Source organism: Microtus pennsylvanicus, chromosome 20 (assembly GCF_037038515.1).
Source record: "Microtus pennsylvanicus isolate mMicPen1 chromosome 20, mMicPen1.hap1, whole genome shotgun sequence".
Classification (NCBI taxonomy): Eukaryota; Metazoa; Chordata; class Mammalia; order Rodentia; family Cricetidae; genus Microtus; species Microtus pennsylvanicus.
The window spans coordinates 34,863,223-35,115,168 of NC_134598.1; the positions used below are offsets into that span (position 1 = coordinate 34,863,223).

The 251,946-nt window shown below is 42.8% G+C and overlaps 5 protein-coding genes and 1 pseudogene across 11 annotated transcripts; 2 read left to right on the plus strand and 4 right to left on the minus strand.

Annotated features, from left to right (window-relative positions):
- Window positions 1–39,228: 39,228 nt before the first annotated feature.
- Washc3 (WASH complex subunit 3) lies at window positions 39,229–74,004 on the minus strand. 2 transcript variants are annotated; one of them, XM_075954441.1, is made up of 7 exons: window positions 73,854–74,004; window positions 73,136–73,234; window positions 66,507–66,572; window positions 63,531–63,638; window positions 60,478–60,585; window positions 45,494–45,558; window positions 39,229–39,508 (listed from the first exon to the last, which is right to left on the minus strand). In XM_075954441.1, the coding sequence occupies exons 1-7, from the start codon at window positions 73,902–73,904 to the stop codon at window positions 39,424–39,426; spliced, it is 582 nt and encodes a 193-aa protein (XP_075810556.1). In that variant the 5' UTR covers window positions 73,905–74,004; the 3' UTR covers window positions 39,229–39,423. The 2 variants fall into 2 exon arrangements, with proteins under 2 accessions (XP_075810556.1, XP_075810555.1); XM_075954440.1 differs by having other exon boundaries at window positions 60,478–60,588; window positions 73,854–73,993.
- A 13,803-nt stretch (window positions 74,005–87,807) lies between these two features.
- On the minus strand, window positions 87,808–119,599 carry Nup37 (nucleoporin 37). Of its 3 annotated transcripts, none has more exons than XM_075954458.1 (10): window positions 119,534–119,599; window positions 118,150–118,355; window positions 112,842–112,966; window positions 110,205–110,277; window positions 107,840–107,934; window positions 96,083–96,173; window positions 91,485–91,666; window positions 91,090–91,140; window positions 88,980–89,073; window positions 87,808–88,064 (listed from the first exon to the last, which is right to left on the minus strand). In XM_075954458.1, exons 2-10 carry the CDS (start codon window positions 118,303–118,305, stop codon window positions 87,951–87,953), a joined length of 981 nt encoding a protein of 326 aa, XP_075810573.1. In that variant the 5' UTR covers window positions 118,306–118,355; window positions 119,534–119,599; the 3' UTR covers window positions 87,808–87,950. The 3 variants fall into 3 exon arrangements, with proteins under 3 accessions (XP_075810573.1, XP_075810575.1, XP_075810574.1); XM_075954460.1 differs by having other exon boundaries at window positions 118,150–118,344; window positions 119,534–119,587; XM_075954459.1 differs by having other exon boundaries at window positions 119,201–119,554.
- A 72-nt stretch (window positions 119,600–119,671) lies between these two features.
- Window positions 119,672–160,580, plus strand: Parpbp (PARP1 binding protein). 4 transcript variants are annotated; one of them, XM_075954412.1, is made up of 12 exons: window positions 119,693–119,751; window positions 122,326–122,470; window positions 123,422–123,559; window positions 127,714–127,944; window positions 132,147–132,251; window positions 140,408–140,578; window positions 141,782–141,936; window positions 151,327–151,507; window positions 154,632–154,810; window positions 156,503–156,584; window positions 159,581–159,713; window positions 160,100–160,580. In XM_075954412.1, the coding sequence occupies exons 3-12, from the start codon at window positions 123,425–123,427 to the stop codon at window positions 160,420–160,422; spliced, it is 1,695 nt and encodes a 564-aa protein (XP_075810527.1). In that variant the 5' UTR covers window positions 119,693–119,751; window positions 122,326–122,470; window positions 123,422–123,424; the 3' UTR covers window positions 160,423–160,580. The 4 variants fall into 4 exon arrangements, with proteins under 4 accessions (XP_075810528.1, XP_075810527.1, XP_075810529.1 ...); XM_075954414.1 differs by having other exon boundaries at window positions 140,489–140,578; XM_075954413.1 differs by lacking the exon at window positions 122,326–122,470 and having other exon boundaries at window positions 119,672–119,751.
- Ccdc201 (coiled-coil domain containing 201) lies at window positions 129,964–130,897 on the plus strand. Its single transcript, XM_075954861.1, has one exon. The coding sequence runs from the start codon at window positions 130,289–130,291 to the stop codon at window positions 130,895–130,897; it is 609 nt and encodes a 202-aa protein (XP_075810976.1). The 5' UTR covers window positions 129,964–130,288.
- A 6-nt stretch (window positions 160,581–160,586) lies between the features above and the next one.
- On the minus strand, window positions 160,587–161,891 carry Pmch (pro-melanin concentrating hormone). Its single transcript, XM_075954416.1, has 3 exons — window positions 161,587–161,891; window positions 161,060–161,258; window positions 160,587–160,817 (listed from the first exon to the last, which is right to left on the minus strand). Exons 1-3 carry the CDS (start codon window positions 161,833–161,835, stop codon window positions 160,768–160,770), a joined length of 498 nt encoding a protein of 165 aa, XP_075810531.1. The 5' UTR covers window positions 161,836–161,891; the 3' UTR covers window positions 160,587–160,767.
- A 30,178-nt stretch (window positions 161,892–192,069) lies between these two features.
- LOC142838706 (tubulin alpha-1B chain-like) lies at window positions 192,070–193,871 on the minus strand (annotated as a pseudogene).
- Between the last annotated feature and the right edge of the window lie 58,075 nt (window positions 193,872–251,946).

Below are 251,946 nucleotides of genomic sequence, written 5' to 3' on the forward strand. Positions count from 1 at the left end.
GAAAACTGTATCAGACTTTAGAGAATAGCCTTCAATCTTGCCTTTGGGGAATCTCTTCATTTATATATTAAATAGCAGCTGTTAAGATAGTCCATATATTCCTAGTCTATTACAGGCTTTGCACATTTTAAGCAGTACATATTTTAGCTCATTTATAACAATCATAGATGGTAACCACGCTGGCTTTAATAGCCCCACTTTACAGAAGGGGAGAAGTGGAGCAAATTTGCCAAAGCTATGGGCTTCCAGGTGGCTGAACCTGGACGACCTAACTCCAGAATGGACACACCGGACTTCGGGCTGGCGACTTATTCCTCTGTGACAGGGCCCAAAGCAGCATGGCTTAACCTCTATGCAAGATCATTTCTTCTTTGTCCAAAGTCCAGGGCTACACAGCTCAAAACTAGGGCCCCTGCTCTACTCTAGGCTCCTCTCCATCCCAGAGCTCTCAATATATGGTCACCCCAACATTGAATGCAGATGAAAGAGCTTCAACCACCATCCTTACAGTCCAAGCAATGAGGAGACAGCAGAGACAAGGACAGAAACATGCTAATTAGCTATTATGGACTACTCCTAAACTTAGCCCTGTGACACCCATGATCCCACTGGTCACAGCAGTAAGGTCAACACAGACATTATTCTGCAGGGTTTTGTGAGCAGTTAAAAATCAGAGGATTTTTATTGCTGAAAGAAGGGAAGGGCAATGAGAGGGCAGGTGGCTGTGCAGAGAGTAACCAGACCTCCCCTGCCTGATAATTTATCAAGAAAAAAAAATACATTGCGTTGAGCTTGCAGGTCATCTCCTAGCCAAGGAAGGTGGGGGCAGGCCTTGAAATCCATCTGTGGTAACAACTGGCAGCCTGGTCACAGGAACTCTGTAGTACAACTTACAAGTGGAGCTTGGTATCAAAAGGTACCCACTGACTCATTAGGTAGACTCTGTTTCATGTCTTCAGGAAACCCAGAAAGAGGAGGTAGATGCCAGGGTCCCATGGCAGATCATAGGCTCGACCCTCAGAACCTCCAGAAGGCATTTGCTATCAACCACTAGAGGGTAATATTGTGGTTTCCAAGGCAATGCCCATGCAAATACATATGACTGTGGTAAGGGTTGCTCTGCCCTAGTTTGGCCATAGAGGAGACAGGAAGTCACCGAGGAGGGCGAGATGATGGGTTAGGGTCTGTCTTTTCTGAGGGTGCTGCTATGTGGGTCTTAGGTTTCAAGGCCAACCTAGAGCTGGGTGCCGGCTTAGAGGTGACAAGCACTTACTGCTCTTGCAGGAGACTCCTCAGGCTCCTGAATGCACATAACACACACATGTGCATTCGAGCACACCCATCCCCGTGCACACTCAATAAATAAACCTTTAAAAAAAAAACCCAAGCTTTGGGTGATGAATCGTGTGGGTGGTCACACTTAGAGCAATGAATCATGAGACCATATCCTTCATAATGACTCAGACATGGCTCTCATTACCGTGCCGTCACTACGGCTGCAGCTCTGAACACGGCACGCTGCATCCATTCAATCAACATTATGGAAGGGATGAATGGAGACGAACTTGGGTATTTCAATTCTTGGGAGACCACTTCTTCAAGCACCATGGAATAATCGGATGCTAAGCACAGGGGGAAGACAAATACAACAGGTTCTCTGCTGTACGGTGGATGACCCGTTGGGTCTGGGTCCTTTGTGAGTCTCGTGACTGATGAATGGGTGGAGAAGCACAGTACGGGAGGTTGGCAACACAAGGACACAAGGCCCAGCCTCACGGTGGCTTTGTTAGCATGAGTGTATGGTAATAGCAGCTCCAGCAGAGAAACCATTGGTGCTCCTTCTCTCCCAGCGTCCTGTTCCCCTAGGATGTAAAAGTAAGCTCATGTATATTTCCATTTTAAGCTTTTTTTTTTTAAAACAAAAGCTCCATTTTACAGATGTAGGCACTGAGGTTAAATGGCTTGCCCCAGACTGTACAGAAAAGCGTTTTAAAACTAAGATCGCACACAGGATCTCACATCTTATACTCTCTTATGTATTCCATGTTGGTAGCGTTGTAGCTTGGAGCCTTCTGGGGAAGACAAAAAGACCTGTTGTAGATGGTCGGTGTAACAGTTACCCGAATCTGTAGATGTGCTTCTGTCAAAGTTCCACTCCACCTCAGAGACGACATGCTTAGACTGACGTGCCAAACCAGGTCTGCAGAGAGGAACATACGTTGACCTCCAACGTTTGCTGTCTTTGCGAGCACACATCTGTTTTCACTCACGGGAGGATGGCAATTAGGGAGCTCTCGGGAGCAGGCATTCCTGACCACGGGCTTCTCCCTCGGTCTGGGAGGTTTCATCATCCTGCAGGCTGCAGAGACAGTCACTGACATGTTGCCTCTTGGAGGCCAGAGGCTTCTGGGCTCTTCTGTTCCATCTAAAGGGACGCTCAGTTCTTCATGACCGAGGCAGAGCCATACGAAGGCCTGGAAGAGCAAAAGGCCTCCAGGTACTCCTGTCTGATCCTGTGTCTAGGTACTCCTATCTGATCCCGTGTCTAGGTACTCCTATCTGATCCCGTGTCTAGGTACTCCTGTCTGATCCCGTGTCTAGGTACTCCTGTCTGATCCTGTGACAAACCAAGTCTTCACCTGGTCTGCTTCGCCAAGGGCCCTGTTGTTAGTCTATTGTTTAGTGTGTGCGCGCACACACACGTGCAGTGGCAGGAGGGCACACTGCCACAGTATCAGAGGACAACTTTCGGGAATCAGTTCCCTTCACTCACCAGGTAGATCCCAGGCACCTAACTAAGGTTATCAGGTTTGCCAGCAAGTGCCTTTATCTTCCGGGTCATAGTGCTGACCCTCCTCCGCCCACCTGTGTAACTTACTTGCAGCACTGGTGGAGCCTGGTGGACTTGGAATAGCTTCCAGATTCTTCTCTGTTGAGTACCCGTGGAGAAGACATCTCACGCCGAGAGCAGGGAACTGGTCAGCAGCCCCCATTCCTCTTCTCACCAGCCCTTCAGTCGGTTTTGATGCAGGCAGCAGGGCCCCTGCCTCATCTGACCAATGCGACTCAGGGCACCTGGGACAGCAGATGGCCAGTCAGTGGGATTTTCAGGACGACTCTGCTGTTTCGCTCTGCTCCCTGACCTGGGTTGGGGACAAGGCTGGTCTCCTTGGGAACAGGCAACTGTAACGGTGGCCTGTAACGTCTCTCCTCTGACGTCCAGTGGAAGTAAAATGTTCTCAAAGATGGCGTCTGAAGAAGTATTGGGGTGAATACAGAGGACCCCTGTGGCATCCTGAGATAGACCATGAAAGTCTTCCGTGGTTGACTTTATACTACGTTTTGTCTTAACCAGACTTGTGATCCCCTGCCCCTGTTGTGAATGTAATCGTGTCCTTGCTATAGCAAGTCCTGCACTGTTGAGATATAGCTCACTCGCTTTTCTTCTTCATTATAAAAGAAATACGCAGAGTCGTGGTTTAACCCTTGGGGATCAGATTTCTTTGTCCTTTGGCCCTCCGATGACCTCAGCTTTTACTTTTGCTTTTTCAGATAAAGTCTCAGGACGTAAACCAGGCTCGCCTTGGATTTATGGTAATTCTCCTGCCTCAGCCTCCTGATTCCTAGGATTATAGATACATACCCTGTATCTGGCCCATGTTACATGTCTAATTGTTAAAACGTGTATCTCTTTGAAATAGTGGTTCATTCATTTGGGAAAAACATGGAGACACAAGTAGTCTCTTATCCTCATTTCCCAAACCATTTCTCCATCCCTTACAGGCCACGCTTAGAATTCCCTAGTTACAACCTTGCCAAGCACAAAGGACTAGAGAGCTACATCTCCCTTTTTATAGGGCTGATGGAAGGTGGTATTGGTTAAACAACAGATAGTTAGAGACTGGAGCAAGGTCTCCAGGGTATAGCGGCTCCCGTGGACGTGTGGAGCTGTGGAAAGCCAGCTTCAAGGCCACGGGAAACAGGTGAAGTTTCTCCTGGCTCAGCATGGAGGGAGATACGGGTATGGAGCTCTCCACTTTCCCTGTTAGCTTGCTATGTATTTCCTTTATAATTTTTAGGTACACTTCTTGTATCTCTGCTCTCTTCAAGACATTTATCATGAAGGAGTGTTGAATTTTGTCAAAGGCCTTTTCAGCATCTAACGAGATGATCATCTGTTTTTTTCTTTCAGTTTGTTTATATGATGGATTACATTAACAGATTTTCATATGTTGAATCATCCCTGCATCTCTGGGATGAAGCCTACTTGGTCATGGTGGATGATTTTTCTGATGTGTTCTTGGATTCAGTTTGCCAGTATTTTATCGAGTATTTTTGCATCAATGTTCAGCTCTTAATATTCTTTCTTTATTCTGTATGTTTAGAGTTTTGATTATTATGTGGTAAGAGGACTTTTTTTTTGTCCAGTCTATTTGATGTTATTTAAGCTTCTTGTGTTTTCATAGGCACGTCTTTTTTTAGGTTGGGAAAGTTTTCTTTTTATGACTTTGTTGAATATATTTTCTGTGCCTTTGAGCTGGACTTCTTCTTCAATTCCTATTATTCTTAGGTTTAGTCTTTTCATGGTATTCCAGATTTCCTGGATATTTTGTGATAAGAATTTGTTGGATTTTCTTTGACAGATGAATTTATTTTCTCTATCATATCATCAGTGCCTGAGATTCTTTTTCCATCTCCTGTATTCTGTTGGTTATGCTTGCTTTTACAATTCCTGATTGTTTACCCAGCTTTTTCATTTCCAGAATTCCCTTGGTTTGTGATTTCTTCATTGCGTCTATTTAGTTTTCAAGTCTTGAACTGTTTCTTTCACCTGTTTGATTGCCTTTTCTTGGTTTTCTTTAAGGGATTAAAAAAAAATCTTCCAATTTTTTTGTTTGTCTCTTCCTCTACTTCTTTAAGGGAATTTTTGATTTCCTCTTCATACAGTTATTTTTAATGTCGTTTTCTTCTGCTTCTCCTGCGTTCGGATGTCCAGGTCTTGCTGTTGTAGAGTCACTAGTTTCTGGCGGTGCTGTGCTCCTCTTTATCTTGTTGAGTGTATTCTTACCCTGTTGCCTACCCATCTCTTCTTCTAATTGGAACAGGTGAAGCCTGTGTTTCAGGGGGTCCCTTTTCCTCCAATTGGTGTAGTTGGGGGCCGTGGCTCCATTGAATGCTCCTTCAGGTGTAAGCAGGGCAGAGCCTTTGGTTATCATTCCTCCAGGTGCCTACAGGTCCAAGGCTCAGGTGGTTGCTCCTGAGGAGCAGGCGTGGCTGAGGCTGAGGCTCCAGTAGCCAGATAATTTCTGGAAGCCACTGCTGTCTCCAAAGCCCTCCGCCATGCATAGGCTTCTCTGGGTGGCCGTGCTGCTGAGGCTTCTGCTGGCTGGGAAGACACACTGGATCTTTGGGGTGAAAAAATAAACCTTTTATCTAGATCTTTTTTTTTAAATATTTATTTATTTATTATGCATACAATATTCTGTCTGTGTGCAGGCCTGAAGAGGGCACCAGACCTCATTACAGATGGTTGTGAGCCACCATGTGGTTGCTGGGAATTGAACTCAGGACCTTTGGAAGAGCAGGCAATGCTCTTAACCGCTGAGCCATCTCTCCAGCCCCTATCTAGATCTTTTGGGGTGGGAAGATCTGCCTTTAATCTGGACCACATCTTCTGTTTGCGATCTATGTAAATGACATGGAAGGAGAAAGATCTCTCTTTGCCCGTGTGCTCTTGTTCTCACTAGTGAGTCCATTACGCCACTGGCTTTAGAGCCCACTTCTTCAGGAGTCCAGTGTGTACTGAAGACCAGCCGAGGCATCCAGCCTCGTGGGCTGAACAACTACTGGATTCTTGAAGCAACTGGACCACAGCAGCCTTTAAGTTATTCCAGTAAGTCTCTCTCTCTCTCTCTCTCTCTCTCTCTCTCTCTCTCTCTCTCTCTCTCTCTTTCTCTCTCTCTGTGTGTGTGTGTGTGTGTGTGTGTGTGTGTGTGTGTGTGTGTGGAGAAAGAGCGCGCGCGCACGAGAGAGAGAGAGAGAGAGAGAGAGAGAGAGAGAGAGAGAGAGAGAGAGAGAGACCCTTGATTAATACCGATAAATTCCTTGGGAATGGGTGGTCTGGGAGGGATGAAGGAGTATTTTTCTGTGTGTGCTAGTTCTCTTTGGGGGAAGGGAAGTAAACAAATTAGATGCCACAAGCTTTTACTCCATTTGGGGTCTTAGGATCAAACACCAGTAAACATCTTTCTCCTGTGGGGTATAACAGGTAGTTCTGGAGAGACCTAGATTTAGAACAATTTGTTTGGCATCGCTTTCTGCTCCTCATCATGGTTTGACCAGAGGGACTTCATGTGCCAAGAAGAACCCAAGAGCCATCCATCTACGGGAAGGTCCAGCTAGACTGCCATGCTGTCTCACATCCGTCATCAGAAGTACGGTAGCTATGGTAACTGCAGGGTGCTTTTATCTAGAGATAAGTTTTGAAGCCATGACTGTATCAAGGGATTAACGATCCAGAGTTAATCACTAGGTAGGTCCCTAGTGAACTCTGAAGACTCGGTTGTTGGGGCCCACAAGACTACACGGTGAATGTACAAGCTGGCAGATCTACAAGCTAATCCATGGGAAGCGGATGCCTCCACATCCGCTGGAGAACCCGTTTTTGCAGAGCTATGGGCACACTTGTCTTTTTGAAAAGTCACTGATGTGGGATTCCCCTCTGCATACCATTGGTTAATAATGAAAATGCTTTCAGCCAATGGTGTAACAGAATATAGCCAGGCTGGAAAAGATATATATAGAGAGAGTAGGCAGAGTCAGAGAGAAGCCTTGTAGCCGCCCGCAGGAGATAGATACACTGTAACCTTGCTGGTAGGCCACAACCACGTGGCAATACACAGATCAATAGAAATGGGTTAATTTAAGATCTAAGAGTTAGCCGGAAATACGCTTAAACTATTGGCCAACCAGTATTGCAATTAATAGAGATTTCTGTGTGGTTGTTTCAAGTCTGGGCAGCTGGGAAATGAACTAGTGGCCTCCGTCAACAAGTCACTGTCAAATCTGTAGAAACCTTGTGAAGCCATGATTCTTCCCTTCAGAATGGGAGTCATTCCCCAAACACCTCAGCAGTGTGACTTCTGCAGGAGCAACAGAGTGACCTTTCCATTCCCCCCACACCGTGAGGACTTAGAGAGACAGCAGTCACTCTTTGTTCTAACAGTCAAATTCACAAAGAGTCAATCCCACAAAATTAACTGCTAACAGACCACGTAGGAAATTCAAAAAGATAGGAAGACCTAACCAGACAAGTAGGTCTGGGTGTGGGTAAGGTCCAAGTTCAGGGACATTGAAGAACCTTCTCTAATGGTTTGGAATGTCAGGTTTTTCCCCTTGGATGCTGACCCTTCCTGGAGCGCTGCTTTGTCAGGTTCTACCTGCCCCTTTGTGTAATTCTAAAATACACGTGATATCATTGTTTTGTTCATGGAATATTTTTTTTACCACGTCTGTAAAAACTAAAACCCTGGTGGAGATCACCCCCCTCCTTCCCCTTCTTCTCACTGCTTCTCTGCACAAAAGAATGAAGAACCTGTGGAGGCAACGCGTAGAGTCCATTCATGCCCTTTTACTCTAGATCCAATTAGCCAGGGTTTTGCCCACTGTGGCGGATCTTAGCTCGACCCTGTGGGGGGGCCGAGGCTGGTACTCAAGGCCCCCAATATCCAGTACCATGGAAAGCTGCAGTTCTGCTGCTCCAGAGACCCACATGGAGCCAAGTGAAGCGTCTTCTGACGCATACCCAGAAGGGGAGGGATGGCAAGTGCCTGCAGACATGGTGTCTGGTGGCAGGCCTCCCGAGGGAGGAGGGGAATTCCAGCTCTGGGGTAAGAGTGTCAGGACTTAGAGTGAGGGCTTCTTGCCACGGGTGATCTGAGCAAGTGAACAGTGTTGGGCTGCTGAGGGTAGACAGGTATAGCCCTGCAGACAGAGCTCGCTTCTGGGCACTGGGCAAACCTGTGCTTTGGACTGAAGAGGCTGTTAGGGCATGGAGAATTTGCCGTCTCCTAGTGGTATTTGGACCCATGAGTTTACTGAGCCAAGGATGAGGAAACAGTCTTTTCTGGGGAAGGTCAGCGTGGCCCATCTACCAGTGTTGCTAACAGACAACAATCAAGCGCTTGCTCAAGCGCTGTGCACAGGTTTTTATTGCTCTCTGAACCTTCCCCATAGCCCTGCGACGTGAGGACAGCTGTCACTGAGGGCTCCGCTGACGAGCAAGGCTGTGTAAATCATCCAAGGCAAAATAAACGGGAGAGGGTAAGCCTGGACCACAACAGGGTGAAGGCAGATTGCGGAGTCCCAAAACGTCACCGTCACTGTTTTGTGTGTGTCTCAAAAGTCTCACCACGGCATTTATTCAGCCGACTTATCTTCCTTCGGTGAGTGCCATGCGGCAGGGATTGTGTTTCTCGCCTTCACCGCTGTGGTCCTGAAGCCTAGCACAGCGCTTGGCTCCACTGCGGGTCTTAGTTCCACGTTTGGGGAGTGGAAACAGGAACGTGTCTGCAGCAGAAAACCAACAGTCTCTTTTCTGAAGTGAACGTGAATCTCTGTCTCCTCAGCAGGTCAAGGCAAGGAGACCATGACCATGCGGCTAAGTAGCTCAGATACCAAGCAAGAATTGTTTTATGATCAAAATGAATGGCAAGGCACGTATCACATCTTATCAGAACCATCTTTATCCAAAATGTTGGTGCTATTACTGAGTTAACTGGAGTAAGCAATAAATTCCATGGGTCTAAAGAGACTGAAGTTGGGTTCCCACTACCAAAATGATTTTGATTATTGAGTTGGCATATACCCTTAAACATTCCGAAATCAGTGGTTGGAAGTGGCAAAATTCTGAGAGAAAAAGAAAAGAATAGTGTGTGTGTGCGTGCGTGTGTGCGTGTGTGTGTGTGTGCACACACATTTCCACCCCCCCCAACCTAGCAGTTTCAAAGTCTTCCGCATTAATGAATTCCTTATGGATTACATGTTTGTGACTGTGGAGTAGGACAAAGAACAAGAAAGAATTTGACTTATATAAACAAATGAATTTTAAAAGACTGCACTTTGAAAAGTCAAACCTTATCAGAGGAAAAAGAACCCTAACATCATGGAAGTCAGGAGGCACAATGGGAAGCTAGAGTGAACACAGCCTAGGCAACCGCACGGAGCCAACCGGAGAGGGATTCGTTTGTACGTAGATAGCACAGGTAGCTGGAGAAATGAGGGGAACAGGCGGTCTAAGAGTAGGGATACCAGACGGCGGTGACGGGGGCTGGTGGAGCGTGATGCAGAATGCCTCTGTGGGGAGAACATTCATAAATTCAAAGCCACAGACTCTTTGGGGCATATTCCTAAAATTTAAATATTGGAACCTGTTTATATTATTCTCAAATAAATTGTTCGATGTTCGAATTTCAGTGCCCTGGCCGGTGACCCACCAAAAATGTCCTTGTTCATTTCTCTCTCTCTCTCTCTCTCTCTCCTTTTTTCTTGGTCTTTTGAATGAATAACGAATGAGCGTGTCCGCTCCGGAAGCTGCTCTGAGATGTCTTATGTCATGAAGGCTGGGAGGTCATCTGGGGACGCGAGCGTAATGGGGGGCTCTGGGCCAGGACCAGGAGGTTTTCGTGATTGTGAGGCAACTTCTCATCCCATTAGCTGATGGTTGACTGACATTTTGGAACACGATTTTGCAAGAGGCCAGGGAAAGAAATAAAGCACATGAGAAGGAGGCACTTAGAGGGTTGAGATGGCGGGACCGGCTGAGTGCTCCCAGATTTGAAGAGGATTTTATTATTGGACACAGATCCGTGGTGGCGCGCTTTCAGGCTGGATCTCAGAGGCCGAGTTTGAGGGGCCTCATTTAGGGTTTTTTTTTCTTTCAGCCAGATTTGCACTGCCCTTCCCGGCACACTGGCTCTTTGAGAAAAGCTAACCTAACTCTCCATTTATATATGTATTTGGGTCATGAGGGGCAGCCGTTCCTGGAGAGCTAAAAGTGAGATTTTAGAGGAAGTTAAAGGAAACACAACTTCACATGTCCGGGGACTGTTTCCAGGAGAGGCGACACAGGGTAAAAATAACTAGTTCTATGAGAGGTTTCTCTCGATTGCTCTGTGCTGCTCTTGCAGAGAAGTCCTCGCTGGAAGTAAGGCGCCGTGGGTGACGTCCTTAGCGTTTCCTCCGCATTCCCGTCCAAGGCAGAATCTTGGTTGAGTGGGAATGAATCTGATTGACTCTGTCATTGACTATGGAAAATAGGAATTGCATACTGCAAACTTTTGGGAGGTCGGTCTGCCCACAGGGTGTTGGGTACAGGGGAAAGAAAGGAAGCAGAGGGGAGGGGTTCGCAGCTAGATAGCCAGGGTTCAAAGCCTGTTTGAGGTGCCTCGGACTGGAAGGCTTTGGTAAACCAATTGTTCTTTCTTTTTTTTTTTTTTTTTTTAATTTTTATTTATTAAGTATATAGTGTTCTGTCTGCATATATACCTACTCGCCAGAAGGGGGCACTAGATCTCATTACAGATGGTTGTGAGCCACCATGTGGTTGCTGGGAATTGAACTCAGGACCTCAGGAAGAGCAGTCAGTGCTCTTAACCTCTGAGCCATCTCTCCAGCCCCCCAATTGTTCTTTCTGAAGCTCAACTCAGTTTTAAAATGGGTACAAGGTTTCTGTGAGAGACAAGTGAGATAATATATGAAAACCTAACTGGAGGCAGGCATGTGGTAAATGCCCAGTAACCGTCACTGCCGCCCGTTTTCTTTCCTGTCCCCACACCGGCCCTCATATACCTTCTCTGAAAATCTCAACCAGTGGCAGAGTATCTCCTTACAGGATTAATAATAATAATAATGATAGTGATAATTCACATAACATGGCGAAAATAAATGACATGCCAGACCTAAGCACTAACCACACAGCGGTTTTAAATTCCATTTGGGCTGGGCATAGCAGCGCACACCTTTAATCCCAGCACTTGGGAAGTTGAGGCAGGTGGATCTCTGTGAGTTTGAGGCCAGCCTGGTCTACAGAGTGTGTTTCAGGACAGTTGGGACTAAACTAATCACAGATGCCATCTGCCAAGTAAGTGAATGACGTCGGTATTAAAGAAGTCAAAGAGACTAGTATTGGCCATGGGTGGTTTCTAGAAATAGAATTTCTTCTGCTCTGAAGTCTGATGAGAATTTTAGTAAGAGAACAAGAGGAAAAAGAAGAAGAGGATATAAGAATAAGATCAAGCAATAGACAGTAACTGGGGAGGGAGGAGGGGACTGGCCACGCCGCAGCGGTTGGGTGATAAGGGCGCTAACTAATAACTGATTTAATGACTGGGGCATGTTGGGTCCTGATGTGTAGTCTGGAGTGGCACCAAAACCGCAGTATAAAGGATGACGGTGGTCACAAAAGCCAGCCCCAGTTGTGTGGCCTCGCTGAGAGGAGTTGCCCAGGGATTGATTGGGTGGGGAGGATGCTTACGGAGGGTGTCTCACGGAGGGTTCAGTAACATCTTCCCCATCTCACCTGGAGAGGCTGGCACGCTCATAGAAAGTCCAGTCCTCCTGACCCCTTGCCTAGGACTCTCTAGGGAGTCGTTAACCCAAATTTCTTATCAACACTCAGGGACTTTTTTTTATAAGTCAGTAAGACAACTGCAGTCTCTTATGAAGCAGCCTCTTCTATTGTCCTAACTTGCAAAATCTTCTCTCTTTGCGTTAAAAAAATGCGTGACTATTGTAATTTTTTTTCATGTAACTTACAAATATTTAGAATCCCTGTCAAGGGAATGAAATGGAAGCAGCTGTTCCCTGTTATGCTGGCCCCCAACATTCCACACTAGAAAACAGAGTATTTGCAAGCCCCACTAAAAGCATTTCAAGAAAATTCACATTTGTCGAACGTAAACAAAAATAAAGGGTGGCTTTTTTTTTTTAAATTAAAAAAAACTCAGGATTTAGTGCTAAGGAGATTGGCCCAGGAATCGAAGGTCACACAGTGAGTTTAAAGCCAGATGAAAATCTGTCCTTGGTCCTGTCAAGCTCCAGCCTACCATATTTTCTATATTCGGTGTGGCGGAATAACTGGGAAGACAGACTTTCTCGGGCCTTCCCATATCCACATCCTTTGCAATATGGCTTTCTGTCGACCCTCATTTCAGGCTAAACTGCTTCCTACTCTTAAATCTGGACGGGTCCTAGGACCCAGTTGACCTTTAGTGATGGAAAAGGAGCCAGTAAAATGGTTCACTGTGTCAAGGCTCTTGCTGGGCAAGCCAGAAGCCGGAAGACGTGCGTTTCATCCCTGGAATCCAAAGCGGAGGGAATCAATTCTCGTGCGTCATCTTCTGACTTCCACATGCCGTGGCATACACACACACACACACACACATGCATACACACACACATACACACACACACATACACACCCATGCATACACACACACATACACACACACACACACACACATGCATACACACACACACACACACACACACACCACCACCACCACCACCACCACCATCATCATCACCACTACCACTATCATAATTTATCTTGGTCTGTTTCTATTGCTGTCACAAAATACCCAAGACTGAGTCATTTTTATTTTATTTTTATTTATTTATTTATTTATTTATTTTTTGGTTTTTCGAGACAGGGTTTCTCTGTGGTTTTGGAGCCTGTCCTGGAACTAGCTCTTGTAGACCAGGTTGGTCTCGAACTCACAGAGATCCGCCTGCCTCTGCCTCCCGAGTGCTGGGATTAAAGGCGTGCACCACCACCGCACGGCTTCATTTTTATTTTTTATTATTTATTTATTTTGGCTTTTGTCGAGACGGGGTTTCTCTGTGTAACAGCCCTAGCTGTCCTGGAACTAGCTCTGTAGACCAGGCTGGCCTCTACCTCCGAGTGCTGGGATTAAAGGCATGTGCCACTACTGCTCAACGAGACTAATGTTTTTTTTTTTTTGAGAAGAGTAATTTTTAAAGATTAGAAACTTACGCCTCAAAGTTCTAGAGGCTGAGACATACCGAAGCTCATCTCCTCTTTCTGAGATGATACTTTGAAGTAGCTACTTCCTCTAGAAGAAATGGATGGTGTGTCCTTCCGTGGTACAAACGACAAAGTATTCCCCCAGGGCAACCATATGATGTAGCTTCACTCAGGACATTGTCATGTCTTAAATGGACCACTTCTTTGCACGGTTACACTGCTACTCAGCTGGTCAGGATTGAAGCCAGAGTGAGAACGGAAAGGCTGCCCAGCTGAATCACGGGTAATAACGCGCATGTGTGGTTTTAAGTAGGACTCCTTTAATTCGGGCGTTCAGGAGGTAGAGGCAGGCGGACCTAAGAGCCTGCAGCCAGCACGGTCTACATAGTGAGTTCCAGACCAGCAAAGGCTACACAGTGAGAACTTGTCTCAAAAAATAAAATTAAGCCGGGCGGTAGTGGTGCACACCTTTAATCCCAGCACTCGGGAGGCAGAGGTAGGTGGATCTCTGTGAGTTCAAGGCTAGCCTGGTCTACAAGAGCTAGTTCCAGTACAGGAACCAAAAGCTACGGAGAAACCCTGCCTTGAAAATTCAAAAAAAAAAAATTAAAAAAAAGCTTACAGAAAGAAATCATCCTTTATTGTTTCCCCCTTGGTTTTGAGTCAGAGTCTCTCTCACTCGCTGAGATAGGCACCCAGCCCACAAGCTTTCTGACCCACAATTTTAAAGTCATTGAGTTTGGAATGATTCATTACAGAAGAACTAGCTGATGTCCATGGATGAAAAGCTCACAGTGAAATCCATTACATGCTTTTTAAAAAAGAGCTAGCTGCTATATGACGTTGAATCGACATCCCAAATGTTGAAATTTAAATTGCCCTTGCAGTGGAATGACGAGGCAGGCTCTTGAAAGGGCGGGCTGGGCTTCTATTTTTTCCCTCTCTCACTCACTTGCTTGTCTTTCTGCCTTATGATGGAAAGGCACGAAGCCCACATTAGATGCAACCTTTGAACTCACACCAAGCAATACTTGCAGGTTTCCCGGTTCTCCAGCTTGCAAGAAGCCCATCACCTCATCTACCTATATCATCTATCTATCTATCTATCTATCTATCTATCTATCTATCTATCTATCAATCATCTAAGTATCCACTCATCCACGCATCCATCCATCTACCCATCCATCAATTCATCCATTCATCCACCCATCCATCCATCCATCCACCTACCCATCCATCAATCCATCCATTCACCCATCCATCCATCCACCCATCCACCCCTCCCTCCCTCCATCCATCCACCCACCCACCTATCTACCCACCCATCCATCCATCTACCTATCCATCTACCCAAACTCTAGTCTCCTCTCCGAAAAGCAGTAAGTGCTCTTAACTTCTGAGTCATCTCTTGACTATTTCCCTGGATCCCTGATAACACGTAATGCTTAATTGAAATTATACATTTTGGTCACAGCCATGGCCTTTGTTCATTCACTGACCCCATTTCTTCTTGCTTGTGTTTTGTTTCATGAGACAGGGTACTGCTGTGTAACCCATATTTTCCTCAAACTCATTATCCTTCAGCCTCAGTTTCCCCAGGGCTGGCGTTACAGGTGCGTACCACCACACCTTGACTCTCCATTTCCTTTTACTTGGCATTTAGTTAGACTGCATTGCAGTTAGGTTATGACCACGCGCCTAAGTTCTTCCCAATAGTAGGTGGGTACAAAGTGATAGACATCTAGCCCTGGCCAATGAAAACCCACTACTTACTATTCCACATTCTCTGCTGTCATCTGGCAGCCTGAATAAAGAGGACCCTGAAGGTCAGAGGAGGCGGGACTATAAGATGGAAGTGACCTAGGTCCGTGAGTTGTGACCTAGGGCACCAAGGGCCGACTAAGACTGTCCACATTGCACAAATGCTGTGAATCAGAAATGGGCTTCAGTTGTGTGAAAACTCTGTAAGTTTGCAACTGCTTATTAGTGTTAGCTTCGCTTGAGTCCAGATGCTAAGCTCAACAGTACCTCTTTATGATCATTTTAATATTCTACTTGTATGAAGACTTCCCAGTAAGAAACATTTTGAGGCTCGTTTTTATGATCAGAAAGGGCAGACTTGTCTGGGGTTGCAGCTCAGGAGCAGAGCGCTTGTCTGACATGCACAGGCCCTGGGCTCAATCTCCAGCAAAACATGCACTTGTACATACACACACACGCACACACACATGTGCACGCACATACCTACACATACATATACACATATACACACAAATAACACACACGCACGCACACACGTACACATACACACATACACACACTCACATATACCAGCACATGCACACACACACACACAAACAACATATATTTACACATAAACACACTTACATATACACACATATGCCAACACATTCACACATAAACATACACAAACAACACACATACACACAAACAACAGACATATATACACAGTAAGAGAGAACAGAAGAAGAAAAACCTTATTTAGTCTCTTACTATTGTAATCTTCAGACTTCAAGAAACTATTAGCAGAAAAGTTAATAATTCCAAAAAGATCAACTTCTCCTAAAATGTACTTTAACAAGCCTAGAGAAAATGGTTTCCTTTAGAGTATAAAAGAGACTTGGGGGTCTCTGTCAGTGGCTGACGTGGGGTTCAGGAACTCCACAGAGTGCGGTCTATAGAGGCTACTGCTTAGATCTGTGAGTACCGGGAAAGGCAGAAGAGGAGTAAGCCTTGACTTCCCAGGTGCCCAAACCACGGATTTTCCTGAATTGTACAGAAGAGAGAGTTCTCTAGCAAGGTGTCCAAAAAATGTACGCACTTAGCGACCATTCCTCTACTATAGAGAGGCAGGTGCACATATATCTACACACCTGGCTAGCTGCCTATTAAAATGGCCAATAACTAGCATAAGAAAGAAAAAATTGGTAAGTAGGAAATCACAGTGGGCTGCAATGGAAAAGGCAGGTCATTGATTTTTCTTAGTCATGCCTTCCTTTTAAAACATTTCTCATTTCAACCTAATAAGGATTCCAGATCCAGACGGTTAACAAACATGTAATCTTCACCACAAGAAGGGGAAACGGAGAGAGGAATTCATCGCTCCAGAAGGCATACTGCTATATTAGGTAAAAACCCAGGGCAGGCATTGACTCCCACGCACGCTGGAGGGTGGACATGTGTATAAAACAGGCCAACATACATGGAGGGTAAATCCTAAAAGCTGTTAAACTCTCAGGGATGGAGACTTGCTATACTTTCCAACTGGCCAAAGATCCAGAGGGTATTGTGCAATTCAAATGATTTTTGTCACAGTGGAAGCAGCAGACCCAAAGAGGTGGAAGGACGTGTTTCGTGGTTGAGAACCAACCCTTCTGAGGGAGTGCTTGAACCAAGACTTAATCTCCATCTCCTGGGTTTCTGGCCCAGTGCTTTTTTCCCCCCCACTAACTCTTTTCTTGCCAAGGTGTTACTGTTTCAGGATTGCCACTGGAAGGGGCCTCTCTGAGGTTTAGTTCCATAATGTGAAGACTTCCCAGCCACACAATGCTATGGACATGGGTCGGGTTTGAAAAATGCTCTGTTAAGAAGTTCCACACAAAAAGTTAAAAATACATTAGCCTTCATTTTTTTTTTTGAACACTTACTGTGTTCCGGGCTTCAGGCTAAACTCTTTGTGGATAGAATTCATCTGATCCATCCGCTTAAATCTTATTGGTGTCTACCGTCAGGCAGGCACCTATGGACTAGCAATCAATCAGAGAGAAGACATCTGATCCTCCACCCTGCGGAACTTACAGCCCAATTGCTCATGGCATTAATTTCACAGATGATGGAAACGACGTCCAGAGAGTGCCAGGGATGCCCGTCTGCACAGGCTAACAGTGTTACAAGCGCTCACAACAGCCCTACACTACTGGAAAAGAAGGCATGGGAAACTTAAAGTTTTTGTTTGTTTTGTTTTGTTTGACAGCTTTATTCGTCAAAGCAACATGAACTTTTACCTAGATAAAGGCACATCAATGTTTGAGCAACTTTTTACACAAGGAAAAACCCCATTGAACAAAATAGCTGTCACGGGTTTCCAGTAACAGGAGGAAGGAGGAAAAATACCACTCAAACCAGTCTTTTTGTTTGTTTTGGTTTTTTGAGACAGGGTTTCTCTGTAGCTTTGAGGCCTGTACTGAAACCAGCTCTTATAGACCAGGCTGGCCTTGAACTCACAGAGATCTGCCTGCCTCTGCCTCCTGAGTGCTGGGATTAAAGGCGTGCACCACCACCGCCCGCCTTAAACCAGTCTTTTAATTAATTATCTGATTTGAGTTGGCGACAATGTCTTTTAAGGCTGTTATAATCTGATACTTAGATCATGGAAATATTCCAACAGAAACTTTGGGCTTGACTGGAATGCTAGCTTGCCCATAATTTTGTATGGATGAGTTTAGGAAATTCTGAGTTTTATGTGTTTTAAGAAAACATATATGCACTCTGTTTTTAAACTTACATTGATAACTGCTTTTGTGTTTTAGGAAGTCGCAGACAATTTCCACAGCAAATGTCTAACTGTATACACGAGAGGCAGGGGCAGAAAAGTCCCCTCTCTAGTGGAGTGGTTGGAGCTCAAGGCTAGACTCTATCTATAGGCAAAGATCAAGAGCAAAGTGCTCCAAGCAAGGCTAGAGGAAAAAGCTGATGACCACAGAAGAACAAGTGATCCAGGAGCAGAGAAACCAAAGAGCATTCAGGTGGAAGAGGTAGGAGTCTCACATGCATGGAAACACTCTTATTTCCATCAACTAGATTTAGCTGGTATTAACATGAATCTAAGACGTGGTTTCTCTGTCTAATAGCCCTGGCTGTCCTGGACATTGTAGAGCAGGCTGGCCTGGAACTCACAAATATCCACCTGCCTCTGCTTCCTGAGTGCTGGGATTAAAGGTGTTAGCCACCACACCTGGCCACATGTCAATCAATACTTTTCAGATCACAGAGGTAATAAGAAGTCGAGCAGAGATGGGAACTAAGGCTCTCCGTGGTTTAAAGCCTGACACGGCAGAGCAGCACAGAGTCCTATGTTATTCTTTTCACTACAAGGTGAGTACCATGTGAAGATTCGGCCAGCAGGAACTGAGGTAAAACACATAGTATAATGTTCACCCTTAGTAGATCCCTAGATAGTAGGAAAATAGTGATCAAGAGGAATAAGGAAGTATGGCTAGAGAGGACCTAGAGCATAGAGGGACAAATAAGTATGGCTAGAGAGGACCTAGAGCATAGAGGGACAAATAAGTATGGCTAGAGAGGACCTAGAGCATACAGGAATAATTAAGTATGGCTAGAGAGGACCTAGAGCATAGAGGAATAATTAAGTATGGCTAGAGAGAACTTGAGTAGAGATTGAACTTGGAATGACAGTGTTGAATTTTTGTTTAGATAAAAATGGTCGAAAGAATGGCTTTGCTTTCCTTAAATACATAAATAGGAAGAATCTACAAAACTTTTACATACTTATTCAGAAGAGGACACTTTCAGTAGCTGTGAGATTGAATCTACCCATCTGTTTAAGCCAGTCTCTTGTAAAGCAGCGGCACACACCTTGAGGGCAGAAAATAGACTTGAGTGATTTATTTCCAGTTTCAAATGAGTTCTCTATTTAAAAAGAAGAACAAGACGGTAAAATTGTCAAACATCTCCATTCTCTTCCTCCACACGAGCCTCTTTGAGGTCTAATGATAAAGAAAGTAGCTTTGAGATTGGGTGAAAAGCACTGAGCATCAATTTAGAAACATCTGGAAGAGGCAAGCACCATGCCCCAGAGTTGCCAGGCTCTCGGCATAATAAGCGGAATAAGAATTCTCTGTTCTATCAGGAAAGCAAAAATTCTGGCTTCACGTTAAGTCAACCCCTTGAACCTGTTGAGAGCACACCAGCTCTCAACTATTAAAATGACCGCTAAATTCCCAGGGAGATAAAAATCAGTTTTCATCCATGGAAGTCTGTATATAAAAGCACTGAGCTTCATTGCAAATATTTTCTCATCCAGGAGTTTGGCGTAAAAAACATCCCTAGTTGATCTGTTATAACAACAAGAATATCTTGAATGACTTCCAGTAACTTTGCTTAGAAAATGTTGATGTCTCTGTGACATTCTAATGAAAGCTCGGGATTAACGTCAATACATTTCACTATTTGGCAAAACAACCCTCGCTGGCAATGGATTCCGACTGCCAGCTTCATGGATTATATTTCCCTTTCGTCGCCGTATCCTGGGTGGTTGTCCTTGCCCTCTTGGCAGGGTGCTTGTTTCTAAGCTTATATTAAAGTTTGTCTTATCTATTAAGGTTTAGAATGAACTAAGTGATTACTGTTTTAATCCCAAATCAGTATGTGCAGTCAGGTCTTTCTTGGCAGGACTCCGATCTCTCTAGCTTTTTTTGTATATTTAATAGGTAAGAATGTGCTGTCATTTCAGGTTCCTTATCCTCAGCTGCCCAAGGCACTAACTGGGGACATCCCCCTGGGCACCTGAAAGCCCCTCTTCAGGTCTCTTGCCCACCCTAAGCTGGATCCCTTAATTAAGATATATGCTTCCCTGCTCCTATATCCATCCTTCCTTTATCCCAACCATCCCAATTCCCCAAGTTCCCCCCATCCTTCCCTTCTCACATTTCTCTCCCCATCTCCCCTTACCCCTATCCCACCCCACCCCCAAGATCCCAATTTTTGCTCGGCAATCTTGTCTACTTCCCATATCCAGGAGGATAACTATATGTTTTTCTTTGGGTTCACCTTCTTATTTAGCTTCTTTAGGATCACAAATTATAGACTCAATGTCATTTATTTATGGCTAGAAACCAATTATGAGTGAATACATCCCATGTTCATCTTTTTGGGTCTGGGACACCTCACTCAGGATAGTGTTTTCTATTTCCATCCATTTGCATGCAAAATTCGAGAAGTCACTGATGAATATCTTGCATATCACCATAGAACCTTCATCAGGCGATGGATGGAGATAGAGACAGAGACCCATATTGAAGCACCGGAATAAGCTCCCAAGGTCCCAATGAGGAGCAGAAGGAGGGAGAACATGAGCAAAGAAGTTGGGACCGTGAGGGGTGCACCCACTCACTGAGACAGAGGGACTGATCTATTGGGGGCTCACCAAGGCCAGCTGGACTGGAACTGAAAAAGCATGGGATAAAACCGGACTCTCTGAACAATGAGGACTGATGAGAAGCCAAAGACAATGGCACTGGGGTTTGATCCTACTTAATGTTCTGGCTTTGTGGGAGCCTAGCCAGTTTGGATGCTCACCTTCCTAGACCTAGATCGAGGGGGGAGGACCTTGGACTTTCCACCTGACTGCTCTTCGGTCTGGAGAGGGAGGGGGAAAGGAGTGGAGGGAGGGGGAGTGGAGTGGGAGGAAGGGGAGGGAAATGGGAGGATGGGAGGAGGCGGAAAATTTTTTTTCCAAGAAAAAATAATAAATAAATAAAAAAAAAAGGATTTCATGATAAAAAAAAAAAGAATGTGCTGTCATTTTTATTGGCGCTTATTCTACATACTCTAAATGTAAAAATTGTTGCCGCTGGTATAAAGACTATTATGCTCATGGTCTGAATAAAAAAATGTGTATAATGTTAATATTCTGGACTATGGAAAACTTGTAAGAAACATACATGTTTTCTATAATTAGACAGAAACAGATGATCCTTTCCCAACCTTGGGCACATTAGGATCTACTGAAAGCTGAGATTCTTTTCAAAGGGTTATACTTTTAATTGTGTGTGTGTGTGTGTGTGTGTGTGTGTGTGTGTGTGTGTGTGTTGGAGTGGGGTCTATAAACATTAGGGCGGTTGCCTACCTGGCCAGAAGTTATTAGATCTCCTGAACCCGACAGACAGTTGTGAGGTGCCCCACACTGGTGCTGAGAACTGAGCTAAGATCATCTGTAAGAACAGAATGCTTTGAATTGCTGAGCCATTTCTGCAGCCCCACAAACCAGAGACTCTTTCCTTCCTTCCTTCCTTCCTTCCTTCCTTCCTTCCTTCCTTCCCTCCCTCCCTCCCTCCCTCCCTCCCTCCCTCCCTCCTTCCCTTCCTCCCTTCTTTATTTCCTTCCTTCTTTCTTCCTTCCTTGACACAAGATCTCACCATGTAGCTCCGGCTGTTTTGGAACTCACAATGTAGGCCAGGCTGTCCTAGAACTCACAGAACTCACCACGGCTACAGCCAGAGATTCTTAATCAAGCAGGTCAGGGCAGGACTTGAGACTTTTTCCAACAAGTTCCCAGACAATGCTGATAGTGTCTGTTCAAGGGCCAATTCTGAGCACCAGAAAAGGTCTTGGGTTCAAATCTTGCTTTGTCAGTCATAGGTTTGTTGATGTGAGGTAGTTTAGTGAATGAGGAGCTGAGCAGGATTTGAACTGCTTAGGTAAACACTTGTATATTCAACAGGAATTCCAAATAAATACCACATTAAAATTTTGTTTGAGTATTGAATAATTTTCACTTAAAAGGCTTTATAGTCCCCTATCTATGGCTCTTATGAATGATTTTCTTTAAAAAAAAAAGGCCATCAGTTTATTTTCAAACTCAAGCCTTTGGAGACTAATATCTTTTCTCTCCATATTTTGCTACTAAGAGGTCTGGTGTTCTGCCAAGGCAACATATTAATAAATTTAAACTCGCAATTTTCCTTGTCATGTGAACATTCAAGTTGGCTCCCAATTACACAGGAGCAGCCAATGCAACAGGATGTGTGTATTGGATTTACAATGAATGTGTCCTTGAACTAATGACTTTAAAATCCCTGATTTCGTGATTTGCTTTTAATTTGTTCAACACGCGTGACCTAACAGTTGCAAAGATCCTAGCCAACTCAGAACAGGTTGACTTACAATTGAGCAACACAAAATTTTCCTTTAGTTGAGCATTAAAATACGAATTCATCTCGAGGTCAAACATGTATTAAGCTGCTCTCTACATTCTGTCTTGCTGGCAGGGCTAGATGCTAGGGCAACACTTGCTTTGCTCCTCTAGCCTCGTGAGGAAGGTGGACAGAACAATTATTAGAAGCTCGTTTAATTAAACAAGCCAGTCAGTCCCCAGTCCTTACAGTTGACAGGCTTGAGGATGCTTTTTCATTCACACTCAATTACCAGGAAATTCGTTAACCACTGCCCAGCATGTATCCATGGCACTAGCTGGGGGACTCCTAGAAGTAGATTCCCCAGAGCTCTTAACCAAAGGAAATATTTACATTTCTTAAGGTTTTGCCTATAAAAATCAACATAGAAGAGGCCAGTCAAGTGAGCATTACAGCTTGTAACTGGCTGTCATGCAAACCCTCCAGCAAAATCAGCGATTAGAGACAGAGATAATCTGTAACTTGACTTTGGGATTTTTTTAAAAAAATATGCATGATTTATATTTATATCATGTTATAGAGAAAAATATTGGTCTTCTCCAAATCTATAGGTTGTAGCTTTAACCTTAATCTGGTGATATTTGGAGATGGGGCTTTTGGGGAGTAGATGAGGTCGTCAGAGAGATGCCATCATGATGGGTCAGCCACCCTCAGAGCGATGCCATCATGATGGTTTAGCAACCTGATAGATAGCTTTACCATCTCCCCAGCAGTTGAGGACACAGAGAAGCTGGCAGTAGTTTCTGTCCTGCCCAGTCCCGCAGCCGTTCAGTCCCAAAGAGACACACAGAGATCTACATTTATCTTAAACTGATTGGCCTATTAGCTCAGGCTTATCTATCTATCTATCTATCTATCTATCTATCTATCTATCTATCTATCTATTATGTATACAATATTCTGTCTGTGTGTATGCCTGCAGGCCAGAAGAGGGCACCAGATCTCATTACAGATGGTTGTGAGCCACCATGTGGTTGTGGGAATTGAACTCAGGACCTTTGGAAGAGCAGGCACTGCTCTTAACCTCTGAGCCATCTCTCCAGCCCTAGCTCAGGGCTTCTTATTAACTAATTCTGACATCTTAAAATTGCTCGTAATTCTTATCTATGTTAGTCACGTGACGTGAAGCGTTCTCATCTTGCTTCCTCTGTGTCTGCTTCCTCTGTGTTGACTGCAGACCGACTCTTCTCAGAATTTCCCTGTTCTCATCGTCCTGCCTCTACTTCCTGCCTGGCTACTGGCCAATCTGTGTTTTATTAAAGCAGAACAATATAAGTGACAGGGTACAAAACCATTGTCCCACAGCACAGAGAGAAGTCTGTTATCTGAAAACCAGGAAGAGAGAACTTGCTAGAAGCAAGTAAGTCAGCCCTTTGACTTTGAATTTGCCAACCCCAGAACCAAGAGAAACAAATGCCTCGTGTTGAAGCCACTCAATGTGTGACTTTTTTCTTTGTGACAGCCTAAGCAGCCTGAGATGTGACCTTAGATAGTTACAGAGGTCTGTAAAAAAAACTGTGAAAACGCCCAAACGTTATCTCTTGAGGTTTCCAAGCGAGGTCCTGCAGCTCTGCCAGGCTGGCTCTCCAGCATCTCTTGAAGAATATTTGCTCTTTCACGCTTCTAGCTTCTCCTCCCCCTGTGCTGTTCTCTTTACCCCAGATGACCTCCACAAATCTCCCACTTCTGGTTGGGAGGCACAGCTCTGAGAACCCCTCTTAATTACTCATGATCCCTTTCCCACACGATGCATCACTGTCTTCCCATCTGCTCCCTTAGGATACAGCTCCTACCTGCTCTAGGGGACTTTCCTTGAGCGCCTGTAGGACAAACCTAAGACTTACATCTTCCGTGTCTTCTATTGGCCCACTGGGGGTGTTTTGCAGATCATATGGGAATAAAACTTACTGAAGAAAATTGAACGAAACGCTCGAGGCCAACACATGTTCTGGGACAAACGAGCCAGCAGTAGAAGGATGTACAATAAAATCCTGGCTTTCCAGGCTGTGGGTGGGGGCGGGGTGGGAGGAGGCATGTTCCGCATAAACGAGTTTAATAGATGGCTGAGGATTTATCCTTTTAAACACCAAAAGTTTTACTTTTAATTGTCTTGGATGGAAACATTTCCAAGATGTTCTTCTGAAATAATGCATTGTAAACACAGCCCAGTCAGAACACTTGCCGTCATTAAATGTAGTGGACTCTAACCCCCAGAAGCCCCTGGGCTCTTCGGAGATATGTAATGAAACTGCTTGTCCCTGTTCTAAATGGCCCCAGGCTGCCGTTTTTATTATTATTACTCTGTGTGATCACACACACACACACACACACACACACACACACACACACACACACACACACACGGGGGTGCTTTTGTAGACTTTTCCTCGATGAGGCTGTTCGTCTTACTGATGTCTATGTAAATGACATCTATTCTGTGCTCCAAATCGGCTGTTTCTCAGCTAAAATAAGTTTGGAAATCAGATGCTGGAGTCCACTGTGGTTGTTGTCATGATGACCATTGTTAGAAACATGTATGAACTGAGAGCAAAAGGCTCTGTGTGTGTGAGGGCTTGCCAAGGTCTCTGTGGCTAAGTGGGGTCAGAGTCAAGGGCCTCTATGTTTGAACTCTTACTGAGATTGCTCTCAGACTTTTCTTGCTATTCCGTTCTGAAAATAAAGACGGTTGGATGTACAGTTTTCAAACAAATGAGAAACTTAGGTATGCCACAAATATTCTCTGAGTACTTGCAGAGTAAGGCACACATGCTAGGGACAATGGAAGAGACACATAACAAATAGTCTACTGGTCTTCTTATATTACACACCATAGATACATAGTTATTGAATGAGAAACTTTATAGCCTCATCATTGAAAAGATGACACCCAAGACACACAAGTAACCTCGCCATGTAACTAGGGTCAAAATAGACCATACAAATAAAGTAGATTTGAGGACTAAAAGATTATTTCCTGCTGGAAAAATCCAGGAAGACTACATAAAAGAAGTTCTAGTTTTGATTGGGACCTGATGGGTGGGACTCACGTTTCAATCAGCAAGAATTCAGGGAACTAAGAAAAAATACAAATGCTACAGACGTGGGGCCCAGAAGCTGGACTGGATAGGATGCTGTTGGGAGTTGACCAGTACGCTTTGGCTGGACTTCATGGAGAGCAGAGGAGGACACATTATGATGCTATTAGGGTCACAGCATGGGTGGGCCTTGGACAGCAGCTAGAAGGAGTTGGGCCGTTATTAGGCAATGGGGAAAAGCGTTAGCTGGAGGTGGCGATGCCCAGAGCTCAGCGTGGGATTACCTTGTCTGGTGCTAGGCTATATAGAAGAACGTGCTATGCATTGAAGTGATGTTCAATCCAGAGCGTACAGAGTTTGAAAGAGCAAGTTTAAGGGGATGAAGAGAGTTTGAGCTAGGGTGGCCTCAAGGGTGAGGACGCACTGATACTTAAACACGGTTGGGGAAGTGCGCTGAGCTACTCAGAGGGTACTGGGTCCTCACAAGATGAGTGCTCGTGTGCACTGGGCTCTCAAGAAGAGGCTCAAAGGTTCCCATCTTAGTTTTGGTTCCTTTTGGACACATCTATATTTAAAAAATAAATCTTACTTTCCAGATAGCTTTCAAGCGAACCTTTATAGGCAAGCTCATCCTAGCCTTTTCCTGTGAGTCCGCCCTCTGTGTGACTACAGGATTGTCACTGACGTAGAGGGCACTTCATGGAAGCTGTACCAGCTCCTTGATTAGAGATAAGGTTGTTTTCAGATTACCAGGAAACTCCCTGTAGAACAAGGGCTGGGGCTGGGATAGATCCCGTATTCCACAGAACGAATGAGTAGGGTTTTGACACAATCCAAGGTGAAACAAGAAGAAAGTGTGTCTTGTCTTGTAAAAGGCGTGTGCAAAAGAAGCTGAATATAAACCTGGATGATATAAAGTTACATACGTGGTCAAAAGACGGCAAGAATTAATTCCCCTGTAGCCAGAGAGCGCGGAAAAAGAGTGTGGGAACGATACCATATGCTTAGGCAACAGATGTCGTCAGAAGCCAGTGATGGTGGGGCAATAAACCTACCAACTAAGCCAGTGCTCCGCCGATAATGGGCACTCGGTCCTGTGTGCTTGATAAATTGTATGGGGGTATATTAGTTCTAAGCTCATCAGAACCTTAAGGGTTTCCTCTTGGGTTCAAATCAGCTTCAGTGGTTGGTAGAGCTCAGGTCTTTAACTGATAAAGATTCTAGAACATTAACATTGGAGCAAAAATAGCAGCAGGTTTTGGTGAGTCTGCTTCTTCTTCCTGGTAACATGAAAAGTCCCTAAGGCATGATCGCTCTGGGCAGGAACATCAAGCCTCCAGGGCCAGGGCAGGGTGTGTTTGAGTGTCTAACTTCTTAACTAAACCAAAGGGAAATTGCAAGGGCTCTCCGTGGAAGGGTCTCTACTCCTCTTCAAAATACAATAAGTGTTTGTCAAACACAATGACCACTAGGCTGCATGTGGTCACTGTAAATGTCAAATGTGGTGACCCAGGTGCTCCAGGGGGCTTGGTAAAGGGCTTGCCTAATGAGAGTGGAGCCCTGGGTTGTAGTCTTACTACCTTATAAAGTTACACTCAGTAGCATACACATATAATTCCAGGACAGGGGAAGCAAAGGCAGGAGAGAGTATAAAAAAATCCTCAGCCATATAGAAAGTTGCAGACCAGCCTGGGATTCAGGAGAACACAGCCAATTTCAAAGACAGTATGAGAAAAATAATGTCAGCTACCCATTAAGACTTCGTTCCTGGGTGTCTGTTGAAATGCTGGTTTAGCTATGTTGGGTTAAATAAGAAGACTTCGTTCCTGGTTGTCTGTTGAAATGCTGGTTTAGCTATGTTGAGTTAAATAAGTTGTTGAAGTAAATTGAAAATATTTCTGTTTACTTTGGTATTTGGATGCTACTTAAATTTCAAATAAAATATGTGGCTTATTTATAAAATTTCCATTTTATTGGGGAGAACTGCAGAAATGCCGTGTTATTTTTGGTTGTGATAACAAACAGCACCACCTCCCTGATTCTTCTCACTTTTTTTTCCCTTATAGGGAACTTGCTAACACGAACACTAGGAAGACATTTGAAGCCTAATAAACAGGTTCATGCATTCTTATCTATTGTCTGGGATTGTTTATCTGCATTTCAGTGTTTCCATGGAGATCCATGTAACTGCAAGCTTGTCTTAATGGTCACGATGTTCGGTACAGTTTGCGTATTATAAAAATTAGTGAGACAAAAACTCTTAAAACGGCTCATTACTTTTGGTCATTAAAAAGCAGAAAGGCAGAGGGAGGGAGCTGACTTATTAATAACTTTCACATCAGGCAAGTTGTTGTCTGACATCCTCAGATGGACGACTCACCCTTTCTGGAGAAGTTATTGCTAAACACTGCTCTCCTGCAAAGCACCCGGAGCCTGCATCTGTTACAACAGCGGCAACGATGACCGTTCTCAAGAGACGGCGCTTGCAGGATCATTTTGATCTCACACTGGTGAACAAAAGAAACTGTCTGAAAGGGATTCCTGAAATCAATCGCAGGGCTTCCAATTTTTCACTTATGGGCTAATGGAAATGTAAGGTTTGATCATCACATTGACTTTTAGCCTAATTTGCCTTGGTTTTATGAACTTTCTTGCTTCCCACCAGCAAACTCCCATGATCCCATGAATTTGGTGTATGCCAGCATTTAAGAGATGTGAAATTGCCTCAAGGATTTGCCACCAAATGGAACTGATTACACAATGAAAATTAGCTGACTGAGAATCCGAGATACCATGTCAAGAATTTACTATGTTCTGTGGGACTCTTTGCGTTTAGGAAGTGACTTTGTTTTTAAGTACAAATGGGATTTGTTTAAAAAGTAAAACCTTATTCAATGTCTCTGAAGTGTTGGCAAGCCAAAAAAAAAAAATCCAGAAGTTAAATTCTGATGATGAAATCCAAAAGGGAGAGTTACAACCTGAGGCGTGCCTGCCACACGGAGGGTCTGCTGTACTTCAAAACAGTCCGGAGCACTCTCTGTGTGGGGACGGCCTGAGAGTCCTCAGCAGACAGCGAACCTTCTGGAAGAACACACAGTTCTTAAATACCTGTCACCAGCATTATACTGCAGAGCAAGAGGAGATGGAAGGAGTCTCATGCTAAGCGTTTCCTACTGATACAGCAGCCATGACTTCATCGTGCAGTTAGCGGACAAGCTGTTCTCTCTCACGCCGTCCCTTCAGGAGGAGAAACTTATTTTGACTTTCTCTCTCTCTCTCTCTTTTTGTCTTCTACACTGAATTTTGTTACTTTGTCAACCGCAACCTCTTTGGCCTAATAATTACAGTCAACATTGCAAAGCTCTGCTCCCCAATTATAAATTATTAGTACAAATAAAAGGAGGGAAAAACAAATTGAACTACCCGCACAGAAAACCCTTCTCTGACTGAACCATCTTCCCGCCCTCACACTGAATTTCTCTTTACTAAATTAATTCTGCAGAATTTGGTGTTGCATCTGCCTGGTTGCTTTGCTGATTTGACTGAACTGTGTATTCCAGCAAGTTGAAAAATAGTTATGAATGTTAATTAAGAATAATAATTCTTTTTAAAATTTTTTATTGATTTTTATTGAGCTCTACATTTTTCTCTGCTCTCCTCCCTGCCTCTCCCCTCCCCTTCAACCCTCTTCCATGGTCCCATGCTCCCAATTTACTCAGGAGATCTTGCCTTTTTCTACTTCCCATGTAGTTTAGCTCCATGTATGTCTCTCTTACGGTTCTCTTTGTTCTCTTGGTTCTCTGGGATTATTAATTGTAGGCTGGTTTTTCTTTGCTTTATGTCTAAAAGCCACTTATGAGTGAGTACATATGATATTTGTCTTTCTGGGTCTTGGTTACCTCACTCAAAATGATGTTTTCTAGATCCATCCAAGAGTAATAATTCTTTTATATAAAGAAAAGAAATCCTATGGAATCTATTTTCTTCCTATTGAGTTTCAACTATCTAAGGAAAAACTGAGAGGAGACGGCACTTAGAGAAACATATGATTCTTCTGTACAGGACTGAAAGAGCCTTCTAGAAGAATATGTTTACATAGTAACATGTCTCAGAGGAAGGAGAATACAGACCATGCGTTTTACCTTTGTCTTGATGGTAAACCAAAACTAAAAAGAAGTTCCCCCAAGCTTTCAGGATTAATTCATCTTGCTAACAATAAACTCCGGGAGTCTAGAGCTGCTCACGTGGTGCCGGCAAAGATGAATTTTTAGGGATGGCCCCTGTTGCGGAAAATTCCTTCACAATGTGTGAAGATATTTCACTGTGATTGGTTTAATAAACAACTCAGTGACCCATAGCTAGGCAGGATTTGGGGGGCAGAGAGAAAGTTGGGAAGAAGGGTGGAGTCTCAAGGAGATGCCAGCACTCAGAGGAAGCAGCCTGGGCAGTACAGAGTAAGGGTAATAAAGCCACGAGGCAGAAAGTAGATTAATAGAAATGGGTTAGTTTAAGTTATAAGAGCTAGTTAGAAACAAGCCTAAGCTATTGGCTGAGCTTGTATAATCAATAATCAGTCTCCGTGTCATTACTGGGGAGCCAGTGGTCCCGATGAAAAAAAAATCAGCCTACATGTCCCATTTTAAACATAGCAGTAACCCCCTCCTGCTGCTATAGATCTGTCTGTCATTCCAGCATTTAGGAAGCCGAGAAAAGAGGTCTCCCATGAGTTCAAGACCAACATGAGCTGTGTAGCATCAAGCCAGTCAGAGATATATAGCAAGACCGCATATAAAGACAATCAGTATCCCAGCCAAGGAAACAAGTAGAATAAACAGAGGTCTCCACTTCCCCTCCCTCCTTGCCTCCAAATTCAATCCCGCATTCTCACATTTGCTGTGCCCCCCCTTCCTGTCGGCCCCATCTCCAGTGGCTCATGTGAATCTTCCCCTCTATCCTTCCTTCCAGGGCTCACCTCTTTATCTCAGCCCCCAACTCCACCAGGCATCCTCCGGGAAACAAGTAGCTCTTCAACAAGAATCAAGAGCATTGGGTCTTCATGCTCACTCCTCTACTCTCAATCTGACACCAGTCTCATCCCCAGATCGGCAGCAGACCTCCCGTGTGACCTTTCCTCTCTCTGCCCCCATTCTCAGCGAACTGAGCAGAGCGTGTTGGGACACCCCGTTCCCCTCTCTCCTGCAGACTCCCTCACCACCCCCATCCCATGCCTATTTCTGAGTGTCAGCTTCTAGTTTATAGAGACACATTTCACCCAGAAACCCCAAGTGGCAGTACCTGGCAGGATCCCAGGAGCATTCCCTGCCAGGCAACACACGGACACCACACCCTCCTACAAATCAGAGAGGGCATCCGAAACCAAGGAACAAAACAGAAGTGATGTAGAAACAGGATCTATCCTTTGCTGCATCCAGGAAGCACACCTTCACATCAAGTATGCAATATTCCAAGCAAATGGAGCTAAGAAACAAACTGGTATGTTTGTAATATCCAACAAAACAGACTTCAACCCCAAACCAATCAGAAGAGATAGGGAAGGACACTACATACTCACCGAAGGAAAAAAAAATCTATCAAGAGGGCATTGCCGTTCTTAACATCTACACACCAAACACGAGGGGGGCCAAGTTTATAAAATAAACACTGCTACAGCGTATCAGTGTATTGACCCTCACACAGCGATAGTGGGAGCCTTAGTGCCCGACTCTTGCCAATAAACAGGTCGTGCAGACAAAACTAAACCGAGAAATGCTGGAGCTAACTAAGGCCATAAACCAAACGGATCCGACACCTTCACAGACCATTTCGCCCAGACATAAAGACTATACCTTCTTGGCACTTTATGGAACCTTCTCCAAGACTGACCACATTCTCAGACACAAAGCCGGTCTCAATAGATACAAGAAAATTGGAATAATAGTTTCTATCCTTTCTGAGCCCCACGAATTAAAGCTGGATGTCAACAACAGAAACAACAGAAAGCCTACAAACTCATGGAAGCTGAGAAACTATCTACTTAATGAAAGATGAGTCAAGAAAGAAATCAAAGACTTCCTAGAATTGATGAAAACGAACACACAACATACCCAAATTTACGGGACACAATGTAGGCAGTTCTAAGAGGCAAGCTCATAGTACTAAATGCCTATATAAACAAATTGGAGCGATCTCACACGAGCAATTTAACAGCACACTGGAAAGCTCTAGAACAAAAAGGATAAATTACACCTAAAAGGAGTAGACATTAAGAAATAATCAAACACAGGGAGAATTCAATAAAATGGAAACAAACAAACAGACACACAAAAATAATACAAAGAATCAATGAAACAGTTTGTTCTTTGGGAAAATCAGTAAGATTGACAAACATTTACCCAAATTAACTAAAAGGAAAAGAAAGAACATCAAAATTAACAAAATTAGAGATGAAAAGGGGGATATAACAATAGAAACCAGAAAACCCAGAGATTCATAGAAGATACTTTAAAAACTGTATTCCCCCAAATTGGAAAATCTAAAATAAAGAGGGTTTTGTTGTTGTTGTTGTTGTTGTTGTTGTTTTTTGTTTTTTTTTTTAAAGAAATATCACTTACCAAGTTAAATCAAGATCAGATAAGCAATATAAACAGACCTGCAACCTCCAGTGAAATCAAGGCAGCCATTAAAAGTCTTCTAACTGAAAAAAGCCCAGGGCCAGATGATTTTAGCATAGAGTTCTACCAGACTTTCAAAGAATAGTTAATGCCAATTCTCCTCAAATTATTTCACAAAATAGAAACAAAAGAAACATTGCCCAATTTGTTTTATGAGGCCACAGTTACTCTGATACCCAAACCACATAAAGACTCAACAAAGAAAGAGAATTACAGACCAATTTCCCTAATAAACAAAAGAGCCAAAAAATCTTAATAAAATACTTGCAAAGTAATTCCAGGAACACATGAAAAAAATTATCCACATGATCAAGCAGGCTTCATCCCAAAGATTCAGGGATGGTTAAACATATGCTAATCAAAAATATAATCCACCATATAAACAGACTGAAAGACAAAAACATCATGATTATCTCATTAGATGCAGAAAAGGCCTTGAGGGAAAAAAAAATCCAACACCCCTTAATGATGAACATTCTGGAGAGGGGGCTGGAGGGGTGGCTCAGCAGTTAAGAGCACTGGCTGACCTTCCAGAGGTCTTGAGTTTAACTCCAAGCACCCACAAGACTGTTTACAGGCGTCTGTACCTGTGGTACCACGGGACTGGAAGCCCTCTTCTTGTGTGCAGACAGACATACATGCAGACACAACATCGATATTCCTAAAATACCTAAATCACTATTTAAAAACTCCTGGAGGTACTAAGAATACAGCTGACGTGCATTAACCTAATAGATGCGGTTTACAGTAAGCTCATAGCCAACATCTACTGAAGTGAAGAGAAACTCAAGTCTGCAAAGATCAGGAACAGGACACAGTTGCCTCACTTTCTCCACACCTCTATTCAACACAGTACTGGGATTGCTAGCTATAGCACTAGCTGCTCGTACAACTAAAGGAGATCAAGGGGATACACAATGGAAGGGAAGAAGTCTAAGTATCTTTATTTGCAGATGATATGATAGTATGCAGAAATGGCCTAAAATTTCCACTGGGAAACTTGTACAGCTGATAAACACTTTCAGCAGAGTAGCTGAATACAAAATCAACACCCCTAAATCAGTAGCCTTTCTCTATACAAGTGGCAAGTGGCCTGAGAAAGAAATCAGAAAAACAACACTTTTCCCACTAGCCTCAAATAATACTAAATATCCTGGAGTAACTCTAACCAAGCAAAGGAAAATTTGCATGAAAAAAAACTTTAAGAGATTGAAAAAGATATGAGAAGATGGAAAGATCTCTCATGCTCATGGACTGATAGAATGGGTATAGGAAAAATGATCCTCCTGCCAGGAGATGGTGGCGCACCCCTTTAATCCCAGCACTCGGGAGGCAGAGGCAGGCGGATCTCTGTGAGTTCCAGACCAGCCTGGTCTACAAGAGCTAGTTCCAGGACCAGTTCCAAAGTTACACAGAGAAACCATGTCTCAAAAACTCAAAATAAATAAATAAAAAAATAAAAAATAAAAAGATGACCTTTCTATCAAAACAATATACAGATTCAATTCAATCCCCATGAAAATTCCAATACAATTCTTCACATATTTTACAAGGATAGTTTTCAGCTTCATATGGAAACACAAAAACCAGGATATCTAAAATAACCCTAAACAACAAAAGGACTCTGGAGGTGTTGCCATCCCTTACCTCAAATTGTACTATACAGTTATAGTAATAACTAGCGTGGTTATGGCATAAAAAAAGACATGTTGGCCTATGGAATCTAACTGAAGACCCAGATGTAAATCCACACACTTATGAACACATGATTTTTGAGGGGAAAAAAGGCCAGACGTACACCCCAGAAAAAAGACAGCATCTTCAACAAATGGTACTGATCAAACTGGATGTCTGCATGTAGAAGAAAGTAAATGGATTCACATAGCATGAATAATAAAAACCCAGAGACAGATATAGGGGTTAAAGATCAGAGAAGCAGTGCAGTAAGCCACTCGAGAGACCTTTTACCTCTACCACTGCTCAGACTGAAGGGCGATCCTCAGACTGCCCAGACTGCACTGTGTGTCTCCACCAAACCTCAGACTCCACACTCTAGTGGATTTCAGTTGTATTTTAATAAATAAAACTTGCCTGAGGATCAGAAAAGTAAAACAGTCACACTGGTCAGCCTTACAGACCAGGAAGTAATGACACACACCTTTTATCCCAGTAGCCACACTAGCTTGCCATAGAAACCAGGCGGTAGTGGTGCACACCTTTAATCCCAGCCCTAGAGAGGATTATAAAACAGGAGGAGACAGCTCTCAGTCTCAGTCTCATTCTGAGATTCCTGGAGGCAGGATCGCCATTTCGGACTGAGGTAGAGGTAAGAGCCAGTGGCTGGCTGTTTTGCTTTTCTGACCTTCAGGTTGACCCCAATTTCTCTCTCTGAGTTTTTATTAATTGTGCTTTACCACATTCCTGTCTTTCCTTTATATTCATCCCTCTGCCCTGCCTTATCGCTCCTGTCTCCACCTCCCTAGAGCTGGGATGAAAGGTGTGTGAGTCCCAAACACTGGGAATAAAGGTGTGAGCCACCACCACCTGGATCTGTTTCTGGATCGATTTCGTGTAGATCAGGGTGACCTTGAACTCACAGAGATCCATCTGCCTCTGCCTGGAATTAAAGATGTGTGCCACCATTTCCTGGCCTGTAGTGGCTGAGCTCTGCACTCTGATGCTCAGGCAAGCTTTATTTATGAACATACAAATAGACTGTCACTACAGATTCATATCTGTCTCCCTGCACAAAACTCAAGTGCAAGCAGAACAAAGACCTAAAACCAGATACGCTGAACCTGAGAGAAGAGAAAGTGTGGGAGAGCTTTGGGCGCCCTGGCCCAGGAGACGACCTCCTGAGGACACTGTTAACACAGGCACTAAGATCAACAATTAATAAATGGAGCCACATGCAAGTGAGAAACTGTAAGGCAATTGGCAACATTATTTGGACAGAGTGGCGGTCGACAGAATGGGGAAATATTTTACAAGCTACACATCTGATAGAAGGTTAATATCTATGTAAAGAACTCAAAAAAAAAACCCTACATATCAAGAGAATAAATAACTCAGTTTAAAAATGGAGTACAGATCTAAACAGAGAATTTTCAAAAGAGGACTCTCAAAATTCTTAGTCATCAAGGAAATGCCAGTCAAACTTTGAGATTCCATCTTACACCTGTTAGAATGGCTAAATCGACAAAACAAATGACCGCTCATGGTAGTGAGGATGTGGAAAAGCGGAACACTCCTCCATTGCTGCTGGGAGTGCAAACTTGAAAATGATATGGCGGTTCCACAGGAAACTGGGAACTGATCCACATCGAGATTAAGCTACAGGATATACGGGAATATATTAACCATGGCGCGATGAATACTAAAGAAGAGTTCGTATTTCGGAAGAGAGAACGAGGATACTGTTCTTGGTGTATGAAATGCTCATGGACAAAAGGGGAGGAAATGGAGCCTCATTAATTCAGTAACTGTTGAACACCTACCACGTACAAATCTCTAGTCTATGTGCCAGCTTAACTGACAAGGCCAAGGTTGCAATTACACTAAAAGTCTAATTAAGCCGCGGCATCGAGAGCTGGAGGGATGGCTCAGTGGTTAAGTGTGCCTGCTGCTCTTCCAGAGGATGGGGTTTCCATCCCCAGCAACAATGTGGCTGCTCCTGTCTGTAACTCCAGTTCCATCCTGTCCAGTGCTTGCTGCCATGACCGAGTAACAGGAACAAAACTCATCTCTTCTTTAAAAGGTGAACTCTCTCTCAGGAGGTGCGCTTTGGACATTGCAAAGTAGGTGGCCCAGGACAGTGATCCCCCCCCACACACACACTGAGCTGATGGTGACTCTTCCAGGACACTGCCCACACAGGGAAGAGGAAGTCAGGACCCTTGGCAATGTCCCTGAGTTGAGCAGAGTTCAGAGTATAAAGATACCAAAGTGGTGGAAGTCAGGGACCAGAGTACCTGGAACTAGAGACCAACAGAGAGTGTCCTTGGGTCTTTAGCTAAATTGTAGTTAGCACGTGGGTGTGAGCAAACTATCAAAGCTAGAAAATAAATCATGAAAGGAGCCATTGGGGCATCCCCAGAGCACATAGGGCAGTATCCTGCATGTTCCCATGGGCTAGAGAAAGCTTTCCTCACACAGGAGCAGCACCCTCAAGAGAAGGAACTAGTCACGCCAAATAATCCCTAAGACGGTTTCAACCACAAAACTTGGAAGTTTCAAAACCAGGCAATTAGGCCCAAGTAACTCAACAGTCATTCCAGTAAAAGACCAAACCAATTAAAATCATATGACCATATAGAACATCCCCCAAACTGCTGGCGTGTCTGTGGGGAAAATGTCTTAATTGCTAATTGACACGAGAGGTCCCAGCCTTCTGTGAGGAGATGCCAGCCCTGGGTGGGCGGGCCTGGGCTGTGTGAGAAAGGCGGTTGAGGGATGAAGGGGAAGGAAGCCAGAAGAAGCTGTGTTCTGTGGTTTGGCTTCAGTTCATGTCTTAGGGTTCCTGCTTGGGGTCCTGTCCTGACTTCCCTCATTGCTGTCCTGTTACTTCAAAGAGTAAGCTACATTAAACCTGAAAATGAATGGAATGTACGCAATGTAGCAATGCTGAAGCAAGTGTGGGCAGTCCGAGTGTGGAGGATCTGTTGAACTTTTCTGTACCGGGCTTCATGGTCTAAGTTGACAAGGATGATTGACAGGTCTCTTCCTCTAGAGGGCGCCAGATCTCATTACAGATGGTTGTGAGCCGCCATGTGGGTGCTGGGAACTGAACTCAGGACTTTTGGAAGAGCAGGCAGTGCTCTTAAGCGCTGAGCCATCTCTTCAGCTTCATTTCATTCAGATTAAACCTGTTCCTCCGCAAGTGGGTTTGGTCAGTGTTTTAGCGTAGCGTCAGAGGGTGCAAACTAGGAAAGTCGGGCATGCACTCGGGAGCGGTACAGCCGGTTCCAATCACTCTTGTTTTTAACTTTTTTGCGGAGCCCCCAGAATGATTTCCATGGTGGCTGCACCAGGTTTACTCCCGCCAGCAAGAGCTGGATTCATCTTTTGCCACGTCTTTGCTGTAGTAGTAGTGGGCCCAGAGGCTCGCGCTTTTGAACACTTGATCCCTGGTTGGTAGCACTGTTTGGGGAGGTTCTGCTGGAGGAAGTACATCACCGCGAGGTGGCTTTGAGTGTTTCTAGTCTCCCCCAACTCTACCCAGCTCCAGTTCTTACTCTGCCTGCCACTTGTTCACAGTTGAGATCCCTTTCCTGCTCCTGCTTCTGGGCCTGCCTGTCACAAGGAGCTGTAGACTGAAATAGATCATTTATAAGTTAGGTTTTGTCAGAGTATTTTATCAAAGAAGCAGAAAAAATTGACTATTTATAATTAAAATTATTGCTTAAAGGATTTCTCGTGTATGTGTAGGGGGGCTATGGTATGGAAGAAAAAAGAATTAAAGGCTCTGCTGATTAGACATAAATTACTGAATTCAACAGAGTAAACAATAGGTTTAGGAGAAATAATAGTTGCAGCTGGGAACTTTGGATGTCCAGGTGAATCTGTTCAGGATCAAAAGAGATCAGCACAGCTGGAGCTTGGGGGAGGGGCCTGTACATGAGATGGAGCTTGGGGGAGGGAATGTAGACTTGAGACAGAGATTTGGAAAAATCAGCTCATAGCAGGTTAAATTATGGACCCGGAGGAGATAATCAAGGACATGCATTCATAGCGTTTCAACTTACAGTAGTTACTTTTCATGATCTTCCAATTTTCCTTGGAAACCTATTCACGTTGTTTATTTTGTCCTTTTGACCCCTGCCTGGCTGGTGTCTAATATTAATAGCTCCCTTGCCTTCTGAAATATTATGCGCTCTCTCTCTCTCTCTCTCTCTCTCTCTCTCTCTCTCTCTCTCTCTCCCTCCTTCCCTCCCTCCCTCCCTCTCCCTCCCTCTCTCTCTCCCCCCTCTCGTTTTCTCTCTCTCTCTCTCTCTCTCTCTCTCTCTCTCTCCCTCCCTCCCTCTCTCTCTCCCCCCTCTCGTTTTCTCTCTCTCTCTCTCTCTCTCCACAAACACACACACACACACACCCCTTAGGCTTAAAGCTATCCATACTTTCCCAAGGCTCAAGACAGGTGCTGGGATGGATGGTCCTGGTTGAGTTTATGCTATTGATCATTGTGTTCTACAATCCTGCTAAACTTGTCTGGGCTTCAGTAGAGTTGTTTGTTTTGTTTTTATTACAATGGACATCCTAAAGGATTAATAACGTCATCTTTCTTCTTCACAGTCTATACATCTCTTCCTTCTCCTGCCTTACTGTGGCAGCCAAAATCTTCAATACATATAAAACTGAATACCAATATTTCTGGGCCTACTGAGCCTTGTATTTCATTGTTTGGCTTATTTGTGCTGGGTACCAGGATGCTAGGCAAGCCCTTGGTCACAGAATGAAGCTCCCAGGGGGGCTGGAGAGATGGCTCAGAGGCTAAGAACACTGACAGCTCTTCCAGAGGTTCCTAGTTCAATTCTCAGCAACCACATGGTGGCTTACAACCATCTGTAATGAGATCTGGTGCCCTCTTCTGGCCTGGAATCATACATGCAGACAGAACACTGTATACATAATAAATAAATCTTAAAAAAAAAAAGAATGAAGCTCCCAGCCAGGTTTGTTAAAATGATAAAGTAAGTATTGGCTGATTTTCAAGCGGAATCTGTTCTTGTATTTGTGGGATAAATGCTACTTGGATGAATTATTAACCAATAGATTTTATTTTAGCACAATCTAAAATGTATAGAGTTAGTATACACAGACCTATAAATTCACCTCACGCCTCGTCACAGCTTCCCATATTTTTAAGATCTTGCTTTAGTGATACATTTGTTAAATTAATAAACCAATATTAATGTATTATTTTTAACTAATCTACAGATATTGAGATCCGCTCTGCTGGACTAGTTCTGCACACAATAGCTTCCGTTTCTTCAGGATCCCCCGTGTTTGGGAGTCGTTCTTCGCCAACGCCTGTCAGCTCGGGTTCAGCTGTGATGACAGGAACTACGGCTTGTCTCACCCATCTTCTCGGGTGGTCTTTCACGGCTCGATATCCTCTTTGAAGTCTTGGAGATGAGAGCAGACAACACGGAATCCGGGCAGATCTGGGCAGTCCAGGGCACCCCGAGTCAAACGTCTTTATCTGCCCCGTGTATCGCATCCCTCCTTTCTACTTCTGGCTCCACTAACACCTGTAGTGAATAGTTCTGAGCTCTTATTTACTCGCAGCAACACGTACCCAGGTATTTCATTCCGGCTACAGTTTCACGATCATCTTCACGGCTTGGGAAGCTCGTTTTCCCATAGAAAAGCGCATCCCAGAAGCGCGGGGGCAGCTACTGTCCTTGCAAGCCACTCTTTCCCCATGGGCTCTAGAAACTGCCTCGGGACCTCAGTTCTAGCCAACCCCCTCTTAGAATGTTTATTAAATCACCTTGTGTTTGTAGCACTCGTAGTGATTTAGGTCGTTCTGGTTTTAATTAGAGCATTTTATTTGGTTAACAAAAAATACTGGAAGCTTATAACGCTTTATTTTTTTTAACAGAAGAAGGCTGGGGTAGGTGCGTGGCCACTGGATGACACAGTCACTAAGCGCAGCGTTCAGATTCTTCCACAGACTATAAACAGTCACACGTTTTTGTGATCCTCATCCACAGTTCAACTCAGTCGCTGAAAGAAGAGTCACTGTCTGAACTTTCTTCTATGGCTTTTTCAGTTGCACCATTGGGCACCGGAGCATCTGGCTTCCTGGGAAAAAAAAAAGGCGGGGGGATTTAAAGATTTTCCCAACCGAAGACAAGCTTACAAACTGAATTAGGTTCATCGTGCAGTACTGTTTGTTGCTAATAAACCTGCCGGGTCTGCGTGTTTACAGGAGCCTCCGGTACTGCGCCCCAGCGCACTGCCTCTGACTTCGGCATGCCAGGCGGGGATGAACTGCGCTAGCTCCGCCGGGGCCACAGCTCTCCCGCCAGCCCCTCCGCGGCTTCTCCTTCTGCGTCGCAGTGTCCCGGAGACAGAGATGCGACGTGGACAGGCTGGCATGCCTGGCGCTGAGTCCCTGCAGCCTCAAGTGCACACTGAGGCACAGATGGGAAAGTGAGGAATGGAAAGACAAACGGAAGCTCTGGAAACCCAGAAGCAGAAAGGAGCTCGAGAACGGCTAAGAAGCAGAGGCCAAGTGGGAGCGCTGTGGGAAGGGGTGCAGAGTTGTGGGGAGGGGGGCAGCATGGTCAGAGCAGGCTCTTAATGTCCATCGGGTGTTTTCACTTAGTTTTTGTTCTTGGGCTTTTCTCTAGAGAACAAGTATAAAAAGTCTAAGTTGGAAAAAAAAAAAAAAAACCTCAAAAAAAAAATCCCAAAGAGAGCGCATCAGGGAACACCAACTGCTTAAGCCCCAAGTTCGTGTGTTATAATAAACAAAAATGAAAAATTATAATACTACTAAAAGTCATGGTGAGGGCTGGACAGATGGCTCAGGTGATAAAGTGTTTGCCTTGCAAGCGAGAGGACCTGAGTTTGGATCCCACACCATGCAGAATACTTATGCAAATTTCCATATGATTCATACATGTCAATTACCACTTTTGAGCATATTACCAGAATAGCAAAATTTAGCTATCTGCAGCTCTGTCTTCACACCCGTGTTTATCACTACCCTACTGACAAGTCGTGGAGCCGGTCTCGCTGGTCATCAGTGGACTGACGAATAAAATGTACAAGGGACTGGAGGCTACTGTGTTAAATGAAATAAGCAGGCCCCTCAAAGGCAGTATCATGCCTTCTCATGTGGAATCTGGGAAGATATGATAATAAACCAGGACTCTTAGCAAGGAGAGGAAAAATGAAAGCAGAATAAGAGAGAGCAACAGGGGTGCGCGCGTGATCGAAATGCATTATTTTTTGCAATTGACATGTTAATAAAAGAGAAAAATGCTGTACTGTATGTGCGGTCATTCACGGATCCACACGATGCTGCACTGTACAGAAGAAGGGAGGAGATGTACTTTCTTCTTCCACATGTGGACGCCCACTTCCCCCATTTATTAAGGAGGATGTTTATTCTCTGCTGCTGCATGGGTTCACACCCGCGAGTCCTCTGCTCTGTTCCTCTGATCTACGCGTCACTACCAAGGCTCTCAGTATAAACTGGAGTCAGGAATGGCGATGCCTCCAGCGTCACTCCCTTCGCTGCTGATTGTTTTCATACCCAGAATCTTTTGTATGAATCTTAAGATGGTTTTCTCCTTCTCTGAAGAACGCTATTGGAACTCTGACTGAGGGAATCACAAATCACATTGAATCTGTAGACTGCGGTGGGAGGTGGACCATTTTCCTAACTGTCATCTCCCCAATCCCATCCACTTTGTATTTCAGTCACATGACGCAGGCCTGGTCCATGACAGCAAGACATTTGTTTTCCTGGGGACTCGAGACGTGTATGTTTCTTTAGAAGTCAGCTTTGAGTTATGGAGCAGAAGCAGCTTGATTTTATTCAGTGGCAAAAACTAAAATCTTCCTGATGGCTCCCTTAGTTGGATTCAGAGGAGAGAGCTCAGCAGTAGGAGGCAGATGGTGTAAGGTGATGGGGAGGAGAGGAGGACGTCCACAGTCACCAGCCCTGAGACTCCGAGTCTCTAGTTCCTGTCCACTGTCTGCACCTCTCAGCTATAGGCCACTAACTTCCCTTTTTGCTCAAGCTAGCTTAAATGGGTTTTATAATTTTGGAGATGAAGACAGTTTAGAACACACATATATTGTTGATTTAATATTTCTTTGTTAAAAGAAGATTTAACTTTGTGTTTAAAACCTTAAGCACTTAAAGGATATAAAAATCAAATAAACATTCTTTGGGGAAATATGCAGGCAGTTTGAAATCACTTTTTTATTTTCTTTACAAATCAGTTCAATTTAATTTAAACTGTATTCCAAAACAGTGTTAGAAAAACTATGGCTGAGCAGGAGGTGATGGAGAGGCTGGACTATTTACCCAAGTGTATATAGACATATTAAAATTATAAAAGAAGTTATAAACTTGAGAGAAAGTTGGTATACATACATATAAAAAAATTATAGAAGATTTCATAAATTTGAGAGGGAGTTTGTGGGTACATAAGTAGAAATGATTAAAGAAAGACACCACTGATCACTAATTAAGAAAATGCCCTATAGCCAGATCTAACGGAGGCATTTTCTCAGTTGAAGCTCCCTCCTCTCTGATGACTCCAGCTTGTGTCAAGTTGACTTAAAACCAGCCAGGACAGGTGGGATGGAGCCCAGGTGAGCAGACCTGACTAGCTAAATCCAGCCAGGACAGGTGGGATGGAGCCTAGGTGAACAGACCTGACTAGCTTGCTCAGCTTCAGATCTGATCCCCAACACAGAGTAAATAAACAGTCTGCTCTCTGCTACATAACTGGAAGTAGAGATTTTCAGTCTGAAAAAGCAGAGCATACTTCTGAGAGGTCGTATTCTGCATATGAAATATGTCCGTTGAAAATATGACGGTATACATAGGCAACTCAGGAGTATGAGAAGTTGTGGCCCCAAAGCTTGGTAGAGCCATGGTTTGGAACATTCACAAACCACAGCAGCATTCATTAACCGCTCACTGCTTGTCCAGAGCTCTACCGAGCACGTGCATCACTGCTGAGGGGCGGGGCCGTTCTAGTTTCCATTTCACAGATCAATCCCTGGTGCAGAGATAGAAAGTGGCAGGGCGGACTGTCACCCTGGCTGCCTCCGGCTGGCTGTCTCTAGTCTAATGTAGCCCGAGTCTCCCTCATCATGAACTTGCTCCTGAGACGCATGGGACCAAAGGCCAATCTGTCTGTCATCCTAGATGAACAGATGTAGTCGTTACTGGGTAATTCTGACATTAGTTCTGAGACACGAGGGGTGAAACTTCTGTTTCCTGGTATGGAAATCTAGGCACTGATTCAAAGTTTTAAAAGTATGATTTACTCATTCTGTATTTCTGGGACAACATTAAAGCAGATGGATCTCTGAATAGAGGTTAATTAAGTTTCAATTTCACCTTAAACTAAGGAAGACAGTGACATCCCCACGTCTTTTTTATGTCAGTAGCACCAAAACTAATCTTGAGAAGCCGGGGATTTAAAAAAAAAGTAATTAAAACAATCAGAAGCATCAAACAAATACTTGTTTGGTAATTAGCAAACATTTTCATCAGTTTTGTAGACATCTCAAATTCAAGGATGGGCATAATTTTGCAGTAAATTGCCAGGCTTCCTCATGCAAACTTTCCTTTGAGACAGTGTGTGTTCTGTCCCCAGCTCTGGACGTACAGCAGCCAGTCTGACATGCTTAGAGACCGGGTTGTTTCTCCCTCAACTCCAGTTCTGCTCTCTGTCCAGATCAGACAGATCTAGACCAGCTTTTCTAACAGTTATACGAGTTTGCCTTACTACCTGGAGCTAATAAAAACAGAAAGTGTGTGTTTATACTCTTAAAGAAAAGACAATCAGGACGCTCTTTACTCAAAGTTCTTGGAAGAGGCTTATTTTGTACCTAAGATTCTAAATAAAATTACGTTCCCCTTGGATGGTACATTTCCTTCTTGAACACCACGTCAAACTTCTCTCCTTGAGTGAAGGTCCCTACCTTGTGTAACTCGGATTCCACAGCCCTAGACTTCCTCTGTGAACAAGGTTGCTGCTACATCACAATAAGCTAATGAAGACTTGTAGCCGTGACTGCATAAGTGAGTCAGTCCACTCCAACCAGTGCCCCTGGTGGCCAGTGGCCTGTACCTATGAGGTAATGGGTCAGAAGGCAGCCTCTGGGCTGTGGTTGAGAAGCAGCCTTTCGGTAAGGCCATGCTGTTACTGGAACCCTACCCTACAACTTGGCACCCACCTCACATCTGAATGTTTTTCAGCATTTACAGACAATGACATACACCGTGCCATTGCTGAGGGTGCTGTAAGAGCACACTGGGTGTGTGTGGGCTTCTCCGCTGGATAACCGCTTACAGATCCCTTAGGGTGACAATATCCAACACTCTTGGGGAATAAGGAGTTACCTAGGCCAATAAGATAGGGGGAAGGGGTTCCAAGGAGAGTTAAAAACGTCAAAAGGGAGTAGAAAGATGATATATTCAGAAAAACACAAGTCATTTGCAACGGCTGCACAAAATGAACATGGACAGAATCAGCAAGTACTTGAGAAGCAACCCAGGACGCGATGGGAAAAGCATCTGCACGCAGCAGTTAGACACTATACGTCGAAGGCAAGAATGAAGTTGTGAACAAATACACGCGGCTTTATTGGGAGTGCTTGAAGGCAAACACAAAAGCCAATCAGGTGCTACTGTGATAGCCAGGTGAGAAATGAAGGGTCACGGGAACAGCAAGAGGTACGCAGGCAGTGGAAGGAGGGAGGCGACACCAAAAACCGAGAAAAACCATAGCAACTGACATCACAGGACAGGGGAGAGGGAGGGAGCAAAGGTGAATGAAAGGACCGTGTACGAGGCTTCATCTGGGAAGGATATGAGCCATCAGTGGCCGAGGACTGGAGACACAGCCAGTGGAGATACTTATAGGACACGGGCTTTCCTGTCTCTCCAGAGTGAAACATCACCATTTTAAAGGTCATTTGTTACTATTTATGACCCATTGTGTATTTCCAGAAGCCAAAAACATCCCAATTGATGGTAAATGTGCTTATACAATCAAGTACCCAAAGGGATTAAATCCAAATGTTCCATTCGTATTAAAATACATGCCACAATTCATCTACTTTTCAAACGTCAGAAACAATTTCCAGAACACATAGTAAACATGCCCAGATACGCTGTGCTCAGTTCACCAAGCCATGCTATTGGAGTCGATCCTTCGGCCCCTTGGAAACACACCAAATGAACATACATGTTGGAAAATCCATTGTTGGCAGCTTTACAGGCATTCTTGAACTTCACATTTTTGAAGATAAAATATGAGAAGATGACTTTTATGATATTTCATTTCCAAAATGCACACCTTTTCCTGAAATGCTGGAGCCAAGAAAAACTCCAGAGCATAGTACTAGCACAGCCTGAATGCCCGGGAACACGGGGTGAAGGAGTGCTCCAGCTAGACAGACTGTTACAAGTATCTGGAGACGTATAAAGCAGACTTGTGAGGAACCCATTAAGATATATAACTTATTGAGATGAACCACATGGCCAGCCTGGCTTGGATAAAATGAATTATTATCAAAGTTCTGAGCCGTGATTTCTTAGCATATCTAAAAAGTATTTTATAATACACACTCAACTGGCACCTATTTCATAATACCCGTTAGTGTACACTGCCTATGTGAGTCGCTGCTCAGCCCTGTGTCACCTAGGCTGCCACAGAATACTCTGCTTATGTATCATGACCTTAAGTGAAAAGAGGTGGACAATATCTTGTCACACCAACCCCCAAAGGAAATGTCAACATGGAAAAAAAAACAACGAAAACCCAAATGCCCATCTACCAAATTCTGACCTGTTTCACTACTGAATTTCCTCTCCTGAGGTGTGCAAGGGCTGATTTAGTAGCCTAGGAAATTTCCTTTTCTTTTCCTTTCTTTCTTTCTAACATAGCAGGGGCATCATGTGGAGGACGATATTCTCAACTAGAAACACTGTGTATAGGAAACAGTAGGGAAAGCTCAAAACATTTTTTGTTGCACTTGACAGATCTGGTACCTTGTCAATAGGATTTTATTAGAAACACTACTTACTCCAGCAGGTCCGGATCCAGCCCTTCGGATATCATTTTGTTTCTGATTGCCATCACTGGAACCCCCTACGCAAAAGTCAAAAGATAAATCCAGTTATAAGAAAGCCTTCTTCGTCATTCCCATGAACGACCTGAAAGAATACACCGAGGTTCCTCGTTATTTAAAGCACGCCCCCTTTGCTTCTACTGCTGCGTGTGCGAAGCATCTCAAAGACCTCTGGGCACATTCACAGCGACCTGTGGAACCAGCACTGTCTAATCCACGCACACCCAAGCCAAGTCACGTGAACCACCTTATTGCCACTCTGCCCTGCAGGATGAGGAGGTTACTTTCTCATCCAAAGAAAGGAAGCAACGACGGCTCGGATGACGAGACATCTGGCTAACCTGATAGGATTTTCAAACAAAAGCAAAGGTCTCAGAGCTTTTCAAAACATAGCGCACACCAATGTAAATGCTTGTGTAATAAGCAAACATCCATATTTCATTTTGACACTTTTGGAATGCAGAATCCAAGTAATATATTATACATTTTCTCAGACCACTATACACATGAAGCAGGGACAATACAGGTGGTAAACTGAAGAACACTGAGAATGCAGGAATATCTGCACTCAGGTTAAGAATATCAAAACAGCAAGGAAAGGATACATCAGAAATGAATACAAATGCAGTTGAAAAAAGAACTCATTTGATGTGAACACACTCCATAACTCCACATCACTGAGTGTGGATGTGCCAAGACCTTTGGCGGCAATAAATGTCCTCTGAAGGCAGCACACTCCAAGATTAATTCAAGCTAAAATGCACGAGGAATTTGAGGTCTCTGTCAGCACTCGCCTGTGCTGTAGCAGGTGGTTCTCCTGAAGCCTGGGTTCTCCACACAGCATGAGGACTGGGTCCCGTGCACACTGCCAAGCAGCACAGCACGCTACCAGAAACACCTCCGCTGTGTTCAACACTAGTGCATGCTAGGAGCTGCAGAGCCTTTGGATGCTCTTGCAGAAACAATGGTTTGATTATGGGAAACAAACGTTAGTCATGATTTCTCGCTGTTGTTCCTTGGGATATAAATGTCAAAACAGCATAATTTGGGTGGCAGTATGTTAAAATGCTTGAATTTAAAAATTGTTGAGTTTCATTAAAGAATAGTTTGGGTTGGATATGGTTCCGTGGTTAAGGGTGCTTGCAGCTCTTCCAGAGGCACCTGGAGTGGGTAACCAAGATGTTAAGACAAGCCCTACTTTTGAGGTATGTTTTCTAAAACTAAGACTTGAATAAAATAGAGTTCAAACCCAAATCTACTATTTAATTTTACACAAGGGATCAGTCTAAGTGATCCCTTAGATCCCTAAGAAGGGATCACCCTTCTCAGAGAAACTTCTTTTTGCAGTGAATGCTGGTCAATAGAACAGCATCAGGCCTAAGCGCCCTGGAGTGCTTGGCTCCAAACGGGATCGCTACATCACACCCGCTGTCACAATGGCCAGGGACCGCCATGGAAGACAGGGCAGAGAGAGACCGCAAGAGGCTGGGGGTGCTGCTTCTGAACAGAGTTTCCTAGATGAGACAAACACCACACAGACGAGCTCTCAGATCCCTTGGCTGCCTGCACAAGACCCATACAAGATCGAACATGGACATCCATCCAAAGGACAGCATGGACGGGGAGGGCCGGAGGAGCTAAGCAAGCACCACAGCTTCTGGCAGTCATTGGTGGCCATGGGAGGGAGATTCAGTTTTCTTCAGGGATGCAACCCCTGATAGGCTGCCACGCTCCAGTGGCTGCCCCTACGGCATGCACACACTGGCAACGCTAACTGGTCTCAGTGCACTAAAAACACTGCGGAGGACATGAGCAGGAGCTTGGAGATGTGGGGTGATGATTCAACTACTCAGGATAACAGAATGAAAAAGTTTAGAGCGTTTCATTTTCCAAAAGTACTGACGTTCTAAGGATAAGAGGGAAAAGAACAGAGTTCATGCCATATTTCCTAAAAGCAGCAACAAAAAGAACCAAACAAGCTCTCAGCTTCCATTAAGCATGATCTGATGTCAGAAGGTCTTTCTACGAGCACAGCTATGTGATTTATTTATCATATGTTAGTGTAAGCCACAGGACATCACTGGAAAGGTCACAAAAATAAATTACAAAACCCAGGAAACAGAAGGGAAGAAAAATGAGGTTTAAAAAAAGCTGAAACAAAACAAAAAGCAAAAACCTGCAGCATCAGCATCTCCTAAAATATAGCACAAAACTGTCCCTGGGGCACAGGGGAGGGAGGCGCCTGGAAGCGCACAGGTGAGAAGCAGAGATGTTGGTAGAATAGATAAACTCCCCATTTTAACAGATCTATGGAACTGATTATGGAGAAAGAGTAACAGACATCTGAGCCTGGAGCTCCGTATTTTAACCTGACGTTTCTGAAACCAGCCACAGGAGGAGAAAACAGAAATACTCCAGGTTCAGTGAGCCTCTTGTCACTTTTGTATATTGGTATAACATACAAAATACACCCATTTTCCCACCGTCTGCCCCTGCAGAGGCTTCTGATCACACCATGATGTAAATCTCATAAAGCTTGATAAACAAATGAAACCAGTGATTGGGCCTGGGTTCCGAGCACGCATCCCCACCGGACCTGCTGCTGTGTGTGTGGCTCAGACATCTCGTTTGCTACATTCCTGGGAGGATGTCACTTGTCAGCCGTCAGAAAGAAGTGTCCAATGTCTGATCGCAAAGAGACAAAGCTACTGGTGGTCTAAGGAGGACACAGGAGACCTCGACATGAAGTCTACGGAGCTGTGGGGTTTTCTTTGGCAAGTCATGAGGGCAGCCCGTCCAACAGAAGCAGTGAAGGGGAGCGGAGGCAGCCATGGGTCTGCATTTGCGTCACTGGAGAAAGTGTGTAAAGAAGCCACGCTAATGAAATTAGGACGGCAGCACCAATGGTTAAATGCTAGTTTCTTATATCACAAAACTGTTTGGAGGTCTCCAGGCCTGCCAAGATTTACACAATAATCTGTTACTGTGTTAATGAGAACCAAGCTACTAAATCTCTCTATCAGCCATGTTTTATATTTGAAGGGGGAAAAAAAGGGACTTTGCTTCTTGAAAAAAAAATAACAAAATCAAATCCTTATATTTTAGGCTTTTTTTCCTATCATTTTATGAACTTGAATCCAAAAATTTAGTTGTAAGAAGTGGAAAATAGGAAGTTCTTTCCTTACACAGAACAGGCTTAACACAAGTCTACTGAGCTGCTGGTTGGAAGGAGAACTTGTTCTTCGTAGGAGTGGTGGTGACACCTTAACCCGAGCATCCAGGCTCAGGCATAACACAAGTCTACCGAGCTGCTGATCGGAAGGAGAACTTGTTCTTCGTAGGAGTGGTGGTGACACCTTAACCCGAGCATCCAGGCTCAGGCATAACACAAGTCTACCGAGCTGCTGATCGGAAGGAGAACTTGTTCTTCGTAGGAGTGGTGGTGATACCTCAACCCGAGCATCCAGGCTCAGGCAGAGGTCCAAGTCTGGGACAGTCTGGGCTACACAGCAGGACTCTGTCTCAAAACCACTTTTCCTTTGCAAAGAAAGAGTCATGCAGAAACTGTGGGAGGCTATGGGCTAAAAAGGGAGCCACTACATGCTAACAAGCTTCTTGACGTGGTAAAATCGACTCAACCGTATCTTCGCCTTTTGATGTTTCAAAAGTCCTGTTTTTATTCATTTATCTGTTTGTTCGGTTGTTTCTTTTGAGACAAGATTTCATGTAGCCAAGGCTTACCTTCAAATAAATTTATACAGCTTGGAGCTAGCCATGAATTTCTAACCCTTCTGCCTTCACCTCCCACACTGTACCTCCACGATTAAGAATGCCAGTTTAAAATTTTACTTATTTTTATTTTATGCGCAATGGTACTTTGCCATGGCTGTCAGGTCCCCTGGAATTGGAGTTACAGAGAGTTGTGAGCTGCCATGCGAGTGCTGGGAATTGAACCCAGGTCCTTTGGAAGAGCACTAAGTGCTCTTAACTGTTGAGCCATCTCCCCAACCCAAGAATGCCATGTAAAGTTTTATATAAAGTGGTATGATCTTATGTTAAGGATAATATTTTCAGATAAATATTACATATACACTCAGATAAAAATATATGCAATGTTTGCTGACCAAATCATAAAACAAAACACATGCTCAATGATTTTCTTCTTCCCCTGGAAGCTTCCAGTAAAGGAATATGAAATTAATTTAAATAAACATCTTCAAGACTTTAACATGAATATGGCTATCTTAAGAAGGAAGCTTTACAAGACTTTACAAGACAAGTTACAAAGACTTGTCCAGATCTAGAAAATGCTGTGGTCTCGTATTAACGCGGAAACTGTTCCTGCTAAGTGTTTCTGTCTTGAACCTGCGCGTGTATGTGGGCCACAAGTCTTCAGTATCAAACAGTCACTTCTGTGAAGAGGAACATGACTGAGTTTTTACAAGCGTTATTTCACGAGATGGGTGTGTGGTCAGAAGCGCCTTTCCATTGGCTGCTCATTACCCATCTTTACAGACACAGGCACAGCTCATGGGAGAAAATGGGTGAGGGCACACCAGACCTTCTCAGGGCCCAGACAGCTGGTAAGGAAATCGTGGTGGCTTTATTCTTAAAGTACACACATCTTTAGCAGTTCTGTCTCTATGTTTTAGGGATAAGAAAGAAATTAAAGTTCACCTGGAGGCATATGAGTTTAAAAATCTTTTAGAAAATCATTTCCAAAAGTTATGAATTTATTGTCGTGAGAACATTGAAAACACAGCTACACCAAATTCCCATATTAACACCATCCCACGCCCCATAAAATATACTTGTAACATAATAAACTTTATGTGTTAATGACCAGAAGATGGCATAAAATGTTTTCTTTATATTTGTAACTCCTCAAGCATTTGCTGATTTAAGAGTAACTTGGTGCCTAGGAAGACCCAGTTTCTTCCCTTTACTATCATGTGTAAGGGGTATGCAGAATTTGTTGTTTGTTGAGACACACAGCCTTGGTTGGCCTGGAGTTCACTGTGTAGATCAGGCTGGTCTTGAACTCACAGAGATCCACCTGCCTCTGCCTCCTGAGTACTGGGATTAAAGGCATGCGGCACTGTGCCTGGCTTGGTATGGAGAATTTTAATGCTTGCTTTGACAGGTTCCTCCATGGTGGAATCATCACCTCATTCAAATCAGATAACTTCTTTCTATAAATGTATTCACTTTCATTTTAAATATTATTATACTTTAACTTTCTAATTTGCAAACAATTTAAAATGTTTAAATTATGCATGTGTGTGTGTGTGTGTGTGTGTGTCTATATGAGGGTTGTGCATGTGCGGACACATACCCTCAGAATCCAGAAGTGGGAACCAGATCCTGGAGTTAAGAGTTATAGGCAGTTGTGAGCGGTGTTGAATGGTGGTGAAACAGAACCCAGGTCCTCTGCAAGGGTAGAATGTTCTTTATACCACTGAGCCTTCTCTCCAGCCCCCAAAATTTATTACAAAATCATACTAGAATTTGCTAACCAAATTACGAGTCTATGAATTTATACGTTAAAAACATGCACATATTATGCATGTAAATTTAAAGTTATTTCTCCAAGTATAGCAATAAAAGAGTAGAGAAGATTCTAGTGACTTAATATACAGAAAGTGTACTTCTGAGTTACTCTTCCAGGTAGGGTACAGTGCTTAGGGAGCCAACTATGACTCCCTCCTTCTTTGACCTTAACAATCTACACACACACAAAGAAAAATGGTTGGGGTTAGGCACCCATGGAGGCTATAGAACCACAGTAAAGGGCCTTGAATCTGGTAATGACATGTCATCAATCTTGATCTAAGCAATTAATCTAAGGTCCTTTGTGAACCCAGGCCAGGGAATGGAAGGTGTTGCTGTGTGCTGGAGACTTCAGGATGGTGCTTAGGTCTGGACCTGCTGATAGGCATTCTCTTGCTCCCAAGGGAGCCTGCTTCCTCTGAGAGCTCATGTGTCTTCTGGTCTTTATTGTTTCTCTCATAAATTAGCCAAAACGCTAGATAAAGAAATTAATAGGAAAGGCAGGAACTATGTATTTCCAAAAAGGAAAAACCAAAAGCAGCTGCTTAAATACCAATGGCTATTTTTCCTCTTAACCCATGTGGAAAATTTTCAGGTGAGATCCCTTATTTCCGGCAGAGGTGGAAGGAATGTAAAGAAAAGGGAACGGCGCAGATGAAGGGTAGCTGGGAACTAAAGGTACAGGCCGGTCGGAGTGAAGGGAGGGCTTGATTTCAGCAGGCACCACTGCCTTTCCGGTCAGTGCCCACGCCCGAGAGCGTCCACAGAAGCCCTGGAGATGCTGTGCTTTCCCTGTAGCCTCTGGGGAGCTAGAGCGGTTGTGTGAACGGAGACAAGAAGTCAACAGTGCCTGCCTACTGGTGCCCTCTCTGACTTTCCATGATGGGGGGGTGGGGGGTAGGTGCTGTGCTACAGAGGTTTAATACACCGAAACCAACTCCATTGGCACTTAAAAAGCTGGGTGAAATGGATATTTGACTTTAAGAAGTTATTTCAGATAATAAATCTTATATATTATTTAAATTGTTTTATTTATAATGCCATCAATACAAATATCTGATGACTTAATGAATAAATACATTCTTATCAAACACACTTTTTTAAAAGATTTATTCATTATGTATACAGTGTTTTGCCTGCATGTCTGTTTGCAGGCCAGAAGAGGGCACCAGATCTCAATACAGATGGTTGTAAGCCACCATGTGGTTGTTGAGAATTGAACTCAGGACCTCTGAAAGATCAGGCAATGCTCTTAACTTCTAATCCATCTCTCCAAGCCTCAACCTTACTTTTGTGCAGGTCCCAGGTCAAGTTGCTAGGCTTGGTGGCAAGTGTCTTCACCTGCAGAGCTGTCCTGCTGGCTCTCAATTACATTTGGAATATTTGCATTCTCTATTTTCTTTTTTCTACTTACCCCTTTAAATTACTTAAAACTTTTATTTTTATGTGTGTGTGTGTGGGGAGGGTGGTGTGTTTGCTGGTGCCTGCAGTAATCAAAAGATTAGGGTATCAGATCCTCTGGAGCCAGAGGGACAGGCAGCTGTGAGTCCCCTAATATGGGTGCTGGGAACCAAACTACAAGAGGAGCAAGAACTCTTAACTGCTGAGCCATCCCCCTACCTCTAAAACTTGTTTTAAATAAAATCAGGTTTTAAAGTATCCAAAACTGCATTAAAACAAAGAGCCAAGGGCCTATCAGCAACTCTAGGAAACTGGCCTCCATGCAAGTACATCAGCTTGCTGATATGTGGCCGTTCTTCATATGTGACTGAGAATTTTTGACCTTCCTAAGCTTCACAACTCAAAATATATTTTTCAAGTACATTAAACACCACACATAGATGCAGTGTGGCAAACAACTAGTTCCTGGAAACAAATGAAAACTCTGAGAAAAGTGCTACAATGAAAAATTTATAACGCGAGCATGAGAATTCACTGAGTAGGAGTAAGCCAACCGTGGACTAGCGAAGGGGAGCAGTTGAGGAAGCAGGGAGGCATAAATAACAGAGCCAAGTAGACACTGACAACCATTGGATACAGCAGCAACCTGCTGTCCACCACACCTCAAGGGGAACATGAATGGGAAAATCCGAATTAGATATACTCTTTGTTGTTAACACCTATATCTATAAAGAAAGAATAAATGAAGCTGGGCCAGGTATCATAGGCCTGTAATTCTAGCTCCCTGGAGGCTAAGGCAGGAAGATAACACATTCAAGAACTGTCTTGACTACAGAGTGAATTCAAGGCCAGCTGGAAACTTAGTGAGACCTTGTCAAAAACAAACAGACAAAAAAACCAAAACCAAAAACAAGAGCCAGGTGGTGGTAGCACACACCATTAATCCCAGCACTAGGGAGGCTGAGGAAGGTGGATCTCTGAGTCTGAGGACAGTCTGTTCTACAGAGTGAGTTCCAGGCCAGCCAGGGCTACACAGAGAAACCCTGTCTTTAAAAACCAAACCAAATTCAAAGTTAAAAAGAAACTCATAGATATAGCTTAGTGGTAGAACTTTATATAGTGTTTGGGAGGTCCTGCGCACAATCCCCTGCACTGAAATAAAAAAACACCTAATACGAAACCCAACGCACACAAAGGCAAATACATAATTCATAAGCACAGTTCTTTCTGTTTTGGAGACAGGGCCTCACTATATAACCCAGGCAGAACTGTATCTCATGGGTAGCCCAGTTGTCCTTAAGTCTGCGACCTTCCTGTTCCCGCCTCTCAAGTCTGGAAGTACAGACTGTCAGGCAGGGAAACGTCTTAACTTTCTGTGTACCATGACTTGCTCTGAGGTCCCCAACTCAAGGCAACATGCAGAGGTTTAGGAGAAAAGCAAAATGATTGAAAACTCAGTCTTTATAGATTTTATAATTGGCATGAAAATATTTCCCAAATAGTATTCTTAGAGTTCAGTTCACTGACATTAGGAAAAAATAGTAATGTTTATATTTCTTAAAAATATGACAGAAAGTTGTCTTTCTGGATTCTCTGATATCAATTCATAGGCAACATTTGGCCACTAAGTTTTCTGTTTCAGGGAGAGCTCTTGTACTTCTACAAGATAGGAGAGAAGAGAGGGGCTATCACAGGTCACCCCAGGCCCATTTATTCCAGCTCATACTTCCTCCTCATGGATCTACTGCTCCTCAGAGGCTGGTGGCTTGCTTGTCATCAAACTGACATAGTAATCATTTAGTGAGCAGAAAACAGGAAGCTTATCAAATCACTGGATGTGTGGTTTCCCTTCTATAAGCAGCAGGAGATTGCCCTTTATTCTGCGAATCTTCCTATGTTAGAATAAACTGTCTGACATTTACTATTATACATATACATAGATATATTTACACACACACACACACACATATATTAAAACCTCAGGTATTACAAAAAGAAACACATATTCACACTTAGAAGTAACACACACTTGGCTGGCATCACCTCGAGCCACAACTCTGTCTTCTGGTCACACTGTTGAGTAATGAAAAGCAACCTATGCTGTAGCTTTCTAGACCACGGGAAGTCACATTGTACTCATATACTAAGGGTCTGGGTGTCAACCAGTCTTGACAATAACTCCACCTTGTTGCTATCTAAAGGGAACACTGCATCAGGCTCGCCTGCTTCCCCCGGTCCACGGGGCAGCACCTCTTTATGAACATCTTTAATCCGCACTTGGAGATGCTCTGCCCTTAGGTAATGGAAGGCCCGCTTCCCTAGGCCAACATTCACTGCTGGCAACGGCTACATCAGAACCACCAGAACCAGAGATTATTCAATTCACATTTTCAGCAAGCCAAAGAAAATAGAGCTTTGAACAGCCTAAGTGTCTGAAGAGGCTGTTTTGGCAAATACGGTTTCAAAAAGTACAAGTCATTAGCTTCCTTCATGTGGAAGCAGGACTTTCCCAATGCACAATTTATGACTGGCACAGGATTCACCAAGCTCTGCCAGTAAAAGGGGGAGAATTGTTGGAAAAGTGATCTATGGCCATGATTCCAGTTAAGTTATAAAAGCAATATGTAACGGAGCACAGCCCGGTGCCACACGGTTATGGTAACAAGCACTAAGTCACAATCAATTATCTGCCACATTTGGAACAAACCAGGATTACTCACTGAAAAATCTTGTATAAAACTTACTTTAAAAGGAAAAGAAAAAAATCAGAAAGTGCCTGCAGGTGTTCCAGGGACCTTTATTAATGTAAGGACCAAATCTGAGGATTAATGAATGAATCATAAATCATAAATCTAGAAGGGAGCTCAGGTCTCAGTTTATATGAGGAAAAGGGCCTTGAGGTGACAGATCTTGAACGTGTCCCACACAACTGAGACACAGCTAAGGAGCTTCGTATTTCAGGGGTTCCCAGGCTTCGAGGCACTCACCCTGTCTCTCAGAACAATTGCTTTCTGCAGTGGAAAGCACCCTATGTCTCCCAGATGAGCAACCAAAAAAGACATGGAGGCCAAAATGCAAGTTACGGCTTCCTGGTCTGCAGTGTGTTCGTGTGAAAGAAACAGAGACCACATTAGCTTCTGTTCAAAGACATTTATATTAATTAATGTAAACTATAAGGTTTAAAGTGGGTTTGCGAAATTTGACAGGTGAGAAAGGGCATCTCAAAGCAAGACATCCCTGAGGACAGTTGGGACTTAGGAACTGAGACAGCTTTCTTGGTACCTTAAGGAGGAAGCCCCAAAAGGTTATAGTGCATCTCAGAGGGAGTCTGAAAACAAGATGATATTTTTGTAATCTATAGGACTTTCCCAGAGTGAAGTGAACGATCACCATATGGGTAGCCTACAAATTCAAGCCTTTTATACTAGAAAAAGACACTAAGGAGGCTTGAAAAGGACTCTGTCTAATTGAGAGGATGAGATGACTCTAAACAATTCGGGAAGGAAGCAGAAGAGATAACACAGCCACCGCAAGTATCAAGATGCCGCTGAGTGTGACTGTCCACTGTGGCTAAAGATAGCTCAGCACAGGAGGAACTGACTTCTGAGTCAACACAATGGCACTTAAGAAGGAAGGAATGTCAGTACTGGGCAGAGGAGGGGAGGCTTGGTGAATCCACCGACTCCCTTTTGAGAGTATAATTTATACTATTGATGTAAACATACAGCTTCACGGCTTCACACTCCTGCATACAGCAGATGGCACACTACTCAAGACCGTATCTACATACAGCTTTACGGCTTACACTCCTGCATACAGCAGATGGCACACTACTCAAGACCATATCTACATACAGCTTCACAGCATAACACTCCCGCGTACAGCAGATGGCACACTACTCAAGACCGTATCTACATACAGCTTTACGGCTTACACTCCTGCATACAGCGGATGGCACACTACTCAAGACCCTATCTACATACAGCTTTACGGCATAACACTCCTGCGTACAGCAGATGGCACACTACTCAAGACCATATCTACATACAGCTTTACGGCATAACACTCCTGCGTACAGCAGATGGCACACTACTCAAGACCGTATCTACATACAGCTTTACGGCTTAACACTCCTGCGTACAGCAGATGGCACACTACTCAAGATGGTATCTACATACAGCTTCACAGCATAACACTCCCGCGTACAGCGGATGGCACACTACTCAAGACCGTATCTACATACAGCTTCACGGCTTACACTCCTGCATACAGCGGATGGCACACTACTCAAGACTGTGTCTACATACACTTTCATGCCTTATAGTACTGCACAGCGGATGGAACATTATTCAAACTGTGTCTATATACAAGTAAAATCCTCTGGATAAGTTTCTCTGCCATTAACAGTCCTAGGAAATCAAAGGAAGCATTAGTGACCCTCTGAAATTGAAAAAAAATCGGGCATTTAATAAAACTGCTGCACTTTTGGGCAAGGTAAAGTACTTTTCACAATGAAGGAACGTTCTAGAATTAGCTAGATTAGGCTGCTTTTGGGGATGGCAGTGAAGTATGTTTATCATCTTAGCTGTAGCCCACTGAACCCTGCTTATTTTCACACCCAAGGAACTGAACCAACTGAAGAGAGTATCCAACTGACCAGAAGGCTAAGACAGAACAGGAAGGCATCTTATCACCCTGGGTGACTAATCTAATCATCTAAACAATTCCTCTCCTGTCAATGAAAGGCTGAATGAGCAGATGATTGGGTCTCTAACGAATCTACTGCCAGGCATGTTCTAAAGCAGATGGTAATGTCACCATGCTCCCCCAGCTCTCACAACAGATTTGAGGAACACCACAAAGTGTTTACATATAGATTAATAATTGGATTCCCAAGATTGGTGCTAACCTTGAGAGACAGCTTCCCTTGTCCTATGAAGCATTTAAAACCAACAACTTGGAGAAATAGGAGCTAACTCTGCACTTGCTCAGAGAACAGACAGGAAGCCTCACAGTGTCACTATGATGAAGACCATGGCACAGAGCACCTTGGGGAGGAAAGGGTTTATTTTAGCTGACAACTCTCAGGTCCCACCCCATCGCTTAGGAAGCTGGGTTTTTTTTGTTTTTTTGTTTTTTTTTTTTTTGGTTTTTCGAGACAGGGTTTCTCTGTAGCTTTGGAGCCTGTCCTGGAACTCGCTTTGTAGACCAGGCTGGCCTCGAACTCACAGAGATCCGCCTGCCTCTGCCTCCCGAGTGCTGAGATTAAAGGCCTGCGCCACCACCGCCTGGCTCGCTTAGGAAGCTGGGTAGGGACTGGAGGAGGGAACCTGAAGGCAGGAACTGAAAGAGCCCATGGGCGAATGCTACTTCTCAGCCTGCTCCCCATGGCTGGCTCGGTCTGCTTTCTTACACTACCTAGGCCCACTTGCCCAGGGGATGGTACCACCCTCCGTGGGCTGGGGCCTTCCATGTCAATCATTAATCAAGAAAATGCCTACCAGACTTGCTTATAGGACACGTTAATGGATGCTTTTATTCAATTGAGAGTTCCTTCCCCAAATGACCCTAGCTTGTATCAAGTTGACAAAAAATTTAGCAAGTACCAGGGATGAAGTGAACACAAAGATTACTCAAGGCTGTTTTTCCTCATACAGTTCCCCCTTTGACTGGTAATATATATATTGTCTGGTGATAATATATTTATTGGTGATGATATATATATATGTATATATATATATTATATATTCTATGAATATATATATTCATAGAAAAAGGCATGAAATAACAAACTCCATAATGGATATAGAAAAAATGGCTGGATAAGTTAAGGAAGATAATGTTTTAGCTTTATGAGCTGGGACATTCAGAATCTGGGATTCGAGACAAGTAGAATTTGAAAGCAGTAATTAAGACAAGCAGACTCTAGGCTCGGCCTGGAAAAGCACTGTGCTTGTGTGAGGAAGGATTGTGGTTTGGTTTGAATGGAGAATGGAATTCAGGACAGGGAGCACTAGGAAATAAAAGTTGGGTAATAAGAGTCTGGGATACAGGTTGGCACAATGAACTAAAAACAATAAAATTAAATTTAACTTGGATGGACTTCTAGTTTGGGATGGCAGGGTAGAGATATTGTTTCTCCCCTTCTTCTTGAAAACCACCCCCAAACAATCAGAAAACCACCTCTAACTTCAGTGACTAAGAGGCATGTAAGAACCACAGTGCCTGAAAATTAAAAGCAGGGACAAGAATGGCTGATGAGTTAGTACGACAGATGAAGGCCAAGCCCACGCGTCCCGAGAGGGAGATACCAGAAGGGAACAGTGCTTCCGGAGCCTATCCAGAATACCTGTACCAGAGGCTCGGGGAAGGCAGGAGCTCAATACAGGGACAAATCAGACTGGTCCCCTGCTACGTTCAGGCACAGAAGCAAAAGAGATGGTACAGAGTTAAGTCAAACACTTCTAGAGAGTTATGTTTGTTTCTTTCTTCCTTAAAAAAAATATTTTTTAAAAAATATTTTAACTAAAAATTTATAATGTCATTAACAAAAAGATTTTAAAATACTTTAAAGACCATTTAAAAAACACATATGGTCTGGCTATAACTTCCACACCTAGAGATTCCAATTCTGTGGGTGGAGCCAAGGACACTGGATGCTATCTAGTACTAAATGAAAAGTTTCAGGAAACCCAAGTCCATGGTCTCATTTCTTGTTCTTTTTGCTTTTTCAAGACAGGGTTTCTCTTTTCTCTACATAACCGACCTGGCTATCCTGGTACTCAGAGATCCTCCTGCTTCTGCCTCCTGAGTGCTAGGATTAAAGGCGTGCACCACCACCATCTAACCATTTTCTCATTTTTATGTTGGTTAGGTGAGAAGACACTGACATAAAGAGCTTTTTTTTTACATGTCATTCTGAAGGCTTTTCCTTCTTGTTCTGAGAGGCATACAGTTTTTAAGAATTTATCTCAAATGTCGTCTTTCCTGTTCATTATTCATGTTTAAGCTGAACTCTTCCTTGCTCTTATTAAAAATTTATAATTCTTTTTTAATCCAGAAAAGTGTCTTACTACAAAGTGTTCTCATACTTATCATTTGCCATTATTGCTATGGTGTTTTTCTAAATTTATTTTACATCTCTATCGCGGCTTCCCCTCCCCACCACGGCCTCCCCTCTGCCTCCCGCCCAATCCACTCCCCGTCTGTGTCTATTCACAAAGGGCAGGCCTCCCGTGGGTGTCAACAGGGCATAACAAGTTGCGTGTATTAAGGCTGGGCAAGGCGACCCAGTATGAGGAGTAGACTCCCCAAAGCCAGCAAGAGCCAGAGCTGGCCCCTGCTCCCACCGTTAGGAGGCTCACGAGAAGAGGAAGTTACACAGCTGTCACTATTATTTTACGTAGCCAAGACAGCTGTGCTCTTTTTTTTATCACTGATAAATGAACATCAAAATGGAATATATTTTGAAAGCATATTTACACTAGCATAAGAGAATCAAACTCAAAGGAACAGCCCTCTTTCATATTTCTGATACAGCCAAGATTTCAAATAAGATAATAACAATAGTGGCACAAATCTACACTGAACTGTTAACCTATGTCAACCTCAAGTGTAATGAATTTTAAACTTTAAACGTATTTCCTTTTATTTTATAAGCATTAGCATGCACATCTGTATGAGAGTGTCGGATCTGCTACAACTGGAGTCAGACAGTTGTGAGCTGTCATATGGGTGCTGGGAATTGAACCGGCGTCCTCTGGAAAAGCAGTCAGTGCTGGTACCCACTGAGCCATCTGTCTGGCCCTGTGTAATCGATTTTAATGAGAAAGACTAGACCTCTGGTTTCTTTCTTATGAGTGCATCATTAAATAGGAAAGAAGCAAGAGACTAGAAAACTTGGTCATTCAGATTAGCAGTTTTCTCAGATTGAAAAAAATAACGGCAAAATCTCCAGGGTTAGACAGAGAAGACAGAGCAAAGCTTACCACTTGAACCATCTTGAGGTATCTGGCATATCGTGGATCCCTGGCTACAGTTACGACATTTTCTGATGGAACTTCACTTTCCTGTGGTCTGGAGTCTTGTGCGCTGTCCTGCTGAAGAGAGTTTATGTAAATCTTTAAACAGTTCACAGAAAGCATCTACCACGTTTCTTAAAAGGGATGTTTATTTTTATAATTATAAGGCAATAAATACTTAAAAATTGTATTCTTATATTTAAATACCAATAATTTAATTATTGATATGTTTCTAAATACCTATACATACTTATAAGCTAAGCTTAATATCAATAATACATTGTTCCTTAAAATGCAGATGTATTCTTGGCATCAGAATTTTAGTTTTCCTTTGTTTACCCTATGAAACAGGATGGGCGGGCATGTCAGCAAGCCAGTGAAGCAGTTTGTCACCTGCTCAACCAATGGACAGTGAACTACTGTTCTGGGTGTCTACCAGCTGTCCTATCGCCCCTCGCTTGTTAAATCACCATATCCTAAATGGACACAGTGGTGCTCGGAGGTTTCTCGGAGAAAACGAGGCTCTCTGGTTTTGCACGTTTCATATGTTCGTGAGCTGTTATTAATGGTGACAAAGTCAACAGCACGGCTAAACTAAACACGAGTCCCAGTGACAAAGACTGAGGACGGTGTTTTTGAACAATGGCAGTCGTGACATGGCACAACTGTGTCACCAGAAGTTCCGGCGCAGTTAAGACTCGCTGCACGCGGCAGCTGGCTTCCCTACCCATCTGAGCACTCAGAGTAAACGTATTTTGTGACGCCCAGCCAGCACCAGCATAGCTGCTACGAGGAACTTCTGCCGCAGGCGTCATTAGCTTTACGTCAATGTATCTGCGCTAAAAGGTGAACAAATTACTATTTTATATATTGTTAGTCTTAGACACATAGAGGTGGCGCACGCCTTTAAAACCAGCACTCAGGAGGCAGAGGCAGGAGGATCACTGTGAGTTTGAGGCCAGCCTGGTCTGTAGAGTGAGTTCCAGGTCAACCAAGACTACATACGGAAACCCTGTCTGGAAAAAATAACAAACAAAACAAAACAAAAATCTTCAGTCTTTAGAAAACTAACCATAAATTATGTTTACAACTGGTGTTTTTTAATATAATTTATTTGTAAGCCAAATCTTTAAAAAGAAAAAAAAAGGAACTCTGAAGTAATAAAATAAATATAAATTCTTTTGGTTTCTTCCACTATGTGATATTGTTAAATGTTACAAAAGCAATTGACAATATGTATGAATATATACATTCCTCTGCAAAACAAACACATAAGTCCAAACAAAAAGACTCCAGCATGTTTTTAAGACTTTAATGCACAGCCCATCGGAAGCCTGCAGGAGCAACGACTTCAGCTGCCCCCTTGTCCCCAACCAGGGCCTCCTGCTTTAATTAGCACTGTCGTGCCCTTACTATATGAATGGCCTATTAAGCCTCATGATCCTTTCTCTCAACTGTCCTTCATTTCATTCTCAAATCGACCTTAATCTGAATAACTGATACCCTGCTGTGACCAGTGATAGGATCTGAGCCTGAAATCAAAGCTGCACAGAAATCAGTATAGAAACCACAGGGTTTTGACTCAGTTTAGAAACAGTAATAAAGGGATGTTTTCGATTCTGTTACTGTTTTGTGCTGAGGCAGGGTCTCAGGTAGCCTAGATTGGCCTTCAATTCACTACAGAGCCAAGAATGACCTTGAACTCCTGATATTCCCCAGCCTCCACCTCTCAGGTACCGGGATAGCCGAGTTGACTACAAAATCCATGGAAATCTGCATAAAGCAATATTTAAAACCCTTTCAAGGCATTTTATATAAAAATATACTAGTAAATGCTAACGAAGACAGAATGAGAAGTTGATCTGAATGCTTGCATGCTTGTGAGTCATGTTGTTAGGTTGACCAGATGTCATCACAGCTTTATAAACGCAGGAAGCCACAGAACTGCCCCGTACTCTAGAAGAATTTATTTACAGCTCAAAAACTGTCAGACACATATCAGGCAATTCTGAGTCTGCAAAGCAAACTAAGAAATTCAGGTTTGATTAACAGTAATAGGTATCTGGGGATCTGTGTAGGGGGCTGGCTGTAGGACCCCAAGATCTTGAAATCTGCGGCTGCTAGAGTATCCTATATAGAGGCGCACTGTGTCCGAATTTAACGCATGCTATAGTGTGTTTTAGGCTATCCTAGATTACTTGTAATACCGCTTACAATGTAAGCAGCCTATTAAGGAATAATGACGAGGAAAGAAGTCCATCTACATTGAGCAGAGATGCAAACATTTTTTCCTGAATATTCTTAATGTGTGTCTAGGCGAATCCCGAGATGAAGATCGGGCACAGATCAACTAACTATACTTGGGTCATAGGGCTCTTCTGGGATTAAATATATTCAGTTATTAAAAAATAGAAGTATATGTGTGCTGACACACAGCAGGCTTCCCTTGTCAGCTGCTAACCTTATTAACAACACCATTATGACCTAAAAACACTGTGAGACTATTTCTAGGCAGAGATGCAAAATTCACTTACACAGGATGCCTACTCCGTTAGTATTACTTTAGTGGGTCACCATTTTGGTGATTGTTTTATTTCATATTTCAGTACCTCTCTGAGATGTGCATATAATGGCGATTTCTAGACTGTAACAAACTTGGAAGGTAGAGAAGCATGAAGGAATGTCAGCCGGAAAGCCAATGCGCAGCAGCTCTTACTATGGGGTGTAAGTGGCTCTCATTAGAATACCAATCAGACAAAACAATTCCAACCACACTTTCTCAGTCCATTGAGATATACAGACTGGGTCTTGTTAACTTTGGTGTGATATTTATATACAATAAAGGTTTAATAACATTAAAAACAGAGTATCTAGCGCCTTTTCCTCAAAAATGTGTTCTATAGCTTCAGGTTTTGTGATCTGACTACTAAGAGTCTCACGCCCACTGACATCTGCTAAGGTCTATGCACAGGGCTCCGGCTCAACCGAGACGTCCCACGTGCCCTGCAAACCCCTCTTACCTGCGGCTGCTCTGAAGGGCTCTCAGAATGTGACCCGCTTGGGACGGCAGTGACACCTGCAGGAGACACCTCAACCGTGACGTCCTCGAGGCCTGGGATAGATGACAGCTGAGAAACGTAAATTAGTGTTGGCACAGGAAGATCATTCCAGGGGCACAAAACATACTTTACCTGCGGGTTCTTACTTAGCTCCCTTAAATCTACAAAATTACATAGGTTCAGAATTTTCATCCTTAATCTCCATGTCATAAACTAAAAGTGAAAGACATTCACAACACTTTTGAATATTTTTTCAAAAGTTTAGTTTAATTAATAGCCCCTTTCCCTATAAATTGTTGTTAAGACGAGAGTAGTTTAGCTGGGAGTCTGACTGACCAAGTGTGCTGCACCACTAATATACTATTTGAGCCTCCGGCCCACCTTCCTTATACCCCATTTTTTATTGTCTGTTAACAAGAATGAAGAGATTTTCCTTATAAAATTATTTTTGAAGCATTTTTATTAAAAATGGCTTGCTAAAGAAAAGTACTCTGCCGTACACAGTGTGTGTGCACACATGGTGTATGCACGTGTGTGTATATGTATACCTGCGTGTGAGTTAGCAAGCGTGTGTGTGCGCGTGCGTGCATGTGCGTGCTTGTGTGTGTGTGTGTGTGTACGCATGTGTGAATGCGTGTACCAGTGCATGTGCTGGAGTCTCCCTCCCTGGCCCTTCACCAGCTTCTCAGAAAGGGTCTCTGGCGGACTCTGGAGCTCCTCCATGGCTGGATTGGCTGGATCCTCCTTTCTCCCATCTGAACTCGGGTCCTCAAGATCGTGAGCAAGCCCTTCATCGAGCCTCCACCCAGTCCTCTAGCGCATCTGAAGACTAGTGATGTGAGATGTGTCTTTACACTTTTAATATATGACACAGCTCGTCTTCTCTCTGTGAACGTTTACCGTCGAATGTTACTAAAGTATGCTTTCTAAATTTACAACAAACGGACATACTGTCAACGTTCCAGACTAGAATGCATTTTAAAATAAAAAAGAATTTGGGGTTAGATTTTACCCTGGTGATAATGATATGTGTCTGTCAAAGCTTGCTGGCTGTGAGGATCATACGATAGCCAGGGACATGCTAAGGTTAACTTGTCCATAAGGAAATGTAACCTGTGTGTTTGGATGGCAGCACCTGAAAATTCGCCAACCATTAAATAGGACATGGTCCTGAGACAGGGTGTAAGAATCACTGCACACAGTAGGACACGGTCCTGAGTCAGGGTGTAAGAATCACTGCACACAGTAGGACACAGTGCTGAGACAGGGTGTAAGAATCACTGCACACAGTAGGACACGGTCCTGAGTCAGGGTGTAAGAATCACTGCACACAGTAGGACACAGTGCTGAGACATGGTGTAAGAATCACTGCACACAGTAGGACACAGTGCTGAGACAGGGTGTAAGAATCACTGCACACAGTAGGACACAGTGCTGAAACATGGTGTAAGAATCACTGCACACAGTAGGACACGGTCCTGAGTCAGGGTGTAAGAATCACTGCACACAGTAGGACACGGTCCTGAGTCAGGGTGTAAGAATCACTGCACACAGTAGGACACGGTCCTGAGTCAGGGTGTAAGAATCACTGCACACAGTAGGACACGGTCCTGAGTCAGGGTGTAAGAATCACTGCACACAGTAGGACACGGTCCTAAGACAGGGTGTAAGAATCACTGCACACAGTAGGACACAGTGCTGAGACAGGGTGTAAGAATCACTGCACACAGTAGGACACAGTGCTGAGACAGGGTGTAAGAATCACTGCACACAGTAGGACACAGTGCTGAGACAGGGTGTAAGAATCACTGCACACAGTATCTCAAGCAGCACAAGTCACTGACAGGTGTTGACAGAAGACAGTGCTTAGCAAAGAGGCTGCTGCCCCACAGTCAGGAGTTGGTGAGTTGGTGTCCTTGTGACTGACAGAATAGCCCCAGCATGCTCAAGGCCACATATTCTAATGTCTAAGCCAGAGAAATGTTCTCAGGCAGCAACACTTGTTGAAGTCCATAGAGGGCAGAGAAAGTACACCCCACACCTTTACTGCCTTATTCTAATGTGAAAGCAAAATTTCCAACTTAAATATTTAGTAAACATTTTGATCAATTAAAAAGTTAAATTCACTTTTGAATTGATCCATAAAAAGACAGACACTGAAGACTTTTATGGAGTGGAAAATAAAATCACAAAAATACAGTAGTTTCTCCCATATTTCATAAACAGGAAAAACATGGAGATCACTACAAATTAAAACAAGTTAAAGCCGAATCTGTCAGTTATTTATCAAATCTGTAGGCTTCAGATAAAAATTATTTTTCGCAGATAACATGGGATCTTTTGTTTGTTGTTTTGTTTATTTCATTTTTTTTTTAAAGAGCCTGCCTGTCTCTGTATAGATCAGGCTGGCATCAAACCCATTATCCTCCTGCATCAGCCTCCTGAGTACTGGGATTATCAGCATGGACTACTGTACCTAGCTTCTTGGCAATTCATGATTTCAAATTGATATTCTTCATTAACTTTCAAGATATTTACATATGAAAATATTAGGCAATGTTTATAAATTTTGCCTGGGAGGCATTTAAGTTTTATTCTATTTTATTATTGTGCTACTATTAAAATGAAAATAATTTTGAGTTTCCATTACGTAATGTGAATCATATAATAGCTTAATTTGATAATATGATGCTTCTATTGTACTTTTACTTGGCATAATAAAGGAACTCTCAATCCACGAGCATTCTGACAAGACTAGGTTAATGTTTATTTAACACCATTCATTGTCTTGCAATTATAATACAGTTTTTTAATGTACTACACTATATCACTTCACAGATAGGGGTCAGGTTGACTCCACTCCCAAACACATTCTAAATATAACTAAGAAAGATGGTGTGCATGTGGAAAGTTCATTCTGTGTTTAGAAATACAAACCTTTGCGTCTAAAATGTTGAGAGTTGTTTCGATTTGTTGAATTCGAAGAGAAAGGTCTGCCAGTTTCTAGAAAAAATCAGAGACATAATAACAATATTTGATGAACATGCTGAAGAGAACAATGAAAGGCAGATCTGAAATTTATAAAACACATGATTTAACTATTTCTCACATACTACTGTTTTCACAAGGGCAGAATGAGAACACTGTATTACTGGAATGTGTCACAGAGTTTCTACATAGTCACTGATAAAAATGTTCGCCTTTCAGCTTTCTTAAATTCATTACCAGAGCACTAAACCAACATACAGACTCCACCCAGGCCAGTCTTCCATTCACTGGACCCAGAACAGAGCCAGAAATGTAACAGTAGCTCAATAACTCCTTGCAAACGAATGGATTTTCCATAGGAAACAAGAGAAAGAATAAAAATGAGTCTAAAGCAGCCTCACGTAGGATCTGCCCATGGAAATTACTTAGGCGAATAAGCAAATACAATTCAGTCCAAATTCAAGCCTCTCAGGTTTGAAAAGCAATAGGGGGAGGGGCTGAAAGGGAAGCTGAACGATTCATTTTAGAATGAATTAAGAGAGAAAAAGGGTTCCAAAGAAGCAAAAAGAAACACCTACTATCAAAACCCAACATAAACCAGAACAAAGCCCAACATGTCCTAACTACTTTATAGAATTAAGTTATCCATATGGCCCTAGGGAGAAGGTTCGGGGGAGAAAGCACTTGCCACTCCAGGGTGCCAACTTCTGTCTGCATGCCAGCACCCAGCACCCACATGAAGGCCAGGCAGGCAGGGTGGCCCACCTGCAATCCCAGCACACGGGAGGTAGGAACTGGATTTCCAGAGCAAGGTGGATAGTAGGAACAACTGAACTAGTGAGCATTGGCTTCGACTGGAGACCCTGCCTCAAGAAATAGAGAGTGACGGAGGAAAAGATCTGATGTCAAACTCTGGACTCCATGTGCTTGCAAACCTGTACACACATGTACCCATACAAAGGCATGCACATACACCACAATACGATTATTCACTACACACATACACTTTCACAAATAAAAGTTAGCATAATGATGTACAACCCAGAAAAGCATTTACTGAACACCTTGGTTCTAGACATTATCATATTTTAGTTACACATCCCAAGAAGGCTAGCCAGTTCACTCCATGGCAGAGAGGCACCATTTTGTTTGCTACCTGGGAGAATATAAAAATCCTTATTAAAAGCAGAGCTTTAATGCCCCGAGGTCATTTTGCCCACAATTAGGAGTAAAACATTGACCACTGATATAGATCACTCAGTGCATTCTGGGGTGCCTGGTTGTTTTAAAGCAGGATCTACCACCGCTGCCTATGCGGGTATCACACTTGGGCTCATAGCAGCCTCCTGCCTCAGCCACTCAAACAGCTGGAATGACAGGATATATTACTGCACCTGAATCTATCATCTGAAATTTAAATAAAAGCTGCTTTCTTTTTATTTTACCTATTACTGTATTTTGTCTCTTTCATCTTTGCAAGCTAGGATGAAGATAGATAATATCCCAGGGAATGACAATGAAAGCCGGTGTGGAGGCTGAAGCAACAACACCAGAGGACATAATGGAAAAAGCTGCTTTTGGATTAGCAATTGCTCTGCTAACCTAGATCCGCAAGCCCGGCACATGAGTGAGAAAATACTTGATTATTATTGAACTCACACCCTTTTCCCATACAGATGCACAACGAACCACTACCAAGTCCTTGCTTTTACTTGTTATTAAGGATAAAATTTACTTTAAATTATGGGTATGTGTCTGTGAGTATGTGAACCTGAGTGCAGGTACCATGGAGACCAGAGGAGGGCGTCAGGTCTCCTGGAGTTGGAGTTACAGGCAGTTGTGAATGACCCAGTATAGGTGCTGGAAACCAACCCTGGGGCCTCTGTAAGAGGAGCACATGCTTTTAACCACTGAGTCATCTGTCCAACCTCAGGACATGATCATTTGGAAATTGCACACACATAAGCCAATTTCTGGTTCTGGTTTCATTGTTTTAGAGAGGGTCTCGCTGTGGAGCTCGGGTCGGCTTCAAACATTCAGTCTAGTCCAAGCCAGCCCCAAACTGTCAGCACTCCTGTCTCGTCTCCCAAGGGCTCAGATTAAAGGCCTGCGATCCTTGGATAAGCTTAACTGCAATGGCATCAGCGCTAAGTGTAACTTTGAGATTTGTTCACAATAAGCTGTTATGTAAACATAAATACAGTTATAAAACATGTCATGCTATCCAAATTATAGGCGCATTCCTGAGAATCATGGAAATTCAATTTTGGCAAATTCAATAAGTCTTTTAATTCACTAGAGAAGAAATCTTACAACAAATTAATTTGTAAAATGATAAATTCCATATGTGAAAAATGAGCATATTGGTTTAAATAAAGTGAACATAAAAAGAAAAATGAGTTCGAAATTTACTACTTTATGCATGTATGTGCACATACATGTTAATGTGTGTGAGAGAGCACGTACATGTGTGTCTATGTGGAGGCCAGAGGTCCACACCGGCATCTTCCTTAACTGATGTCTATGTTTTGGGACAGGGTGTTTCTCTGCACTGGAGCTCTCTCTCAGTTAGATGGGCTGGTGAGCACGTCCCAGGAACCCTCCTGCCTGCCCTCCCAACACCCGTGTTAGACATGCTCCTCCTGCCTCCCGACACCTGTGTTAGACATGCTCCTTCATCCTTGACTCTTACATGGGCTCTGAGACATCAACTCAGGTCTTCATGCTTTCACGAGAAGCATTTTAGTGACTAAGTCATTGCTCCAGTTCCCCAAATTAATTTTTATGTTTTAACCTACCCCCATGAAAACACACCTTTAAATAAATTTAATATTGTAAATGTTGGAGCAGTTGTGTGTGAGATACTACTGTCTGCAACACGTCATTTAAACACTCACACGGAGACTATGACGTAGGAAGGACTTTGCGTGCTTTTAGAGAGAAAAAGAGTGAGACTTCACACAGGTGAAATAACCGGAACCCAAACACTTCAAATCCCAGCTGACAGAGTTTGCTGCCACAGGATGGTAGATCCCGGGCCCACAGCCTGCTTTCATTACCCAGAGTTAGTAAACAGCTGACCGACCAGCTTCTCAGCAAGTTCTGGATTACACAGACTGGAAATCAGTCTGGCTGATTTTCTGACTTGGAACATTTACCAAGGTGGATGGCATTCACCTGCAATTACTATTTTTAAATCAGTATTAAATATCTCATGATCAGACTATACACCTAACTCGTCACTGAGTATGGAGTGGAGATTTACACAGGGCAGACTGAGGATGGGAAGGCGGATCTTAGCAATTAGCCGAGTAGAGCTGTTTGGAAATCTACCTACTGGACAGAGTGAGGTTTTAGGGAAATGATCATTTCAGAGCAATAATTTCCCCATCACTGTATGACAGACTATTTTGGTGCCACCATCCTCTCATTCGGAGCCCATTTGATCTACTCGCACCTCAGAAGGCATAAATGATTTATCTTGCAAGACATGAAAGACACTGAGAAAAACATCAATACCTGTTAGCTTACCATCATTTATCTAGATACCCTAGAGAGTTGTGGGGAACAGTAGTCTTTGCCTTGCTATGGCTACTACCACCTATGGCAAAGCTAGATAAATCAATGCAAACATAATTTCAAGAGAAAAAAAAACTCTACTAGTTTTATACTACATTGGCGTACTTTTTAAAAAGCCCTCCAAATAGTCTAGTCATTAATTTAGAAACTCATGAGGAGCGCTGCATTAAGAAAAAATTCTCACAATCCTACAGAACAGAAAATCTGAAAACACGCAACACCCAAGATTCTCAAGCCAGCTCTAGAGAAGGCTACTTGATACCATTATGAACAATGAGGTGGCATAACTTCATGGCTGTAAAACACCGAGCATCAAAACAAAACAAAAACAAAAATAAAATAAAATACCAAGCATCTCTAGTCACGTCCCTAAAAGAGTGTTTTAAAGTAGTTCTCCATGCGCTCTGCTGTGCTGTGTTCTGGAAGCCAGTGAGGGCATCAATCCTTGTCTTCATTAAGCCGCATAGAACTCTTAAGCCTCCCCACTAGAAGGATGCGGTGAAACCCAAAAAAGGGTTTAAGAAAGACATCACATTTGTTTGAAAGTTAAGTTCAATGTGGGCCTAAATCTTGGATATAAAAGATAAACGTTATAAATTTGTTAGATGAGAATTCTCAACACCTTTGCCTGAATTTAAAGAGTTTTATAAGGAAAAGATTAGAAATGGTTTAAAATCCATTCTTGTGTGTACTGAATCTGAGTCAAGATAAAATACCCACACGTCTTGTTTACACGGGGATGTTGAGCCGTTGATTCTCTGAGGAGTCTGTCCAGGAAGGGAAGCACTGAGAGCTAGAGTTGGCCCTGCCCACTGGGTGGTGGACACCCGGCATTCTGTGGATGGGAGCTGGTACAGTAATGTCTGCTGGGGGTTGTGAAGGAAGGGGAGATGACCCTAAGCGACTTTGTAACTTGGGTCTGATTCAGCCGCTTTTCTTTCTCCTGCCTCTGGTCTAGGCAGGCAAAGAATTATACAAAGTAACCTCATAGACAGGAAGTTTGTAAAAAAGTTCTTTACAAAGTATAAAAAAGAGTTCTATACTGTTCTCTTTATCAGAAAACTCTAAGAAACAAAATAACAGATGACGAAAAAGCTCAATTTGTTTCAAATTTAATCTCAGCTTAAGTTTACCTGGCGGAAAGTGCTACATTTATGGCTGATGTAGATCAGGGTGTGGGGAGCGGGTGCCCTTCTCCCTGCAGTTCACTCCTAGTTAAAAAACAGAGGATGCTCATTTTTTCCTTTAGGGAAACAGTCATTTTGGTTTCTGCTATGACTTGCCAAACAAGGTCAACAGGCTTCCCAGGGCTATTGATAGATTAAATACTATTTCAGAAAGCGATGCTGAGACACATATATACTCTCTCCAGCAATTTGCATAGCTATAAAGATGCTCCATTCAGTAGCTACAGAACAACCAAATGTACGGCACAGAGTAGAGAGATGCTCTAGCCTCTTCACTTAGGCCAGAGCTGGGAGCTCAGTTCTGCTCCTTGGGCTGCTCTCAGCAAGTTAGGGAGCCTCCCTACAAATCCTCCGCATGGTTTCAAATGAGCGTGGAACAAATGGATAAAGAACAAGCCAGTCCAAACTGTCCACATCTTCATTTGTGTATATGCCAAAGAGAGATGTCTGGACCTTAAATGGCAGGGCTGGGATGATAAGTGCATGTTCTTCCATTAGTGAGTAAGCACACAATAAATATTAGTTACATCTCACGGAGCAAACAGCCAACCACTGACAAAAATATAAACGGCCAAAATATCAATTGTAAATAATGAATCGGAGTCAATCACCAAACATAAAACACAGAAGGGCGGGACACGGGAAGATGGAGAGCCAGGCCTTTCCAATACCCATCCGCAAGCAAAAGCATTGATTTAATCAGAGTCCCACACAAAGACACTTTCCCAAGAGCTAAGGAAAGCAGGCGAGCAAGAGGGTGACCTGCTGAATTCAGGGAAGATGCATCAGAAAGAGCAGTGTGCCACGTGACATGTGTGTAGTATGGACAGGTGCACATTCCTGTCACTCAACCCCAAGAAGCACCGCAGAGTAGATACAACTCTGGCTGGGAAAAGGACAGGGAAGTGAGCAGCCTCAGAATGTACACAAAGACCACCCCAGTCCGACCCAGCACTGTGTAAGCCCTGGCGACCCCAGACACCTGGCCAGTACCAAAGACGGAATTTTCAAGCCCAGTCATTCTCTGGTCAGACAAGCCTTGCGGATGTCTGTACTGCCACGGTGCCAAACTAGCCCAGAGACTCAGAACCCATGCCCAACCTAAGCAGGTTCTAATGTTCTCATAATCAAAGGTTCTGAGAAGACCGCTGCAGACCTGACCATCAGATTTGTTAGAGTTGGACCAGGCCTCCTCCCTCAGACTTAGGATTCACACTTATCCCAGCAGACCCAGGGCCCAGAAACGGACAGACCCGCAAAGCTGCGGACTGTGCAAATCCAGGCTCAAGGCCAACCACAATTCTAGTCCCTGTAGCCTAAGTCTCCCCTTGCAGAGCCACACCCAAGGCCCATCTTACACATCAATCAGCAAGTCCAGCTCACTGGATCCAAGGTCTGTGCAGAACATAAGAGTTCTATAGCCGCCGTGTGGCGGCGCACGCCTTTAATCCCAGTACGTAGGAGGCAGAGGCAGGCAGATCTCTGAGTTTGAGGCCAGCTCTGGTCTACAAGAGCTAGTTCCAGGACAGGCTCCAAAGCTACAGAGAAACCCTGTCTCCAAGAAAAAAAAATTTCAACTGAAATTTTGGTTTTTTTTGTGTCATAATCACAACAAACTTGACTGAGCTATCTCACAGAAACTTCTAGAATACTAATTCAGTTGAGGCGGGGTACAGGGCTGACAGTAACCAAATCAAAGAGGTGCTAAGGTGTCTCAAGGCAGCTGAAGAGGGTCACGGCCCTGAGAATCAAGGAAGGCTGTGGAAGGTGACTTTCTCGGCGAGCACCATTCGCCGGTCGCCCAGGACCTACCTCCTCACAGACTGTGGAAAACCGGTTGAGAAACTGCACCGTGTGTACCACAAACTGGTTGAGAAAGGCCACGGTTCTTTTCTGCTGAATAGCTGGCACCTGCGTTGTGTGAAAACAAACAAACAAACAAACATGATTCTTACGGGAGAAACATACACTGTGCCATCCTTTGGGTAACTGGACTTCATAAAGGGCATGGTTTTGCCCTGGGCGGTGAATTTCACGAAGGGATTAAGATAGTCTCTGCTTTGTTTTTTCCCGAAAATTGTGTGTGTCAAAGTGACAGGGGATGCATAAAGTTTGAGAATGTGCTGCTACACACACACACACACACACAGAGAGAGAGAGAGAGAGAGAGAGAGAGAGAGAGAGAGAGAGAGAGAGAGAGAGAGAGAGAGACAGAGAGAGACAGAGAGAGACAGAGACAGAGACAGAGGGGGGGGTAGTGTTGGTGGAAGGGGCACTATCTCTAGACTCTCATCCCTGGGCGTACAGTCACGTGATGTGGGGAGCAAAGGCTGCGCGGCACACCAGACTCTTTAATTAGCTCAGTCAGGATGGACCTCTTTCGAAGTGGACTGCGGGGCTCCCCCTTCCTCAAGTTAGCAAAAGAGAGGCCCGGGTTGGGCCTGGAGGGGTGACGTCTCTCGGGGAACCGGGGCCCCTTGGCCAAACTCCTTCCCCGTCCGCCGGAAGCTGAAGTCCATCTTTTACAAACCTTGGTCAGGTCTATGCCTGAGCCCATGAGAGGAAGCCCATCCTCATCCATCTCCTCAGCGGACGGGGACGCCGGGTCTCAGGAACAAGCCCCTCCCAACCCGGTAGAGAGCCCCGACTCCCTTCCCAAGTTCCTGCCTCCGGGGCCTTTCCGGAAAAAGGCTTCGGAGCTTACCAATCATTAGTCGGTGGCTTCGGAGAGCCCGCCTCTTTGCTCCCGCTCAGCATTCTGGGATTGGTAGTTCATGATACGAACTGTAAGGTTGGCCTAGGGAAGCGAGGTTGAAGAGCAGTTGCTGTTTTACCTGTAAAAATCTGAAAAAAATCTGAGAAAACAGAGAGAGGAGAGAGAGAGAGAGAGAGAGAGAGAGAGAGAGAGAGAGAGAGAGAGAGAGAGAGAGAGAGAGAGAGAGAGAGAGAGAGAGAGAGAGAGAGAGAGATACTGAGCGATGAACGGAAAGACCTCTGCCCTCAAAGAATAATATAGTGAAGACGTGCAAAATTTAGATGGATGTGCCAACAAAATCCTGCGGAAGTTGTGGCATTGCACATTAGCGCATACAAACCCACAGGTACATGCACCCACACGGAGTCAAGGTACTGTAGATAACAGGAGCTCCTAAACTGTCCAAGCAAAAAAGAGGAAACCAACTTTAGCAGCTACTTAACGTGAAGAGGAGCTGAGATGACAATCTGGAACGAAGAGAACGGTATGTGGGGCAAAGGGAAAGATGTCTGCTGGTTAAGCAGAAATGCCCGGAGGTGCAGAATAATGAGAAATAAGGCAGAAGTAGACACAAAGAGCGGATGAAGGGCCCATTATGCCCGAATAAGGGTCATGTTTGTCAAAGCCTGGCAGTGGCGGCGCACACCTTTAATCCCAGCACCAGGGAGGCAGAGACAGGTGGATCTCTGTGAGTTCGTGGCCAGCTTGGTCTACAGAGAGAGTTCCGGGTCAGGCTCCAAAGTTACACAAAGGAACAAACAAAACCACAGAAACCCACAAAAAAATTGTCTCAAAAAACAAAAAAGAAAGAAAGAAGAAAAAAGAAAAGGAAAGAAAGAAAGAAAGAAAGAAAGAAAGAAAGAAAGAAAGAAAGAAAGAAAAGAATATGTTGGGAGTGCTTCTTAAAAGGCCCATTCCGGAGATTAACCTCAGACAGACTAAACCAGGATCCCTTTGGGATAAACCCTGACACCTGCACACCACTCCCTGGAATTGTTCTGAACTGTGCTGTCTTCAGCAGTGGGGTCTTAGTGTCACATTCTAGAGAACCTCAGCAGTCAGTAATTCTAAAAGATGCGACCCATTCCTAATACTAGACTTCTTGTTAGCAGCAGTATCTAGTAGGGGCATTGCTGCCTTATAATAGGGTAATTCCATTTGAATTATGAACTATATACATACTTTCATACAGATATGTGTCCATATATACAGCTTAGGAACCTTCTACAGTAGTAGGTTTCCATATGCCTTTCCCAAGGTCTTTAGCGTTTCTTTAGTGTTAGTCCCCCCAGATTCCCTCCTCTACCCCACCTTTGTATGTTTTCAATATCCAGTCATTAGATGGCAGACATCTAGATGGCTTCCGCTTCCTGACTGTCGTGAATACAGCAGGAGCAAACACGGATGAGCCGTATCTCTAAACGGGATATAGACCTCAGGGTATACACCCGAGAGTGGCGGAGTCAGCATGTGTGGCGCATCTATCTCTAACCTTTGGGGGACGTTCCCAACTGATTTCCAAAACGGTCACAACCGTGTGTGCCCCTCTGTTAGCTCCCCCTTTCCTGTAGATGACATCTGTCGTCATTTGGTTGTTTTAATCTTAGCCATTCTGACCGGGGCTAAGACAAAATCTCCAAGTAGATTCATTTCCATTTCCCTGGTGGACAAGGAGGGTGAACATTTAAAAACTGTTTGTCCGCCATTTGTATTTCATCTCCCGTGAATTCTTCAGTTTCGTTCCGTGCCCCGTTTTCTGAATTTCTTGAAGTAAGTCAGATATGAAGTCTGATGCTCTGGTTAGCTGCTATTCTCATGAATTCTCTGCACGTCTTTGGCAGTATTTTATTCATGCTGGTAATGTATTTCCGACATCGGGACCAGTTCCATCCATTCCTGCTGCTGCTTTACCCACTACGTTTGTGTAATCCTAGATGCTTTCTTCTTTCAGGGGTGTTCGCCGCCTCCCCTTTGAGTGGACTCCATCCTGAGAACCTTCTCACTTTGCTCATCAATTAAACATCCCCCTCTGTTGAAGTGTCTTTCCACGACATTAAAAGTAATTCAGCCACATCTTCAGGCTCTAATCCTAACTCCAGTCCCCTTGCTGTGTCTAGCATCTCTTCAATGATCCCCTCACTGAGATTTGAATTCTCTCAAGCTTTGGAACCTGCTTCTTGCACACTGCCCCCTTCCTCCCTTTTGGGACTGGCTCTCCTGTAGCCCAGCTTAGCCCCAACCTCATGTAAAGGAAATGAACTTTGAACTCTTGAACTCCTGCCTCCCCTTCCTGAGTACTGGAATTACAGCTCAGCTTTTCTTGGCGTTGACGTTTCGACCTCTGCCCATGGATCACAAATGCTCTAATTGGCGTTCAATGAATTCTTTTGGAGATTTTTAGTTTATTTTGCCGAGATCCACAAGAATTGGTGTGTAAGATGCTGTAGCCCCGCTCTCCCCTCTCCCTTCCCTGTCTCCTCATTCCCTCTCTCTCCTCTATTTCTCTCTCACTTCCTCCACTCGCTCGGTTCTTTCTTCTCTCCACTTCATTCTCTGAGATACGGCCTTGTGTATTCCTTCCCGTACCCAAACTCATTAAGTAGCCCAGAATGACATTGGATTTGTGATCTTCCTGACCCTATGTCTTGAGTTCTGGGATTACAGGTGTATGACCCTGATATACAGGAGTATGCCATTTATTTATTCAATAATAAGACTTGAAAGTAAAAATTGTATCCATTGCAGAATGGATTTTCTGTCAACAAACAAAAACATTGTGGAGCTCTTGAGTGAACAGTGAAGCTAATGTCAATTAGCAGTGATTCTTCTAATTGTTTTCTTTCTTTCTTTTTTTTTTTTTTTAATTCCTGGCTAGTATGTCTCAATAATGGGCTTAAAATTGTCTGCAAACCATGTTATAAACAGACATGATATCATCTGGGCTTTGTTCCATTTACAGAATATAGGCAGAATAGATTTAGTGTAAATCTCAAGGGCCCTAGGCTTTTCAGAAGGGTAAATTAGCATTGGCTTCAGTGTAAAACCTCCAGGTTCATTAAGCCCTAGCAAGGAAATCAGTCTGGCTTTTGAAGCTTTGACAACGGTATTGACATCTCTCTGGCTATAAAGTCCGACACAGCATCTCCAGTCGAAGGCTGTGCTCATCTGTGGTGAAAGCTGATTGGCTAGGTTAGCCACCGGCATCCTTTATCTTTGCTAGACCTCAGGGATAACTTGCTGCATCTTCTGCATCAGCGAGTCGCTGTGCCCTTGTATATTATGAAGACAACTTCATTCCGTAAACAGAATGAAACACCCTTGCTAGTCTCAAATTTGCCTTCTGTGGGGCCTTCACCTTTCTCAATTTTCATAGAACTGAGGATAATTAAGACCCTGTTCTGGGGTTAGGCTTTGGCTATGGGGAATAGTGTGCTGTTTTGGCTTCCTATTCAGACCAATAACTTTCTCCATATTAATAACAAAGCTATTTTAGGTTGTTTTGTTATCATCCATGTTAATTCCCCTCAGAAAGTTGTTTTCCAGTGTGTTTTTTATTTGCAAGTTTTAACAATAAAATTAAAAAGTAATCAACATATCTTTTAAAAGTTTTCCTCCGTCTTTACAACCTAAGTGGTAGCTTTTGGTTTGCCTATGCTTTCTGCTTGTCTTTCTCATCAACCTTAACCTTTCTAGCATTTGGTTGAGAGAGAGAGAGAGAGAGAGAGAGAGAGAGAGAGAGAGAGAGAGAGAGGAGATTCATCTTTCATGTGGGAACTTAAGAGACCTCCATGTGTGAGCTTAAGGGTTTAATTTCATTACTGTGTTTTAGGGGCTCTAGGGAGACACGGGGAGATGAACCTGTCAGGACACAGACAATGCTAATGGGTTAGGCCTGCCATCTTATTTGTGGCCCTCAAAAACAATGACAGTAGCAACATCCAGTGCTAACTGATCCCAAACTACTGTACCAGTCATAATGAGGATGCTGGAAAGTGTGTGAGAATTGCTAAGATGTGGCATAGAACCCTGGCATGATCACCCACAGTGGAAAGAGGACCAATAAATAGACTTGCTCCATGCGGTTGCTACAGAGCTTTAGTTTGTCGGGAGATTAAAAAGGAAAAAAAAAAAAGCAATTATCTAGAAAGCCCAGTAAAACCAACCACAATAAAATGAGGTATGCCTAAACTGTACTTGTGCCACGAGTATAAATAACATAAGCGCTGTGACAGTTCTAGGCAACTGGGCTTATGTTTTGTTTTCTCCCCTTGATAAAGTCCATACGACTGGGAATTTTTCCACCGGGCTGTAAATTCCTTGGAGCAAAGGCTCTTCTCTTCTTATGAGTCCTCAATTAGTACAAGCCATGCTGCTTTTCAGTGAAAAGTCATTAATAAATTAAACCCACAGCTCTAAGTGCTTAGCATGATGTGGGCACGGTCCTCGGCGTTAGCCAGCCGTCCTCTCCTTCATCCAGCTACTCAAACGCATCCCACACCATGCACTCAACATGTTATGAACAGACACGAGACGTGAACAGAGGAGAGATGCGGCGTAGGTGCTCGGGACTCTAAACAGATAACAGAGACATGCAGTTGCTGGAATTCTAGACCAGGAGACCGACAAATGAGAGATGAATTGTCTCATAAAGGCTCCACTAAAGTGTGTCCTGAGGAGCAGCATCTAATGGATGGATACATGAAAATGGGCAGAACTTTCTAGAAGACCTGCTGCTTGGCTTTGCGGCTGTGAAAGTTATCATGGTATAAAACAGACATACGGACTCCACGGCATGTCCAGAGAATGGCATCTACACGGATGGCCTTATCCTTCCCAATCCATCCCTTTGCTTTGACACACAGAAGTCAGTTAGGGGTGAAATCTCCATTAGCCTCTCCTGAGCACACTGCTACCTGTGACTCTCTCCTCATCTTCATCCATCCCCTTGTATCGTCAGGGAAGGAGACAGCAGTTTCCCCTGGTCCTAGCTGCTTCTAAGCCATTGTCTTTCCCTTCTCTGTTGGCATGCCACCATGGTTCTGAGCTCACGCTCTAAGGTATGATACCTGTATCTCTTTCTTCATCTTCATCCGCCCCCATGTCGTCGCGGAGGAGACAGCAGTTTCCCCTGGTACTAGTTGCGTCTAAGCCATTGTCTTTCCCTTCTCTGTTGGCATGCCACCATGGTTCTGAGCTCACGCTCTAAGGTATGATACCTGTATCTCTTTCTTCATCTTCATCCGCCCCCATGTCGTCGCGGAGGAGACAGCAATTTCCCCTGGTACTAGTTGCGTCTAAGCCATTGTCTTCCCTTCTCTGTTGGCATGCCACCATGGTTCTGAGCTCACGCTCTAAGGTACGATAGCCTTGTAGTTGGGTTTCTCTCACTCATGCTCCTTGGAATGCTCGGAGGTGATACTGCTACCCTGGTTTCCTGGTCCCTTCAATTACTCTCCAAATATCTTTACTCTTTAGACACGGAGCTCACTGATGCTCAGTCTTCAATCCCTGGGACTTGGCAGTCTCTTTGCCCCTCCATGTTTTTACTGAAACATTCCCACTGATTCAGTCTTTCCAGCTTACTCCTTATCAGCCTACCTTTGATAGTTTATTGAGCTACAAGGAGTCTACTATTTATTGTTCTTGGTTTTTGGCATTTTTGAAATTTCAAAATAATTACATTATTTCTCTCCTTACCCTTCCTCATTAACCTCTCCCATTCTCTCTCATGGAGGCTCCTCCCATGTATATATATATATACATATACATATATATATACACATACATATATATACATATATATATACACACACAATGCATGTTTATATATGCATATACACAAATATGTGTGTGTAAATATGCACAAATATATATACAATTTGGTCAGCCTATTTAGTGTTACTTGTATGTGTACAGCTTCAGGGAAGGCCAGTTGGTACTGGATAATCAATTAGAAGCTTATTCCTAGGGAAGACTATTTTGCCCACTCTACTCTTAGCCTGTCTTAGTTGCCTATAGTTCTTCGATTAGGGGTGTGGTCCTGTGAGGTTAACATGGAAGAGAGGACCAACTATCTGTTGGTGCTGTACTTTTCTGGGTCTTGCTGAGGCAGGACATTGTTGAGGGAGGCTTCCCTGCCATTTCTAGGAGATACAGTCCCACAGATTTCCTAGACGTCTTCGTTTTCATCACTTCTCCCTTCCTCCATGTCCTTCTGTCCTGTCTTACCCATTGGGACCCCGTGCTTTATTATAACAACTTTGTGAGTCCGCTTGTCCCCTTTTGTCACATTTACCTGGCCACATTTAGTACCTTTTCTGTGACTGTTACCATAGTATACAACACTTGTTGGCTGGCCTCTACCAGAATCCTTTTAGATTCGTGTGTCCTGAGGCAATGGTCCCTCTGCCACATCCATTCCTGACTCCTGAGGCTAAACCTTGCAACGGTCTCTCTGCTACATCCATTTCTGATCTACAATAGTCTTTGATCAGAGGGAGCCTTGTCTTCCCTTCAGTCACTTGGATACATTGTTCTTATTCTTAGAAAAAGACCATTCCTCTTTACCTATGCCCTAGATACTCACCCCAGCACATCATTCCAATGGCTGCTTCCTTCCCTCCCTCACCATCAGTATGGTCCTTTCACTGACTCATTTCCAATAAAACATGCTATGACCTCACCTTTTTCTCCTTCCTTCCTTCCTTCCTTCCTTCCTTCCTTCCTTCCTTCCTTCCTTCCTTCCTTTCTTCCTTCTTCCCTCCCTCCCTTCCTTCCTTTTTGAGACAGGGTTTCTCTGCAGCTTTGGAGCCTGTCCTGGAACTGCCATTCTTCTGAATATAAGCTTCCAGCCAGCTCCGCTTAATCTTGTATTAGCGAGTACTATATTTGCTTCTTTGTGCAGATCCATGCTGGATAGCAATCTAGGACAGACTGCCTTAGATTCCAGCCACGTTTGCCGCATAGCAAACCCTTCCTAAGTATTTGCCGAGTATGACAATTAGACCTAACAGCCTTTGTGCTTCCTCACCTCCTTCATCTCCCGTGAACTCTTGACCTAGGCACGATGCACAACTCTGGTGTTCAATCGGCCTTTCTGAGAGGCATCTTTATTCGTTAGCCTGTTCTACCTCTCCAGAGCCAAGCTGGGCTCCTAGTCGGAAGAGGGAAGATTCGAGAGTGGGTGAAGGGGTGAGACAAAGATCACCAGTAGTCACTGCCCATCTATGAGTGAAGTGTTTGTGTGTGCATAAAACAAGACTGTCAATTTGTGAACGTCTCAGTCGTCAGCAGATTGGCTATTTCTGGCTGCCTTCCTGGATCTTTGACGAGGATGGCTCATCAATCATCCGTAGCTCCTGAGAGCAGCGCCATTCTCATTTTGAGAGCAGAATTTCTAGGACTAATAAAAAAACGATCCATAGCTGGAAGTTTTGGCAAACAACCAGGAATCTTCCGACATACATGGTTTTGTGCAGACTTTCTCCCACTGGCAAAAAATAAAATATATTGCCAGATTTCATTTACTGTAGTGAATTTTGGCAGTAAAGAAAGAAGATTATAATGAACACTGACTTTAAGGGTAGAGGTTGTATCTGTCACTCATTTACTCATTCAAAAATAATCTTAAGAATTTTCTGCAGTTCCTTTTGTTTTTCTAGATGATTAAAACTTAATTTTATCGTGGATAAGTTCTTAGGCGGGAGAAAGGATGAGAAATGGGCTCCCATCTTACCTCTATTCCCTGCTTTAAGATGGAAAGGTTAGCAGTGCACAGGACTGGCTCATGGTCCCAGGAAGAATGGAATTCCTTCCTTCTTATCCTCTCCTCGATGCCTCCCTCCTTAAGTGATGCGACCCTCTGCCGAGACTTGGTGAAGGGAGGGAATCTCTGTCTAATTACTCCGGTGTGTCTGTTTTAGACTGCGCCTGCTAAGTCATCTGGCTTTCCCCAGGCTGCTCAGAACGCTGGACTATAAATTGATGTCCTGCTGGTGGGACACTAGATTCTCTCGAGGAAGCCAGTCACCTCAAGAGAAGGGTCTAAAGACATTTTAAAGTCCCCAGTAAAGCAACAGGCAGCCCAATGTTATTCTGAAGGTTATATATACACGTATATATTTATGCATATATACAAACATACATATACATGTATATACATACACACACACACTATATATTTTGAGAGAGCTCTGGAGGAAAAACCTATCTCATTTCTACTCACGGGACTTTTATGTAAGTTGACTAGGTGACAGTACAAAGAAATTAGTGGCATTGAAAGCCTTACCGGTCAGCTGGCTAGGGCCCTTTCACCCTACAAGAATGGTAGATAGGTGGGGAGCCATCTGGTGGTGGCAAATCCAGGTGAGTGCCCAAGGCCTTCAGGCTGGTCTGGGAGACCCAGTGGCTTAGAGGCTTTGGCTCGACGCTGCCAGGGTGAAGGCTCGTAGCTCTGGGGACTAACATCTGGCAGCTCTGGAAATTGTCGTCTTTGGCTTCGGGGAGCAGACAGCAGCAAGCAGAGTGTGGGGGCGGGGCATTCTCTAGTGCTGCTCTCCTAACCTGAATGGCCAGGCGTAAGGCCGAGGTTACCCAGGCCGAGCGTTACAGCTCTTGGCCCAGGGTGTCGGGGTTCTTGGTTCTTAGGCTTGGATATCCCCTGGAACCCTGCTAGTCATCAAAGAGCGCCATCCCCACTCTCCAGTTCCTCCCGTCCCCCGTTTTCTTTGCCTCTGCCCAGCTCATTCTGCATCGCTTCTGCCCTGTCTGTTTCCGGGGAACCTCAGCGGCCTCTGCCGCTGCCCGTTCTTCATGCCACCAGGTCATCCCACCCTGCTACGGGGGAAAATCAGAAGCGGCCAAGAAAAGACTTCTCTAGAAGCCTTCTGAGGGCCTCAGGTTGCATACCACGGGGCAGTCCAAGAGAGGCGATCTTAGGGGCCAGCACAGAAAGTGAGCCCAACAGCGCTGCCACCGCTAGCAAAGGGGGTGCAGGCATCGATCACAGAAATGATGGACCAGGCCGGAACCAATCAGAGGCCTTCTGCTGGGCCATTAAGGGGAATAAATATTCTTCCTCTGCCCTGGGCAGAGAAAAGGAAACGTAGAGTTGCTCAGGAGGTTTTTGATGGCAGAAAGCTCTGTGCCCGATGTTTAAAACAAGCGTGACTGGGGCAGGGCCTTGAGGAGTCTAGCTCTGATTTAATAGCAAGCAGCTGTGGTTCCTGGCTCACTTCCTCAAAGCAGCCGTGTAGTTTTCAAAGCGCCCATTGCTGGCGTGAGGGGAATCCAGCTAGCTGCTGGGCTGCTGGTCCCCTGCTCCAGGCGGCCAAAGCACTAGGGAAGGATCAAACAGCTGTCAATCAGGGAGTCAAACGTCCCTGGCCTCCAATACCTTAACTTATTTAAAGGAGAAATGAATATTAAAAGGGTGATTACCATAGAGACATCATTAGCGATGCTATTATTGCCAACCCCTCCCGCCCCCCAAAAAAACCCAAAAAACAAAGGACTGGGCCAGAAGTTCCCAGTCCACCGGTTCAGAAGAGCGGTTCCTAAGGTTTGCCAGCGCGAGGACCACGCTTCTCTCCTGCTTGGATTTCTACCTTTCTCAGTGTTAGAGGCCACACTTAGGGCCTGCTATGTGCTGGGCAAGTGCTCTACAACTGCGCATACACACACGCACACACACACACACACACACATACACACACACACACACAGATTGTAACGAGACATCTAATTGTCACTGTACAAAGGGATACACACACACTGCTGGGGAAACGGGCATATTAAATCCAAGTGGGTAAACTTTATTTGGAAAGGCCACAGCAGTATCAAGTGTTTCCAATCAAACACAGTGTTTCCCCGTTGTTTTCTAGGCTAGATTTGATGAGTTTCCCTCACCGACCTTGCATTAGAACGCCTTGTCTCCTAGGGAACTGTGAAGTACTCTGGTTTCCATTTCAACACCAGAGGCAAACCCAGAACTGCATACAAGCCACCAAGCAGAAAGACCCACCTGGATGTATGAACAGTCAGAACTGAAGTTTCTCCAGAATTCTAAATAAGGGCTCCAAAGGCCACTGTGCCTGAAGACTAAAGGCCTTGTTGGCAGCTGCACTTCCCTTTCCTATGACGAAATTTTAGGGTAGGAGGTGGCAGATGTCAGGACACATGAACTCAGGCTCTGCTAGAAACATGTAAGCAAACTGGGATTTTGGGGTGTCTGTTATTCCAGGATCCTAAGAAACCGTCACTTCTAAGATTTGATAGTGATGATTTGAAATTATTTCTCTCCAAGGCATATTCTTGAAGTTTGAGGAGGAACAAGTCAAAGCCTTGCTAAGATTATATATGCAGAGAACACCTTTAGAGATTGCGGCATCTGGGCAGTATCATGTAGAAAGAAAGGACTCAGTAACACCCCACAGCTTCAGAAATCTCCTCACACAGGAGAGTAATGTACTTGTCAGGAGAATCAAGGAAGTGCTAAGGCCCTTTAAGCACATGGACATGACTTGCTGAAAATCCACACCAGGGACCTCTTCGTAGACAGAAGAGAGCCCCACGTATCTCAGGTGGGGGTATCTCCACAGGAACAGACAATCGGAGCGCATGCATGTCTAAGCGCCTATCACACGGCTTGAGGCAAGTCTAAGGAGAATAACCTACAAGAAATTGGCAGCGTATCTAAAACTCCTGAGTCTAAATATCACTAAAAAATGATTTTTCTGTATGTTGGATATCAAAATGAGTTATAATACAATAATTGTAATAAAATCCATCTGTTCTATTTTAATGAACAAAGACTTCACTTTCACTAGGGTTAGTGAAAGAAAGACCAAAAAAAAATACGAACAAGAAGTTCATTAAAAAGTAACTTGTTTTGGTCTGATTTAAACTTGATGTGAACTGAGAAAAGTAATTTCTTAAGATGACAGTCTAAACAGAGATGAAGCAAAACGAACTAACTTGGTGACTCTCCATGTCCTTATCACTGTGCTAAAATTCATCATTAGCTGTCTCTGGCTTGCTTTAGAGGCTGTCTGGGGCCTGTTTCCTTTGTACCGTCTCAAAAGCAGAGATTCCCTAAAACAGTATTAGAAAGCTCTTCTTCCTTGAGATGTTTGCAAAGATTACCCTTAATTTTGGCCAGAGTCTAATCTTGTCTGGATTTTGCTCAATGATAGGATGACAGCTGTGTTTATGAGAAAGATCAAAGTTTTGTAGTTAACCACTTTCCTAAGCAAAGAAGCCAGCTGCTTTTGCCTTTTATTACAAAGCAAGAGACTCAACAAAGCATTCTGAATGCAGATGGCAGAAATGCCTACTCCATAAAGAGTAAATCCACTGCACGATGCAGATTGCTCGCAAAGGTCAAGAAACCTGGTGGCCTCATTTTCTTTAGTATTCGACGCTCATATGGAGTTTATAAGCTTGCAGAAGAGTTACGAATTCCAAGGTCTTCTGTCAAAAATTACCATGGAATGCAAATACAGACAAGACAAAGGCATACATGGAAATAAGTCCACCCAAAGAAATTTCCAGACAAAAGGTCACTTGTTTCTACTCAGAGTGGCCGTTGTTTTACCAGGTTAGTTATAGAACAGCTGAAAAGGTCAGAGAAGAGATTAATGCTCTGGTTTCCCATAAAGACCGTGTCCGTGTGTGCAACAGAATGCTCATGCCGAATCTGGCAGTAAAAACACCAGAAAACATCAAGTTTTTATTTTACAAAATGAGATCTTCAAAATGATGGCTCAATGATTTTATTGTATTACTGTGCTTAGGTAATGTCTTAGGGTTTTTATTACTGTAAAGAGACACCCTGACCACAGCAACTTTTATAAAGGAAAAGCATTTAATTGGAGTGACTTACCATTTTCAGAGGTTTAGTCCATTATCATCAGGTGTGACATGGCGGTGGGCAGGCAGACACGGTGCAATTGCATTTAAAGGTAGAGCTCTCTTTGAATCAGCAAGGTGCCCTATGGAAGAGACTGCCTGCTCCTGTCCTGTTCCGGAGGACGCAGGAAGTGTTAAAGACACTGGAGCAGAAAGCTGCTTCTAAGGGCCCGACTGAGCTCCTGTAAGGGAGTCTGAGGATGCAGCAATCAAAACAGCCGCTTCCAGTTTGCAAACATTACTTCTGCTCAGAGCAAAGGCACCACTGGTAGGGTCAAACTGAGCTAACTTTTTAACTATAGAAAATTATGGAAACAGTCTAGAGTAGCTATTTCTCAGAGCCATTAAAAGTAGCCTGGGGCATCACATTGTCTCATTACTCCCTTAGCATTTCTGGGACGTCTGATATTGGACAAACTAGATGCAAGGAAAGCAACAACAAACAAGTCACATATACGCAAGAAAGATTTCAGTATTTCTTTCCGGACACGAGATTTCAAACAGTTATCTGTTTTAAACATATCTGAGTCAGTGTCAATATGCAGGCACAAGTTATCAGAGTAAGCAAACACGAGTGTGATTCTGTTCTGGCAGCAGAGAGACACTGAAATTTCTCAACAGCCAGATCATCAAAAGCATCCTCCTGAAAGCAGAGGATTAGTCCTGACATCCTGCAGGCTCGAGAGATCCTGACTGCTCAACAGTGCTGAGTAACACAAGTTAGAATGTATCAGCATGGCCTTTTCTTTCCATGATGCTTGTGAGGGAAACTGGACTTCAGAGGAAGGAAAACCCTCTCAGAGAGATTTATAAACAAAAACAAGAATACTGAACCCAGGAATACAGTATCAGAACCAAGTTATTTATCATGAACCGGAGCGATGACTAATAACTCCCAGTGGACATTTCCCCCCGTTTTAGTCTGACTTCCCTATCTATCCGTCCACCCACCTACCATCTCTGTCTATCTAATGACAAGGTCTAACGGCACAGGCTGGCCTGGAGCTGACGGCCACTCCTCGGATTAGGGCTTCTGTGCTCGTCTAATGGAAACACATTTCACAGAGCAGGCTTACTAAGGAAAGGTGAGCAGCTGGAAAGCGTCCTGTGGCCTGTCTGTAACCAAGGGCAACAATGAACTTTAATTCTTTCAACTAAAAGATCAAGGAATCCCTCTTATTTCTAGACAATATCTTGTTGTATAGAAATATATAATTTACAGTTGGAAACAGCACTTCCTTCCCTGTTAGGTTAATACCTCCTGTCTATTTTTGGCAAAACTGTATTTAAACATCTATAAGTTATCTTTTCCCAATATAGGCACTTTTAATAAACGGATGGTAGTTATACTGGATAATTTCATTAGACAAGTTTTACATTCTGGATTAATTTACAATTGGCAACTCATGCTTGATCCCAACTTCAGCATGCTCATGTCCCCAAACTGGACCCCTAAATACAACTATGTTTTTACAACACTTCTTAAGTTTAAGATAACAATTTTCAAATATGGTGGCCCAGCTGATTAACTTTGGGTTCTCAATGTTTTTATTTCTGACAATTAGGAAAAGCTTATATGTCCTCAAAATGTAGAGCTGGGATGCTCAGCTTCATATTCCTTAGCAAAATGGAGACCCAGGACGTACAGCTTCAAGGCTCAAAATAGAGCTGGGACGTACAGCTTCATGCTCCTTAGCAAAATCTGTCCTATGTTCCTCGTCCTCTCGTCTCTGGAGCTGAGCTCTTAAGGTCATTACACAGTTCTTACAAGATATTACAGAGTATGTACACACATTTGACAGGCAATAAAGAACAAGAAGTCTTTCAAGAAGTCTTCATCACTTTATTTATCAAAGAAGACAATTGAGGCATTTCTAGACTTACAGTATATTTGATATAAAAATAAGGATTGCTCCAAAATATACACCAAAATACAAAGTATAGGATAAAAAATACAGAGGAACATCATATTTCTGTCACCCAAAACAAGAGTTTGTGGTCTCCTCCAACCGCACACAGTGGGAGAGTTCTATGCCAGGAAAGACCAGATCCGACTGCCACAGAACCAGTGAGGATGGGCTGGAAATATGTGAAGAATTGAAGAAGTACAGTGAATTCTTAAAAAAAGGAAAACCACTGTCTTTCTTCTATTTTTTTTTTTTTAAGAAATGTATTTTACATTTATAACTGCTTGGTAAGTGTTGATGAAATAATTGTCATTTATAGTAAGGGACGTTACTTATTAAGCTACTATCCCCTAGAGTCGGAGATAGCATCACAGAACAGAGCTGAATAGTGCAACATGTGAGCAGGCGTTCAGACGACAGGACAGGTGCTTCTCTGTAAGAATTACGTGGAGAAGGAGAACTGCAAAGCGGTGGGCTCTCTGGCAGCCCCTAAACTACTCTTCTAAGTTCGAAATGGGACTGGAGAAATAGCTCAGTGGCCGAGGGCCCTCTTCGAGCCCCACATGGCTGTTCTCTATCACCCCAACCCCAGTGCTAGGGATCCAACGCCCTTTCTGACCTTCGCAGGCACCAGGCATGCATGTGGCGCACACATGCAGGTAAAATACCCACACACATAAAACAAGGTAAGAAACTATTTTTGTAATAGAAGTATAATAATGATAAAATACAAATTATCTACTTGCTCCTGACTTGAATGAAAACCTACACCACCTATGAATAGTGGTACAGTTCAGAGTCAAATATTTCTATAGTCTACACAAACCAAGCAAACAAAATCATTATACTTAAATGAAAGAGAAAATGCAGATAGAACAGATGAAATATGATTTTTACATTAATTTTGAGGAAAAATAATCTGTTGCTACTGGTGATCAAAACATTCAAAGAAACCTTTCATTTAAGTAGAGAGCAGACATAGTATCTTTAGTTACTAATCGCAAACTTGGGAGCTATGGATAGAAAAGTCAAATATCCAGTTTAAAAAACACCTACCCACAAATGCCATGAAACATTTTGATAGTACCTGAGAGTGTCCTAAGTGGTGAATCTGAAACTGGCTTGTCATTTTGCCAGGATACCCAGTGGTAGCAAATAAGTTTTCGCTGATTGCAGACCACCTAAGAAACAAGAGGGCATAACCATAAGCATTGTCCTGCAGGCAACTAAGTTTGTCTGAAGAAGGCTACATCCGTCTGCGCAGAAGCAGTCATTTCATAACTCCACATCTGTCAATACGGCTTCCAGGTAGACTTCCAGCTTATTTAGATACGAACGCCTCCCTTTTCTGGATATTCGCTGAGTGCTCACTTGGAGCTCAGGACTACGTTCTACTATTACGCACAGTCTCCACAGATGGAGACACAAGGCATCAGCCATGTATGGACATTCTGAAGATCAAAACAGCTATGCTCTGTCATATGGGTGCTGAGATCAAACCTAGATTCTCTGGAAGAATAGTGTTCTTAGCTGCTGAGTCATCTCTCCAGCCCCCTTAGCGGTCATTTCTTTTAAATTCTGTGATACACTTGTGTTTTGGTCATTTGGGATGGCACAACCACTCAGACTATTCAAGTCTTCAAGGTATCAAGGGAAATCTCTCCATTTCTCTAAGTCAGCGAATGCTAGTGGAGACACGATAGATGACTGTCGGTGTCATGAAGAAGGCAGAGGAAAACAATTCTTTGGCTCAGACGTTATTAACTGTTCAACAGTGCCCCTGTCCTCTGTCTATACCAACTAAACCTCAGCACTGCTCTGTGACAGGGTCCCGCTCTAGGAGGTGAGATGTACTTGGTGAAGAACGCCATAGCCATTCCCCACAAATGGGGAAGCACTCCATTTTCTTGTGATCTCAGGCAACGCTGCAGCAGACTACGGTATCAGCCAGAGGAACACATCCAATACCTTCTACTGGTCTCCTTCCTACTGCCTGCAGGCAGGGTCTCTCCCTGGGCCAGAAGCTCACCATTCCTTATAGGTTGGCAGGCCAGTGAGCTAGGATCTACCTGTCTCCGCTCCCCAATGCTGGGGAGGTGGTGGAGATTGGAACTCAGGTCTCAATGCCTGCATAGTAAGGGTCCTTACCCACCGCACAGTCTCCCTAGCAATGTCTGGGTTTTTAATGAGAACATTACCTGCTAACACACTGAGCAGGTGATTCTCACCAATCACACCGAGCAGCTGACTCTCACTCTCCGGAGAAGGGGAACTCTAACATCTTTAGAGTTCTCACAAAGCACACATAGTCACTGAGTTAAAAACATGCCTTTGCTCATATCTCTGAAATTTGGGTTATCTGATAATCAATGGAATTTTAAAAAATATATAATTTATTTTTATGTGCACTGGTATTTTGCCTGCATGTCGTCTGGGTGAGGGATTCAGAAGTCCTGGAACTGGAGTTACAGGCAGGTGTGAGCCACCATGTGGGTGATGAGATTTGAACTTGGATCCTCTGGAAGAGCAGCCTGCACTCTCAACTGCTAAGCCACTTCTCCAGCCCCTAATCTATGGAATTGTAAGACTATAATGAATATATTTCACTTTTAATAATAATGGAGTTTCCATGATCTTATTAGGGTTATTTCAGACTTGATTTAAAACAAACAAACACACACACAAACTCCAGCAAATTTCAAATGTCTCAGTGTTTTCAGTCCGGTTATATGCTTTTTCTATTATTTAAGACTGCTAATGACTATATAATGGAATAAAATGACAAAAAGCAAGACATATTAATTTAAGTGAAAAAACAAAACTAAACTTCAGCACGTTAAAGAGTCATACTAGCTGGCAGGATATTGCTTAAAATCCAGTGATATTCTTATGCAAACATGGGTCTGTGTACACTGTATTTATCAGGACAGAACAGCACTGAGGTAGTACTGGAAGACTGGCTACATGTTCTCTGTGAACGATCATTTTCTAAGTGTTTGAAAAAGTAGATTTCCCACTTGCTTAAAACAAAAAACTAAGCAACTATATAGTAGGGAAAGCAAGATAACCCTGGTAAAGCAAGCAGACAAAGCAAACCAACCCCCAAACGCTAATGCAAAAGGGAGGGCTGAGGAATTCTGGTAGTGGCATACCACCAAATCAAGAATTCACACAACTCCAACAAAAGAGAGCATTACCTAAACAGATGTGCTCGGTCCGTGTGAACAGGTCTCGTCTCTTGAGGGTAACTGCAAAACAAGAGTTTGCATTTTGAAATTATGTGTTAAACTCAAGTAGACAAACTTAAAGGTTTCAAAGGTGTTTTTTTCTTTGGAGCCCAGTAAATTTAAGGTGCAACAAAATTCCAAGTAAGCACTCAATTGGAAATAGATAGAAACCAACAGACACAACTTAGAATCACCCTAGGGCACCACAGGGTCAGCGTTTTTCTTTTCTAACATTCCCAGAACTCCTGCCCTTCTACAGGAGAGACTTGTTTTCAATCTACACGCAGGCCTGTATGTATAATGGCCCACCGGGTCACTTAACAACGTACTTATGTAATGTAACAGCACATATACTAAATATCTACCTGGACCGAGTGATGTCCCAAATTATCCAATCATTTCCTGCGACAGCACCAACTTTGAAGGTGTTTTTCAAGCACCAGTGTGCTGACATTAATGGTGTCTGTTCTGATTGAAGAGATAAAATTGCTTGTTGGGCCATTAGATCATAAAAGCGGATTGTTCCATTCTTCTCGGCAACCATCAGCTGTAACACACAGAGGAAAAAGGGAACTCCATGTCATCTCATTAGCTAAATCTAAGAAGGAGAGGTTCAATGTCATAAAAATAAACATGCACACACAGACACACACACACACAGACACACACACACACACATATCACAAACAGAAGGCAGATGCATAAGAAATGAGAGGCTAGCCAGGCGGTGGTGGAGCACATCTTTAATCCCAGCACTTGGGAGGCAGAGGCAGGTGGATCTCTGTGAGTTCGAGACCAGCCTGGTCTACAAGAGCTAGTTCCAGGACAGGCTCCAAAACCACAGAGAAACCCTGTCTCAAAAAACCAAAAAAAAAAAAAAAAAAGGAGAGAGAGAGAGTCTATATAAAAGTATCAATACAAAAACATTCCAGAGGAAATTGGCAAAACGAAACAAAAAAGTTAAATTTTAGGGCATCAGCTTTGTCACTAGGAGGATCAAGATTAATACTCTAGGAAAAGCTATATTTACACTAGTTATAAAAGGCCATTATGTATCTTTTGACAGGTGATTTCTGTTACACATCTTTATACAGTGTTTACAGATGTATGTATGTAAACATGGCATGGAACAGCCAAAGACAGACAGGTCTGGATAGAAAGATGGCTGCTTCTTCCACTTAAAAATGATTAACTGCTATGTGATTGGCGGCTCTTATCTCTGAAATGGAGATGTGAGGATAAGACTCTAGCCACTGCGGGAACTGTGAGATGGACCAATGCTAGGTACTACTGTGTCCTGAAGTTTACGACCTATGTCCTACCTCTATAATGCCAAAACAAACAACAAAAGCTGAAGTAGATACTGAAGGAAAGAAGGCCAAGCCACAGAAGAGCCACATGCCCATCTGCTAAACTTGCTCCTGCGAAGTCAGGTCCCAAGCTTATCAAGGTCTCTATGAAGTATTGAACGGAAAAAGCTAATCCTGGCGAGGATGGGGGCACCCTCCAGAGTCTGCAGAATCTGGAACAGAAAAGGCCGATGATGCTGGAGATACTTCCAAGCTTGTGTATTGTTGATAATCCTACTTCTGTTGGCTAGAATCGAAAAAAAAAACTAAAATCAAGTTTTATAAAAATGCAATCTTCTCTTTTCCAAGCTATATAGCTAGCACACAGAACCCTTCACTGTTGTGGCAGCGAGAACATGTGTTACTAACTGTGTTTCCAAAGTCAGACTGAAGTATAGGAGGGAGAGCACCTCTCCCTGCTAGTTCCGAGACTTTCTCTTGAATCGTAGGATGGGGTGTTCCCTGACATGTCTACACATGGCTACCTTGTGATAATGCAGGAAAACTCAATTTATTTTGATGTCCTTTCCCCCTTCTACCATCAACTTAGATTCAGTCGTTTAAAGGCAGAGATGATTTGAAAAGGACTCAGGGGCGTCTTCAGATTGATATTTCTGTGATTTTCAATTTCTTAATGTCAGGGTTGGCTTATAAAAAGATGTGATGGTTAATATCACCTGTCAACTTGACAGGTGTAGAATCGCCCAGGAGACATGCGTCCCTCCGAGTGAACACCCACCAAGAGTCAGCCAGTTCAAGTGGTCAAGTGGGAGGATCCCCCACAGGTGCTGGGGTCCTGGACTGCACTAAAAGAAACCGCTGGCAATTATCACACTCCGCTTCCCAAGTGCAGACGCAATGTGACCAGCTGCCTGTGCTGTCACGACTTCCCCAAAACGATGAGCTTCCCCTTGAGCAGTAGCTCAAACCCCTTCTTTCCCACTTTACCAGGCTTTTTTGTTGTAGCAACGAAAAGAAGAACTAATACACAACCCTAATGTGAACTGTCAATCCTCACTTTAAGCTTCCCCATTCAGAACCAAGTATAGACTTTATGCAATCTGATGGCATCTTTCCCATTTTGATAGCTCATGTATGGAGTTTGAAAACTGTTGCATACTGTTAATGACTGTCCATGTCTTGTTTGAAATATTATAATGGCTCATGAAATCTATTTTTAGTAAGCTACATATAAGCTGGCACAGAAAGAGTAGTAATAGGCTCGTTTTGCAAAGCATCTAGTAAATATTGAATTTTTAAATAAAGAATATTACTACCTAAATATTCCCTTATTCTAAGATTCCATTAGTCTTAGATGTTTAATAGACTAGTTTTATCACTATATGAAATATGTAATCAAATGTACTTTTATACAATAACTCCCAATTTTATAAAAATTACATGAAAGTTGTTTCTTCGACTCACAAAAACATGCCATTAGGATATCATCTATGGGAGAAAAGATTGCTGCAACTATATTCGGCATGGCGTTCACAGCTAATGTCCACAGAACACACTTTATCTCCTCTGTAAGGCCTCTTCCTCCTGAGAGTGTCCTTTGATTTGGACTACAGAAAGGTGACGACGTTCCTGGACATGAAGGAACAGCGAGGGAAGAAAGAACAGGGCTGCTGGGAGACCCTCAGCTCTCACACTCAGTGTGTCACAGAGAGGGAACCAGTTCACAATCAGAAAGTAAGAAACGGTGACAGAGGACAAGGGGAAACGCGCGCGCGTCACACACACTTATTTATTTATTTAATGGGATGAGTTTCGAGAAATAAACAATCACACTCGGGAGGCAGAGGCAGGCGGATCTCTGTGAGTTCGAGACCAGCCTGGTCTACAGAGCTAGTTCTAGGACAGGCTCCAAAACCACAGAGAAACCCTGTCTCGAAAAACCAATAAATAAATAAATAAATAAAAAAAAATAAAAAAAAAAGAGAAATAAACAATCAACAATGTGAAAACTGTCTCCATTTAAGCATTTTTTAAAGAAAAAAATCCACTAATGTATTGGAAATACCACAGGTAATTTGAGAAAATCTTGGTAACTCAATGACATTATGGAGTTAGACTAAGAGATGAAATACAACTAAAGTCACAAGAGGGCTGACCTCGACGCCCTAAACCTGCCGCATTTATACACCTACATAAAAGTTACCCTAGGATCCGCATCTGAGAGAAGACATGAGCCTCAGTCAGACTTAGTTACTTAGTATAGGTTTCAACTTCCATCTACTGCCCTGCAGTTGTCGTGACTTCATTCTCGTCCACGACTGAGCACATATACCACATTTCCTTCACTGACCTGCTGATGGACATCTAGGCCACTCCATTTGTTGGCCATGCTGAAAGGCGTAGCACTCATCAGTAGACATGTTTATGAACACACACACAAAGCTGAAAAGGGGTCATGAGAAGTGGAGAAGAAAAGGTATTAAGGAAGGGTAACAGAATCCATGTGACATGAGGAACAGTGGAGGTATCGGGGGACAGGAAGGCAACAGGAAGGTGACCAGGCAAGAGGGCAGGAAGTTGGTGGAAGGGGAGTGAGTCAGTGACCAACAAGAACATACATATGCAATAATGAGATCCACTGATTTGTATTTTAATTTTAAGAAAGCTAAACAAAAGAAAATATACCCAAACATTTAGAAATAAAAGGTACAACAGAGACAGCTTAAAATTTAAGTTGGAATGATTTAATTGCTAAGAGAAAAAGCTTTACCACTGCATATTTGCTAGATTTAATCAACTCTATCTTTTTGTGCGAAATCGAGGACACGGTAGTGAACTGGAGAAAGGCACAAAGCTATTAGAGGTCTAGGAAAAGCAGGTGCCCAAAGAATGAGGGTGCCTACGGGAAATGCTGAAGGATCCACTCTGAGATGAACATGGCCAGTCTATGGAAAAACTGGCAGATGAGAAAACTTGCTGAATGGCTCCTGTCTTCACCATGAATTAAGGGTAAACAGCAGTAGTTAAGAACTCAGTGTAGCTTTAGTATCTTAGGGAGCTTTAATTTGAACAGCCCTGATCTTCCAAAGGTCCCGAGTTTAATCCCCAGCAACCACGTGGTGGCTCACAACCATCTGTAATGAGATCTGGTGCCCTCTAGAGGTAGAGACCTGGTCAGTCTTCCTCATCCACTTAGACCATAAACCCAGTATGCACAAGTTCAACAGAACCGCCATACACGGGCTGTCCATGCATGCTGCAGCATGGGCAGGGCATAGATTTCATTTCAAATTTTTTTTTTTAAATTTGAACAGGAACGGGATGTCACTAATACAGAACAGATGAGCCTTATGCCACTGACACGCTTGTCTGTATGTAACCTCTGATGTTCTGTGTTTGTGAGCTGCACACTGCTAACTGGACTGAGCCTGGGTCTCCAGGCTGCAGCCTCCACAGGCCAGGAAACGCACATTCTGCATATATGAACGATGGTTGCTAAGGCAACGTGAGAGAAACAAAGTGCCGACTTCTGTACTCACTCAAATGCACTTGTGCTCATTGTGTTTGAGGTGGGAAGTCACTGGGTCTCCTTTACAAGTATAGGCGTTATACCTGCATGTTTGGTAAGGGAAAGCTGAGTTACAGATAATAACCTTAAAAGCTTCCTCAGGGTGCCAGCATACACTCATTCCAGGAGAATGAAGAAGAAAATGAGCCGTCTGCTTTCCTTCCAAGTTCCAAATCCTAATAAAAAGAGTTTGAGGTTAAATATTCTTGATACATCACTACCAAAAAAGTAAAACTTTGACAAATGTCATCAAAGCCATTACCTATAGATTATTATGTACACTTATATTTAATAAACATCTTTGAGAAAATGAAAATACTGTTGTTGAACAATGTCAAGCTGACATAAAGAATTTAAGTTTCACCATGCTCAATTATGGAAACAAAGACATATATTTTCTAATTAATCTAACATAATAATATTAATTATTTATGTGTCCACTGCAAGCAAAATCAATGTTTCGAGGCCATTAATCTGGTTGCATGCCTACTTAAGTCATTTCAATTAATAATTATTCCTATCAGTGGTGCTTACACACACACACACACACACACACACACACACACACACACACACGCAATCTCTATACACAAGTCTTTCCATTTTCAAAATAATGAAGTAAATATGAAGTGATAGGAATTTAGCGCATAGTCATTTTCCATGATGCTTATTCCTTCCACCTTTGGGCACGTCTCATCTCACAGCATTTTGGTCTGGCCGATTTTTCTAATGTTTTCTCCCCAAAGCTGGACATGCTTAACAGTTACCAGATTAAAGACAGGTTAAAGAAACAGGCGCTCGGTTCTTTCTACCGTCCATCAATAAGCACCAGCCTACTCAAAAATAAGGCTCTTCTTCTCAGCAGCTTATAGAGACGGGGCTTCTCTGTGTAGCCCTGGCTGCCCTGGAACTCGCTCTGTAGACCAGGCTGGCCTCAAACTCACAGATCCGCCTGCCTCTGCCTCCCAAGTGCTGGGATTAAAGGTGTGCACCACCACACCCCAGGTCTCAGCAATCTCAGGCAGGGCACTGTCCCCAGGACGATGCTCTTTGGCTTGCTCACAATTCTCACCCAGTCACTGTTTCACTGTGCAGAGTGGATTAGCATGGCAGGAGGCAGAAACCCGAGGATCGGGGTGGCAAAGTGCCCCCAGCGTTCTGGTCTTAGTGAGTACATTCACAGCTAAGGGTGCAGCTCAGTGGAGTGTGATGAGCACATGAGGCCCTGGCTCTGCCCTCAGCAACCCTCATCAAAACTGATAATCAAGATTAGGAGTTCTCCCCCGTTTTGTGTAGGTTTTATAGTTCCTACTTGCTTTAGGACTCTGGAGGAGTCTGTAAAAATTGAGGAATGTAAAGTAGGGAAAGTTTACTTGTGAAAAGTATAGGACGTCAAATTGAAATGCCGTAGTAACATACCGGCTAGCACACACATGTTTCAGGATCACCTACTTGATTAAATATTAGAAGCATATCTTTTCTTTTACCAAAAGATACTTTTCATTTCTTTTAACTATATGAAGCAGACAGCTCTGGTTAAACTATTAGAAGAAGCAAATCACCAAGAGTTTAAACTCTTGTCCTTCAATACCTAGGATGAGATTGGACATTAAGGCAACTAAATCTTTCTCCTCTGTTATCATTTCCATAATGAAGTATTCGGCTAGCAAATATTTTATCACTATTGGAATAGCAGAAATCTGTCTTCTCAACTCAATGAGTCTCATTGGGGGTGGGCTAAAACATCATTCTTTTGATTTTATTTTAAAATGAATTTGATTTTTGTTGGCTATTATATAAATTGAGCAAATACATGCCAAAATATTTTCATGGTTCCCCCCCTCTTCAAATAAAGAAGACAAAAGAGGTGAAAAATACAGAGACAGCTATGAAAATAAGTCAATTAACTAAGTATATTGTGGTCTAATGAGCCAAATTTTAGTCTAATTTCAGCAGTATTTTATCCTGATCAGAACCCGATGATCCTTTTAAAAAAAAAGGGGAGCTAGTTCAAGCATGAGGAGGGTCATATGGATTATATTTCAGAGGACTAGGGTACAATGATTTATGGTTTGTAATTATACACTGATTCAATAATTCCCAAATGTTGCATAATCTCAGTACTAAGTATGCAAAATACAACAAATTGGACTAAAATAAGTTATCCTAACTAAATTAGCTGCAGATGGTACAATTTAAGTTGTTATGTCTTATTTCCCTTTTTGATAGATTCCATAATTAAGCCTCTGAGATTCTTTTGTGGAGCTCAACTCATTTTCTATCTTTACCGAATATATTAAGTCCATCTGATCATGCTGCATTTCTTGTGTGAAGTATATCACAGACACAAACGGTAGATCAATCGGAAGCACACAGAACAGAATACACTCAGAGAGCAGCAGCTCAGTCTAGAGCACCCCAAACACCCCCACACAAGGAAGAAAGTCACCATTATGACTTCTAATGAGGTAGCTTACTTTTCAGTAGCATGAAGACAACGCCACCGTGTGCACTTTTGTTCTGGTTCTTTTACCGCTGCCATGTCCTGTGAGAACGCTGTTATATCTCCCCACTTGTTTCAGAGTTCCCAGTTCAGCACACAGCCACACACACACTGCCACAGACGTTCAGACTGTACTCTCCTAGTCCGTGTCCACCCTTGGTGCCTACAGACTTCCACATCCACCCCCAGCCCCTCTGCAGCACACAGCCATTCCCACAGTCCCTACTGTTTGCTCAGTGCATACCTACGCATGGCACTGGTGGGTCAAGTTGACAAATGGGTTTAACTTTGACAAGACAGACATTTGCCAAACAGCTTTCTGGGTGAGCGACACTGCTTTGCTCTTCCTCACTCATGGCTATAATCACCACCGTAAAAAGGTAAAACTCTCATCTTATGTGCTAATAAAAACATCACTGGTCTGAATGTCAAAAGCTGCAGTTTTCCAGATGATCTTCTTTCGTAAGACTGGTTTCATTTCTAAGGTTATGAGTTTTTATTGTAAATTGTGTGTGTGGTGCCTGTAGAAGCTACAAGCATCAGATTTCTCTAAAGCTAGAGTTGTAGGTGGTTTGGAGCGTCCTGGGCGCTAAGAACCAAAGCTGTTCTCCACCAGAACATCCTCTACAAAGCTGTTCTCCACCAGAACTAACCCTCTACAAAGTCATGATGAACCCTTAACCATTCAGTCATCTCTCTAGGCCCTAAGATCGAGTTCTTAAATTATTGTTCTTTCCTGTATTTGATGTCATTTCCCTCATCTATGCATGGATACATTTGGACAAATTTTAAGACGTCTTTATCCTTGTTTTTGTTTTGTTTTTCTTTGTTGTTTGTCAATTTGACACAAGTTAGAGTTATCTGGAAAGAGAAGCCTCAGTTGGGGAAACACATCCACCCAGATTGACTATAGGCAAGTCCGTGGGATGTTTCCTTGATTAATGACTGATGTGGGTGAGCCCAGCTATTCTGAATTGTGTAAGAAAGCAGGCCAAGCAGTCCATAGGGAGTAAGGCAGTACACGCCATTCCTCCAGGCCGAGCAGTCCATAGGGAGTAAGGCAGTACACGCCATTCCTCCAGGCCGAGCAGTCCATAGGGAGTAAGGCAGTACACGCCATTCCTCCAGGCCGAGCAGTCCATAGGGAGTAAGGCAGTACACGCCATTCCTCCATGGCGTCTGCTTTTGTTCTTGACTCAAGGTTCCTGCCTTGAGTTCCTACCATGACTTTCTCAATGAGGTGTAGAACATGAGGGCTCAAGCTTTTCTTCCCAAGTTGCTTCTGGCCATGGTGCTCTATCACCGCAACAGAAACCCTGACCAAGACAGCAGAGGCACAATCTGCAGCAGATCCCTGCTGACAGGTCTTCCTATCCCGCTCCCCCCCCCCCCCCCCGAAATCACAGGAGAAAGCTGTTTCCGAATGTCTTCTAATGCCTAACTGCAGTATGCTCGCCAAGATGGACCGTAAGTGCTCTGCCCAGCAAAGCACTGTTTGCATGTGATTTAAAATCTTATTAGTTTAATTAATTATGTAAACTGACAACACATGAAAATAAAAGAACTATTTCAATGAAATGAACTTGATGGCAATGAATCAATATTAAAAAAATCTAAATTAGGTGTGTGAGACAAGCAAGCACCAAACAAACAAAAAACCATCAAATATTGATGAATTATAAACTTTTTAAAACCATGCTGTTTACACTGTAGATATTTTATTATGGTAGTTGCTCATGAAACAACAAGAGAGAGACAGACAAGATTTCGGGGGGGGGGGGGGCGGGATAGGAAGACCTGTCAGCAGGGATCTGCTGCAGATTGTGCCTCTGCTGTCTTGGTCAGGGTTTCTGTTGTGGTGATAGAGCACCATGGCCAGAAGCAACTTGGCAATCAATGGATTAATAACCTAAGACAAAGGGCTTTGCTCTGCTATCAAATCAATCTTCATACATGTGTTGGATATTAAAATGAGTGGCAGGCATGATTTTAAGATAGTTTCCCAGCTTTCTGCTTTTCTAAAACTCACTGGTATAGCCCATACCAGACAGGAGGGCTTCCCTTAAGAAGACACTGAAATCTGAAAATCCAAATTTATTTGAGTTCAACAAGTATTCATAATGTTTTTCAAAAAAGCTGGCACAGTAGAGAACGAGAAAAGCTTTAGTCAGGGAGCAGGCAGAGCACTTGTCTACCATGTCTAAGGCTTGGGTCGGATCTCTCGCACCTCAAAGGGAAAACAAGCATTCTCAGTACACATAGCCAAACTCACAGAAAGAAACAGACAGTTTATAAAGATATGGTGTAAATGTCGCCATGTTAAATTACTGGGGCCAAACAGCATAAAGCTATACGAAGTGGACAGGTACATAAATGCAAATGCTTGCAATTAAATATCAGAGGTAAAGGGTTTAAGGTCTCAATCAGGAAGCCAATCTCCAATGAATCAAAGGCACTGGAGAGTGGATGATAGAGCACCAACTTTAAAGAGAAAGGCAACAGCAGTCTTCACCCAAAGTGAACTAGAACAAAGAACTTCCCATTCCAATACCATCCTGTAAACAGAAGTTAGATTTAACCGTAACATGGAGGAATCAAAACTTAACTGGGCCAAGTTTATGAATTATACTTACTCTAGTTTTTCTAGTAAAACCACTGCCTTGTTTTAGTCTGAGAGCTTTTTAATGGAATGTAAAATTTCCTTACCATATGGTATGAAAATATAATTGTCATGTAACTAATTAAAAGACCCCACAAATTGTGTGTTGGCACGAGATACCATAGCATTTCCAAGGACCTTTTCAACTGACAACTGGTGGTGGGTAGTCTGAGAACTCGGAGGAACCTCATGCATAACACACTGTTCTTTTATTTGTTTACTCTGTTTCAGTTGGCAGCTCACTGTCTGCTAGAAAGTGTGTCACAGAAGGACATTTCTGCTAGCAAATGTTTTCAAACAACAGACAAAAGAAGGGATGCATGACATTAGGTGACGCATCTGTACCCATTAAAGCCAAAATACAAACCGCAGGATTTCTACAAAAACACCACTAGATCACATGTATCGGTGTTCTGAGTAATTACATAGAAAAGAACAAAAGTAACGGGCAGAGATACAGTCGTAAGGACGAAAGGGACTTTATCTGTCCTTGTGTGCAAGAATGGGACTGCCCGTGTTGACAGGAAATATATTTTGTTCAATTTGTTGTGATAGCAGAATGAAGATTTTCCTTCTTAATTATGAATTATCAAGCAACTCAGGTTAGACGATCAGAGAAAGTGATGGTGAGACAAAAGACTTTAGTGTTTAACAAAGTTCAGAGGTGTGTAGTGACATTTCATTTGTATTTTAATAAATAAAACTTGCCTGAAGATCAGAGAGTAAAACAACCCCACTGGTCAGCCTTATGACTAGGTAATGGTTAACATACACCTTTAATCCCAGTAGCCACACTGGCTGCCATAAGAACCAGGCAGTGTTTGCCTTTAAATCCCAGTGGTGCATTCCTTTAATCCCAGTCCTAGAGGATTATAGAAGGAGCAGACAGCCCTCAGACAGTCTCATTCTGAGATTCCTGGAGGCAGGATCGCCATTTCAGACTGAGGCTGAGGTAAGAGTCAGTGCCCTGTTTTGCTTTTCTGACCTTCAGGTTGAACCTCAATTTCACTCCCTGAGTTTTTATTAATTGTGCTACAGAGGTGGGACTCTAATAATTAAAAGCCCAAATCTAGGATTTAAATCTTTACAACTTTTGTTAGTTAATAGCTTGGACTATAGAAAAGTTTGGCAGCTATGTAAAGCCTTAGAAGTAGAGGTAACCAGCCTGGTCTACAAAGGGAGTCCCCAGGGCAGACCTGTGGTTTGAATGCAGATTGTCCTCTCTGAAACACTAGGAAATGAGACCTGGACTCTTGAGACGCCACCAGCCTGATGACCCAAATTCAACTCCTGAGATTCCCGTGGTGGAAGGAGAAAATACTCCTGTACATTGTCCTCTGACCTCTACACACACCCCCTGGTATATTTGAGCTCATGCATAAGTAAATAAATTCTAATTTAAGAAAAAAAGTAGAGACAACTAAATAGTACAATAATTTGAAGCAAGGATTTTTCAAAGGGTATGTCAATATATGTCATTTCCAAATATATTCTGAAATTAACATTAGAATTGATTTTTACCTTTTTATAATACTGATGTGTACTAAGCAAGCAGCATCAATAACTTTAATATGCATGCAACATTAATGATGAAAGAAATGGATTGCTAGTCACAGAATGAGAATTAAAAGATTAAAAATGAGAACTGCCTATGTTTCTATTTTATCTTTCATTAGCATTAATTCATTCACTGAATTAATAAAGGTATGCAAATGCGATCCAGTCTGTAGTGTATTTATTCCCTGAAACCTCTAGTCATAACATAACAATGAACAATCCTGATTTTGCTCTATGTTGGGAATTATTAGGCATTTCCTATGAGGTCTTCAGTAATGATTACTCTAAAGAAATGTTACATTGGCCTATCTTCAGAAGGCTCAATTTCCCCTTTGCTACTTCCATCAAGGGCATTTTTTTGTTTTGTTTTGTTTTTTGTTTTTCAAGACAGGGTTTCTCTAACAGTCCTAGCTGTCCTGGAACTAGCTCTTGTAGACCAGGCTGGCCTTGAATTCAGACCCGCCTATCTCTGCCTCCCGAGTGCCAGAATTAAAGGCAGGCATGAGTCACCGCTGCCCAGCTAATGGTTATCTTAAAATATTTCACATATTTAATGGTTCCAACTGAAGATAGGTAGTAGAGAAACTCCATATTAGTAATGGATCCTAAGAGATTTTCCACTGGATGTAAACAGACCGCCTATGGCAAGAGCTTGCGAGTGTGTGGCACACGCTTCTCTTGTAACAGCCGTTTGAGAGACTTGCTGACTTAAAAAGTCATTTGAGTTCAAGCTTGCCTGCTCTGCCTGCTCCAGTATCCTTGAGAGCTGTGTGAATGTCCTGACTAAGTCCACAGATAGGAGCATTTTGCCCACGAGTAACAGCACATCATCGAAGCCACAGGCTGGAGAATGCCAGCCAACTGCACATTCAGATAGAGAAAGCAACTGCTTGCGGCTAGCGGGACTCGCATGGTAGACAGCAAGCCTGCGTGCGCTTTCTCCCCAGGACAGCGCAGGGAGGTAGTTCACTGACTGGATGGCGCCTCCTTCTGTCTTCCGCCCTTAATCTGTATAAAAGTTCCGAAATAACTCTGGGCTGTTTGGCGTTGGCAGTAGGCCTCCCAGATCTGTCCCGTGTTCTGTCTCAGTCTCTATCACCTGCCATCTCCTTAGCCTCGCACCGCCCTCCAGGTGCCCAGGCTGACTCACTGGCAGGCTCCTACACCTCCACACCTGAATTTGACAAGTTCTTTTGGGCATAGTTTTGCAAAGTTCAATTTATTTAAAGGACATACTCTGAATTCACATTTATCTTTTAAAAATGTCTTTTCTTCCATAAGATGGTGGTAGTAGAGTGTGAGAGATCTTTAAATTTCTTTATACTTGATAAAAATTTGTTAATTCTCATAATATTGGGAGAATTTAACTAGTCTACAAAAAAAAACAAAACAAAAGAAACTCAAACAAACAAACAAACAAACAAACAAAAATAAGCAGCCTCTCAGTCTACTCTAAGGAAAACACAAGCATCGCACGAGAGAAGGTTGGCACGCCTGTGACAAGGGTGGAGGCCGCTGGGAAGCCTGTGACAAGGGTGGAGGCCGCTGGGAAGCCTGTGACAAGGGTGGAGGCCGCTGGGAAGCCTGTGACAAGGGTGGAGGCCGCTGGGAAGCCTGTGTTAAGGGTGGAGGCCGCTGGGAAGCCTGTGTTAAGGATGGAGGCCGCTGGGAAGCCTGTGTTAAGGGTGGAGGCCGCTGGGAAGCCTGTGACAAGGGTGGAGGCCGCTGGGAAGCCTGTGACAAGGGTGGAGGCCACTGGGAAGCCTGTGACAAGGGTGGAGGCCGCTGGGAAGCCTGTGTTAAGGCTTCACCCCCTACTTTGTGGCATCTGGCCACTGTTTTAGAATCACCAGTAACAGAGGAGATCAAGGTCCAGCTAGATCTCTCTTACCATCAAATAAAACCTTCAGTGCAGGAAAGGGTTACGTTTAATTGAATTGTTGGCCAAACAGGCAAATAGAAGCCACCAAACAACCCAGGATGTTGCCAAGGTTATTGGTTGCTCTCCAAACACTGATGGTAAGGCCCTGTTGCTGGAGACAACACCAACAAGGCTAATCATGTCAGTGGCGACGTGGAGAAGTAGAGCTGATGCCTACAGAGTCATCACCGTCACTAATTCATGGCAGTGTAAGGAACTCTGCATACTACCAGAGAAGCGCAAACACCAACCCAGCTGCACACCGCTGATCTACAATGGTGGTCTGCCTTCAAGACAGGCTGGGGCAATCATGGAAGAAGGCTGTGTGAACAAGCAACCGCTCTGATGGATTTAAGGACCACTCCATGAGATGGAAGCCTCCCAGTACTGCACAGGAAGCCTAGATCCTGAGACTAGATAGTCCATGTACTGGGGGAAACCACATCCTAATGGCCTCCTGCTGTTCTCAAAGATCAGTGTCTTGCTCAGCCATCTTCAGAGACACTGCCTCCTGCAGCAGATGGGAGTACAGGGATCCACAGCTATACAACATGCAGAGAATGAGAGACTTTGAACAGTTTTATGTCTCCATAAAAATCTCTCTCCTCAAGGCTTAGAGAACTCTGTGGAATAAGAGGTGGAAAGATTGTATAGGGGCGGAAGACAGCAAGGAAAAAAGGCTTCCAGACACAACAGGACAGACACACATGAAGAGTCTGGCAGCGTGCACAAGGCTAGTCCCAGAACTGAGGTGAATACAGTCCACACCCTTAAACCAAAAAGTTTTCTCCAGCTGATAGCTACTCACAAAGGAGTCTCACTGTGCATACAAACCACACTTGAGGGCAGGTCCCAGGCCCAACAGCAGATGCTAGAACATAATGAGCCAATCGTGTTTTCTGAGGGTTTCTGGGCTCACCATGCTTTGCTTACATTTTCAGTTGCTCTCTCTCTTTATATATGCATTTTACTGTTTTAATTATATTACTACATATACATAAAATAATGTTCTTATTTATATATCACATATAAAATAAAATGATATATAAATAAGCATAGTGCTACAGTAAATATAATTATAAAATGTAATTAATACACTTTAATGAAAAATTTGTGTACCTTACAGGTTATATAGCAAGGTTTGGGGCTTTGTTGGATTCCTGTGTGCCAACGTACATGTCTCTGTGTCTATGTGTGTATCTTGTTAAAGGAGCTGTCATGGGTCCTCCAGCCAATTGAAAGGAGCGTTTTTGGTCCAAGAGGGGGGTTTGCATTGGGGATGGACCTGACCAGGAGAAAAAGTGAACAGAGGTGAAGATGTCCCTTTCAAGCCATGAGAGTTAGCTGTGGCTTGTGATTCGAATCAGGTTCCCCTTTTGTTCTTTAATATTTGTCCATGAACTTTATTAATAAATGGTAAAGAAATTTTACATCAGTTTCTGTGGGGTTTTTTGGGCTCTTTATTTTTTCCCTGTTCCTTTTTTGTCCCATTCAAATTTTTTTGTTTTTATTTTATCTTTTTAAAATTACTGTTGTTATTTAGATGCCTGTTTGTTTTATAGTGAGAGAGAGCAAGAAAGGGCGTGAATATGGGTGGTAGTGAGGATCTGGGAGGAGTCAGGGGAAAGGGAAACCCTAATAAGAATGTCTGTCTGTCTGTCTGTCTGTCTGTCTGTCTATCTATCTATCTATCTATCTATCTATCTATCTATCTATCTATCTATCTATCGTGTGTGTGTGTGTGTGTATACACATATATTTGCTTTTCAATAACAAAAAGGAAAAGTAAACAAATGACTAAACTAAACCAAACTAAGCAAAGCAGAAGAACAGCCCCGGAGGAACAGCCCCGGAGGAACAGTCCCAGAGGAACAGCCCCGGAGGAACAGCCCCGGAGGAACAGCCCCGGACTGTGGCGTGCGCCTAGCTGCATCTGCTACTCGCAGGCTCCTCCTTGGCTGGCAAAGACATTCATTTCTTCCCCTTTCAGGCTTTATTATTCTATTTTTTAAAAACTCATATTTATTTATTTATTGTGGTGTTTTATATACATGCATGTCTGTGTGAGGGGGTTGGATCCCCTGGAACTGGAGTTACAGGGAGTTTGTTAGCTGCCATGTGGGTGCTGGGAATTGGATCTGGGTCCTCTGGAAGAACAGCCAGTGCTCTGGTAGATTTCATTATTCCAAATGCTTCTGATTAGAAAAATCATTTCATAGAACCAAATTATCAAAATTTGTTTTTATTTTCCTATTATTTTAAATGATCTGTTTATTATTTAGGTCTTATACAAACAGGTTAGTAAATAAAATACTTGGGGACTTAGGTTTTATGCCTACAAACCTTTCGTGTCCCTCACAAGGAAACTTTAGCGGGTAGTACATAGATACAACAGCCTATCACTAACTATGCCTTTGAAAATATAAGCTGCATAAAGACAAACTCTGTAAGAAGCAGCTGGCAGACTGACTTGCAGTGTGAAGCACTACATGTTTAGACGCTGTACAGATCTGTGTGCATTGACAAACATAGTTTGTCAGTTACTCAAGTTTCCTTCTCAGGCAGCATATGAGAGTTATAGCTCACTCATGAACAGCAAGCCTATCTTTTGTGATGTAAAAAATAACTTCACAATATGATAGGAGACTGATATTATCCTTCTGAGCTTGCCCAGTATTGGAGACTTTAATTCAGTGGTATATATAGGCTTATAAATCCATCCATCCATATTTATAGGCTTACAAATATGCAGATCCAAAAGAAGAGGACAAAACTGCTGATGAACCAGCAAGAGGAGGACCCATTAATTGTATGAAAACTACTGAGGAACCAGCAAGAGGAGGACCCATTAATTGTATGAAAACTACTGAGGAACCAGCAAGAGGAGGACCCATTAATTGTATGAAAATTTAATTTATTGCTTTTGGAATATTTGTGCCTTGTCTACAATTTAAATAAAATAGATTTCATTTATGATACTGCATGATATTACAATTTCCTAATTTTTTTTTTTTTTTGGTTTTTCGAGACAGGGTTTCTCTGTGGCTTTGGAGCCTGTCCTGGAACTAGCTTTGTAGACCAGGCTGGTCTCGAACTCACAGAGATCCGCCTGCCTCTGCCTCCCGAGTCAATTTCCTAATTTTTAAAATGTTCATTAAATTACAACGACAATTCACAAATGTGGTTGTAACAAGCACCATACCTGCAGGTGTGGTCGTCGCTCACACTGGCAATCTCATGGCCTTCCTTGGGATGGAACACCAGGTCATTGATGAAATCTGAGTGGCCCTCCAAAACCTGGGAGAGAAAGAGCATTAGGGAAGCATGGCCACAGCCTACAATCTCCCTATATAATGCTTTCACTTTATAATTTTTCCCTCTTTTTTTTTTTTTTTTAAGGTTTTTTGAGACAGGGTTTCTCTGTGTAGTTCCAACTGTCCTTGAACTCGGTAGACCAGGCTGGCCTTGAACTCAAAGAGTTCTATCTGCTTCTGCCCCCAGAGTGCTGGGATTAAAGGCGTGCCCTACCACAGCCCAGAATACTTCTCTATAAATACATTTTAAGAAAGCTGCCATTTTAACAGTATGTTTTATATAGCCACTCTCCTAGAAAGTTGCATTGGAAAGAAGTCATTCAACACACAGTCTTTCTTTGCTAGTATGTATTTCTTATAGAAACATACTAATTTTTTTAACTGCATCTGTTCTCATAGCATCTCTGTGCTCTGTTATTACATAAAGCTCAAATAAAAATTGAAGTTGCAAAACCATTTTGGGCTTTCTGAGACAGAGTCCTTCCAGGCTTCTCGTGGATCTGTTGCTTTACACACTACAATCACCTAGCACATACACACAATGTCAAGTTCACCTCTAATGTGTGCAGTCCAATGGCAACGACAGCACCGGAGACAGCTAACACTACAAGCCTACAGCCACAACCTACACAAAAGTCCTCTTCCGGCCCTTGAGGGAACAACTGGAAACTTGCAATGACCATTATTATTCTATAAGTACAATTTCAATTCATCACGAGAGCCACTTACTATTAATAGAATATATCTATATTTCTTTATATAGACACACACACCATGCAACTTACTATGTATAAAGCATTAGTCTTAAGGTCTTACATAAATTAGCTCACTCAGTATCTATAACCCAGAGGCAGGTGCTAGACCCCAAACTTATCAGCAACAGTAGAGTTGCCAGGAAGAGTAGAGTCCCTGCAGGCAGGACTGAGCTTTGAAGGCAGGGCCTGTGACTCTGGAATCGACTGTCTTTTTTTTTTTTTAAAAAAAAACAACTTTCTTTTTATTTATTCTTTGTGTTTTTTACATCAAGCCTCTTGATCCCACCCATTTCCCCTGAAAATAATATAAAATAAAAACTTAGAGAAAAAAAAGGGGGGAAATGTAGGGAGGGGGTCTCATCATGGAAGCAGTGAGTCACACAGTAAACTTTATCCATACATTTTTACACGCAGGCATTCATTTCCAAGAACCAGGGGTCTGGTTCAAGGCCCCTTTCCTCTGCCGCACTATCAACGCTGGGCCCCCGCTGGGATTCCTCCTGGACATCCCGCTGTACCCGGTGTTGCTGTACCTATTTTCCTAAGGAGATCTGCGTTTAGTTTTCTAAAAATCAACTTAAATCTTTTCCGCTTACATTTATTCAAGGAGTATGCTCATGCTGTAAAGATTATAGCAACAGAGCTGGCCTAGCCACAGCAAGCTGTTAGATATACTTGTCTCGCTTCCCTTATGTGGGGACACCTAGGACCTATGCCCTCAGCGAGTTTTAAGAATGCCATATGCTAGTTTTCATTTTTGTAGTTATCAGTGCATACATCATGCTCATTCTCCTTTCCCCACCACTGTCACCCTGCCTGGCCCACTCTGCACTCAACATTTGTCTCCTGAAGCTATACTTCATTCCACCCTTACTACATCCGCATGTAAACCCCTCTCTCGCTGGCTCTTCCTAGCATCTGTAAGTGTTATGTTTACTAACTAGCTCCTTTTAAAAGTCCAGTTACTAGGGTGTATAATACAGTAAATGAAACCTAAATTGCAGACTTTGGAGAGAGGGCGAATCCTAACCACGAGCTTGACTGGATCTTGAACTAAGACACAGGCCTTTGGACGGAAGGGAGAAGACCTTCCCCCAGAGTGCCTGCACCAGGTGTAAATGGTCCCAGGAAGCAGGGCTGCTTGTCAGCCTGCCTTCACTTCTGGCTGCTGTGCCCTATTCTTTGCTGACATCACACTGCCCATGCACTGAGACACTGGCTCTGCTGAGCTTCTAACTTCACTGACCGAACAGCAGAGTTGCCAGCCCCTTCAGCACGTAGACTGCCACTGCCGGATGACCCAGTTCCTATTAGAAATGCCAGTCAAGCCAATATCCACTTTTATACTATGTATTCATTCTACTGCTTTTGTTCCTCTAAAGAATTCATGATTAATCCAATAGCCATTAAAAGGTCATTTTAAATCATAAGTACAATTTAATAAGCAAAGAAAATGAACATACTTTAACATATCAATTTATTGTAGTTGTCAATATACCTTATATTCATTTTTATCTTGAAGATCTGAAGTAAATAATCTAATCTTCATATCAGCAGCTGAAGTACAAAATCTGAAGAAAAAACACAAACAAACCGATTTTTAGCCTTTGGAAATTAAAGGTTTCTCCCTATGCCACCTTGGCTTCTAAGTGTCATCAAATCTTGTCATAACTCATGACGCTTTCTGGGATCTGTGGTGGTTGGGGGCAGAGTTACTGCAGTTTGCACTAAAAATAGTACAGCCATTAAAGAAAGTAGGAGACAAAGCCAATGTCTGGAACACATAAAATCTTAGTACAGTCTGGATTTATGTCTCCAACTATTAACACAGAATTTCATGTTAAGCTGGCACAGAGCGCCTCGCATTCTCTACCGCTCTCTGAGTTTTTGCTACTTTAGGGCTAACAAGTCATCCTTTAAGAAAAGCAGACAACCTCAGAGACGTGAACCAAGATGAGTAATCTGTTCTCAGCTACTGTGAGTGAAAAACAAGCAGGATCGGAAGGGCAGCGAGTCAGTAGAGGACAACAAACAAACACAGCACACTGCGTTGGTTACCAACGAGAACTTCTTAAATACAAACTAAAACTCGACAGTGATATTCTAAGTCATACCTTAGCCATTTACAGAGCCCACGATGTAGTCACAAAGAAAATTCTATTCATTTCAAAATACTCTTAAAAAACAAAGCAAAAATAGATCATATGACCATAATCATATACAATTATATACGAGTCAGGGTACCAACTTGTGGGCTTCTCTTAGCTCTACTGGACGAAGAACTGTCTTGAGGAAGATATTAAATATATAAATTTTAAGCTAACGAATGAGCAAGTCTGTGTGTAACTGCTGCCACAGAACACCAAAAGGTCTCCACATAGTCACCCTAATTATGAAGCCCTGGCTTGGAGTCTTAAAGCCGTCGGGCAGGCCCAAGTTTGTCACCACTCATGAAGAACACAACATGGTTTTCTTCTTTCCTTACGAGAGCACACGGCGACACTGAACAGACGGGACACCGACATCGTGGCCGAGAAACCACTGCGCCAGTGTTGCCAGGGTTTGGTGTGATGAAGCAGTTACAATTCTCAGTGTATTTTCAAACTGCTTGTCAGACGGTCTGGTCTGAATTTTACTTCTATATTTTTTAAAGTAGTTGCCAACAAACACAGATGCTGCCAAAAAGTGATGACATGAACGGCCGTGAAGCACGGAGTATTTGTCTCCGGAAAGATGGGATTTACAAAGTCTAGTTAAAAACAAAACAAACAAACAGGAAAAAAAAAAACAGGCCGGTAGAGAGACTTGATCAAATTCTTAAGCTGAGTGTCAGATGGCAACTCTGTGTACTCCATGTAAGATCTGGAAGGTAACGTATCGTGTTGATGTCCTCTTTATCATCGGCTGGGCAGAATTTAGAATTATCACTGAAACAAATTCATGGGCGGGCATGACGGAAGGTACTCTAGACCATCAAATAAGCATGGCTCCTTTCCATCGTGACACCAGTGTCCACTGTCTGCACCGTCACAACAGTGCTGGTGACCGTGGCGTTCACTCTCTAAGTCACTCTGAGCACATTCACGTCTGACGCACTAATTCCACTAACGACACCTAAAGCTGAACGCCAGCACCTGTACCCATGCACACACACACTGCACAAAAGGACATGCGCTTACCAAAACTTTATAAGACTGTACTTAAAATATGTTTATCTTAGTTATGTGTGCATGTATGTGTTGGTATGCAGGTGTGGGTTGGTGCCTGTGGAGGCCAGTGGTATCAGATCCCCCTGGAGCAGGAGTTGCAGGTGGCTGTCAGTCCCCTGAGAACTGAACTTGGGTTCTCTGCAAAAGCAGTATATGCTCTCAACTCCTGAGCCATCTCTTTGGCTCATTAAACTACACTACTAAGAGCTCACGGTTTCGTTATATATAAGTTGTCCCTTAATTAAAATTTTAAGTTACTTCAATAATAGCTAACAAACTTATTAAATACTTTTTTCCCCAAAGACAAATTTTTAGGCTTTGTCATTTGTAGGAACCAAAATCAGGGATTTGTAATATGCCTTAAATAATCTATTTTTAAAAAATGCTTTAATCAGTACTGAAGCCCATTGACCAAACTAGTGATTTATGTTCTCCTAAAAATGAGACTATGACCTTGGGTCACACCTGGGGTCAGAAAGGCTATACTACAGTTTCAGAAAATGTTACTTTAACAAAGTAGCACTTTGCTGTTTTTATAATTATTTTGTGTGTGCTTGTACGTACACACATGGCGTATGTGTGGGTCAGCGGACAACTTGAGGGAGTTGATTAGCTTTCCTTCCATCTGATGGCAGGTACGTTTACCTACTGTGCAATCTTGTTGGCTCTTAAATCGTACTTTAATTCAAAAGTGCAGACTCTGTGATGACTTTGAACAATTCTAATGAAACTCAAGTAAAGAGATTCATAGTTTGGACCATACACATGGTCAAGGCAATGGCCACAGTCACAAATCTAAATTGCAAAGATGATATGTAAAATTATTAAATAACAGCAAATATCTAATCACCCAATAGGCAGAGGGCACTTGGGGTCACTGGACGCGAAGGCCATCAGTAATACTGCATGGGAATGTTTGAACTTACTTGATCACGGGAGGCAGGGAATCTAGTTTGGTTTCTGGGCTCCAGGCTATACCATCAACTCGGACTCCATGGTGAAATGTCCGTAGTGTTTTGTATTGAATTCCTTCAATGTCTGCTTCTTCTTCCTAAATGTATACAGTAAATGTTTTAATACAAAGACAAACGATGCTCTGAATTTCATCTCAATCAAAATTTAATGGAGGTATGCATATGCTTCTGAAGCGTGTAGAAAAAAACTAGATATTGAGATCATACTAGTTTATGGGATTAAAAAGAATATTGGGGGCTTGAGATGTAGCTTTAGTGTTTGTCTAACATACAAGGCTCTAGGTTTGATTACTGGGGCTCTAGATGTACCTTTAGTGTTTGATTAATATGTACAAGGCCCTAGGTTTGATTCCTAGCACCCCGGGGGAGGGGCAAAAGAAATGCAAATGAACAAACAAAAACAGTTGTTAAGCCTCAGTTACAAAGAAAGACTCTTTCTTAGGACTTACTCTTAGGTAAAACAAAGCAGTAAATGTTACTTTACCTAGGAGACATTTTATCTTTAGCAGTAAAAACATTGCCTAACAACTTTTTCAAAAATGATATGGTTTATGTAGCTTATCAACTGATGGACAACTGAACATATACTTGAGGTTTTAACTATGTGGAGGACCCTTTGGATGACAGTTCAAGCTTCCACATCAGTGCTAATTTCCAGTGTTAATATGCATAAGACGTTGCGATGCACCTGTCCCATTAGAAGCCATGGACGGTGACTATAAAGGTATAGTGGTTCAGAATTCTGGCACATAATGATAATACTACATAGAAAATAGCGAATGGCCACAAAAAAATCCCAAGCACATTTCCTGGGAGAAAGAAAGGCAATGAGGGAAGACACTTTGGGGTCTTCAAAAATAGCTGCCACTCTCCCAATTCTTAGACTTCCGAGGATCTATTTTATGTATTTCTTTTTTTTTGGGGGGGGGGGGGGGTTGAGACAGGGTTTCTCTGTGGCTTTGGAGCCTGTCCTGGCACTAGCTCTGTAGACCAGGCTGGTCTCGAACTCACAGAGATCCGCCTGCCTCTGCCTCCCGAGTGCTGGGATTAAAGGCGTGCATGTGCCACCACCGCCCCGGCTTTTATGTATTTCTTTACACACTTCAGAGATCACTCTCACTTGTGTACCTGTGCTGAATCCCAGTACATGAACTGGTTTTCCCAGGACGGCTTCTGAGATCCTGGCAAAGCCACTGCTCAGGCATCTTCCCCATGTCTTTTAAATTCAAACACCATTTGCAAGTAAGTTTAAATTTCAGGTAAATGTAACAAAAAGATTTCCCACTAACTGAAGAAATGAGTAGAAATACACTAATTGGGAAAAGGTACCTGACAAGTTTGACTACTTCATAGTTTGTGTGCGTCACAACCGCTCAGCTAACAGGCAGCAGCCACCACGCAGCTGAACTGACTGCAGACTGACTTAGCTCTATTTTTCCATACTTGACAAATCTAAAAATGAATTTTTATATAAAAACACACATTATTTTGCTACTGTAACGAGAGTGATGAAAAGCAGGTCCTGTATTTGTCACTCAAATTAGATATGGAATTACTGAGCGGCCAGAGGGATGGTGAAATCACGGGGCTACACAGACTGAGCTTTATGTATCACCAGCAAGCCTTGCCCTGCCCCGGCAGGACTGTCTCTTACTGAGCAGCTGATGAAAGGCACAGTGTGTGTGGTATAGACAGAGACGAATGAACTTCTGGTTCAGTCCGGGGTGTAGGCAGTATTGTATTGGCAGGAAATTAGAGCCGTTGGAAAACTTGCTGTAATAGAAATGGTTACACAAGGCTCCAGCAATGTGAGGCTGAGGAACAGCCCAGTTGGTAGAAGGTCTATTAAAGGATCTGAAAGTGGTAGGCTTTCTACCACACCCATTTAGAGCCACGCACAGAATTTCAGTAAATTAAGGCTGGTTTATCTAATGCAACTCTTATTTAGTGCTTTCATTTTTATTGAAACATCTGAAAAAGATATTAAAAAAAGAATAGCTCTCTGAACATTTACAATGAGAAAGAAAGGGCTGCTTTGGGAGAAGCAGATTCAGCAGTAGATAGGGCTATTAGAGCTCTTAGCATTAAGCCGACTGTCTCCATGTAAATTCTACTTAATGCCCTAGTCCTGTCTCTGGGAGTGTAGAGAATAAGCTTAGTTTAGTGATGGCAACCCTTGCTGTAGCCATTTCTAATAGGTGAACACATTCAGAGCATAATTGAGCGCCAGTCTTGAAGCAACAGCTGCAAACAAACAGAGGTGATATGTCAAACTCTGCCAGTCCAATACCACTTCCATGAGTTTTAAACAATTCTAATAAGGCTCTGACACTTGTTTTCAAATACACTATCAGAGTACAATGCTGAGAAATAAAGATTATTATATAAAATATTATCAATTTATAGAGAACTGTGCTGTCTGATAAGGTAGCTAGTAGCCACATAGAAGCTAAAACACTTGAAATGCAGCCAGCATGTATACTTACTTTATAAGGTATAAAATATATACAAAGATCTCTATTAACATATCAACTAAAATTATATTATTTTTTATTGACTTATGTTATTATATTGATTACATATGAAGTATTTTAGTTACCTTAGTAGAATGTTGAGAGTTAATCCAACCTTTTATTTTTATTGTCTGGGAATGTGTAGATGCGTACTAGCTGGAGCCAGAGGACAACGTTTAGGAGTTGGTTCTTTTTCCCACCACATGGATTGCAGGGATTGAACTTAGGTCACAAGGCTTGGCAAGAAGTGCCTTCCCCACTGAACTATCTCATGGCCCTACTCTTATGTTATTACCACAACATTAAAACTTATATTTGTGGCTCATGTTATATCCTAACTGGATATAGTATTGAATTCGCTCTGCTTGGCTCCCCATTGTGTTGACTTGGGTTAATATTCAGGTGGCTAAAATTTCTAAGTCCTAATTCTCCCTTCCCAGTTCTAAGTCTATTGTCTTAAGACTTATAGTCTTCTTTATTAAATTTTTGCTTGTTTGACTTGGTCCAATCTGTTAAACAATGTTTGGATCTGAACACAAGAGTTTGGCATACAAGTGGAACTCAATAAATACTTGTTAAATGAAGTTGGTTATCCAAAGGATTAAGGTATCTTTGTTTCATTTTCTCCACAAAAACAATGTACTCGCCTAGATCAACGCTCTCATTCAAGCCCCACTAGAGACATCTTTATTACTCAAGAGTGAACGAGCTGCGAAACTTTATCCTCATTTGGTCATTTACAAACGAGGCTTTTACAAGAGCACTGATTTAAGATCTCTTTGGGGATAAGGTCTTTACAAATTTTTATTTCTGAATTTCCTGGCCCTTAGTACTCACGCATTTGGACAAATGTCTAACAATCAACAAGTCTACCATTTCGACCCGCATTTCTGGATCCTTCTGAGGACGGCATGAGATTCTGCGGAAACTCCAAACTTTCTGGACTTAGCCTTTCCTGACAATCTTATTGTTTCTGACAGGCCTGGGGAAATTGGTTCCATTTATATAAATTTTCTTACAAGATATGAAATTGGGTGATACCACACTTAAAGGCTCTAGGGTGAGAGAATGGGAATGTTGAATAGCATCTGAACAGATACACGAGAACTGTAATTTCTGTTCAGTCTCCAAGGGCAGACTAATGAAAATAAATCCTTCAGAATATTTGAACTGTTGATTTAATTTCAATAGAAACAGAATGGGTTTGATGGAAGGAAAGAACACGGTTTAGAAAGAGATCTGAATCTTGTTCTCATTTCTTAGTTATGTAATCCCCTAAACATCTTTGAGACAGAATGGAGACTATTCTCTTCTGGAATGAAAAGGCCAGTGGTTCTTAGCTCTATCTCTAATGTGTTCATTACGGGTAGGAGAACAGAAAGCCCCATTGCTTTTTCCTTAGATAACTTGGAAGACCTACTTTGTAGCTCTCACAGGTCCGAGGATCAATAAAGACAAGCCTTCTGAACCATACAAATACTTCGTGCATCTCCCTTCTCGTTTTCCTTTCTCCTCGTTACCTATTTTCTTTTTTTCTCCTAATATTTTTTCCTTTCTCTCTTTCTTCCAGCATTTCCTAACTGAATTTAAACTAGAAGAAAATACATTTATCAGTATTTAGAAACACAATTCTGTGTCTGCATCTATTAATTCAGGAAGCACTGACAGTAATTAGGGGAAACACAATCCCACCATATGAATTTTTATCTGCTTTTCTGTAGATCAGTGGCCCACATTAGAGAAAGTTTTTAATAAATCTTCCTTAAGATAATGCTACATTATCACATGACTTGTGATTCTGACAGTCCAGTTGAACTTAGGTCAAGGGTCATAAAAATATAGTTCTGTAAACATTACTTTGTTAAATAAAGAATTGCAGAAATTCCAGAAGGTTGAATCCGCCTTGCTGAGTGTTTCCTATATGTAACCTCGGTTTCCTGTGAGAAAACACGGTATGGGGTCTCTTAGGAGCAATTTTCCTTTGATGATTAAATATGAGAGCACGGCTGTCATTACTGTCCCTCTCGACCACAACTAAAACTCACATACGGGTTACAATGTGTCAAATGTCCTATGGGAAACTTACATGTACTCACTTCCTACCCCTCACAAACCGTCCTGGACATCATATTCCTCACATCTAGAGAAGAGAGGTTCATTATCTAATGAAGGTTTAATAAGTCAATGTCTAGGCAATGTGGCTGCAGAGTTCAGAGCTACGAACGGCTTGCTGTAGACGCAATCACACACTTTGCTATTCTACTTGTACGCTGCAGATATAGAAAGTGTGAAATCAAATCCATAGGAAAGACGAATATTACAAAAGCTATTTTGTAAAAATTTCTTTCAAAGAAATTTTCTTTAGAATTTCAATGTAACCCTGTTTCCTATAACACATTATAATGCAGGGAAAGTGAACTGAACTGGACTGCATTTAATTGGACGTTTTAATACACATAAATACATGTGTGTGTGTTCAGTTACATCATACCCTTTATGAACATATAATATATAAGAATATTCCACTAGTAATCACTGGGTTAAGAAGCGCTTCATACTTTTTATTTTACCATCTACGTAATGTGTACACAAGTCTCAATCACTGCGACTGGGAGAGCCTTTCTCTGTGGATCGTCAAGTCATTTTTTTTTTCAAGCGCAACACAATTCTAAAGTTTCGCCTTGGTTTGTGTATTCTGTTATTGATAAAACATCTTCACCATCGCTCCTTGCAGTCTGTAGACTAACCTGAAACGTGCACAGGCCAATGACCACGTAATTACTGCCACCATACGCAATTAGGTTTCCCGAGTCCCCACTCTCAAAGGGATTAAATTCTACCACATGGACATAGTCTTCACAGTCCACGGTGTAGGCGGCATTTCTTGTCGCATCCTGTTTCATCTTGGATGAAGTTGTGAGGACCAATCAGCCTTCGACTGACTGTCGCGGAACTGTGGGCCAGAAACAAAATGAAACAGTGTTAGTTTTCCAAGGGAGGAATCAAATAAGGCTGGACATTGCAATACCTGGGGCAGCTTAAAAGAGAATTCTGCTTATATTAACAAACACACATGTTCAGCACCTGAAGGTTGAATAATTTTAATAAAAATAGATTCATAAAACTAACTATCATGTAGCAGAAATACAGCACTATTTGTAGTTGGCATGCTTTGCATTTTACTGACATCATCACACTTAAGAGTACCTCAAAAGCTGCAACTACCAATCGTCCCCATTTTGCCTAAGATCTTGCCAAGTGGAGGAACGGGGAAAGAACTGAAAAGACTTAGTATGTATTGGGCCCACACGCTAGAGAAAACACAGATACACACATCTGCCTTTCTTTTAAGACTATGCTACAATATTTGTTTTAATTATATAGCTTTTAATATTCCAATTTGACAGTCTAGCCAAATTCCCATCCAATGTGGGATGAACTGGAAACGCCTACCCCTGCCTAAAGAGACAAGGAGTCGAAGAGCCTAGAAGGATATTATGGTCTAGGAATGTTACGAATCAACGTTAACCCACGCAATAAAATGAGCAGATATGAAACACAGGATCGGAGGTAACGTGAGATATCCATGCTATAACGCTAGCCACAAGGCTCAACGTATCTGTAATGGGACAGGTAGCGGGCACTGAATAGCATCCCCACAAGAGAATAACTTTAATTTGCTGTTGATTAAGACGAGGTGTCATTCTAGGCTCAGAACAAACACATTAAATATCTTTCGAGTATCTACGAAGATGCAGATGAGTCCTCCCCTCAGGGAGCTTATAAATCAATAATAACCTTAATAAATGAGCATTCCAGTCTGGACACGTGTTAGGGTGACCACAGACGTCCATAGAGCAGAGAGGAAATAGGACGTGCAAGAGATTCGCGGGCCGGACTGGAAGGTGACCCCTCACACACCTCCAGGTCTCTAAAGCCTGGGGTCGACATTCTCAGGGCCCGCCTAGGAGATCCAGCCCCCCACGGGTGTTCCCCCCAGACGCCTCTCAGGAGACAACCCACGCCCACCCCGCGGTACACAGGGTAGAGCTCCGGGGAGCAGGGCAGGGTCCCTGGGGGAGCGTCACGGGCTGGCGGCCCCCGACCACGCCATGCTCTCTACCTACGTACCAAAGCCTGGGAGGGCGACCTGGGCACAGCTTCCTGGCTCTGGGCGGGTCCAGCGCTCGCCGGTTCGGCTTCCGGGTCGGAGGGCGAGCTCGACGATTGGTTCCTGAGTCCGGCCGCGAGATTTGAAAGGCACGCCGAGGCCATTCAAAGGTCCGCCCCGTTTGGTGTCCAGGCTGCGCTGCTCCTCCTTTGGCTCTTACCCATCTGGGCTTCCCGAAGTAGGTGAACCTCGCCTTTTCTTTGCCCTTCGGTCTCATTGCGCGTGGTCATTCAGGCTGCTGCTTCGCGAAGGCGATTCGGGTGACCGCGGGATTGCCTCGTCGCCAGGCAGCGGCGGCGTCTGGGCAGTGGCTGCGCTCTGACTCCGCAGGGTCCTGTGCGGAAGGACCCGGGAGGTCGCGAGGGCTTGACTTGTCTGTAGCTGGGCAGCATGAAGGCCGTCCAGATCTGCTGGCAGTCTGGTCACTCGCCCTGTGCAGATGCCCACGTCCAGAGTGTGTGTCAGCTGTTGCATCCTTCAGAGGGACCTTTCAGGACCTGACTAGGAGAGGAACAGTGCCAGCTGTCATCCCTTTTATGCAATATTTTCTAAGTGCTGGCAATAAGAAAGTTGTATATTGTTTTGCTTCACTGATGCCTCGGAATTCTTTTTAAGTAGAAATTCCCGTCTCTGTGGATGTGAAGAAATGTATGCTCATCGCGGTGTTCAGCTAATGCATGGATGTGGTAGCAGGGATGCCGGGCCGTGAGGCGCTCTCATTTTAGCTTCCGGGGACAATTCCCAGTCTCAGAATTTCTGCTTTAGTTCACCCTGAATCCAGATTTTGAAACGAGAGTTTATTACTTCTGCCACCTATCTCCTTCATCCTCCCCTCGCCCCTCTTTGCTCACTCCTCTGTATAGGGCCCCTTTACATTCATTTTCCATAGTCAGTGTCTCGGCCCCTTTACATTCCTTTTCCATAGTCAGTGTCTCCTTGATTCTTCACAATGGCTAGGAGATAAGAGCAGAGGGTGAGGCAGCACCCTGCTTCCCATGTGATAATACCTCTACCCGGGCAGCTAGGTCCAGAACGAATGTAGGCTTAGGCAGCCGGGGGGGAGAGCTGGGGAGACAGTAGAGCTTGGCAGGCCAGCTGCAGCTGCAGGGCCTATTTTTGAATAGCCAGTTCCAGAGCTAAACATTGCTTTTACATGTTTAAATGGTCGGCGAAAAAAATTGAAGGAGAAAATTTGATGACATCTGAAGATTATATGAAACAGGTTTTGGTGTCCAAAAATAAAAGAAATTTTAGTGGGGTCCATCTGTGTTTATTTGTCTATGTATTATTCCTGGCTGCCTTGCTATGACAAGGTCAACGTATGGTTGTGAAACAGATTGTATGGCCTGAATGTCTCACATATTTAGTGTTTCCCTCCTTCCAAAAAGTTGTAGCCTCCTAGATGAGACTTTTGGCTTTCTGACACTGGTTGTAAGGCTCTTTCAATTTTAACTCAAAACAACTTAAAAACCCATGATGCACGATCATAACTAATGTGCTTGGCATTGCTATAAAAGTATTAAATGTAGTTGTGTCTTTTACTTCTCCCAAAACTATGGGAGGTAGGAACTTTTTGTGTTTTCGCTGCAAGGAGGTTGGGGCATAGAGAAGTGGTATAAGTTGCTAAGATCTCATAACTTAGTAGACGATAGAGTCAGGGATTCGATCTAGTTCTGGGTGATTTTGATAGAAAGCTAAACCTTAAAGTAATACCAACAGGTAGTCTTCTACCAAAAATTTACTTCAGGCAAACTAATCATATCACTGATGATAGCTCATGTTTTTATCACGTCTTCATTTTCTGTTTTTTAAGAGATACGTGTGTTATTTTTAAGAGGAGGGAAGCTCCCAGCAATGAAGATTACTGGTTATGGTCATCTGCTGTCTGTTTAAATTGCATCGCAGATTATAATTATTGTTTCACAAGTCGGGCAGGTCTGAGCTACCCACATCTGTATTGCTGCACTAGTCACAGCCAGGTCACGTGATGACGTAGATACCCATTGAGGCATGAATAATGGGGGGGGGTGGCTCAGTAGGTGAAGCCCCTGCTGGACAGTATGGGGACCAGCCTTTAAATCCTGAGGACGGAAAGAAGTACTGGAGTACAGTCCAGTGTGCAGGCAGAGACGAGAGATCCCTGGAGCAAGGTGGCTAGCCAGGCTAGCTAATGTGGCGAGCTCCTGGTTCAGCAAGAGATGGTTCCGTAATGGATGAGGTGGACAGCAGTAGGGGAGAAGCTCCCAGTGTCACTCTTGGGCCTCCGTACACATGTGCTCACATGTAAGTTATATCACACGCACGCACGCACGCGCACACACACGGCATTTAAGAAAGGGTAAGTTCCATCAAGAAGAATGAAAGCAGAAGAGGGACTTTGCTGGTTTGGTATCTAAAATGTTCACACCGCGCCAGATTATTTTGAATGTGGTTTGTGTGCATCCAGGAGAAGTTATGAAATACAGGGATTTAAATGCCAGGTTTTAGGATTACAAATCTTGGATTTATGCGTTTCGGCTATATGCTAGCATTGTGTCGTTGGACATCAGTTTCTTCCTGTGTCAAATGCAGATAATTGTAGACTGACATCATTAGGACACCTGAAAATTGAGCAAAGTAATCAATGTCAAACATTTGAAAAGGATTGGCGTTGGGTAGCTTCACGTGTTAGAGAAAATATTGATTATCCATTTGCTGTGTAACAAAACACCAATACCATGGTCACTGTAAAATAACCAAGCATTTGCTTCAGATTCTGTGGGCCGGCAGTTTGGGCTGGATCGGGCGATTCCTCTGCTTGCCTGGACAGAGATGACTCATGTGGCTGAGGTTCACCTTCCGTGTTGACTGGGGTCTCCCTAGAATATGGTGTCCTCTTTCGTGTCTGTGGAGTTGGGGTAGGTTGTCAGCTCTCTCGCGTGTCCTTTGCAGTTAGCTGGGTTTGGTACAGCAGGCCCAGGACAGCAAGCAGTGAGGGCTCCCCAAGACTGGTGGTTTGCTAGGAGGACCGGGAGCGTCAGCATGTGGGTGTAGCTGTGTATGTGATAGCAAAGATAAGATAGCGTCGGTGATGGGGAAAGGCGCGGGAATGAAGTCCAGGGAGACCAGACATGGGCTTCTGAATGTCCTTTCCATAGAGTCACAAAGTCATCCGTGTCGTCTACACGGAAAGTTATTAGAAACTCTGCCAGACTTTACTGGACTCAGGTAAGCCTGTCCAACGTGCACCAAAAACGCCAGACCCAGAAGGAAATCAGGTGTTCATCACAAACAGAGAGTAGAAAAACAGCTCAGCGCAGTCAAACACTCTTAATCAAAACTCGACTGTTTAAACTCTTGCACAAACCTCTTAAGGTGTGTTCCTTAGAATTCTCCTGATCTCGTCGTCTTCCAGTCACATCAGGTCATAGCTGTTCCAGATTCTGACGGGCAGAAAAGTGAGCCACTCTGGGGACACTGCAGGAATGAGCCCCCCCCCCTCCAGTTCTCCCCTTATAGTGCCATTTTTCTCAGAACAACTATCTTAAAATACAGATGTAATTATTGGTGCCTATGTCTATAATTATAAATTTGCAGAATTTGCATGTCTGTTTTTTTGTGAATTCAAAATTGGAGGTTGGAATTTTGTTATTTCAAAAGATTTGGCTTAAGGAAGCTAGAGGAAAATATGATTGGGCAGGAATTGTATTCTGTTTTCCTAAATTTAATTAAAAGCAATCTTGGTAAATCTGAAATGACCCCTTGTTCACTACTTATTTTTTTTTCTAACCATGCTTTCTTCCACATGTTAAATGTTAATTTCCAATTACAACAAGTCACTTTAACATTGTATTCTGTTCTCCTTTAAGAGCATGTCTGTCTTGGACATGATTAAAGAGTTTAGGAGGAATTGGCGTGCTCTCTGTTCTTCTGAAAGAACGACTTTATGTGGTCCAGACTCCATGCTCCTGGCGCTGCAGCTTTCCATGGCCGAGAACAACAAGCAGGTTAGCAGACTATATTTAGTTCAACTTTTAAAACCTGAATTTTACTCGCTGCCTGTTTTAATAAGCTTGAGCTTAAGCACATCACTTTCTTTGCAGTATTTGCCCTCCTGTAATAGGCTGTTCCAGAAAAATGATTTATTAAATTATTTCATGTGTATAATTTGAACATGGAATGTGTACATTTGATATTTAATGAAAAAGTCATAAAGATTACATTTGCAACTCTTATGCATATATATATATTCCTATTTAATATTGTTCCTTTTTTTCCTAAAAGAAACTCTAGAGGAGCATATATAATTTTATTCAATATATTTTATGTCTAGTCTTAGCACTGTTGTGTGAGTTATGTATTCTTAATCAGTTTATGGCTGAAATAAAAATAGGATGCTTATAGTCTTACACCAACGGATAGTGTGTAAGTTACCTTATTTTCCTGCCACTGTGACAAACAGCTGAGGAAGGAGACGGAGACATGAACTTACCATGGCTCATGGTTTTTCAGGTCCTAATTCAGTCTCTTGTCCTTGGCCTGTTACTTCACGGTACATGGTCTGGAATGGCATCCTGACAGTGAGACCCTGTGACAGCTGCTCCTCAACTTGTGATGGGCAGGAGGCAGAGAGAAAGGGACCTTGGATGGAGTCTAGCCTTCAAATTGTGCCCCCAGTGACTTGCTTCCTCCATCTTGGCCCCGTCTCCTAAAGTTTCTAGCATCTTCCAAAGTAGTGTCCCATATTGGAAGCCAGGTGTTCAGTGCATAAATCTATGGGAAACATTTCCTCTTCAAATTCTAACAGTCTTGAGTTCTCAGTATTCCTCATTGTCCTCTATGTTCAGCTAGTCCGGATTTGTCCCATGTTTTTTCAGACCCAGGCCAGCTGGCCTTGGTGAGTTCCCGATAGAACATCCCCATTGTCTCAGTGAGTGGGTGCACCCCTCGCAGTCCTGAGTTCCTTGCTCGTGCTCCGTCTCCTTCTGCTCCTGACTCAAGAACAATCGCAGTGGGTTTTTGATCCTACTGCACGTACTGGCTTTGGGGGAGCCTAGGCAGTCTGGATGCTCACCTTAGGAGACCTGGATAGAGGTGGGCGGTCCTTGGGCTTCCCACAGGTCAGGGAACCCTTATTGCTCTTAGAGCAGATGAGGGAGGGTGACTTGATTGGGGGAGGGGGAGGGAAATGGGAGGCGGTTGCGGGGAGGAGGCAGAAATCCTTAATAAATAAATAAATAAAAAAGAAAAAAGAAAAAAAAAAGAAAAAAAAAACAAATTCTAACAGTCTTGCCTTTGCATGGAGAGTTGCAAGTTTTCCCTATTTCAACCAGTATATAGATAATTTCAACACTGACATGCCAAGGTGGATGAGATGAAATCCGAAAACCTCTTCCCTAGATTAAGAGCATCAGGCAGTCAAAGACTTTTGAGAGAGGGACCATCAATTTTCTTCAGAGGCGAGCTTCTGCATAGCTTGTTCTATACCAAGTGGCTCTCCCTGAACACATGCACACTCAAACAATACTAAATGGATTTATTAGGCTGTGTTTACATGTGTGTGTTATCTTTGGGTTTCTATTGCTACAATGAAACACCATGGTCAAAAAGCAAGTTGGGGAAGAAAGGGTTTATTTGGCTTATATTTCTATATTGTTACTGATTATTGAAGGAAGTCAGGGCAGGATCCTGGAAGCAGGAGCTGATGCAGAGGCCATGGAGGGTGCTGCTTAGTGACTTGCTTCCCCTGGCTTGCTCAGCCTGCGTTCTTATGGAACCTAAAACCAGAAGCCCAGGTGTGGAATTACCCACAATTGGCTGGGCCCTCTCCCATCAGTCACTAAGTAAGGATATGCCTGTCAACTGGATCTTAGGGAGACATTTTCTCTGTTGAGGTTCCCTCAGATAACTGTAGTTTGTGTGTCAAGTTGACAGTCAACTAGCCAGCTCTTATGTACACAAAACAATAATAAAGATGAGATCATGAATTTGGGGGTGCACTGGAGGAGTTAGGGCAGGCATAATGTACATGTAGTATTTATATATGACATTCTCAAAAAGAGGTGTAATTCTAACACTTCTCATTTCATTCTTGTGAAATATGACCCATGTCCATAAGAGAACTAAAGAACTGGACAGTTTGAACTTGCTTCGTACATTATTCAGCTGGCTGTTTTCATAGCAAGCAAAACATTGTTTGAATCATAGAATATTCTGTCTTGATTGGCACCTAATGAAAAACTAATGTCAGGAATGCATTTTTATTTGGCTTTAAAACAGTTTTTTTTTTTACAGTCCCGGTATGAACACTTTTAATCTAGAAATAGACAAGATCATGAGCTTGCATAATTTTACTTCAAGTATCTCTAGTCAACAGAATGAGAATAAGTTGTATGTTTACTTTAGTGAGGAAAACTTATTTTTTTCTAAGTATAAAGGATTGTCATACTAGTAATAATTTTAGAAATTTCTGAGAAAAAATTTAGTGTTGAAACTCACTGAATTTGTTTTATATTACTTAAAGAGTATTTACGATTATAATCTTTAAGGGAGTAGGAAGTATTAAAATATCTCATTTTTGATATGGTGCTAGGAAGTTATCTGACTTATGTTTGGGTTGTGGTAAACCTTGAGAGTTAATGGTAGGGTAGGGGCCATTGAGTAGTTAGTTTCATATATTACAGTTGACTTCAATATTTGTGATATGGCAGGCCTCTATTCTAAGACAATAGGGCTAATTTATTGTCTCAGTATGAGTAAATAAACAATTAAGTTTTAAAAGACATTTTAATCATGTTTTAAATCTGGATCTCAAATAAATAATAAAAGATAAATAAATAATAAAAGATAAAGATATAGATTTTTAATAATTCAAGTATATATAAGAATGTATGTTTTGAATATATTGATTGCTCTGAATTATTCTTGATTAAGTAAGATTTAGTCCCAGACAACAGTTGCTAACTATGTCGTTACTATCCACCTTCGAAAGGAACTAGAGTAAGTCTTAGTGTGAGCAGAAGCTGGAAGAAACTTCACTGTGGAAGCCCACACATGTTACATTTCACAGACCCACATATGGATACCCAAACATAATTGTTATTCGTGCTGAACTGAAAATGAGAAGTCAGAACTTTTTAATGAGTCAAGGCTGGTGTTTTGGGGAGGCACCATTGTTAATATCTTGCATATTATGTGGAGATTATAATGCATTGAATATAGAGCAAGCCTTTTGCTTGTCCACTGAAAATGTATCACATGGCTGCCCAAGGAGACACTTCAAGGAAAGCGGTATACGAGGTGACTATTGACCTGCACCTGTAGGCAGTGCTGTTGGGTCTCTTGTCAACTGCATGTCAGGGTAGTCAGATCACTATCTTTTGATTTCTTTCATATATATGAAACAGAAGCCAAAAAGTAAAAGAATAAATTTGCATCTGAGTGCTCATAGAAGCATAACTTTATTTTTAGTACTTAGTTATTATAATTTAGTGTGTTTAGGACCAGGGAAAAAAAACCAAAATCTTTCCAGACCCTGAGTTTTGCGCTGATCCCTTTCTTTCTCTGTAATAACAAAACATAGATCATAACAAGGGTGACCTGAACACTGTGGTTGAGTTTTAAAGCCAGCACTTGGAATATATGTTATTGTGTGGGATTCCTCATGGCACTGGGGTATAGACAAGAGATTGAAACACTTTAGCTCAGCGCAGTTGCTTGTGCACCCATCCTTTTACTGTGGGTAAAAGATGCAGTGGAGTTTGAAGGTCGAACCATGGATTATGCACTTAAAAAATTTTTATTTTATTTTTTGTTTTGTCTTTCAAGACAGGATTTCTTCTGTGCTCCTCTGCAACTTGCTCTGTAGACTAGGCTAACTTCGAACCCAGAGCTTCTGCTGTCTCTGCCTTCCAAGTGTCGGGACTAAAGGTGTGCTTCACCATGCCCGACCCCATTCACCATATTTTTTTATTTGCAGACTTGCCTGCTGTATATATTTTATCAACTTCTCAAAACTTTATGCTTACTATAAACACATGCTATTTGTATTTCTCTTATCAGTTATAAGCCACTAGATAAATACGTCTAAGTATTAAGCACTCAAATTTATCATTTTCTTCCTTCCTTCCTTCCTTTCTTTTTCTTTTTGCATCTCCTTCAGCACAGTGGAGAATTTACAGTCTCTCTCAGTGACGTCTTACTGACTTGGAAATACTTCTTACATGAAAAACTGAGCTTGCCCACTGAGAGCATGAAAGCGGTTGACCACTATGAAGACATTAAGAAAACATACGATGATTTCTTGAAGAATAGTAATATGCTAGATCTGATTGATGTCTATAAGAAATGTAGCAACTTGGCCTCCAGTTGTGAGAATACCATGATATCCTCTGTAAGTATTTTAAAAATAATTCTACTCTAATCAAATTAAAGTTCGGCTCTATTACATTTATTTTACAGTATAGAGTTACTAGTTTAAAAAATATGGTGGGCCGGGCGGTGGTGGCGCACGCCTTTAATCCCAGCACTCGGGAGGCAGAGGCAGGCAGATCTCTGTGAGTTCAAGGCCAGCTTGGTCTACAGAGCTAGTTCCAGGACAGGCTCCAAAGCCACAGAGAAACCCTGTCTCGAAAAACCAAAAAAAAAAAAAAAATAGGCAGAGGCTGTAGTCTTTGTTTTCAGTAGTAATGTACTGGGTAGAAGCAAAAGATAGAATAAGTTGATTTATTTTTTTTAGCTTTTTAAATCCTATTAAAAATGGAAAGATACCTGAAGGCTAGTTTTTACTTGAAAGAAATATTTTTGATAAGTTTTGTTGGTCTTGTGATATTGTTATTTAATATAAGAAAAATCTTCTTAATGTATAAAAATTTGACAAAGAAATTAAGTTCCAAATGTCAGGTTTCTATCGAATTAGATCAAAAATTGCCTGTCTACAACTTTTTTCTTCCTTGTTGAATGTACATTTATTTATTTGGTGTGTATTGTATAAAGTGATTGTTTTAATATCTTTTTTTAGACAGACATGTATATATCACTTAGATAATAGAATGATATAATGTCTATGAGGTAATAGGCTTCATTGTGTGAGCATATTTATTTTTAATCGAGTATAAGTTTAGAAGCTATAGTGTCCCTTAGATTCGTTTGTATTAGAATTGATTAACAGTTTTAGAATCTGTTTGTCTATGTGCAGGTTTTATTTTTTGAGTGTTGAAAGTACTTTAATATTTTCTGTGTGCAAATCAAGAAGTAAAGGTTGATAATGGCAGAGTAATTATAGCTGGACTTAGGAACTATTCACTGTATCTCATATGATAATTGGGAATAGTATTTAAGTTCATTGTAATAGAAATCTGTACTATAAAATGTACTTAAAGAAAGTAGTTCATTTCGCTGCCCTATAAATGGCCAGAGGTAGCTGTTGAGGTTCCAACCGCCGCCGTGTTCCTTGTAGGAGGCGGCAGGGCTGGAGGATGGCCATGCTCTTCTTTTAAGGAAAACAGCTCTGTTATTCAGTCTCAATGCTTACAGCTTGGTTGAAGGGCTGTGGTCTTTATTCAGAGAAGAAGGTGCCAAGGTGACAGCTACCATGCTTTAAGCAAGAGTGGACATTGGGCAGCTTGTGGCCTTTTCTCAATTCGTGCATTCTACTAACTTCTGCCCTGTTACAGCTTCTTCAAGCGCACATCTTCTTTGGTGTCTACATGCAACACCTTGGAAGATGACTTTGTAGATTTTCCTGCTTATAAGGCTGATTTTTGATTAGCTCTCCATAGGTAACGTATAGAGCTAGTGATATTAAACACTGAGCTATAGAAATGACAACGGTGGCATGTCTGATACCTTGGTCACGTTATCTCCCCCCCCCCCCTTGCTTTCTCCTCCTTGGTTTCTCTCCCTTAGGTCCACGTTGTGCAGAGACCTGTAACGCTTCTTTGCAGGCTAGCTATATGGGAGATTGTCTGCAAATGTTAATGTGTCTCTGGAGGACACCAAAAATTAGCCAAAGCTGCCAAGAGGTAGCTCATGAAGAAAACTCTGGAATTCTAAAGCTCAGTCTCTGATATTTAGGTTTTCTCTAAGGAACTTTCCCCTAACAACAAAACTATACAGCAAAACATACTTTGGGTTGACTTTTTTAACCAAAGTGTGTTAAATGTAACCCTAATTAATTTGTATTGTGTCTTTAAAGTTACATATCAGAATACTCCAAATGGTCCTGATTTTCATGCTCTTGAATCTTCATAGTCTTCATAAGGTTACTTTGTTTCTTATTTGTTGGAGCTTAAGTAATGCAGAGATTATTGGGAATTAAGATAAAGATGAGATAGTTCTGGGAAGGTGGTAACTTGAACCTTTACTCCCTAGTTTATTTCCTCTCCATCCGGGAGCACAGAAAGCTTTGGATTCTAGCTGGAATATCAAGGAGAGAGAGCTGGGACAGATTGGGTTTTTCATGAAGTTAAAGTATGTGGACCGCCATATCAGAGGCTCTGACCAGCTGAAGTGTAGCTCTCAGAAGAACTTAGGCCCAGAGATCTGTGGATCCTCTGGGCAAGATCAACAGTTGCTATCTGTGGGTGGGCAGGGTGTCTAACAAAGAAGACGTTTGCTGGCAGCATCTTGTGAGTGACGTCAGCAAGGGCCAGCACAAGCTTGCGCACGCTCCAACTGTCGAGGCTGCTTGGAAGGCACTAACGTTGAACTCCGGGTCCAAGAGCTCTTTTATCCTGATGAGGCCACGCTTAAGACAACACAGGACTCCTGAGGAAGCTACCCTTAGCTGTGGCCAGAGACCGGCGGGCGCACTGAACCTTTGTGAACAGAGTGCGGAAGGCGGACTCCTGATGTCTTCATGCCTTTCCCAGGGCACCCGCATCCACGTGGCAGAAGTCAACGCCGCCGCAGCCGCCTCTCGGAAACGGAAGCCGATTTCCAGGGCTTCCAAGCGGCCCTGTGGGTGGTTAAGGCCCTGCCAGGATCTCTCTGCTCCCGCGGAAGAAGCTTCTGTGTCAGCCTCCTCAACCCAGCGTCCTCGGCAGAAGCAACAGTCTCTTGCAGCCATGTCTGAGAGCTCGACATTTCCCAAGGTTTTCCACAAAACCCGCAGCGGGAGACGAGACCCGAGGAAGCTGGCAGCCGCCATGGAGCGGGTGAGGCAGTGGGAATTTCGCCTGCTTCAGAACCTCGAGGAGGCCTCGCAGCACCACCTCACCGTCGAAACCGAGAATAAGAGACCTGTGAGCCAGGGGCTTCAGTTCAGTGCAGAAGACCCGCCAGGGTCCAGCTCCGATCTCCACACAGGGCACGGACTTTTGTCATTCTGGACACATGTCCACTAAATACGAAGCTGGCATTACTCTTATAAATGATTGTACCACTCACTTTACCCAAAACACTTGTTCTTTTATTGTAAAACCGTTAAGCACCCTAACCTGCCGGCCCCATCCTTCCTCTCCTCTTTCCCTCAGCCCCTCTTCAGGGGTGGGGGCAGGGGTGCCGGCTCTTCTCTGAGATGCTAGAGTAGACGCAGAAAACACCGTGACTGGGAGACACTGAATACTTTGTTGGAAGAACAACGTCCACTAGATGCCAAGGGCATACATGGTCTAGGACGTTCCAGGGGCAGGAGAGGTTTATTTTTAAACTTCAGGTAGGGCAGAAAGTTTTACCCCCAGCTCGTATCAGGTTAGAGGCATGTTTTGAAGGGTTACCGACATTGGGACACCCAGGAAATCCACCACCAATGGGCGTGATGCCGGCCGACAGCTGCAGTTACCTGGCTAGAACAGCATTTCCGCTGCTCCAGTCCTGTGTGTGGTGGGAACTCACTGTGTAAGATGCCTCAGCATTTGGGACCTTTATGAACTTCCTCCTGTGTGAACGACTGCTCAGGTTATAAAAGTGATAGAAGTCTTTTAACTTGTCAAATAAAGCATAAAAATATAAAGACACAAAAACTTACTATGTAATGACATAAAGGCAAATACTTCCAAGTAATTCCTTCTTTTATAAAAAATAAACTGTCTTCTTGACAACTCAGAGAAAAATATGAGGAAAAATTTCTCAATACAGAAGACTTATTGACACAAAAATTAACATTCTAACAAACAGTAAACTTAAAGAACTTAGATCTACAGGTCCTGACATGAAGATGCTAGTAGTCCCAGAAGGGAAAACACCTGAGGGTATAACTAAATAAAAATGTATATGTCATAATAAATAGTACTGTTAACTGAAGAGAAATCTTAAGTTCTAGGCTATATTAATGAGATATGAGCTGATAAAATTCTTGTATTCTTAAATATTATAAATTTATTTAGTTATAAGTTATTATTGAATTATAATTTAGTTATGAGCAAAAGATTAAATAGAATGTTCCTTCCCACCCATAGTAATTTTTTTATCATTCATTTAAAGGGGTTTGTGAGAATATGCAAAAGTATGCAGAGGAAAATGTTATGCTTATTTATGATTATCCACAAATGTCAAGCAATACTTTGTCCTGGAGCATCCGTGACACTCACTGAATCTTATATAACATACTGTTCTGATTCCTGTGACCTTCATTATACCGTGTATTGTTTACAGAGCCAATTCCGGGACTTTCTGTCTGGCACACAGTGCGCAGTACACGGTGAGAGTAGCCCTCAGGTACCTGCATCCCCAGTGCAGCGCAGCCAGGACGATGAGCAGGTACCGGTTTGTTGTCAGTTAACCAGGATGTGACTCCCTCAGATCATCCGTCTGTTTAACAGTGCACTTGGTTTTCCTTCCGTGCTTCCTTTTTCCTGTCTTGTTTAGGGTTACCCAAACCCTGTGCCGTGTGTATGCCTGGAACTCTTGTGTGTGAAAATGAAGGATAAGCACATGTCTGGTTTCTCTATGATTTCCTAAAGTAGTTACGTGTCTCTGTGGACTGTTTTAGTCTCAAGGATTCCCTAATTTTATTTTTTTCCTTTGCCTACTTAATGTTCTACTGTCCCTAAATTTGTTGTGTCTCTGATTAAAAGCTGTAAGTTTAATATTTAGTGTTACTATTTTATAAAAAATACTTTGTGACTGATATGAAGTATTTAGTTTTGCGTCACCCTAGGAAACAGAAATTCAGGCTGTCCTGAACTGGCAGATCTCTCTAGTATAAAAATTAGTTCCCACTTTGCTGTCATCACCAAACACCTGTGCGAAGGTCCCCTGCGTTGCAGCAGCAATCCTGTCTCCCAGCAACCGTTTACCTAATGAGTTCTTTTAATACATGCCGTGATGATCCTTGCCTGAATCAACTGTTGCTTTTTTTCCCAGCATTTGTAGAACCCTGAGATTTTTTTTTTGTAATATCTTCATTAGTCCCCTTCAATCACCAGAGCTTTAACCTGTATCCTTAGAGTCTCAGGAAGGGCTGGGACTTCACTGTATCCATAGGGTCTCAGGAAGGGCTGGGACTTCACTGTATCCACAGGGTCTCAGGAAGGGCTGGGACTTCACTGTATCCACAGGGTCTCAGGAAGGGCTGGGATTTCACTGTATCCTTAGAGTCTCAGGAAGGGCTGGGATTTCACTGTATCCACAGGGTCTCAGGAAGGGCTGGGATTTCACTGTATCCACAGGGTCTCAGGAAGGGCTGGGATTTCACTGTATCCATAAGGGTCTCAGGAAGGGCTGGGACTTCACTGTATCCACAGGGTCTCAGGAAGGGCTGGGATTTCACTGTATCCATAGGGTCTCAGGAAGGGCTGGGACTTCACTGTATCAATAGGGTCTCAGGAAGGGCTAGGACTTCACTGTATCCATAGGGTCTCAGGAAGGGCTGGGACTTCACTGTATCCACAGGGTCTCAGGAAGGGCTGGGATTTCACTGTATCCATAAGGGTCTCAGGAAGGGCTGGGACTTCACTGTATCCACAGGGTCTCAGGAAGGGCTGGGACTTCACTGTATCCACAGGGTCTCAGGAAGGGCTGGGACTTCACTGTATCCACAGGGTCTCAGGAAGGGCTGGGACTTCACTGTATCCACAGGGTCTTAGGAAGGGCTGGGATTTCACTGTATCCATAGGGTCTCAGGAAGGGCTGGGACTTCACTGTATCAATAGGGTCTCAGGAAGGGCTGGGATTTCACTGTATCCTTAGAGTCTCAGGAAGGGCTGGGATTTCACTGTATCTATAGGGTCTCAGGAAGGGCTGGGACTTCACTGTATCCACAGGGTCTCAGGAAGGGCTGGGATTTCACTGTATCCATAAGGGTCTCAGGAAGGGCTGGGATTTCACTGTATCCATAGGGTCTCAGGAAGGGCTGGGACTTCACTGTATCCATAGGGTCTCAGGAAGGGCTGGGACTTCACTGTATCCACAGGGTCTCAGGAAGGGCTGGGACTTCACTGTATCCACAGGGTCTCAGGAAGGGCTGGGACTTCACTGTATCCACAGGGTCTCAGGAAGGGCTGGGACTTCACTGTATCCACAGGGTCTCAGGAAGGGCTGGGACTTCACTGTATCCATAAGGGTCTCAGGAAGGGCTGGGACTTCACTGTATCCACAGGGTCTCAGGAAGGGCTGGGACTTCACTGTATCCACAGGGTCTCAGGAAGGGCTGGGACTTCACTGTATCCACAGGGTCTCAGGAAGGGCTGGGACTTCACTGTATCCACAGGGTCTCAGGAAGGGCTGGGACTTCACTGTATCCACAGGGTCTCAGGAAGGGCTGGGACTTCACTGTATCCACAGGGTCTCAGGAAGGGCTGGGACTTCACTGTATCCACAGGGTCTCAGGAAGGGCTGGGACTTCACTGTATCCATAGGGTCTCAGGAAGGGCTGGGACTTCACTGTATCCACAGGGTCTCAGGAAGGGCTGGGACTTCACTGTATCCACGGTCTCAGGAAGGGCTGGGACTTCACTGTATCCACGGTCTCAGGAAGGGCTGGGACTTCACTGTATCCATAGGGTCTCAGGAACGGCTGGGACTTCACTGTATCCACAGGGTCTCAGGAAGGGCTGGGACTTCACTGTATCCACAGGGTCTCAGGAAGGGCTGGGACTTCACTGTATCCACAGGGTCTCAGGAAGGGCTGGGACTTCACTGTATCCACAGGGTCTCAGGAAGGGCTGGGACTTCACTGTATCCACAGGGTCTCAGGAAGGGCTGGGACTTCACTGTATCCACAGGGTCTCAGGAAGGGCTGGGACTTCACTGTATCCACAGGGTCTCAGGAAGGGCTGGGACTTCACTGTATCCACAGGGTCTCAGGAAGGGCTGGGACTTCACTGTATCCATAGGGTCTCAGGAAGGGCTGGGACTTCACTGTATCCACAGGGTCTCAGGAAGGGCTGGGACTTCACTGTATCCACAGGGTCTCAGGAAGGGCTGGGACTTCACTGTATCCACGGTCTCAGGAAGGGCTGGGACTTCACTGTATCCACAGGGTTTCTTTCTTTAGGAAACACTGAGAGTGACTTGAGGTGTAGATAAGTGTAGAACAGTGTTTCACCTGTAACTGGACTCCATCCCAAGCCCGTATGAACCAGTGTGGGCGCACACACACACTCACACACACAAAATAAAAAATGGTGGTTTCTTTCTTGAGTTATATTTTCTTTTTCTATTTTGTTCCAAGCCTTAATAAGTATATTCTACTTATTAAGTATATACTTTCTATAATCATAGGCAGTCATCAACAGCATGCACTTTCAACCATCTTTTAGGGTGACAGAGAGCGAGCTTCTATAACGTCCGATGAAGGCTTCATTTAACACTGTGGACAGGCCAATGTTCCACACTAAGCTTAAGGTTTCAGACTGACCCTGACTTTCAGGAAGTGGATAAAAATGGCAAAACCACCAGTCTGAAGACGATAGTATGGGAAGGACCCACTGTCCTGAGGAGGCACGCCATCTCTGACACTCCTAAAGCCAGTTTCAGGGAATCAGGCCCTAACGGATCTCTGCTCTTAAGGGATTTCTTTGCTGATGCAGGAAGGGGGAAGAAGACACAAAAGTGAATATGCCCACATCCCAAGGAATTTGTGTCAAGTGAGAGTCGAGAGGTTCTCCCGCACATCAGTCAAGTCAACTTTGGAAACATTGTTAGGAACACATGCGCCCTCTGCCACGGCAGCGAAGGGTTATGTGTGCTAAACAGACTACTTTTGATAGAACTTGATGTAAAAAATACTTTCGCATACTGTTCAGCCTCCAAAAGTCACACAGATCACACTGGCGTCTCCAGAACCCTCAGCTGGCTGTGCCTTCTCAGTTTCCACGTGTCCGTGATCTGCAGAGCTGGTTCTGTCCCTGCTGACATCATCTTCCCTCTCTCGAGGATACTTTGTCTCCTTTCTAGGGACCCGTTAGGCTCATGCCTGACTGATAAGGCATTTTTAGAAGTCTGCATACTTAAAATTCTAACGTGACTTTGGGGGGAGGGGGGATATACCTTGGAGAGGTGTGTTCTGATTGTCAAGTACATTTCTTAACGGCACATCAGAATCTTCTCATGGAACTGTAAGATCACTTTAAGAATACTCTTTATTTTCTTATTTTATTTTACTCTATTTTCCCCCTAAGTTGTTAAACTGTTGCTTAAACTGACCATTAAGCAAATAAAAAATTGTGTCAGTGTACTGGTTCTATCCAGTCATTTGCCGTTATTCACAAGCATTTATGTCTTAGCCAGGAAAGATTTTAATGAGGAAATCAGGTAAATTTTTTGTGGTTGTTAGAAACCTTGATTTCAGATTAAGGCTGGATATTTGCATCTTAGGATTGGCAGGAGAGTGGAATGAGTGCGAAGCAGTCACAAGTTAATAAAGCTGTCCAGCCCGCAGAAGCTGCAGGTACTTTGTGGTGTGGATAGAATCGGGTATTAAGCAAATAGATGAGTTCTCTCTTTTTTTGGTGCTGTGCTAAAGCTTTCGTCTTGGGATTCCCTCGGTTTGCGTCTCTGCTTCTGGATGTCGTAATTGCATTTAGGGACTGCTTTTCCAAGGAGCCTTTTAAATACTAACTTGCACATACAAGAGCACAGAAACCATAACTGCCATGTTATCTGACCATAATGAGAGGGAGGCAGGTCCAGCTGCAGCCAGAGTTTCAAGAAGCCCTTCCTCTGTGAGGACTCCAAGATACTTTCCCCAGTCCAGCGGCCTGGATCAGAGAAGCGGGATCTGTGAGCCTTAAAGAGCAAGTAGTAGGTGTGGGTGCTTAAAGGTTGGCTTTATATATATATATGGCTATATATATAATCTTCCTCCCCTTCCCTATTTTTTCTTTCCAACTTTGTGTGTGTGTGTGCGCGCGCATGTATTTAAGTCCACTGAGTCCACATAGTGCCGCCTCTATGAGCACAGTGTAGGAGCATCCACTGGGCATGGGAGCCCTGTGAGGGTTATAGCCCTGAGAATGACTCTTTCCAAGCCCTCAGGTGTCGCCAGTAGCTCCTCAGCTGGGGTGGAACTTGCATGGGAGTAGCTTCTGCGTGCAGCTTCTGCTCTTGATGGAGGCTGTCCTTCTTTATTGTGGTAGGACTCTTGCCAGGCAGGCAGCTTTAGGAGGGACACACGAGGTGTGTGTGTGGGGGAAGGTCCAGCTAGCCAGGGGAGCTGAGGCAGCCCTGTGAGCAGGGCATTAACATCCCTCCCTCTTACCTCCCTCCCAGGCTTGCCTCCCTGGAATTCAGAGATCTACTTGCTCTCTACTTGTAAGTGCTGGGATTAAAGGCGCTTGCTACTGCCTGGCCCTAATTTTGCTAACATTTTATCTAAAGTCTATAATTTCAGTAAGTTTACCTATCCTAGGAAGTTTTTTTTTTATATTTTGTTTTTGTAAGGCATGGTCTCACTGTAGCTCAGGCCGTCCAGGAATTCATTATGTAGTCCAGGCTGCCCTGAAATGCCCAGTAATTCTCCTGCCTCAGCTTCCCAAATGCTGGGAGTTACAGTTGAGCCACCGTGTTGGTTGGGCACTCATTAAGGTGTTTTTTTCTTTTTATTAATTATGAGTGCTTCTTAAGTTTAAAAAATTATTTTACATTTGCATATTTAAATAAACCAAAGCTTATCTTTATATTTTCTTTAAAATGTACATTAATTTAGGATCTGCTTACTTATTATTTACCAGAAGAGTCTTCCTAATGATTTTGTTTTTTATCTATTCAATTTTCTTTTACTGTTCAACATTTTTAATGTGGAAAGACAGAACAGATACAAATTAGTTTAATTAATTTTTATTCCTTCTCTAGCAATTTTATATATGCTCTCTTGATTGCTGTTCTATTGCTGCGAAGACGTTCTATGGTCAAGATAACTTATGGGGACTGAACAGTTTTTTGTTTCAGAGGGTTCGTCCATTACCATCATGGCAGGGAGCATGGCGCTCAGCAGCCACGGCCCGGAGTAGTAGCTGGGGGCTTATGTGTTGAGACAACCACCAGGAGGCAGAGAGACAGCTAAATGGCCATAGTATGAGCTTTGGGAACCTCAGGCCTCCCCCTGCCCCTGTGTCCTCCCCTCCCCACCAGTGGCATACCTCTGCTAACACATAACCCTTCCAAATCATATCCACCAACCAGGGGCCAAGTATTCGAATATATGAGCCTGGGCTGGGGCGGGCTTCTCATCCAAACCCCCAGAAATGCACATGATGCATTTTTATAGTAATCATTTCTACTCCCCTCTCTTAACCTCCTTTCTCAACATATCCCCCTCCTAATTTTATGCATTTAAAAAATAGCCTATTGAGATTAGTTATGGCCGCTTGCCTGGTCATCGGTATATGGTTATTTACCAGGGTTCGTCTGACCCAGCGGCTGGTACCCTGCCGACGGTTCCTCAGTTGGGGCGGGAGTCCTCTGTGTGCCCCCTTCACGGTACTGGAGTGCTGGGACTGTGGAGATAACCACCGTTCCTGTCAGTGCGCGTGCTCCGAAGATCGCTTCACACTCTTGCCTTTTTCTCAGGCTCTTCCAGTCTTCCTGTTCCCTTTCCTCGGATGCTCCCTGAGCTCTGGGAAAGCATGGGGTGGGGGCCAGGCACTCACTCATTCTCGGTGCTTCCACCAGCTGTGAGTCTCTTCATTGACTGTTGCTGTAAAGAGACACTCTGTGACTCTGGCTGGGAGCAGCACTACTGTATGCATATTCAGAGGGTAGTTTGACAACATGACACCCTATGCATTTACTGAAACAGCAGAAATTGTTGTCTCCCCCCCGCTCTTGACCCTAGTCACGGACTTTTGAACAGGTTTACGGTACCAGGCACAAATTCCCTTCTGTAATATGGGTCAGAAAGTGCCTGGTCGCACCCTTGATGTTTAACCCATTCTCGTGCCTCGTGCCTCTGGCACATCTTGCCTAGCTTGTCGGTATTGTAGCATACACATGACCAGCCAGGTAAGACCACTGACAGCCTTCTCCTGGTAGTAGCCTGCATAGCACTTTTTGGAGCTAGGAAACCTAGCAAGTAGGTCAGTTCTAATTTGATTACTCCATGCCCTGCAACCAACGCATGTCTTTAGCAGCAGGCTCCGTTCATCTACTTCTGGTAGGCAACCAGAAACAGTGGTGGTAGCCCGTAAGTTTTGGGAGGTTGGGCCAGCAGTCCACAGGGAGACATTCCACCTTTTACACTGGGCTAAGAAAATTGAAAGGAAATACTTTCTTAGAGTTTGGAGACGATACATTGCAGGGCAAATGTATCTGAATTTCCGGTGTTCCTGAAATACTTATGAATTGAGCTCAGCGCCTAAAAATCTGTTATTTGTGGGAAAAATTGCAGGCGTATGATATGAGAGCGAGGACTAGAAACCAACAAGCCCAGAGCTGTGGGAGGTAGTCATAGTGGAAGGGAAAGGAACACGAAGAGAGTCCATAAAAGGAGTTTGGTTTTGCTGAGATCTAGTTGTTCTTTCTTTCTCCCCTCCCTCCCCCGAGAGTGCTTTGGGTGTCAAATCTAAGTTCTCTGCCCCACTCTAGGATTTAAGGATTTTCTCCTATGTTTTGTTCTAAAAGTTGCCTTACTATATTGTACATTTAAGTCTGTGGTCCATTTGGGGTTAGTTTTCATAAAAGGTGTGAGCTTTTGGCTGAGGTTCATTTGTCTTCCTGTGGAGGTTGGAGATCTGTTGTCCCAGGCCCAGTGATGGCACTGGATTTTGTGTTTCTGTTGCCGTGGCTTTGTTCATCTGCTTCTGGATTCTCTTGAGGTTCTCCCGGGTGGTGTACATGTCTTTGTGGAATGTACTTCCCCGTCTTGCTTACTATAACTTTGTAGTAATTCTTAAGATTTTTTCCATATATTTAATATGTTTTCATATAACTTATGTATTTCTTAATAAATCTGTTAATGCTCTCAAAGGTCAATGTCAACACTAAGTGTTAATGTTTTCTAAACATTTGTTTTATCTTATTCATTTTGATCTTTAGTTATTTGATAATGTCAGTCACTCTCTAGTAGTTCTCCAGACTTAAGCATTTCATTTGAGCTGTGTGTCTGGTGTTGGGATATAGACTTGGGGTCCAGGGACCGGGCGGCTCCCTCTCTAAGGTTCTGGAAACTTTATCTTCAGCCATTATTTCCTGGCAGGCTTATGCAGATGAATAAGATGAAACCTCAGCAGAAAGGCCTCTATGAACTATCTTTTATATCATGTTGAAGAACAATTTTCCATTAATCATTGTTAATATTTTCTTGTTATTAAGTTCATTACTGTAAGAAAATTCAAGTTATCTAACTTGGCTATTCTTTTTGCCTAAAGAATGAGATGCAGAATTGTGATTACAGATTCTGTGTATTCTTCCTGAATATAGAAAAGAGGTTTAGAACAGCTGAAGTAAAGAAAATAACGGAATACTTTACTGTACAGGTACGGATACTGGTGAAGAAAATTTTCTTTTCCTATTTGGGCCTGCTAGTGAATTCAAAGAATGACTTGGCTCTGGCTCAGGTTCTCAACATCCCTGATCGAGGACTGGGGAGAGAGGCCTTCACCACCTTGAAGCATGCTGCTCGAGAGAAACAGCTGTCCATGTTTTTGGTATGGTTGCTTACACTTTCAGGACTGTTTATAACTTCTTGAGCAGTGACCTTTAATGTAGATTTCTTGTAATTATAATGAAACAATTTTTAAGTAGTTAATTTATATTTTACCTCTGCATTTGAAAATCCATTGCTTTTTTTTAATCTTTTCCTGTGTCTTCCAAGTTTAGCAAAGGGGGATTTCTCTTTAGCAGTATTCTCTACATAATTATATATTATAGGCTGTTAGTCCTAATAAATAAATATACAATCTTCCTCTTCTTCCTTCTTTCTTTTCTTCCTTCCTTCCTTCCTTCCTTCCTTCCTTCCTTCCTTCCTTCCTTCCTTTCTTTCTTTCTTTTCTTTTCTTTGTGGTGCTTTACTATGCGGCCCAAGTTGCCCTCAGACTCTTAGTCCCCTTGCCTCTGTCTCATAAGTGGTGATACATGATAAATGTGTATCACCGTGCCTGGCTTTGATAAACTCTTCTTGAGTAAGTGTTTCCAATGGTAGAGTCTTCAGAGATTGGTTACACAATGCATATGTGCATATCAAGGGCCGTGGGAAGTCCTTCACTGAAGTAACGCCCTCATGTCTTACCAACAGCCTTGTTATTTCATCTGTTGCTCTTCCTCAAACCATTGACCCCAGAACTTCCCCACAAATTACTGATATTCCATAATGTGCCTTTCTTAGGATAATTTGGAAGATACTGCTTGAGAACATGGTATCTTTTTGATGGAGATGTTCTTGGCGATAGCTATCAAATATGCATTTTTCTCAGTGTAAAGATAGGACTTTTACCTGCTTATCCTGGATGTAAAAACTTGCTGGAATCCAGTGATTATCCAGTACAAGTCTTGTTTCTCAGCAAAGGTGAAGTGAAGGTTTGGGCCCATGTAAAACAGAGTCATTGGCATTGAATGTGAATTCTTCTAAGTGATGATTTCAATAGCCAATTAGCCGTATAAGTGAATAGTAGTCATCTGCTCTTAAGGTACGACTATTCTTTCATCCTTGCTCCAACATTGCCTTCGCATCTCAGCCTCACCCTGTCTATCTAGCACGAAGTCCACATGGCACTCATTCCTGTGATTATTTGCTCCTCAAAATGTGACATGATCCATAAAATGTTCTTCAATGTAACCATATACCTAGGTTTATATAAATGTTCCTGGCTTCATTAGCTATATTGTAATTTAACTTCCATCTTCATTCACAGATGGCCACCTCGTTTATTAGAACACTAGAGCTTGGGGGGAAGGGATATGCCCCGTCCCCATCCGATCCTCTGCGGGCACATGTAAAAGGGCTTTCTGACTTCATCAATTTCATTGACAAGTTGGATGAAATTCTTGGAGAAATAAGAAATCCAAGGTAATAATTTATAAATTATAAATGTTTGTTGTTAATCTGTTTTTAAAAGTTTATAGAATCAGAGGTAGGAATGAAGGGAATTTTAAATCACCAAATATCAGTATGAAGCATAGGTAAAGAAACAAAATATCAAACTAAATAAATCATAGCTGTATAACTTTCCTCTCCAAATTTCTGCCTTGCTATGATACTATTTTTTTGTGTGTGGAAGCCAAAAGTTGTGCTCAAACTAAATTTGTTTAGTGAAGATGATTATTATTTAACCCTATATATGGAAGAGACAAATTTTTCAGAACTGGAGGTGACCAAGTAATTTCTTTAAAGTGTTTATACTTAGCAGTAAAGGAAACCAATACCAAGAATGAGGAGGGAAATTGGGTTTTTCTATTTTTTTTCTTTTCTTTCTTTTCTTTTTCTTTTTTTTTTTTTTTTGTATTTTTGTATTTTTCAAGACAGTGTTTCTCTGTGTAATAGTCCTGGCTGTCTTGGAACTTGCTTTGTAGACCAGGCTGGCCTCGAGCTCACAGAGATCCGCCTGCCTCTGCCTCCTGAGTACTGGGCTTCAAAATGTGCACCACCACCGCTAGACTATTTTTTAGTTTTTTTTTCCATCTGCAAATCTTTTATCTAGTATTTGTTTTATGTGATATTAGAGGTAAACATTCTTTTTAAATTTCATAGACTTCCATTTATAGTGCAGATATGTTAGCTGTTTGGTTTGTAGTAATTTTAGGGGGACTGGGCTAGACCTGTTAAAAATTGTGAATTGCTATCATTTTGATTGGTGCACCACCATAGCATTGTTCAAATAAAGTAGCTGATACTTACTGAACACTTTTTTTTATTGAACATTGTACTGAACTCTTTTGTGTAGATTATTACGTGATCAGTATAAGGTCTCACTTGGTAGATAACATTACTATCCCTGGTTTAGAGATGAGGTGACCGAAGCATTGGGATCAGTCCATTTACCCTGGATGGCATAGTCAGTTAGCAGCAGAGCTTGGCCTTGGATTAGTCCAGTCACGGATAGACATTTGCAGCAGGCTTTCTTTGACCCCAGCCAGCTCCCGAATCAAGACATGGAGACTTTTTATCAGTCCCCCTAGCTCTTACAACTTAAATTAACCAGTTTCTCTTCATCCACGCTTCGCCTCAGGGATTTTTATCTTTCTTTCATTTTGTATGCTGTACTCCGTGTCTGTCTTTCTGGCAGCTGCCTGGCTGGCTGGCCCCAAGCATCTCCATCATATTCTCTCTCTCTCTCTCTCTCTCTCTCTCTCTCTCTCTCTCTCTCTCTCTCTCTCTCTCTCTCTCACCTAGATTCCTCCTCCAACTTATTCTCTCTGCCTGCCAGCCCCTCCTATCCCTCTACTGCCTCGCTATTGGCCATTCAGCTTTTTATTAAACCAATTGGGTGCCTTAGGGAGTCAACACATCTTTATGTAATTAAACAAAGGCAACAATCTTTACTTAAATAAACAAATGTAACCCACCTTTACATAGTTAAATATTTCTCAGCAGACTTTATCATCCTGAGAAACATCTTCCCAAGAATCAAATTCCATATTTCTTTTCTTTTTTACTTAATGTATGTGTGGATGGAATGAATCACATGTGTGTCATGACATGGGAATAAGAGGACAGAGGACAACTGACAAGAGTTGGTCCTCCAACATGTGGGTCCCAGGGATTGAACTCTGTAGTGATATTTCTTTCACTTTTTAATAAATAAAGCTAACCAATAAATAAATAAATAAATAAAGCTTGCCTGAAGATCAGAAAGTAGAACAGCCACCCTGGTCAGCCTCCTACACAGATCCCAGTAGCCGCCCGGTTCACCATAGAAGCTGGGTGGTGGTGGTGCACGCCTTTAATCCCAGCCCTAGAGAGGATATAAAACAGGAGGAGACAGCTCTCAGCTCAGTCTCATTCTGAGATTCCTGGAGGCAGGGTCGCCATTTTCGGTCTGAGGTAGAAGTAAGAGCCAGTGGCTGGCTGCTTTGCTTTTATGTTCTTCTGGTTGAACCCCAATATCTGGGTTTTTATTATTTGTGCTACAGAACTCAGGTTGTCCAGCTTGGCAGCAAACATCTGTACCCACTGAGCCAACCTCAAATTCCATGCTTTAAAGGATTTTGTTATGAATCGCATTGTATCTCATATGGGTATCTATAATATAAGAGCAGGAATGCGGATGTGAGCATCCGTATTCAGAAGCCAAGAGTAAAAAGGAAGTGAGGCCATAGTGTGAAGCCTCAACACCTGCCTCAGTGAACCTCCTCCTCAGAGAGGTTTGCAGCTTTCCCAAAAAGCTCCACCAGGTGGGAACCAAGTGTTCAAATGTGAACCTAAGAGATATTTCACTTTCAAATTCCCTACTTTTTTCTTTTGATTTGTTTCCTATTTATTATTCATCAATTAGTTATCAAGCTTGACAAATTTTGTGTTAATATTGGTTTCTCTACCAAATCATCCCTTGCCCTTTGAAGACAGAGTCTCTGCCACTGTTTACTCCGCACCTTTGCCTGCCTCAGAGTGGTCGCGGGCACCTTCATCAGTACCTCGCGGGTTTTCCTTGCCCCCTCCCTGTCCTCTGGACCTCATGGCTCTGCTTTCCATTGGTGAGCTCTTCTCGCTCAGACAGCTTTATTCTTAAAAGCCAACACGTGGACAAGGGCGTGGCTCAGCAGAGGAGGGCAGCTGCTGTGAACACCTGGTGAGAGCCGGCGAGAGTCGACTCCTGGAAGGTGTCCTCGGGGTGCCGAGTGCTGCCGCCCCTCCTGTAACAAGAATAAAAGAAGAAGAAAATAAAAGCCAATGGGGAGCAAACACATTTTTTTTTCTCACTTTTGACTTTTTATGGTCTTACCATATTTTGTCATTCTAAGATTGTTAGTCATATTTAACTTCAGCTGGGTGTGGTGACTCACACCCGTTTCAAGCACTTAGGAGGCTGAGAGAATAAAATTGCTTGAGTTCAAGCCAGGGCTCCAGTGTGAGACCTTCCCTCAAGATGAAAAAAAAAAGCAAGAGAAATTTAACATTTGTATTTGCTTTCTAGGAGTTTCTGGTTAGAGTTTTGTTTGGGCCTGTATTCTTGGAAGGTATGGTGATTCCAACTGTCCTTTCCTTTGTAAAGCCGATAAGCAGCCTTGTGTACTGGGCTTAATTACAGCACTATGGTCAGTTGGCCCTTTTGTTAGGGACTGAACTCTGCAGACCTCAGATAACTGCCTCATCTCTTGTGTCTTTCCAAATTATCCAGAAGTCCATGCTTTAATCCCCGCAAGCCTAACTCTGCCCTGTGATGGACGGGCTTGTTGACACCGAGCTGGAGTGTGCAGTGTTATCCCCTGTATGTTCGGGCCTTGCTGGCCCTGGCCCTGGGTCCTCCCTGGCTCGCACTGCGGAGTGATCCTGCCTTCCATACATGGTGGAAGAGGCCCACTAGCTTGACTGCTGAGAATGAGAGAGGGGACCTAGAGTGTAAGCACATGTCCAGTGTTCTACACCCACCCTGGGTTGGAAACAGCCCTGCGATGGGGTCTTCAGTTTCTGAGGATCCTTCCTACCAGGCGTCCTGTATTCTCTCCTCACAGTGACTTGCATTTATCTTTGTTTCTATTCTGGGTAGTTAGTGCTTGTCTACCTGCCCTGTCTTTACTTTGACGGAATTTCTCCGCTATTACCAGTATTTTTCTTTCCTGTGTGGATTAAAAAAAATCTGCTTTGCTCTTTTTTGACTTGAGTAAAGTTTGGGAAGAAAGCTAAGACAAATGCATACATTCAGTTCAATGAATCTGTTAAAATTTCAGCGGACTATATGGTTGGGGAAACTGACTAAATGGTTGGAAATGGAATTGTTTATAGGCACCCAATATGAGAGAGTATATTTCGTCAACTTGAGCAGCCTTTTATTTGAGGTGTTCAGTTTGGTCATAACAAATACTCTATCTTCTGAGGAAGGCACTAAGGAAGTCGGCATCTAAATACTATCTTCAAGTGGGAGCTTAAGGAGTCCACTTTAACAATCTGGTCTTTTTCTTTTTAGCAGCAAGTATATGTTAATTTTGTAATTCAAAATAGTAAAACTATTAAAAGCTAAAAACGCACCCTGTTTATGAGATGCGTGAGAGACAGTGGGTGTACCTAGGCTGTCCTGGTCTCTGGGAGCTTGTGATAAGGTGTAGAAAGATGCCTGGAAAAGTCTTACAGTTGCGCTTAATCTAAAGGGTGAACTTGCAGTGAGCCAGATGTGGAGGTGTGGATAACCTACCAGACTTCTGCCCCATTGGTCCTTTTGTCTTTAATTTTATACTTTTTCTTGACTTCTTTAGCCATAGTCTATAAAGACAGTAAGACAAACCCAGAAAACTGTGTTTTCTGTCCAGTTCTCCATCCTTTTGCTCAGATTCATGAGAATTTAGGGTTTTTTTTGTCTCCTCCTTTCTATCCTGACATGCATGTCTTCGTAGGCAGTAAACGTCATAAGAGCCTACTGTCCTCACTAATGTGCTGGCCATAGCTGTTGATGCAGAGCTGAGGATAATTTGCTTGTTTACTCTCGAGCGGCTCTCACCGCCCCACTCTGCTCCTCTGTGCTCCTGCATCCTTACCATCTGGAATGTTTCCACTCCTCATATTTGACCGCTTCTTAGAACTTCTGTGATGTCATCTCTCATTTTCTACCTCTAACTTCATACGTGGAAATTCTTACGAATCTCTTCCTTGGGGAAACCCAACCAGTGCCGAGTGAGTTCCCAGGACTTCAAATTTAATGTATGCCAAAAATTAATATTCATCTTCCTCTGAAAAACTGCATGCCACCTGAGTGGATTCACCCTTTCCCCTCCAGTGACCCAAGTCTTGTGTCTCTTAAGTCCTTTTCCCTGTCGCGGTCTTAGCTTACTTACTTTTTTTTTTTTTTTTTAACATTTTCACATCTTCTCTTGTCTTGTTCCTGTAACTGCTACCTTATTTCTAGTTTTCGCTGTCCTTTTCTTTTTCACCTGAATTGTTCATTCTGCTCCTTGAGCCTGTGTTGCTCTATCCTGTTGGTTTCTTGATGCTGGTGTGGTCTTCTCAAAATAGCTTTTGATAGTATCATGATTAAAGACCTTCAACGGTTCCATGCTGGGTACAGGATAAAGCCCCGGAGTCGTGGCTGATGTGCACAGTTGTGTACAATTTACCTTCCACCTTTCTCTCCTGTTTCTTTATCCTCTTTGTTTCTTTACTTCACGACTTAAGAGCTAAAGACATGTATCCTCTTGCACCTGGTGAGAAGTTTGTGCTTATCTTATAAAGGAGGCATTGTAATAAACATTGGGTCTAAGGAATATAATGAAAATAGTTGGATAGGAAAGAAGGGGAAAAATGGAAAAATCCAAATTGTCGCTCAGTATCCTTTGCCAGGTCTTCAGGAGGCCTTCTTAGCCAAGCTGGCTGCATTTCTGCACTTTGCCAGTAGGTGCCACCGTAAAACGCATGCCACACCTTTACCTGAGAAGTGTCTCGGAAGCTTCAGCTTTTCCAAAGTAGATTCTATTGTTATAAGAATTTCACATTGCTGTACTTGGGCTTACTACACAGCTTTTTAATGCATACCTGTGTTGTATATGGACTAAATATATGGCTACAGAATATTAATTTGGCTGGAAATTACTTGTCTCATGTATTGTTCATTATTTTTTTGTTTGAAAAGACTTCAGAAGTATTTTGATACTAGTTATGTGTCTTAAATCATAATTTTAAGAATGTTAAAGCAAATAGTTTCCAAATTCTTGAATATATAATGGGAAAGCCTTATATTTTGTTTAGCAAAATGAAGAGTAATCACTTGCTTGAAAGTATTTGTTCCTATTGTTTAGTATTTTCTTCCATCCATTTAACTTGTAGCTGTGCTTTTCATTACCAGCCTCGTTATATTTTCTGCCTAGGGACTCGAGTGTGATGGAGTGGGAGCTACAGTTCAATTCTTTCCTCTAAATTCTCCGTTTAATGTTTATCTAAATTAGCAAAAACTGTATCTTTTGGGAACGACTCATTCTTCCTTCCTCTCTTCCATTCAAGCTCCCTCTGTAGTTTTAGTACCATTCTTTGTGTGGGACAACAGACTGCACCCTGTCACTTGGATTTTAAATAAACACTGATTGGCCAGTAGCCAGGCAGGAAGTAGAGGTGGGGCAATGAGAATTCTGGGAGCAGGGAAGTTTCAGTCTGCAGTCATCACCCAAATGCAAAGGAAGCCATACACAGAGCAAGCAAGATGTGGCTGCCTCGCCGATAAAGGTACCAAGCCACGTGGCCAACACAGACAAGAATTATGGGTTAATATAAGTTATTAATAATAAGAAGCCTGAGCTAATAGGCTAATCAATTTATGATTAATGTAGACCTCTGTGTATTTCTTTGGGACTGAACAACTTTGGGACCTGTTGGGACAGAAACCTCTGGCAACAATACTCCTCCCCTCAAATGTTTTTTTTTTAATCTTAAAAACCAATGCATAGCTGGGTGGTCTGGAGTACTGGGTTAAAACTTGTGGAGCTTCTAGTTCTAAAAGCAACAGGTTGAATTAAGCTACAGTATTGTCAGCTAGACTAGGAAGTCTAGGAAGGCTTAGGTAGGGAGTGTATGAACTCACCATAGTAGCTGTGTTCACGTTTGCTGCTGGCCAGAATTAACCTTGGCGAGTAGTTAAAGCATATAAATATTTTCCTAGATGCAATCTGGCAATGATTTATACCATCTTGAGAATTCAGCAATTTTCTCTTATCGAATTACCCAAATGATAACCTTTTCTTAGTATTATTTGAAATTTTTATTCTTATAATTTGCAACTAAGAAATTCTTTCATATTTTATTATCCTTTGAATCTCTATCAAAAATATTTTTGATAGTTTATTTGTAGTTTCAATAAACCTATGTAATTGACCTAGCTACTTCAATAAAAGGATAAATTTGAAAGCCACTTGAAAGATCATTATTAATAAAAAGGATTTTTATCAGGCTGGTAATCTAACTGAACATTTCCTAGTTGGCAGACGCATTGCTCATATCGGTCTATAAACCTTGACTTCATATTCACGCTGAGTAAAGGATAGAATAGCTTAAGCACATATATAATGTATTGTAAACAATATTTTTGCAAATTAATGAAACTACCAGAGCAGCAGAAAGTACCAGTGTGCTAATTATGGATTAATTTGGGCTATATTTCACCCAATTTGTCTGTTCTTTTAATAGAAATATGTTTAAAGTAACAGCTGAAAAGAAAGTTCTTATATAAGTGAAGGTGTTCCTAGAATCAGCCTAGACTCTAGTTAGGGAAGTACGGCAGACAGATTCCTTGGAATGTCCCTTTCATTGACAAAAATTAATAATAACAGATAACATTTTTAAGTACTTTTTAATGCTTTGAATGAATGGGCAAATGTGATTTAAAAAAAAAAAAGACCAAGGATCAGGTGAAGAAGAAAAGCCAGAGAGACAAGTCAAAGTAGAACAGGCCAAACAGCGTTCTCAGTGAACTGGATTCTATTCCGTGGGAGGGAAGGATGAGTGTGTGGTTGGGGGTTGTGGACATGTGTGGAATCCAGTGATCAACCCCTTAGGAGCGGTCCGTATTGTGGAACCTGTGGTAGCACACCTATGGTGTGGCCCAGGGCTCTGCCTGTCTCCACCTTCCCAGACCTGTGGTACACTCCACTGCATCAGGCTTGTGATGTGTAAGCTGGGGTTCCAAGCCAGGAACTCATGCTTGTGTGGCCAGCAATTTACCCAATGAGCACTCGCTCCAATCCAGAAATTCCCTTTGTAAAGCCACTAACATCTACAGGACAGCTCAAACTGAGGTCTAATAGGAAGACATGATCACCCTCTAGGGATGATCCCCCAGCGTAAAGACAGACAAGGACTGTGTACCCCATGCAAGGGTTCCTATAGAAACCTAGTCGACTTGCAGGGTGGTGATGGCGAACATCTTTAGTTCCAGAACTCAGGAGGCAGAGGCAGGTGGATCTCTGTGTGTTCGAAGCTGAGTGTTTTGTTCTTGGAGTCTTCAGCTAGAACAGGGCTCCTTCGTTCAACGACTTCCGTTCTCTCCCGCGTGTTCAGTGGAGACCGGCAGTGAAGAGTGTAAATGGAATTCCCCTCTCAGAGCTGACGTGCGCACGAAATGCTTCCCACCTAGCTCTCCATGGCAAGTCCTCTGTGCTACAAAAGCAGCTATATTGTACCCTTCCTGGAGAAAGTAATTCAGTACACAATGAAAAGTAGGAGCGGGAGCGAGGGCCGACGGGATATGATTCCTACGATAGGAGATGTGGGAGAGGCCGGACTTTCCGTCCTCTGGCTGCCTCCTGAGTTTCCTTTTCTATTTGGATCAAATATTTACCCCATCAATCACATTTTCACATACCTGCTAGAATACCTGACTAAGATGTATAACCCGGTGATAAGCTATTGAGGACAGAAACTTAAGTTCATAGTTGTCCTTTATGCTACTACAGAAGAGAAGTATAGTAGCATCCCCAAGGTAAAGAGAGGCAGATTTGCCATGACGCCACGTCACACCAGACACGTCTTCCTGGGCACACCCTTTCCCGGGATACCTCATGGCTTCAACAGAGAGGCCTCATACGCCACTGGACACCACTGACTTCTTCAGAGCAGACCGTCCTACTGTGTTTCTCACACTGGGCCTGTGCCAATACCGGGAGCAGCAGCTGCAGCCCAGAGTCAGGCTCATAAGGAAACACTGACTTCAGGTTTAAAAAAAAAAAAAATTGGTCTATTGGCCCTAAGTCTAGTTTTTGGTTTGCTCGGATCATTACTAACTAACTTAATTTTCTCTTCTGTATATACTAATGCTTCTTGCATGGGTGGGTAAGTATTTCTTTCAGATCTGGCTTCTTTCCTCTTCCCGTCCTGGAAGACCATGTGATCTAGGACAAGGTATTTCATCTCTGTGAAAATGAGTTCAGTGGCAGCTTATTGAGTTGGTTTTAAGATTAAGGCAACATTCTAGACATTCACTGAGAGGCGACTGTTTTTCTTGTCTTAGTAGTGTATAAAGTTACATACTTTACATATATCAGATAAATAGAAATTCATCTGATCTGCATCAATTTCATACATAACTAAAATATTTTTTTTCTCAGCTTTCAAATCAAGGAAGATGTAACTTGTGCCATGCTGGGTTTTAGAAAGGCTTTATTTTGTTGCTCATGGTTTTTCTCTTTCCCTCAAATGCTTTGCTATTTGATCTGCAAGGTCAGAGTTATATTCTTTGAAAGGTGTTAACACTGAAAAATACTTTTCCAGCTTATAAGCTTACTGTCATTTACAAAGCTTTCAGAAGCACACACTTCTTTCTGTTCTCAGCCTGGCAGGGGGCCGGATATTGTCGGTGCTAAAGATGCAGCTGATCAAAGGCCACAACAGTGGAGATCCTTTCTACAAAGCTGTAGAGGAAGTTGTTCGGGATTTGGATCTGAGGATTAAAAATATTATCAGTTCTCAAGAAGGTGTAGCCGTCAGCACCACCGGCATCAGTCCTGCAGCGGTAACGGATTTATTCTTCATTGTCCTTCTGTATGAAACATGATCTCTTCTATTCACTGCGGAAATTGTTTGCCGCCGCTACTCAAGTCAGAAGAATGCATTTTCTCTGTTTTAAGATGATGCCATCAAATTTGATTTTCTCAATAGGATTATGTTCAACTTAGGTAAATCAAAACATCTTTAGAGCAAAGGTGTTTGTTGAAATGAGGCGTTGGATAATCTCCAGTCTATCTTTCAGCACTGGATACTTAAGGTGCTTAGGGCTACTTTTCAATAATAATTTTTATAATATCATTATTTTTCTATTTACTTTGATGTGAAATAATAGTCTGGTTTTGACCGCAATGCTCATCTCTCTGCAGGACAGCAGCGGTCCTATTAGAACAGGTTTTTCCTTCAGAAGTTTACTTTCCATTCATAGAGCTATATAATTGTTATTACTAACTACATTTCCAATTGATTACAATTCAGCCTTCCACAAGCTTGGGAATCTTCTAATTATACAACATATACTTCTTCCTTGGCTTTCTTGCATAGTCAGTTTTAATGGATCATTACTACAGAAATGAACTACTATGATTTTAAATGCAGAACGGAATTTTAGACTATTATGTTGGGTCTATCTTTTTCTTTTTTCTCTTTCTTTTGTTTTTATTTGAGATGAAGTCTTTCTGTGTCGTCCAGGTTGGTTTGGAAGTCACGATGTAGCCCAGACTGGTCTCAAACTCCTATCGTAGCATTGTGAATGCTGGAATTACAGTGTGAACCATTGTGCCTATCTACATTGTGGTATTTATTCGGTTAACAAAAGGCCCTTTTCATTAGGTGTCCCCATGGCAGGCCGTGCATGAAGAAATTCTTCTGCTTTTGCTGTTTATTCATTCTTTCATCCACGGGCCTTGGTGGTCATTTTTATCTATTTTACCACAAAAATGCATGTTCTTAGATTTACTTCAAAGGCTTCATGGGGAAGATTCTGGGATGCTACTCCAATTATTTCATGTGCATGCCAACATTTTGAGTAACTAGCTTGGCACAAAACACAAGAAAGCTATCGCTGCAAGTGTAAGCCAGGAACCACTGCCATCTGAGATCACTCGGAGTACCAGTTTCTCATCTGCAGGCAAACAAAATCCTGACGCAAACCACCTGTTCCCAGTCTTACGTTTTCCACTAAATCACGGACTTTGAAAACATCATCAAATAACACTCAGCGAAGGTACTATTAGCCTGTAGCCCTCTCTGATACTGATGTAAACCTGTGGTGAGTACTAGGTCAGCGTAGGCTCTGGGTTTTAGTTTGAGTGCAGCTGTGCGTTACAGTTTGTCTGGTAGCCTTAGCTGGCAGAGACGGAGAGGCCAAAGCCGTGTTGGTAAGTGCTGAGGCAGCTGTGTTACAGTTTGTCTGGTAGCCTTAGCTGGCAGAGACGGAGAGAGGCCAAAGCCGTGTTGGTAAGTGCTGAGGCAGCTGTGTTACAGTTTGTCTGGTAGCCTTAGCTGGCAGAGAGGGAGAGAGGCCAAAGCCGTGTTGGTAAGTGCTGAGGCAGCTGGCACAATCCACCGAAGCCCTGAAAGAGTAGCTCTGATGTGTAGGACAGTGTCCCTCACCTCAGTGGACAAGGCGCTGCCATTGCTCTTTGGCAAGTGAGAACATCTTGGGTGTAGGGAAGCTGAGTATTTCTCAGAGTCCCGTACTACATAATTTGTAGGGTATTTCTAGCCCAAGAATTCCCGGGGGTTGATATCCATGTGTCTCTGTATATGACACGGTACCATGCATTGCCACCTCCTCCTTTATTCTGTAATTACTCCTTTCCCGGCTCTCCCTTTTAATCTGTTTCAGCACTGTTAAGTTCAGACCATTTCATTTCAAAACTAAGTTATTGTAATCTTTTAATTTGCTGTAGCTGTGTCCATATTTGACAAATTTTACCCTAAAATATATTTTACACATTGCTGTTGTTGATTTTTCTAAAGTCTAACTAAATAAGATTATTGTATTTACTTGCTTAATAAAGCAGACTGCCCTATAACTTCCATGCATAGATGCGTAGTTTCTTCACACTCCCTTGAACTCTTCCTTCTGACCAAGGTGCCTGGACCTGTCCTAGCCCCTGGTCTCCACAGCTCCTTCCTCTCTGTGAGCTGTCCTAGTCCCTGGTCTCCACAGCTCCTTCCTCTCTGTGAGCTGTCCTAGCCCCTGGTCTCCGCAGCTCCTTCCTCTCTGTGAGCTGTCCTAGCCCCTGGTCTCCGCAGCTCCTTCCTCTCTGTGAGCTGTCCTAGCCCCTGGTCTCCGCAGCTCCTTCCTCTCTGTGAGCTGTCCTAGCCCCTGGTCTCCGCTGCTCCTTCCTCTCTGTGACTCCTCTTAGCTCCATTCTCTCCACAGCTTTCTCACCATGATGAGTTGGGTGTTTCTACCACACTGTGCGTGTGTGTACTGGAAATATCACTTCACTCTGTAACGTAACTTTTTGCTGACTTATTTGTCTTATCAAGCAGGCCATGATTTCTCTGAAGGTAGTGCTTTTCACCTTAGAAGCCTTAGTTTCTTAAAATAATGCTTAGAACATAGGGTAATCATGACTTTTCATTTGATTAAGCCTTTCGTTTTGCAATTTTGAGATAGGGTCTAATTATAACCAGGCCGATCTTAAACTCATGTAACTGAACTAGTCTCACACTCATGCTCCTGCCACCCCATCCCCGTGCTGGGGAAACAGGCCTGCACCACATCTGACTCTTGATCAGAGCCTAAGTTCATGGAGGTTTGCTTTGGATTGCCAGAGCCCTGCCCTTTTGTACAAGAGAAAAAACACACAGATATTAAAAGATAAGTCGTGGGGTTGAGGCTAACTAGATAGCGATTAGATTTTTCTGTCTTAAGCCTAATGTTATTCACATCAGAAACAAATGTCATCCTTTGACGATATTCTTATATGTCTGAAAATTGGTAAAATTGATTATAGTGTGGGTTAAAGGAGAAATGTCTAGATAGCTTATATCTATAGCTGATTTTCTGTGATTTAAAGCAATAAAGAAAGAAAAATGACATTTGAAATGGAAATTCATGACTGATTCACCTAGATGAGGTGATTATTATAATTTAAAATTAATTTTTGTTCTAGCCAAAATCTTTTGCCATAAACCATGACACTGCATACTGCGGCAGAGATGCTGTGAAAATTTTGCTGGTTCTTTTGGATGAAGACGCGGCCAGTGCTCCAACCAGAAACAGAGCAGAACTTTTATATAACGACGAGAGCGCAGTGCCACACAGCGGGGCTTCTTTTCTCACGCTCTTCAGGTGTGTGGTGTGGCAGCTGTACGTGTGTGTGTGTGTGTGTGTGTGTGTGTGTGTGTGTGTATGCACACATACCTTGCTGATTATCAGGAATTTCTACCTATGATAGACTTGGAAGCAGCTGGACAATATGGAAAAAGCAAACAAAAAATAAAGGAAAATTGGACATTTCACTGTAGCACAGTTATATTTATAATGTAGCACTTAGAGGTGTGGCAGGTGATTTGGGTTCTAAGTGTTTTGCTGTAAAAATACTTGTTTTGGTATGCGTCAGGAACCTTGTTAAACCGCAGTCCTTCAAGCGGTTCCTTTAATAGTGTCCGCACCGTCTAAGTGGAGAATTGAGACTTCAGAGCATGTCATGATATTCCCCAGAGAGCTCAGTTAACAAGTAGCCAAGGTTTCCTCTCCCAGCCTTGAAGTCTTTCTTTGTGGACCACTGTTCTGCATAAGAATAGGACGGACGTGCACACCGTATTCATAGCAGAATCAGCATCTGTTGGGTCCTTGCGCATTGCAAAGGAAAGGATTTGTGTAGTAATAAGGGCGACGCGGCTGCATTCCCAGCACCCCAGCCGCCTGCTCGGCTAGCTTATGCCAGAAATAACAACACACAAACTGTATTCATTTAATCACTGCTTGGCCCATTAGCTTTAGCCCTTACTGGCTAATTCTGATATCCCGATCAACCCATCTCTAATAAACTGTAGCACCGGTCTTACCGGGAAAGATTCTAGCCTATGTCCTTCCTGGGTTGGAGCTTCATCCGTGTGTCTGCCCAGGAGAGCGGAGCATGGCGTCTCTCTGAGGCGTCTGCTCCCGAGAGAAGAGCTGTCGAGTCTGAGCTCACTTCCTCTTCCTCTCAGCACTCCATTCTGTTTACTCCACCTACCTATGTTCTAACCAATAAAATGGGCCAAGGCAGTTCCTTTATTAGCCAATGACCTTCCTCCATCAGATTTGCTAGGTGCGTGTTGGAGTTGTACACAGACCTTGATGCTGCCTTGCTCTTGCTGCAGCAGCTGTAATAAATACCATCCATAGACTGCTACCATTGCTGTTAACCCACAGAAACCTAGTGTAAAGTGAGAAGCGCAGATGCGGCATAGATGGGCTCTGTTAACTCTGACAGTGTTGTTTTCCCTAGATGACCTTTCTGTAGTGTGCGTCCGTTAGTGGTCGCTCGTTGTCCCTTTCCTACCAGGTGTTTGTCCTACATCGTCTCCTGGAATCTTTATCACGATTACAGCTTTTTTTTTCCTTGTAGATGTTTATGGGAGTAGAGAGAACACTAATTTAAAAGCTACTCTGGTTTATGAGTGTCATAGTTCATTTTAGTTACTACCAAAAGATGTCTTAGACTGGGTGATTGATAAATAAATTCATTTCTTATAGTTCTGGAGCCTAAAAATTTAAGATCACAGTGTCAGCAGATTGACTGCTGTTTGTAGGCAGAGGCCTGCCTGTTCCTCATGAGTTGCACCTGCTCATGCTTCTTACTGTGGTAGAAAATTTGAAAGGACAGCAGTGGCCAAACAGGGTCTCAAGCTCTTGTATAAGGACACTAGCCTGAACACCTTCTAAAGGCCTTCCCTCTTAATATTGTTTCATTGGCAATTAAATATCAATATAATTTTGAAAGGACAGAATCATTCAAGCTCTATTAATTCGTGTCTTTTTTTATTTCTTATATAGGTCTCCCACACAAGTAGATGATACATCAATTAAACCCCTCAGAGAGCGAATCCGTAAGTCAGTACAAGCAGAAAAAGTTAAGGTATAATAAAGTTTAATCATAAAATGGTAAATATTGTTTTATTTTGGAAGAAATAAATATGCAGACCTGGGTCGGATATTGTAAATATGCAATTCGTGTAACACAATAAGAAGGAAGTGAAAAATAAGCCATGACAATGACAGTTGGTATAGAAAAGCATTGTTTTCACATAATCTTGACCTATCTGTAGCTTTTTAATTTACTGGAGTAAATGAAAGAAAGGCATACGCAGTCGCAAATGTTACGCCATTGTCTATGGCACGAGTGAGAGGAAAAGTAAGGAAGCTGTAGGATAGAAACCAATAAATAGTAGTTTATTTTTAAAGATTTTTTTTTTATAGGAAGAGAGTAAAGAAACTTGATATGTCACTTACAAATAGAAAACTATCTGAGCTGGGTGTCCTGGGCGTCTCCATGATCCCGGCAGCCTTACACTCTGGTGTCTAAGGCAAGGAGGATCTCAAGTTCTGGGCCAGCCTGGGTGCATGGTGAGATCATGTCTTAAGCAAGCATATAGGCAGAAAACCCCTCAATGTAGTCTACTCCCTCCATTCCAAGATCAGATAGAACTCTTATGCTTTTTGTATTTTGATATGTATTTCGTGGTTAATCATTTTTTTCCTCACCTGTACCTGGCCTTCTTGCTGTAAGAACATGCTACCTTGTAACTGTAGTGTTCTGAGTTGGATCTGTCACCGAGGGCTTTGGAAGTTCTCTCTGTGGTGCCTGAAGAGGGCCTCTAACAGGAGACATGGTCACACTGGTTCTCAACAACATGGAATGGGAATCAAAAGCTTTGCTTACATTGTGTATTAAAAGTAAATGAAGTAATTGTATAAGAAAATTTCTGTTCTTGCTACACATGAAATTGAGAAAGGCATACTATCCTAAACAGCATAGTTACTGTCTTTTTATTGGTGTTTCCTATAGGTGATGCGCTAATGGGTACAGGTGACATGTAGGTGCCACCACCCTCTGACCTACATCGTCTTGCCATACTTTTTATAACTTGTTTGTCTGAGGAAGGGGATCAGAGAGTGTCACTATGTGGCCCAGGCTGGATGGAACGCTATACTACCTCAGTCTACAGAATACTAATTAGAAGCGTACACCATTGCATTTATTCCTCGTTATAACTTTATAAACACGTTTCTAAGTCTTTGTGAGCAGTAGAAAGAGTTGCCGGAAATCTTAAGTGACCGGAAGACTTGTGGTGAGCTGATACAGCCGAAGTTGTGTTCCCAGGGACCACAGGTGCCCAGTGAGAAGGGAGTCTTGCCACGGTCAGCTCCCGGGGACCGCGGGTGCCCAGTGAGGAGGGAGTCTTGCCACCATCAGCTCCCGGGGACCGCGGGTGCCCAGTGAGGAGGGAGTCTTGCCAACGGTCAGCTCCCGGGGACCGCGGGTGCCCAGTGAGGAGGGAGTCTTGCCAACGGTCAGCTCCCGGGAACCGCGGGTGACCAGTGAGGAGGGGCTTGTCACTCTCAGCTCCCGGGACCACAGGTGCCCAGTGAAGGGAGGCTTGTCACTCTTTTCTAGTTTCTGTCAAAAATAGCTTTCCAGCCGTGTGCATTTTTACACCTTTTTTTCTCCCCAGCTTCTCACTTCTTTGTGATTAACAGGCTGTAGTTGTCTAGTTCTTCAGTGAAAAATATGGAACAAAATTTTTCTAATATGGGAATGGCTTTCATTAGTTTTAAAGATAATTTATCGCTCAAAATGAAATTGGCTTTTATGAAGCAGCTGGAAAGGTGGCCATTCCCGTATCTCTCAAGCTACGGTCAGTGATTTTATTGCTGTCACCTTTGCAAACATCTGAGTGAATTAGAACACTAGTCCCTGGTTATATGGCATAAAATGTAATTACTAAATATAATATATAATTACATTTTAATCAGTAAATACTCTTAGTAATATCCAGCATAATGTAAATATAATTTGAAGTGTTAAAAGGCCGTGAGGTGACTTCTAATGGTTTGGGGAATTCTCCGCATCATCATCAATGGTTATGGACTAAGTGCGATTGATGATGTATCCGCATTTTATGTATAGACCAGGCAGGAATCCTGGAATGTGCTCCTGCTCCTGGGATAGCTCAGCAGTCTCACTGCAGAATGCACTTCCAGACTGCGTGTTTTCCCGTCCTAGTTCATAGGCTGACTTTCCTTCTTCCTTCCCCGCCTCGCCCTCCAGTGTCTCCACGCACGTGTAACCCAGGCTGACCTTCAGCTTCCGAGCCTCCTGCTTTAGTCAGAGTTAGGGCTACAGCTGGACGTCGCCATGCCCTCTCATTATCAACTTTATCTGTCTGATAACTTTTCTTCATTTATGAGAAAGTCGGGCTTTCATTTCTTATCTCTGAGGTTAAATGCAAGTGTATAATGTGAAATTTTCACCATTAAGACTCTTTGTTAAGTCTTTCTAGAATGGTACAGTTAAAAACTCTTTCTGGTTTCCCCAAATATTTGTTTTAACTAAGAAATAATGTCTTCCCATGTTGTTTGTGCTCCCCTCGCTTAACATTTGCTATTTCCGTCTCTTTGAACATCTCCATTCCCATTTTTGCCTTAGTATTTCTCCTCCCACCACGGTCTTTAATCACACGCGCTACTTTTCTTTTGGATTTCTTTTTAAAAATACAATATAGAACTCCCATTTTTTATGGTTGTGTGTATGTATTCAGTTATCATAACATTCACTCCAAAGCCGCCCAAAGGAATGTATTACAAGACCTCTAGAATATAAAATTGAATTTTATAACTGTTATAAAATATAAAACATATGGATAAAGCTAGGTATTGCTAACAAGCACTAAGAGACTAGCCGTAGTAACAAGTGAGTTCCAAAACTGTAACAAATCTAGACAGAAGTTCCCAGTGAGTGCTGTTATTTGTAAGAACCGCCTTTATAGTATGTGTCAGTTACTAGGGAGCGTGTCTATAACTAAATGGAAAATAAGACAAAATATAACTGCATTTTTTTCTTTGTGTTACCAGATGAGGCAGACCTTAATTAGATCACAGTTTGCTTGTACGTATAAAGATGACTGCTCGATGGGCAAGAATAAATGGAACGGTAATTCATCATCAGAGCCAGCTCATGCTCTGCGCTTGGAAAATGATGTTTCTGGTAATTAACCTTGTTTGAATAATTAGACAACCAATTATTTTCACAAATACTAGGAAATGTAAAGACTTGTTTTTAAGGCCTGTATTTGTTTAAGAAATTGAATCTAAGTACAAATTTATGGATAGGAATAGGATATGATTTAACCTAACTAACTGGATTTAAAAAATAATTTAAAGTATTTACCTGTTGTATTTTTACATAGATATTCATTGTTTGGGGTGAGATGTGGCATAGTAAAAAGACAATATAGTTATTTCTTGACATTTGATTGGGTGGGATTATTATACATGTCTTTAGATGCTCTAGCCATTTTAATGATTATTTTATATGTCTCGTGATTTGTAATACTAAGTATTATATGATTCCTTTCCCCTTGTCATTTTAAGGTGCCCTTTCTTCTGTTGGAAGAATTGAAACAAGTTCTGAAAGTGTGCATCAGGACAGAAGTAAAGATGGCAAAAAACCTAGAAAACCTACAGAAAATAAAATACCCAAAAGGAAGCAGGTGGATCTAGACAGCGACAGTGTCCCCTGTGATAATGGAAATGAACCGTACCAACATAAACTTGTTAAGTTCCCGAAAGTGCCCAGTGACTCACACAGTAAGGCTGGCGGCAAACCAGCCCACGGAGCAAAAGGCAGTAGGTGCATTGCCAAGGTCAAACTGATTCCTGGCCAGACCAAGTTAACTCAGTTTTTTAGGCTGTGATTTTTGTCATCTGTGTGCTTTAGATTTGTGTACAGAAGACCATTCACCAAAGCCATGAGCTAACTTTTAAATATCGCGATGTAAATTCTGATGCTTTATTATTTTGATAGATGTATGAGAGGCGCACATGTTAACCGCTGTCCAAAAATACCAGCACGTCAGGATTATGCAGGAATTCCATAAAGTTTAATGCACAAGCCAAAGCATGTCATGTAGGTCATTACGTCTTCACTATTTCTAAACAGACATTTAGGATGACACACAGGTCATATCAACACTAAGGGCTTTTCTCTCCCCTTGCAATGAATTGCGTTCTTCTGGAAGGACGGCGTGGACCAGCAGGACTCAGACTTGCCAGCAGGGCCGGTAGACTCTCCCCAGCATACACCTGAGCACTGAGAGGGAACAAATGACAGCGCAGTTACCACACAGAAGGAAGGAAAGTTGTGGAGCTGTTTTAATATGTTCGGAATAAATCAAACCACAATTATGACTTTTAGGAATTTCCCATTTTGACAGGGTCACCTGAACCCGTGTTCCTACTACACTTTGATATGGTCAGATCCAAGTCAGTTAAGCTCAGACCGCTTTTTATAGAATTAAAATGTAGGAATTGAAGTTTTAAAAAGCTACTCACTGTCAAAATCTCTCCTTCCTATGGGAAATTTAGCTGAGTTTTCTTCATCCCCAATTTCTCTCTTTTCTTGTGTTGACTCAGAATTCTGAACTCCATTCTCAGCTGGAAAAGCTACTGATCCTTTCAGAGCAAGATAAGGTTTTACAGCCAGATTCAGTGGTAGACCATGACTTAGGAGATTCTGTTTGGAGCCTGGGTTCTGTAAAGAGAAGGTTGGTTTGTGTTCCAGCTGTCGTCTTGAGCACAGACAAGCTAAAGTACCGTTGCCCAGCCTGCGGATCAGTTCTAAGATGCTCTACACTGTTTTCCACTTCTAAAATATCCTCGATACAAGAAACACAGTTTTTGATAAGATGGGGAGGTACCTGGTATGTGTGAAATGGTACTAGTTATCTGAACGCATACTGTGACTCTGTCGGCAGTATTCCCATTTATAAAATTAAAACACCAAGTTTACCTCTAGGTGATTTATGATATAAAAGTCATTTTCCTTCCTGTGGTAATAAAATCAGACTGCATGGACTTACCTTTGAATTCTTGTTCTCCTCGTCGCTCAAGAAGCCGCTGTCGTCGTTTTTATATTGTTCCAGAGAGGGAGCCACAAGCGATCTTTCTGCGGCGTCTTCCTTCTGGAAGGCTTTCCCCATCCTAAATGTATTAAATACCATGTCGTCTTCTAAATTTCTTATGGACTTGGAAGCTGAAAGTAAAATACCTTGAGAAAACAGAGACACAGTCAGCATTAATATGTAGGAAGAGAGACTCATTTTTGCCATCCTTAGTGTGATGCTTGCATAAAGCGAAGCAATAATGTGTAAAATGAAAAATTCCGCACGCTGACAGTGGCTGATTCCCTGCTTTTATATGTTTTCTGCTTGAATAGAAAACACTTGAAGGACTTATCTTTTAATCATTTGGAAGTGACTCATTGTGGAGGGCCTAGCCTTTTGTAAAGCTGCTAATGCCTGATTGCTTGGGTTTTAGTGCCCTGTTGTTTATATTGTGTGTGAATTTTCTCAGAATCTGATTAAGGCCTTTGGTAGACGGCTTTCTGTTGAGTAGATTATAGGCTCTCGAAAGTGGGTTGTTATTAAGGAAGACCACAGGACACCAGGCTCTTTTAATAAGACTGTTTCCTTCTTTGTGGTTTCCGATTAAGCTATTAAAACACAAGTTACTTCATTCACGGATGATAAGGATAAAGTTTTATGCTCTTTTAATCCTTCTTAAATAGAAGTTATCTCCAGAAAAGAATTTTATTTTATAAATACTTGATATGATCTTTTGTGATCTAAAGTACATACACTTGTCAGTATTAACAAAATAAACAAACCCAAAACCTCTTCACTTCATCCAAAACTCATCTGTCAGGTGTTTCATCTCAGTTCCAAGAGGACAATAAATATTTATTAGTGAATTTAGTAACTAAACGATAAAAAGTCTGTGAAAAAATATTGATGGCTTCCATAGAGCTTAATTTTAGAAGCTTTATGCTTTTGCTTTGTTTCTTATTTATTGAGACTGGATCTTGCATTGTAGCCCTGGCTAGATTTAAATCTATGGCAATCCTCCTGCCTCACCCTACCAAAGTCTGGGATTGCAGGTAGGTGCTATGCTACCACAGTGAGCTTAGAAATTGTTTCTTTTAATCACACGCTTCAGACTTAATTTGTAAGATTTTAGTACATTCTCATGCAAGTCTGTGTGTGTGCGTGTGTGTGTGTAGTCTCTAGGCCATAGTATATGTCTGTGTTGGGTTTTAGAAATGCTTTTGTTTAACAGGGCACAAGAACCTGTTGCCCCGTGTTTGACCCTGACAGTACTTGAGTATCTCCTTACGCTTTGGGGCTTTTCTCTTAGCTGTTGTTCTATGTGTCCTCTCCCCTCCTCCTGAGCTTTGAACCTGGGGTTGCATGTGCTGGCTACATGCTCTGTTCACTGAGCGGTATCTCTAACCCTTCTAGTTTTCGTTCTTTAGGTGGTGTGGCCCTGTTTGCCAGCGGGGCCTTGAACTCACTCTGGAGTCGAGGCAGGCCTTGAATTGTCAATCCTTCTTAGCATTCAGAGCTGCTAGAAGGGCTGCCCGACTTTGCTGTCTTTTGCTAATTGATTATGAGCACCCTGTGTACACTATTCTGGACATTATTTGTTAGATATGCATGTTGGAAATATTTTTCTTGGTTTGGGTCTTGTTATTTCAACTTCTTTGTGGTGTGTTTTGGTGACCTCGACTGCTTAATATTAATATATAAATTTTTCTTCATATTTACTTATTCTTAATATGTGCTTTCTCAAGACATTTTTTCTAACTCTGAGATTATTAATGTATTTCCATATGTTGTATTTTTAAACTTAAATATTTTTATTTTCACATTTGTCATTTATTAATTAATTCTAAATTATTTAGAATGTTGCAAATGGTAGTGTATTTAGGCTTTTGAGTTTCCGGTGTCTACATGTTTCCTGGGCCATTATGCATCCTCTTCCTGTTGATCTGCGGCTTACCTGTGCAGTGTGCCAGGCTTCCTAGAACGTGTGGGTCCTTTTCTGAAGTCTTCGCTCTGCTGTCACATCGACAGACTTATCAATTTATATTTTAATGTTGAAGTGGGTGAAGCCTCCCAGCCATTTCATCTGCTGTTGACTTTCGTGAAGCAGCTCCTTGGCTATTCTTGGACAGTTCTTCGTTCCGAAGCACAGGGATTCCTTATAGACTGTTTATGAAGACACACTAGCCCAAACCTCCAGCTAGTGTTGAAAGGGAGGACACAGACATCTGCATAGTAATCGTTTTACAGAGCATAGTGACGCTTTGCCCTTGAGCACGACCAAGGTCTCCTGTGGACTGTCGAAAGGGTAGGAGATTCCCTTCTGTTTTTGCCTTACTGACATTTTTTTTTATCAGAAATTGCTGGTTTTTATTGAATGCTTAGTATTCTGTGTATTTTGGAAATGATCGTATAATTTTTTTCTTTAGTCTTTAGTGGGCTAATAGATTTTCTCTAGTACTAAAATTTTCATGTGCTGGAAAATATTCAACCTAGAAATATTTCATTTGGTTATTTTAAATTTATTATCATGAATGAGATCTATAAGTTCTCTTTAATACTGAATTTGTCTGAGTTTGGCATTAGATTGTAATAATTTCATAAAATGTAGGAAGGGAAAGTCTTGGGCTGGAGAGATGGCTCAGAGGTTAAGAGCATTGCCTGCTCTTCCAAAGGTCCTGAATTCAATTCCCAGCAACCACATGGTGGCTCACGGCCATCTGTAATGAGATCTGGTGCCCTCTTCTGGCCTGCAGATGTACACACAGACAGAATATTGTATACATAATAAATAAATAAATGAATAAATAGAAAATGCGTGTCTATGTCAATCGCCTTTTTAAAAAAAAGAAGAAGAAGGGAAAGTCTTTTCCTTTACTGTACACTATTTGGGTGTGGTTTTCCCATAGTGGAATTTAAAATCGTTTTTGTTCTGAAAAGCTAGAAAGAGGTATTCAACCTCTCTGTTCTTTGTTTTAAGAATTTATTGTCTATGATGTGTGCAAAGTATATTTTATCAGGTAGACATAATTAATGTTCAGTCACCCGGGGCTATTAAAATTATAATAGGTAAGTGTTTTCTGGGTGTTATATAAACAAAAATCTCTCCTTTCTTAGAGAGTGCTTATCGGTTTTTTGCTGCTGGTTTATTTACTTTTAATCTTAATGCTGTTACCTGTGGCCTGCTTTGTTTTCCAGACCTAAAACCTGCTTGGAGGTGTGTGCATGATCCATAGAAGTGCTTATTAATACTAACTTTTTCTTCTGAGCTGCTGTTGGAGTATGATAAGTATTAATAATTATGTATTTTGTTTTAAGTTTCCACTGGCTGAATTGTTTTGGCTAGGTCTCCTCTAAGATTTGAGCCAAATCCAAACCATTCTGACAGTTTAAAAAATTAGTTAGTGTTTTCCTTTATTTTGCTTAAACTGTTTTAGCCTCTGAGCAATATGAGGTTTTCTCATAGCCATTTAATGACAGAGATAGTTTCCAGTTCTTAATGATAACTCTTTTCACATCAGCCACTCTGATGTGCAGTGGAGCATGGCAGATTTCTTTTTTATTGATGCTGAAAATTTAGTTCCCCAAGCAGTAGAAAGCAACTTTGAAGAAGAAAAAACTATTGCCAGATGGAATTGTGTGGTTCAGGAAACCTGGGTAAGTACTAGGTTCATACCAAACGCAGCTTCATTTTCTGAAGGACTACTATGAATACTGTCTTTGTTTGTAAATCATTTTATTATTAATCTTTCTTCCAGTTAGCGTACTGTTGCTATGTGACGAGAATAAATTTGCCGAGAATCTTGTCAGGTGGGCACCGGTTTACTAAGAATGAAGAATTTCTTGCTGATTAAATTTCTCAGTGTAAGCACCAAGGTTGTTTCAGAACTTCCGTGTGTAGAAAAACAGTGCTTTAGGAAAAATTCTTTCTTGTTGAACTTGAGTCAGTAAAAATAAGTAAATATAAAAATAATTACTGTGGATGTTCAAATAGACAGAGAAACATTAAACTCCTAAAAGTTGTTCATCCCAGAAGAAATCCACACACAGGTCTACTGCGAACGGAGTCTTGAAATGTAACACATCTGTACCAAGAGGACCCACATCTGAGTCAGCCCAGGATGCTTTAGGCTGATGGGAGCTTCTCTTGGGAGCCCTCTATTGGGTCTGCCGAGAATTCGGGCCAAGGCCTTAAATTCACCAGCAGGTTTAATTTGAAAAGACATTTTTGTTTGTTTTCAGTTGTTTCTGAACAAAACACTCAGTTGTTTTCTTTGCTGCAGATGCAGTGAATAGCATGGATATTTCCACCTAGGTTGTATCCCTTGGTTCTTTCTACCTTTTCTGTATGAGATGTTGCCTTTTGTTAACTGAGTTGTAAGAGTTAATTATGAGTATATTGTTTTTTGTGTGTGTGTGTGTGTGACTGTTATCTCTCAGTCTGCCTTTAACTTAGTTGAATTTTTGTGAGCATAAAAGCTTCCTTTTGAGATATTTTGATTGAGGGAGCCATTATGGGACTAGCAAGAAACCTGGCACTAGATAATTTCCCAGGAATCCACAAGGATGACCCCAATTAAGACCTTAAGCAATAAAGGAGGGGGTGTCCAAACTGGCTTTGCCCTATAGTCAGACTGATGAATATCTTAAATATCACTATAGAACCTTCATCCAGCAACTGATGGAAACAGAGGCAGAGACCCACGTTGGAGCACTGGACTGAGCTCCCAAAGTCCAGTTGAAGAGTGGGAGGAGTGAGAACATGAGCAAAGAGGTCAAGACCATGATGGGGACACCCACTGAAACAGCTTTTCTGAGCTAATGGGAGCTCACTGACTCCAGCTGGACAGGGAAGAAACAAGCATAGGACCAAACTAGTCCCTCTGAATGTGGGTGACAGTTGTATGGCTGGGGCAGACTGTGGGGTCACTGGCAGTGGGACCAGGATTTATCCCTGCTGCTTGTACTGGCTTTTTGGAATCCATTCTCTTTGGAGAGATACCTTGCTCATCCTAGATATAGTAGGGAGGGCCTTGGACCTTCCCCAAAGCAAAGTGCCTGACCCTCTCTGAGGAGTGGATGGGGAGTGGGATGGGGGGTAAGTGGAAGGGATGGGAGGTGGAGAGGGAGTAGGAACTGATATTGGTATGCAAAATGACAAAAGATAATTGTTTTCTTTTCAAAAAAGAAATTTAAAAAGTTTCCTTTTGATTAGATACAGTTTATCAAATTAAGAATTGTTATTGCTTTCATTTTTAAGAAATATTTGCTTATTTCTAACACACGAAGATGTTTTCTTACATTGCTGGAAGCTTTTTTATCTTACATTTAACTATCACCTTTCATATTAATCCTTGCATTTTTAAATGTTAGGAGCTGGTTCTCTGTCCTTGGTTCTGCGCACGGAGGGCCAGCTGGGTCAGCAGATCAGCTGACAACCGTCTTCTTCCTCTAACTGCTTCACTTTGATGTGCGTGTCGAAAATTAAACTCCTGGCAGTACAGAGTTGTTCGGGACTTCCTATCTTGTTTGCTTATTGGCTGATGTATTTATTAAAATTTTACTGTTGTATCATCTTATGTGTCCTTGACACTTGCTAAGAGAGCAGATTTTGAAGGTTCTGGAATAGCTTTGCCCTGTATCAGCTTGTCTTGATAATAATATTGAAGTTGATTGGGCAGTTTGTTTCATTTTCATGATTGCTAGATATGCTAAGCTTTGTTTTTTAAATCATAGATTATGCTTTGGAATCACACTGGAAGTAAATTTGAAGTCAATAATATTAAAATCATGTGGTTTACGAAAGTAACCATAAAAAATTAGAGAATAGTTTGGATTGAAGATAAATATGACATAATTTGTGGAACCAGCTGATGTGCTTAAAAGGAAACATATGCTTTAAAATGTGCATTTTCTAAAATAAAAAGCAAAAACCCAGTTTACACCTTGAGCTCTGATCTTAATGAATACAAAAAAGAATCAGAAATAAATTTAAAAAATTAAAATTACATAAATAAAAAGTAAATTAATTCATAAAATGAAGCAAATGAAGGACAAGAAATAAGAGAGCAAAGAGATGGCTCCAGTGGTAAAGTGCTTGCTGCAGCAGCATGAGGACCCGAGTTCAACTCGGCACCCAGTGAGAGTTGGGCATGGTGACACACCCTGCTAATCCCCGCACCGGGGAAGCCCAGACAGGAAGATCTGCAGGGCTTACTGACCAACCATTGTAGCCAAATAGATGAGTTCTAGGTTCAGGGAGAGACTTCATCTCAAAAGTACTAATAGAAAGAATGTGGAGAGCAACTGTAAAAGTTACTCAACATAGATCTCAGGTCTCCAACACATTCAAGCACATATTGCACGCATGTTGTATATTCCATATGTCTGTATACACCTAAACATGTACACACAAACATATACTCCATGCACACATACACATATTTGTATATAAAATACAAGCACATGTCACATGTTGGGTTGATCGGGATATGAGAATTAGCCTGTAAGGGCTAGAGTTAATGGGCCAAGCAGTGTTTAAAAGAATACAGTGTCCGTGTAATTATTTCGGGGCATAAGCTAGCAGGCGGCTGGGGTGCTGTGGACGCAGCCTCGCCGCTCCTATTACTACAACATGTACACACAAAAGCAGTCATACACACATGCACAAACGTACATGTATATGCTCACATACAAAACGTACACACCACCAATAAAAGGAAATCTTCAATAGTGTTTTTACAAATAATTGAATAATAAATTGGCAAACATCTTTCTGCAGAGGGCTAAGTAATACATGCATCAGGCTTTCTGGGCCACACAGCCATACCTGCTTGCTGTGGGACAATGGTCTGTACCCTGTCACTTGTATTTTAAATAAACGCTGATTAGCCAGTAGTCAGGAAGTAGAAGTGGCAGAAACAACATGAAGCTTAAAAATTCATGGAAACTGAACAACATCTCAATGAAAAATGGGTCAAACAGAAGTAAGAAATTAAAGACTTTCTAGAATTAAATGAAAATGAATATATAGCATTCACAAACTTATGGGACACATTGAAAGTGGTGATAATAAGAAAATTCATATCACTAGCGCCTGCATGAAGAATTTGGGGAAATCTCATTCTAGTGACTGAACAGCAGACCTGAAACTTTAGAACAAAAGGAAACAAGCACACCCAAGATGAGTAGACAGCAAGAAACAAATAAAATAGAAACAATCAATGAAACAAGGAGTTGTTTTTCTTTCAGAAAACAAGAAAAATCCTTATCCAAACTAACTAAAAGACACAGAGAATATCCAAATTAACAAAATCAGAAACAAAATGGGGACAGTAATGACAATGAGGAAATTCAGAGAATCATAAAGACATACTTTAAAAACCTGTACTCTACCAAAGTGGAAAATCTAAAAGAAATGGATATTTTTTATAATAGATATAAATTACTAAAGTTAAAGATCAGACAATTTATATAGACCTATAACCCCTAGTGGAATACAAGTAGTGATTAAAATTCTCCCATTGAGGGAAGAAGAAAAAGACAAGATCTCCTGAGTAAATTGGGAGCATGGGGACTATGGAGAGGGGAGAAGGGAAGGGGAGGGGAGAAAAATATATATCTCAATAAAAACATTCTCCCATTAAAAAATCCAGGACCAGATGGAATTAGGGAAGAATTCTACCAGACTTTTAAAGAAGAGTTAACACCAATATTTATTGTTATTCCACAAAATAGAAACAAAAGAAACATTGCCCAATTCATTTTATAAGATCACAGTTACCCTGACACTCAAACCATATAGACCTAACAGAGAACAAGAATTACAAACCAGTTACCCTTATGAACAAAGATGCAAAAATGCTCAATAAAATCCTTGTAAACTGAATGCAGGAAGACATAAAAAAGATCATCCACAATGATTAAGTAGGCTTTGTCCCAGAGACAGGGATATCCCTGGGAGGGGGAGATAGAATATATTTTATGGGTGAACTGGGGATGGGTGCGGACAGTCAGTAGTATGAGAAAATAATCTATTTTCAATAAAAGGAAAAAAATTAAAGAAGAAGTATTTTTGATTGTGGGAGGAGGATTGGGAAGATACTCAAAGGGGACAATAATTTTGTAAGGAATAAGTTCAGTTATCTATTGTAAAAGATGGCAACTATAGTCCATAACAATGGATATACTTACAAGTTGCCAGGAATATAGATTCTAAGTTTTCTGTTGTAGATTTTCCAATATATCTACTTGTCTTGACCCAAATAAGATTGTCAGAATTTCACTTCCTTTATCTGTGTGTTTCCAATCGGCGTGTGCCACAGAGGACATTCCTATTTGAGAACTGGATGGTGGAAGTAAAGGAAAAAGAAACCTGTAAATCACACATGATGTCACTTGTCTGCTGGCTCATCTCATTGGCCATGTTAGCAGTTGGACCTACTGTTGCTCACTTTCCCTGGAACAGTGTTGAGTTTCTCTGGCTCGTGTGTGTGTGTGTGTGTGTGTGTGTGTGTGTGTGTGTGTGTGTGTGTGTGTGTATTCTGTGTCAGAGGGTTCGACACAGGAAAACCTGATGTGTTTCATTCTGTTCTCAAGAGTTTCAAGTGATGCTGGTACACTCTAATTTTTCTCTCCTGTTTTGCTCCTTGGTTTTAATTCACATCCACCACCCTCAGTTTGCTTAGTCTGTGGATATCAGCATGAGATGGGGTGATCTTAGTAGGGGTATGGGATTAACGACCACAGTTACCGCAGATCAAATCTCTATAGCAAATCGTGTATATGTTTCTGCATATGATTGTGTCTATATGTGTGGTTTAACTTTTCTGCTGGATCCTGACTGACATTTATCTGGTTTTTTTTTTTTTTATAGTCTGGCATAGACTTAGTTACCAGAACCTGAAAAGAATATTATCAGAAAGGAAAAGTATTGACCAGGGGCTGGAGAGATGGCTCAGAGGTTAAGAGCATTGCCTGCTCTTCCAAAGGTCCTGAGTTCAATTCCCAGCAACCACGTGGTGGCTCACAACCATCTGTAATGGGGTCTGGTGCCCTCTTCTGGCCTGCAGGCATACACACAGACAAAATATTGTATACATAATAAATAAATATTTAAAAAGAAAAAAAAGAAAAGTACTGACCAGCCTGTCTTTCTCATACAGCTGTAAGTTCTCAACAAAATATTCCCAAATAGAATCCATTTATATAGAGGTCATATGGCCAGATGATATTTATTTTAGGAATGTATTTTTTAATTTTCAAAAAATTCAAATAAAATCTCTTTAAATAAATGACTTGATGAAGCATTTTCAACGACACCAGTAGATGCTGTTTCCTGATGGGAAGAGATTTAAGGAAGAATGAGAGGGAATCAGAGGAGGAGGCACTAAATAGAGATGCTAATGATACCGAGGAGTGCAGCAAAGTTGAAGTGTAGACAAAAAGGGGTGTGATGCTAAGGGAAGAATTCTGATTAAAAAAGGAAGATGCCGCATGGTGATAATGGTGATAGGGCAGGTGAATTTGTGAGTCAGGTAATAGAAGATTTCATATTCCCCTAACAGTGTAGAATGAGAACGACATTCATCTTGCTTCCCAATCTTAAACATGTGTGTGGTAAAGATCAGTGAAGCGGAATAACTTCTAAACGCACTTGATATTCAGATAGCATCATTTCGCGATTGGAGGAGGGACAAAGAAAACAGCTCTGTAATGGGCATGAAGGTGTGGGAAAACAGGTAACAAAAGTGATGTCTGTATGGAGAGGATATGTCTCAGGAGGATCATGAGTTCTAGGCTGCTGTCAGCTCTACATAGCGAGGTCAATCTGGTCTTGGGTCTCATTACCAGACAGTATGTTGTATTTAGTGTCATGTGAACAGAATTAAGCTAAGCGAAGAACCAGTTGTAAGGAATGAAGCATACTCAGATAGTGGAATTTTAATCTGCTAATTTTGAGAATCCCTTCACACTCGTGTCACAAACCAAGGTTTAAGTAACATGAAATGTTGGTGAAAATGCTTAAGCTTATATTCACGACAGTTTTCTACTTCCTTGGAACGATGATTCTTAAATTTTGTTTTAATTCCTAGCAATTTTGGAGTCATCTGATATCTTGCTTCCAGAAAAACAATCTGATGATAGCGTTCAGCATTGGGTTACCAACAAGGATTGTTCTATGTGTATATGGACTCATAATTCCAGGTTTCTTCATGTCATTTACTGTAAAGCTACATTGAGTCTTCACTGTTATGCATGTTAGGAATCTTGTGGATAGCTTCAGCCCTCAGACATTCCTACTTATTAACTTTTGAACTCTAGTCTCCTAAAACATTTGAAAATGTGGTGGTTTCTTCTATATAGGTTAAATTTTTTTTGTAAGACTGCATTTTTCCCATGTGTGATAGATTGGACAGTGAAAGCATCTGGATGACTGGTATACCTGCTAACCTTTTCACCATTTCCACATTAAGAACTCTTCTCCATCATCATTGGTTTACTTACAATAATTCTTGCTCTTAAAATACCTTCATTTTGTCTAGTCATCCATCCATCCATCCATCCATCCATCCATCCATCCATCCATCCATCCAAATCTGAAATAACCTTTGAGATCCTTTTTCTGTTATTGGGATACCATTCACATTCATTCAATAAAATTTGTTCCATATAAGGATAAGGACTTGAGCTTGTTCTCCAGAATTCTGTAAAAGAGCCAGGCTTAGCAGCATGCACCTATAAATTCTAGTACTGGGTTATGAATATAGGCAGATCCTTGGAGCTCACTGGCCACCCAGCCTCATTAATTGGTGAACTCTAGGCTCAGCAGGAGAACCTGTACCCCAAAGTAAGGTGGAGAACAATTGAGGCAGATATCTTGTGTTGACCCCTGGTGTCTACATATGTGCACTTGTATGTGCACAAACGTGCACCCACATGCATGCACATTCCACCACACAAATATATGCACCCCTACTCCATAAATGCACCATGTACATAAATATATACATATAGACAAAGATCCTTCTCCTTGCAGCTTTGTCTGGGTGCTACAGTAAAATTTCATATTTTTGAGTCTCCACTCTTGTAATATATTATTAAAATTAATTATGTATTTATTAGTTTATAAAAGCTATACTTGTCTGCAGAATCTTGCCATCATGTCTTCATTCTTGCTGTAGCCGTGCCATATGACTTTGTAGCCCTCTTAAGAGCATACTTAAGGCCTAAAATATTACACATGATACTAGGAATAGGGTTATATTTGCGAAGTCTTTCTCACCCCAATTTTTGCCATTATCATGAGAACATTCACTAGCTAGGAGGTCCATGTTACTCCAGGCATGTTACACAAGCAGCAACATAACTTACTTTGGGGTACAGGTTCTCCTGCTGAGCCTAATAATTATAAGATATTAGAGCAAGGTAAGGTGAGATCAGCCCCTATGCCTAGCTGGTTCCTAGTTCACCACAAAAGCATAAGCCGTAAACATATTTTCACTGGGTGCCTTCTGAAGCCTCACATGCTTTTGTCACATGACAGGAAAATTGGTGCCTTGTTTACTCCCTCTTCCTCTGAAGAATAAAGACTGACACATAATAAACTTTTGATGTATACAAGATTAAAGCGTGGATGCTTTCTCTTGCTAAGAGACTAGGTGGTACACGATACGATAGCATTTATTAATTATCTAGGTCTACTGTGACAAAAGACTGGAGACCCTGTGGCTTAAACAGATGTTTGCTTTTTACAGTTCCTGAAGCTACAAGTCTAAAATCAATGTGTGGACAGGACAGTTCTCCCTCCAGAGGCTCCAAGGGGGGTGGTCCTTCCTTGCCTCTGCCATCTCCTGGCAACCGTTAGCCTTCACTGGTTGGTGGCTGCATCTTTTTCTGCTCTGCCCTTAATGATGTTCTCTTTGTGTCTGTCCTTAATACTCCTCTGCTTTTTTCTTATAAGTGTTCATATGCTGGTGTTTAGTGCCCACTGATGACCCAGAATTGTTTTCTCATCTCGAAATCTTTGACTTAGTTCTACTTGCGGAGACTTTCTAAACGATGTAGCCTTTACAGGTTGAGGGAATCCGATAATGAATGAGTGTGTGGGGGATATGTTAGCCTGTGAAATGTATGTGAGCAACAGGAGCAGCATTAAAGAGCACCCGCTAAGGGGCCTAGCATCCTGGGTTTGACTTTCAGAGTTGCTGCTTGGATGCGTATGACCACACTGCTCTGTGCTTTTTTCCCCTTTGGAAAAACCCAGACAAGAATACCTACTTTAGAACTTTGTAGAGACTGGTGTGTGAGCTCTTGGAGCAGTTTCTGTGATGGAATCAGCCGCCAATGACTTCACTGTAGAGTCATACTTTGTGTTAACTATGTACCAGGTTTTTATATGTGTTTCAGGTTTAGCTAACCGAACTACTGGGGCAGTGCCTACGCCGTCATTTAAGGTCATACATGGAGTTTGTGATACAGATGAAATCCAGTCAGACACTGCTTCAGGAGTCTGACTTATGGCGTTATTTTTAAATTATTACCCCAAGAACAGAGTTGGCTCTTAATGTTTCCAGGAAAACTAGAAGTTTCTGGGAGACATGGATATCAGAGAGTAGAAATTATGAATCTTTGTGTTCCTGTGTTGTTGACCTCCTTTGGACAAGGCCGATGTTTATTAATCTCACCACCTCTCTATGAAACATGGACTTCCTGTACGTGCTCTAGAGACATCACCCCGTTGGGGATTTAGGCAAGTAGAATCAGTCAGTACATCTTTCCAGTTCTCATTTTGCTTAATACCAAATATACTTGTTCATTTCGTTTCTCTCTCGCTGTTCTGATAAAGTGCTTTGACAAGACAACACAAGGGAACAAGCACTCTGACTCACAGTTCAGGGACGTGGTCCATCATGGTGGGGAGATCAAGGTGACAAGAGTGTGAAGTAACTACAGTGTGACATTCACAGCTGGAAAGTGGTGGTGCCCAGTTCTCATTTTTTACTCGGTCCAGGACCCCAGCCAGAGAATGGCACCACCTACTTTGGGCAGTCCTTCTACCTTCATCAATACAATCAGAATGATTCCCTATGGACATTCTCAAGAGGCTGAAATCCCAAGTGATTCTGTATTCCATCAGCCTGAGCTGTAATAGTCCAAAACATCACAGTGTCCACCAGAAGTTCATTTATTCTGTGAAGTGTTGTTGCAAATGTTTATAAGATCAACTTTTAATGGATCATACATGTTGGTGTATATAGTATCTGAATGAAGACAAGGCCCTCTGTTAAGCTGAGCTGAATTTGTTCCCGATTATTTCATGCCCATTAGAATGTGAGCTGGCAGAAGGTGAAGGGGTATTCCCTGCTTTGCTTCTGTCCTCTCCTTACCTCCCCGCTACTCTCTACCTTCCACATCCCCCCCCCTTTTTTTTTTGGTTTTTCCAGACAGGGTTTCTCTGGTTTTGGAGCCTGTCCTGGAACTAGCTCTTGTAGACCAGGCTGGTCTCGAACTCACAGAGATCCGCCTGCCTCTACCTCCCAAGTGCTGGGATTAAAGGCGTGCGCCGCCACCGCCCGGCATCCGCATCCCCTTTTTAATTTATCGCCCGGAGTAGACCTTTGAAAATGCAAGTTGTATCGCTTTTTGTGTCCAATAGAAAGCTTCCAGGAATGCTGGTGCACACTACACTCCTACCCCTCAGGAGCCGGAGCCAGGAGGATCAGGCCAGCCTCAGCTACACAAGGCTGAGGTCAGTCTTGGTTCCATGAGATTCTGTTCCCCCCCAAAATAAGTAATTAACAAACAAATAAGAGTAAATTCCTCTGAACTGTAATCTAAGGGTTACATGTGAAGTCCGTGTCGCTGTGCCCCAGCTTCTCGTCAACCCTGTACCGTTTCTGTTCTCTTCTAATGTTTGCCTTCATCTCGATTGGATTTGTGCTCCAATGTTTGCGATTCTAACAGTGTTGTGTGCTTCATATGCTGTTAGTTCTCAGTATAGCTAGCGATGACAAAGCTCTTTTCTAGTCTTTCTTTAAATATAACTTAGAGAAGTACAGCTCCCTGTAAACAACGTCCTGATTCTATCCTTCTTGGATTTGCCTTTGTCTGCGTATATTTTGGGTGTAGTGGCAATGGGGAAAGGGATGCTTTTATCCCCACACATAATTTAAAATTCCCCTCTCTCTCCCCCAAACTCTAAGAAATTCTTCCGTGAATGTTTAAGAAACACTAATGGGTGCTGCCCGGAGTGAGACGACAGCAACGCATTGTGGTGATGCTGCAGTTGCCACAGTCCAGGAGCTGGTTTGCCACAGGGGAATGGCGAGCATCACGGTGGAGAATGCAGAGTATTCTTATCTGGAGGGTGTTCTGCTAAAAATCATGGCTCACATTAGAACCCTGGTGATTCTCTCTCGTCTCATCTCCCGTCTCTACCAAACTGCCTTCGCCCTTATCAGCCCTTTACCCAGGTTTATGACTTTTGCTTTTGTCTTACGACCCAATTGCCTTAGCTAGGGCCATCTACATGTTTTTGAAGGAAGAGAAAGTGTTTGGTTTTTCATTGTTTTATTTTTAATTTATGTACAGGAGTGTTTTCTCTGAATATATGTATGTGTCGTGTGTGTGTGCATTTCCCATGGAAGCTAGAGAAGGCCCCCTGTATCTGGAGTTACAGACTATTGTGAACAGCCATGTGGATGCTGGAAATCCAATCCACATCTTCTGCGCTAGCATCCCGTGCCTTTAACTGCCAAGCCAGCTCTCCCAGCCTCGTTTTGTGTGTCTTTGAGACAGGGTCTCCTTGTGCAGCTCAAGTTCGCCTCACAATGACCTCGAATACCTCGTCCTCTGACACCACCTCCCCAGTGGCGGGATTACAGCTGTGCCCGGCCACACCTGTCACGTTCCTTCACAGTTCAGTTTTTTTTTTATTTTAAATCATGACAGAACATTTACTAACTTCCAATGACAATGATTTGGTGCTCATTCAACCAATGAAAATATATAAATAACGAATTGTGACTGTTTATGCCTATTGTCAGCTTTTTGGGTTCCAGATTCACCTCGGAGGTAAGCCTCTGGGCACACCTGAGAGAAAATGTCTAGATTTGGGTTAATTGAAGTGGGAAAACCTGCCCTAATTATGTGAGGCACCATTTCATGGGCCGAGTTTCTAGGCTGAACAAACAGGAGAAAACAAGCTGGACGCTGGCGTTCATCTCTCTGCTCCCTGACAATGTAGTGTGGCTAGCTGCTAGCTCTCCTCCCATGATGCACTGCGCCCTCAGTCTCACACAAGAGGCCAAAATAAGCCCTCAACGTGTTGCTTCTCTCAGATACTTTGTTACATCATAAGAAAGGTGATTAATCACTTAGTGACTTAGTTACTAATCATTTATATTGATTTTGGTCATTTTGTTATAAAATTACATTGTATTGTACACGAAACAGATAAAGAGACATGTAATATTTAATAAATTATGAAATACAATAACCACTACCCACGTCAAGAAACATTTCCATGGGTTACCCAAGCTCACCTGTGCTCACTCACTTACGCCCTCAAAGGATCTACTCTTACTGTTCTCCAAAATTAATTTCTGTGTTTTTCCTTGTTCAAGCGCACATGCCACAATTTAGAATTTAGTCCTGCCCATTAAAAAGGTGTTGTCCCTTTTGATATGTAGATCTCTCCTCCATTATGTTTTATTTCTCATAATTCATCTGATGAAAGAACCAAAAATACCCAATCTATAGTATTTCCCAGTCTGTATTTTGTTAATAGTGGACTCACAGTGAAGTTCGCTTTCTTTATTTCCCTTTCATACAAATTAGTAATAGTATCTAGAAAATTAGTAAGACGCACATGTTTGGGCCCTTTGACAGGAGTCTAGGTGGGGCTTTTTATTTCAAAATCAGAAGTAATATAATTATTAGCTATTGATGTCTAGTTAACTGGTGGTTTAAAGTAAGGATATTTTACTTTTGTACTTTTTCAGTTAATACATTTATGAGTATGGGTATTTTGCTGCATATGTGGGCACCACATATATGTCTAGTGCCTATGGAGGCCAGAAGAAGGCATCAGAGTCCCCAAACTGGAATTACAGATGGTTGTGAGATGCTATCAGGGTGCTGGGATCCAACTAGGGTCATCTGAAGGAGCACCCAGTGCTCTTAAACATGGCACCATCTCCAGCTGCTTTTCATCTCCTTTTCATTTATTATTTGGAATATTTTTCAAGAAATGTATACCTTTGTTATTTTGTTACTCAATGATACGATTTATGCAAGAAATGAAGAATAAATGCTTATTTTTATTTATTATAGCTTTCAGAATAATGGGAGGGAGATACCGCTCCTCTTCCAAAGGTCGTTGACTCTCTAGATGCCAGCACAAACTCTTTACCTTAAACGTAATTGCCGTTTCAATATGCTGGCATCATTATCCAACCTAAAGCTCAAATGATCCCATCTTTGGCCACTGGAAGAGTCTTGACATGAACACAAGCTTGTTGCCAAGACGTAACACATTCCAAAGTCCATCCTGTATATGTCTTGCCTTAGACCTGTAACCTGCCAGTTCTTTCAGAAGCCTTGACATGAACATTGGCATTTCAGCAGAATGCTCTTAGCTGCAGAGACACATGCTTATTGGGATGATCCTGTCTAGGTTTCCGTGGTGGAAAGGTGCCGAGCGAGGCGTCTTGTGAGTTTGCACCAACGCCTTCTGCTTAAAATGCTACAGGGGTTCTATGTTTGATCTCTTCTCCAATTTTTTGTTTTGCCATGTTCCCTACCAAAAAAATCCCAATTTTTAGCCTTAGAATGGATATTGAAACGTCTAGTAATCATTCATTTTATCCTAATCTGCCTACAATGTCAAAATGTTCATCTACCGCTACTTCCACCCCACTGCAGTTACAGGGAAGAGTCTGGGTGGCTTCCCTTTGTGCGTGCTGCCTTTGTTTTTTGTTGCTGTACAGGAGTTCACAATTATCTGACCACATAACCATCTCTACGATTACTGTCCCCTTTAATGAGCATTTAGTCCTAGTCTTACCATGACTTTTTGTTTTCATTAGTACAGTCTAGTGACAGCCTTACTTTATTTTGAACACTTATCACTATCTTTAGTATGGTTTTCTAGTCATTTTGGTCTGAATATGATGCTCCAGTTTTGTCTTTGTCGTGTTCTTTGGAAGAATTCTATTTTATTATATTTCTATTTGAGAAAAATAAAGAGATCTGTATTCCAGTATTTTTTAAAGATTTATTTTTAATATGTATCGGTGTGTCTATGAGTGGACACATTTGTGAGTGCAACTGGCTACAGAAGCCATAAGACCTTCCTGAAGAGGGAGCTACAGTTGGTTGTGAGCCATCTGGTATGGGTGCTGGGAATCAAATGCAGGTCCTCTGTAAAAGCAGTGTATGCTGTTAACAGCTAAGACATCCTTCCAGCCCCTGTTCCAGTGTTTTCAAGACATAAGAACATTATTTTGAATATGGCTTGTCCTTAAATGATTCTATGAGATTCTGACTCATCAATAGAGTGGTTTTTTTTTGTCAAATAAAAATCCATGCCAGACAACTCACAAACATCTTATTCCATATCTAGCCACCTCTGGACTTCTGTATGCAGGACTTATCTATACGGATGGTAAAGAATGCGGCCGTACTGGTGATGTAGTGTTTATCCTGTCTTTTCTCATCATTGCTTCCAGTGACTCTGTTTTCACGGGTGCTCCTTCAACAAGGTCCATCAGTATGGAACTCTGAAGTTGTTATTCACGGTGTTGGTCTCTGAACTGGTATCCGCCCAAGCTAGAAATAGATTGCAGTAAATTTTTTGAGGGTAGCAGAGTCCCCAACTATCTGTCTAATCCATGACTACATTGTCTTCAACATTCCTCGTGGCTTTTCCGTGAAGTCTTCTTTTCTCTTAGGCCCTGTGTTTCTAGCAGTCTCTTCCTTATGCAAGTCTGCATTCTGCTGAAATACCTGTAGAATTCACCCAATCTCAAGTCAAAAGGTTTACATCTGGTCATCCATTTCTCTTCCACCCAATTCTTACAAGACAACATTTAGTGTGTCTCTACATTTACTTAATTCTTAATTGTCATTTTTTCAATAGCTAATAGCTATTCTATTATGAACAAAACTTACTGATTTTTAAATATGATTCTGCTTCCAGGAATGCAATACTCTAAGTTTTTCTATTGCATACTTTAAGTGGGAGGACAAAGAGAGTCTATTACAAGAGAAAATGTCAGCATTTTAAATATATATATATTTCAGAGTAGATAATCCACTTCATGCCTACCTAGAGCTATTCTCTCTCCACGCTGCTAATGGAAATGCTTCTAACACTGGCACCAAAGTAGTCAATTTTTCCACTCTTTCTCCCAGAAAAGATCAGGAAGTGCAATAAGGTTCATGAAAATTTAAGCTCGAAGTTTAGAAAACTCAAAACAACCCAAAGCCTCAAACATTCAGTTTGGTTTGAGTCTTGGACAAAAAGCTTGCTCTGCAGCAGTGGAGCCCATCCAGTTAGAGGGCTGTAGTAACTTCATTTCAGGGCCAGGGACGGGGGAAATTATGAAACCATAACTTGGCCCTCATTTTAACAAAACCAAGAAACAAAAACACTTACTGGGGAATCTGCTGGGGAGAGGGGGCCTGCCTAACCCCAACTGCTGCTATTTTATTGTGGCAGCCCCTCTGACTATAGGAATTATAAAAGCATTCTGGGCCACCCCCTCCACCCCGGGAGAAGGCTGACTTTGGAAAGGGATGGCGCAGTCTGTATCCAGTTTATAAGCCTCCCGATGGGCACAACGGGGGAAGATCTCGCCTAGGTGGCTCAGTCCAGCAGAACGAAGGCCTGTCACAGTCACTTCCCTTGTGGTCAGCTTGCGTTTCAAAAGTCATCCCAGGAGAACAGCTGTAGCTTTTCTACCTACTGAACTCCCGAAACAAGCTTCCTGCTTCAGCGACAGCCCAATAATTTAGACCCTATTTACCTCGTCTATGGTTTATTTGTCCCAGGACTAAAAATCCAGTTTAACGACTATTGGTGGCTTTCTTCTGTTCAGCAAGGCAGAACTATTTCAAAGCATAGATACATAACACAGGAAAGATACTGTCAAAGATTCTATATGTAAAAATTACTCAACAGTGAAAACATCTTAAGGCAAACAAAATACAGGGAAGGGTTCATTCTGAAAAACCACCAGGAAATGTTGTTTGATTAGAAAGGCTAAGCATATGCAAAAGAGTATATCTTTAGAGCTGATCAGCTATCGAATACTAAGCAACATGAGATCAAGCTCAGCCTCTGCAGATGTGAAAGACAAACAGACTGAAGACAAAGAATTAGCCCTGCTGGAGTTGAGAAGCCTGCAGTTGCAAAAGAACGTAGAATTTGTCTTATACTAAAGTGACTAAATTGGCAAAGGTCCAGTTAGGATTAAACTACGCACAATATCTACATTATTCAAACACATTTTAAAAATCATGAGTATATTTGGTTAGTTAGTTAGTTGGGTTACATCAAGCATTAACTATTCTTTTAAGTGCTCATTTCTGCTATTACATGGACTCCTGTTACCATGAAATTTGAACTAATTCACATGAAATTGGTGAGTCACACGCCAGGGAAATGTGGTTAATGATATTTGGTGTGACTTGATATTACGCTCTGATGACATCGATACGTAATTCATTTCCTCCCTTCTGTCTGTCTTTCAGAGCTACAGGAAGAACGTCTGCTTCTTAGAATACAGATGCGTCTAGTTAACTTTGCAACATTTGGATAGTTCTTAGAATTATTTTCCGACAGAATAATGATTCAATAATGATTGCAGTTGACAACGGAATTATAGGAGTCTAATTCTACATCTTTTTAAATCAGTCAATTGATTAATTAGTTTTACATACCAACCACAGTTTCCCCTCCCTCCTTTCTTCCAGATCCCTCCCCCTACCTCCCTTCTACCCCTCCCCCATTTGTTCCTCATCTGTCTCCATTCAGAAGAGTTAAGGCCTCCCATGGGAGTCAACAAAGCATGGCACATGGAGCTGAGGCGGGACCAAGCTCCTTCCCCTTGCATTGTGACTGGGCAAGGCATGCTGCTACAGGGAATAGGTTCCAAACAGTCAGCTCATCCATCAGTTTTGGTCCCGTTGCTAGGGGCCTCACAAAAGACCAAGCTACACGACTGTCACCCAGAGACAGAGGGCCTAGGTTGGTCCCATCTAACTATACATCTTGATACTGGATATTTATCCGAGCTCTTTTCAGCCAGTCAATAAATGTGGGTAGACTACTATACTTAGGAATGAGCCAATGGTTAAAGAAATGAAATAATTCTGAATGTAAAGGTCTTTTAAGTGGTGAAGGCCATTAGTCCCAGTCACAGAAATTATTATTTCCAGACAGAAATGGACCAAGTGCTCACGGAAGATGCGATGTTGGTATTAACAAGTGTAAGAATTTTGAGAGAGGTAAGCAGGATATCTTAAATAATTGGAGGCATTAGTGTGTCAGGGGCTGGGAAACGCATTCTGTGGGAATAAGGAAGCCACAGACTGACTATGTAGTTAAAATGGGAGCGTAATAAGAGTCATGGTTTGAATTGTGGCTTGAAGCCAGATTTTGGAAGCCCAAGTCAAGGTATGGTGATACAAAGACCAGTTCTAATTTTGTACTACATTAATTCATAATAAAAATTTGATCTGCTTTGTGTGTAAACAGCAGTTGCGGTTTAGATAGGTGAGGTCATCAAAGAAACAGCTCATACGTGTTAGGAGAGGAAACGCAGGTGTCTGAGATTTGAGCTGAGGGCGAGAGAAGGTGGATCCAGAAGAGAAGGCAGTTGGAAAGCAAGGAGAGAACCAGAACATGAGAGAACATTCCAGATAAGGAATCAAGCAGGTCTTGATAGTCAGAGTTATAGGCAGTTCTCACGCTTACAGAAGCTAAACAGAATGGGAGATGGGAGGGGCCATTGACTTTAAAAGGAAGAGGCGTTGGACCGGACTCAGAGTTGTTTTCATAAAAGGAAACGCAGCTGTATGAGAAAAGGAAGCTCTGGCAGTAAGGGAGTGGGGTGGAAGTTAAGGGAGTGGGGCGGAAGTTAAGGGAGTGGGGGCAGAAGTTAAGGGGATGGGGGCGGAAGTTAAGGGAGTGGGGCGGAAGTTAAGATAGTGGGAGCGGAAGTTAAGGTACTGGGGGCGGAAGTTGAGGGACCCCTCTGCTGACAAAAGCGTAGCAGGGTGCTTTCTGGTCTCCCTTCCGAATGCCACATAGTGCCTGCCGCCTGTATGTAATTATCATCTATATGCCAATGATCCCCACAGTTTTATCTCTGACTTAGACGTTATCCAAAAATTCCATAATGCCAATCTATTAATTATTGCTGGAATGTTACTTCCATTTCTGAAGCTAAACTCGTTCCCCATTTCACACTATAAAGCAAAATGAACTACAAATAACAATAGGTAAACAACCTTTGTGACCTTCCATTTCTGTATTTCAGGAACAATACTACATTCTACCCGGTCGCTTATGCTAGACACCTTGAGGTAATTTTTTTTAAAAAAAATTCAGATTTAAATAATAATATTTTGTGTTGTAGAATATTATTTCAAGTTGTTTTACATTTGTTTATGCTCTGGAACATTTGTTTAATGGCGTAAAGATGTGTTCCTTTGTCTACGCTGCATTTGTTTAACTCTGGGAAACTGTGATTCTTTGCCTGTCTAAAACACTTGATGGTCTAATAAAGAGATGAACAGCCAATAACGAGGCAGCAGCAAGGATAGGCGGGGCTGGCAGGCAGAGAAACTAAATAGTGGAAGAACTGTGGAAAGGAAGATCAAGGGTAAAAGACTGGGAGTGGATGATGATGATGATGATGATGATGATGATGATGATGATGATGATGATGCTGATGATGATGATGGACCAGCTACCTGGCAAGCCACAGAGCCAGTGACGCCAGAAGAGCCAAGTGAAGGTAAGATACACAGAATTAAGAAAAAGAAAAAGCCCAGAGGTAAACGGTAGTTGGGACAATTTAAGGTAAAAAAGAGCTGGCTAGGACAAGCCAAGCTAAGGCCAGGCATTCATAAGTGAGAATAAGATTTCAGATGTGATTTGTTTGGGAGCAAAGAGTCCAACAACATTGTGGTGTTCCAATGTGGGGTGAGAGTAAAAGAAAATCCAACTATAATTCTGTTGTTTTGGAGGTTATTCTGTGCCCCCTATTCTCTCTTCATTTCTCTTGTCTAATTTGTTTGCCAAATCTTATGAGCATATTTCTCTTGCTGGTTGAAGTCAGGGTCACCTGGGTTAATTAACACTTGGTAACTGTCCACCGGTGCTACTCTACCTGCTTGCTTGTCCCAGAGTCATCCTTTAAGGTCATCACTTGGGTAACCTTCCCCCTCCTTCACACCTTCCAGTGGCTCCTTCTGTCTTTAAAGGGAAGTGATATTATGGACACACGTTGGTAGGCTGTGGCACCTAACGCCATACGGAGAACTTAGGGAAGGATTTGGTTAGAAGCTGGCATGTGGATTGCCCTTATGGCTTTCCAGAAGGATCATGTAACACCAGATTGAAGGATATGGGCAGAAACCCTTTCCGTTGGTGGGTGTTGTATGCAACGACAGCAAGCAAGAATTCAGGACAGACTGACAACTTCAGAGCGACTGCATGCAAATGTTGGGGGTAGAAAGGTTTTCTGTGTTTTTGTTTAATGTTTTACTCCTTTTTTGTTTGGTTTACCGCCCCCCCTTTTTTTAAACAAGTTTCACTGTATGCTCTTGGCTGGCTTAAAACTCACCGCATAGACCAGGCTGGCCTTTAACTCAGAGATTTTCCTGCCTCTGCCTCTAACTCCTGAACGCTGGGATTAAAAGTAACTACCACCATACCTATCCTATCTTGCTTCTTTTTTTTTTTTAAAAAAAAAAAGATACGATTTTTATTCTGGGATCCCATACATTAGTTTGTGATCTCATACGTTATTTGTGATTTCATAATACATGCATACACGCACATTCAGTAATCACATTCATCCCCTATTCTTCCCCCAACTCTTGGCCCTTCTTCTCTCTGCATGCTGACCAACAAGTGGGCTGTACTTTCTCTGCCACGCTTTACTTCCATATTACTTGCTGCAGACACCCAAATAATGGAGCCAGCCCATCATGGAATGAAAGATCCAAGACGGAGTCCAGCCGAGCCTTTTCTTTTTACATTTATGCTGCTTTGCTATAGCAGCAGAAGGCTTGCTGGTGCTGGGAACTGGGAACGAGGAGTTGGGTGGCATTGTAATATAAGTGACAGTGTGAAAGGGTCTGAGGAGCCGACTTGAAGGAAGACTTTGAGAAAGCTTGTGGGAACGGGTTAGGAACAGCCTAGAGTGCCGACGAGAATGTCGACATTAGGCACAAGACTGATGAGGCCACTGATGAAAATTGGATCCAGTTGTTCTTGTTGCACTGTGGCAAACAGTCTAGCGACATTTTCCCATTCTCCGAGTCTTCGTGGGAGGGTAAGCGCAGAAAGACAGACTAGTTTATTTGGCAAAGGAGAGCTCAAGGCTTCTAAGCACTCAGTGAGGTGGGCACTACCAATTGCATTTAGACAGATTTATCGTGGGAATCGGGAGCAAAGAGGGGCAGACAGGAAGATTTGAAAAGCTTGTAACTTGGCAAGAAAAGTAATATATATTATATAAAGGTATTGCTAAGGAAGAGAGAAACATTTGCATTGAGAGAATAGAAAACATGCCTTGAGGGTAGCTAAGCATTCTGAAGGTCATTCTACCCACCACAGGCTCAAACATTCCCCCCCCCCCCCCAAGACTTTGATTTCAGGGAAGCTACTTCCTCAGGCACTGTCAGAAGCACTCTGTGACTCCTTTTAGTTTTCATCCAGCAAAGTTTGCTCAAAAGGCCCTGCAGCCGTGATTCAGGTGGGCCCTGGTATAGCTCACACTGACAGCAGCCCTTGGCATTTTCCATGTGATGCTGGTTTTGCAGGAGGCGTGCGTTAGAGTTGGGGGGGGGTCCCTGAAACCTCTAACAAAGTTTCTAAGGAAAGCCTGGCATCCAGACAGTCTTGTTGTATGGTTGGTGTCCTGAGGGTAGTCCCTGATAGGTCTCTGCTGTATAGGGGTTTACACATGAAACTGTCACTCCCGTGGGGAGCCCAGGGAGATTCAGGGCCAGAGACATAGAATGCAGACATTGGTGAGCAGAGTTAGCTAGAGTAGCCAAGTGGTCTGAAATAAAAACCGCCAGAGGGGAGGAGCTATCCAAACCCTCCTGAGCCCACACCCTGCCACCGTGTCCTAGATAAAGACACAGACCTACAGAAATCAGTTTGCTTCTTTGTATCTCAGACTCGCTTTGGTTCAATCCCTTGGTATTTTAGGGTCCTCTTCTTTAAAATGGGATGAATTTTTAGCCTGTGCCTATCCCGCTGTTGTTTTGGAAGCATGTAGCTTTCTATTTTGATTTTTAGTAAGAACTTATATCTGTTTGCCTTGTATCTTCGTATGCTGGACTTAGATATTTGGACAATATTGAAACAGTTAAAGGTTGGGGCTTTGGGGCATGGAGTTGATTGCGTTTTTGCATTGTAAGGTGACCTAAACCCTTGGAAACCAAGGCAGGTTCTACAGTATGGAAAAGTATCACCCAATTCATACACCAAGGTACACGAATTAAAGGCTTGGTGACCATTCCACGTCACTATAGGATGCTCTAGTGGTGAAACCTTGTTTCAGGTTTTTAGGTCACGGGGAATGTGTTTTCTAACAGGATGTTGGAACCTGACCCTTTCTTCTATTCTATTGTGTCCTGGCCATAAGACAATGGGTTTTTGTGATGATACATATTTCTACTGTGACATGCTGTCCTACCACAAGTCCCAAAGGAGAAGGTCAACAGACCGCCAAAGCTCAGAACTCCAGTAAGCCTCTTCAGGTTACAAATTGGCGAATCTGGGTAGCTGTTAATAATAGAGTTGACCAACTTAGCTGGAAGTATACGTAATTTAACAAAATTTCTTTCATGTATGAAGCACGGTGGAGAAAAAGAACAATAGGTAAAAGAATGTCCCAACTTGAATACAGTAGATTATCCAATGGCTCAACTTAATGCTAACAAATACTTGGGGTGGGTAGGAGTGACAAGCCCCATGGTCAGTGTGGTTATTCTAGCCTCAGGCTTACCAATGGAGCCTCTGGGTTCTGGTAAATGCAGTGCCTACATTGCTAAACAGGTGGATGGCAGGGAGTAGAATCCAGGCGATGGATCTCAGATAGTTAATCCACTTGTCTTTGGCCAATGTGACTAAAGGATTTTAATCAAGACCATTAACCAACCAAGATCACAGTTTACTGCTCGTATAAAAAGTACAAAGTGTGGGCTCCCTGAGAACGGTTCGTTGGTAAATAGATACAGTCTACATTTTTGGCGAGGCCGGGATGAAAACTCTGATGGGGTTATGCAACTGTGGCGAGATATTTTCAACTGTGGCGCTGGTGGCCAAATCATCAGTGGGGTTAGCGTACTACTTAGCAGGCAGACAGGCATGCCGGCATAAACAGCACACGGGGCTGCAGACTAAACCGGGCAGCGACAAAGGAATGGGATTTTGCAGCGTATTTATGTGAATTCCTTTTGCTATGTGTATCATATCCAGCTCTTGGATGAGGGCCATCCGATTTTCTGGGTTGAATTGAATGTGAAGGTAACAGAATTGGGTTCCTAAAGACAGGCTCTTTTTATGACATTCACAGTCTTGCTCAGACAATTTTTGTAATTCACTATTCTAGACAATAATTGTTTTCTGGTGGCAAAGTAACATTCTTCATTGGTTTGTCTTTGTGCTTTGAGGATCACAGGTGAAACGAAGCTGGAATAGTCATAAAGAAAAGTACTTTTCAGTTTTAAAGTACATAAGAAAGTAAGTTGTGTGTATACGTGTATGCATTTGGTATATTCTGTATCTTAATCAAATTATAAGTGTATAGAGGAAAGTTGTGGAATTTTGACAAAAGTTGCTAAAATTTTAAATTTTATTACTATTATTCTGTGGGGAGGGGAGAGGGAGAGAGGACAGTGGTATACCATAGCCTCTAGGCGTGTGGAGATCAGAGAGAGCTTTCTGTGGTCGTGTTTTCTCATTCCAGCGTTAGGTAAGTTCCAGGGATTGGTTTCAAGTTGCCAGGCCTCTTCTGCAAGCATTTTAATCAACGAAGCCAGAGGCTCTAAACCTGTGGGTCAGGCTTCATACACCAGACACCCTGCATAACAGGTATTTACATTATGAGTCATAACTAACAAAATTACAGTTATGAAGTATTAATGAAAATGGTTTCAGGTTTGTCCTACCAGGCTTTTTCTTTTGGGCCACCAACCAGCTCCCAAATCATAACACGGAGATTTATTATTAGTTTTGAATGCTCAGCCTAGCTTAGGCTCCCTTCTGGCTAGCTCTTTTAACTTAGATTAACCTGTTTATTTTTATCTACCTTTTGCCTTGGGGCTTATTATCTTTCTCAGTCAGTATATCTGACTTTCACTGCATCTCTATGTCTGTCTGTCTGTCTGTCTGTCTGTCTGTCTGTCATCTGCCTAGCTTCTTGTCCCAGGCATGTCGCTCGTTCTTCCTTTTTCTCCTGGAGCCTACTTTCCCCCTCCTATTTATTCTCTCTGCCTGCCAGCCCCTGCTCTCCTTCATCTACCTACCGACTGACCGACCATTCAGCTTTTTCTTAGACCAATCAGGTTCCTTAGGCAGGCAAGGCGAAACAGACACAGCCCATCTTTACACAATTAAACACACATCCTTACATCGTTAAGCAAACGCAGCATGAGCAAAAGTAACACAACCGTTACACGGGTTAAAGTAATATTCTGCAGTGTAAAAAAATGCAATACATCTTTGCTTAGTTAAAATAATTTTCCACAACGGGTCACCACAACATGGAGGACTCTGTTGGGGGGTTGCAGCATCAGGTCACCACGACATGGAGGACTCTGTTGGGGGGTTGCAGCATCAGGTCACCACGACATGGAGGACTCTGTTGGGGGGTTGCAGTATCAGGTCACCACAAATGGAGGACTCTGTTGGGGGGTTGCAGTATCAGGTCACCACAAATGGAGGACTCTGTTGGGGGGTTGCAGTATCAGGTCACCACGACATGGAGGGGTTGCAGCATCAGGAAGGTTGTGAACTGCTGCACTAAAGCCATGGCTCCAGTCCCTGTGACCATGCAATTCTACAGTAACTTTCAAGATTTGTAACCTGAGTGTGACAAGAAGCCCGGGGCCCCCTCAGGTGCCTCCACTGCCTCGCATCCTCCATTCAGGTCCTCATGCTTGTACACAAGCCCTTTACCCACTGAGCCATACCCTCAGCCCCATTTTTCTTTTTTTGTGCTGTGTAAAATCATGTTGAGGCCAATATTAAGGCACTGTAGGTTAGCTGGAGTGGGGCTCCAGCTGCTACCCTTTCTTATCTTATCTGACCTAAAAGAAACTGAGCTAGACAGAAGTCAAGTTCAGTCGCTTAATACCAAGGTGCCAGAACCTGGATTCCACACAGCTGTCAAACTCAGTCAGGTCTAGAGCACGTAGCCAGCGCAGAAGCCTGTCTGTTGGTCATCCACTAGCACCTACTGCTCTAGCCAAAATGAGCGTTGGGGCGGTCATGTTGGACAGTTGTAGATTCGGGAGAGTGGAGGGTGGGGGGAGAAGAGTTCGCAAAGCCCACCATGGACAGCTGAGTGAAGAGGCACCGAGCCACAGTGACCGTAGGCAAGATGAGCCTTAAACAGACGAAAGCTGCAGGAATGTAGGGAAGCAGGAACCGGGAGGCCACCCACGTCACTGTTCTGTCCAAATCCATGTGCAAAACACTTCTGTGTAGCATATAGAAAGAAAATCCCTATGTGTAAGATGTCTAGATCTGTATTTATGCAACCCTATATCTACACACACACACATACACACACACACACGTATTCTACTCTTTGAAAAGGGTCTTCTCCTACTAGCAAACTGTTTTATCCTAACCTTAGAACATAAAGCCTTATACATCCTGCTGTGCTTGCTTATTGGCTCCCGTGTGCCACGGTGCCTAGAGAAGTTCATTGTAAATATTTGGAAGGCGATGACTTACCGACTAAATGAGTAATAACTTTCCCCCTTTACGTTCCATACCACACCGAATCTTGGATCATTTTTGAGTGTGGAAAAGGGAGGCTTTTAGGGGAGGGGCAGAGAGCCTCTGAAAGGCCATGGACATAGCCAAGTGTTCTATGACTTCTGCTTCTCACTAAATGAGGTAGACAAAGTTCGTTAGGATCTAGCACCGCTGATGCGTCCAATGATAGAGAGGAGCCAAGAGGAAAAGAAGCCAGTGAAAATACTCATTCTTTCTGTCAACCCCATGTTCGCATGTGTGAGAGTGCGGGGCCCAGCACGTACGCACGCACATTTATAAATGTAGTATTTCTTTTGTCTATTTGTCTAGTCAGCTCAAATGGGTAGACTCGTGTTTTGGCTCCTAGAACCAAACCAGACTCTGGCTCGCTCTACCTGTGAACTTCTTGGCCTATTTGGGCAAAATGAAGTGGTTTAAATTTCTGAGAACAAATAACTCAGCTCTAGGAAAAGGCCGTGGTTATACAAAACCCGCTCATTTCTTTCGGCTTCTGTGGGTTTGGTGTCTCTGTGAAAAGGAACAGCAAGTCAGAGAAGGACAGCGTTCAGCCATGTGTGACTTGTGGCATCTCCCCTTTAGTGCTATCAGAACTGCTTGAACTTGTAAATCCTACAGAGTTAATGCTTCTAAACCACGTTGCCCTTTGTCCGGCAAGCGTGTGGAAAGAGCTGGTATTGGCATGGAGGAGAAAGCTGACCTTGATTATATTCTCGTCTCCCTTCTGGGGCAGTGAGATATCACATTATAAAAGGGGCATAGTCAACTCAAGTAGGTCATGGACATGCTATCCTTATGGACATTTTGTTCTACTTATTCTACCATCCTTTTCCATGCTTCTTGGGTTCTTTCCAAACAGTTAGACCATGGAAAACGGCGTTGCTGGCGCCACCCCCACTTCTGACAGAGATGCACCGTTCCCAGTGAATTTATTTTCATTGACTGGAGACAGTGTTTGCACCAGAAACATATATGTATAGAGATGAATAAATCTCTCCTTAATACTTTCCTTCCTCGCGGGACCTTCTTCCTGGTAGACAAGTGTCCTAGCACAGAGTTACAGCTCCAGACTAAACTATTTTCAATTGGTTTAAAAGTAGACCCAAGCTAGTGGTGGTGGCACACACCTTTAACCCCAGTACTTGGGAGGCAGAGGCACATGGATCTCTGAGTTTGAGGCCAGTCTGGTCTGTATAACAAGTTCCAGGACAGCTAGAGCTACACAGAGAAATATTGTCTCAAAAAAAATCAGGAAAAAAATATACCCAAGCAGAAATCTCACTTTTATGCCCTTTTCCTTTATCAAGAACAAAACGTCCAGAAGTCTTCTCTATCTAGGTCTTTTATTTTGTTTATAAGATGTTTTTGTGTCTGTTTTAAATGTGTGGTGTGTGGTGTGTGTGTGGTGTGTGTGGGCGGATGTATGAGTGGGTGGGGGGTGTTGGGGTGTGAAGATTTTTTTGTGTTTTAAATGTGGGGTGCACGTGTGTGGTGCGTGTGTGTGGTATGTGTGGTGTGTGTGCAGGAGGGTGTGTGTGTGTGTAGGCATGTGTGGGTGTGTGTAGGGGGTGTTGGGGTGTGTGGGGGGTGTTGGGGATGGGGTGAGTGGAAGTGGGAATACGGGGGGTGGTGTGTGTGTGTGTGTGTGTGTAGAGCGTGAAAATTGTTCATTTGAAAAATGTCATAAAAGCTTACTCGGTTGTATTACCACGCTCCTGCACCCACATAATATTTGTGGGGTAATCGTAATTCCTTAACCAAAAGATAAGAACTAAAGTCTGGCAGGGACTGATTTAAGATCAGCACTCACGTACCAGGGAAGCAAGAGGATGTTTCACATTCCTGTGCTTATCTTCACTCTTTATCCTTCCAATTTAGCAAAACCACGGCTCCTGCCCAGGTCCTGGCTGATCTTGTTAATCTGAACATTTCCTTGTTTAGTTTGTCTGCGTGTTCCTGTACTTCTTTATTTAGTTCTTAATACAAGGTCTTTCTCTGTAACCCAGGAGGGCCTCAAGGTTCCCATTTTCCTGCCTCACCTCTCCGACTGGAATTACAGTTGTGTGTGACTATGCTTGACACTTTATTCTTTTTTTTTCTTAAAGCTTTTACTTTGAGACATCATGGAAATAAACCATACAGGGACACATGGAAAACACATGATCATAGAGTGATGTTAACATGAAGCATCAATGATCGTCAGCTAATGGTGAAGCTGAAGTTCTGGGAGTTTGACATGATCCAGGGGCTGGAAGAACAGATCAGTATTACTCTCCTTCTTCCTCACCCTCTCCTTCAACAGAATCCACATCAACCTCCTCATAATCCTTCTCCAGGGCAGTCATGTCTTCACAGGCCTCAGAGAACTCCCCCTCCTCCATGCCCTCACCCACATACCATTGCACAAAGGCACGCTTGGCATACATCAGATCAGACTTGTGATCTAGGCGAGCCCAGGCCTTAGCGATGGCTGTGGTGTTGCTCAGCATGCACACAGCTCTCTGGACCTTGGCCAGGTCTCCACCAGGTACCACAATGGGAGGCTGGTAATTAATGCCAACCTTGAAGCCAGTGGGGCACCAGTCCACAAACTGGATGCTGTGCTTGGTCTTGATGGGGCAATGGCAGCACTGACATCTTTGGGAACCACATCACCATGGTACAGCAGGCAGCAAGCCATGTATTTACCATGGCGAGGGTCACATTTCACCATCTGGTTGGCTGGCTCAAAGCTCATGGTAGGCTTTCTCAGCAGAGATGACAGGGACATATGTGGCCAGAAGGAATTGGATGTGAGCGTAGGGCACCAGGTTGGTCCAGAATTCTGTCAGATCAACATTCAGGGCTCCATCAAATCTGAGGGAAGCAGTGATGGAAGACACAATCTGGCTAATAAGGCGGTTAAGGTTATGCTGTGGGACAATGGTCTGTACCCTGTCACTTGTATTTTAAATAAATGCTGATTGGCCAGTAGGCAGGCAGGAAGTATAGGTGGGGTGACCAGGCAGGAAGTAGAGGTGGGACAATGAGAATTCTGGGAAGCAGAAAGTTTCAGTCTGCAGTTGCCACCCAGACACAGAGGAAGCCAGACACAGAGCAAGCAAGATGTGACTGCCTTGCTGAAAGAGGTACCAAACCACGTGGCTAACACAGACAAGAATAATGGGTTAATATAATATGTAAGAATTAATTAATAAGAAGCCTGAGCTACTAGGCCAACCAGTTTATGATTAATGTAGACCCCTCTCTTTGGGATTGAACAGCTGCAGGATCAGGCAGGACAGGAAACCTCTGTCAACAAGGTTAGTGTAAGTGGGGCACTCAATATCAAGGTTTCTACAACAGATGTCATAGATGGCCCCGTTGTCTACCATTAAGGCACAAAGTGCTCCAGGCAGGGTGGTGTGGGTGGTGAGGATGAAATTGTAGGGCTCAACCACAGCGGTGGAAACCTGGGGGGCTGGGTAGATGGAGAACTCAACAGAACCACTCCAGCAGCAGGGAGGTGAACCCAGAGCCAGTGCCCCCACCAAAGCTGTGGAAAACCAGGAAGCCCTGAAGACCTGTGCACCGGTCAGCCAGTTTGTGAACTCTGTCCAAGACAAGGTCAATGATCTCCTTGCCATTGATGTAGTGGCCACAGGCATAGTTACTGGCAGCATCTTTCTTGCCTGTGATGAGCTGCTCAGGGTGGAAGAGCTGGCGGTAGGTACCAGTGCAGACTGTATCAATAATCGTGGGTTCCAGGTCTACAAACACTGCCAGGGGCACATGCTAGCCAGCGCCTGTCTCACTGAAGAAGGTGCTGAAGGAGTCGTCTCCTCCCCCAATGGTCTTGTCACTTGGCATCTGGCCGTCAGGCTGGCTGCCATGTTCCAGGCAGTAGAGTTCCCAGCAGGCATTGCTGATCTGGACATGAGCCTGGCCAACGTGGATGGAGATGCACTCATGCATGGTAGCTATGGATTAGAAGGTGAGGGTGACCGAGCAGACACCTGGCCCTGGTTACCGTAGTTCCTGATAGCTAAGAGTCGAGATAAGTAACGCGGTGAGGCTGATTTTTTTATTCTTTTGGTTCCTGAGACTTTAATTTCTTTCCAGTCTGTGTGTTTTAGACGGTAGAAGTGAGAGTTTGGACAAAGAAAGTGAGAACCATACTTTGAGTCTGGAAGTAGACACTGGACATGTTATTTATGCTGCAAATACAATGTTGTAGCTTCAACAGGGTGCTGCAGTGTTGGATTCCCAGTGTTTATTCCACTTTTTCTTTAAAATGTCAGAATTTCCCTTGGCTCCTCCAATAGTGAACTTACTGCGACCTCCTTGGTCAATGATCAACCTAGGCTTCGCACTTTTCATTGGAACTCTGACAATCTGTGACAGTGATCTGAAGGGCAACCGACTGGAAAACCCATTATCCATACAGCCTCAGCTGGGCCTTCCCCCAGAAATAAAGGACAAGTTTGGAGGTTCAGTTGACAGGGTCACTGATAATTATGAAAAACTCCTGGAAGCAGAGTCTCCATCCACCCTGTTTTTGGAAATAGGGTTCCTCATTGCCCCAGCACTCACTTATGCCAACCTGGCTGGCCAGCAAGACCAGGAGACCCCTCTGTTTCAGCTTCCCCAGTGCTGGGGGTATGGACCAACACGCTCTGATTTTGTTTTTACACATGGGTTCTGGGGACCGAGTCCAGGTCCTCACGCTTGTAGAGTGAGCACCTGGTCAACTGAGTAGGCTCCCCTGAATTTTACAACAGCTCAGATGACTAATCTGCAGCCCTAGGAGCTGGCGATGGCAGAGGAGAGCCAAGGCGAAACAGAAAGCGGCACCGGCAATGCCGGAATCGCCAGGGAGAACAGCACAGTGAGTGCAGAGCCTTCCGTGACGTAGGACCAGAAAACCAGATTATGTACTACTCGGGGAGTTAAGAGATGGGTCTCTGGGCAGCCACACTTCCACTCCTCTGACACTGGGCAAGGAGGGTGGGTCCCCGAAGGGTCAGGATTTAGATGGAATGGAATACTTTCTCATGGTTCTGCCCTGGGCTGCCCAACCGGGCAATAGCAAAACTAAGGAAGCCAGATCACCGTCGCTGGCTCCTCCAAAACCCTCCATTGACTCCAACTACAAGCAGCCTTTTGATATCTGAACTTCTATACTTTATTATTTTATATCTTACTGGAACTTTTCCTGGCTTAATGGTTCATTTAAAAAAAAAAATTGCTTCTCCCTCTGTATTTTTCCTTACTGGAAATGTTCTCTGATGGTTTTCTTTCCAATTGTGCAAGCCCCAGCCCAAGTCCTCCTCCCTGGAGGGACCCTCTGGTAACGTTCTGATGTATAGCCTTCCAGACTGCTTCAGTTATTTTCAATGCTTAACTGAAATAGTAGACTCTGCTACAACTGGAAGAGACCCTAGAGATCATCTTTCTTGCTCCCCATTTATAACTTGCAGGCTTCCATAAGATAAATGTCCCCTGTAAAATCCCACCATAGCGTGGACCTGGCAAAGTTGGGACCTAGAACTTAGTTCCTTACTAAGTCCTTTTCACGGCCGTTATATTCGTTGTCTATTGGATTCCCCAAAGAGCTAGTTTCTGGAAGCTAGATGGAATGGCTCGTGGTGATTTTTTTTTTTACAAGGTGGTTATTTTCTAATGGAATGCAATTGCTCATCTAACCAAACAGAAATGCCCAAAGTTTTTCCTTTGGCCAGAGGCTGGTTGCACAGGCCCAGCGTTCTGCCAACTGGAGCAGCACTCTTGTATAAGGTTGTTCTCAAATCTCTCTATCTTACAGAAAGTTTTGCTTCTATTTTTGCCATTCACTCCATGGCTTTGAACACAGTCACAGGTCTCCCTACATTTGATTCTCGTGCTTCTAGAAGGATGGAGCTTAACTCAGCCAGCCTGTTCCCATAGCCGACTCTTTGGATAGCCTCTGAATGTTCCCCATAAAACCCAGGCTTTTCTCCTGGTGCAGGACATTATGTTTTTTCACCCATGTACCTTCAGATGAGATTTATAGACTGCTTAGCAAAGTCTGACCTACCTTCGGTGTCGAGTCCGGCTGCCTTTTATATTTTTTAAACAGACGTTCCCTAAGGCTTTTTACTCCAAGGACAAGTTGAGCTCCCCCTGTACGATGGAAATTGCACATTCTCATGAAACAGCCTACGGAGACCCCCCAGTCTTGTCCCAGCTCCTCTCCAGCCTTTCTCAGAACTCCTTGCTCATCTAACCCACTTGGACACCTCCAGGTTGCTGTTCTTCAGTCTGGCACAGATCTTCAGTCTGTGCTCAAGGTCCAAGATGACTTCACAGTTAGAAGAAACACGTTTACTTTGCCTATGGTCAGATCCTTGGCACAGATCAAGCGAATAGTGAATTTTGGTAAAGTTTGTTTTGTTTTGTTTTATATATATATATATATATATATATATATATATATATATATATATATAATGCCAGGGATCCAAACTGACCAAACTTGAACTTTAAAAGGAGGAACATGTTAAGAATGGGAGCCAGGGAGGCCCACTCTGCAGCTTTGTTTTGCAGTTAGCAGAGCACAGGCAAGCTCTTGTGAGCTTAATGTAGTGGTTGTTGTGTAGGGACTTCTCCTTCATGCTGGCTTCTGCCTGTTGTGTCTCTCTCCTCTTCTCCTTTCTCTCCCCCCTCTCTGTGTCTTGAAACTGCAGAATGGTAGTTTCATGTTTACCTTGCATATCCACTTTAAAAGGATGGGATCTGCTGCTATGAAGAATTCTGTAGCTAGCGCTGCCCTCGCGAAGTTCAGGCTCAAGCCTCTGAGTCTTAATCACAAGCAGATGCTGATCAAGAATTCCCCTCTCTGGCTCTTCGGTCTGAGCAATGAGCTGCCTAACTTGGATGCTGCAGGCTTCTTGAAAAACTCCACAGGCTACCTCTCTAGCGGGCTGGTAACATGCAGAAGATTGATATTTCCCAGACCCAAGCAGGACTTTGAAATAATACCTATCCCTTGCAGAGAGCTATTTGTCTTTCCCTCCTCCAAGAAGTGTTTTCTTGTACATGATCTCATTTTATCCTCTAAGTAGTCCTTGGAGTTAATCAGGGAAAGGAGAATGTCCCCCAGGAACCTGAGGTCCTGATGTTAAGTAGCTTGTTCAAGGTCACGTAATTAGCTTGGATCCAGTGTTCTTTCTACCAAAATGACACACCAGTATTGACTTTGTTCTGTGGTAAAGTCGTCCAAGCTGTCTTCAAGAGCTGGATGAATCCAGGCTGCCTGTCTTTTATTTATTGAGCTTAGATTTAAGTTACATTTGTAACATCATTTAGTGTTTTGTGTTTTTCTCCTAAGTCTCAAGCTACGTTTCTAAGGCAGTGAATCAGGGAACCTAAAATTATTTGGGGGTAGCTTTATTTTAGTAGATGCTGATCAGAAGATGAAAGATGTGTCCCCAAATTCAGCATACAAGAAAAAAAGGGAAAAATCATGTAATTTCAAAACAAGAGGTCTGTGATTGTTGTAAGAGCCACAGTCTCATTCTCAGCCTTCCGTTTAAGAATGAAAAGCAGTGTTGGATGTGCTGGCACACACCTTTAACCCCTGCTCTTCAGAGACAGACAGATCTCTATGAGTTCAAGACCAGCCCGGTCTACATAGTGAGTTCCAGGCCAAGCAAGACTACATAGTGAAACCTTGTCTCAAAAATAGACCATCGACTAACTAACCAACAATTACCCAAACAAGCAAACAAACAAATGAAAGATCACTTGTATCCCTGGCTCTAGGAAAGTTGAGGCAAGGATACTGTAAGTTTGAGAGCAACCTAGTTCAAGACCAGCCTGGACTATAGAAGGAAGTCTTGTCAATTCCATAAATTAATTGGATTCAAATTCTTATATATTTTTCCATAGAAGAAATCATATTTTTTTTTCTGAAAAACTACCTTGGAGGCAGAAAGTGAAACCCAAGGGGTCTGAGTTTCCTAATGGATGCAGGAGTAAGGACGGAGGGAGTTACAGGCAGACAGGAAGTCGGGGTTGTTTAGGATAAGAGTCGATAGAGGCCTCTCAGTGGTGGGTGACCAGAAAAGGCTGAAGAGCGTAAGCTGAGTACAGAGGTTAAAGGTTTTCTTTAACCTTTACGTTTGTGTGTTTGTGTGTGTGTATGTGTATGTACTTGCATGAATGCATGCCATATGTGTATGTATGTATGCATGTATGTATGTACTTGCATGAATGCTCTGTTTGTGTGTGTGTGTGTGTGTGTGTGTGTGTGTGTGTGTGCCTACAGAGACCAAAAGAACACTTCAAATCTCCTGGATCTGAAATTCTAAGTGGTTTTGAGTTGCCCAACACGATGCTAGGAAGGAAGTTCAAATCCTCTGGATGAGCAGCCAGTGCTCTTAACCAATGATCCATCTCTGCAGACCCCAGGTAGGGTTTTAAGAAGCTTGCTCTATGACCATCATCTATCCAGCAGAATCCACACTCTGTGTGTTGACCTCCGTTCCTATCGGAGCTAAAGAGGCTGTGCTAGTAGTTCGTTATATGTGTTGCATGCTGAGCACATATGTAGTTTTAGCAGGTTAGCTATTGCCATAATTTTGATGTAAAGTCCACTAGACTTTTCATCATGGTGACAATACATAGCACTAACAGCTTAGAGAAGGGTGTGTATTATGGCCCCTAGTTTCAGGGACTCCAAGTCTTGGTCTGCTTTGCAGCTCCACAGCCCACCATCACGGTGGGAGCACGTGGCGTGGGCTATTCACCTCATACTGCACAGGAAGGAGAGAGAGAGAGAGAAGATGCCCGCGCCACAGCCATCTTCCTTTCCCTCTTTCTCTCTAGCCCAGTGGTTCCCAGCTTCCTGAAGCTTCGACCCTTTAATAGTTTTTCATGTTATGGTGACTCCCCGCAACCATAAAATTATTTTTATTGCTACTTCACAACTGTCATTTTTCTGCTGTTATGAATCATAATGCAAATATCTGATATGTGACCCCTAGAGGGGTTGTGCCCCACAGGTTGAGAACCGCTGTGGTCGCCTGTGGTATGATGCCACCCAAGGTATGGGGAAATCTCCTTAATGGTTCGTTGCAGGAAATGCTGTCACAGACATTCCCAGAGGCACACTTCACTCATCTAGGTACTCACTAATCCAGTCAAACCGACGCTCAAAATTAAGCGGCAATGAGAATGTGTCTAAAGGATATTGTAAGAGAACTGTAGCCACCATCCCATGCTATAAAAACACTCGTTATTTCCCTTGGTGAGAGTCTGTGGTGTTTTGAATAAGAATGGTGCCCATAGGTACATATATTTGAATGTTTAGTCACCAGGGATTAGGAGGAATAGGAGGTGTGACTTTGTTTGCAGGAGGTGTGGCTTTTGTTGGAGAAAGCATACTACTGGTGGGTGGGCTTTGAGTTTTCGAAAATCCAAGACAGGCCCAGTGTCACTCTCTCTGGGCCTGCGGACCAGGATGTAGCTCTCAGCTGCTGCTCCAGGGCCGTGCGTATGGCTATGCTCCCCACCATGACGATAATGGACAAGCCTCTGAAACTGTAAACAAGTCCCCAGTTAAATGCTGCCTTTCATAAGGGTTGCCTTGGTCGTGGTGTCTCTGCACAGTAACAGAACAGTGACTAAGAGACAGTCATAGGTGTTGCTAACGTTGCCGTGGCTTACTGTCTACATTTATAACCAAAGGAAATGCCATGGTAGTTTTGTGCAAAAAGGGGTTATTTTCCCAGCGCATGGTCATGCACAGCTAATGTCTACCCGGGGCCCCAGGTTCCACTCATTTGCCCGAGAGTCTTTATTCTCCTCTCACTCCTGACCTCTGCCACATTAGTCACGGAGCGTTGGACAATAACACTGGAGCCAGTCTCAACTCCTTTTCTGACATAGCGCTTTAGTTTAATTGCTACTAAACCTCAAAGAAGGTGTTCTGGCAAAGACGTTACATTCTAAATGGTGAAATCCAGGAAGAGGGGACTAGGCCAGAAGCCATGGAGTCTGGTTGTTTTCGGATCGGAAAAATGACTCGCTGTTATAGCAAGCTTGCCCTGCTTTTTCTCAGGACTTGAGAAAACTTAGACGGGCTTTTATTTCTACGATAAACCTTTCTCCGTGTTACCCGTCTGGACTAGCGGCCAAGGATATGACGGTGGGCTCATATATTAAGCCCATTGGAATTATCCTTCAAGGCATATTCTGAGTTTATGACCATAATCAAAGAAATTAGTTTGGCTTTGTTTAGTTGCTGTTTTGTGTTCATGAGGATATTGTGTGGAGAAAATACCCATTTTTACTGTATGCTAAGGTCCAATCAGATCTTGTAATCTGTGTTTCGTTTTCTAAAAATCTGCTACATAGTGCATTCGAGCTACACAGAGGACCAAACCCCGTCATCGAAAGTAGATTTAAGCTGTTAAGTGCTTTGAAGAACACAGTGTTTGAGAGCTGAATACACAGTGCCTCATTCTTTTCTGTGTAATATTTTGTGAGGTTTTGAACAGTGACGAAAATTTCCATGTGGGCTTCTCAACTCAGAACAAGAAATAGAGACTTAAGGTTTGCATTTAAAAGTCCTGAGGTCCTGTTTGTACTCAGGTCGACATGAAGTGCATATGAGGAAAAGTCTACTTTTAATAGAGATCGACTTGAAATGGCCATAGAAAATTTAAGATATCAAGTGAAAAAGAGGTAAAATCAGGGCATTAGCTTGAAAAATAAGTCCAGACTCATTAAAAATTGATGTACTTTACACAAGATGTCGCTTATCACAGCAGGAGCGGCAGGGACATCTCGATCCATAAGTAGGTGGCAGAGAAGTCACACGTTGATTTTTTAAAAAGATTTATTTTAATTTTATGTGTATGAATGTCTTAACCGCTTGTATGTATGTGTACTTGTGCGTGTCTAGTAGCTGTGGAGGCCAGAGTAAGATGTCCAGTCCCCTTGAACTTGAGTTACAGATGGTTGTGGACTGCTACGTGGGTACCGGATGCTGGGAATTGTCAGCTGGACACAATGCGGCATCTCTTGGGAGGTGGGTCTCCGGGCTGAGGTGGGAAGATCTTCCCGTGGTGGATGACATCACACCTTCCGCAGGGGATTCTGGACTCTTTTAGGTGTGGAGAGAATGAGTTACTTGCCAGCCTGCATACATTCACTGTTTTCTGATCCTGATCATGGATGTCATGTGCCCAGCTCCCTCAGCTTCCGCTGCTGGGGCTTCCAGTTGTACTGGGCTGTGACCTGGAACTGTGGGCTACATAAACGTGTTCTTTCTTAGAGCTGTTTTGTCCAGCTATGTTTTTAACAGCAATTATTTCCATTTTCTGTCCTTTTGCTTCTTATTACAGGATATTTTTGCAAGCTTATACACTCTTTCGTAAGATACTTTCCTATGGTTTAGTTGCTGTTTCGATTTCTGTTTACCAACCTATAAAGTATTTGTAGGATGGTATGCGCTCCGTCTACTTGTCTTTTTTTCTTCAGTTTTCGCTGGTAATGTTTGTGCACCTCTAGAATCTTATATTTCTTGTGTGATTTTGTTAAATAACACTCCCTAGTATATGTGCCCTGTGAAAACAACTCTATATTCATTGTTGATCATCATGTTTCTATCTCTCTCTTGTTTTCAGTCCTGATATTTGTCCGTTGTGGGCAGACGAGCTGGCTTGCTGGCTGGCTTCCTTTTCTTTTCTCCAATAGTATTGAGGATTGAACCCCACAGAACTCTGTGAATGCTAGCCCAAATATTCTATCACTAATTATACACCCTCAGCTCTGGTTAATGGTGATTTTATTATTTTCCCAAATTACTTTAATCATTAAAATTAATATAACAAATGTTTAGATAACCGACTCAGTGGAAAGGATTGTCAGGCAATGAAATGGAAGTGTCAATATACTGTAATATAAAAATATAAACCAGATCAGCTGTGTTATTAAACTGCTGCCAAGTCTTCTAGTTTTATAGGGTAGGGTGCTGAAGTCTTAGCTCTTCACTTGCACACAGGCATTCCTAAGGCAGACTTTAAGAATGGGAATCTTAAGATGTCTGATGCGTACTGATTAACTCTTACTCATTAAAAGATGTAAGGCGGCAAATGAGAACACTTGAGACAACACGCATGTGCAAATGAGAACATTGAGACAACATGCAGACATGCCATTGACAATTATTTTACGGAAACGAATATGTTTAAAAAGGCTATGAGTTTTCAGAAAGAGAAAAATATGTTTAGAAAACATTTATTGATGTTTCAGACACTGTAGGAAACTTGGACACAGTTTCTGTTCCCGAGAAGTCCCCCAAATCTAGTTTGCGACAAGTGTTTTGTGTCTTTATCCATTATTTGTATATGCCATATACCTTTGGATGACTATTGGAAAATAGGCACACATAAAGAGACTGCTACTCAAAGTGACATTTCTGGGAATGAGACTGTCGTTTAGCTTGCTCTGGAACCCAGCAACCATCATGATGACTGAAATCGTAAGCCGGAACTCAGCTGTGCCAGGAACTACACGTCGAAAGTACCCTCCAGTAGCCAAGTGCCCTGCTGCACAATGGCAGAAAGGTCTGGAAAGTCATAAAAAGTGCAAATGGGTTCCCCAGTTCGTTTCCAAGACAAACCGCCTAATGTGTTGCTGATGAGCTGGTCAGGTATTCTCTGAGCTGCCCTCTGTGCAGAGCCAGCAAGCATAACATTTTGCTAACCTAGTGACACACAGGGAATTTGTTTTCCATCTCCCCGTTCACAGTAACGGCCGAAAACGTCTTTCTCTTCAGCTAGCAGCCTTGACGAACAAACTGTTCATTGGGACTTAGCACCCATGGGCAGAAATGCTCGACATTTCTCTCCCTGTTTTTTTACTCTTGATCACGTTTTGTTTTTCAGCAGTTGCTTCCTTTGCAAGAAAGAATTTTTATCTTCGCTTTAACTTTAAATGTTAGTTTGAAGATTCACCCTGGACTTCCCAGAGCTGATACATTAAAAGTTATAATGTTTATATCCATGATAGCTTAGTGATGTGTGCACATTCTTTTATTTAAGACTTTACACCCACTTTATAAGATAGAACAGAACTTTTAGTCATACATGAATGAAGGGCTGTCTGAAGAAATGGTTGCTAAAAATGTTTGAAGCATTTTCAACCCAAGGCTATTCTCTTTCCCCAAATAGGAAAGTGAATTATGAGTTCTTGCTTTTATTCATTTCCTTTTATTTTTGAGATCCTAATGTAATTGCATCATTTCTCCCCCCCCCCCTGTCTTCCAGATCCTCACATACACCCCTCCCTGTCTTCCTGGGGCCCATGCCTCCCTCCCCATTAATTGCTATTGCATGCACACATGTGAATGTATACACATATATATTCCTAGATATACTCTCCTCAATCTGTACAGTGCTGCTCACGGGCATGCCTTCAGGCTGACCATCTGGCACTGTAGTTGTACTTAAGTACAGTGCAATTTTGGAATTTTTTTTTTAATGATAGTTAACTCAATCCTGTGTATACAACAAAGCTTAAGACATTTTTCCATTAAAATCTTTACAAAGTACATATGTCATCTTCCATAAAGATGGGTTCTGTTGATTCCAGGTCTAGGGGGGAAGGGTGTGAGATAAAAAGCATAATAACCTGGGGATTCAGGTGTGACTTAGCCCTCCAGAGAGCGCAGATCACCTGGCTATTAAATACATTTATTTCTAGCTTTCCAGGTAGAAGATAGGTAGACATCCAAACTGTCTCATCAACTCTGTGTTTAAAATTCCTAGTTTCCCTAGTGATTATCTGTGGACACAAGGACCTTGTGTCCTTTACAGCCATTAGGGAAAATATGAGCAGAATTAGGAAAATGTCAATTATTTGACTCACCGCTGGATCTGTGGTGTGCCCAACCTATTTGGTAGATGGTAATATTCATTGAGACGAAAGTGGCTGGGAGACAGGGGGTGGTTTTGTGGGAAAAGTCAATAATCTTGATAATTTTTCTTGCTTAAGAAAGGCCTCCCCTGGCATCAACACTGAGAATCCATACATTTGTTGATTAGTGGCCATAACTCTGTGGTGTAACTAGATTATGGACATCGTTCTGGCCTAGAGGAACCTGGCTTCCCTCCAAACCTCGTTGATTCTGCAGTTATTAAACAGTTGCTGTGAACCAAGCATGTGTTAGATGCTAGGGTTAGAAAAATAAACAGTGCACTATCTCGAGGGACTCACAGTCTGCCAGAGAGAGTCGCCTGAGGGACTCACAGTCTACCAGAGAGAGTCGCCTGAGGGACTCATAGTCTACCAGAGAGAGTCGCCTGAGGGACTCACAGTCTACCAGAGAGAGTTGCGTCGAGGCCACAGAACAGCAAGACTAATGTTGGCAGCAGAGGGTGAAGAGGAAGGTCACAGCAGGTCACATAAAAATGCTGACCCTACACTATGTCTAGAAGGATGAGAAAGAGAAAGTAATGAGAAGATCCTGGCCCCTACTGGAAAACCTATATAAATGGTAAAAAAGCACTTCTTTGGACTCCCAGGTATAAATAACAAACCAAAATGGAGCACACATGCCATCATTATTTATCTGAAGCTCTCTGTCAATTGCCTGAGATATAGAAAAAATAAAGAAGATGAATGAGAAGTGAAGGAAGGGGGGACCTGGTTAGAGACATGGCAGATCAGGGTGGAAATATAAGAGGCTGTGCCAAGGAACCAGCTGAGGATGGTGAGGCAGCCAGGACAGCCATGTCTGCTCCTAAGGGAAAGGCCCAGAGCGGCGCTCCTGTGGGCTGCAGAATCACAACAGGGAATAGATGGTCAGGCACCCTGGCTCTATTGATACAGGGAGGCAGAGAGGGAGAAAGGAGTAAAAATTCCAAGCAGCTTTCTTTCCTCATTGATATTAGCAAAAGAGTGGAGGCCGGAGCTAAGGAGGCCCAGAGGATGAAATCTGTGGAGATAGACATTGAGATCGTTTCCCAAGACCCAATACCATTTATATTATACCATGTAACAATAAGTCGTCTCTGGTGATGTCAGGGAGTCCTCTTCTCCCTGGATGGATCCAAGATAGACCATATTGACCAATCGTAAACTACAAGTTTACACAAGATTAAAATCCAGAGAAGATACATTTTCGAACTACAGACTGCTGAACTAGAAACTAATAAAAGAAATTTAATTTCCAGTTTAAGAAAGTGTCAAACAACAGACCTCAAAACTACCAATAAAAAATAAAATATGAATTAGAAAATACTTCAAACTGTGCTCTACGTGGTGGTGTATGTGTTCAGGTCCAGTGGGGAAGTCAGCACAGGAGGGGCAATGTTTAAGGCGAGCTTAGTGAGACTCTTTCCAAAAAAATATTTTGAGTTGATGAAAAAATGAAAATACAACATCAAAATTTATGACCCCCAGCTAAAATGATGTTTGCTTGATAGACAAAAGTGATTTGTGTAGTGATATTTCATTGTATTTTAATAGATAAAGCTTGCCTGAAGGTCAGAAGGGCAAAGCTAAACCACTAGAGAGGCCAGGCAGCGGTGGCACACACCTTTAATGCCAGGATTTGGGAGACAGAGACAGATGAATCTCCTAGTTCAAGGTCCCCTGGGCTATGTGAGATCAACACAGAAACAAATGTAGATGGTGGTGGTTCACACCTTTAATCCCAGGACTTGGGAGACAGAGACAGATGGATCTCTGAGTTCAAGGTCCCCTGGGCTACGCAAGATCAATGCAGAAACAAATCCAGGTGGTGTTGGCTCACACCTTTAGCCCAGTCCTAGGAAGTCACACGCCTTTAATCCCAGCACTAGAGGGAATATAAAATGAGGGGAGAGAGAGGCTCTGGTTGCTTAGTCTGAGGTCACCCAGGCTTGGTAGAGTTAAGACTTGTCTAATGGTTTGGCTGCTTTGCTTCTCTGGTTTCCAGGTTGAATCCCAACATCTGTTTTTGGGTTATTATTATCCGTGCTACAGATTTGGGTCAAAGTTTTACCAAATAAATAATCAATGGAAAATATAAATCTGAGATATCATTCATTAAGAAAATTAAATTTATTTTATAGCTATGTAAGTGATGCAGATACATACAGGGAGAGAGAGAGAGAGAGAGAGAGAGAGAGAGAGAGAGAGAGAGAGAGAGAGAGAGAGATAGAGAGAGAGAGAGAGAGAAAGAGAGAGAGAGCACAAACTGACAACGCTAAGATTTACCAACGGCAAATGAAATAAAGGATTTTCAATGTCATTAAACACTAGGAAATGCAAATTAAGCCCATAATGACATAAAACTTTATGATGCAGATTAAACCTGTAGTGACATAAAACTTTGCACTTGTAAGAACAGGTAAAATTAAGCCAATTAATCCAGCAGTTCCAAGCACTGGTTACGATGCATAGCCACCATAATTCTCATGAGTTCCAGACGGAAAGGCAAGCAGCAAGCTACACTGGGAAACAGTTTGCGGCTTCTAATGAAGTTAAACGTATTTACTGAAGGATTCAGAAATCCCGCTCTTGGGCATTTACTCAAGAGACATAAAGGCAGATGCCCACCAAAAACGTGTCCATGAATATTTATATCAACGTAGTTCATAATCATAACCAATTAACCTGGATGCCCTTCAACTAATGAATAAAATATTCGATACTATGGGTTATTCCTCAGTAATTAAAAAGGAAAAGCATGGGCAAGTATAAACAGCTTTCTATGTTGACACTGAAGCTACCTGGTAGCTCCAGAGATGAAAATGTTGTAAATCAAGGTAGACACTCCTCCCCTTACCAGCTAAGTTTACAATGGTGGTCTCACAGCCCGTACACCCCCATTAAGGTAAGGATAGCTACTGGAAAGGGTGGTATCCTGTGTATTGGACTAGAAATGTATGTGAAGTCTCTGAGGGCGTGTCAGGCATCCCATCCAAAATTTGGATGTCTTTGTCAGTGAAAATTAGGATGTCCCTAACTGCTAGTGAAAGTAGCCTTCCCCTGGCCATCGGAAACAAATGCCCCAGTGAGCGGACTCTATTGGTTGTCATGTTTCCCCATCTTTAGTGAAGGGAAGCTTACTCTGTACCTAAGAGAGTTGTGATGGCCTCCTCTGAGACAACTACCTAGTAAGACCATGCCTGTAGGCCTCCAGACTCTGCACTTGACTGTGTCTAGACATGGACCTAAAGTCAAGTCCTCACTGGTCCCTCAAATCAAAGTATAAAGTATAACCCATAGTGAGGTACAGCACACGCCAAATGAACTCCATAGGTTTTTCTACTTCATAAAGAAATTGGGAAATTGTGTAGACAAGGATGTTGAAGATGTAGGTTAACAGTAGAAGGGATGAAGTAGGATCAGTTTAAATTTGCTGAAATGAGACTACCAGATCGATTCTGTACTCGCTGTTGTACCCAGGGCAGTTAGACAGGGCACCTGAAGGTGTTTTAGTAAATTGTCTAAAACATAAAGCAAAATGTAGACTGTAGGGATTATTCTAGAAATGCTGGATTTGTGTTGGTGTGGTAGAAAAAGGAATGCAAAGGTTTGGAGAGTTTGGAGAGCTAGACTGTGCTTGCCACATAGCATCCTGGATGCTGGAAGAGTCTAGAATGCATACTTCTTTTTTTTTTTACATAATAAATTTTTTTTAATTTATTTATTTATTAAGGATTTCTGCCTCCTCCCTGCCACCGCGTCCCATTTCCCTCCCCCTCCCCCAATCAAGTCCCCCTCCCTCATCTGCTCGAAGAGCAATCAGGGTTCCCTGACCTGTGGGAAGTCCAAGGACCGCCCATCTCTATCCAGGTCTAGTAAGGTGAGCATCCAAACTGCCTAGGCTCCCCCAAAGCCAGTACGTGCAGCAGGATCAAAAACCCACTGCCATTGTTCTTGAGTTCTCAGTAGTCCTCATTGTCCGCTATGTTCAGCTAGTCCGGATTTATCCCATGCTTTTTCAGACCCAGGCCAGCTGGCCTTGGTGAGTTCCCCATAGAACATCCCCATTGTCTCAGTGTGCGGGTGTACCCCTTGCGATCCTGAGTTCCTTGCTCGTGCTCCCTCTCCTTCTGCTCCTGATTTGGACCTTGAGATTTCTGTCCGGTGCTCCAATGTGGGTCTCTGTCTTTATCTCCTTTCATCTTTTTAATTATAATTTTTTATTAATTTTATTAATAGTGATAATCATAATAGAACCAATGCTGGGGCCATTAGAATCAGACAGAACTGGACTGACTGTAGGCTTCACCATTCAACAAACTTAGAGCCTTAGAAGGTAGTTCTCTACTCTGACACTCTTGACGCTTCTGCCTCCACCTCTCAAGTGCTGGGATTGCAGGCATGTACCATAGTTCCTGGTCTTCTGGACCTTTTACTACAATTCCTTGGAAAAGGGCCAGCAGTTCCAAAGCAAATATTTTCCCCACAGGGGCCTTTGTTTCCTAAATAGTAGATCCTGCCACCATCACTCCTGACTGACAAGTGAGGAATAGCGCTGGGGAGAGAGCCCCACGTTCTTGAAGGGTCTGGTGATCCCTCTCCCCTGCAGACTAGACTTGACAGTGGGCTGTGTGGTAACCGAATTGGAAAACCAAAACGCGATGGTAGTAATTAGGTCCTGGGATGGCGGTGACCAAAGTGGTGTCACACAACCACCAGTGGCAAGGTGGGCGTGGCTACCAAATAGGCAGTGGAGAATCAGTGGCCTGACTCACACAGACCTATGGCGTTGGCCATCTACATGGTGTTCCTAGAAGTGAAAGGCTTGACTAAATTAGCACTTGGTTTGCATAAGCCTATGAAGGCTAGGTCAAGTAAACAGAATTTCAACTTGGATCATAAAAACAGAATCATGGCCCATCAATCTGATTTTTGATAGTTTCTAGATCTGGAACACCTTTAAAATGACCGATGGTCTTTTGACAGGGTATTGCACACTGGGGCAAGGCAAATAAGTAAAATTTAGGGCAAAGAGGTGTGAATGCAGCTCAGTTGGTACAGTGCATGCTAGTCAACCTGATGCCCCAAGTTTGAGCTCCACATCCACATAAACAGGGCATGATGGTGCATGCCTCTAATCCCAACACTCAGGAGATGGAAGTAGGAGACTTCTGAGTAGTTCTGGTTTGAAGCCTATTGGTCAGAATAACTTGTTGGCTATATCTGTTTGCTTGAAATACCTTTTTCCAGCCTTGTATCTTAAGGTGGTGTCTAGGGTTGATGGCAGCATGTTTCTTGAAGCTGGCAAAAAGATGGATCTTGTTTTCTTCAATTCAGTCTGCTACTCTGTGTCTTTGTATTGAGGAATTGAGATCATTAATAGTAAGAATTACTATTGAAAGAGTTATTATTGTATATTAATTCTTGTCATTTTGTTGTTTTGTGGTGTTTCCTTAGACCTCTCTTGATTAACTATTCTGGAGTTGTTTACTTATTCCCTGTGACCTCTTGGGTGTGCTTATCCTTGCTTTCCAACTAAATTATTGCCGCTTGTGACGTGGAGACTTTTTAAACCCATGCGATCCCATTCATCTGTTCTTACAATCATTGTCTGAGCCTTTGGGCTGCTTTTCAGAAAGCCCTGGCTTATGCCTTCACCTTTCAGGGTCTTCTCTGCTTCCCTCCAGCAATATTGAATGTTCGGAGTTAAACTATACCACAGGCAATAGACTCAATAAATACCTACAGGGTTATTTTATCCAACAGCGCTGGCGTATGCATTTTTATCAGCAGTCCCTGGAAATTTCTCTAAATTGGAATACATTTCGGTCACAAATCAAGTCTTAGCAAATAAATGGACATACTTAACACATACAAACAAATCATAGTTATTTCTTATATATTATAAAATCATAGAAGAATCAAATTAGAAATCAGTAGTAAGAGAAACTGTACAAGTGTGTGGCGACTGAATTATTGAGTTGAGCAAATTTTTAAAATCCCTAGCAGCAAAGTGAAATACAACTTATCGGAGTCTTCAGGATTCTCGAAGGCAGTTCTGAGGGGAAAGCTTACAGCTGCAAGGGCTTAAGACATCAGAGTTGGCCCTGGAGTGCAAAGAGAGAACGGACGGACCTCATGCTTTTAGAAAAGCAAGAAGAAGCCAAACTTGAAAACAGCAAATGGAAACAAATAAGTGTCAGGGCAGAAGTTAATAAAACAAAAATTAAATGAACACTATAAAGAATGAAAGGGTTTGCAGTAGTGTCTTTACCATATTTTAAATATAGGACCGTGTCGTCTACAAATGGGGCGATTTGACTTCTTCCTCTTCTATTTGTACCCCTTCTATTTGTCACTTGATCCTGCCCCGTTTCTCCAGCTGAAACTTCACGAGCTACATTAGCGTACATACCTCTGCTCTTTGTGTAAGGTGATGGAGACACAACCAATAGATGAGCTAGTTCTCAGTCTCCAATAGCTCAGACCTTAAGTGAGGACACAGATGTTAATAGCCAATGACAATATTAACAATTTGATTGCAGTTGCGATTCGAGCTTTTTGACGAAAGTCATATTGGAGATCTTGGCTTTACCTCCAAGAAAATGAGGTCCAAGACGGGATGTCAAAGGCTAACCAGAAAGAAGGGGGCAGGAAAGCCCAGTGGTTAATAAAGGAAGGGCGAGCAGAAAGGACCTGCGCCTGGGAGACTCGGTTTTACCCTAGACAACCCAAGTAGTCCCAGGAGGAGGCTGTGCCACACTCACTGGATTCTGGTGCTTGTGGGCTTAGGGATCCACAGTCTGCAGGCTCACTCACTGCTCTTAGAGACTTCACAGAGACTTGTCGCCTTGTACGACAGACACAGAGACTATTTGCTCTATTTGGAAGCATTTCTTCAGAGCCTAAGGAGGCAAAATAGGTTTATTCCCCACCCACCTTGATTCTCCTTATTCTGACAGGCATCCAGGAAAAAGAAGCCCCTCCACTGACTTACATTTGGGAGCTAAGGATTTAAATATGTGGGATTTAGATGGTGTGAAAGAGTTCAGGCTGAGGGGAAGGAGGGCCCTTATGGACCACCAGGGACTCTCTCCTGCCTCCAGCTCCATGGCTCATGACTTCTGGGCAGCACCAAACTTCCCTGAGCTTCTGTAGTCTCATTTGTACAGGAAAACAGTTAAATCCACAAAAGAAGCCATGAACCAGATTTACTTTTTAAAAAAGTCACACATTGAAGGTGATTAGATCACAAAGCAATGTTTAGGAATGTTCTCAATGACAAACAATTTTATAAAATCAACATGTACCCTGGGTTTCAGGTCTAAAATATTTGGCTGCATTTTGCTAGAGAAGAGAAAAGAAACAAACAAAAAAACTTTTTTTTTGCCATGGTTTAAAGATATACCATAACAGAAAACCTCAACTTTTAGATATATCATAGTGCATCTAGGCTACAAAATGATTTATGATGAGGTCTTATGAATGAAGATCTGCTTGCATGCATGTACAGTACCTTAAGAAGACTCATTGTGCAGGAGAGAGACACCCCCAACTTGTGCTTGCTCAAGAGGTCAGGTCATCTGTGGACACACCCTGGAACACGTACAATTTTGAAAGGATAAAATATAATTCCAAGAAGAATTTCAGACATTAAACAATCTTTATTTCAACTTGGTTTTTTTTTATCACAAATATGAATCATCGCTTTATTTCTTTCAAAATTAACTCCTGGTATTTCTAGTTAACTTTGAGTTATATTGCCAACATATGACTGATTGAATAAAAGCTCTTCATTTACTGACAATAGTGCTTCCTTCTGAATGTCTCTAAACCTTTTCTTTTACAACATGTCTTTATCATAGTGTGGTGTGATGTTTGATGTAGATGAACCAGGTTGATTCCTGAAAAATCTATCAATTTGGAGGTCGAACGATACCATTAGAGAAGGAAAATGAAGGTGGTCTTTCATTTTTCTTATGAGCGTCACAAAGTTTAATTTTTAATTTTATATTTACAAGAGACTATTTTGAAGGATGCTATATGAAATAATACACGTGAAGCACCCTGATATTGAGTAGGGTCAGTAGAGAACTGTTACATGTAAATGAACATGGATGAATATTCATATGGATACATAGGAATGCTCCAGGGTTGTTTTTCCCTTCCATCATGCGTGAGTGTGTGGAAGGAGCGAGTTTTATAAGAAAGAAGTAAATGGCAAAAACATGCAATGTTTGTCACTGCAAAGCAATGCAAACAGACCGCTGTCCCTAAAGGACAAAATGGAAAGACTGGGCAAACTCAGAGCCTACTATCTTAAGTACACGCCCAGGGTACCAAGGCCCGGGGGGCAGAACTTTGTTTGAGCATCCCTACCTAATCAAGATGTTTCATTTGTCCAGTTAGAAGCTTTGCTAGATTTCCTTAGACTGCTATGGTAAAATGTGTAGGACTGCCTTTGAAACTGAGAACAGAAAATCCACGGGAAGAATTTGTATGAAGAATTTGGGGCTTGCTTGCTAGTGAGTGTTTCTGTGTGGCAGACTGTGGTCTGAGATGAACATTCGCTTAATGCTGAAGGAAGGAAGAGGCCATTGCTTCTATTTAACTTTTGTCAGGTTACCAGATGCTGCAATGTCGAATATTTATTTACTAAGAGAGTCTGATAACTCTCTTAAGAGTTCTCTTATGTGAGGCCAGGTTGGTTTATATCATCTGGTATGTCATTAATTGTCTGTGACTTTGGAGCTCTATATATAACACGAGAAAAGTCCCTGGAGCTCTATATATAACACGAGAAAAGTCCCTGTCTACAGAGAGCTGATAGATTAACTTAAAAAAATGCTATTTCTATTTATGTGAGGGCATATTGAATTTTAAGACCACATATACCAGAGGGAATGGTCTCATTTACAATACTGAAGTTGAAGTCAAGATGATATTTGATTAAGAAAACATTTCAGTGATATTACTGTATCAGCTTCTTAAGAAATGGATCCAAAACTGACAGTCAATATAGAAAGATCTAGAACTATGTACTGGCTCTGTCAGGCAACCTTTTGGGATGTTTATTCTTACAAGCCAGTCTCCACGCCATGTGACAGACTAAGGCACCAGCGGCGAGACCCACCAGGAGAAGAATTCACCGGCTTACAAGTCACCTTGGAGGTCACCCAACCCTCAGTAAGGCCAAGGGAACATTGCTGCGGTATTCCCACCGTGACAGAGCAATTTCAAGGCTGCAATGGGGAAACTGGCAAGACTGTATCTTAAGAAGGGGGAAGGTTAGGGAGCACATTCCTAGCACAAGGGTGGCCCCGAGTTGACACCCTCTGAGCCACAAAAACAAAGAACAACAACAAAAAGCTATCAGTAGCTCATAATTTGAGACTAAGAATTGAAATCAAGTTTTATTAGTGCCCCTGACTTTAATTAAAATGTTGAGGAAAACCATTGATGCAAATGACATTTGGAGGGGGGTTCTTCAGGCTCTGGGTACTCCATCTGAGCTGCGACCATTATTTGACCTACTTGACAGATGGTGGGGTCACTCGAGCCAAGGATTTGTCCCATTCTCAGGTGGAAGGACAAAGTGGAGAGTACACCCCAGGTCAGACAACTTAGTCTTTGCACAAGGATACCCTTAATCTCTCGTGCCGCTGGGGAACAGTTTCAAAGACATTCCAACCACAGGATCATGCCAGGGCACTGGTTATCAGTTGTTCGGCTGCTCCTTCAGCAAACCCTCAGGCTGGCATTTCTGCCCTTCTGAGACACAGACCACAAAGCGCTTCACCGCTGTGGCGTCCCCACTCCAGTCCCAAGCACACAGAACAAGCCTTGCAGGGCCGGTGATTTATGGTTTTCCCACGCTGATCATGGCCGAGCCCAGACAGATACCGAAGATCTATCGTTGAGGGGAGAAATACCATGTTACTTGCTCATAAATTCAACTTAATGGCAATTTTAGGAGGGCAGCTTGCCCAGAGTTTGTTGAAACACAAATCAAAAAACCCCAAATTCCAGGCATATTAGCCTGGAAACTCTTCTGGCAACCTGGCCCCATTGGCTTTTTAAGGAAATCGGCTCCCCCAGTCATGGTCCTAGTTGCCTAGGGAAGGTTCGCACAAAGTCTGGATATCACGTGGGCAGCACAGAAGCACGTAGGTGCCATGCTGCTCGAAGGATTTTGCCAAGCATAAGACCTTGACACCAGTCATCTAGGAAGTGCAAACAGACAGACCCACAAACTCACAAGGCAGCAAAAGCAGTCAGCTTTCAGACAGTTCAGATGATTGTCTGTCTATGTGTTTTTCAAATCCTCCTGCCATCGGCCAGTCACAAACAGATAAATCCTAATCATTGCCACTCTTGAATCAGACAGTGAGCTGATGCTGACAGAGTTGGCTTGGTTCATGGTAGGTTAGAATTCTATAAACTGTGCACAGGGACAATGCTATTAGATTGTTCTCAATAACCCTGAGAAGCGGACTAGAGGGTAGCATCTTTTCCATGTACACAATGCCATGCTCACTTCTCCTATAGAACCTACAAAGTTTGTGCTTTATTCTCTTTGTTTAAAGATTCCTTCAATAAACATGTTCCCGGGTACGGTGATATCATACCCGAAGTTGATTTTCTAGCCTCTTGTCCAGTGCTTGGCTTGAGAAGACAGCATGGTTTCCATTGTTGGATGAACAGAGATGTGAAGGCATTAAGTTCATGTCTTTTAGGAAGACAAAACCTGTAAGCCAAGGAGCCTGGTCAGTGGTCATGTGAGTTAAATGGCTGAGTGAGACCTCAGGGAGAAAATGCCCCTTTACATCACCACTTTCCATAGACCACAACTAAGTTCATTAAAAATAGAGTTTTGAGCATTTGAATAAGCATTTATAACGCCGGTATAGGCAATGAATAGTGCCAGTCCCAAGGATCAAATCAAAAAGCTTTCAATTTGTTACTAATTAATTCTAAAAGTCTAACATATGATGATACGTTAATTGCCCTCCCAATAGCACAGTTCTTTCCTTAACTGCTCCCCACTAAAAAGCATGATGTCTTCTCCGATTTGGTTTGGTAGATGGCTGTAGCCATTTTCTTCCTCTGTGTATTCGAGTTCAGTTGGAAATTTATCTCTATTCTGTTCTCATGTCTAGCACACAGGAAGGCTAAGCTTAGAGTTGACATGGAGGCTCGGAATACCTAAGGAATCTTTAAATCCTTACAAGTTTCTGTTACTCATGATGCTAAGATTCAAGGGCGGTGGATTTCCAGCTGGAGTGTCTGTCACAATTGCTCTGAGGGACTATTAGGAAGCTGCAATTGCTGCCCAGAGTGGTCCTGTCTAGGCCAACAGCCCAGCGTTGCCTTTCTTTCTGTGTGTGTATGTACGTGGTCCTGGAGAGCGAACCCAGGGTCTCATGTGTGCTGAGCATGTGACCTCACACTGAGCTAGACCCCAGCCCATAGAGGAAGAACTTTTTAAAAATCGCAGAAACAGCTGATCTAATATTTTGATTCTTACTGTGTATCTTGAACCCTGTTCTCTTGAATGCCCCCTCATTGTGTCTTCATTGATAGGTTCAGTCATGGCAGCCCCTGAGTAGAATAGGAAAAAGCGGTTTGAATTGACTTATAACTGTTTTTCATATTTTTAAAATATACAGATATCTTCTTTATTGCTGTATACCTCTTGGCTTTTTGTGCTGACTTCCCTGCTGTTAGTTGGGATTAAAAAACATGGGCATGCATTCATGCAAATGATGCCACTGGCCTTGGGTGGGTGATTGTATAAAAATGGAGAACTTAGCATCAAGCTTGAGACTATTTCTTTTTTGATGAGGAACATACAGAAACTTTGGTCTAAATGGAGAAATATCAGCCATGCCTTTCAATCTTCTAAAAAGCTCCTGTAGTCCAGTCAAGCTACCTGGCTTCCTGGCTCCACAGTTTCTATAAAGAGGAAAAAATAATTTTCCAAGAACCATTTCTAGTTACTTTCTCTTCTCATGATGAGAAGCTTATCCAAACAGCCCAATTTCACTCAGGATTCTTTCCCATTCCCTGTTCACTGCCCATTCTTCCCTGACCCCACCGATCCTCAGACGGCCAGGGATTTAGAAATATGTTGGAAGCTTCTAATGGTGTCTGGAGGACAGAACTGTGTTCAGACAGCAGTCTGTGTATCTCATTCATCATTAGCTTCACGGTATCGCTTTAATTGTGGCTTAATCACTGGCTGTGTGCAGACTGTGCCACATCGTTAAAGTAATTACGGGGGTTTAATACGAAAAGTTTTGAGTTGGTACAATGCTGCCATTACAACGAGATTTGCATTTTTTAAAAGGAGAGAGCAAAGAAGGACAGCCAATTGGTGCTATCATCTGCGCATTTTTTGCTCTTTTGCAAGGCTGTCCAGGGTGATATACATAAACTCTTCTAGATCATCTTCCACCTGCTCAAGGATGCATTTGGCCCTGTTCTGGAGAGAGTGTGTAGTGACTCAAACTATTTAGAATGGCTAATAATTAATCTAGGCTTCGCTACTAGTAAGCTTGACTCCATCAGCACATCCATGCGAACCCAATGATATATTTACGTAAGTGATGTCTGCTGCCTACTTGAGAGTATATTCTGAAACGTGGTTCTTGATACAAGTGGTGTGACGGCCAATTTTACGTCTCACATCGACTGCCTGTGAGCTTTCACGTGGAGGTGAAGGGGAGGGAGAAGTATAAGTTTGGGAATACAGGTGCTCTTATTTGAGCAGGCTCAACTTGTGCTATTTCAGCTTACCAGTGACCCCAAAATCAACACTTTCATTAAAACACACTTTAAATCTGAATTTTGCGTCATTCTACTGGGTAGGGAGTTTGCAGTGCTCTGACGATGGGCAGCGGTAGAAAGTATCAGTCACCAAGAAGCCTCAAGATTAGCATTGTGAAACTGAAGAGCTGTTACTGTGGTGCGTGGCCGGCGTTCGGGCGGCGAGTGTTATATTTTGGTGTTTGTACTTCACTCTGTTTACAAAACGCCTATGCATTTATATGAGACATTCAATCATTTATTATAAAATAAACCTCTTGTGACTGGTGATTTTTGCCCACAATAGGCTAATGCAAGTGTTCTATATAATACTGAGAAAAGACAAAGTCAGGTCAATGCTTTGTAGTTTAGGTACCTTTGGTGTAGTTTTGAGGTTTTTGAGGTCAGACTTCCATAAGAAATGGAAGACCAGCGGTTGTTTGTTTGTTTGTTTTTTGAGCTAGCTAGAATCTACACGATTCGCTAATAGACGGAGTCAGAGGGCAGAGAGCTGTCTATAGACTTCTGGATTAATCAGCAGGTGGATTGAGTGTGTGGAGGAACCAGTGACTGACAGGAAGAAGACAAGAGGGCACAAGGCGTTTTCAGGTTTGTGGATCTGAGATAAACATCAGACATCCAAGTGGAAGCAGAGTAGGCAGCGGACGAATCAGACAAGAACGCCGGAGGTAAGGCATGCTGACTAATGTACTTCTCTGGAGTCCTTGGCGCATATATGGAACATCCACTGCTGACCTAGATCTTGAACGAGATGCTCAGCCAACACGAAGGAGATGCACGCATTATTTCCCTTCTCTCTCTCTCTCTCTCTCTCTCTCTCTCTCTCTCTCTCTCTCCAGTCTTACAGTGTAGCCCCCAGCTGATCTTAAACTCACGCCACAGCTTCGTAAGTCCTGCGACCACAGGATGTATGTGTCCATGCTCAGCCGTATAGCACTTTTGATTGAAACAATAAAGACTACCTTGAAAGTCCGCCCACTACTAAGCTTACAGCAGAATTAAAAATAAATAAATAAAACCAATATGTCAACAAAAGGAGGAGGACATAGCAACACTGTCGATTTGAAGGTGACCCTGCCGCTTGTTTTGCCGGTCCTCAGAGTACTGTTTTGCGTGTGTTTTGAGCAAGAAGGGGTGACTAGGATAAGTCATCTTCTACCACGAGATTACCTCAAAGGAAAGGCTGTTTGCTTTGGTTTTGTTTATTTAGTCGTTCATGACGATATACTTGCCGTCTACCAGGCACCAGGTGATTCTTCTAGTCAATCATACACAGTGAGAAGAGGACAGCAAGGCTGGCTCTCAAGATTGAATCTTTGCTCTGAAACATTGCCATCTCTTGGTCTTTTTCCTACCCCTACACCCTCAGCTTAAAAAAAAAAGACAAAACTCAATAACTCAGTTAACACTGAAACAAACAAAAGCATTCAAAACATGGAATAGGGCAGGGTGTATCACCCAGGGGTAGAAGATCGGCTTAGCATGTGGAAGACAGCGGGCTCAGTCCCCAGCGCCCCTCTTCATACACAAATAAGATGGAAGAGAGGCTAACTCAACCTTTGCCCTTCTCGTTCGGGTTCCTCTATCATATTCTCAGGGACGTAACTCCCACCCTCTGACGCTTCTTACCAAATCCCTTCGGATATCAAACCCCCTTCTTCTTTCTCCTACTTCACCTTGCTGTCACAGGATGGTGCTAATCTCTGGAGTAGGAGTCTAAAATTTCATTGATAAGACATTGGTGATTTGATACTTCTATACTGTGGCCTTTATTTCTATTTTAATGACAGAATAAGGTAGAGAGGGAAAAAAAACCTGTACATTTTTCAAATGATGAAAATGAGAGAGATTTTAAGGAGTTAATTTGTGTTTTGCCAGGGAGCCTTCCCTATGGCAGAAATCACAGCCTATACCACTTCTTTAGACTGCCAGGCAGAAAGGCTGGGAACAACAATCTTTCTGTTTTTCACTGATGATACCATTTCCTTGTAAGAAATGTTCTTCAGTGCTCAAGTGACAGGTAACATGTTAGCAAGCGAGCCTCAACACTGCTACAGGGATGGGCTGCTTTTGGCCTTGGCTTTGTTTGGCTCGCCGCTGCCTGTGCGCTGGCCTGGGGCCTCTACCACCAAAACGCTCGCTTCTTCCGCCTGTGCACCATGTTATTACAATCAACCCTACTTGTTCCCAGCGCTTTCAACATCTGTACTGGCAGCTGGCTCATCTCCTACTTCATCAGGAAGTGCATTCAAGGGTATCCGGCTAGAAAGTTCCCCCAGCAAGCATTTCTTCATCATGGAAAACGAAGAAGAAAGGGTTCAGTTGAAGGTATTCATATCTGGGGTGAAGTAAGGTAGGGTAAAGCCAGGGAGGAGCTTCCATCATCAAAGCGTCTCCGTCATGGATGAGACGCATAAACAACACCCCCTTTGCCCTCGTGGACTAAGAGACTGACGTTCCTTTCATCCTACTTTGAGTCGGGGAAAGGGTGCGCAGAATTATGTTACTGGCACAGCCCTTGTTTGTTTTCTAAATTCCCAAAGGGAATCGCTCTCATACCATGGATTTCCTCCAAGATCTACAGTCTGATTACTCTGGTTCAGTTTTGTGTGAGGCTTCTTGCCTTTTGCCACCAAAGAGCCACGTTGATCTTTCGAGAAGTTAATAGGAAAACCCCAGCATGCCTCTGGCTTTGCCTTTCCTCCCTGAGAAAACAAGCCCCCCCCCCCTCCTGTCTTCCACTTGGCCTTACGTCCCGGATGATGAATGCATGCCTAACGGCATATCCTGCATGACAACAGTAACAGCGGTAACTAGGAGTTGTCAAAAATACCGAAACAAGTCCAGTTAAGGTGAAAACACCTGTGACCCAGGGGACGAACTCCTCACGTTTCCTCGGGGAAAAGTTCATTCGTTTGTGTGTGTGCATGTTCCTGTGTGTATGGGTGCAGTCAGAAGCCAGAGGGCAATCTCGGGTGTCATTCCTCAGGTGCTGTCTGCTTTATTTTGTGAGACAATGCCTCTTCCTGGCCTCTAACTCACCAAGTAGGCGAGGTTGACTGGTCACCGAGCCCTGGGATCCACTGTATCTGCCGTTCTCAGCCCTGAGACGACAGATGGATATCACCACGTGTGGCTCTTTTCTGATGTGGGGTACAAAGAGTCAGACTCAGGTCCTTGGATTTGCATGCAAGCTCTCTACGGTTGAACCATTGTCCCAGCCCATTCATTCCTGTTGCTGCTGTAGTTAAACAGTATGCTGTGTGTCTCGGAGTGGTGATTGCAGCCAGACATCCTTCTGGCTTGCACTCGTCCTTGGCAGTTATGGAGATGGATGTGTTTTTTATATAAAGATTAATTGGAGTCTTAAATGTTTAAGGAAGCTAACAATTATTGAGTGCAACTTTTGTACCAGGAAATGTGCTAGGAGTTTCTGTGTATATTATGTCATAAAGTCCTGATTTTCCACTTGTTAGTTGGACATTGATTTTATTAGTATGGCATGAAATGTTGCTGTGTGTGTAGTTTATGCTGGAAACAAAATGTACTTCGTGTCTTAAAAGAAGCATTGTTGCTGTACAACGGTGGTGAACACCTTTAATCTCAGCACTAGGGAGGCAGAGGCAGTAGAATCTCTGTGAGTTCGAGGGCAGCCTGGTCTACAGAGTGAGTATCAGGACAGCCAGGGAAACCCTGTTCTAAAAACACACACACACACAAACCAAAAAAAAAAAAAAAAAAAAAACCTCACCCCTCAACTCCCCCAAACAACACAAACAAACTGTTGTAAATAACAGGATCAGTTCACAAAGCAAACAAACAAGTACAAATTATAAAGTCAGAGGAGCCAGAGGACGTACAAGGCAATTTCATGGACTGGGGACTAAGTAATCATTAGAACTATTCGTCTATACTTCCAGACTTCTTACTTTACTGGGTCCTATGATAAACTATTAGCAAATGATCCTGTGATTACATATTTTCCCACTTCTCTCCAATTGGGGACGTGGCACTTGTTTCGACCAATACATATAACCAGTTGCCTGTAGAAGCTTTTGGGGCCAGTATGTGTTGGTGACCAGCAGCATCCTGGTAGATGGAGGCTCTGCCAGTTCTGTGTGAGGATAATGAAGAGAAATTCACCTACCCCCCAGTACACCATGAATGCAGAAAATGAACCGTTCTTGTTCTAAACCCACCAAGCTGGAAGCCTGACAACTCCTGGATTAGTCTGACTAACTAATGTAGGTACCATCCATCTAGAAGATGGAAACGGAAGGTCTTCCCCAAATGCATCTCCTTTCTGGTCTGAGAAATTTAGTCTGCATTTTGAACTGGTCACCCCTTCTGTTTGTATACAGCTCTGCCACTTTCTGCCTATAAAAACTTGATGATTTACGCGTCTTGGGTTTCAAGTTCTTCATCTGGAAAGGGGTCTAAGTGCAGCCCTCACCTCACAGAAGCCAGTGGAAGGTGAACTAAAATCACACACAGAGGCACTTAGCAGGGGTGGCTCACTTAGAGATGGTTCTGAAGAGACAATTGTTTCTTTCCATCATGGAGGCCAAGCACTGATGTATAGGAAGGAGTCTTTGTGTTTAGAAGTTGGGGGGGGGGGGGAGAAAAACTCAGGCAGGAAGAGGGACAAGCTAAGAGAGGATATAGAGCACAGTCGGGGTTAGAGAGAGAAAAAGCTCTGGGATCCAAAAGTTAGAAGGGAGCCCAGTTTGTTTAGTCCACAGACCCTAAAAAGGGCATCCTTTAAAAGAGCCTAGGTTATAGGCTGGAAGGAGAAGACAGACAACAGGGAGGAAACCCTCTTCTCTAGACCCAAAGATCAGGGCCTGTTCCAAATGCCTTTATCCCTGCCTTGCTGTGTTTCGAAGGTAATAGCTTCATTGGGATCAGGAAGTAGAAATACAACCCCCAAGAGTCGCTAAGCCAGCTGATGTCGGGGACACCAGTGGAGTGCTAGGAAGACATTGTCCCGTATTTTAATAAACCTCTTCTTTTATAGAATTCATGGCTGCTGGCCCTGCAAAGTATTGACTCCGAGTTTACCAGCAGATGGCATTCCAGGTCAGCTCTGGAAATTGTGACCCTGCCTGTCCCTATCAGGTGGTAATGGGGACAGTCCAACGCCTGAGCCTACCTGGCCAGTGGGTGAATTCTAGCAGGAATCAAGGTGAAGGGAAGGGGAAGGAGAGGTGTTCCATGCTGGAGAATCAAGTGGGAAGAAGGACCCGTCACTCCCCCACCCCCACCCCCACTTCTACTACAGCCCTCAGGTAGATGAGGCTAGGGATCTGGTGAAGTTTTTACATAAAGATGTTGTTTTGTTTGCCCCAACCTTCCCATCCGTTTGGAGCTAGAGAGCCACCCATAATCCAAAGATAACACACATAGACTTTGGGAAAGACAGTGGTAGGTAACACTTTAGAGTCCTCTCGATTCTCACCTTCTAATACTTATGTATCCCTATTGAAGCAATCCTGATTCAATCTTAAGGGAGTCTGATACTTCTGACTTGGATCTCTAGGTCCCAAGAATTCTTCCTCCTGCCTTTTCCCTCTGGGGAGGGCTTTACAGATGTTTTCTTGTGGGAAAGTCTTGGACGCTGTAACCCCAGACCTCATCCTTCCTTAGTATTTGCATCTTTACGACGTTTCCTTCATTATTTTAGCTCCATTTTCCCCTACTGTAGGTTGGGGTACTCATTTGGGAGGGGTACAAGCTGCTGACATGCGTCTGAAGTGCCAAGACCACACCGGGCATATGTTGCCCTCCTGAAAAGGGTCCCTTCGACAGAAACCTGAGTGGATAGGATTTCGTCGTTGCCTTAGCAATCCTGGGAGCTCTTGCTCCAGAAGAAAGCCAGAAAGCTTGGTGTGAGGATTGTCAGAGAATTCTCTGGAAATGAATGAATTGCCAAACTGGTGTGTTCAGTAGACTGCCCTGTCCATTGTTCACTAGTTCTTTGATCTTCCAGCTGCAGGAGGCTTTCCTTGGACTCAGGTTCTTTCAGAGTTAAGCCACTAAGCCACCCATTAGTCCTACACAGGGATGGCTACCCAGGGTGGAAACAGTCCCACTGTGCATGTGTTCTAGGCCAGTAACCCTTTACTGAAGCCAAATAAAAGGCTACAAGTGTTAGCCCAGGCTAGGGATGATATCAGACAGGATGTACTTCCCAAGTGTTAAGTTTTCAGGATTTGCAAGTCCTGACAGGGGACATAGAGGTGGCTCTCAGGCCCTCTACCACATCAAACCAGAGTCATTGAGATGGCCACAGGTTTGTAAAAGCTGGTAACAGGGTTCTGATTCGACCCTGGGCTATACAACAATCAGCAGGCACTGATGTACATGGATACAGGTATATGCATTGATGATTCATTTTCTAGCTACAAGGCTCGGGAGGGGCCGGGTGCCTCCCATTTGCCTGCAGTCTTACCAGCCTTCAATATTGGTTTTACAGGCTCTTCTAAACCAAAGTGTCAAGCTCAACATTCTTCACAGTGTGGGTTCTCATATCTCCTGGTCCCCTTGGAAAGCTCATGACTCCTGTGTTACTGGTCACCATATTTTTCAGGTTCTCTTGTCTGCTGGTTTTCAGGTAGCGTTGTCTGGCCGAAGGCACCAGCTGAAGAGTGGACAGCAGGGTGACTCAGAATTGCCCCCCTCTTCGTTTGGCTTCGGATGAGGCTTCCAGCGCTGGCAGCTTCTGTTTGTTTATGTGTGCAGTTTTCGTCCTTGTGGATCAGCTCCGTCTCTGTGTTCCGGGCTCTCACAGGGCACAGTTCTTCAAACTGTGGTAATGAACCGACATGGAGTTGTGTAAACAGACGGGGAGGCAGGTCTCAAAACATCTGGCAACAGCAAAAAAAAAAAAAACCAAAACAAAACAAAAAAAAAGCTTTCTGAATATGGGACAGACAGGATTTAATTAAAATCAAACATGTAATAAATCTGAAGTGTTTCTGGAAGTGTGTGCGTCATGCAAGTTGCGTCATGCAGCTTTTCTGTAATCTTGGTGCAGAGCACACAGCAGGTGTATGTCTCGTGGCGTGCATTGCCATGCACAGTGCTCATAACGCTGCCTCAGACACCCTGGCTCACACTGTAGATTCTTGTAGGTTACGGATTGTAACGTTTTGACTGTACATACAAAGTTTTGTGTCCTTATGATTTAACTGTAGAAGTGGGAGATGTTTAGTATTTTCCTACTATTCTTTCTCAACATGTAAATACCAAATTAGGCAGCCTATCTTTGGGTTTTTATCATTATGTTTGATTTTGATCATTGATGCTTGAACTAATGACTTGAGTCTCACAGACCTTTGCCTGATGGAGTTCGCCATGAGGCTAGGACAGAATTTCCCACGATTCCTGAAATGGCCCTAAATATACTTTTGCCATTTTGTGCAGTATATTTGTGTGGAATAGTGGTCTCAATATTATGATTAAAAAATGCAAAATATGGAGCAACTTTGAGAAACGTTGAAGATGCTCAATGTCCTACAGTAGCAGATATCCAATTAGTATTTAATTCTTTATAAAACTAAACAGCATGTCCATCTCGTTAGTATGAAAGCAGATTTGCTTTCATCTTTAATAAGTTGATAAAACTATACCAAAGGGGTGGGTTCTTTTCTTTCTTGTTTTCTTCAAGACAGGGATTCTTTGTGTAGCCATGGCTGAAAAGGGCTTCTTTAAAATAAATATTCTTTATTTATTAGTAAATATTTGATTTGTAGAACTACTTTTACATTATTTAAGTATCTGTGTATGTGTGTGTGTGTGTGTGTGTGTGTGTGTGAGAGAGAGAGAGAGAGAGAGAGAGAGAGAGAGAGAGAGGAAGAAGAAGGAGGAGGAGGAGGAGGAGGAGGAGGAAGAGAGAGAGAGAGAGAGAGAGAGAGAGAGAGAGAGAGAGAGAGATATACATGCCATAGGTCAGAGGTCACAGGACAACCCACAGGAGTTAGTTCTCTCTTTCTACCCTCTGGGTTCTTGGGATCAAACTCAGTCATCAGACCTGGTAGTGAGCTTTTATCCACAGGACCGTCTTGCTGGCCCTGCTGGCCCTGGTGTTGATGGCCCACACTGTGTCAGTGACATTTGCTAAATGGATTTGCTAATGCTATATCCTTCCAACCCTTCCAGAGTCACCCTAACCCAAGGGAGGAATGTGATGTTCTGGTCTCCCTAGTCGCCACCTCAGCTTCATCCTTGCTTCTGTGCCCAGGTTCCTATAATGGAACTGTAAGAACTATAGACTCTCAACCCCACACTGGGAAACCAGGCATAGTTGCTTTAGCTCTTGGGTTTCCTTTTTTTCTTCCACCTCTGAACTTTTGACTCCATGAAGGATACAGAGTACTTACCATTGCTCAGTGACTTGCTTTATGTAAACATCAGGCAACATTCTTAAAGACAGCCCTCCTACTAGTTGGTTAAATTAACTTCCTTTACAGTAACAGAAGCAAGCCAAATCTCGTTTTTTTAGTTGCTCACCCCGTTTCTCTGCTTTCTTTGGTTCATGCTATGAAGTTTACATTATCCTTCCAGCCTGATGTTGGATGTAAGACTTTAAGTAAGAGAAATAAACACAAACAGAAAAACAAGCCAGTGACGCAGAGCATGGGGACCACACAGATCCACTCGAGAGACATGCAGCGGGAACAGCGGCTCCGCCAGATTCCGAACAGTGAAGCAATGGTGGGAGGGCCATCAGCAAGGCTCAGTGATGAGAATGGTGTCCCCTGGTGTCGGTGGTGGCACCGTGCGTGTCCTTGTGAACTGAGCTGTGATCATTCTAACACCTTCCCCAAATGCATATCCTCTAAGCCTGATGTCGGGTCTCCAGTTCCAAAAGGCCCTTTTTCTCCTAACGTGTTCTTTTTTTGTTTTTTTGTTTTCAATCAGCTGTCGTTTTTCTAATGTTTATAACTAAATGACGACTGCAAAATAGTCATAAATAAATAGTGTGTTCCGACCCACAAAGCCGTCCATTCTGTGCCCAGGTGCACTTTAATCTCTTATGCTGTTGGATGGGTCTGCCCTATGTGAGTTCCCATGTGATATTTAACAGAAGGTTTCTCTTAATGATGAGGGGATCAAAATGCTCGATAAACTCTCTGGGCTTGATGGGTAAAGAAAGGTGGCACTTACAGGTGCTGATGTGTTAGCTGGATTTGATGGACTTCCCTCCCCTAAGGCTTTCCTGGCATTAGAACCCCTTGCCAGCGGTGGGGCCAGCCATGACACTTCTGTCTGCTGCTATTTGCAAGACAACAGTGCATCATATGCAAAGAAGCTTGTCGCTCCTTTCCCCCCAGACTCCCACGCCCCTTCCTGCCCCAGCCTTTCCATTTGTGGTTGTCTCTCTCTATTTTCATTTTCTCTATATAATATGTTATTCCCTTAATGTATCCCACACCCAAAGGTTCCTTTCTGGTTTCTTGGTTTGCACTTGTGCTCCAGGTTAAACACAGAACAAAAGACTTGAAGCTAGGATCTACATATGAGAGAGACTATGTGGACTTTGTCTGTCTGGGCCTGAGTTACCTCACTCGGTGTAACTTCATTTTCACTTCTGTTCATTTACCTGCAAATTGAATGATTTCATTTTGATTTGCAGCTGAGTAATATCCATTGTGAATATGTATCACCCTCATCCATTCGTCTGTTGATGGACATGAAGGTTAAGTCCATTCCCCAGTCTTGTAAGGAAGTAGCTCTGTGAGATGCTATTAAACCCTTCTGGGCATGTGCGCTGGAGTGCTGTAGATGGGTCATATGGTAGAGCTCTCCAGAGTGACGGCCCTGGTGACCCCTAACAACAGAGTGATAAGGTAAATGACCTCCAGTCCTGACCTTACACAGGAGCTGAGGAGCTACTGACAGCAGTAGTTTCTGGGGGAGGGAGGAAGCGTTCTTTTCTTTTGAGACTGTGGCCGCGGGAAGGATTTCTACATTACAGTGGATGGGCCCACACCCGCAAGCATTTGGGCGGTGCTAACTGAACTTAGCGGGTTATACAAAACAAAGATGTGATATTGGGAGGGAGACACATTGATTGGATAAGAGGAGAAAATGAGGGTGTGTATTGTCATATTTGTTTGCGTGTGTGAAATTTTGGAGAGTAGAGAAAAATTAGGAATAAAATTGGAAATAAAGGCATTTCAGTTGGCCGTCATCCTTATGGAGAGAGAAACAGTGTATTGTAGACTCTAGAACATACAGGACTTGATGTCTTCTCTTCTCCCCATCTCCCCTACCCTCCTCTTCCCTCTCCTCCCCTCCCTGTGCTGCCAGATTCATCACCTGTCAACACCCTGCATGCTTTGTGCACTGGTGCAGCATCCTGCATGCTTTGTGCACTGGTGCAGCATCCTGCCCATCTGTGCGTCTCCCTGAGAAACTGTAAAGACGAGGGTGATAGCCACGCGAATCCTTTGTCTTATCACAAGTTCCGGGAGCAGTTGGCTTTATAAAACCAGGGGGATGACTGAGTCATAGTACAAACCCGGAGTTAGCGCCTTGAGAGGCTGTGCAGCTAAAACGCTGCAGCTCATTGCTAGTTGTCGTCTGTTGATGTCTGTGAGCTGGCAGTCTGAGAAAACAGGATAAACACCATGAAAATACACCTCTCGTTCCATCCTCCGCAAGCAAATTTTATTTGTGGGAAGAGGCAAAGGTTGAGTCTTCACGGCACTTCCGCCCCGCCTCTCCAGGTGGTCGGGCACATTTTTGAGAGCTTTGGTGTCTGTGCCTCCCTCATTGCCACACATTGCCACTCTGCCCCCATTCAGGCACCTTTTGAAGTATAGGTCATATTCATTTACATGGATGTCAAATCTGTACTGCTCTTTCAGCGGCATCTGGACTGGATAGGCTAACTCAGAAGAAAGAAATCATTAGCAGTGTGTTTGCTGAGCTGGTGATAACATGTTTATGCTGTTGCGACACGGAGTGCGTGCATCTTTATGATACAGAATATGAAAATGCTCCTATCCATCCCTCCTGCTCCTTTTACTTGGGGCCTCCCCTCTTAGGAGTCATGAAGAAGAAGGACTCTATCCTATTCTGTAAACTATAAAAACAAATCAGTCTCTCTCTCTGTCTCTCTCTCTCTCTTTCTCTCTCTCTCTGTCTGTCTCTCTCTCTCTGTCTCTCTCTCTCTCTCTCTCTCTCTCTCTCTCTCTCTCTCTCTCTCTCTCTGTCTCTCTCTCTCTGTTTTCCCAAGGAGCATGTATTTCTGTGTCTTAGATTTTATTGAAGATTTTAACTGACTTTTTTTTTGGGGGGGGGGGGTGGTGTTGAGACAGGGTTTCTTTGTAGCTTTGGAGCCTGTCCTGGAACTAGCTCTTGTAGACCAGGCAGGCCTCAAACTCACAGAGATCCTCCTTCCTCTGCCTCCCGAGTGCTGGGATTAAAGGCGTGGGTCACCACTGCCTGGCTCCGTGTGCTTTTCTTTGGTGGTGTCTCATACGTCTGAACTAGTCCCCCAGTAGCACTGGCCATACACTGGGTGCTCTTTCAACAAAGATCAGAGTGTAGAGGGGTTTTTTTTTTAGAAGGTTATAGACATGAAAATATATTTCAGGTACAGTAAAATATTTTTAGATAAGAAAGGATTTTATATGGCGAATAGTTTTGTTTTAAACACAAAGTGCTGTTTCAAAATAGAAATAGAGAGAAATAAGAGCAAAACCAAGTTAGTAAATCTCTTAAGATTTGCAGAGTTTAAAAAGAGAGGTGGTATGGATACGATTGAGTTGATCATTAAATATTCCTGAAACCAAAATTCAACACACTGATGTAGAATTGGGGCCTGATTTTCTATGTGAAACAAGAAGGTTTACTTAAAATGTTGATCTCATTTTAACCACATTTTCAGAAAACTGGCCAAAAGAACAGGATTTTATTATATTTGGTCAAGACAACTACTTGTATTTTCTATTGAGTTTGTCAAGCAATTTTTTCCTATTTATTATTATTGATTTTATTGAGCTATACATTTTTTTCTCTGCTCCCTTCCTTGTCTCTCCCCTTCCCTTCTACCCTTTCCTATGATCCCCATGCTCCCAATTTACTCAGGAAATCTTGTCTTTTTCTACATCCCATGTAGATTAGATCCATGTTCGTTTCTCATAGGGTCCTCATTGTTGTCTAGGTTCTCTGGGATTATGATTTGTAGACTGATTTTCTTTGCTTTATTTATGTTTAAAAACTACTTGTGAGTGAGTACATGTGATAGTTGTCTTTCTTGGAGCTGTCTCAGGCCTGCTCTGACCTAGGTTCCAGTCACAGCTGGTTCATTCCTGCTTCTCTGGAGTTCGCCATCCCAGACTCACTCTGAGAATAAAGCTTTAGTGGAGCGTTTTGTTCAGTTAGTGCACTGAAATGTGCACTAGTCATTATGTGTGAGTATAGTTGAATGCCTGGGTATCCATCCTTAACCTTCCTTGAGGCTCTATAAATTGTAGTCTGTTCTCGGGTTGATCTCAGGACTATCCAACATGAGAGGAGCCATCTGCTCGTGGGAAATTTGGTTTGGATTCTGTAAGAATTGACTTCATTTCAAGGATGGTAAACGTTTGTCCTGAGGTGATTTTGGGACTCCCCCAGACCTGCAGGTACTGTAGGGATAAGAGTGTATAGACATCTGCGACCTATCCCATTCCAGGCAAGCACGTTCACATTCTTTCCTTTTCCCCTGTCTTAACTGTGACTGGAAACTCGATGTTCCATTGCTGTAGTTAGGGAGTGTGAGGCATGACTTTTCCGTCCCCTCTATCAGAGCAGCCCTCAGCTTCCCTTGTGCTCCTGTCCCCTTTCCACAACACCCCTGTACTATATTTATCCTTGCCTCTGTGCCAGACTTCAGGAAGGCAGGAGAGAGAAGCTTTAGGTTACCCGGTCTAGCTCATGACAAAGGTTCTCTCATGCCAGACCCAACTTTCTGGGACTCAAGAGTGACCTTGGCCACTGCCACCTAAATCTCAAACTTCTCTCACTTTCTTCTAGAGTAGCAACACAGTAGAGCCAGGGCAGATCACTAAGTGAAGGTACTTGAGGGTGCTAGGCTCCTTTGCACTGAAAGTCTCTATCCACTCCCAGCACTTGTAGATTTGACTTTGCTGGTTTACGAACCTGAGAGCAATAAAACCACCTGACTCTCTCATTCAGAGTCCTGGTAAGTCTGCTCTGTGATGATAGGCATATTCTTTGGATCGTTAGTCTATTTAATCTTAACTTTAAATAACGAAACCCTGGGTGTTATGATTATTCATCATGGCCGTAGGCCTGGCTTCACAGCTGCTTCTAACTTTAAATTTCCATCTTTGACCCTGAAAGGGTCAAGAAACAAACCTGATGTTTTTAGCACACACTCTGGGTTGGTAGAATTAAGCCCTCATCTTTATTCTGGCATTTCTAACACGCTGCTTCCTTGTGGCCAGCTGTCTTTTCTTTTCCTGCAATGGAATCTTTACTATGCCCCATTCTGGCATCTGGAGTCTCAGCACACACACATATTGATATCTGATAGGATGACTAATCCCACCAACAATTTTCACTTAATTCGATCAACATTTGCCAGATTGAGTTACATCTCAGGTGGTATGTTAGGTGCTGGCTGGATGAGAAGGGACAAAGTCATTCAAAGAGTGTGACAGAAATAGCCATAATATGACATAATAAATGCTTTAGCAGAAGCACGTACTGGCTGCTATGGAAACTCAAATGGAGAATAAGAAATTCTTCCCAGGAAGGGTCAGGAAAAGTCACTGGTAAGAGCCTAAGCTTGGGATCAGAAGTTCTCTCCGAGGACGGGGTGGAGCAGGCATTCCATCAAAGAGTGACGCCAAGGGAGAGCCAAGGAGTGAGTGCTTGCTGTTTTAGGCAACAAGGACAGGGTTTTCCCCAGTGTGACCTCCAACTGTTACCATGGCGATTCCTTGGGGAGCCTCCTGGAAATTAGTATTTCCAATTCCCACATCACAGTGATTTGGGACCTCAGGAGTGGTGTCTGGCAATCTTTAATAACAATAAGCACCAAGGTACTTTGCTACTTTTGTTGTTTTGTTTCTCTCTCTCTCTCTCTCTCTCTCTCTCTCTCTCTCTCTCTCTCTCTCTCTTCCTCTATGTGTTGCCTGGAACTCCCTCTGTAGATCACACTGGTCTCAAACTCACCAAGATCCACCTGCCTCTGCCTGGGATTAAAGGCGTGTGCCACCGCAGCCTGTGATTTTTTTTAAAGTAATTAAATCAATGCTTATCTATGTGTGTACACTGCAGTCCTCAGGCGGGTCAATAAGATATGGATGCCAGAATCACCCCCAGAGGTTCTTAGTTAATGACTATGTGTCAGGGACTAGGTGTCTAGATTTTAAAAGTTCCCCCGATGTTTCCGATGCAGATAACTGCTGCTTCCAAGATGGAGGACTCTGGGTTCAGAGTAGCAGCTTTAGGAACAAAGTAGGTACATTGAGACCTGCTGCACATCATAACAGGGATGTAAGAAGATCATGAAATTTTCAGTTTATGTTGCGGAGTGTAGGAGGAGGCTGCTTGTTCTTTTTTGGCTGCCCAGACGCAAAATAATCACACAGAAATTAATTATAGCGTTGCTTGGCCAATAGCTTAGGCTTCTTATTAACTAACTCTTACATCTTAAATTAACCCATTCCTTTTATTTTGTAGTTTATCACAAGGCTCATGATTTATCGGTAAGGTTCCAGGGTATCTGTTTCCTTCAGCAGCTACATGGTGTCCCTGTGACTCCGTCTTCTTTCCTCCTCTGTCTCTGCTTAGAGTTTCCATCTTTCTCTATTCTGTGCTGCCATAGGTCCAAAACAGATTCTTTATTAACCAATGGTAATAAAACATACTCACAGCATATAGAAGGGACTTCCACATCAGAGGAGTTTATAAGATGATCGAGAAAATGAAGTGACTCCCAGTAACTTAAATTTCTCTCTAGTTCTCCCAACCAGTGACATCAGGAAATGAGATCAAATCTAACTTGTATACTTTTTGTATTGGAGACAGAGACACTCAAGTAACTTTTCTAGGAAGTGGGCTCTTCTGTGCCCTAGTAACTGCTCTCAATTCTGTTTCTTTCTCCAGAGATACAGTATCTATTCTGTGCCCCTCTTTAGAAACTTCATCTACATCTGGGTAAACTGAGTCAGACCAAGGTTCAAGAAGGCCAGACTTGTGGCGTGTTAATGGTAGAGACTGCACATTTGTGCCGGCACTAAGCCTAGCATCATAAAATCCAGCAAGTCAAGATGGTTCAGAAATAAAAGAAAATGTGGGCTGTTTTTGTAGGACTACAGTATGTTTGGGGCCCTGGGGAGTTTTGGGGGTAGACTATAATGTTTTGGAAAATGGTGAAGGTGGCACTGATTAAGTACAGGAAAATGGATAATCACCACCCTGGACTGGGGTTTTGGAACTGCAGTGGTTCAACATGATCAAGAGAGTACCAGCTCCATCATAGGTTCAGGTATAAAGGAATGGCGAGAGGCCCCATGTAGGGCATACCTGTGGGCTCTGTGTAGCCATTCTTCATCTAGACATCAATGAAGGCATTTTCCTTGATTTCATCCCCCTTTCTTTATGTCTTTTCTGTTCCTCATTATTTTTTAAGCCCTTTATATCCTCACTATCTGTCATGAGTCCTGAGACAACCAGCCAGGTCTGGTTAGCCTCAAAAGCTGCTTTAAAAACAGCAGAGCATCTTTATTCATTGGGGTGTGTGTGTGTGTTTGTGTGCATACGTGTGCTTGTGTATTCCCATGGCATACATGTGTAGGTCAGAGAACCTCTCTGCTTTCCACCTTCCTGTGCATTCTAGAGAACGGACCCCATCCGTTGTCCTCTTCCTTAGCCATTTAGGCTTCGTCAAAGCTTTCCACACACCGAACCATCTGGTCACGCCCCCTCCCTGCCCTTTGCTCAGAGACCTAGAGAGGAAAAGTTACTGCCCAGAAAACTGTCGCTTGCATAGTTAGTGGTGGAGCTGCGACGGGACCATGTTCTGTGCTTTCTCTCTATGCCTGTGTTTACTCCAGTGTCCTGTCAAAGCAAAGAGAATTCTTTGGGAGATGCCTTGTATATCATGGATGGAACCTAGAGTCATTTTCTGAGAAAGCTGCACTAATCAGCCTGACATGCTGACTAAATTAGTTGGAAAGGACATTGCTGGGCTGGAGAGATGGCTCAGAGGTTAAGAGCACTGGCTGCTCTTCCAGAGGTTCTGAGTTCAATTCCCAGCAATCACATGGTGGCTCACCACCATCTGTAATGAGGTCTGGTGCCCTCTTCTGGCCTGCAGACACACATGGAAGGAATGTTGTATACATAATAAATAAATAAATCTTAAAAAAAAAAGAGAAAAGGACGTTGCCTAAAATTTTCACTAAAATGCAAGTAAGAATTTATAAAATAGGAAGTTCTGGTTCACATATTTTAGGCTGCATAGCAAGATAGTAAGGTCACTGTCTGCTGTTGTGATAATTTAGTCTCTGAACCACAAATGCTAGGAAAAGGAGAGGTTCTGGCGGCCTTGTGGATGGATCTGGAAAAGGTGTGCTGTGGTCGTCACTTTGGTTCGTTGACCTTGCTTGGGCTTCCTCCTTTGGTCATAAGACCCTGCCTGTTGGTCACAGAGTGTCGGGAGGATGAGCTCATGGCTCTTCTTGCCTGGCAAGGCTCTGATTGTTTTTTATCTGTGGTGTTTTGGAGTCTGGGAGCATGAGTGTCCAGTGCAGTGAGTAGACAAAGCAGACATAAAGATATCTGCTGATGTGAAGTTTGTAGATTGTACAAGATGCTGTAAGCACAACCTTGGGCAGACTTTTTTTTAATCAGTCTCCAAACTCACTGTAACTCCCTAGAACACACTAGACAAGAACCAGACAATATTGATGCTACGTCCCACTCAGAGATTATACATATTGGCATCTTTTTGAAAAATCCAAAAAATTTGGAACTTGGACAGATTTTAAAGGTCAATGAGCCCAACCCATAGCTGGTTCAAGAAAACCAGATTATTCAAAGAAATAGAGATTTTCTGGCTTCATGGTTTGTGTATTAGTAAAAAGTCAGAAAGAATAACTTAGATTAAAGGTCATTTGAGGGCCAGAATTCTTCTTTTTGGCTAAATCTGTTTCATTAGTCAAGAATAATTAAATCCATTTGTATTTTCTTCTTTATTTTATATTGACGTATTTAACACGTACAATAAAACACGAAAATTTTGAATGTATCGCTTTAGAAAATTTTTACCTATGTGTATCCATGCACAGAACTATCTCACAAATTAAGGTATAAATCATGACAGTTAGTTTGGTAATCAGCCTGATTAGATTTGGGATCAATTAAGAGACGAGCCTCTGGAGGGATCCGGAGGGCGTTTCTTGGAATGATAAACTAAGGGTGGAGGACCCTCCCTCAGAGTGGGTTGGATCAGACCCCACATTTAAAGAGGGATGGGGTTGCTTTGAATTGCTCCTCTTTGTTCCTCCTTAGGTGAGAATAACTACTTTGCTGCATTTGCCGGAGCCGCCGCTGCCACACCACCACCGCCATCACGGCCGCCATGATTGCTGCCTTGACCGTTGCTGCTGCTGCTGCTGCTGCTGCTGCCGCAGCTACTGCTGCTACCTAACTAACTCTTCACTGCCACCTTAATCCAGTTTCTTCTCGCGTCCAACAAAGACTGAAGACCCAGGCCTCCACGCCAGACTGTGAACGCTGCACATCCAGCCTTCAGGGCCGAGTTTCTACCCATTTTCAGACACTCTAGCCTGTCGACCGACCGTCACTTACCCAGCCCACATCCTGTACAGCAATCTAATATATCTTTGCAATCTCTATTCAGGCTGACAGTTCTTTTCCTCTAGAGGAACCCATTTCAAGGCTGGAGTGGATGGTGTGGGCCTATCATTGCTGCGTTTGAAAGACTGAGACAGGAGGAGTGCAGGTTCCGGGAAATCCTGGGTTACTCGTAGCCAGATACTATCACAAGGGATCTTTAAAAGGGCTGTAGTCTGGTACACAGGGGGAGACTTCTCTTCTGATCCAATGCGCTCTTATGGTTGCTGTCTTCTCCAAGAGACAGAAATCTAATTTCTACCTCTGCGGGCTTGGTGCCTCTCTTTGAACTTTATATAAACTAACTACACAGTGTGCAGTCTTGTTGGAGGTTCATCCATGGTGTGGTAAACGAAATTGTTTCTCCACGGCTGATTGTGAATCGCATGACTACAAGTTAAGAATTAATTAGCACAGGGTATTAGCTACTGGTAGGAAGAGAGTCGAGTGTGTTGTAACTTTAATTTAGCAGCTCCTTTCTGGATTCATTTTCTCCAACTGTGAATGTACAAATAGTCCAAAGACTGGCTAGCGCTGTCTTTCCATTCGAGAGTCAGTGGATGGTATACACATTGAAGATCCAATTTACAACTGGAAGACATTCACAAATTACATCTGACAAAGATTTCATAGCAAGAAATGGCCAAATAATTCCTATAAGTCGGTAAGAAAAAGGGAGAGGTGGTAGCCTAAGCCAAAATGGGAAGGTTTGTGTGTGTTTGCCGCTGTTGTTACAATGGAGAAGAAATTGCTGAGCAGGAAATCTTGGTGTGGTTATAGTGACCCTGGGACACATATTTGCAGAGCCTCTGAAGTGTTTGGCCATCTGCATGCTGCAGGGAAACACCCTTGTCTCATTTATAGTGAGGAAGGTAAGGCACCATGTTTGATGACTATGTGGACATGGTTATACAAAGGGTCTGACCCAAACACAAAGCTCTGTGCCAACGAGAAGCATTCTTCTTCTTCTAGAGCTGTATGAATGCAGCTGACATCAGCCACCATTCAGCCCAGTTGCAGGTGCAACCACCGGGCTGGGTTATTTTCCTTTGTTCCTTTGCCACGGTGGCGGGAGAGCCTCTGAACACAACACAAATAACAGCTGTGATCTTCATTGAGCGTTTGGAGAGGATCAGCAAGGTGTACTCTGAAGGCATAACAGCAGATAGGTTTTCATCTGGGCAGGCACGGCTTGATTTCCTCCAAGCTGGAAAGGGAAAGTTTTACCAGGCCTCTTGGAAGTGACCCTTGTTTTCCCCCCCACCTGTTCGCAGTTACATTCAGAAACTGCGTCATCTCTCTCCCACATGCCCGATGGGAAAACAACTTTGCCATCCAGAGCAAAGGGAGTATTTTCGCTGTGTCAGGGATACAAGGGTCTACCTATGGCTCACTGTGCACTTACCAATTAGCAGCCCCACCCCCACCCCAACCCTGCCACAGCGTTGGAGTTCCCTGCCTTATCATTTCAGCATGAGAAGCCACTGTGAATCAAAGTTTTGCCAGAATGCTTGTGGTCTCTGCGTTGGCCTCTTTTAAGATTTTGCAACACTGGTCTCTTAGCAGGGTGAGAAATTGTCCCATCATTTTAATCAGCCCAGATTGGTCAACCAAAGAGAATTTGCTTGTTCTTCACATTTGATTGCCCCGATCTTCTTGGACGAGGAGATCCCTGTGACTCTGTCCCAAGACGGGGGGTTAATTATTAGGTATTCCCTTTCTAGAATCATGCATTGATTTATTTCACACTTAGTCTTTTCCCATCCATTTCCTTTCTTAAAGATTGAACTGTTTTAGAGTAATATAAACACATACAAACAGCCCACAGACTAATAATTCAGTGAGGTTGCCAATCACACAGAGATCTGAAGAACAAGTATGTGTTGTCTGAGTTTAACACAATACCTGGGTGATTAAAACCCCAAGATTCTGGGCCTATAGAAACGGGACAAATATCGTCCCAGCTCTTCAGATTCTCACTCTCTCACATGAGGTAATCCAGTCCAGAGAGTGGACAGTCCACAGCAATTGCCTCATAAATACTCTGTGGGATGTTTGTCGTCCCACAGATTGTGCATCTGGGATAGATCACCCTGTGGAGTGGCCAGCTCAAGTTCACAGCAAGTGTATGCTCATCCTAGGACACAGTCCCACAGTGCCTCTCCATAGGGGAAGAAAGGCCATGGGGGAACAATGGCTTCTGCAAGCTTGGGCAGGAAGCAATGTGGTAAAACAAAGCAAGCAGTGTAAAAATGCCTTGACTTTAAAATTTAGGACAAAAAATATGTTACTTTTTTTTTTAAAAAAAGAGGTTTTGCTTTTGTTCCCATAGGAAATGAGAGGCTGTGAATTCATTCTGGGTTAAGAAGAATCAGGTTTGCCAGGCAGTGGTGGTGCACGCCTTTAATCCCAGCACTGGGGAGGCAGAGGCAGGCGGATCTCTGTGAGTTCGAGGCCAGCCTGGTCTACAAGAGCTAGTGCCAGGACAGGCTCCAAAGCTACAGAGAAACCCTGTCTCGAAAAACTAAAAAAAAAAAAAAAAAAGAAGAATCAGGTTTGATCAAAGAAGACCCCCTGGAAAAACTCTCTGATGGGAGCAAACGGTCCAGATGATCCAATATTACAGAGGACCTCTGTTGGAGTTTCCTCTGAGTCCTATATCCAGAACAGCCTCAAGACTGCCGGCTGAGATGATCAAGACTCACAGAATAGTCAGGACTTGACCATAATCCTAAATTTTCTTTAGGTCACCATAAGAGTATCAGCCAGCAGGAATTAGCCTAAAAAACTACACCCATCTTCCCAAAAAAATGGATTCTGAATATCTGGTTTTTTTTAGAGTGTTGGCTACAAGTTGATATAGATTATGGTCAGAAGAAAAGATAAACAAATGATATTAGGTTCAGAGTTCTTGTTTTAAAAAGAAAAAAAGCTGTGTGATGGTGGTGCATGCCTTTAATCACAGGACTCGGGAGGCAGAGGCAGGCGGATCTCTGTGAGTTCAAGATCAGCCTGGTCTACAAGAGCTAGTTTCAGGATAGGCTCCAGAGCCACAGAGAAACCCTGTCTGGGGGGGGGGGGGGAGAAAAAAAAGAAAAAAAGGGAAGTGATGTGGAGCAATGGTCTTGTACCCTGTAAAGATTTGTCATGTGTATTGGTTTAATATAATGCTGATTGGCCAGGAGCCAGGCAGGAAGTAGAAGCAGGGCAACCAGAACAAGAGAATTCTGGGAAGAGAAAAGGCTCAGTCTGCAATCACCCAGACACAGAGGAAGCAAGATGAAAGTGCCTCACTGATAAAAGGTACCAAACCATGAGGCTAACACAGACAAGAATTATGGGTTAATTTAAGATGTAAGCGTTAGTTAATAAAAAGCCTGAGCTGATAGTTCAACCAGGTTATAATTAATGTAGGTCTCTGTGTGTTTAATGACTGTGGGGCCAGGCGGGACAAAAACCTTGGTCAACAATGAATTATTACATGTTGTTGGTTTCTTTCAACTAAGTGGTCTAGTTGGCATGGGAAGGAGGCTTTCATCTCAGAAACAGCAATCCCAGCTTCCGCTTCTGGCTTCTTTGTGGAGGGCATCATTTTGCTTTAAAGTGTGTGACTGAGATGAGAAAAGCACAAGGAAGCCGTACTACGGGCTCTAGGGTCTCCTAGAGGAGCAGAGTCCAATGCTTCAGTTTTAATTTACAGGAGGTAGGTTTTTGGGGAGAGAAAAAAGATCTTTGAGAATCAAGGTTCCTCCAGAGGAGTTGTAGATCTATGACCTAAAAGCAGGCAAATAAGAGAAGGACCAGTTATTGCAGTCTCCCTCTAGGTCACTAGGTGGAGATCCTCTGATTGGAAAAGAAGTGGTGGGCTGGGTGTTGGGATAAGGAAGACACACCTAAGGGGATGGCATGAGGGGGGTCATTGAGCCTAGGATGGCCTTCCCTTCTAAGCAGCAGTGTTACTGTCAGAGCGCGGTGTTAGCTGTTTCTCACAGCCTTTTTTGTTGTGACTCTTCTATAAACCTCTGCCTGCCTATCAATCTGTCTGTTTCCAGCAGAAACAATACCCTGCAACCCTGCATTCTTCTGAGCTCCATATGAGCCACCTCTCCCCATCTCTCTTTTCAACGCCCAAGGACAGTAACAAACACTGTAAAGCATAGACCCGGTCTCTGGAAGTTCCCTGGAGATGGAAAAGGATGCGCCCAACACCTGCGTGCACAACCGGTCCCATCACTTGAGTTTCAATTTAGAAGTTCACAGAGCAAGCTCATTAAGCCTAGGGTCTCTGGAGCCAGGACTGTCTTTTACTCGGTTCTCTCTCCTTATTAGCTAGGAAACACTGAGGTGATGTCAGAGTCGCTCAGAGCCTTGGGTTCCTTGTGTTCCAGATGGTGCAGTCATAACGCCTGCCACTTGGGTTTGCAGTGCCTCCTTGAATTGAATTAACACACGGGGAGGAGCAATGTCTGGTACAAAGTGGAGTACAGTAACTGCCGGTTAGAGACATTACTGCTTGTGCTCAGCCGTGTGTGTGTGTGTGTGTGTGTGTGTGTGTGTGTGTGTGTGTCCGTCCGTCCATCCGTCCATCTGAGTATGCACTTTAAGAGATAAGGTAATGGCAGTTGTTTTTTTTTTTTTTAAATACTAACCAAAAGGAGAGTTATATTTCATTATGTCAGTGTTTTGGGTACCATTAATTTGGTTTTCTATTCTTGATTAATAGGTGCTTTAAGTCAGAAAGGCTCCATAATTGATCCTCTATTTGTCCCCTGCTGGCACTGTTGCTGCAGGGGACGAATGTTTAAGATAGGCATGCCCGCCCTCATGTAGCTTGTAACCTCCACTAGCCTATTCAATACACTTTTCTCCCTTGACCTGTCTTGGGGAATCCCTGTCGGTCTACAGCGCATATCTTCTGGTGCTGGAAAGTTGGGGTCCTGCAGCAGGCCCTACATGCATGGTATATGGGTTTAATAATGCCAGGGGAAATTTTCAGTTAATTCCTTGGACTGTGGGTACACCCAGGATTCAAAGGCCAGACCAAAATGACATGAAGAGAAACAGAAAACTGGTAATTATCTGGTGAATTTGGGTCATGTGGAAAGCCAAACCAAATTACTTTAGCCAAGGAAAAAGTGATTTTTTTTTCGAATGAATTAGCTTTGGTAAGATTTTGATGGGGTCTCCTCTCTCTTCTGTCGTCTACCAGGTATTTGCTAGGAGCCAATACATGACTTGGTAAGAGGAAAGTTGGGAATTCTGAAGGTTGTAAAATTGCCCATTCAGGGGGAATCTGCAATCTTGCATTACTCTCAGTATGAATATATATAGAAAAATCAAAGCTTGGTTTTCAAAGCTGAGGTTGGAGGATCCCATTCCTTCCTAGGTGTTCTTCATTGCAAATGGGACTTGACAACGTTTATTTTTTTATTTTGAAAGGAATGATTTCACTGAGATTATTTCCTAATTATTTTTTTAAATTCTAAATTATATTTTACTCTAGATTTGTAAAATTAGAGTAAAATCAAATGAAAAAAACAGGTTTAAATTTTTAAGTTTTCAGCCATTTATTACACTTTTAAGAGAAGATTTCAAAGCATTTCCTTATCCAAGAAATAGTAATGGAAACGGCTAATTCTGCCTGTAACCTGCAAAATCCCATCAACTTCTGTCAAGAGAATTTGTCACTCTGTCTCCTCTCTGACCTCTTACAACCTGGGGCACTCAGGTTGAATTGTCATCTCCTTCGGTCCTTCAGATTCCGTGATCTCACCAAGCACCCCTTTCCGCCAACTTCTCCGTCAGCCCAAGTCAAGGTTTTTTAAGCAAAGTGCATGACCAGAAATTGGCGCCACTCTTTGGGTATCATCCTTTCTGTATTCAAAAGCTGCCCGAGACTCGTTTGATTAAGCATAAAAATAACTCTGTGAATGTCATTAGGCTGATGAACATTCCATGCCTGGGTGCTTGAATTGGTATTCCACGGATGGATCGCTAAGTCACCGTCCAGTCATTTCCCTCATAAGGACGGGATCATGCTCTCTAGAGTCTGAAAAAAAATATTCTCGTCTTGAGTTTAGAAGGTTTAAATTTGCTATTTCTATTCAGCAGAAAGGAAACAGCTGGTAAGTTAGGGAAGGGCAGCACAGTTCATCCGGCTACCACAATCTCTACTGGGTTCTTTGGTTAATAAAGCATCTTTATTCCAACTAGGGCCCCCTCCCTGCCAAATCCCCTCATTAAATAGAGAGGTGATTAGAAAATAATAAGTGACACTGTTTCTTAGGTGACTCTTTCCAAGATTCTGTAGCTGTAGTTTAAGTTTTCCTCTTACCCAGCTTTTCCTTGGTCTTGGACTTTTCTTCTCCTTGGCAGCCCTTCAGTGTGGGATATGTAAGGTTCTTGATCTATAGACCGCTACTGAATGGAGCACCCTTTCACCCATTTCTCCAGGACCAGCTGTTATCTACGCGTTTACTCTGTCCATACCCCTTTATTGCTTGCCACAAATTAACCTTGTCTGTCTTGCCTGTGCATAGCTCACTGGAACACAAGCAGTTGTTAAAAAGTTTCTCTGTTAGTTGGAGTATTTCTAAAGTTAAGCAGGGTTATTTTATGTCTTTTATATGGTGACTAGGATTCCAAATGTGAACAGATATGGACCGGAAAATTATCACTCAGGGAAGTTGTTAAGAGAGATATTATATGGTCTGAATTTCCAGAAGCTCTGAACCATTTTGAGTGGGGCCCATAATATGCTAATGTACAGTTAGTTTTTTTGTTCTAGTTATGGAGTGATGGCAATATACAAAGAGACATACTTGAGAAATACTGGGGCAGTGAGAACAAGGAATCCAAGACAACCTATTCATACATACTATTTCTTAATTTATTTGTTGAGATAAAAGAATTTTGTTTATTTCATTGACTGAGAATCTCTCAGTGCATATTTAATGGAGCAAAACCAAAACACACCAATAAAAAAAACAGCTGGGCAGTGGTGGCACATGCCATTAATACCAGCACTCCAGAGGCAGAAGCAGGAGGATTGCTGTGAGTTTGAGGCCAGCCTGGTCTACAAAAGTTGTTCCAGAACAGCTAAGCCTACACAGAGAAACCCTGTCTCCAAACAAAACAAAACAAAACAAAACCACAGCAAAAAGGTTAAAAAAAACCCACACATAATCATTTTTATACCCTGCTTTTCATTTAACAGTGTGTGTTGTAATTCCAACTATATGCTTCGTGGACATTTCCCCCCATTCTTTACAAAGGCTGCCATCTGTACCTGATCATGAACATTCTTAGAATCTTAACATTGCCTGAAATGATGTTATTGAGATGCTCTGCTGTGGTGGTGTTGTGAGGGCCTGTCCAGCGGTGATCAGTTTATGAAAACTCTATTATCATGAATGGATCAATGCCTTATTACTGGGCTGAGAGGAGGTGGCCTAGTCCCTGCCATTTCCCACTTTGTGCCCTCTGTAGGATGCAGCAGGAAGACACAGTTTTGGAAGCAGAGAGCAAATCAGTTGACATCTGTCTTCATCTTGGACTTCTTAGACTCTGGAATTCTGAGAGATGAATTTTCCTTATTTATAGACTGTTCATTTTACAGTAGTATAAAGTGAATTAAGGAAGGTCATTCCCAGGTCCTTAACTATGAGCTAAGTATCTCTTCCTGTGAACTTTAATGTTCACAGGTATTGATCTGGCAAAGAAATTATGCAATAAACAACTTCATGCTTCCCTCCTTATGCATATACATGTGAAGGGTATGCATATACCTTGTCTTGGTAAAGTTTGACAGTCCTTTCTTTTGTGTCCTGCTTGTCCAATTTGTACAGCATAATGTCAGTAGTCAAGGCAAGAATACTTTCTTACCTTTGCCACAAAGAAAGTAAACTATGTGGAGTTTCTTTGATGCCCATCATCTTCTCTGAAGTAGACTGGTGTTACCAAGAGCAGATATATCTCATTGTCATAAAGAAAAGAAGTCATGTTATTAAACTTCTTAAATGCCATATTCAAAGATCTCTGAAGTGTTTGAAGATGACCTGGCTATTTAAACATATCTCTGTTTGACCTTGAAAATATACTTAGTATGACAAGTTCAATTGTAACAGGTGACTAATTGCTAACCTGCATTTCCTTATTATCTTAAATAGTTGGTAATAATAACTATCAAGGGCTAGAAATTTACATTGTTAAGTGACTTTCATAGGTGCCATACCTTAAATAAGATTAGAAATGTATGTGCAGTATCCTAACAAAAATAATCTCAATTTTATATTAATATATAAAAAAATCCAAGCCAATGTAAAATATTTAAAACTAGTAGTTGCTTTTTTAGTTTAAAAGTAGATTCAATAATCTACCTTTTAATTCTATTTCTATATCCACCTTTTAATCCTAATTCTAAACCCCCCTTATTTCTTTTCTGAGTAGATTCAATAATCTACCCTTACATCCTATTATATCTGTATCACTCTCCTTTTTTTCAAAACAAGAACATTGTCTAAATCTAATATCATTTGTTCAGTTTTCTTCCTGATCACAACCAATAACAATTTGTAACCAAGCCCCCCTACACAATAACAAATATCCATAATCCATTGAATGACCAAAACCCACCCACCCCACCTCTTGGAAATGTGGGTGTTGTTTTCTTAAATTTACTTTCTGCTGTCTTGGGGCAATGGCATCTTTAGGAAATCTTGAAAAGAAATAAATTGCATTAATTGTCAAGTCCTGGGAGAGGTAGCTGTATCATTTGTCGTCCAGTCTCTGCATCATGGAAAAATTCAGGTCTTGTCTCAAGTCCTGGCTAGAGCAGGCTGGATCATCTCACCCAGCCACCTCTAAATTTTCCTGGGCAGTGTGTAGCCCAAAGCCAATCTTTAGGTGGTGGTTTTCAGCTTAGTGGTGTTATCATAGCCTTGGTGGAAACATCACTGAGGGCCCCATCCTTCTTATGGAGATGTCCAATGTCACTGTTAGGCATGGTCTTGGTTCACTACAGAAAACTTAAACAATTTAAATGCCATGTGGAGCAGATCTCAAAGAAATTAAAGGATCAATATTTGTAATGTAAATCCAGAGTACAAAGACTTAATTCCTAGTTACCTGATAGAGACTCAAACCTGAAATCAAGTACAGGAAGGTAGATGAAACCTTTTTGTAGAATTAGTTATTACTCTCTATGCCCATTAATATCATGATAAAACTTTAAAAAATATATTTTAATGTTATAAATTTTTAGAAAATATTTATTCCTCAAGAAAAAACTTCAGAGAATTATGAGATTAGGGGCAATAAAATAGTTCTTTAATTTTGTTTTGCTATCGGCATTTATATTGGTCAGGTTATAATCTCAGAACCTTCATAATATCTTAATCTAATTTTTCCCAGGCCTCAACCCAACTGTTCATTAACTCATCCATGCATCCCATGAATCTGCTCTGATAGCTGGGTAAAAGAAGCTGTGGTAAATAGGTCTTCAGGAATGTGAGGATCTGATGCTCAAAAACTGGGGAGGGAAATGGCGCACAGTCCTGTGGGAGCTGCTTTGGGAGCCTGTGTCCTGGGCGCTCTGCCCCATAGGCACTCTTCGGGATCTTTCGTTCTCCAGGAGTGGCAGAGAGGCCTAACAAACCAGCCTGTGGTCTGCTAGTGTATCCTGGTACCATGCCCACTTCTGTGTTGCAAGAAGGAGAGGGTTTTCCTCTGAAACTTCTGTTGGTACCTGGCTGAGTTTCCAACAGTAAATCTCAGAATACTGTAGGGGGATCCTAGAGCTGACTTGGAGTTTGTAGCTCTCAGAATGGGCAGTGTCAAGTCTCCTACTCAGTCGCTTATATTCCATGGTTTGCTATCCCAGTCTTGCCTCCTACAGTTTCTGTTTGTGAGTCTGTATCTACCTGTCTCCAATCCTGAGGGCTTGATTTGCCTTGGGCTCTTTCTTATGAATCCAAGAAGAGTTGTTGATTTTGCAGTTTGGGTAGAATTTAATATTTAGTTTTTGGGTAGAATTTAAATTTCTCTAGCTTTAAAGAAGATACAGATATGGAGTCCCCTTTAAGAAATCCTGAACTGCAGGTGGTTGGGGATAACTGTAATGAGCACTTGGCGGGGCTGGGTCTGGAGAAGCAGCTTGAGTTGCAGGCAACCCTAACATAGTGAGTCTTGAGCTTGGTCTGAGCCTATATATGAGAGAATGTCTGTAAAATCCAAGCAGACAGACACGAGATAGGACAGAAGAGTAGCTGGTTAGAGCTGCCATAACGAAGCAACACAAACCACGTAGATTAAGACAACAGAAATTTTCTCTTTACAGCTTCAGAGATAGACTCAAAGTGCCGGCTGGGCCATCTCTCTCTAAAGACTCAAGGAAAGAGCTTCTTTTTGCTTTGGCCAATTTTGGCAGCTTCTGGCATCTTGAACTTGTAGAACCGGTTCAATCTGGGCCCACGGTGTCATTCATGTGTCTGTGTCACTCTTTTCCATCCCTTCTCTTTGCTCTCAGAAAGACCTTAATCACAGAATTTAGAGCCTACCTCGGTCTGGGATGACTATGTCCTGAGAGTCTTAACTAATCCACCAGCAAAGACACTCGTCTCTGGATACCCACTGTCAGCAGTAGATAAGAAAGACTTGTATATACCTTACTAAGGGATATAGTTCAACTTGCCATATTAGTAAAAAAACCAAATTAAAATCTGATTACCCTGTGGGAGCATCTATACGTGATATATGTATGATGATCATGGGAAATTAGATTGGAGATATATATTTTTTTATCAGAGAAAGATTATAGCATTTGTTAATGGATTCTATTTGGAATGGGAAAGAAAGGGAAAGAGATAAAAAATAACTCAGACTTTTCACCGGAACCACTTGGCAGACAGTAAGAACTGTCTACTTGTCTAGAGAGAAGCACTCTTTCAAGGAAGGGGATGGTGAGGACTTTCCCTGGTCATTTTAATAATTTAAAAGAACTTAAGAGCAAGGCTTCTGGGACCAGATGGGCTCACAGATAGTGCTGCACTTTGATCTCCATCTGCAAAGCATATTTAATAAGAATGTTGTTGGGTCAGTTACAACAGAAGCACACATAATTCAGACATTCCCTTTCCTTGTTACACTGCCTGGCCCCAGAGAAGAGCTTACTTCATAGCGGTAGTTCACACCACAGTTTTAGCACGATGTCCTCCTGGGCTCTTTACTCTAAATTTTGTGAATGCCTTGTTATTGTCCCCTGGGCGTGTCATTTGGCTATTGTTGTCTTGATATAGAGAAGCTGCGCCTACTCATGTAGTCTCCCAGCATTCGGCTAGAGAGGGGGTCAAGGGCTCCTGAAGTCATTCCGTGAATGGCTAAGGAGGCAGTTCAAGGGAGAGCTCATCACCTCTCTGAGGATACAAAAGCACTTAACCATCCCTGAGAGGTGCTGGGGGAGCTCTCTTTGTAGCTCAGCCGCCTCAAAGTTCCCCTTGCTCCTGCAAATGATCTCTATTACCAAGCCAGACATGGGTGGAGTTGTTTCATTCGTGCCCTATCTGGAGGGAATTGACATTCCCCTCCGTCTATGCAGGAAAAGTTGATACACACTGTGCTCATGGATTATTCTAATTGTCCATCTCTCCATGACTATCATGTAAATCTGATTTCCATATAACTACGTTCCTAGAATAGAACCTTTCGTATATTCGGTCTCCAAAAATTGCCTGTGGCATAAATGCCAAGTCCTTACCTCCCATGAGTTTATGGTATGGTTCATAGAGAAGAATTCCATAGACCAAAACAATCTAGTGTTCAATTGTGGAGAGCCGGGCTCTTGATAATATTACAATATGGGATCCAAGAATTCAACAGAAAGAGAGTCCACAGGGTCTGAAGTAGCCTAGAATAGCAGAAAGGCCAGCTATCTAAAGGTCTAAATCCATGGGAAGAGAAAAGGAGGTAAACGGCAGGACAACTGGGATGCAAATGCAGGATGCGTGTAGGTTGTTAAGATAACAGTAGATAGCAAAGGAAAGAATAAACTAGAATAGTAGCCCCTGGGCAGTGATGCGATTTGAGTTGTGCTAAGCAAGACTTTTGCGACTGATTTTTCACAAGGAATTGAAGAGAGAAGAGGCAGCTGGTGGCCATCACAACTGTCTAGAAGGCAGTGAGGGTTGGATTAAGCTGTCGCTTTGGGGACAGGTAGGAGCAGAAATAACGACAGGTGTTTGAACAGTTGCCTCCCTGGACTAATCTAATCTAAATGTGCATTGGGAGGTTGAATTCATCACGAAGGACGACTTCAAGGTTCTGAACTAGTTACTGGGTGGCCGTAAGTTCCAAACGGGAAATCGCTTTTCGAGGCAGATACTGAGAGGAAAAAAAAATGGGTTGAAGACAAAAGCATTAGAAGATGTCTCAGTGGGAATTTCCAGTAAGCCTTGAAGCGATGAAGGGTCTCAGAGAATGTAGGTTCTTTCCAAAGTTGCTCTTTCTGCCTATACAGAAAGTGTTTACTTTATACGTTTCCCCGTGGCTCGGTTGATTACATTCTTGTGTGTGGTTTGATGCTTCTCTGGCCTCAAACTTGTATTTGTTTTGGGCATGCTTGAAGTAAAGTGCTAATGAGCCCAAGGTCACGGGTTTGATCCCCAGAAGGGCCCGTGAGTTTCATGAAGAGGAAAACGGCATTCCATGGTTCACAGACTTCACCCCAATCCCATCTAACCCATCTCAAAACCATGAAGCGCTGTCCCAAGAGGGCCTGGTGAGAAACTCTGAGTGGTAGTGTACAGTCCATTAAAGCCACTGGAATAAACAGGTTCAGACGGGTTCCTCTGCGCTGCTGCTTTGAGAAGCACTATCTGCCTTTCTCGCTCAACTCTTGGGAGATGAATCTTAACCAGATGCACATGGAGCTATCACAAGCGCCTCCACTCCCATCTGCCTCTGCTGGGCCAGTGTGGTGGTCCAGGAATGCATGGGCCTTTGCCATCAGTGTCTCCTTACCCGTGCTGGAGTATTATTGTTTGTTTTTTGAAGCCGACTTTGTCACCTACAAATAAATCCTGGAGAACACTGAGTGTGCCTCAAAGACTGGAAGCAAACCTTTCGCTGACAGATTTTCCCCATCCCATCAGGCTGCTTCAGCTCAATGGATGATACAGTGTATTTCTCTTTCTGAGAATATACCCGCACATCTAAAATTCTTGGGCAGTTGTCATACTAGGATACAGCATCCAATATTCCATGCCTTCCGAAGGAATGATGACATCTATAAGTTAGCCCCGAGATAAGAATCCAGAGGACTTGTGCTATATAAACCATGAGCAATGCTTGTTGGGGGTAGTAGCCGAAGCCTGTTTCTGTGCATACTGCATCTTCAACAATTGATCTTCCAGGTTCTCAAACTGCTCTCCAGCCAACGGATACACTGCAAGGTCCCAAAGCAATGAGCTCTTCCCCCAAAAGGATACAGAAGAATATTTCATGTATCTTGAAAGACTTATAAGAGATCTTGATGATTTAATATGGACTTGAAAACAAACTGCCTTTTCTTTCAGGGGATTAGAGTTTGTAACCCTGGGGACATTAAACCACTGAAGGCTGCGGAGTGAGAGGCCAAATGCCATTGAGCAGGCTACTAGAAGTAAGATTGATACCTTAGGGGACTATGCTATGGAACACATGCCTAAATGTAAAAGAATAAATGCAGAATAACTACAGAGACATGTTGATGAATTTAATTAAAAACTGTTTGGAAAAAATATGTGTTTGGGCCTAACAAGGAGCAACGGATCCACATACGTTGAGTTGATTGCACTGACAGGCGCGCTTATTTGGGTGATAACGTGGCACTACCCTGACACCATCACAGAAGAAGCTACAGATCATTTACTGAGGGGCAGTAGCTCTTCTGCCCACGATGGGGTGGGGGAAACAGAAAGAACCACAATAGCACAATGAGAAAATGCCCGACTCGGAAATCTGTGTTTGCTGTATGGTATGGTAGATGGAAGATATCTGTCCTCCCAGTCCTGCCGCTGTTCAGTCCCAAAGAAACACACAGAGGCTTATGTTAATTATAGACTGTTTGGCCTATTAGCTCAGGCACAAACAAGGAAGCAGCGCATCCTAACAAAATCAGAAGCAGAGCGTTTCATGGCAGCTTTTACTACAGCGGTTGGGGCCTAGAGATACCAGAGGCTTCTTCTCAGTATCCGCAGTCTAAGAGAATCAATCTGTTTGGCCATGGGAGAAGGGTAGGAATGTCCCTTTCCAAATGACCTTTAAAGCGAGAGAAATAAAGCAGAAATCTGATTCTGGGGAGTTCTAACTGTGCCTAGTTTAGGTTATATAAGGGTGGCTAAATAGAAGTTCCGAGCCAAACAAGGCAGGCGGCACAATCATGAACAGTGCCTCCGCTTTGCTTACCGATTTCTACTTCAGTATCTAAAAAATCCGCTCTCACCCCTTTTCCATGTTTTAGAGATTTGAGGTTTGGGAGAATAGCTCCATGTTTATGGGGTGGAATGCTAGGTTCTTTTTACATCATTTGAATGGAGAAGTTGCTATGACTCCGGTCTCAAATTTCCGTTTGGTTGAAGAAATGTTCTCCTCTGTCCCTTCTGTGGGATGCTGGGGGTAGGCAGGAGCATTGAGTTCAAAAAGCGAAGCTGAGTTGGGAAATGGCAGGAGAGTTACTCAATCTTTAGCTCGTCCTTTATGCCAAGAAGAGGGGCATCTCCCAGTTACTTGTGCTCCAAAAGCAATTCTGACTCTGATGCGCAGCTGCAATTGTTTTAGACCCGTCTGACAGCTGTTTCTGCTTCCAGCGACTGGTGTATTCTTTTCAAAGTCGTCTCAGCCTTCACAGGGTGAAGGAAAGAACCCTTGGAAACCAGATGTTGCAGTAACTATAACCACTCCTTTTTGTTGGATCCCAAGGAGAATTAGCCTCTTATCTATAAATGGGAGATGGTTTTCAGTCTAGCCTTGCACCGAGGACTCTTCACTGTGTGGGAACAAATGCTCTGTAACCCATCTTCCATTGTGACCTAGGTTGAGTCCTGGGGTCTTCTGTTTTATCAGAACCATAGTTCTGATAAATTTCATAACGACTATTTTTGATATGCTACTGTCCCAAAGTGAAACTCCATGTCAGAGATACAGTTTCAACAGACACAGAGATGCTCAGGCTGTAGTAGCAGGGAGAGACAGAACATACAGCAAAAAAAAAAAAATACACACAAGATTGAAATGCCTGACACTACTCCACTGAAAAATGTCCCGAGGCCACTTGGTGTTTGCAGTCATTGAAGAACTCTAGTGACGTAGAGTAATACAGATGCAGAGGGGAGACGGCCAATAACCCAGTAAGGGTCACCATTGTTGATGTGATTTCCCAAAATGGTGGATACAAAGGTTCCAAACAAGGGACACTGTGACCTTCCCTTGAATGGATGGCGATTTCATCCTTGTATTCAGCTTAAGTTGGAACCATGAAAGAAGTGCTTTGAACTTGTAATAAGTTGAAGTTGCATTCTAGGCTCTGATGATGGGAAATAGGATAAACATGTTTTCGTTCATGTGACATCTCTGAAGGCTTGGTCCTGCTCAAGAAATGCCAATAACATTTCCCTTATTCTCACCACTCTGAGCGACTCCATAGGTTTTCAAAAGTTTGGAACCTCTCGTGTGACTTGGCTAAGGTGAACTGCAGAGGAAGCGGTGTAGGTGTGTTGATATTATGAAACTCCAGACTATAAAGATATGGTTTTTCCTCTAGAACATCCAATTCAGCCATTGGCCCTTGAGACCTCAACAAATTTGAAAAACTTTTGGGGGAATAAAAGCAGATGGATTACTTCCCAATCTCTGATAAGAGTCTCCATGATCAATTTACATATTTCCTTATATAGGGATTATTTATCCCTGGATTATTGCAGGTCTAAGACATAACCTTGCTCCTCAGTGTATCCCAAGACTGGTTGGCCCTTGAATTTCCCAGTCACTATTCAGAGCGCTCTCAAGAATTAGCACTGCAGCCTAAACAAGCAGAAGAGGGGCAGAAGCAATGTTGAGAGTTGAGCTTTCAAACATCGCTGCTGTGCAGAAACGCTTATTTACCCTGATGATGTGCTCCCATGTGGTTTAGAACTCAAAGACATAGGCAGCTACACTCCTGCCTCTAACACTGAAAATGAACTTGAATAGGAAGTGTCTATTATTAGTATGCTATATCCTTACATCTGAATCGAATATGAAATGATGACGTGTTGAGTACACAGTCTTTTGTGTCTTCAGATCTTCAGGTCTGCTTGGAGTCTTTGACTTTTAGTCTATGAGTGAGTTTAAGCCTCCATCCCTAGTTTCAGAGTCATAATGGTGCTTGATGCTTTTTTTAAAAAACAAAGATAAATGACACGGTATAGGTAGATCATAGTAATAACTTATTGTCAGCCATTATCATTGTTACTGTTCAGGCTAATTATCACTGATATTTATCAAAGAGCGAGGAATGTTATTTTTATGAAAGGCAATGATTTGGCCTAGATAGTCATAGAGAACTTCCCAGGGGAAGAATTGTTCCTTAGCTCTTCGGGAGGATAAATGGCTTTGGACAATATTTAACATTAAAAAATAAATCAGTCTGCCCATATCCCCAAACATAGGTAAAACTGTGATCAATTGCTTCCCAGAACATAACAGAACTTTCTTGCAAGCTTGTAAAGGGTTTCCTAGGTGAAGTTCACAAAAGGACAGGGTCTTACCCAGTGGCCTGTGAGAGTCAGAGATTCCTTGGTACGTTTGGACTAATGATGCTGGGTGTTGAAGTGGAAACCCTGTTCTGTCACGTGCCTAGCAACCTCTCACTTCATTATCCACAAAACATTTCAGAAAAGGGTGTAACTAGGTTAGGCGGATGGAAATGGAGGGGAAAGGTGTCATCTTGGGCGGGGGAAGGGGAAGAGCTACAGAGAAGACTCTTGCCACATCGGAATTTGAAAGAGGGGCTGCAGAATATTGGTGGAAAAATCCATGGCAATTTTAAAGGAACCAAGGATTGGGAGTTAAGTTGAAGTCAGCTACCAAGGGTGTGCGAGACGATAGTAAGGAAAACATCTGCCTTATTTCCTTAAATCCAAGTGCAAATCACGTGACTCCTGTCTACTTTTCAGTAACGTTCTAAAAAGTTAAAGGTAGGTTTATAAAAAGGGAAGTAGAATCAGACTCTTGAACAGGAGGGAAAGTTCTCTATGCTACAGCTTGTTCTCGACTAATCCTTGTGTGAGTAGGATACTATGGTATGTATTCAGTAAGCAGATTTCTTCAAATAATTCAATGCTGGGAGATCACATCATACAAAATCTCTCATGGGAGTGCATCCAGTGCTATTTGTGTATGTGCCTTCTAGG

Excerpts from the sequence above, each read along its gene's own strand:
- Washc3 (XM_075954440.1), bottom strand. The coding sequence starts at position 73,904 with ATGGATGAGGATGGGCTTCCTCTCATGGGCTCAGGCATAGACCTGACC. Across the intron at positions 66,573-73,135 it reads TTTCCACAGTCTGTGAGGAG|AAACTGGCAGACCTTTCTCT; the intron begins GTAGGTCCTGGG and ends GATTTTTTCTAG. Across the intron at positions 45,559-60,477 it reads ACCTCAAGATGGTTCAAGTG|GGGGTTCCAGTGATGGCAAT; the intron begins GTAAGCTTTGCT and ends ACTTTTGCGTAG.
- Parpbp (XM_075954413.1), top strand. The coding sequence starts at position 123,425 with ATGTCTGTCTTGGACATGATTAAAGAGTTTAGGAGGAATTGGCGTGCT. Across the intron at positions 127,945-132,146 it reads AGAATACCATGATATCCTCT|AGCCAATTCCGGGACTTTCT; the intron begins GTAAGTATTTTA and ends TATTGTTTACAG. Across the intron at positions 159,714-160,099 it reads CTTGGAAAATGATGTTTCTG|GTGCCCTTTCTTCTGTTGGA; the intron begins GTAATTAACCTT and ends TGTCATTTTAAG.
- Pmch (XM_075954416.1), bottom strand. The coding sequence starts at position 161,835 with ATGGCAAAAATGAGTCTCTCTTCCTACATATTAATGCTGACTGTGTCT. Across the intron at positions 161,259-161,586 it reads AGGAGAACAAGAATTCAAAG|AACCCAGGCTCCAAACAGAA; the intron begins GTAAGTCCATGC and ends TTCTCTTTACAG. Across the intron at positions 160,818-161,059 it reads AGGAAGGAGAGATTTTGACA|TGCTCAGGTGTATGCTGGGG; the intron begins GTGAGTAGCTTT and ends GTTCCCTCTCAG.
- Nup37 (XM_075954458.1), bottom strand. The coding sequence starts at position 118,305 with ATGAAACAGGATGCGACAAGAAATGCCGCCTACACCGTGGACTGTGAA. Across the intron at positions 91,141-91,484 it reads TGGGACATCACTCGGTCCAG|TTACCCTCAAGAGACGAGAC; the intron begins GTAGATATTTAG and ends CTTGTTTTGCAG. Across the intron at positions 88,065-88,979 it reads ACCACTTAGGACACTCTCAG|CCCATCCTCACTGGTTCTGT; the intron begins GTACTATCAAAA and ends ACATATTTCCAG.
- Ccdc201 (XM_075954861.1), top strand. The coding sequence starts at position 130,289 with ATGAGGCCACGCTTAAGACAACACAGGACTCCTGAGGAAGCTACCCTT.